Source organism: Gouania willdenowi, chromosome 10 (assembly GCF_900634775.1).
Source record: "Gouania willdenowi chromosome 10, fGouWil2.1, whole genome shotgun sequence".
Taxonomy (NCBI): Eukaryota; Metazoa; Chordata; class Actinopteri; order Blenniiformes; family Gobiesocidae; genus Gouania; species Gouania willdenowi.
This window is the reverse complement of record NC_041053.1, coordinates 17084729-17327511: the sequence shown is the minus strand read 5'-3', so window position 1 is coordinate 17327511 and position 242783 is coordinate 17084729. Positions and strand designations below refer to the sequence as shown.

Below are 242783 nucleotides of genomic sequence, written 5' to 3'. Positions count from 1 at the left end.
TATGGCATTTTGTTTTAAAAAGGAAAATAATAAAATAAACTGTGCCCCAAAAAAAGTAAATCAAACACAGGTTGTTGGTGACTAATAACACTCAAGCAGAATACATCTGCACATGGTTTAAATAGAACTCAGAATGGTTTCAAACAGAGATTTCTCAGTTATACGGAAGCAGATCAGGGCCAATTTTGATGGAGAAAATAATTTTGGGCAAATCAAGAATCAAATCGAAATGTTGACATTAAAGTTGAAATTTAGAGAATAAAGGTGAAATATAACATTAAGATTAAAGTCCAAATTTAAAATTGAACTCAAAGGGCCAGTTTTGATGGAGACTGCTGTTGTATATGGTGAATTGACCCTAGTCAGCTTTTAGCAAACCTTCGACTATTATCACAATATCACGTCTTTTCTACTTTAATCTCAACATTTGGACTTTATTCTTGATTTGCCCAAAATTATTTTCTCTATCAAAATTGTCTCTAATCCGCTTCCTACAGTTAGGCTACCATTGTAATGTTTTAAAACATATTTGTTTTCTATTTTTCTAACATCTCACATTGGTTTCAAAAATACATAATGATATGATTCACTTTGATAAGGTCAAACATACTTATGATTTTTTTTTTAAATACGTTTTTACAGAAAGCAAAAAAACATACATAAAAGGTTTAAACAACTTATGCTGCTGGACACAGAATTATAATTACGGGGAAAGTGAGACAGAGAGGAAGAAAAAGTTAAAACCAAAAATTCAAATCCATGGAAAAAACTTTCATTTTTAACACTTATCTGTACACCACAGCAGTATATACATTAAAAATGAAATGCTCTGTCGAACATTATATTATATTACACCTGTGGAGAGGTTTGATACAACTTTAACCACACTCTGCACACATGTGAATCTACTGAGTGAATAACCATATGCATTTTGGGTGTATTGTCCACAACACAGGCACAACTCTAGTCCAAGGGATAAATATTCAACACTGCCAAAAAATATTTACTGAACTCAATACATCAAAGCTGTAATTTTAACTCAATAATAAATTATACATCAATATCAGCCCACCAGGAAAGGTCATTTTTATCATTTGGACATGTGACATTCTGGTGTGGGACCAACACTGACCCTTGTATTTTCAGCTCTTGTTCTAATTAAGATAATTTCCATTATTATTTTTATGATTTTCATTTGAAAAATGAATCAAGTTTTATCTGTGGACAGACTGTGTGAGCATTTACATTTCTTTGTAAAGTATCTTAGGATAAGAATGGCGACTAGCAATGAAAAGGGTGACACCAGTCAGGTTTTTTTTGGAAACTCCTCCAAGGCTCATCAGTCATTCCGTGGGGGCTTTTTCTCTGCTCCCCTCGTTGTTCAAACAGTGACGTACACTTTACTGGAAACCATTTCCAGAGGTGGAGGAGGGAGGAGATCTGCAGTGTTGTACTCACAATCCTCCTCTGACGAAAATGTACTTGTAAATTTCACAAGATCATCAAGCTGCCAAATAATGTTTGTAGAATTGCCTGGGGCAGAATTTGTCTGAACAATATGGAAAACATCAAGCCGAGGTGGAAGCCGAGTCCCACCAGTGCTGAGTAATTGAGCTGTTTGTTTTTAACCGTCTTCATGTCTGTATTTAAAGTACCGAGCAAAGACAAGACTTTTTAAAGCCGCGGTGGGACTAAAAACTGCAAAGCTATTCTGAAAATCAAAATTATTCCCTAAATCAAGTTTTCCCGACAGTTTCTTTGGTCATTGCACTGGTTTTAATATCTTTATAGATTTCTAACTTCTATGCAAACAAAATGGCTTGGAGTGATGAAGCCAATATATATTAGAGCACTGGGGCATGTAGGCAAGTTATTCAAGCTTTAGAAGGCAACACAAGACTACTTTCATAAAAGCCGTCTATATATATAAAAAAAAAAAAAAAAAAAAAACTTTTAATGAATTTTATCATTATGAAATGATACTGTAGATTGTTAAATGTTCCTTTTCACAGGATGGTGTGACCATAAACAACTAAGAAAATACAGAAAATTATTCCAAAAAAACCAGACCAAATTATAAAAAAATACACAAAACAGCAACCAAAATTAGTACAAAAACATAAAACGAGGGAAACTTATACAAAAGGAGCCCAAAAACATGCAAAACAACAGAATTACAGACTGTATTCATGTTCAGATTGGTCATTGTTCCAAATACTTACACAGATGTTGATAATGTGGCCCTCAGATCAGACAATTATATTATTGTGGCCCTGATGGCTCATCTCTGGTTAAGACTGGCATACGTAAGTCAGGTCAGTATTAAGTCACTGAACATCATGTTGCATCATTTATAAGGAAGCTAATAAATTCAGTTAGACAACACTTTGAACAAGCTGTTTGTGTCTTTATGGGGCCCTATGCATTTGTATAGTGTGAATATAGCCAGGAACGGCTGTGGGTTTAGAAACTGAAGTGGTTTTTGTACAGTGTACATCAATAGTGTTGGGAGTAACTAGTTATTTTTGTAATATATTACAGTAATATATTCTTTTTTGAAGTGACTCAGTAGTGTAACTCATTACAAAAGTGAAAAGTAGTAATATATATAATGCATATTTAGTTTAAGTGCATATTTGTTTGTTTTCTCACGGTTTGCAGTTATTTGAGGAAAAAAGATGATCATTATAGTTAAATATAATTTATAGGGAACAAAAAAGAGCTTTTTGCTCCTGAAACAGCAGAAGTGTTTGAAACAAAACTTAGACTGATGTTATTCGAACACTATCAGTGTGATATAGTTAGTGTTCTGGACCAAAAGTAACTCAAAGTAGTGCAACTCAGTTACATTTTAAAAACAGTAATATTGTAATACAATTATATTACATTTTTATCCCAGTAATTTGTAATGTATATATATTACAAGTTTAGAATAACTTACCCAACACTGTACATCAGTGTTCATTTTGTTGACCAACGTTTTTCGTGAAGGTCTTTAATGACGACATAGTGTTGACTGATATTAAAGCAGTAATTTAGAAAGGCCATGCTCTGCTTCCTTGTTCCTCTCTCTTCCCTGAAGCTCTGAGAGTTTATTTTAGTACATAAATAAGACAGATTTACAGACATACAGTTGCTCTATTTTAATTCATGAATGGAAACACTTCATTAAAATGCATGGAGCCATTCAAAGAGGTTAGTTCAGTCAGGATCACTTTAGTCAAATAGTTTTATTAGTATGCAGTTTAGATTTGGCAGTAAGGCTCTGTTCTAGAACCTCTCTGCCCTTCCAGCTGCTGCGTGGAAAACCCGAAGCGAAGGGAGCGCCCCCTCACTCTTCCATGAGCTACATGGAGAGGCATAAGCAGAGAGAGCGGTCAGCAGGATCCCCTGGAACAAAAGCACAGACATTTAGATGGCAACAGAAGACACTGTTTAATAAGAGGAGCTGGGGTGGGGGTGGGTTGTGAGGTGTTTGTGGACGAAGCGTGCAAAAGTAGGCATGTTGCAGTGGTTTAAATACAGCGCCATCAGTAACTCTAACCAATGGGAAGCATTGGACATGATCAGCTGGATGATTAACTAAATTAGAGGATGGATGGTGTCAGTTGTTAACAGCGATTATACAACAGTTCATTCTTACCAAGTAATTTGATTGGGCGACAGACATTCCTAGAGTGCTTATGTAGGGCAACAATGCACTGGGACTTCTTACGGATGATATCACTCCACTGTACAGGTGATCTAAAAACCGTTAATTACTGTTACATTTTGGGCTACACACCATAGTACACTGTCACTACATTCACACTGCAGGTCTTAATGCACAATTCAGATTTTTTTCAAAAACTCAGATTTTTTTTGTGTGATCATTCATATTACATATTGAATAATATTACATATTAAATGCGTCTTCAATCAGTTTGGAGTATGAACGGAATGCAACCCTGAAGTGACGTGCATGTGCAGAAGAGGTCCTAAAGGCGGGCTGTACTCAGCTCCAGCTCAAATTTCTGAATGTGCGCAGCTCACGATTCATATTTTCACACTCTACGGACCGACACTCTGACGGGACCTGACTGCTCACACTGTACGTCCATACACGACACGTCAGGGTCTTGTTTTCAGAAATGCAATGTACAAATCAGAAGAAGAAGAACTCTGAAGTATCGCCATTAAAATAGAAGAAGAAGAACCTGGAAGTGGGGAGCCTTAAAAAGAAAAGACGGCGATGTGATGAACCAGGTGGTCTGGACAGACGTGGGCAGTACGGTTTGTCAATTTTCCAACGGTCCTATGGTGTTTACGCATGCGCAGTGTGAGAGTTTGTGGTAAGCCGGTCCATGGCGCTGCTTCAACAGTGATACCCCCACGAGGAGCGATCAGTTTGATTTTCTTTCAACCATACGAATGCTGATTGGGAGCTGGTCGTGAGGTGTAGAGTATGAATTGTGTTGTCCAGACATTCTTTAACACACAGTCGCATATGAGCAAAAAGATCTGATTTGGCTCGCATTGGCCTGCAGTGTGAATGTAGCGTGCGCTCTCTAAATGATTAAATTACTAAATCGTAATGTCTTGTCATTTATTACCGTTAACTAATAAAATGCGGTTGTAGAACTGTTGTATAAAAGCAATATCACACACTAGGTTGTGCTGTTGTGTGAAATATCAGCACTGGTGTGATTATCTACAACCGAATCACACCAGTGCTGATATTTCATAACAATAGCACTCCCTGTAATATTGGGCTCGCTTGACTTCCGTGCCTGCCAGAACTAACACAATGCTCAATTTAATATCAGCAACATATCCTCCTCTTCATACAATGACACTCTTTTTTTATAGATATTCTATTTGCAGAGGGGACAAGGGTTACACTTTTATTTAGCTTTCCATTTTCACTCCTTATCCAGACTGCTTCCTTTTATTACCATTATTTTTATGACATTCTGGGCTACTTTTAGTATTTTAAGCCTTTCTTTCAAAGCGCGTCTCCCTGCTGCAGCGCAACACTTTGCTCCCCCCGTCCCACCCTCTGGAGTCTGGATCGCTCTCTGGGTCTCATTAAGGAGAAGGGGTTGGAGATCAGACATGAGCTGAGATGAAGAGGACCTGTTTATTGTGATAGCTGCTTGTGCTGGTGTGAGTGTGTGAAGGATTTTTAGACTGTGTGTATGTGTGTGTGTGTGTGTGTGTGTGTGTGTGTGTGTGTGTGTGTGTGTGTGAACTGTTGCATTACGGTGAGCTTTGACTGTCAGTCCATGAACCGGGGAGGATTTGTTCAAAGTGGTGAGCTCGAGTGGAAGTTGTAGATAATCTTATAGTCTGAGCCTGCAGTGCAACAACTGAAGAGGGGAAAATAAGTCTTGTGTACTTAAGTGAAGGGGGCGGGGCTAAAAGGAAAAGGACACACAGGGGGTTTCTCACCCCTCTCTCCCCTTTTTTCCTCCCTGTCGGTCTCCTTGGTCACACACATGCACACATATCTCTTTCACACACACACACACACACACACACTGACGAAGGCCGAGTCCTGCCATGGCCACGTCTGCCATCGAGGAGGGTTCTCCGGCCCCGGGCCCCATAGCACCCCATCAGCCTGAATTGGACAGTAGCTTAGAACCAGCCTCAGCACCCAGTGAGGCCAAAGAAGAGGAAGAAAAGGAGGAAGGTGGAGGAAGCTCCACTCTGAGGCAGGAGAATGCAAAGGGACAGAGAGTGGACCCAGAGTGGGTGGAGGAGAGGTTCAGGATTGATAGAAAGAAGCTTGAGGCCATGTTGTATGGTGAGTCATGTGATTGCATTGCTCTATCCCAGGGTTGAGGTCAATTATAACTGTAATGTTGTAATTGCACATTAATTACAATCATGGCGTAAATATAATTGCAACTGTAATTAAAAACACAAGTTTCTGTTGTAATCATAATTGAATTGTAATTCAGTTCAGATAATTTATTTGTAATTGTAATTGTCATGGAAATTCTTTCAAAACTGTGGAGCCAAGTTACAGTTCTAATGTTTACATATAGTAGGAGTTAATAATCATTAAAACATGTTTCATATTTAGTTTTCCCCCTACATTTAAGAATCACTTGATCTTTTTTTAAATAAATTAAAATTGAGAAGTATACTGAGAGATAAAATGCTCAGACGCCCACATTAAAGACATTAATACTAATGCTTTAATTGATTAGGAAGCCTAATACGGAAATCAAGAGATGAAAAACTAATTAGATGATAGATAATATTTTTAGTGGATTTCACAGCTGATTTAAGACATGGATCAAAACTGACCCGTTTCCATAAGAGATGCTAACAGGAAGCTAACACAAGGGGAAGGTTACTTTTATGGGGTTATTGTAATTGTGATGAATTGTAACTGAACTTTAGTAATTGAGAATGTAATTTTAAATGAAGTTCAGGGGAAAAATAATCATTGTAATCTTAATTGGAACTGAAAAAAATGTTGGTCATCATAATCATAATTGAGTTGTAAATGAAAATGAATAATTGTAGACGTAATGGTCATTGAAAAATGTAAGTGACCCCAACCCTGGTCCATCCCAGCTTAGTGCATTATTGAGTTAATGTCCAACGCTTTTGTGTGATGCTTAAATCACTGCTGGGGCCTCCAGCTGTCTGCACACTGTCACCACCAGTATCTGCAGCCACTAAACTCATTCTGTTGTATCTGTAAAATGTATCACCCGACGCTGTAAACATCCTATCTGCTGTTATTGTCTTCACTGGGAATCAGAGGTAAGGGCTTGTGTTTGTTATCACGTGGCAGCTGATTAGAAATATATGTTTTCCTGCTACAGCAGATAGAAGCTGATGTTTGCACAAGATGGAAACAAGCATGGGCTTAACACGTTTCAGATAATAAAATATATGTGTGTTAACTGGGAATGTTTTTCCGGCTGCTCGTGCAGCTCTATAAATACAATAAATACTGTAGCACAAAGGTAAGAACCTCTGTAAAGTCATTATTTCAGTGTTCAAAGCAAATCATTATTAAGACTTTTTTTTTTGTAATGTTTTTTTTTTTTTTTTTAACAATAGCTAGTAATACATTGGTAGATTAAAAAAATGCAGTAGTGGATTTCAACTGCTGCCGACTTTGTGCTCTTACAATACATAATTATTCATAAGGCACTACAAGCCAAAGGCTTTATATACTAAAACTCTTGAAACCTTTTAGGAATATTCCATTATTTGGGTGCGGTAGTTTGTCTTTTTAGGAGTGGTGGTGAGTCCTAAAGTCAGACCAGTTGAGAACAACAGCTGTAGTAAATGGTGACAGGACAAAATCCCAACCTTTTATTAGAAAAATGAATAAACCCAAATCTCCTTCGTAATGCATAAAAAACAATAACAACAAATGAATGTCAATACAAGTTATATGGTGACTGTTAGGTATTGGATGAATAACAAAAATTATTTTATCCATTGGGATGTTTTTTGTTGGGTTTTTGTCCCTTTGGATTTTGTCAATTGGGATTTTGTCAGTTGGGATTTCATCCAATTGGATCCTATCCATTGAGATTTTGTCCCGTAGGATTTTATTTACTGTATTTTATTATTTTTGGATTTTTTTCCTTATAATTTTTTCTATTGGGTTTTTGTCCATTTGGTTTATATTTATTGTGTTTTATCCATTGGGATGTTTTCCGTTGGGTTTTTGTCCCGTAGGATTTTATCAGTTGGGATTTCATCCAATTGGATCCTATCCATTGAGATTTTGTCCCATGGGATTTTATTTATTGTATTTTATTGTTTTGGGATTTTTTTTCCACTGGGATTTTGTCCATTTGGATTTTTTTTATTGTATTTTATCCATTGGGATGTTTTCCATTGGGATTTTATCTCTTTGGATTTTATCAATTGGTATTTTGTCAACTGGGACTTTGTCCAATAGAATCTTTGTCCATTGGGATTTTACCTATTGGGATTGTATCTATTATTGTATTTTATCCATTGGAATTTTGTCCCTTGGGATTTTGTCATAGATTTGTAGTAGACATAATTTTAGTTGTTATCTAATGTTTCCATCCAGTGAGATTTTGTTCATTGGGATTTTATACAATATATTATATATTTTGTCATGTATTCGTAGTTGTTATCTAATGTTTTGTGACGGTGGGGGGTCTTTACGTCATTAGCTGTCATTGATGTGCTCAGTTATCTCCAGGCTTATTAGAGGTTGCCCCCCCCCAAACACCACCTCGTCATTCCACCCCACGCTTTTGTCTTCCCATTCCTCAGCTCCAGCCTGTGTTTCCCGTAGTGATGTGTAGAAGCGAGGGCGTTCCAGTGGCTCCCCATGAACCCTGTAAATGTCACCATGGAGCGATGGCCTTTTAAATGAGTTTATGTTCCCAGCAACCTCTTCTTCAACTCGCTTGGCAAATTTCAGCCGAGTACAGTTTTGAATGTGATCAACATTTCAATGTTGACTTTACACACACATCGGCTTGATGTTGAAGACTTGGGCTGTAAATAACACCGGTTATAGCACTGCTGAACAACGTGACAAAGGATAACACAGTGTAGGAGTGTAAAGCCAGTGTGATTTAATGTATGTTGTGTTTGCTGATTGCATTTCAGCCTCAAAGCCTGGAGATGGCGAGACAGGTGAAGAGTTTTTTGAAAGAGTAAGTACATTTTTCCAACTTGGGAGATAAAAAATAAATGAATCTTCCTGTGGAATCACTCTGATAACCACTGGGAATGTGTCGCTGTTAAATTTAGTTCGCAGATCGGTTTCAGCTCCTTTGCTACAATTTTGATAATTGATTCATGCTCTGCAGCAGGTGATTACGGGATTTATAAAGTGATAATCTCTGTGTTTGAAATGCAAGCAAGGCTTTGTATTCTTTGATTGGAGAAATCCTCAGTGTACCTGAGTGTGAGAGCTGGGGCTGTGTTAGGATTTGTGCTGCTTTGTGCATACAATCACAGCTTCCTCTTCCCTCTACAGTCTCTCCTATTGTTTGTGCTTCCACAGGTGATGAAAGAAACTCACACTCAGGTGAAATGGCCTTCCAAGCTGAAGATAGGAGCTAAGTCAAAGAAAGGTGACACATTCTTACTTTAAAGTGCGATTTCGTCTGCTGTGTGCTTACATTTATGGCTCGTATTACATTATTGCATTTTTTCATCAAGATCCCCATGTGAAGGTAGAAGGGAAGAAAGGCGATGTTCAAAAAGCCAAAAATAAGATTTTGGAGGTTCTGGAATCCAGGGTGAGAGCACTGAATCATTTTTCTTCTTCTTCTTCTTCTTCTTCTTCTTCTTCTTCTTCTTCTTCTTCTTCTTCTTCTTCTTCTTCTTCTTCTTCTTCTTCTTCTTCTTCTTCTTCTTCTTCTTCTTCTTCTTCTTCTTCTTCTTCTTCTTCTTCTTCTTCTCACATAAACATTGTCAACCAATAATTTGCCAACAATTTGTGTCGTTTGTGCGTCTCTGAATCTACAACGACGGCACCAAACTCTGTATACACACACAGGTAAATAAGGTGACTCTAAAAATGGACGTGGCTTACACGGAGCATTCCCATGTGATTGGAAAAGGTGGTGGGAACATAAAAAAAGTGATGGAGGTCACGTCCTGTCACATCCATTTCCCAGACTCCAACCGCCACAACACCACCGGAGAGAAAAGCAACCAGGTAGCTATGAATAGGACACGGCTGCCATAAGTGCTGCTGTGCAGTAGATGTTGCTGTAATCCAAAGGGTGGGCAAAGCTTTAACAAGGGGGGTCTAGGCATGAAATAGAACTACATTCAGACTGCAGGCAAATGTCAGATACTTTTGCCCACATTACACCTGTATCCAATCTGTTAAAGACAGTTTGAACAGCACAAATCTGTTATATATACAGTATATATATATAAATATATATATATATATATATATATATATTTTTTTTTTTTAAGTTCAATGCAATGAAGGTCAATGACACTCACTCATTCAGTTACATTCACACACATACACTAGCCACTTAAAATATACTTTAAAAATCTGAAGGTCTTCTTGCACTAATTACTCTTCTGTTTTCATTTTTTTTTATTCTACTCTATTTTTATAAAAAAACAAAAAAAAAACATTTGTATTTTATTCTAATATTGTAAATACTGTATTCTATTTTAATATTTTACTCAGTTTTATTTTTATATATACATTTTCTTTAATCCTAAATAATGCACCGTGAAGTTGAGCTGGCACTAAGCAATAAGACAGAAGACAGCCCCGCCCTCCTCCCACCCACTCCTTAGCTGAGCTCATGCTGCTTTATGAACACGAGACAGAGCATGGGGGTGGGGCGTTCATCGGGACATACATAAACTGTGGAAAATACATACATAGCACTGCGCAAAGGACGCTGAAATGCTCACTTTTGTGGGCGTGTCGTTTACATGTCAATCACAGCAGAGAGCTTCCTGGAGGCGCGGCTTCTCTAGTTCAGTGCCGCGTCAAATTCGGGAACGCGTCATCAAATTGTAACGAGGTGTTTGTGCTCACCCTGCAGTAAGAAAGGAGCAAATCACCCTCTAACTAACGATTGAGGGAATCAATGAATAAAACACTCTGGGCATGTGTATGAAGCCCTAATAACACTTTTATGATGTTTAAAGCACAGAAAAGTTGATTTAGCGTAACATGGTCCCTTTAAAGTGAAAATAACTAGACTACGACTAATTAAAAAACAACAACCATGGTAACAAAAATGACATTTAAATATATTAATATTTTCATAGACTAATAAAAAACTAAACTAAACTGAACAACAATAAATGACCAACATCTCAGATTAATTACATTTTTATGTTTTGATTGTGTTGGTTTTCATACTGCATCATTATTTACCAGGTGTCTATATCAGGGCCCATAGACGGGGTGGAGGAGGCCAGGAGAAGGATACGGGTGAGTAGTTTGAGCAGAGGTTCCCAACCTTTTTCGGGTCGTGATCCTATTTTGATATCACAAATGTCCGGCGACATTAATTTTTTCTTTTCTAGAATTAGTTTTTGGTCATGTTTATTAAAGTGTGTTACAAATACAGCGTAGCCAGTATCAGTGAACGAGATTTATATTTGAGAAAGTTTAGGATACAGTTATTTTTATTTTAGTAATCAATTAAAAATGTATAATTTTTTTTTACTAATTACTTGACATTTCAGGGGACCCCATTTTAAATCCAGGCGACCCCACATGGGGTCTCAACCCCAAGGTTGAAAAACACTGCGTTAGATTGTGTAAGAGGAAAAAAAACCCTATAAGTCCCTTTACCGCACTTTATTTGCCCAGACGTCTCTAATATGGCAGGTAGTTTGTCCTGATTTATCCGTCCTCTTTGTATCTCTACGACTTTCACACTTGCAGGACCTCCAGCCATTGTCTCTGACCTTTGACCTCCCAGTCAGCCTGGTGCCGCAGGCTCTGCCGGATGTTGGCTCTCCTATAATCCAGCAGGTAGTGCAAACTCTGGGGGTCAGTGTGAGTTTCCGAGCTGCTTCCCCTCAGCCTCAAGCCACTCCAGCTTTTTACGGAAGCTGCTGCACCGTGTGGGGGCTTCAGGGACATGCAGCTGCAGTCAAGGTCACAATAAAAAGGATTTGATTAGGAGAAGTTGTTTCAATAGAAGGACTTCACTGTGGTATGTGGTTTTATTATTGGTTTTCCAGAAGGCCACCTGTGTTCTGATGGATCTACTGCTGGGATCTGATGCTGGAGGAGGGTTAGTGAGCAGCCAGCTGGATGTCACCTCCCAGCAGCACCTCTTCCTGCTGGGACAGAACGGTGCACACTTCCTGAGCGTCATGCACCAAACTCACACTCAGATCATCCTCCCAGACCTCAGTGCTCCTCAGAGCCCTTCCTCGCTGCTCATCCAGGGCAGCCCTGAAGGCGTGTGTCTGGCTCGACAGCAGCTGATGGTACAAAGAAGTGTTAATTTAGGTCAAAGATGGCAGAACAATGGCTGAAAACGTCACGATAAAACTTGCTACGATTTGTGCATGTGTGTTTTTTGCACATCCAGGACTGCCTGCCAGTGTGTTTGATGTTTGATATGCGTGAGGATGGTGAGGCAGATCCCTGTAAGCTGGCTCAGATGATGCAAAACCTCGGGGTCTTCATCAGCATTAAACCCAAAGTTAAACAGACCAGCAAGGTAGGTTTTATCCCACCTGCTGATTGCATCAGTCATGATCTGACAATGAAAAAGAAATGCTAACATTGTAGTTTTTGAATGGACAGACGGGTATTTTCTTTCTTTTTCTTATTTAAAGAATACTATAAATGCAAATATAGTTTCCAAATAATTCACAATTTTAATGCAAGAGAGGAAACTAAAATGATCTACTTCAGTTCGTGTACCCTTCGTTCTTTGGTTATTCCATTTTAAAACCAAAACAAAAACACAGATAAATTAAAAATCAGAAAAGCAGTATTTTTCTGTAAAAAAAAAAAAAAGAATAAATAAAAATAATGTTCTGTATGTGAGATATTTGCATATTTACGGGGAAATTAGAAACAGAACTGAAGTCCTTTGCACCTTGTTTGATGGAGTTACGGTCCAAATAGTATCCAAATAAACTGGTGACTGACTATCAATCAACTGTGATGCTGGTGTGAGGAACAATAGATGTTAGCACTTTTACGATTTGACACTTTTGCAAAAAGAATTAGCTTTTTTGAGAGCACTAACGGCAGCCGTCAACACACACAGAAGTTGATCACAAGAAACGAGGAGCACCAGTAGATTCATTACACCACCTCTGGTTCCTTTAATCACATATCATGTGCATGTTTTTTGAAACATAATTTTTTTGGGGGATTTATTTATGTATTATTAACGTTTCTGTTGATCAATTCATCAGAAATATGACTTATGCGTTGCTACTTTCTGTCTCAGGCTGTAAAAGAAGTTGGTTTTAAGTCAGTAAAACAAAAAAACCACACTGTTTATTTGTTATTTTAATTTGGCTTTAATACGAAATCGAAGATTTAACGGTACATGGATTTACAAGAAGTGTTTTCTTGATTGTTTATTTTTAGTTGTGATTTGAAGCGTTTCTTCCTCTGCTGTTTAATACACTGCAGTGATGAATACTGTGTCTGCTACTGTATGTCAGTCAGTAGTAGTGAAAGGTCTGGAGAGAAACATCTCCTGCCTTTATGAGGCGCGACGTCTGTTGCTGAGGCTGGATTCCTGTGAAACTGCTCAGTTATCAGAGGTGACCTCTGACCCCGTCCTACACGGAGGAGGACTGACCAGCTACTGGCTCAACATGTTGCTGCAGCAGCTTCGTATCTCTGAGCAAGGTGAGGACATCCATGAACATTTCAGTTTGGACACACACCTTAAGCAGGAAGGAAATCACAAAGTCACAGCTGGAGTCTTAAAATCCACAATGTGTTATATATGTAGGTGAAATAAAGTAAAGCTGCTAATCTTCCTCTGACTGTCACCCAAAGCTCTCTTTTATTATATTATCATAATATTTACATTGACTGAGAACAAGAAAACTTGAATACATTCAGAGTTTCATTAGAATGAGTAAAAACTTCCCCTCAGATGAACGTTGTCTGTCTAATGCACATGTGTCAAACTCAAGGCCCGTGGGCCACATTCGGCCCGCCAGAGCCGAATGTGCTGCACGCAAGAAGATTTTGTTCAAAGTTAAAGTTACGACACAAATGTGGCTTCTTGTAAATCATCATATGAATTGTAGATATCTCATTCCCTCCAAACTAAAAAAAAACCCCACCGAACTCCACCAAAGTACAATGTGGCTGGCATTATTTGCAGTAATATTAAAATAGCAGTTTTTCTGTAAAACCCAGAAAATTCTCACAAATTATCCCATAGAATTGTCACGAATTACATTACAAATCTCAAAAAAATTTGTTGGAAATTCATGGAATTAAGGCCAATTGCCCGACATTCAGGTTATTGTAACTGACTGAAAAACATGTTTTACACCACAGCTTTTTTTCTTTCACAAAAACATGGATTATTCTGGTCTGGCCCACTTGAGATCAAACTGGTTTGTATGTGGCCCTCAAACTACGATGACTTTGACACTCCTGGGCTAGTGCAAAAGTTTTACAGTATTATAACTAGCTATAGACGGTAAAGTTGATCTACTCTGCAGGGCAACAATTGAATATTATAATTAATAGAAGGATATTCCCAAACTCTACAGATTGGGGAAAAGTAAAGAAAATGGGCAGTGAAATTACAGAATGTGAGTAAAATAATAAATTAATGTGAATAAAATGGCTAAATAAATGTACGCAATTGTGAAAAGATGAGTTTAAGAAAGGTTGACTAGGTCAGTGTCCCCAAGTTTATTATTATTATTATTATTATTATTATTATTATTATTATTATTATTATTATTATTTAGTAGCACTCATGGTTTCTGTGTTAATGATAAATAATTAATTGTGTTGATTCAAATCTGTCTAAAATCTAAATCTTTTCTAATGTCTTGTGTTGATGATCAGGCCCTTCACCTGTTCTGACCTCAGAGCTGCTGACACTGGGCCCTAAACCTCGACCCTCACCCCCACCAGGCCTCACCTCTGGCCCTGAGGAAGGAAGAGCAGGACTGAAAGGAGCAGACAGTCGCCCTCTGGACAAGGTGATCAACTCTGAATATTCATCATATACCTGAATTATTGAAAAGGCCTGAGAAACAGAAGTGACCTGCGATCATTACCTCAGATCATTGAAAACGAGGACCAGTCGGACTCTGAGCTGGGGCTGATGTCTCCCTCTGAGGTCTGTGACTCAGTGAAGCTCAGCCTCAGCAGAATGGGACTGAACGGTAGGAGGGCCAGTCTGCAGGGCCCGGACAGCTCAAAGGGTCTCAGGCAAGCTCGACGTCATTCAACAGGGCAGGTGCTAACGTACAGGTGAGACTCTTTACACTGGGAACACATTTTTAGACTTCTAATGCATTGTTTCTCAAGCAGGGTACATGTACCCCTAGGAATACGGGTACTCAGGGGCAGTGGTTTTAAAAGTGTAGTGTAGGACAACCGTCAACTCTTAAGCTGTTATTAAGTCAGTGTTACTCAACATGTGGCTCTATATGTCCTATTTTTAATTGTTATTCCCCCAGAAATCCTTAAAAGGGAAAACTTTTTAACCCCTTTTAACCTTTTTCTTTGGCCATTTTTCAACTACCTACTATTTTTTCCCCTTTTCCAAAAACGTTTTACACTTTCTTATTTTTTCAGATTCTAGCTTCCTTTTACCAATTTAAATAGAGATTTTAGCTGTTTTTGGAAGTTCTTTTTGCCACTTTTATCCAATTTTTGTCGATTCTTCAACCAATTTTTTTGTTGTTGCCACTTTTCATCCAAATAAGCTACATTTAGCCCATTAAATAACACTTGTTTGATGTTTCCTTTTTGTACCTACATTTTGCCTCTTTTTGTTCTACATTTTTGCCCTTTTTCACTATTGTTTGTCACATTTTGCTCATTTAAGCTAAGTTTAATACCACCAGTTTTCTCTTGTTAGTTTTTTTATTTATTTTTTTGCCACTCTTGACTGCTTTTGGCTCATTTTACTCCCTTTTCTTGCCACTTCTGGTCCATTTTTGCCACGTGTTTCTCTCTCCAAACTTATTACAGATTGCAAAGACCACAGGTACTAGTTTTATTAAAGGGGCGGGGCCATAGGTGACATAAGAAACCACCAAAACATCACAAACCATTGTTCTCAGCCAATAGCAACATTTCATTGTAATAGCTGGGTTTCAACCAATAGAGGGCAGTCACCCCTACATTTTTACAACGAAATATGCCAAATTGAAATACTTTGACTAAAATGTTTAGACTGAGTTGGACAACAATGATTCAACAACACTACTTCATACCCAATTTCATTGGTTTTCAGCAGAAAATAAGTGGCTTTGGGTTAAATACTCTTCTAACACTTTGCAGGTGGCACTTGGAAACATTTATGAATTACCTCCAACATGATAAGAATTTAACAACAAAAACAGAGAAAACTCTAGTTATTTCTTGTTTTAATACTCAGATTGGTCTTTGTTTTAAGTGCTGACATGAATGGTGATCATGTGGCCCTCGGATAAGACAATCACATTTTCCCGAAACAGTTGCCCAGCGCTGATATAGATATTTTTTGGAGGAGGGGTTTGTACACATGTGTTTTATATGACCTAAAAAAGTCACTGAAAGGTGTTTTTATGCACTAATTTCTATAAACTCTCACAAACAAGCACCCAGTGGACTAAATCCACACACACGCACACACACACACACCTGCATGTGCCAGATCTGTCGAGGAACAACAAATGCCATGAGACGAGGGAAAGCTTGTTGACCTCGTCTATATTTGCTTTTTGCTTCGTCTCCTATATTTTTTCTCCTTTTGTTGTTGTGTGGCACAAAGAGAAATCCAGGCTTCACACTTTTAATGGAGCAGCACATTCAGCCTGCATCAGCAGCTTCGTTGAATCCCCGTGCATATGGTGCTAATAGTTTAAAGCAGTTTTTCTAAAATGGGGGTGCATTTACCCCTAGTGGTACGTGATGGCACTACAGGGAGTGCTTGAGAGGGGGAGAAAATGAAAAATTAACAAATAAAGTGTCAGTCTTGGTCCCACCCCAGTCATGAGATGCCCGAACATGATAAAAGTATAGAAATAAATGTATTCAGCGGCCACTAAATCAGATTTGTTCAAACTTGGGGTCGAGACCCCGTGTGGAGTCACCTGAAATTTCTGAAAAATTAAATACATTTTTGATTTTTTTTAATTATTGTTAAAACAACACAATCTTAAGGCGTGTTTCCACTGGTAGTATTCGGCTCGTCTCTACTTTCCTTTTTCCCTTTTCCACTGGGAAAAAGTTCCTCCTCCATGGTTCCTGGTGCTGCTTTTTTTAATACCTCCTTTGTTGAGGTTCCACAAAAAGCAGCCCTGGTCTGAAGGTGTGGCACAAAGTAGACACTGATTGGTTCAGAGATTCATCACATTCATCTGGTATGCTGCAGCTACGGCCAAGGACAAGGCCAGACTGCAGCGTATCATCCACTCTGCAGAGAAGGTCATCGGCTGCATTCTGCCCTCCCTCCAGGACCTGTACGCCTCCAGGATTTTGAGGCGTGCAGGAAAGATTGTGGCTGACCCCTCCCACCCCGGTCATAAACTGTTTCAATCTCTCCCTTCTGGAAGAAGGTTTTGATCCATCAGGACCAGAACCTCCAGACACAAAAACAGCTTCTTTCCCTCTGCCACCATCCACATGAACACACCCCAAGTCACCCACTGAACCCCCCCCACCCGATCACCACCTCCATGATGACATTATCTGCTGCACTGTATATATATATATATATATATATATATATATATATATATATATATATATATATATATATATATATATATATTTATATTTATCCTATTTATCCTTTATTCTCTATCTATCCTTTATTTATCCCTCATCCTTTATATTTATCATTATTATTATTATTGTTGATGGGTTGTTCTTTGTTTTCTTTTCTTTATTTCTTTTTTTTTTTTGTTTGTTTGTTTTGTGCACCAACTACCAAGACAAATTCCTTGTACTGTCCTTAAAACTACATGGCCATTAAAAACAATTCTGATTCTGATTTCTGATTCTGATTCTGATTGTATAGTCATCAACTCACGCACAGAGGAAGCATTTGGCCATTATTCATTTATGTTGGTGATCTAGTGAGGATGGCACTCTGTGGAGTTTGGCAGTTTCAAAAGCAAGGAATGTGGAGCTATGTAGAGCCGACACCGCCAATGGAAGCAACAACTATTTTTATACTTTCAGTTTGTGAAATATAAATCTAGTTCAGCTAAAATGCAGTAAAAATAAATAAATATCTGAACTCAAACATGATCAAAAAGTAATTCTAGAAAAAAAAATGTCTTTGGGGTCGCCAGAAATTCTTGAAATCAAAATTGGGTCACGACCAGGGGTGGAAAGTAACAAATTACATTTACTCTCGTTACTGTAATTGAGTGGCTTTTTTGTGTACTTCTACTTTTTTTGTATCTGTAATTTTACTTTTACTTAAGTAAAAAAAAAGCAACTAAGTAATGTTTACTCTGAGTACATTGTAAGTGAGCTACACCAGTAACTTTACTTTTACTTTAAGTAAAATTTAATCAAAGTAACAATACTTTTACTTCGGTAGATTTTTTCTGTACTCTTTCCACCCCTGATCACGACCCAGAAAAGGGTGGGAACCACTGCAGTAAATGCTGTTTATTTACACTTATTTACAAAATGCGATTTTTAAAGTTTAGTTAAAAATGATAATCATAATAATGATGATGATTAGAACATGAACTGATAATACATGGGTGATTCATGATTCCACATCAGGTGCGAAATGACCAAAAATGCCTATAAAACTATAGAGATATATTCATTCAGGAGGCACTAAATACTGTTTCATTCCACTTATTTACACTGGGATTCTTTAAAATGTGTGTTATCACTTGTTCATTCCATCACTATGCTCTAGAGTTGTTTTTGAATAGTTTTTCTGAGGGGTACGTGACCGCTGGTCTAAAGAAATATATCAATTTACCTTTGAATACTCACAATTTCACTGAACCTTTTTTCACCCTCTGCGTGTGTGTTGTTGTGCTTCTGCTGAATGTGTCAGACCCTTGAGCACAGAAATGGAGGCTGTGAGGAGTGAGCGGAGAAACAGTCTGAGGAGAGATGTGGCGATCTCTTCCCATCGAGCTCTAGCTGACGCGTCGATGGCCGAGGTGAGAAAAAGAGGGATTGTATGGTCTTTGAATGAATAAAAGGCTTCATGCATGAATGAGCCTCTGGTTATTAAAATGCAGGAAGTGCTGTTAAAGGAGTAATAAAGCAACTCCACCAAACTTCATTGAAAATCTGCCCCAAACGGAGGACTTTTGGGTACATCTAATGGATTGAATTGCACGTCCCTGACACTGGTGGTATAGATTTCAGGAAATGACATTTGGGTTTATTCCCTTTCCCTCTTGTTTGCCTTCTCTTACGCTCCAGTGTTTCTGCAAGCAGGATTTACAAGTTTACCATCGCAGCAGTGGAAAGTGTTTTCACGCCAGTGTTTGCTGCTGTAGATTAGGTTCGTGGCGTCTCTCCTCTGTAACCCAAAGGGGGAAAAAATAATTCAATTTCATGCATTATTTACTTTTTCAATTTCCTGTTTGTTGTTTGTAGGATTATGACTACGAGAGGAAGAAACTGCTGGCAAACAGAGGTTGGTGCTCATCAATGTTGAATGTCTGTGTATTTTAAAAAGGGATTGTGCCAAAAACAATTAGAGCTGGGCTATGGGTTTTTACTTTTGTCCTGTGATGTATTCCACAGGATGCAGGTTAACATATTTTGGTCTGCAGGGGCTTCACTTCTGTGGTTGTTGGATCTAAGGGGAACACAGATTGCCAAAACTATACGCTAACCTGGTGAAATACTGCAAACATTTTCACCATGTTGTCATCAAACAATATTTATGATATTTTGAGTCAGCTCCATGACGCGGTCCTTAACGCCTGTTGGAGTATGATATAGTGGCTTTGCATTGTTATCTGGAGTAGAGGCAGGGACTTGATAGAAGAGACCCAATAGAGAGCTGCACACTGCCAGAGCAACTGATAAAGGGGAACGGTTTATGGGCTGCACCGTGCCAAACATATAATGGAGTAGCACTGGCACTTCTACGTAATACACCAGTAGCAAATACACACAAACACACACGGAGACAGCACAATCTCATCCATCATGCAGAATAGGAGATACTGAAGAGAGTGGCTGCCAAATGCTACCAAATTCCCTCCGTGTTGCTTTATGGGGTGATGAATTAGCAGTTTGAATGGGCCATCTGCTTCCCCAGTCATTATGACGCCCATATGCCAGTATATGAATAAGGCTTTGACTCACAGTGCTACACACATGAACACTCGTAGCAGTAATAATGCTGTTGATATTGTGCCCTTTCCAGAGTGCCATTACACTTTTTAATCACACGCTCACACATTGAAAAGGTCCAGGGTCGCTTGTTCGTCACTTGTGCTTAGACAGCCCGTCTAGATTTGAGCAGTTTGTGTTAATACGTACGTGCTCAACATGCTTGCAAGGATAAGCACAGTTTGTGTTCATTATTTAACATATGGAGACAGTTTGTTCTATTCAGAGGGCTGGAATAATCAGCAAAGCCTTTTCATCACACGTGATGAGCCTTTATAAGCCACTGTATTAGGAAAGCTGCAGTATTAAATATCAATATTAAGGAAATTTTTTCTAGAAATGAAATGTGTATATTAATACCAACCAATATCAGGTTGATAAATGGTAATGGAATCTTTTCAAATATGCATTGACTCTAATCCTGTATTATTTAGTCAATTATATCTGTGACAGGTTTAGTCGACTAAAATCTTAATGTAATTTAGTTGACAAAAGCGTTTTCCACTGAGTCACATTTACCTGTTACACATTCACAGCCTGTTCAATGATCAGATGGAGACACTGACATTAAGCCTGATCAGAACGTCATATTTTGCGATTATTATTATTATCATCTGTTATTGCTATTATTATATGATTATTATTATTATTAGTAGTAGTATAGCATTTTCCTTCCCACTTCATAACACAGAGTCAAGCATTCAGCAAACTGTGTGTGTCTATATTAATGTTTATATTAATTATGGTATCTTCACTGTTGAATCATCTCTGTCCTACATGTTGCTGTCGGTCTAAAAAGTTTAAAAATGTCTTCTTTCCTGCGTTACTGGTGGTAAGAGCGCAGCTTTTTCTGATCAGCTGAGGGGAATCCCAGCGCAGATCTCATTTCAATATGATTTGCATATATAAATGCGGGCGTGGACACAAACGCGCTCACATCCATGTTGATTCAAATGTTCAAACGAGAGGTGCGTGGATCTCGTCCTACGCACAGACTTTTACGAGCGTACGCCTGTTTCTGGATTGAGACGCACGCTTTTTTCACATCATATTTTTTCACGCAAGTCTTGCTACATGAGGCCCTTGATGACTACATTTTGACATTGTATTTTAGTCAAAAAAACTACGTCTAAAAGGAAATCAATGTTTTCTGTCAAAATCAACAAATTTTCTTTCACAAATGTTTTGGCCTTGTTCCATGAGCAGGACTGTAGGAAAAGCATTGGATTATCAGATTATAATCTGTTCATGATTACTGCAAAACAGGTTTGCACATTTTAGATGACTTCACTTAAAGGTGCAGTCCGCAATGTTGGAAAGCTAGCATGATTTGAGCTATAGCTACCTGGGTAGAGGGGGGCGTGGGCAGGACGAGACATGAAGGCATCTGATTGGTTCTTTCTATTTGGACCAAATGGCAGGGATTGGTTAGAGTTTTTACAGAAGCTATAGAGGTTTGATTCTTTGAGTTAATTTTTCAGAATAGCTACATAATCTGTATGAATGGAACATTTCACCCAAAATAACAGTGTGTGTCAGGATTGTGGACCAGGGTTGGGGTCAAATACATTTTAAAATTACAATTACATCTTCAATTATTCATGTTCAATTGCAACTCAATTGTATTCTATTACAATTAGAATTACAATTATTATTTACCCCTGAAATAATTAGAATTACTTTCTCAATTACTAAAGTTCAGTTACAATTATTCACAATTACTGAGCCTTTAATAAAATAACCCAATAAAACTTACCCTTTCTCTTGTGTTAGCTTTCTGTTAGCATATCTTATGATAACAGGTTAGTTTGTCCCATGTCTTACAATATTATCTATCATCTCATTTCTTTTTCATCTCTTGGTTTCCTTGTTGGGCTTCCTTATCCATGAAAATATTGCCGTTCATATTTCTGATGTGGGCGTGTCTATACCCCTCCATCTAATTTTTTTTTTAATGGTTTCAGATAAAGTTTACTTGTTAGTTTTTTGAGGATCATTTTACCTATTTTAATAATTGTTAACTATGTATAGAACTGTAACGTGGTTCCCCAGTTTTGCAGTGAATTACAACTAAATGATGGTTATTATAAAATATCCATACCAATTACAATTACAAAGTTAATTGTCTGAACTCAATTACAACTCAATTAAGATTACAACAGCAACAGTTTCAATTACGATTTCAATTATAATTACGTCATAATTGTAATTAAAATAACCAATTACGCAATTACAATTGTAATTGACCCCGACCCTGCGGACTACACCTTTAAAGCTAAATCATGCAACAAGGGACTTTTTGAATATGGAATTTTTTTTCCCCTGTGCACTTTCCTCTGCGTTAGAATTAGTGGTAGGCAATAGAATGAGGCAGGTGTCAAATTACTATCATGTATTAATCCTCCAGACCCTGTAGCTCCTGTCGGAGGGCAGAAGGTTGAAGAGGCTTGGCCAGAAGTCCGCAGAAGTGCTGTCTCGATGTTACATTTCTTAAGAAGTCTTAAGTGATGCAGTCTCTGCTGGGCCTTCCTGACCACTGCTGACGTGTTGGTTGACCATGTTGGGTCATAAGCAACATGTACCCCGAGGAACTTGAAGGATGTGATTTGCTCCACGCAGATGCCGTCTATTCGTAGTGGAGCGAGCTCTCCTCTCTTCCTCCTCCAGTCCATCACCATCTCCTTGGTCTTGCTGGCATTCAGCGAGAGGTTATTTGCTGAGCACTACGCCCCAGGGTCTGGACCTCCTCCCTGGACGCTGACTCGTCGCCGCTTGAGATGAGGCCCACCACTGTGGTGTCGTCAGCAAAATTTGACGATGATGTTGGATTGGCGGGAGGGGAGGCAGTCGTGCGTGTGCAAGGCGTATAGAGGAAGGGGCTCAGCACGCAGCCCTGGGGAGAGCCTGAGGATGTGTGAGATCCCGCTCTCACCGTTTGTGGTCGGTCCATCAGGAAGCTGTTGATCCACTCACAGATGAGACGTGGGAAGTCTAGGTCGGTCCTCTTTCTGACCAGAATGTTTGGCAGGATGGTGGTAAATGCCAAGCTGAAGTCTACTCAGAGCATCCTGACATATTGTAGATCCCCTGTGTCTCCAACTGGTTTGCAGCTGTGTGGAGCACGTGGTGATGGTGTCGGTCGTTGACCTATTTGCTTTGTAGGCAAATTGGTGCTGGTCGAAATCAAGGTTTGGGGGGAGGCAGGACTTGAGTTAAGGGAGGACAGCCTGACTACAGATGTTAGTGCCTCATGTCTGTAGTCATTGAGGCTGTTTATGGTGGTTTTTGGAGGGACAAATGGCTACTTTCAGGCAGGATGAGAACATCCTGCCCAAGGACAAATTCCTAGCTGTGAAAGTAATGTAGCTGCAAAGAACCTTTCAAAAAACACTCTTTATTAAATTGACAGATATTAACCCCAGCAGTTTTTTTCTAAAATAACACGACCTTCGGCCTTCATCATGTGCTATTCAGTCTTCATCAGGATATGATCTCTTCCTTCATTTCAGCCATGCAGAGGAAGCCTGTGGTCACAGAGGTCCGCACGCCCACTGACACTTGGAGTGGCCTCGGTTTCTCCAAGTCGATGCCGGCCGAGGCCGTCAAGGAGCTCCGTAACATCAGCCGACGCACCTACAAACCGTACCTGAACAGCAGCAACCAGCAACAGGTAAACGATATATACAGTATTAACTATTAAAGGACAGGTGCAGCTGCTGAGAATCTCTAACAATGCCTTTTAGTGCATTTTCTATTAAACAGGGTTGGAGACAATTATGATTGTAATTGCGTAATTGATAAACAATTACAATTGTGACATAATTGCAATTGTAATTTTAAAAAGGTGCTGCTGTCGTAAAGAGTTTAGATAATGGACTGTCATTGTAACTGCCATGAAAATTTTATAAAAAAAATTGTCAATCATAATTTAACTCAAAGCTGGAGAACCATGTTACAGTTCTATGTACGGCTCAACACAAATGTAATCTACAATAATTGAAATATGTTTCAGATCAAGTTTTCCAAAATTTTACCATTTAAATCATTCTTATTCAATCCAATTTTTCCTGCAGCATAAAGATTTACATGTAGAAATACCTTCCTGTTTTATCTGTTAAATATGGATCCATCATTAATAATAATCACAGAGGACAAAACATTTATGACAATGCATTTGGAAAAACACAAGTTAATATCTTAGAATGCATTAAAACACAAATGTTGGTGTGATTTTTCATTTTTAGACAAAACACACAATGACACTTACAAAAGTGAAAAAGCACACTTGGGTTAAAACTATTTTAAACTGTTTTCCTAAAAGATAAATGTGTTTCTATGGCATGGTCATAACAATGTTTCTTACTGAGAAGAAAGTCGATTCTGTTAAAACAATAAGATTATTTTATATTTGTATTGAAACCACAACTGTTTACATTAATCGTGTACTTCAGGGTTTAAAAGGTGTGTCTTTAACATTATTTAATCTCTCTACACTGTGACTACACTGGCACAGTAGATTACACTCCACTGCACAATAGTAACATCACATTATACTTTCAGCACAAAATAAATGGCTTCGCTCTAATCCTTCTTTTTTATTATCACCCCCAACTCCCCCTCCCTTGTTTCACGCCCATCACTGGAGTTGAACACTGCCCTCTTGCTTTATATCTTCCCCTCTGATAATGGTTTAACCAACCCTGGGATGGTAACACCTAAGCAATATAATAAATGTATAATTCATTTTGGTTTTTTTGCTGTGGCTAAATGATTGCACTACATGTAGTTTAACATTTGACAACATATGCAGACAAAAATTGTACAATAGAGCAGCATCATCTCTGGAGCTGCTACTAGAGTAGGGGTCACCAACACGATGCCCGCGAGCCCCAGGTAGCCCGCATGGACCATGTCAGGGGCCCTCAGGAGCTCTATTCAGCAATGAGCTCTGTCTAAAATATGATTTACTTTCCATGATTCAAACTCACAGAGAGAAATACATATGACAGATGTCGTTAGTACTTAGCAGAGTTTAATACTGCTGATGAAGTTTTATTAAATGAATCATTAAATGTTTATTTTTACTGAAACGTTGCAAAAAATGCATTTTAGTGCAGTAGATATGGGTATGGTCAATGGTATGTTATATATAATATATAAATTTTTCAAAATACAAGGTGGATTTTCTATGAAATACTGTCAAATGAAAAAAATAGGAGAAATACACTGTTTCATGGTGAAACCTCAACATTTCCTACCTTTTTAAGTTACTGCGAGCCTTCCTTATTCCTTACTATAAAATGTAGTATTTAAGAAGTGCTTTTCAAACTGGTAGCCCTTTAGACTATACAGTATTAGCTCACAGTTTCAGAAAGGTTGGTGATCCTTGTACTCGTACTGTACAAGTATTACATTTTGGTCAAGATGTCCGTCAATGGATTAAACACACAAGAGACACATTCACGTTTAATTTTACAGCGCATTTCATACACAAGGAAATTCATTGTGCTTTACATGATCCAAAAGTGCAACATAAAACATTCAACAGCCTAAAAGTCAAAAAGAACATTAAAATCAATAAAGAAAAGACTCACTTTCTGTCTTCATTCAGTCCTGGGGAGGAAATGTGGTCAATGGGAGCAACTCTGAGAACTGGAGGGACAGACGGGGATCTGCAGCTCCATCACTGCCTTTGTTCTCCTCTTCCTCCTCTTCTTCATCCTCATCCTCCCCATCTTCACCTCCTCCTACATTCTCCCCATCCACCTCCTCCTTTCCAGCCTTTGGAGCTACTGTGAACAGAAGCAGGACTGATAAACTCAGTAAGTCTGCTTTGTGTCTGAAAAGCAGCTGTTTGTGGCAGCTTTTCTTTTGACCTTTTCCTCTGACCTTGGACGAGCAGCAGAGAGCTACATGAGCGCCGGCGGCTATTTTGAAGGTCTGTGCTCATCGAGGAGGGCGTCGACCTGTAGCCAGCGGAGCCCCTCCCCCAACATGGCAGATGACCTACCTGAGCTGCTCAATCAACTGGGCCTCATCAAATACATTGATGTGTTTGAACAACAAGAGGTGAACATGACTTGAGAGTAGGAATGAATATGTGGAAGCTATGTTGTTGAGTTATCTGTGTTTACGTACACACATTAGACTAAAAAGTGACTAAAACATCATTTCTGTGTTAATTTGAGGCCATGATAAATGTCGCCACTGCTTCTTCTCATCCAGATTGATTATCAGACGTTCCTCACCCTGTCTGATGAAGATCTGAAGGAAGTGGGTGTGTCCACATTTGGCGCCAGGCGTAAAATGTTAATCGCTATCACAGGTGAGGATTTGTTCCTGCATCATGGATTAATTCTGTCGGGGAAAGCTGGTCTGAAAGCAACATGGGACAACATTTACTGAGAAACAAACATTCATGTCACTAATGACATCAACATGCACTGCACGCGACCAGTGTGTACTCAAATACAAGTAAAAAGTAGCTGAATTAAATAGTACTCAAAGTCAAATTTACTAGTTTATTCTTTCTTTATTTATTATTATTATTATCATTTATTGTTTATTTTTGGTAATAATTTTGTTCCCTTGCATACCTTACTACATCAAGTATGAACTTAAAAAAGAAGAGAACAAATCTTGCACACTATTGGTGTAGAAATGTAATTAATTACTTTACTTATTTTAAAACGTCCTTAGGTACAAGTAAAATGACTGATTTAGAAGTAACGTAAATACTTGTAATCCGTTACTTTCACCTCTGCATGCTACAATCTCTCGGCCAGAACCGGGAAAAAATCTCCTGTTAACATCACAATCCTGTAAAGTTACACTGGGAAGTCCATTTTTGTGGCTTTCGGGTAAATTCACTCGCGTTTTAGATTAAAAGGTTGTGTTTATTGTTTCATGTAGAAAATTATTGGTGATTTGACAAATCATTTGGTCTTGAAACACATCCTGAAGTTTGAAAAAGGTGAAACTTTCAGTTTGGAAACAATCCTGTTATCATTGTCATCATGACTGTCGGGACAAAAGTCACAATCGCTTTATGAGAGAATGCATATGGCTCATTAGTCCGGCCATTTTTGTGGGCGATGCTAAAACCTGGAAACATTTCTGAGACACATCAGAGACAGAGTAAACTCTGCCCCATACTGCTATCACCAAGTTTATCATTGTACTGGTTGTTAGAGTTACTATCTTTACCAGGGAGCAAAGGGAGAGTTTTTTTGGGTTTCATTTACAGACGACCAGTTCCTATTGCTCGGAAACACATGGAAACCAGTTGTATTTTTATTATTTATTTTCAAATCATTATTATTTGAAAAAGAGGTTCTCAACTGGTCTCACGCTATAGGACCAACATTTTTCCAAGATCATTTAATTGTGACCCACTTTTTTTTAAAAATTAATCACCAAATTTCATTTTTCTCAAAATAGCTGTTGAGAACACACATGTATTTTCTCTTTAAAAAAAAAAAAAAAATTATATATTTTCCTGTGCAACATGCATTTCACACGTTGAGTGTCAAAATAAGTTTCTTTCAAAAGAAAAGACAAGTCCAACAAGAGACACACATTAGGTTTTTTTTTTTTTTTAATCAGCTGTCCACGACCCACCCAGTACAGGTCCATGACCCACTTTTGGGTCCCGACTCACCAGTTGAGAATCACTGATTTAAAAGGTTACGTCATTCAGATGTAGCCGACGTTTATGTTTATAACATATGCATAATATTAGCATAATATTCATAAACCTGTACATATGCAGTAGGAACTACTTTCCTGTTAATAAAACCCTATTAAACTCAAGAAAACAATAAATATTTGCTCCCTAGTAAAGATACAGAAGCTCTAACATCTGGTACAATGATAAACTTGGTGATATTACAGCCTGTCCATGGAGTACGGGGCAACACTTGTCTCTGATATGTCTATGATTCCAGATGTTTCTGGGTTTTAGTATCTCACATTTGATTGATATAGCACCCAGTAATGGCCGACCACACATATATAAGTAGTTTATCACAAAGAAAAATGATATAAGTATGAAGTTATCTTTTTAAAAAAAAGTGCTTGTTTTTAAACTGTTACTTTGGTGGCAGTGAAAGTCTTTTATTTTCTTATCCAGACCTGAACAAGAACAACAGGAGGCTCTCAGACACACCTGCTGTCAAACCTGGCTACCTGGAGGGCGGGGCCAGTGGCCGCCTTCCACGGATCTTAGATGTGGACGATGCAACTCAAAGTAACCGTTGGTGAGAGGAGAAGATAGACTCGACCCAAAGCGTACAGTGACTATGAAGCATCTGCATCCAACATTCCCTCACCTTTCAATCCTGTGCCATGACTCAGCAGCTACGACTCAAAGCTTATGCATTGTTTCAGAATAAGAAGGTTTATTTTTCTTCCAATTCTTACGTTTTACACAAACTATGCAGGAACTGGTGAGTTCAATGTAAACCTGAAAAGTGCCTTTTTTTTTTTTTAAATGAAAACTGCTTTGATATTTTTAGTCAGTGTGATCATGCAATTGTGAATATGTAGTTACAAAAATGTTATATTGCAATAGAAGTCAACAAATGAAAATAAAGTTTAAATAAAACAGTTTTCCTTTTTTGATACCGGAATGGAAATAGTATCCAGTTTTAATGAAATAAACCAGGGGTTCTCAAACGTGTTAGGCTCATGTACCCCCTTTCTCTTATTTCTGAATCCAAGTACCCCCTTTGTCCGACTATAACAATGTGCTTTTATAATAATAGAATAAACGAGTGATAACACACATTTAAAAAAATAAAATTTTGTAAATAAGTGGAAAGAAGCAGTATTTAGTGCAGGGGTTCTCAACATTTTTTGGATCGTGACCCCATTTTGGTATCAAGAATTTCTGGCGACACCAAAGACATTTTTTTTTTTAGAATTAGTTTTTGATCATGTTTGAGCTCAGTTATTATTTTCCTTTTACTGTACTTTAGTTTAACTAGATTCACAAAGTGTAAGTAAAGAAATGCAGTTGTTTAGGATTGTGTTTTAATTACATTTTTTAATTCATTTAAAAAACATTTTTCCCGAGCCCAAGGTTGAAAAACACTGATTTAGTGGCTCCTGAATAGATTCATTTTTATAGTTTTCCAATCATATCACGCCTGGTACCAAAACTGACACTGTATTTGTTCATTTTCCACTTTCTCTCTCTCTCTCTCTCTCTCTCTCTCTCAAGTATCCCCTGTAGTGCCATTGCGTACCCCTAGGAGTGCACGTACCCCCATTTGAGAAACACTGACATAAAGCCCTCAGGTCTCCCTCAAACATGCTATGAGCATAAAAAGAAGCTTTTGTCCACAGTCTGAGTTAAAGCTACACCACCAGGGGGCACTAGTGTCACACATGGTGTTTCCCACCAAGTCCCCTCACACTGTGGCTCCTGAAGGTCCTGGTGGAGTAAAAGTGGAAAAAACCCAAAAAGGTTAAAACAATAATTAAAAGGTCAGAGTAGGTCTGTGTGTGGGTAATATGATGTCGTTCAAAATGTCTGGTTTGTTGACCTTTGATGTTTTACATGAAAGCTGGAATAGAGAAAAACGTACTGTGGCTTCTATTGTTGCCTCTAATTTATTAGCACATTAGTGCCGAGTCAGAACTTCACTGGCAGGCACAAGCAAATTTGGGACGGTGGAGGTAAAAATACTGAGGTAAATGGTCCAAGGTGCCTCTGCTGCTGCACCACCCAGTATGAACCAGTGTGTAACTCATGCTGGGGGGTGCACTGGTGCAGCAGCAGCAGCAGCCAAGCATGAAAGAGGGTGAGAGGAAGTGTTGGGCTGTGACAGATTAGGCAGAGATGATCCCTGTTTATTACCATGTCTTTAACAATTTACAGAGAGTGATCCTCCATTCTGGTCCTCAGGCTCTGGAGCACTGCTGGATTTCTATTCTGTCAGGTTGTTAATTGCTAAACTTTAGGGTGGGTGGGTGGGGTGGGGGGGTTCAGGACTAAATCAGTCATTGATCACCCTGCCAGCCATAGTCACAGAGAACTGCTCTGGGGAGAAAAAAAACCAAATCTAAACAAAAACTGCAAAGCCTGAAACCCAGAGGACTTTGGAGAGTCATTTGGTCTGCAGATGTAAATGGAAATCTTGGTTTATGGCCCACTTACATAGCAAATATGCAAAACTGGGAGTTTGCCCTGGATTATTCATGCTCCTAACTGTTTTATGTTAGTCGGCGTGTTGTACCCTGCACTGGTACTGGTGTGATGGAAGACTCGGTTTGGAGTGAGAAACTGTTTTTTAGCTGCTTTCTTATACATATTTTAAGCACATTTCTGCAAAACACGACTTTGGAAACTTATCAGTAAATCAAATGTAATTGTACATATCCCCCACACTTTTAATATGCTAAGACAGTGTTTTTCAAGCTTGGGGTCATGAAATGTCTAGTAATTGATTAAAAAAAAAAACTGATTCAAATCATATTTGATATGTATTATGTTATTATACATTATAATAATTATTAATGTTTCATAATTATTCTTTACCACACACAAATTCAAACAAAAGTATTCTATAATTTGATTTTCTGAAATATAACATTAGTCCAGATAAAATGCAGTGTAAAATATCTGAGCTTGTGCATTGTTCTTTGTGCACTAATCCTACATGGCTACTCGGTATTTTAATACAGTTTAACAAACATGATCAAAAACGGATTCTAGAGGAAAAAAATGTCTTTGGGGTCAACAGAAATTTGTGATATAAAAAAAAGGTTGGGAACCGATGCGGAAAGGAATTTAGAATTTCAATAAAAATTTCACTATAGCTCCTGCAAACTATCCTAGTCTGAAACACTAGTCACATTGAGGGTGTTAAAATTGCTTTGCAATACCCGTGTGGTAGATGTTGAAGGCTTGGAAGCTAATATAAAAACAACATTCAGAGGCCAGAGGTTGTTGTGGACTGTTGGGTTTAATGATGACAAAAGAAGAGGAGCACAGCAAAACAAAGTAAAAGGCCCACCGATCTACATTAAACAGTAAATAGTGAAGGTTCAAAGTAACACACAGTGTTTTAGCCACTGCTCAAATATTGCATGTAACAAGAAGGACTAAAAAGTAAAGAAAGGAAAGGGATGATATAGTTACTGTACTCAGTCACACACGTGTGTGTGTGTGTGTGTGTGTGTGTGTGTGTGTGTGTGTGTGTGTGTGTGTGTGTGTGTGTGTGTGTGTGTGCAGTCAGGTAGAGGTGGAAGAGCTCAAAGGAAATCAGACAGAGTTACCCTCTCTGTCTGATTTCCTTTGAGCTCTGCCACGGCTCATTTTGACAAAATTCAATCCAACTGAAAACAGTCACAGGAAACAAAAACAAGACCCAGTAAACCAAACCATTAAGTCACAAACGGCTGAAAACTGAAGCTTTCAAACTTTCAGGTTACAACAAAGCCTCTTTTTTTGCACCCCAGTCTAACTGCAGACCTGGGACCTCATTTACAGTAGATTCCTACGAGTGTGCATAAACCTAAAATATGAAAATGTGCTGCACCACAAAATATTCCTATTTATAAAACTGCATACACACAACTGCAAGCAATACCCCCGCCTTCATAAATCACAATCCACTCAAAAGTAATTAACTTCATATCCCACCCTCACACTCACATTCTACCATAAATGGTCAATGCAAAAGACCTCAATTGGTTTTTGCATCTAATCTAGCGACTGAACAATGGGATTTTATGCAAGTCATGGCAGAAAAGACAAGGAAAAGCAATTTCAGAACTGAGTAGAGGTGGTTGGAAGTGGCAGAGGCCAAAAACAGTGTATTATATATTTGGTGGTCACATGTAGTGTACTCGTCTGCCCTATGAGGGTTGGATGAAGGTGTTCCTAATTACACTACTGTACGTTTGGATAAATTAATCAAGTGTTGCCACCGTGCATTGAATTTTTATGGTACATGCCTACATGCATTTATTTTCACCCAAAGCCTTAATATGAACATATTTACATAGGAGGACCTATTGACTCACTAAAGGAACACATGACAGGCTTCAGTATTCATGATTACGTGGATCTATAACGCTGATATTAAATATATGAGATGAATCTGGCTTCAATTCACCACCATTGTTTCCCTAAGTCTCCGAAATGTTGGTGCAGCGGGTCAGAGTGACAAATAGAGTGTCATGATCTGGTATCGATATCAGATATCGGTCCGATATTAGCCTGAAAACAAATATTGGATTTCAGATTCAAATTTCTGGATTTTCCGTTTTCTTTTTGAAAACACAATTGTAGAATACTGTAGATACTGCCTTATGTCGGCCGATACGCAAGGCTGCAAAAATTGTATCGGAACATCCCTAGTTACTATACTGGTGCATACTAAGTGTGAAGTGAAAGAATGCCATGTGAAGCGCTTTGAGTGACCACAATAAAGCGCTATATACAGTAAATCGATGCATTATTACTATTATTATTATACTGTACATTCTCACATCACATTTACTTTAATACATCACAAACTTTGTTGGAAAATGTGTGCATGTTTCAGGCTTGTGCAGTGGTTGAAAACGAGGCACCTCTAAATAAGAAGCCACCGCCATTAATCAATACTCAAAATGATACAGTATAATGAAACACTTAAAAAAAAAACCTATGACACTGTAAAAGTTGGGACACAAACGGTGATCATTTTGCTGATAAAGTGACAATAACTAGACTATGACTAATGACAGAACAATACATGTGAATGAAAACTATATGAAAATATATTTAGGTCAACTAATAAAAACAAAACTACTGATGAACATGCATGTGTTCTTTATATTTACAAACATTGATGCCATCCCATATCAGGTTGATGAATGGTTATTTAATGTTTATATTTTACTCAACTATATCTGTAACAGATTTAGTCGACTAAAATCTTAATGTTATTTAGTTGACAAAAGCAGACAATAACTGAAATAGTCCAGATGACTACATTTGGACTAAAACTAAATTTGTGGTCAAATTTACTACTGGACGCAACTGCAAAGATCCTCATAATAACTGCAATGTTTACTTTATTTGACTTCATTTCACGTTAGCAAAACTATCAGAAGTAAAAAAAAAAACTCCACCTGATTGGCTGTATGAAATTATACAGTAGGTGAGTCATGTCGCAGGTGGTTGATCACATCGTCCCATTCTCATTAAAACATTAAATGTTGTCAACAAACATTTTTTGTAAACAACTTTTACCCCCAAATTAAACCTACATGCCATTTTTTTTTTACATTTTTTTATTGTTAGCAAATTAAAATTAGACAACAATTATCAAAGAGGTGTGCGGATTGATCCAAAAAATATTGATAGTATCGATACCAACGGTGGGATCGGTATTGAATGATACCAGTGTAAAAAGATTGATCCTTTAGTTTCTTTTTCAGAGAGAGGAGGAGATGACAACTAGGATTTATGAAGATATAACTGGACACTGTCCTAAACTGACGATTAATCTGACATCACAATGCAATATGTTGATAGGTAGCGGGGGAGTGGTCATTAACAAATAATGTAGGCTGTCCAGCATGCATGGGTAGCCTGGAATCCATCCTAATCTCCTTGTATTATTAATTATTTAATACAGGCAATTAGTCTGGGAGCACTCACCAGGCGTTTGATTTCTGGGGGAATGAGATGGGAGGGACAAACACGTACAGAGTAAACAATCAAATGATGAGCGGACCTGACGACAACAGTAGACAAGCGTACTGTAGTTGTTTTTCCCTAAACAGAGCAGGCAGAGGAAAATGGAAAAGACTTTCGGTTTTAAAGCCTCTTCTTGTTATGGTTTCAACGATATATCCATATCTTTTAGAGTTAGAAAGTTAGAGTTGAGTTTATTTGTCATTGCACATGTTACAGAGCAACAAAATTACATTTCAGTTTCATCCCGTCCAAGAAAACATGAAAAGACAATCATAACATGGGAGCACAGGAGCGGGAGAACTGCGGTTCGCCACAAGGGCGGCGCCCCTTATTTAGATGAGAAATGGGATAAAAACAATGGGGAGAAAGAAGAGATAATAAAAAAAAAGGCAAAAACCAAACTAGGTCGTTGTAGAGAGGGGCAGAGTTTGGGATCATGAAAAAAACTCTTCAGCAACATTGCGACAAAAACCAACAGACACAACATTCAATTCAATACAACAGCACGTTAGCACAGGGGATGGGTCTTTAGGATGGGTAGTTCGCAGGTCAGCCACAGTGTGGCGCTGCCCGTATGGCGCGCCCCCTACTGCCCAACCGCTACAGCATAACATGGATGGCTGTTCATCATAGGAATAGGATCCACACAAGGTTCCTGCTGCTTAACAGAAGGTTTTCCTTGCCGCCATGATGAATTCATGTTGGGTGTGGGATACATATGTATGTGTATATACGTATATATGCATATGTGTGTATCCATAAAATGAAGAGTCCGTCCTTAAGACTGCTCTACTGTAAAGTGTCTTGAGATACCATTGGTTATGATTTGGCGCTATACAAATAAAAGATTGATTGATTGAGGGAGGGAGGAGGGGTGGAGCCAGAGGAGACGGGGAAAAAGAAGGATATGTAGTGATGTAGGGGGAGTGAAAGTGTTTGTTGAGATAAGCCTGTTTACTCAGACTCTGCTTCTGACTTTCACATAGAGCAGCTCCTAAAGTCTTCTCCATGTTTGGTTTGCTTGGTGCAGAAGATATGATGTTCTTTCTGTACGGCTCTGATTGGCTCAGTGTTTTTCAAACTGAGGAAGTCAGCAAAAACGGCAGCATTACCATACCGGTGTGGCCAGGCTAACACATGGGTGCTGCTCGGCAATCTCCTTGTGTGCTCGGACCCTGAAGCACCCATGGAATCAACGCCCATGTTTGGTGCAATTCTCGTTTTTTTGGCAAAATTTGGTAAAAAACCAATACTAGCCTTTCCCTATATTAACGTGTTCTGAGAGTAAACTGGACCTCTGCTGCTTCTCTTGGCTCTGTATTGAAGCTTTAGAAATCACGGGGAGGGACACTTTTTCAGCCAATCAGAGATGTTTTTACAAACCAGGTGGTCTATGAGCTGTTTCAGGGGTTACAATTGGCTGCTCGACAAAACTTGTATCTTCAACCCCATCCTGTAGGTTGAAGGTACAATGGCGGACGTACCAGCAGGGCATAAGAAACAATGGCTTACACGGTAAAGCAAACCAAAATAATGAAAACCAATGTGGAGAAGCGAGAGTCTAAATGCGAGCATACACTGTGCGTTTTTTTTCAATTGTTGTACTACGCTGCAGCTAAAATTGTGCTACTAAACTGCAGAGTCCGAATGTTTGCAGCTCGTGATTCATGTTCTCACAGTATACAGACTGACACCTGACTGCTTACACTATGTTCATACAAGACACGTCGGAGTCTTGTTTTCGGAAATGCAATGTAAAAATTAGAAGAAGAAGAAAAACTCAGAAGCGTCGCCATTAAAACAGAAGAAGAAGGACCAGAAACTGGCTGAACAGACGTGGGCAGTAGAGTCCGTCAATTTTACAGCGGTCCTACGGTGCTTGCCTATACGCAGAGTGAGAGCTTGAGGTAAGCCAGTCCTTGGCACTGCTTCAACAGTGATACCCTCACAAGGCGCGAACATGATTTACAGATTAACTTTTGATTTTCTTACGACCATGCGATTGCTGATCGGGAGCTGGTTGTTAGGTGTTGATCGTTTCTCCTGACCCCATGTATACTACACGATGCACGACACAATTTAGCCGAGACTCGGCCAGATCCCAAAAGTGAAAAATGTACTCAAAATGGGCCAAAAATCGCACAGTGTATGTGTGTATGTATTAAAAGGGAGAGTAATAACAGACCCACGCGTTCACAACAATGCCAATGAACAACAGGGCAACAGGAAGTAAGTAATGTTTGAAACAGGGAGGTGTGTGTGTGTGTGTGTGGGAGGTTGTTTCCATACCAGTCTCAGAGATTCTACAAACTGCAGCTTTAACAGTTTTCATACTTTAATCAAGTATGAGCTGAATCACAATGATCCACTAAAAAGGTTTACACACATTTTAAACGTTACTTCAAATAATGGAATAATCGTTGGTAAATCTCCTCAAGTTGAAAATATTACAACCAGTAATAATTTAAAGCCTGTGCTGGTTTCCTTGGAGATCCGCATTGGATGGGAGGATCCAGTGACAGGGAGCCATCTGTGGGAAATAATGAAGTGATAGCCAAAGGAGAAATAAAACTGAACAATGCACTGCCTTCAGGATAAAACAACAGCGTGCATTTCCCATTACTGAGATGGAGATGGGACGAACTCCTGCAACGTGAGTGGGAGAAGGAAATAAAATAGAGGCAATAAGCAGACTGTGGTGTAATGTTTGTGTGTAAACGGCTTGTTTTTAATCAAGTCACTAAATGAGAACTTGGGATTGTAACACATTTGCTGATGCAATGATATTGGAAGTGAATTCCACGTCGGCGGTTGGGCTGGTCCGCTCACTTTGCACCGGTTGGTTTTATTTTCCTGTTCAGAGCCGAGGAATGTTCATTCTTCTAATTTAGTTAAAAATCGCTTCTGCCAAACTTTTTCTTGGGTGTGTAAAATAACTTCAAATGCTTGTGGGAACGAGGGAAACACAATGAAACAGAGAGTAGAAGTGGGAAAGATAATAAATTGGACGTTTCTTTACAACTTTTGCCAAGGAGTATAAAGAGAGTAGATGATACAGTAGCTGGGGACTCAAATGTGGGTGATTACGCACCAGGCATCAATTGATGAACATACGCAGAGCCATTGTCTATGGTATCTGACAAAGTGTGCTCTAAACTGCTGAATGGGCTTTGTTCAGGCCAGAGGATTTTGTTGTCTTTATAGTCTCTGATTGTTGGTTCAATGTGTGTACAAAGTGCTGAGCTGGCTGTTTTTTCCAATGGGGTTGGCTGTCCCATTACCCACTGGTATTAGAAAAACACTCATCAAACTGTTATGTTGTGCTGGGCCACTGGTGGCTTTGTGTTTCTGCTCTAAACCAGGAAAGTGATGGAGTATCATCTGCTACAGCAGTTTATGTTGCCTTCGAACGGGAAATAGGCCTTTCTCAAGCCTGGAAAAGGTCAGACGTGATGGACAGCTTTGACTGTATAGCCACTGCAGCAGAGAAATCGAAGCCTCAGAAATGAAAAGTCAAAGAGGTGATAAACTCTTTCAAACACACGCGTGGCTTCAATGCATGCTTAAAAAGTAACTAAACATCTGCTTTCTCCTGACCTGCAAGAAGGAGGGAAATTCAAAAAATGCCTTGATTATAAGCGTTACTCTTGAAGCAGTAAGAAACGCCGAGTCAGCGCTGCACAGCGAGTTCACAGCTGAAGTGTGTCACTACAACCACAGACGCACACAATCACAACGTGAAGCTCACACACAGCCTTACAGACACCACTCAGGGGCAAACGGCCCTGCGCTCCTACCGTCAGTCTCTCACCACATCACACACACACATAAACCACACACGCAGCAATAAGAAGTAGATGCACGTCCGCGCACACGCAGAGACAGACGGGGATACACACATGATGTGTCTGTACATACACACACAGCTTGGTGAACCCTCTGATTTGACCAGAATCTGCTCTTTATAGAAGCACAGAGTCACAAACATCACTGCTGAAGAGAGGAGCGTTGAAACTGTGAATGAATGCTCACTGAGGCTGTGACGGACGATGGTCACAATAATCGGTCTCAGCCAATAGCAAAATTAAATTGCAATAGCTGGCGTTTAACCCTCAGAGGGCAGTGACTGTCATTTTGCAACTGAATACGCAAAATCAAAATACTTACTAAAATGTGAAGAGTGGCATTAATATTAATAAAGAGCACTAATTAATGACCGAATACATATGTATTCAGCAGAAAAAAGTGGGTTTGGGGTTTAGTTACTCTTTAGGGGAGAGGGGCGAGTGCGGTGTATTGATAATCAGAAACACACGTGGACACCTTGCTGTACATTTCAAAAGACACTCATAGTGCCACTTTACTTACATTTTCAGTTACAAAGAAAAGTTCACGCAGTAGACATGGTGGAGATTTCAATCACTGAACAGATCCGATGTGAAGGAGGCAGGATCCGGCCTCGTCTCTGTCCTCCCAGCTCAGGAGCAGCTCCTTCCACTTGTGTCTGTGCACAGTCCAACAGTCTCACTAGACCTACGTGTTCATCATTACCAACCAGTTGCATTACAGTCATTTTGAACTGTAGGGTAACCCTAACCCTCAAACCCTTGAAGTTTGCCGGTCTACACTCTGCTATCACTCTGCAAAGCAGATGTCTACCTCCTGAGATTGGGAGAACAACTGAAAAGACATTAGATGGCATCAACATAGCAACAAAGTATTGTAGCAGCCAAATCACGTTCTGTTGGAGATGCATAGAGCTGGATCTGGCCAAGTATATCTCTCTTTTACAGAAACACGATGAGAAACATGCAACAACAACGACAATACATCTTTAATCTCATTGCTTTTCGAGCCTTCTTGGAACATTCAAGATCAACAGCGAATAATTTACAATCCTTCATGATAGAACAGAGATGGGGGGGGGGTGTCTGTGGCAGCTATTAATGGGAGGAGCCCTACAGTGTAATTAATACAGGACATGGGAATGAGCTGCTGATGAATGATGAAGGAGGCGATTCTCAGTTTGGCCTTCCTGGAGCAAACATATTTACATCCAACACATTATCTAATGCAGTGTTTCCCAACCAGGGGTATATGCAAGACTAGATGAGATGTGACATAACTCCTTGAAACGCATCAAATAGAAAAACTAAAACACCTAAAACAACAAAAAAAAAAACCCAAAACAAAATCAGAAAAACATGAATAAATGGCTTAAATCCTGAGTTACTGTTGCAGCAAGCACAGGAGAAGATATAGACAAGGCTGCTGACGGATACAAAGATCCTATAACAAAACCAGAGAGAACTCATGATGTGATAAAAAAAAAAAAAAAAAGGCTCAGGTGATCCGTGAGACAGAAATGGTTGCAAACCACTGGATTAATGCAGCTGGAGTCAGACTGACAGGAGGCTCTGATAAAGACATGTAGGAGAATGGTAGATATAGTGGAAATAATAGAGTCAGAGCAGTCAGAGAGTGGACGGCTGGAGCAGGAATCTTACTGGGATTTGACAGCTGAAATCAAACTTCAGTTTTTTTGGAAAAAAGCTGAAACTCTTGAACTTGCGTAGGCTGGTTGAGGTTCACTGAAGAGAGACATTTTATGATAGAAAGGGATTTACAGGATTGGTTTCCGGAGCCAAATGATGAACTGCTGCCATAGAAGATTGGAGGAAGAGACACTAGACTGGCCTCAGATCTGTGTGGAGTTTTCTGCAGATGGTAAAAGAAAAACTTGGAGAGCTACCAAAAGTAACCGATTTCATCATCCTTGTCTTCGTCTTCATCCTCATCATCCTCAATGGTTCCTCTGGGGTGGATCCGGCCCCGTCTCTTCTTCTGCCGGCTCCGCCCACTCTGTAATGGCTCCTCCTCCTGGTCACCAAGCAGGATGACGGCGCCACCGCTGCCAAAATCCCCTGATGTCTCCTGATCTTCATCTGTGAATGAGCATCACAGGTAAACAATTTAGATGAACATAAATCTGTGAACAATAACAGCTTAATACATAAATAAAAAAATTTTTCAAATGTATTTCTTTAATGATGGTACAAAGTAAACACTTTTTTGTAAGTTCTAATTTCTGAGGTTCATCATTTCCCATCAATGAATTGAATGAAGCTTAAGTACAGCTGCTTTTAAAATCAGACGAGCTGGTTTGATACACATTTGATACAAACCAGCTCCCAGTCTTAGTATGGGAGGCTGCTACTCTCCACCTTTAAGGCTAAACTCAAAACCTACTTATTTGCTAAAGCATATACCGTATAATAGCGTTATCGAACCACTAGGAAAAAAGCCCTAAACCTAAAAATAGGAACTAAAAACTAAGATTATATATAAAACAGCAACATTATATTCAAACACAATCCACCATCTACACATAGCTCTAATGGGCTGCAATGGGATGATGTCCAGTCAGACACAGTTGTGCAGAGTTGTAGACAACCCCCCACTTCTGTATCTCGTTGCATAACCCATCATACTGCTCACATTGCTTCACAACATTTACACTGATGTCCACCCCATTTATCATTACATGCAACCAGTACAAGACAAAACCTTGTCTGTAGCGGTAGCATTTCAGAGCATGGAGGATGCTGCATGTGTGCATCACATTTAATGTTAACCCAACCACTAGAAACGAGTGTATCATAAGTGTATCATGTTTTTCCTGCAGTCTGTGCCTTCTCCTCGCCCTCCTCTTTTTTCTGTTTCAGGTGTCTTGACGCTGAAGCTGGCGGTTTCTGATCGATGGTTCGTGGCTCAACTAGTCTGGAACACTTGGATGGACTATCCTTATATCCTATTCTGTGTGCCCTTCTGTTCACTAACCCCAACCAGTTGAAGCAGATGGCTGTTACCTCTGATCCTGGTTCCGCTGGAGATTTCTTCCTATAAAAAAGAGGGAGTTTTCTCTTCCCACTGTCGCTAAATGTTTGACCATGTGAATTTTGTTGGGTTCTTTCTTTCTTATATTTTGTTAAGTGCTTTGAGACAACTTTGTTGTAATTCGGCATGACATGAGATAAGAGTTTTAATTCAATTAGAGTTAAAACAAATGTCATTAACAGTGAAAAAAAAAAAGCTCAAATACCACTGAACCCATTGTGGAGGTTAATGATGATGCCTCAAAGACTGGGGTTTGAATCCCCCTTGGCCGTAAAGTTCTCTCTGATATTGTGTTGAGGTGAGTGTGGTGAGTAACCAATGATCTCTAAATTGTGATTTATTTAGTAATTAAATTAATTTCTATCTATAACTGACCAGTATACATGTCAAAGACTGATACAGATCAGTCGCCTGGCGGCAATGGATCCTGAAAATAAAGCACTTTCTTTGAAATTGATCAATAAATGTAGTCATATTCCATCTACCGAATCATTTGTATGAATAAAATAGATGACAGGAATTGTTCATTGTAATATAATCACCTTTTTCATTTATCATGAAGAGAACTTTTAGAATAGATTTGTTTTTAACTTTGAAATGTGTCAGTTTGAATCGGCTTTAAAATGGAATTTTGTTGAATATGTATCATTAGAAAATATCTTTGTCAGCTTTAGGTTGCCAATAATACTTTTTTTAACATCATAAGCCAAAATGTAAGGAAACATTAATCAATAGATTATATTAGTTAATTAGATTTCTAAAGATCAATAACCTTTCCTAGTCATTTTAAGATCCTTTTCACATTTTTATTAAATCTAGGAAAACACTAATAAATTGATTACATTCTTAATGGCTGCAGACACATGAGTTGAGGTGAGCGTGCCAACACATATGAACTGAATCAAACTTCATATTTATCTACTTAGGCAGTTTTTGAAGGTAAAACAAACTTCTTCTTGTAGCTTTCGAGGCAAAATGAACAGTAATGTACATGTTACATACTTACTGTTAACTGTATGGTTAAGAATTTCTATCAGTGATTTTAGTTTAGTTTTCTAAACAAAATCCTAACTTGCCATTTGGCAATTAGACTGAATGGTTTACATTCCATAGACATGACAAATGACCTTTGAAAGTTAACGTAGAATGTAATAGCAGACAGCAGCAGAGAGTAGTTTGTGTAAGGTTAATAATGACAAATGACGATGCTTAGTAGGCTTCATCAGTGTGAGCTTTCAGCGCTGCAGTAAAGCTGAAGGAGGCCGAGCCATTACCTCTTCGTGTATCACAATCAATGGTTATTCTCTGAAAAGCAGATGCGCAAAAAGTACCATTAAAATGCAACATGTAACGTTAAAAGAACTTAGGGCAGGATCAAGAAATTGAGCATTACGTTAGTTCAGGCAGGCGGGGAAGTCAAGCTAACCAGCCCTATCAGCTGTCAGTAGCTGCCCACTAATTAAGTTATTCACCCAGTTGATCATGCTCAATGCTTCCCATTGGTTGGAGTTAGTCATGGCGCTCTATTTAAACCACTGCATCATGCCTACTTCAGCACGCTTCGTCTGGAAATGCCTCGCAACCCATCCCCACCCCCGCTCCTCCTCTTCTGTCTAATTAAACACGGTCTCCAATTGTATCTAAACATCTGTGCTTCTCTTCCAGGGGGTCCTGCTGACCACTCTCTCTGCTTATGCCTCTCTGTGTAGCTCATGGAAGAGCGAGGGGGAGCTCCCTTTGCTTCGGGCTTTCCACGCAGCTGCTGAAGGGCAGAGAGGTTCTAGAACAGAGCCTTACTGCCAAATCTAAATTGCATACTAATAAAAACTATTTGACTAAAGTGATCCTGACTGATATAAGACTTAATAGTGGCACGATGGCTGTTAGGGTAACTGCAGCCATCAGCATTAAAAGACTTAAAACGAATGTTTATTTTTTCACAAATCCTGCCCTAAGTTCCTTTAAGATGGACATACTAATGAGAAATATTCCATGGATTCACTATTTAGGATGTGTTCTTGCTTTAAGCATCAACACGAAAATGGTGACATGGACACTATAATATTCTTGTTGTGCTGCTTCTTTTCATTTTCAGTTTAAAATGTTCCAATATCTATCCATCGCTCTATTGTGTTCCTCCTGTGACGTAAGTTACAGAATACGTGACTTTGCACCATGTTCCATATTCAATAAATGTTAAATGTGAAGTTTTAATCCTTGGAGCCAGCATAGTTAAGTTTTACTCAAAAGGCAAAAAGCTGCATATTGATTGTTAAATGCTGAGCAGTGTGTGAACTGAAACTGCTGCTGCCATGGTTCTTGTTTGTTGTTCTTGCTTAGCAAGGCATGATGGGTGGATTCCAGCAACTCCAGCCAGAGGCCACACAGCCAGTCAGAAGGGTTTGTTAGGACAGAGAGAAAGGATTTGGTCTCTGTGTGTACAATATGCGAATGACTCTTTCTCCCTCCGTGTGTTAGAGTGTGTCCGGCAGACACCTCATCAGCATCAGTAGCTGCCATTACTGGCTTTGGATTTGGCCTCGGTATCCAAGTGAGCTGCAGTCTGTGGCTGCGTTGGTGTTTGATTGCTAATCAAAGTGCCTCTCTGGGTTCTTTGTGGCTTATTATCTTTCTTTTCTTCTCGCAGGAACATCTCTCAGCAATGGATTCAAAGCAAAGTGCTACCATTGACCTATTGACCCTTCCCTTTGAAATTGCACTACTTCTTTGTTAAGCGTTACTTTCACACATTGTTGCACTTTTATTATTTATATTCTTGATGAGTACCGTAGAAGCATTGCTCAAGGCCTCCTTCATTATTTGGTTCTTGGTCTAAATTGAGCAGCAACTACCCACTTTGCTCAGCTTAAGCTTCAAAATCATTTTTATAGCAACTCTTTCACGTTTCTCAGTAAAGTGGCAATCCTTCCTCCACTTAACTAGCGAAGCTGATGGTGTTTTTTGTTGTTGTTTTTTAGCTGCAGACCATGAATCAGATTCAAAGAGCTGTTAAAATAATCCAGACCACTTTAGGAGGCTTGTCTAATATTTTAGATGATACCTAATGTGAAGATAACGCCAAAGATAAAACAGAGACGAGCAGGATTTAGAGTAAAGAAACAGAATGACGTAACAATCACAGAGCTCTCTGTGTTTCGATGGGACAGTATAAATAAAGAAAGGCTTTTCAGTCTGTTTGGTTTGTAGAGGATTAAAGACAATCATTCTGCACTCCATCTGGATCAAAGGCATCTGAAAACACTTACAGTCAATTTGATGAAAAGTTATAGAGCCAGAAAGCACAACAAAATCATCTCTTCAATACCTGGTGTAGACACACTCAATATTTTGTTTATATTTGTGCACTTACTTTATATTCTTCAGTGGTGGCAAATTTGAAGAGTAACTAAACCCCAACATTATGGCTGAGTTATGACACACCCAGTCTATACTATACAATTTCCAAAGAACATTCTATGCTATGTTAACTACCTACTCATATACTGTATACCTCTATCCGTAATTCTCTCAATCCAACCCACTACAGATTGGTCAGCAGGTGCTAGTTTTTATAGGAGGGGCAAAACCACCAAAATGTCACAAACTACCATTTTCAGCCAATGGAAAAATGTGATTGTAAAAACTGGGTTTCAACCCATAGAGGCAAAGAGTACAAATAACAATAAATTGAAAGACTTTGACTAAAATGTCAGGAGTTGGAAAATAATCAATCAACAATATTACTTCATATGCAAATACATTTGTTTTCAGCAGAAAAAAAAGTGGTTTTAGGGTTTGGTTACTCTTAAAGCTTGGAGACAAGTCTAGCAGTACAGAAAACTATCTATTGTAGATCTATAGTGCTACGTGATGTCACCTACTGACACGATAGACTACCTTAAATCACATGGTCTTGTTCTCAGCCAATAGCAAAAATCAATTGTAATAGCCGGGTTTCAACCTATAGAGGGCAGTCACTGACATTTTACATCAAAATATGCCAAATTGAAATACACTAGTCCCTCGCTATACCGTGGTTCACCTTTCGCGGTCTCTGTGTTTCGCTGATTTTTTTTACAGTGCAATTTTGGATGCATGAACGCACATTTTGTTCTGCATCCTGATTGGCTAATGCTGCGTTCACCCACCAGCAACACATCCAACTCGGTGAGTTTCACTGCCTGCTGAAGCGAGGAGCTGTGCTCCTTTTTCTTCTCTCATAAACATAAACCACCAGTGAAAAAAGCCGGTGTGATTAGCGGCTAATGCTATCCTAGCTCAGTGCTACAGAGAGAACTTTTACCTGCTACTACCACCTCCTCGCTGATTGTCCTCCACACCTAATCTTTCCTAGTCCGGTCCCGGTTTTAAAGACCGTGTCATACAGTTCCAGGTGGTCACACACAGCTTCTACTCCATGGTTGAATGGGTGAACAGACCGGTGTCTGTGTTGACGTGACGTCATCGTCAACAAAGACTCTGAATGCGTTCGGCATCAATGTCTGATCGCTAGCAGTGTGACTCTGAAATGCTGTATGTTTGGAAACAGATTTATGTTTTAAAATCAACGAAGGTTTGAACTTTGAGAGTGTTTAAATAAAAGAGATAAATTATAATTCCTGTCTGAGAAAAGTGTTTAAGTGTGTGGTGAGGGGTTTTACAGCCTTAAAACATGTATAACAATTATAAAAAATAAAGCTTACTACTTTGCGGATTTTGCCTATTGCGGGCTATTTTTAGAACGTAACCCCTTCGATAAATGAGGGACTATTGTACTTTGACTAAAATGTTGAGAGTTAGAGCAAGATCAGTTAACAGCACTACTTCCAGTGACGTGCAGTCAGGGTAGGCAAGGTAGGCAGTGCCTACCCAAGAGTGAATTGATATTTTGAGTATTTGTTTTAATTATAATATAATTATAAATTTTTTTTATAAAACTTTTCAATGACCAAATGATGGTACCGTAGAGACGCTGCACAGTCTTACTCTGCTGTAAGACAGGAGGAGGCCACACCCCCTCCCAAAAGCACATTGTTGTTCTGCCTCTATTCCGTGTTTTTTTATGTGTTTGCTCATGCGCAGTCAGTTCCCCAAGATGAAAACCATTTAAGTAAAAAACAGCTCTCTACGCTGCCTTTGGACGTAACCGTGCTTTGCTAAATGCTATACGTAAGTTCAGAGTGCATTAGTGAATTGATACAGCGTGGCTGCTGCTATGTTCTCTAGCTAGTGGGCGGGATAACACTACAGTCAGGATGACAGCGCTGGAGATGATAAAGGAACTTTCTTTTGAGGAAAAACAACAGCTTTTAAAAGATGGGAGACCAACACCTGAGCTACCAGACCTTCAGCAAAGGTAAGGTCAGAAAATGTTTCATACTTTTCACAGTGAATGGAACAAAAGGAAGGATTGGCTTTGTGGATGCTCCTCACTGAGGCTGTTCTGAGTTGTTGTTGTTGGCATTTTCTCCGTGTTTCTGTGTTTCCAACACAAACAACGGATGTGCTGCCGTGTCATGAGATATATCTTGTTGGGAGAGTATGGAGGCTGTATTAAATAATTGTTTGTTTCTTTAACGGTGTTTTACGATGTTGATTTTGTTAGATGGCTAAATGCTTGTTCATGTGGATCTTGTTGGGTTTTTTCTTTCTTATTATGAATTTTATATTTTGATAAGCGCATTGAGATGACTTTGTTGTAATTGCGCTATACAAATAAAGTTGAATTGAATTGAATTGAATTAACAGTTGCCAGCAGAAACATATGAAACGCCCTGCCTACCCAACCCTAGTGCTCACGGCACGTCACTAACGACTTCATACCGCGATGCTTATCTGTGGACCAAAACTTGTAGAATAGCAAATAGCAAAAACACTAATTTAGACAGTGTGAGACTCCACACTAGATAATCTGGAAGGTACAAAATAGTGTGTCCAAGCAGAGTGGTTTAATACATTGTAAAGCTGTAAACCTATTCAAAGATGTTTTTGAATTAAAAATGTTACACTGTGTGACATGGATTTCAGGAGACTTCAGGTCGAGCAATAATATTGTCAGAAGAAGAACAACATGATGTATGCCACTGGGAAGAAAATGGCAAACTTAAAGTAATTAACAAATAGACAATGGGGGGTGCAGGTACAAGCAACAGCTCTTGTTTAGCATTGAGTGCTTAAGTGCTACTTTGCTTCCAGACATTACAAGCAACATTAAAGCCGTGCTGTTGGCTTGTATATCAGTTTGTGTATTGTTGAGCTGAGTGGTTTGATAACACCTTCACACTTCTGCTCCACACATACTGTACATGCAATTTATAGATCTGCACTGGTCGAGTAGTAGTAGTAACAATGGTGCTCGTGCATTTCATTGTGACTCTTTGGTCTGAGACGTCTGATACGTGACAGTGTAAAGTAGATATCAAAGAGTTGTGACCATACCACAGTTAGGGTTGCCTTGTTTTCTAGAACCAGCAATCTCGTTGCCATACTTGTCCACACACCAACACTGTCCAGTACTGCTGTGACACTGGGTTGGTTTGAAGTAGCCCTCCTCTGTACAACGTGGAATATAAGAGCCTTAAAACAAAAACAAAAAACAAAAAAACAATGAATCTTCATACAGTGATTTGTTTTATTAAAAAAACGTAGGAATACTCCTTATTTTGAACCCCACTGTAAGTTGTCTTTGAATTCTATAATCTTATTTCTGACATAAATGTATGTTTTTATTAAAATTACAGTAAAAAAAACTCTTGGATAAACCAAGCCTGTCGTTTAGCCTGGTCAGAGCAGGCCAGCAGCACAAAACAAATCTCCATGCAACTGATGTGTGTGTTCTCTTTGGTAAAACAGCTGTTCTAGTCACATGAATAAACTTATCTGATATCAGGGTTAGCCTGGATAAATCCCTTATCTACCCCTTGGTCACTGTAGGGAATCTTCATCTTTGGCCCCCTCCATCTGTCTACAACCGTAACTTGTAAAGGTATTTGACTGATAAATGAAAAATGGGCAGAGAAAGTCATTTTTTACAAGTGTAACCTCAGCATAGATTTAATTTGTGTGTGCTGAAGTTAGGTTGATTCATCTATGACATTTACCTTTAAAACAATACCAAGAATATCAATATGTAGCAGCTCATCACGCACAGAAAATGTTTCTTCAACATTCAGTAGACCTGGTACTAAACTTTGCACAGGGTGAGACGATAGAAAAACACTTTGATTATTTAAAAACATGTGAGAGTGACCATCAGGCATTCCAACTGACCTATGAGGCCCTTTTTTTGACTTTGACTCTGGATCTTGCCCTTCTCAGATTGACATGGCAGTCCTAAACAAAGAGAGATACTTGTTAGTTTGATTCAAAAACAGTCATTTCCATATGTGTCGATTGCGCACTGTCAAACAGCTGTAGTAGTACATTTATTGTACAACATACTGCTTACTACTGTCAGTAATTGGTTAGTGCATTTGTAGCTCTGTCTACACTGGTTGGCTCTGACACTCACGTAGAGTCAAATATTACAGTAATCATTGCTTTAGACCTACTTTGTGAAAATTAAAACTGTAGCATGTCAAGTGCAGTGTACTTATCCTGAACACTAAAGGGTTAAAATAATCAGACTTTTTTTTTTACCACGGCTGGCCTGCCATGGACTTAAAAACATATGTATATATACTATTATTTATTTGCATTGCATTCATTATTATAATATTTTTATATATTTAAGCACATATACATTTTCTTTGTGTCATCTTGCTCATTTTTTCTGCGTGTGTATAATTATTACTAAATTTTTTTTTCTAATACGCCGGTCTTTGCCATTCTAATTACCCCTCAGGGATTAAGAAAGTATTTTCTGATTCTGATTTTAAGACCTCCACCAAAGAGGTAACACTTTCACTGGTGTTTATTACTTTCGAATATCGTTTGTGTACACAATAGTGTCCTCTATTTTTGACAAATCGACGTCAATTTTTTCCTGTTAATTGGTTTTTCGGCACAGATGAGACCATTTCGTTTTGGTGACGATAGGTTCAAGATCAAGGTCACAAAAAATATCAAAAATCGCAAAATTCCCTATCTTTAGCTTTAGGGAAAATTTCTAAACCTCATATCTCCGTCCAACATCTCAATCGATTCGTTGAAGATTTTGCAGGATGATCGAAGGCTCTGACAAAAAAAAAAAAAAAAAACATCTGACCAATCAGGATCTGGATTTGACTCAGATTGCTGACTCAGCGATTTTTGGAAATTAACATTGGAAAGCCCATTTATGACTTTCAAAAATTCCTTTATATTCCGTAACAGACCGTAACAGACCAGGGTAAAGTCTGCTCCACTATGATTGGTTCCTGAAGTCATGCTTTCTATTCAATGTTCTATATTGACTCATTTTAATCACCTTCAGGCTTCTGGAAACAGTAGCACCACTCGTTGTTAGACAGTTTGCCATCCTTAAAAGAGTCACAGGAGTTGAAGAGAGGCTTCATGCACAGCTCGTACTTGTCCAGATAAATGGCACTCAGCTCTGATTGGTCCAGCAGGAGGTCGAAGTTTATGTCTAACTTGTTGAACATCCAACCCAGTGAGTCCTTACAAATTGGCAGGATGCTCGTGTCAAAATCTGGTGAAGAAAATCAATGCAGAGACAAAAAAAGAGGGAGGGAAAAGCCTTCCATTTTACTCCACAACACATCACATGTCGAAGCTTTCATGTGGCACACGGACATTTAATGGTGTGAGCGTCTGCTGCAGAGCTGGGATGTGGACAAGCCTTTTGACATCACACAAAACACTGTGGCCACTGTCGCCATCAATGCTCGTCTCTCGCAACAGCTTGTCACTGACAACTGCTCAGGAAGTGTGTGTGTGTGTGTGTGTGTGTGTTGGGGGAGGGGTGGGGCTATGTACTCACGTCCAGCAACAGAGTCAGAGCTGTCAGAGGATTTGAGGTCTCTGTTGGCATCAAGGTGGAGAACACCAAACCAGTCCTTCAGTCTGGCTGCCAGGCTGTGCAGCTCCGTGTCAGTGCACCCTACACACACACACACACACACACACACACACACACACACACACACACACACACACACACACACACACACACACACACACACACACACACACACACACACACACACACACACACACACACACACACACACACACACACACAGAAAGCACAAAATAATGAGGAAAAGGAGGGAGCTGTCGACAATCTCCTGTCATCTGATGAAAAAAAAACATTTCCTTGCTTCCTGTCAGACTTCCCGTTCATTTCTGCTGTGTACCTTTAGCCTTCATATTTCTCTCCTCTCATCCAATCTCTCTTTCTCAAGCAAACACACAGGGTGGTAATAACACACATGCTCCAATGCAAACAAATGTCATACGAATTTACACAGAAATGCACTGCACATACAGTCACTCAGCATTTCATAGCTAATTTCTGCTAAGGTGAACTGTATCATGCAGTGTTTCTCAAATGGGGGTACGTGATGACACTACAGGGGGTACTCGAGAAAGAGAGACAGGAAAATGAGCAAATAAAGTGTCAGTCTTGGTCCCACCCCACACGCGTGAGATGATCTACTCAGAAGCCACTAAATCAGTGTTTTTCAACCTTGGGGTCGAGACCCCATGTGGGGTCACCTGGAGATGGAGTCACTTGAAATTCTTGAAAAATTTAAATAGATTTTTGAATTGTTGTTGTTTTTGTTTTTTTTAATTATATTATTATTATTATTATTATTATTATTATTATTATTATTATTATTATTATTAATAAATCAACACACAACTTAAACAACTATTTCTATACTTTCACTTGTGAAAGAATAATAAAAATCTAGTTCAACTAAAATGCAAAACAAAAAAGAAAGTAAAATCTGAGCTTAAAAAGGATCAAAAACTAATTCTTGAAAAAAAAATTCTTGATATCAAAATGGGGTCACGATCCCAAAATGTTGGGAAACCCTGCACTAAATACTGTTTCTTTCCACTTATTCACAAAATTAGATTCTTTATAATGTGTGTTATCACTCATTCATTCCATCATTATGATCTATAGTTGTTTTTAAATAGTTTTCTTAGCAAAATGTTGTAGTCAGACAAATGGGTACTCAAGCCAAAAAAGGTTTGAGAACCAGTGGTCTACACACAGTCATACACTCCTCACCGATCAACCTGCTGTGTATTCTATAAAAACATTCCACTTTCTTGTGTTTTTGCTCTGGTGCACTTTTAAACCTCCAGCATGCTGAAGCTTCTTGCCATTGCAGACGCCCAGTGAGACTAAACAGCTACAAAACATATCCAAGGATCTTCTTCAATATGGAGTTTAAACAAGGAGAATGAAATCCCTTGAGATTGACGCCGTCCGCCTGCAATTCAAACACACCTATGCCTCTGCGTGTCTCCTCCTGTGTTTCTCTCTGTCAATCTAACTCCTCCTTTTCTTCTCCTCCCCCATGAATGTGTTTGGCATATTTTTCCTCTGTGTTACATTTGACTGAGAGAAAAATGTGCCTGGAAAACAAAACCCTGCCGTCTAGCTTGGAGGTGGAGGGCTGGGCTGCAGAGATGTTCTTTGTGTTGTGATGCAAGGAAACCATGGTCATTATTGTTCCCTATGTAAAGATTCAGGTTCTCATTGTTATGCCTTTCAATTCACTCCACCATAATGTCGCGCCTGTGTGAGTCAACTACAATAATCTGAAAAGTCACATAAAAGTGATTATTATCAACACAGCATCCTGTGTAATGGACGGGGCAGAGGTGAGCAAGTCAGACATGATTTTTACACATTAATAAACATTTTTTAAAAAAAATAAATTAACAGTAAACAGGTAATATGTTTTAGTTAAGGGTTTTATAGTGAAAGGCTATAGGAGGAAGTCGTACACGTGACCTGCCCGTTTACACAAACAAATTAGGTAAATAAATACTATTTGTTCCCTTATGAGGAATAAATAGCTTAACATAAGAATTCCTTTTTTTCAAGGTCGTGGGGGTCTGCTGGTGCCAGCTCTTGTTGGGCATTACTGAGGGGTACACCCTGGACAAGGAACCAGTCCATCGCAGGGCTATGTAAAATATGCAGTACAAAAAAATAAGGCATGTATCTTTGCTCTTGGCACACAAAAATGTATCTAATAGGGATGTAACGCGCGATTCACTCAACTCCCGATACGAATCTCTCTCAATTTATTTTACAAAAGGAGACTGTAGACAAATGATGACTGAAAATAAAAATACTGTACTATTTTGTTTTTTATCTTTCATTGTCAAAAGAATCCCTTTATAAACTATGCAAAACAATGCAATTTATTTAAAAACAATTCCTGAAAAATAAATAATGAAATAATACAAATGAAGAAGCCCATTCATTTAAATTCTGGCTCTATAGTAAACTATGCAAAACTGCATAATAGTTCCTTTCCTTTTTAAAAGTGGAACTGAAAATGTATTTTGTGCCTTAACAATTGGACTTTAAAACAAATCCCATATCAAATAAATAATATAAATAAATAAACTATGGCTTTCATTCTCTCACACTTGTTTCTCCCTTTCCTCTCTGTGCCTCTCTTACCTTGGATTTCACATCTTTCTTTCTCACCTCTTTCATTTTGTCCTGGGGAAGCCAAAATGCTTCCACACTTCTGATTTAAAACACGGTGGTGTGTCCTGAATTTGAAATTCTCAATAGATAGCGCCCTTTGCTGTAAATAAATAAATAAAAGTACTGTGACTTCAATTTCAGAGTATCGATGTGAACCGTGACACATTCGTGAATTGATTTTTAACTGCCTGACAATTACGGCAATCTTTACATCCCTAGTATCTAAAAATATTAAAATATGATGAATTATATCGGATAAAAGAGACTTTAGCGATTTGAAACAACTGCTGTAAGTGTGTAAAAGCTGTAATTTCCTTTGAACAATTTGCTTCCAGTCATTTAATTAGAAAGCTTCATATTCTGAGGCTTTCAAAAAAACATCTAGTTGTGCTGCTTTTATCATTTTCAGTTTAAAGTGAAGTAAAATGTCACATTATTCTTGCATTCCACTGCTCCTCCTTTTGAATTGTGATAAAAAACAAGTTTTTTTTTTTTGTTAAAGTGAGCACCAAGCAACAACCCTCGGTGTGCCCTGAGCACCACCCCTGAGAACGAAGGTACCCTAGATAAAAAAGAAAAATAGACAAGAAATTCCTGCAGTCACAAAGACAAAGTTAGATTTTCAATTTAAAAGCAGGAAGTGATAAGGCCTGTCTATTGTGCCACAGCAAAGCGTTCCACAAATAAAAGCCATCAGGACAAAGACACACGGTGCCCAGTGAGGTTGTAGTTTACGGCACCATCACCAGACACTGGTCTGCTGTCCACAGGGAGGGTAACACACGGATAGAAGAGTGATAGAGTTGGTGGAAAAAAACACTCTTTTTTACAACGGATATAATAGACAAGACAATTGCAGTAGGACTCGATATTTTGGTAACTGAGTATTTTATCGATTATTCCCATAATTCATCCAGTAATCAAATAAAAAAAAAACACTTTTGCTTAATTAAAGCTCAATTTTAAATATTCAACAGAAAATATGATCGATCACCTAATAATACCAACCAATTTGTTCCCTTTTTAAGTCAAATGTACACATTTATTATATGATGTACTATGCAAAGTAAACAAAGAAAAAAAACAAGCATATTTGTTGTGAAAAGATTCCACTACATGTGGTAACAACCTAAGATGACAGCTGCAGGGTGCAAAAACAATTCTAAACATGAACAAAAAAATAAACACAATTGATCTAAATTAATAAAACAAAAAATTTGTATAGTTTAATATTAAAATAAACAACCCAGATAGCACACATACATCTCGCCTATGTCGGCATGATGAATGAAGTTGCATCGGCGTGACGTATAATGGAGAGCGTTTGATCAATGGGCAGACGTCGCGGAGACATCGGCGTTTGTCCGATGAATTAAAGATGCTCAGCGTGGCCTCTCTTCAGCTTAAATTAACCTTTATTTAGCTCGGATCATTCAATTAGTATAAATATCTCCATCTATAGTTGAGTATTTACTTAAATCTGACAGGAATATGGCAATATCACAACAACAACAACAACAACAACAACAACAAAACAACAATACACTACCACTAAATAGCTCTTTATGTGTGGACAAAATAAAGAGAGACACAGTTCATGATCATAAATGTATTTTCAGCAGCATAGCCTAAAGAGCTCCAGCATAAAAACAGCTTCAAGGAAGTGACATTTTACACTTCTACAATTTTATAAGTGGTATCACCGATTTGGGGGGAGGGGAAATGACAAAATGACGCATTAGGAGTTGAATGTTGACGCACGATCTGAGGTCGACATCGGCGACCTCAGATCATGCATCTGGGAATGCTTTGAGGCAGAGAAAATCCATTCATCATTTTTCTGTTATCAAGGTATTCAATGAGGAAACGTTTCAGCCCTAGTCTGCAGCATGATGTACCACACAAGAAGACAACCAGGTGTATTTTTCCTGGTCTCCCTGGGTTTAGCCTTAAAGAACCAGCTCTGTTTTTAAGTCGTGCTGTGCACTGCAGAGCTATGCAAACACCTGAACGCTGCTTTTTACTTGAACCTGAACAACTCTCGTACCAATGTATAAATAAACACACTCAGTATTTCACTGTTTTGTTATAGTGATGTGCACAGAAGCTTCTAGAACAGCAGCTGAGGAGGGGGACCAATGCATCTGTTTAAAGTGCAACAACAAACCTTCACCTGTAGAGAGAACTTCTCATGCAGAAAAAAAATCTGCCATTTGCAGCGTTAAAAAAAAACGTGTTCCTTTTCACTTTCCTGTACAATTGGAGTCTGTCTTCAGAAATCTTTTGTCAGCTAATTTTCCTTTATTGTTTGTTCACTTCCACTTTCTCTTTCCTCTTGTTAAAATAGCTGGAACACACTTTCGATCTCAGACTTCAATGACCTCTTTGATTTGTGCTCTTTGTATTTTCTCTTATTCACACTGAAATTACTTAAAGTAGTTCGTTCCTTCCCCATATCCTTACTTGTCCATCTCCTTCAGACTTCATTGATTCAAGTCACTCTTTTTCAACTTTCCAAAAAACTTTAACTGTCTTTGTTCCCACCTTGTTTCACCTTTTATTCCTTTTTGTTCTGCTTCAACTTAGTGCATAGCCTCCACCTGACTTCCATTTTCACCTCCTTTAAACTCACTTGGATTCTGCACTTTGACTTTGTGTGAGTCTCAAAGAGACCTCTTCCTTTTTTCTCCGCATGGCCAAAATTGTTTGCAGCAGGACGCTGTCTGTCTAACCAATTCCTAGTATAGTTATATGTCACTGAGTTTTAGAGGTGAGCCTAAAAATATGTATTAATTAAATACTCAGAGAAAAAAGCCTTGTTACCCATACAGTACAACACCAATTAATTAATATCATTAATAAATGAGAGATTATACACTCAAAAAAGCTTGTCTGCACTGTGGTAAATAGTTCAGTTGGATTATAGATTAATTTAATCTATGGTTTCAACAACCCTTTGGTTAAATATTTTTAAATAATCCCTAATTTTACTAGCAGCACTTAAAAAAACCCAAACCAGGATCTTATCTGAGCCACCATTTGACATTTCATCACCTAAAAGGAGCTGCAGTCAGTGTTTCCATTAAAAGCAGATTTGATAAAATAAATAAAATACATCATACTGAATGTTCTGTAAAGCTGTATATTGTTTTATGCAATGTGAAAATATTGACTCAAATTTTGTGCATAACATATTTTCAGTGTCAACATTTTTTTGGCTGACACGAAGCGATCAATGACAAGCTGTTCTTCAAAATGATGTAGTTTCAATAGCTACTGTTCTGTCAGTAGAAGCGCTCACGCTGTCTTTCTTTAACCTCCTACTGGGAGAGAACACACACACACACACACACACACACACACACACACACACACACACACACACTGGTGTGACTTAATGGTGTTTTCTATCTGAGTATTCGGATTAGATTGGTTTAATGACCCACAGAGAGACAGCGGAGAGTTTCTGAATAATTACTCAAATTAAATGTGTTGATTTGGTAAAATATGTTGTTGTGGTCCTTTGCAAATAGGAGGACCAAAGTAAACAACAAAGTTGTAGCTTTGTGAGTTTGTTCACACATGAAGGCTTCCGTTTTCCCTACACTAGTTTACGGCTCCATCGGGAAATCATGTGCAATTGACTAGGTATATATTGACTATGCAAAACATGGAGTTTATGTTATCAGATTAGGGAAACCCGCTCTGATTTTTGGTCAATTAGTTTTATAACATTTGAAGCAACAGTGGAGGAAAGGACTTGTGGTAGGATGTGAGGAGGATATGCAGGAAGTATAGCCATGTGTTACAAAAAGGCTGTAAAAAAGGAAAATACAAACAGGGTATCCATTGCTATCCAAGGGTACAAATAGAATGTTTTTCCCGTGTCTCCTGAGATCCAGGTTGGATCAGGTCGTAGCTTGAGTATTAAAAAAAATTAGACTATGCCCTGGTCTCTCGCATCTATTCCCTCGGCTCTCAAACTCAAGCCTTTTTTTTATCCAATGTTCCAGGCTGGTTTAGGCCTTTGGCTAACTGTGCCCTTTAGACCATATATCACTTCAAACGCCAGGAGACATCTGGCCTTGATTTTCACAATTTGTCTTTTTTATTCTCTTTAGATAGCTAATAACCATATACAATAATAGAAGGGACACTAAATCTCTACCTTTAAGGTTAGGCTCAAAACATTCCTCTTTGGTAAAGCTTTTAGTTAGGAACCAGCTCATAGCTCATAGTTAAGATGCATTAGGCATAGACTGCCGGTGGGGGGGTCTGGCATGCTCGGTTGGAGAGAGGTTGGAGAGGGCGTTAAGAGAGAGGTCATTTAGGTTAGAGAGGGACCGGAGAGGGTCCCATTCCTCTCTCAAACACTCCCTCTATGTCTGCTTCTTCCCTTGTGTGTTTGCTCCTGTACTCCTTCTGGCTTTTGTCTTGCAGGTCCGTGGGATCCTTAGTGTGGAGTTACAGAGTCTCAACAACTCTGTCTCCACCCTTTCCTCTGCACACACCCAACACAGCATAACGTGGATGGCTGTTCATCATAGGAATGGGATCCACACAAGGTTCCCGCTGCTTAACAGAAGGTTTTCCTTGCCGCCATGATGAATTCATGTTGGGTGTGGGATACATATGTATGTGTATATACGTATATATGCATATGTGTGTATCCATAAAATGAAGAGTCCGTCCTTAAGACTGCTCTACTGTAAAGTGTCTTGAGATAGCATTGGTTATGATTTGGCGCTATACAAATAAAAGATTGATTGATTGATTGATTGAGGTGTGAGACAATGGGAGTATAGTCTGATCAAATCAAGATTAAAGGTCGGGGGAAAGACGACAGGGGTAGGCAGCAGAGAGAGATGACACGTCTTAACAAGAAGGAGAAAACGAGGCGCTGTGACAGTCACGCAGAAGATGTGAGAGATATAAGGTCAGATTCATTAAAAAGATACAAGGGTGTGTTGATATCTTCTTTTTTTTTTTTTGGTCGAAGCTGCCAGCTTTTTTAGAATGATCGCAGTGGCATTGAGTTAAGGTTAGAAGGAAACCACTGTTCAGATGTTTGAGGTGTCACTAAAGCAAAAGTATTAGCGTCAAAGTCACTGTTTTGCTTGATATGTTACTTTTTACAAAAAGCTTGTTTTCTCTGTTTGGTCAGAAACAGCTGTTTTTGGTGAAACCAGCCTATGTTATAATCAGTGTTTGAAATACCGGTGTTTGTTTTTCATCTAACCATTAACTTTTTACGCCGTTACGACACCGTTAACCTTACTGAACGTTAAATGCGGTGCGCTACATGTACTGATTGAATAAACTGTGATCTGAAAGCATCCCCGGCTTCTTACTCAGCTGTAGTGAGGAGGTGGGTTAAAAACATGGTGAGCGATTATGATTGGCTAAGGCAGCGTCATGTTTCATGGTAGCCAATCAGAGCCAGTGTTTTTACACATGTGCCAACACGCACGCACACACACAAACACACACACACACACACACACACGCGCACACGCACACACACACACACGCACACACTACAGGTTTGATGAAGCAGCAGAGATGGTGAGCGTGGAGCAGTCCGATGAAAAGTTGGCATTTGTAAGGTGACGATACAAACACTTCTTTAAATTAATTGTGGTCAAAGACAACTACGTGCATGTGAAGTGCACATTATATCCAGGAGAGAAGACTTTGTCAACATCAGTTGTAAGCAACTCTAATTTAACGAAGCACCTCACAACACACGCATCTAAAAAAATCGAAAGTAGTGAGTAACTATAACTAATTACTTTTTTAAAGTAACGTTCCAAACACTGGTTATAATGCTGATAACTAAAGAACAAAAAAAGGTGGAAATAATTGTTTTTTTGGTGGTTTCTGTTTACATAGCACACAATATCCTGTGGGTCTTGAAAGATCAGTGAAAATCATCTAAAACGCCAGGTAATATGGGTTGGCTGCTCTGAAAATGGCTGGCAGCCAATGAGTTAAATACATTTGTTATTTACTATACAATATTATTTCTGAATTAGAAATTACCTGTTATTTTTTTCACTTGTGTTGGCCTATGTTTGTATGAAAGGGAATTTTACTTTTCATATTGTGCAACAAAGTATTGTGCTATTAAAACGTCATGAGATGTATCTTTGATGGTACAAGTGGTATCGTTATATATCCCGAAGTGCCCTTTCCCTCCTTGCTAGATCAGACTCATGCGTGCTTGCCTTTTAAATGCACAAAGATCTTAATTGCTGGTGCAAAATGTTTACCACATCTTAAATCTGGGCTGTGCTGACTGTTCTAGTTTGATAAAAACCAAAAACAACAACTTGTTGAAATACCCAGAGTAAGTTTATAAGTATTCCCTGAGTTAAAGTCAAATGAAAACATGCTTATTTTTCCAACTGCAATTTTTTTTGTCTTTTCTCCTTTTCCAAAATATCGTATGGCATCGTATCCTGAACTCTGTCTATTGTCCAACCCCTACTTTTCATCCATAGAAAAGAATACAACAAAGCAATACGAATGCCATCTGATTACTGAAACACAAAACTTCTTTGCAAAGATTCAAAATAGGGAGTGAAAAATGTACACAAGTATAAACATTCAATTGTGCCAAGCAAACAAGCAAATAAGAAGTTTAAGTTTGGCCAAACATAGATTTACTCTAAGGGTTAAATTAACATTCCTGCAATGTTTCCAGTTATTCTGTTTGTTAATGCATTCCCATAAAGGAGGACAATCCCACTGCCAACCTGGCAGAAATAAATGGCCTAAATACTGGTGTTGTGTTCCATATTGAGAGCCTGTCCACAAATATGTAAAACCAACCAGTGCAATTCCTTATATTAGAATCTGTGTTTGTTTTGGTAAAACTGAACAGCTTTGCACATGTCTACTGAAATAAATGATAATGTAAGACATTATCAAGAATAAGCAGCGCTCAGATGTTGATGGAGACATTCATTCTCATTCTAAGAGAATCAAAGCTGAATTCTGGGACTTGAATGTGCAGCATCAAAACAAAAAAACCCCGTGGGATGGAAAGATGATTTTAGCATCTTATGAAAAAAGGTGGATCATTGGCAAACCATCGGCATGTCTAAATACAAGCATGAGTCAACCATATACGCTCGATATGAGCAAATGAACAGCTTTAGACATTCACAAACATGCTTCAGATGGAAGGATGTTTGAGAAACCCTAACCTAACCCTACTAGATCCCTCCTCCTAACCCAAAAAATGCCAACATAGCTCCAAATGTGTCTTAATTTAGTGAAAGGTTTCATAATTCAGTGAATGACACTTAATGACAGCTTTCATGACACCTTATTCATGCTAATGACAGATAATTACACCGTAATATCAGCCTTAAGTATAAAACTTAAAGTGTGACTATTTTTTTTTTACTAACACAAACAATCATAATGGACTTTTGATAACTTTAAGTTAAATTTATTTATCAGGATAAATACAACATGCAACATGTTAAAGCAGCCAAATAAATGTATTTTCTCTAAGGGGGGGCATTATTAAACATTAAAACATTATTACTTACTAGTACAGTGCCCGTCGGAGGTATGTATTCATATTGACAGGAGTTCCACAGTGTGAATGGGAAATGAATGGGATATATATCTACATATTTTCTTTTGTAAACAGAACATCACCAAAATTTAATCAGCTGTTCCTTGACTCATTATCAACATTTCCTGAAAATTTCATCAAAATCCATTCATGAAAACTGATGATGAAATCACTGTTGATGACATCATCAGTTTGAACATTCTTGGAACACCGATGTCATCACTGTGGATGACATCATCAGTTAGAACATTCTGAGTTCAAACATTCTGATTGGAACTCTGATGACATCACTGTTGAGGACATTATCAGTGTTCTAAAACAATGTTTAACAGGAGTTCCACAGTGTGGATTGGTTTTGGAATGACCAAATTACTCCAAAATTACGGATGCACACACACGGGGTATTTGGAAGCCATTGACAAAGTGTCAGGTCGATCAGACACTGCGTTGGGGAGATATTTGCTCCACGGACACACACACACGGACACACACACACGGACACACACACACACACACACACACACAGACCTTTCTTGCATTATAGATAGATTTACACCAATAAGGAGTTTTACTTTAATTACTAACAAGGTATGTGAATAATAGTGTCATACTCAAGACCACACTATCAGACACAAGACTTGCAAACTAAACCAAACATGCAAACCAAACAACTAAACACAACTTAAGCCTTGCTAATAATAAATCCTTGTATGTATTTAAAAGCCACTGATAAGTCCAGAATTATTTTAAATATATGAAAATAAAATGGCTTAATGTAAGTGTTGAGGTGTTTATATTGTGTGAGGTATTTCTGACTAAAACAAGGATGGGCTGATGTCTTGAGTTTTTGCAAATTTCTAAAACATAAGGCACTGGAAATGATTTACAAGGAGGCAGAACAACCGGTGAGCAAACAGTAAAGGCTTGGAGTCTAATTACAACATCATAAATAAATAAATTATATATATTTTAAAAAAACACACAAATTATTCAGGAATAGTGCTTCGCCTTATTAGCACATTAATAAAGTTGAAGAATAGCAGATCAGTGCTGGTCTCGACTGATCTTCACATAAAATCCAAAGCCACCCTGAGACCAAGACCTTCAAGATGTGGTTTTGAGTACTTCAGAACTAATAAATAACACAGATCATTTCTATATGATAGCACCCATCAGTGGTTGGGATTTACAGGGTTTAGTAGCAAATAGACCATTTGTCCTCACAGTTAATTTGTTGGAGGATGCTGGTAAAGGTGGTGGATGTGGATCAGGAAGTTTAGTAACGAGAGGCAGAAAATAGGCAGAGATGTAAATCCAGTGCTTCATAATTAAAGCAAACAGATGTGACTGGATAAATAAAACAAACAAACCGTTCTACACGAGTTGGAGGAAAAACAAACCCTCTCTGACACTTGATGCTGGCTGATGACTAGGGGGTAGGAAAGCATGCCTTAATGGGTGTGGGTTGTTATGGCCAATGGTCATAATGTTATGGATGTTTTGCTCTATTTTTACTGCTATCAATCATGATAGAGAAGCTAAAAGAACAAAAAAAATTAAAAGTCATTTGTTTCTGTTGTTTTTCCTAGGACATAGGATATACAGTAGGTAGATTAACACCGTTGTACCAAACAAAAGGATGATGTACCTACACAGCCTTCCATGGCAATTGCTTTTTCTTTAAGTGAAAAATCAGTGCAAAAGAAATGCAGATACAAACCAGCGCTGAGGGATGGAAACACAACCGTCCTATTTACTGTCAAAAATGATGCTTACGCTACAGACTCAAGTTTTGAAAGAGCCGAGATATTTACCAGTCAACGTTAAAACCCAGTGTGAACCTGTGGCTATATTGGTAAACACAGAAGAGTGATTTCACAAATCAAACTGCTGTAATTCTTTGATCTGTTTCCATAGGAACACAATTTGACACACAGAATGCTGTGCCTTACCCCATCTGTTTACCATTTGGTCTAGCTAATCTATTGGGAGTTTCTCTCAGCCAGGAAGATGACGCATGCACACACGCACAAACACGCACACACACACTGCACAAACTCTACTTTCTGATCTGCATGCACTGTATTAAACAGTATAAAAGTAGGGAGAGAATGAAATATGTAAATAAACAAAAAAAAGTAATAAAAATCAACATACATCTTTCATGATAACATTGCCAAAACCATTTATTCCCATTCTCCCCTCCTTGATCCAAGCTCATTGCAAATCAATATAATTACTTGATAGTCCGATGAAGTCGAAAGGAAACTAGACACCAGGGGGTGTTGAAAACATTTAACTCTTTATTTGTCTGCTGGATGATTGTGATCTTTATACATTAGTTTCACATAGGAGAGCAATAAAAGCAGTAGCATAGATACATTGATAAAAAAAAAGTGGCCTCCTGCCAACATTTGGCAAAGAGGAAGTCGGTAACAATCATAATCCATTCATTTTTGCGCTCCATTTCGTCTCAAAAACCCCTCCATCCATCTGCTGAAATACTATTTCCATGGCAAACACACACATGCACGCATACATGAAACGCACACTCCATCACTGATCCCTGCAGCTGTCAGAAAATGGGTGGGTGCATTGGGATGGGAGAGGAAGAAAATAACACAAAAAGAAGGAGAGCTGACAGGAAAGGGAATGGAACAGCAGTGAATCACTGCAGAGTCCCAAGGAGTACCAGTGAATGTGTGTTTGCTGTGAACCACACTGGAGTGCTTCCTGAATATAGTTAAAAACCAAAAAATACTTATTTAGTGCTATCCAAACACTTTCCTGAAATCTAAATCCAAATATCCATATTTTTTGACCGAGAAATAGGTAAAAATCAAGAAAAATGAGGGCTCAACATGCAATGAGTAAAAATTAGGAGCAATTCAACCTCCATACAAAGCTAAAGATGACCTGTGGACTCACCAGCCTTGTTGGTATTGTGTGGCGGTTTGCTGAACTCCTGACCAGGCAAGCAGGGACAAAGTCCATCACATTTAATGGAGATCGTTTTCCCAGACAGGCAGCTCTGGAACTCCAATTTACACTGTAATAAACAAAACAACAGGAAGAGAAAAACATGCTGGCTTAGTGTTAATTACAAGGACTTAGTTGGTCGAGACCACAAGGAAGAAACCCCACTAGCCACAACAAAGTCATTGGACTTTGCACCTAACTGACTGTGATGACAATACCACCTTTCACCCAACATAATGGGATATGTCAACACAGTATTTCTGCAAGCCACAAATAATGAGTGGAGTAGAGAGGAGTGGGAAATCACCAAGCAGCAGGGCCTGATGAAGAGGAGGCTTTTGTTTTGGTTTAAGTGCTCACATAACAGTAAAAAAACAGACAGGGTTGTTGAATTACTATTCAATTACACTTTAGATTGAAAGGAACTTCAAAATAACCAACTTCAGCTTGGATGGACAGGAGAGTCTGTGCTGAGAACAGGCCAGTGACGTGCAGTCAGGGTAGGCAGGGTAGGCAGTGCCTACCCAAGGGTGAATTGATAGTTTGATTATTTGTTTTAATTATAACATAATTATAAATTATTTATTTTTCCATTTCCGACAGCCTACAATACCTATAAGTTATAAGTTCAGCATTTTGTGCTTTTCATAGCCCAAATGACTAAACAATACATATACATAACTGAATGGATATGAAAATTAAGTGTATATTTGTCAATAAAAAATGTGATCAAAACAAATCTAAAGCCACAATCTTTCTTAACATATATAGTAACATAATATCTACAGTATTCTACAATTGAATAAAATAAATAAATGAATGAATTGGGGGAAAATAATTATTATTTTTTTTAAATCGGAGAATCCAAAAATTTGAATCCGATAACGTACGCCCCATTTCTCGTTTCTCAAATAATCAATTTTAAATAATCAAATCCTTGAATTTTGGTCTTAATCATAATTAGAGATATGGTTTTGGTCATCCATTAGGTGGGTGTGTCCTCGAAGCAGCCACGCTAACACATTCTTAGACACAGACATGTACAACATAAGAAACACAATGCAACAAATAACGCTAAATGGACTTCATCACAATGTAATTTAAGGGCTGAATTTGCAGTTCAGGTAAGAAAAGGCTAAAAGGGATTGTTTGTAAGTGTTAGCGGAAAGAAATCCAATTACAGGATCTATCCAAGAGGAATAATGAAACCTGAAATGAGTTATGTAAATTGTTTTTTCAGTAGGTTTTCACACTTTCAAACCATGACTGCGCATAAACATCATATCGCGCCGTGCACAGGCTTAGCCATATCCTGCCAGCACTTTCATTTCCCTTGCTCTCATTCAAATCAATATTTTCCTCCCTGTCCCTCCTTTGATTGGACTGCTAATGTTGCCTAATGAAATTTGTTGACAAAAGGAACAGTGCCGTGTTCTGTTCCCCAACATATTGAATTAGCTTAAAGTGGGAGCAAGAGAGAAAGTAGAAGAAATGAATGACTCCTCCAAATCACTGTCAGCACATTGAGAGGCCCCATGAATCTTTATGTTTGTCCCTCTCCAGGGGGTTAATGTGCTTTTGATGAAACAGTATTTTAACAACTGACTTGGTCAAGGAAAAATAAGAGGAGTGGGAAGGTGACAGCAGAGTGGAGAAGGAGAGGAAGAGGTGAGAAGGAGGAATAGAAAGGGTGATTTAGGAGGAATGAAGTAATGGATTTTACTTGGCTGGCTGAAACCTCTCTGGAGATAAGAGCACTGTCCTCTTAATGGGATATTGAGTGTGTGTGTGTGTGTGTGCGTCAGAACGTGCCTGTGTGTGGTTATGATTAGGAAAGTGTGTAACGTAATAATAAAACATGAATAAGCCTGAAACCAGCAGCTCACTGGTTGGACCACAGGGAGCCAACACCTCACCAGCAGTTGAACCCGTCCAGCTAAACCATTGGTCATGTGGTTTCTCCTAAAACACCTCTGCTAATGGGACCACTCATGTGTAGGTAAGCTGTTGAAAGGCATACACTTATACTTCAGCTATAAGAACCTTTCCCAGACAACAGGTTCACAGACCTTCACATTTTCAAATGCAGATATTAATGGAAGTCTGAAAGCAATGGCATTTGTCACAGTCCCAGGTGTAAAGGTTCATATCTCTAAGGAGGTGGAAAGAAAGCTGGAACAGGCGATGTCTCACTAGTACTAATACTGTACTGGAGCGTTCTAATCCAGCAGTTCAAAACTTTTTTGGCTCAAGTACCCTCTTTCTCTTACGTTGGAATGCAAGTACCCCCCTTATTTCAGACTACTACATTTGTATTTTTAGTTCATGTTATAATCAAGATCATTTCTATAATCATTTTGTGTTTTTTTTGTCTTTTGGTGTTGTTTGTCCGTTCTTTTTATTATTCAGTATATTTTTCTCTTATTTTGTGTGTTTTTGTTGTCATTTTTGTGTGTATTGTTGGTATTAATTACATTATTCTCTCTCAGTGTGTGTTTTTCTCTCATTTAGTGTATCTTTGTTGTTGTTGTGTGTGTTGCTGGTAATGGTAAGTCTTTTTCTCTTATTTTGTGTGTTTTTGTTGTCGTTTTGTAAGTTGCTGGTAATATTCACCGTGATTATCATTTTTAAATTTGAAAAAATAAACATTATAAAACCACATATTTTTTAATGCTTTCCTCTGTTGATTTTCCAATTTCTCTCTCTCAAGTACCCCCTGTAGTACCACCGCATACCCTATTTGAGAAACACTGTTCCAGACAGTGGTAAAGGTTTCTTTTCCATTAATACTATTGGGGCTAACAGTACTTTCTCTACTTAGTATTTAGGCTTTTTCATTTGATCATAGTACTTGCTACTAAGGACTTTAATTGTATTTACTCAGGGGTTCTAAGCAAGCTGAAATGAGCTAAACATATGAAGTGAAACCACTGATTGGAAGGATGTCGTTCACATCCAAATGTCACATTACCGTAATGGTAGAGAAAAACAAGTAGTAACACTAAATATGTCTATAAAAAAACAAGATATGCACTTCACAGGCCATGACTAAAATAAAAATACTGTATAAAAGTAGCTGAAACAAGTTAACTGACGGGAATATTTTGACAAAATCCTCTGCATTGTAAAGAGCCCATTGAGGTGCATGTTTTCTCGGAGAGAAGTGGTCATGTGACCAGCTTTGTCAAGTGACTCACGTCATGTGACCAGGTACGTCACGTGTATTTTTCGAAAAAGTGTTTCCATAGCGCTTTTGCGATACATATCAATATCGAAAAGTCAGAAATTACTCTGTGATATTTGCGTGTTTTTTCGAAATTCAGGTGTTTCCATTACCAGCTTTTATTGCACTATAAAGAATTTGCGCATTTCCAAGGGGAATGGAAACACATCTACTGTTCGGTTTGTATAGAAGTACAGTTGTTCTTGTATAAAACCAAGCTAACATGATGTAACACTGCCCTGCAGCAATTAAACTACTCCCTATAGCAGCTTTTTCTAAGAGTATATTAATGACTAGCTGTGTTTCCATTACACGTTTTAAAATAAAACACACAATAAACACATAATAAAATAAAAGCTCTATTTCTAAATGATGACAAAGTATAATTGTGCTTTGAACGTGTTTCCACTGAAGGCTGTTTTGAGGAGGAGCCTCGTGACTCCCGTGAAATCTCATTCCGCTTCGCTGCAGGAAGACGGACGCTCAGAACCTCCTTATTACATTCCGTGTTCCTTTGTTGTTTCACATCTGACGTAGATGTAATCATTTTAAAGTATAATGCTAAGAACTGACTTAGTCTGCTCTTCTGTCTACACGTACCATGTCATGTTTTCTTGGAGAAGTGGTCATGTGACCATGTGCGTCAAGTTCTGTGACGTGTATTTAAGGTAAAAGTGATTCATAGCTCCTTTGCGATACATTTCAAATATTGAAAAGTCTGAAATTCCTCCTCATGAAAGTGTAAAAAGTTTTTAGTGATATTTGAGTGTTTTTTTTAAATTCATTACCAAGGGTAATGGTCACACAGCTTCTGATGGAGAAGGAACTGCAAATAGATCAGGTTTTCCTGCATCTTACATCTACATCTTAAGGATTAACTCTGACTGCAAACACAATAATATGATAAAAATAATATTTGCTTTGGATTTCTCAACAATGATGGCATCATTAATTCTCTCCAATGTCTTATGCAGGAATAGGGGCTCAAAAATGCTTCACTATAACTGTACCACATACCAGGCCATTGGCAAGATTTTAAATGAAATCCATTCTTTCAAGGTTTCCTAAAAACCATTTGTTCTGAAATCAAAAGAAGGATTTCCAAACAAAAACAGAAAAACATCATTTGGTTTTACCTTTAGTCCTCTGACTAAAAGTTAATTATTCTTTTTTTAGTTTACTAAAAATATTTTACTCTTATTTCGGTCCTCAAAATTCTTCTTTTGTTTTCTTTCACGCAACTAAATTCAAAGTCATTTAGTTCAAATCAATGCAGAGAATAATTATTTGATTAAAAATACTTTAATTATCTACCATGTTTTCTATATTACCTCCCAAATGGATATTACATTAGACTGGCTTGTTTAATATCATGTTCAAGGTCTTCACAATATCTTCCTCCTATCTAAAAATTAGCCCCTGTTTTGGAGGAATCCACAGTATTTGATCGTGTTTTTTTTTTAATAAATATGACAATTTCTAGAAAAACAAATCTATACGAATTAACGTTTCATAAATTTATAAATGTCAAAATGAATATTCACATTTTTAGACTATTTTTTCTTTAATCAAATCTTGTCACACCAGTTTTCTTAAATTACACCTTTACATCAAGTACAACACTTTTGTGCAACATGTTACAATATATAAGATTTGTTGAAAACCACTGGTGTTTTTTTCTTCTTCAAAGAATGAAGAAGAGTGTAAAGAGGTGAAAAAAAAAAAACATGCAATGAAGTGATGAGCTAACCATCATCCTGTATGCTCCACGTGTGTATGATCTGGGTAGATTAAATGGTGTTTAAGCTCTGCTGCATAATTTTTAAACACCATTTTTTTTTTCCCAGGAGGACATCCTAAACTACTAATAGTTCAGATTTACTTCAAAAAATTGGAAGAGATGTTGTTGGAAAATGGATTATTGGTAGCGGAAGGTCTCACCTTGGAGGAGTAGGTGTGGCCATCAGAGCCACACACAGGACTGGAGTGGTGGGATGAGCAGAGCCGACATTTGCCTCGAGGACCAGATTCCAGCCTGTGCTTGTGTCCTACGCTGCCTTTCCTGGGTTTCACGCTGGAAGAAGAGAATAATAGATGTAATAAAACCTGCTATCAAAAAACACACTGATTCACAAAACAAAAAAACACTTAAATTTCAAAACTTACATATGAAAGTTAGCAGTATGACTTAAATAACCTGACAAACACCTTGTCGCTGGCTGTCAGGGTCAGAGGATGAAGAGCCTGATGGCTCTGAAGATGCTTTTTGAAAAAAAAAAAAAAACTGTGCAATTATGTTTGATCCCAATTTTGCAGCAATTTCCAATCTAAGTGCACTCACTGAACACCTTGCTGCCTCCTTATCCATCAAGCAGAGAGCTAAACAGTGCCAAACACACACTTCACGGCAAAAACGAGGAGCCGACAACAAATGATGCAAATGGAACATTAGGCACTGATGTGAAAAGGGGGTAATTTGATCGTAATTTGTCTTATCTCGGCAAATTGAAGAGAATCTCGTAACATGTGTACGTGCGGCAGATGTCAGTAAGGAAAAGGCTCAACAGAAAAACACTGCAAACTTATCCCACAGGAAAGCAAATGATAAATAATCATTTCCACTAAATTCATATGAAGCATAAGGTTGTCTCGATGCATGATTTCTAGCTGAGTCTTTTAATCTAAACAGTGCAGAGGCGGCGGTGGCTTTATGTGAATGTCAAGGCTATAATAAGCAAATGCTCATATGATTTGCACTTTGGGCTGGATGTAGTTTTATGTGTTTTTCTTGATAATATTTGGAAATGAAGCAGTTATTTAAATATTGCGTTATTTTAACATTAAAAATGTAATGCAAATGCAAATTTCTTTGCATTCACCTTATGCAAAACATGAAGGCTTTTCTGTGCATATTTTATGTTAATATTTAAATAGAGACTTATTTTTATTTTCTGTAAAAAACAAAACAAAACAATGTACCGTAGCTTTGTTAAAACATTCCAGAGAGCAGCAGCACTATCAAAGATCTAAGAACCAGGAAAAGATCCAGTTCAGATCAAAAATTGCTTTTGAAAAGGAGTGCGAGCTCAGAGACTGACAGCCATGTTTTTGTGTTCTGTACCTGTTTATCACACACAAAGTCACATGTGCATCTAGATGCTATGCCAACTGATAAAAGGCGTGAGGCAAAGTAAAGTATACTGTAATCACAAATAAAAGAATAAAATGTTTAACAAAGATGGGAGACAGAATAAACGTTAATTAAGTGTATAATTAAGTAAGAGACTGTTAAAAATAGGGATCAGATACACACACATTACAGTAGTAAAAAATAAAGTAGTAATAATAATAATAACATAAAAATTATATACACATGATACAGATATTTAAAACAATCAAGCTGTGAGGTTACAGTGATGCATTATACACAGACATCAGTCTATCACAGGTCTGACTTCAGCTCCACAACCTCTGCAGTAAGAGGCAGTGATGTCACTATCTGGGTCTGTGGATCAGAATCAGAATCAGAATCAGAATCAGAATCATCTTTATTGGCCAAGTGTATGTTGTACACACGAGGAATTTGACTCGGTCAACTGTGCTCTCTCCAATAGTGAAACATTCAATAATAAACAATCAACTAGAAGAGATGATAAGTATAAACATAAGTATAAATATAAACAGTAGTTAGACTAGAATGTGCAAATAACAAGATGATAATAATAATAATAATAATAATAATAATAATAATAATAATAATAATAATAATAGTATAAAAAAAAATAAACAAATACAAAATAAAAGTTAAAAAAAATAAGATAAAAAGAACGAAAAAAGATAATAGAAAAGAAAGATAATAATAAAATATAATAATAATAAAAGGAAAATAGTGCAGTAGAGCATTGATAAGTAGTGCAGGAGAACATTTAAATTAAAGGTATGTACATGAACATTCTCAGTGTCAGATTGATCCAGGGTTGTTATGTTTGGTTCCAGGGTTTTTCCACAGAAACAGGACTGACACTCTTTGACTGTTTCGTGTTGATCAGAGTGACAGCCTGGGGGAAGAAACTGTTTTTATGGCGGGTTGTTTTGGCGTACAGTGATCTGTAGCGTCTGCCAGAGGGGAGGAGTTTAAACAGATTGTGTGCAGGGTGAGAGGGGTCTGCAGTGATGCTACCTGCCCGTTTCTTGACCCTGGACAGGTATAAGTCTTGGATGGAGGGCAGATCAACACCAATGATCTTTTCTGCAGTCCTGACTATCCTTTGTAGTCTGTGTCTGTCTAGTTTGGTTGAAGATCCAAACCAGACAGTGATGGAGGTGCACAGAACAGACTGAATGATGGAGGTGTAGAACATTATCAGCAGCTCCTGGGGCAGGTTGAACTTCCTCAGCTGACGCAGGAAGTACATCCTCTGCTGTGCCTTTTTCCTGGTTGAGTCTATGTGGGAGGACCACTTCAGGTCCTGTGAGATTGTGGATCCCAAGAACCTGAAGGAGTCCACGGTAGCCAATTCCCTATTTAAAATGGTAAGGGGGGGGAGTGGGGGGGGATTTCTCCTGAAGTCCACTGTCATCTCCACAGTCTTGAGTGGGTTCAGTTCCAGGTGGTTCTGACTGCACCAAAGAGCCAGCTGTTCCACCTCCCGTCTGAAGGCAGACTCGTCCCCGTCCCGGATGAGACCGATGACGGTGGTGTCATCCGCAAACTTCATGAGTTTCACAGAGGGGTCCCCTGAGGTGCAGTCATTGGTGTAGAGGGAGAATAGCAGTGGGGAGAGAACACACCCCTGGGGGGCGCCAGTGCTGAGTGACCGGGTGCCAGATGTGATGCTTCCCAGCCTTACTTGCTGCTTCCTGTCAGTCAGGAAGTTGGTGATCCACTGACAGGTGGAGGCCGGCACTGTGAGCTGGGTGAGTTTCTGGTGAAGGATGTCCGGGATGATGGTGTTGAACGCAGAGCTGAAATCCACAAACAGGATCCTAGCGTAGGTCCCCGGGGAGTCGAGGTGGTGCAGGATGTAGTTCAGACCAATGTTGACTGCATCCTCGACAGACCTGTTTGCCCGATAGGCAAACTGCAGGGGGTCCAGCAGGGGTCCTGTGATCTTTTTCAGGTGGCTCAGAACCAGCCTCTCAAAGGACTTCATGACTACAGACGTCAGAGCAATGGGTCGATAGTCATTAAGTCCTGTGATGGCAGGTTTCTTGGGGACTGGGATGATGCTGGAACTTTTGAAGCAGGAAGGTACTTCACACAGCTCCAGTGATGTGTTGAAGATCCGTGTGAAGATGGGGGCCAGCTGCTCAGCACAGGCTTTCAGGCAGGAGGGAGATACTCCGTCTGGTCCTGGAGCCTTTTTGATCTTTTGTTTTTTGAAAAGCTGGCACACATCTCTTTCATTGATCTTCAGGGCAGGTGGGGGGACAGAGGGAGAGGTAGGGGGGGAAGTAGGGGGAGCAGGAAGGGCAGAGTCCAGGTGATGGGCTGATGCTAATGAGCTGGGGGGTGGGTGTGAAAACCTGCAGTAGAAGCTGTTCAGGTCTCTAGCTAGTCTTTTGTTACCAGTAGGGTGGGGGGAGGGTTTCCTATAGTTGGTAACTTCATGCAGGCTTTTCCACACTGCAGAGGGATCTTTGTTTGAGAAGCTTTGTTTTAGCTTCTCAGTGTAGCACCTCTTGGCTACTTTGATCTCCCTGGATAGTGTGTACTTGGCTTGCCTGAACAGGTCCCTATCCCCACTCCTGTAGGCTTCCTCCTTAGCCTGACGTAGCATCCTAAGTTGAGGTGTGAACCAGGGTTTGTTGTTGTTGTATGTGCAGAAAGTCTTGGTCTGCACACACATGTCCTCACAGAAGCTGATGTAAGATGTCACAGTGTCAGTCAGTTCATCCAGGTTGTCTGATGCAGCTTCAAAAACACTCCAATCAGTGCAGTCAAAGCAGTCCTGTAACTCCTGCTTTGACTCCTCTGTCCATTTCTTTACAGTCCTTACTACAGGTTTAGCAGATTTAAACTTCTGCCTGTAGGTGGGGATGAGGTGAATCAGACAGTGATCAGAGAGCCCCAAAGCTGCACGGGGAACAGAGTGATATGAATCCTTTATTACAGTGTAGCAGTGGTCCAGTGTGTTAGCACCCCTGGTGGGACACTTTATATGCTGTCTGTATTTAGGGAGTTCGTGGGTTAGATTTGCTCTGTTAAAATCCCCGAGAATGATTAGCAAAGAGTCGGGATGTTGTTTCTCCACGTCTGCTATCTGGTCGGCCAGGTGCTGTAACGCCTCTGTTACGCAAGCCTGAGGTGGGATGTAAACACCGACCATAACAAACGAGGAGAACTCCCGTGGAGAATAAAACGGTTTACAGTTTATAAAAAAACTCTCCAGATTAGGGCTACACGTCTGTTTCAACACTGTGACATCTGTACACCAACCTTGGTTAATGTAAAAGCATATTCCACCGCCCCTCGTCTTCCCACACAGCTCTTTTACGCGGTCCGCTCTGAGGAGCTGAAAGTCCGGTAGATGTAAAGAGCTGTCCGGGATGAGTTCACTGAGCCAGGTTTCAGTAAAACACAGGGCGGCGGATCTGCAAAAGTCTGAGTTTCTGGTGTTTAGGAGCAGCAGTTCGTCCATTTTATTTGCCAGTGAGCGGACATTCGCCAGGTGAATGGATGGGAGCGCAGTGCGTAATCCCCGCTGCCTCAGTTTGACGAGCGCGCCTGCTCGTTTACCCCGTCTGCGGCGTCTCCTGCAAATTCCATAGAGAGCTGCTGCTCCTCCGGTGAGAATCTCTGCATAACTTTCTGGTTCAATGAGAACCGGTGAAAAAAGATCAGCAGAGGACTGTCCAACTTGTAATAGCTCTTCTCTGGTGAAAGAGACCAGAGAAGGGGAGCAATAAACTACAAAAATAAAGAAAAACACAACAACTACGAGAGAGCGCAGTACCGAGGCGACCATCCGCGGCGCCATCTTCTTGATGTTTGTGTGTTTGACTTTTATGAATATGTTGTGTTTATTCTGTGGCATACAAGGTATGGATTTAGTCTTATATATAAAGGTTGGGGGTTCAGGTCCTGGTCAGGTTGTTTTTAGGTTAGGGTTTTGTTCTGCGTCAGTTCATGTTTTGTCCTTTATTCTTAGTTCTTATGTTGTTAACCTTTTTTCTTCTAGCTTCTTTGTCTGGTCTTGTGTTATAGTCCCTTCTTGTGTTTGGCACCCGATCTTGTGTGTGTGCAAAGTGATTGTGTAGATTTTTTTGGTAAAGCTCATCTCCTGTTTACCTCAACTGTACTATTTAAGTAGTGCTTGGTCATAGTGTGGCTGCTGGTGGATTACTGTTGTTCAACTCTTCATGTTTCTAAGGATTTTATCTCTGTGCTGTTGGATTTCCCAGTAAGGATGTTTACTTTCATGGACTATGTTTGGATTTTGGGTTGTATTAAATATGGAATGGTATTTTCAATGTTACCAGCGTCTGCTGCCTGGGTTCTCTCTCCACTTCCAAGCTCACCTCCCTGACAGATGGTAACAAGTGTGTCACTGAGCCACCCACCTGACAGCGCGACACATAACTTTTATGCATTAAAAATGAAATGACGCACGCACACACAAACGCATCCTATCATTCCCTTCCAGAAGCACCAGTATGAGAAACATCTTTAAAAATACAATAAAAGCAACACAGCACCATATAAATATTTGAGATTGCGTAAAATTTTTAAAACAACACTGACAGTTATGACAAGTTGTTTTTTCATAATGTTTGTGGTTTAACCCTGTGTACTGGACAGAACCCCCAGTGGCTCCTGATAGAAAGTGTCATTATGTAAATTGATAATAAATAATAAAGGAGTGTTTTCTTCCCACTGTCGCGAAATGCTCGTTCATGTGGATCTTGTTGTGTTCTTTCTTTCTTACTATACATTTTATTTTGTTAAGCACTTTGAGATGACTGCTGTATTTTGTGCTGTATAAATAAAGTTGAATTGAAAACAAAGAAATATCAGTAAATGCAGAAAAGCACACAGTCCAGAAATAGTATGAGATTGGTTCCTGTTTCCATGTTGCTGTGTTTTCACTTCCTGCGTTTTTCCTCACACTTCCTGAGCTCACTAGTCCCTACCTGTGTTCAAACTGTTGCTGAAAACTCAAATATACTTAAACTTTTGAAATAGAAGTTATTTGTTAAAGCTTTATAACTGCATTGTTTTAAGCATTGAAAATATTTTGCTATGCGGTTTAACATCAGCCTCATATGTGGGTAATTGTACTGCTGACAAACGTTTTAATTGATATACTGCTTTATTTCAAACAAAAGCAATAATACAATAAACAAAAGATTTGATACACTTGGCTTCCCTCCAGAAACAAACAAACAAAAACAAAACAATTACATATATTACTGCATACATACTTTTTGTGTTTGAAAGGGAGTGGGTGGAAGTATAAACTTATTAGTCCCACCCCTTTTCAAACATTACAGTTACATCAATTTTCAGCATCCTGTTTTCCAGCCATTGCTGCTGTTAATAAATTCATTTTGTCATATGTTTATATGATTTTGATGGGTAATAATATATATTCTTGACCTCAAATACAACTTGAAGAGTTTGAAAAACAACTACATTTGCAAATTTGAGTAACTTTGACCTCGAAAACGAGATGTTCCATCTCAAGGGGCATATCCTCCAATAAATAAATAAATAAATTATAAAACATTGGGTTTGTATGATCTAAATAGCTATATGTATATAGTATTTTGCTCTCTTTTGAAGTGTAACTATTGAAAACAAGCAATTTCAACATTATTGCGCCCTACTTTGCATTAAACACATACAGAATACAAGTATGTAAGGCATGGACAATATACAAGCAACTAATGAAAGATATCAGTCCTTGCAGAATTTTGTGAGATATCTCCAACTGAATTAGTTGATGATGACTCATGTTTTCTGTCATTTTTACTTTCTTCTGTTGGGGGAATTGGACGCTCTAAAGATTTAGCTTAAAACATCTGTGTGATGTGAAGTATATTCTAATAAGCAAACTCTCTCTTCCTTCCATCCTGCACTTCCTGCTGTGAGTTTCCATGCTGCTTTAATCCAAAAAGTTTCTGATTTGAATGTACTACAGCCCCAGCGCAGCAGGACGGAGGTACGCACAAATTAACACTGCAAGAATCTATAATGGTTTCTGAATTACAACTTGCTGCTAATGTAGATGCTTAAGCGAACAGTTAAACATTATCACTTGATGGCGGAGGCCGGCTCTGTGGGGAACTACATCAACTAAAATAGACGGGGAAAGATTGTGCTTAGGCTTTTGTAAAGACAACCATTTAGGAAGAAAAAAAGCTATTCAGCTTAACAGTTTTTCACTGATAATGGATGTAAAATAAAAACATTTAGGACACTTTCAAACTGTGAATAGCATTTACAAGTGTTCACAGAAAACACAATGTACGAGAGTTCAGGTTCATCCTCATTATGCTTTAGTACTAACAACTGCAATGTACCAATAATTCATCTCTATTTTCTGCAGCAAGATCTGAAATTATCCAACTTGATCTAATGTATTAATGTTGACTTGATTTTGAATAAAATGGGGGGGAATAAAACATCATTTTAAACATGCTTCGGTGTTATTATTGTTTATACTTTGATGAGTATGTTTTAAAACAATAAATCAATAACTGTGTCTGCAACTTTACGTATTTATACAGTATATGTGTGTCTGATAGGTCTCTCTCTCTCGCTTCCAGAGTGGGTGAGTGTGAGTGAGGTGGTGGAAGTGAGAGTGGCGTGGAGTTTGGTTTCTGGTTTCACCTGGTTTCCTCCGTTTTCCCTGCATGATCGGGTAAGATTGTTGACTGTTGACAGATCGAGAGCGGGTTCTACCGTTGTTTTCCGGACGCTTCCGACTATCAGGCATCCAGGATGAATAAAGCTGTAGTGGTGTTTTTAAAAATGGAGCCTCAGGTGCACCAGCTGATTGAGAGGAGTGTGTTTATCATTTGTTTGTTCAGGTGTCTCCGCTCTCTGTTCCCTCAACGTGGATTACCGTATCTGTTGTCCCGTCCATCATACCGAATGAGCTGTTAGAGAACAAGCTCCGTCGGTTTGGGAAGTTTGCTCGTGGTTTTAAATCAGTTAGTTTAGGATGTAAAGATCCTAAACTGAAGCATGTTCAGTCTCTGAGGAGACAGGTGCTCATGTTTTTAGACTCTCCCTCACAAACTCTGGAGGTGTCCTTCAGAGTGAAACATGGGGATGGCTCATACATAGTGTACGCCAGCTCAGGTCAGATGATGCCGCCGATGCTGCTGCTGGCTCTGCCTTCGGAGGATCCGCGGCCAGCGGTGCGTCTGCTGCAGGGTCCATGCCTGGTGCATCTTATGCGGCTGGTGCACCTGCTGCTGTGTTCGTGGCTGAAGCGCCTGATGTTGGTTTTTTAGAGGTATGTAATGCACCTCCAGTTGTTGTTTCTTATAATGTGAGGTCAGTTAGTGAAGATGTAGACCCAGAGAGGGACACACAGGCTGAGCCTGAGACGCAGCAAGGCTCTGAAGCTGCAATAAATCTGATTAGCTCTCAGTCTGCAGCTGTAAAAAGAAAAGCAAAGACTGGGGTGGATGATGAGGAAGAAGCTTCCTCTAGTGGTACAGGTAAGAGAGAATGTATTAAAGATACTGTTATGAGCAGTCAGGCCTCATGTGAGGGAGAGGACATGGAGGAGGATTATGAATCAGATATTGTCTCTATTGGTGAAGCCTCCAACCCAAGCACTGATCTGTACTCCCTGCATGAAATCAATCAGTTCATGGACTCATCATTTACCAAAAAGTCTGTAAAAGTGAGCAATTATTTCAGTGATACGGAGGAGTTCATCACATCCATCAACACTCTGAAAAAACAGGTGGGTTTTGACCTTTTAGATGAAAAGAAACGTTTTCATCTCAAAAAGCAACTGACTGCACTGAGAAAGAGCAGCAGTAAAATTTTAAGAAATCTAAAAAGGTATAATGATCATGCATCACAGGGTGTCTCCTCCTTCACGCTGTCCTTTATCTGTTCTTTGTTGTCTGTTTCTGTTCTCAGCCCTCCTCATGCAGAGCCTTAAAGTAGGGTCTTTAAACAGAAATGGTGGGCGGGGCGGACAGAAGAGAGCGCTCATATCTGTGGTCTGTCATCAGAAGATGCTGGATGTGTTGTTTCTGCAGAAGACACACACTGGTCAGTCTGATGACACAGACTGGGCTTTATGATGGGAGGGCTTGTATCACCTACAGTAAGTCATGGTACAAATCTCAGTGCAGGTGTAGCTGTGCTCTTTAGGCCTCTGTTAAAGCTGCTATCCCGCCCTAAACAGCCTCACTTCCTCCCACTCCCGCTCCCAATCTACCAGAAGCCACGCCTCTATTTTTCTGCACGCGCATCACGGAACATAACGAGGTTGCATCGGGTCGCATTGATATAGGTCTATGGGTCAGGTAACAGCCAAAATCATATTTATCTGTTTGCTGTTGTGACGCGTGGCCTTGTTTTCGTGCACAGTTCCGCATTCATTTTATTGACAGTCTCAAAAACAGGAGGTCGAAGCCTATTGGCTGTTCGCACTTGGCAATCTTTTCCATTTGTATAGGAGTCTATAGGACGAAGGAGGGACTTATATACATTAATGTATATGAATGACCACTGGCAGTAGACCATAGTAAAAGAAAAGTTAGGTATTTTTCTGCATTTCAATAGAATCATACCTAAACAGATCAGCTTTAATGTTAATGTATTGTCCTGCAGGGAGGTGGTTCTGGGCAGGCTGCTGCTGGTCTGGGCTCAGATAGACGACTCTGTGTTCTGTTTTGTTAATGTGTATGCTCCTAATGTTGGGGCTGAAAGAATCGCTTTTTACGCTCTGTTAAAGAGTGAGCTGATGGTCTACCATCAGGACCTGATTGTCATCGGAAGGGGGTATAACGGCACTAGACTTCACTGTAGACAGGATAGGAGAGGAACCACACCCACAGTCATCCCGCTCACTCTGCTCTGTCATCTCTCACTTCAATCTGTTGGACACATTTAGGGTAAAAAATTCACAAAACAGACAGTACATTTGGATCAGGATCAATAACAACACAGTCCATGCAGCCAGACTGGACCTGTTCCATGTCTCCAAAACCCTCAGCCCCAACGCATTTCGGGAAGGCTCAGATCCGAGTGTTCTGCCAGCAGTACTCCTCTCACTCTTCTGCATGTTTGAAAGGTGCAGTAAAAGCCCCCGAGAAAAAAATCAAAGACATTGAGGAGGGGTTACATCAGAGTTCAGATCCCACTGATGGTCCTCGGCTGCAGGAGAAAAAATGAAGCTGAGTACCTTCCTGCAGGAGAGGGTGAAAGGAGCCCTGGTCAGGTCACGCTTCCTCCAGTTGAAGGACATGAATGCTCCAAGCTCCTTATTTCCTAATGTGGAGAGGTCTGTGGCTCAGAGGAAGCTGATGTCCTGCCTCAAGCTTCCAGGGGGTAGAGTGAGGACGGACCCAGCTGAGATGAGGGGTCACGCCATGGGTTTCTATGCTGACCTCTTTGGGTCAGAAACCTGTGACATGGAGTGTCGGCGGGAGCTTCTGGAGGGCCTTCCTCAGCTCAGCTCTGAGGAATGAGCTACTCTGGACTGTGAGCTGACTCTGGATAAGTTAACGGCTGCCGTGGGTCAGATGGCATTGGGCAGAGCACCCGGAATTGATGGGCTATCTGCTGACTTTTTAAAAAAGTTCTGGAACATTGTTGGAGCTGATTCTTTTTAAAGTGTCTGCTCACAGGATCTCTGCCTGTGTCCTGTCAGAGGGCAGTGCTCTCCCTGCTCCTTTTGCCTTGGTCCTGCGTCATTGAGCGTCCCCCAACAATCTCGATTTATGCGTACGATGTCAATGTGTTGTCTCCAGCCAGGGGGATGTTCGGTGTCTCTGGAATAAACAACTTTTCGAGAAGGGAACATTTGCACGGGTGAACTGGGCCAAGAGTGAGGCATTGTTGCTTGGACAGTGGAGGGAAGAGGCTGTGCTCGGTCTGCCCGATGGCCTTGAGTGGGGAAGGGAGGGGTTAAAAGTGTTGGGGTTTTGTAGGGCACTGAGGGCTTTCAAAAACAGAACTGAGAGGGAGCATAGGAGAAAGTGTGCGCTCAGTTGCCTAAGCGTAAACATCTGCTAGCCCAGTTGTCGTATAGGGGAAGAGTTCATGTTGCTAATAGCTTGGTCGCCTCCACTCTACCAAGGAGTCTGGTGGAAGAAATCCAGAGGACCATCGTGGACTACCTCTGTTCTGGTTGCCACTAGATCAGGGCAGCCAAGCCTGTTGTATGACTGTAGCCCCAGCTGGCTGGACACGGCTCCCCTGCTGCTTAGGAAGGCTGGACAATGGGACTATGACTGACAGCTCTTTCTGCGGAGGTCTGAGGACATGAACCTCAGTGGACAAGCCTCTTTTTACAGCTCTGTACTGCAGGCCAGGAGGGCCCTGCAGATATCTCAGATCACAGCGGAGTCTCCGGGAATGTGGCTGTTTAAGGACCCAAACCCTGCAGTCTGCCAGTCTAAGGGTCAGCCTGAGAAACGCAGGATGTGGACACACTGAGACAGAGGACTAAGATCACCTCAGTGAGACTGATCCACAGAGTACTGGAGGAAGTCTGTGTCACACCATCAGAGCACCTTGGTGAGGAACTAGACTCTGTGTGACCAGTGGGCTGAGTACAGCTAATTCTCTTTTTTTGTCTGTCTCTTCTGCTGTGGGAGACTGGCAAGAGGGGGAGGTCAGCTGCCGTCCCTCACAACCTTTCACCTGGAGAGCTTTGAAGATGTGGAGAAGAAGGCCATCTATCAGGTGTGATTGAAGGTCCTAAATGTCCAGTCTCTGTCAAGGTGGACTGAGTTGTTTGGCCCAGATGCTTCCCCAAAGGGCTGCTGGGGGTCCCTGTACAAGCCGCCTGTTGAAAAATGGATAGCTGACCTCCAGTGGAGGGTCGTACAGGGAGCTATAGCAACAAATGGATATAATGCGCACATTGATCCTGGGTTGGGGGAGCAGTGTGGGTGAGACCCTCACACATTTGTTTGTCCAGTGTTCACGTCTCGCTCCTCTTTTTTTTTGTTATTAATTAAATGGTTCTGGGCTCTTGGGGAGGTCTTTTCCTTTGTTTTGTTCATTTTTGGCCCAAAGTACTTAGCCAACAAAAAGGCCACCCACATGCTGATTAAACTTTCTGTCAGATTCTGCTAAGTTAGCGATTTGGCTGAGCAGCAAGAACCAAGTAAAGGACTCTGGGTGTGTGGATCCTTTAATGGTTCTGAAGGGACTTGTGAAGGCCAAACTGAGGGTAGACTTTGTCTTTTATGATATGATAAATAATGTACAGACCATCACTCCTGTGTGGGCTGTTGGGGGGGCTCTGTGCTCTGTTGGGAAGGGGAGACAACTGGTGGTACAATTTAGATTTTTACTTGTTTGCGGCTTTTTGAGACAGTGATTTAACTTCTCTTTGAGAAGTAAATAAAGTTTTTTTGAAAAAATAAAATCTCTCTCTCTCTCTCAAAGACTCCAGTCTTGAAATGATGATGATCTAGGACGGTAAAGAATGGTGAAAATGAATAAATAGATGTAAACACTACTTAACTTGTAAGTAAATACAGAAATCATTTGTCATATTAAGGAGCAAATTGGACTTGTAATCTTTTGAAATAAATGTATTGAAACTGTTAATTTTAGGAACTAATGACTTGAGGAAATCAATTATACTGAAAAAAGATGAAAAACAATGACAGCACATTTTGGTTAAGAAATGCTTCTTGAGCTGAAAAATTGAAAAGCCTTTGAATTGGTAACGGTTGAAGACACAAACAAATTAGGTAGGTACAGAGCGATCCTTATGAGTATAATTAATTGGTGGTGAGGATACATATGGCTAATGCTGAATATCTCTGGGTTTCTAATAAAAGTAAACATAGAGAAACACATTGTGATCAGTTTTGGCTTTGCTGTTCGAGATCAACCAGACTCTAAACATTGTTTTTGAAGCACACACCGATTTAATGCAGGGTGGCCACAAACATTGATGGTAAGGATGTCCTGATCCGATCAAATCGGGCCTGATCACGTGGTTTCAGACTCAATCGGAATCGGACGTTACTTCCCGATCAGAACTCGGATATATACAGTACATTTAATCTCATTACTTTTTATGAGATCTATAGTGATGTGGCTGTGGTACAGAGTGAGACCTCTCCACAACATATTAAAAAGCAAAATGTGGCATCACTTTGCTGCAGTGACATTATTGGGTGAATGCCGACAACAGGAGGAGAACACGGAAGCGACTCAAGTTTTGTTTTACGCCGTGCAACCCTGAATGCCCAGGAATTTCGCGGATCTCACACCGCAGATCGCATCCAACAGTCAATGGAAAAGCTGTTGGAAAACTGGGGAATTAACAAGGAACAGGTCCATGTAATTTTGCGTGACAATGCTGCAAATATGAGGAAAGCCATGAGGGATATGGGAGTGCGAAGTGTGGGCTGTGTTGTGCATTCATGTCAACTCCTCGTGCATAGGGGGCCTTCTTTCCCAGCGCAGCGTGTCTAACACCCTGGCTAATGAAAGGAAGATTATAGGCCACTTTAAGCACTCTCTGCTGGCCTATTCTCGACTTCAAGACATCCAGATGGATCTAAATATGGATATCAAGCACCTACAGCAGGACATGCAGGTGAGATTCCTCTCATAACATTATTTTATGTACTTGTATATTATTATTGAGTCTTGCGCACTTTATTTAGCTCTTCTACATTGCCACTCTTCTAGATCCCAGATACAAAGATAGGCAAGTATAGTACAATTGCACCTTTTGTCCATCATGTTTATATAAAGTCTATAATTTTTTTTAATTGATTCCTTTTTAAATTAGATTTGGTTGTATGGTTGGATTTTTTTATTGTTTATTAATTGAGTACATGTGTAGGCAGTTACCTAACTGAAGAGCTGTGCTATGTGGTGTCTTTTATCTTACTGATTTGAATTGTGTGTTACTTTAATCTGTTTTTAGCTTCTTCACCAAGTCATCAAACATGTTGCTTGCAAAGGAACACCTCATCCAGGAGGTGGCAAAGACAGAGGGGTGGAGAGCCCCCAGTGCAGAGGAAACAGGGGCTGCAGCAGAGCCAGTGAGCAAGGCACCACGGCATGAAGCATGCAGCAGCCTGGACGGCACCTTTGAGGGTATCTTATAAGAGAGGCAGTCACAGGCCCAGTCCGTGAGAACCACATCAGCAGAAGCTCAGGTGCAGACGTACCTCTCAGAGCAAACGACCCCTAAGAAAAGCGATCCACCTAAGAACTGGAAATTACATGCTAATCAGTTTCCCTCCATGGCTGCTGTTGCAACCCAGTATCCCTCTGCCCCTTGCAGCTCTGTGGACAGTGACAGACTTTTTAATGCTGTAGCAATATCCTTGATGAGAACAGAAACAGACTCAAACCTAACAAGTTAAATATGTTGGTTTTCTTTTCTGCAACGGATCATAATTGATCCGTGATCCGCACAGGTTTTCTCTCCACGGTTCAGCACCCACGTGATCTGCGGATTGGTTGACGGAAAAAAAAAAAACTTTCTATAATGATCCACGCATCATTAGTAATGCCTCGATGAAGCCTGTTCCGTTTGCGACACCTGTGTGTGTGTATGTACGCGTACCCGCGCATGTGCGGTTCACACTCCTGGTCATGTATCTGTGTGTGATTGCGTGAGAGTTGAAGAGAGACACGCACACACAGGGAAGGAGGGAGAGAGAGAGAAAGAAACAGCTCTGTGCGTGTGTGCGTAATAAGTCCGTGTGAATGTCGTCATGTTTATGCCTCCGTCCATCCACGTCTTTGAAGGCTTTTACTAAATAAATATCGATTCTTGTCCAGTTGGCCATCCTTGACTATTGCAACAATTTGAAATTATAAACTCAGATGTGCTTTCTTTTCTTTTTTCATTCTTTTTTGATGATGTGGACAGAGGATGGTTTTTAATTCATTCTCCATGTTGAAAAAAATGTGTCATGTCTTAATTTTTTTTTCTCATACACTTACCTATTTAAAGGATGAAGGTGGCATGCCTTATATTGCACTTTAATTTGTTTTTATATGATTCCATTTTTTTTATTTAAGCATTGGATTGATACCTCAAGTTAAATGTTGTTTGTATTTAATGAGCAGAAAAATGTTGCACTAAGTGTTCTACAAAATAAATGGAGAGCAAAGTTATTTGTATGGTATTTTTCTTTTGCTGATCCGAAAAATGATCCGATCCGTGACTCAAAACCGTGATATGATCCGAACCATGAGTTTTTTGATCCGTTGCACCACTAGTTTTCATCAAGAAAAAGCATTTCACATTCTGTGAAACAAAAGGAGGAGACTAAGCATTAAGAGTGCAGTTCCTAAAAGCAGCACATTACTGGCCTTACTTAACAGCACTGTGGCACTTTTATTTTCTTATTTGTTTACATGCCTGTCAGGAATTTTGATGAGGCACTATACATTTTTTTTATTAGACATTTTTATTTAATATTATTTACCCTTGCACAAGGATTTATTTTATTTATTGCTTGATTGTTCAAGCTACATCACAAAAGTGCTCTGTTTAGGGTTACATGTTAAAATAAGATGAATAAAATAAAAAAATAAGGGACATCCTGGATCTGTGTCTTGGCTCTTCTTTATCTTTTTAATGTATTATAAAAGTATTGGATCAGCCACTACTCAAAATCAAAGGACTCGGAGGCAAAACAACCTGATCGGGACGTCCTTAATTGATGGCACTATTCACAAAATACTGCAAAAATTAGTAAATGCTTACTTATTTCAGTGTCTTAAACCCTTTAGTTTGAGCTACAATAAATCATCCAATGGATTAGACCACATGGACAAGCCTTCGCACATTCAGGACATACAATTAAGTTCTTTTAGCAACGTCCATCCATCCATCTATCCAACATCCATCCATCCATTCATAAGCAATGTCCCTGGGATTAATAAAGGAATTCTGATCCAATCATTTTCCAACCCGCTTGCTCCTTTTCAGGGTCATGCCTATCCCAGCTATCAATGGGCGCTACATGGGGACACTATTGGCAGGGCCAGTCCATCGTAGGACAACATACACACAGACAGACAGACAACAACTCATGCTCCCATTCACTTCTACGGGCAATTTAGAGACTCTGATACAAATATTAGAATTCTTAAAAACTTAATTTTTTACAGCATTTTACATTTTGCTCTCATTCTAACAACTGATTCAAAAATGGCATTTTGAGCATATTATTATTAACACCTCCATGCTTTCTAGATGCGTTCTGTGTATTTTTGGATTTTGACTTAGGGATCCTCCAGGGATCCTCCATTTTACAAATGTGGCCTAAAATCTTTGAAATATACTTATTAGACTAGATTATATCTATGCCTAACAAAACACATTATTTTTGCACATCTTACTTTTTTATTAACTTTTAGAAAACGGGAATACTTTACTAACCTGTATTCTGCCATCTTGACATCACGTCTAGAAATCACATGACTGATGATGCCACACACACCCATTTGCCTGAAAACATCCCATTGTCTTCAATTGGAGTGAAGCATTCATCCTGCTTTTTAGATCATTTAGCAGTTTAGTGACTACATCATGGACTGTTGAAGGACTCCCACCAAAAAGGACTTCTATCCTCAGGGTTTGTGCATCTTTAATCGTCCATGATTACATAACTTCAGCTACAAGAGCGTGTCAGCCGCACACTGAGCTCTTCTTCTCTGCTTCATTGTCTACTACCAAACCGCAGAGTTGGAACTGTCACCCCCTGCGCTCATAGATTATTTTTGGAACACAACTGTTTTCATCCTCTTTCCATAAACAAAAGAGGGTTACATCAACATCTTTAACTTTTCCTGATTATCTACAGCAAACAAAAGCAGCACAAATTGACATTTTGATCAAAAAAGCTGCTAAATGACTTAAAAAGCAGGCTGATTGCTTCACTGCAACAGGAAACAATGGGATAAAGGCAAATGGGTGCTTGCGGTAATAAATCACACAATTTCATGTTTGCCATATACAAATTTTAAAATGGAAAAGTAGTCCCATTTTTAAAAGTTAATAAAATGAATATGGTGCAACATAACGCGTGTTGTGAGGCATAGATCTTCTACTAAAGACATTTCAAAGATTTTAGGCCACATCTGTAAAAACAGTGGATGATTCTTTAATAACTGAATTTTTGACAGCCGTTTGAAATCTGCCTTTAAACACGACCAGCGGATGTCACAGGTGACTGGATTAGTTAATTAGTGAAGCTACATGTGGCATTTCCACATGCCAATTAGCTCAGTGACATAGAAGAGGCTGTTTCATCATGAAAAAGTTGTGGATTAATTATGTTTCACTTATTAATTTGTTGACTAATCATTGCAGCTGCAGAATTTCTATAATGAGCAAGAAAAAGTTTTAAAAATCATGTTCAAGCCTCAATTGATGTAAAATTTGTGTTATTTTTTTTTTCATCATCTTCCTACTCTCTTCTTGTTGCTCAGAATTGTCTAGAAATGCCTGGCCCTGACCATTGCTTTAGGTACAATTTAGTTATATTTCTAACGATTACCTATCACCCAGGGTGGCCATCTGGCATACCAGGCATCGACCCGATGAGCCGTCGACCCAAAATGGGCCAGTAGGTCCAAAAGTTGCAAAAAACATGGCATGAAAAGTGTGAAAAGTGACTAAAATGGGCCAAAAGCCATCAAGAGTGGGCAAAAAATTGGCGACTAAAGAGGTACCAGGGAGTATGTAATGCAAAGGGAAGCTTAAATGGTGAAAATGTGCCAAACAATAGTGAAACATGGCCAAAATGTGGAACAAAAAGTAACAAAATGTAAGGAAAAAAGGAAAAAGTGGTATTGGGAAAAAGTTAGCTTATTGGGATAAAAAGTGGTCAACAAAAAGAAAGGACAAAAATAGAATAAAAGTGTCAAAAAGAACTTGCAAAAAAGGACAAAAAACAGTAAGAAAAAATACTTATTGGCAAATGGTAGCTAAAGTCTGAAAAAAGTTTTGAAAAGGGGCTGAAATGGGACAAAGGATGTTGCAAAATGGCCAAAGGAAAAAGGTAAAAAAGGGTTAAAGTTTCCCCCTTTTACGATTTTCTGGGGGAATAATAATTAAAATTAAGACATAAAGAGCCACATGTTGAGCATCCCTGACCTAATAACAGCTTCTACATGTTGTCGCTGACAATGTAGTGGGCTGGTCTGGACACAAAATGCAAGGGATGAATTTTGGTCCGAGTCCACCTCTGCCTATCATGTATTATTCTTACAATATAAAAACAAATTTTGATCTATCCATAATTGTGTTTTAATATTTGTAATAAGAAAATGAAGTAATGCAATCAAAGACCAGTGGTTGAATATCTGGTGCCTCATACCTGTGAGTTGGTTGCTTGTGCGCGCTGCAGATGGCAGTCTGGTAGTCATGACTCACACAAACTTTGTGTGAAGGACAGCGCACCTTCAGACAGGGGTCCTTGGTGGTGTCTGGGCCTGAAGCGACAACAGGAACAGAAATTAGCTTTTGACAATTTGAAGAGGGAAAAAAAAACCCAAAAGAATGAGTGTTTAATATGATTATGCTGCTTGTAGCACTAATGTTGTTCTAACTGAGAGAGGAGGAAATATAATGAGCTGTTGAAAAGAAGAACAGAGGCTGAATGAGAAAAACTGTGAAGTAAACAGAGTTTTTCTGCATTGTGAGCTGCCTAATGAGCACTTTTCTATCCAAGTGTCGACCCTATCTTCTTCCAAATCAATCTCCAGTGAGACATTATCGCTCTGCCTGGCTGGTGTCCAAGATGACAAAAGATCAAAGCAGCTCATTGACTGACCACTGTGTCATTTTACACCAGGCTAACAGCACAAACCCACTTCCTCGACTTACTCAGAAAGGAAAAAGTGGAGGTGGAGGAGGTGAAAATGACAGTGGCAGTAAAAATCCAAAGACGAAAGCTTTTATCACAAATAGAGTGTGAGATGGCGCCATGTCAGTCTCTGTAGACTATGGTTATAGAGAGGCTGTCAATAACATGATCTGGAAACAGGTAGAGGTGTATAAAGTACTGATATATCATACTCAAGTAGAAGTACAAGTAAGTCATACAGAAAATACTCAAGTACAAGTAAAAAGCAGTTAAATTAAATAGTACTCAAAGTAAAAGTTACTTGTTACATTCACCTCCCACGTTTATTGTTGGTAATATATCTTGCCACATTCCCTTGCATACAGTAAACATCTCATGTATAAACTTAAAAAAGAAGAGACCAATACTTGCACAATTGGAACTTAATTTACTTTCAACAATGGCATTGTCAGGTTCTCTTTAGTTTTAGTTGTTTGTAGCCTTTGTGGTCCTCTTTTTGTCCTGTAAGTCTTTGTTGGTTCTCCTTAGTTTCCATTATAGTTCTAATTTCATATGTTATCTCTTGTCTCTGGCTGCGTCCAAATAGTCCCTCCTATCTCCTTTCCTATGCACTGTTCTTTTACTCCTGAAAGTGTTTAAGTGGTGGCCAATGACAAAAGAGCGTTCAAATTTTCTGAGGAAAGGAAGCACGGCCGTAGGATTATTACATCACCTAGTTGAAGTACGTCTGATTGTCAAAACAAACGTGATCACCTTTCCCTAAGTCAACCACGGGGTTATGGAAAAGTGGATAGGAAATGAGATAGGAGGGACTATTCGGACGCGGTCTTTGTGTTTCCAGGTTTTCCTGCTCGTGTCTCCACCTCCCAGTGATGTCAGTGTGTTTGGATTGTGAGGGATTAGCGGTCTCATGTTTTGCACCCAGGTGTGGTAAATGGACTAGATTTATATAGCGCTTTATCACCACACTGAAGCAGTCTCAAAGCGCTTTACATATCAGCTCATTCACCCAATCATTCTCACATTCATACACCAATGGGACAGGACTGCCATGCAAGGCGCTCGTCAACCACTGGGAGCAACTTAGGGTTCAGTGTCTTGCCCAAGGACACTTCGACACATAGTCAGGTACTGGGATCGAACCCCCAACCTCTCGATCAGAAGACGACCCTCTACCACCTGAGCCACGGTCGCACCGTGGTCCGTTCCCAATCAAGCTTCCATCACTGAGTGTTTGGTGATTGCTGGTTCGTTGTCTATGTTACCCTTGTTTTGTACCTGCTCCCTGGTTTCCTTGTGCCTCCAACAGGCAGGCATAACATTGAAAACCAGAGTCCATTTTAATGACAGAAAAAGAGGACCACAGGGGCCACAGACAACAAAAGTAAACATAACCTGACAGGCATCTGTATAAAACAAAAGGTTTGTCAAAATGTACAATTATTTTTTAATAATAAAATAACACCAAAGAATTAAATTCAAAATAGAAAAAAAAAAACATTCTCAGGCTCTAACACAGGGGTGGGGGACTCCAGTCCACCAGGGCTGGAATCCTGAGACCTATAGATGTGTTCCTGCTCCAACACACCTGAAACAAATGAATAGCTCGTTATCATGCTTACGCATAGCTTGATGTCAACACATTGGTTTTTCCTGGTGTGTTGGAGCAGGGAGACATCTAAAAGTTACAGGAATTCGGCCCTCGAGCAGTGGAGTCCCCCAGCCCTGCTCTAACGCATGCTAGATTTATGAACTCTAAAACTTGCCAAATGTGCTAGGTAGAAATAATAGGTAGAAACCACAAACTGAACCATAGAAAGTGGCTGGGCATTGATCAGAAACGGCACGACTAAGAACATATGAATTATGTTCAAAAGTTAATCAAGATACCATGAAATGGAAATGAGAAATGTATTTACAAAAAATAATAATTTGCTCAGTAATGGTTGGGTGTAGAAGTGTAACAAATTGATTTACTTCTTTTAAAAAGTACTTAAGTACAAGTAAAATTACCGATTTAGAAATATACTCAAAAAAGTATGAGTACCCATAAAAGCAACTCAATTACAGTAACGTGAGTACTTGTAATCCATTACTTTTCCCTCTGAAAACAGGGAGTACAAAGATGGAGAGAATACTATGAGATAAAACATGAAATGAAAGCTATCAGTATGATGAGCAAACCCAGAAAAGATTTGGAACGTTAAGGTGATCACGTGCAGTCAAATGATCAAAGCAGCGTGCTACACATAATAATTCATAAAACACCAATGGCCTTATTTCCATCAGTTGATTTAATGGGTTGTGTTTGAGTCGCAGCTGGTGTGTGTTATGAACATAATCTCTTCTCTGACTTATCACACAATGCGCTGCTGGTTACCCTCATGATCTGCATTAAATCACCACCAGACTGGTGCTACTTCTTCACTCTCTTCTGATAACAAACTAATCTCACCAATCATCAGTGAGAATGAATAGAGCAACAGCAGATTGTGGACAAGTGTGTGTAGATATATACGGGGAGCAGCCAGAGGCTACTGCTCCCTTTATCTTTGAGGAGAAGGAGCAAACCAAACACTTACAATTGGAGCACTAGAGATAGTTTCAGGTATAACAAATCATCGCACACTGGACACATTCATCATATATATGAGCCACACATTATTTCTCACAACCTGTGAAACACAACTTGCAAAAACAAATTCCAAAGCCGTGTACTCCAGACTGCAGAGAGATGACATGTCAACATCGGTCCTGATAGCTGTCTGTCACTGCCTGTTGATTTGGACTTATCCTAACCTCCATCTATCAGAGCTGGAGCACTCTTTTTTATTTCACTTGGCTGAAAAATGGTGTTTGCTTCTAAGAGGAAAAGAAAGAGGAATGAAAGGACTAGAAAGTGATGATAAAACCACACACAAACACACAAACACACACATATCTGTGTATATTCAATATATTAGTCGAATATGGAATAAGAACATTGATATACACTGTACATGAACACAGATTGTTATAATACCCAAAATTTGATTAACAAGACAAAGAAGCAAAACACTACCAAAGTAAAATAAGGAAATTGAGCATCGCTAGTTTAAGCTAGCCCAGCCCATTCATCAGCCAGTAGCTGTTAAAATGGACTGCATCCATCCCCAGTTAATCATCCAGCTGACCAGGTTCCATGCTTCCCATTGGGTAGAGTTAGCCTCAGTGCTATATTTAAACCACTGCAATACGCCTACTTCCACACACTTCATCCACAACGCACCCCCACCCTGGCTCCTCCTCTTCTGTCTAATTAAACAGTGTCTCGGGCTGCGTCCGAATAGTCGCTCCTATCTCCTTTCCTATCCACTGTTCTTTAACCCTCAGAAGTGTTAAAGTGGTGGCCAAGGTGAAAGAGCGTTCAAATTTTCTGAGGAAAGGAGGCGCGGTCTTCGAATTATTACGTCACCTAGTGGATTGTCAAAACAAACGTGATCACCTTTTCCTAACTCCTCTCCTAACATCTTTCCTTAACCCCGTGACGCCATCCACGGGGTTATGGAAAAGTGGATAGGAAAGGAGATAGGAGGAACTATTCAGACACAGCCTTGTATTAGCATCCAAAGTCCGGCTGACCGCTCTCTCTGCTTATGTAGCTCATGGAAGAGCGAGGGGGCGCTCCCTTTGCTTCTGGCTTTCCACGCAGCTACGTGGAGAGGTTCCAGTGCAGAGCCTTACTGCCAAATCTAAACTGCATGCTATATAAAACAATTTGACTAAAGTCATCCTGACTGAACTAAATTACTAACACTGTGAACATCCGGAATACAATGTAAAAAATATTCAATAATAATCTCAAATACTCAACCTGAGTAAATCAAAAAAAGGCAAAATGTAACTGTAAACAATGAACTAGTTACTTCTCACAGTTTTGTAAATATTACTACAGATTCAACAGTGGCAGTTTATAATGCTGAAAACAGAAAACAGAACTACAAAGCAGCAAATAAGTTCAAATATCAGTTACATATTACAGCCAGAACGATTCATCAGCCAGGCTATTGTTTGATGCCCATTAATCCCAGATATCTAAAATTAGCTCCACTGATTAGATTAATTTGTCAGGTTCTAGTGTCAGAGCTAATAACATTACAACCAAATCATATCGTGTAATTTGCAGAGACAGTCATTCTTTATTAGGGACATTAAAACTGATATTACATTTTCCAAGTATTCACGTTGCTGTAAGTGAGTTTTGTGCTTTTATGGATACTTGTACTTGTTCTACACCAAACTGTTACTGAGTTAATAATAATTATCAGCAAACATTGAGAAACTACAAAAAATGAAATGACCAGACAACAATGAAATGCATGACATCATATCAGAATAAACGTATTGTACAGAGCTAAAACAGCATTGAATGAAGGTTATTTTCTCAGTTTTACAGTTCATGTTTCTTCAGTGGGTTAACAAATGCATTTTACCTATTCATGACTTTTTGACATCATTCACTACTTTAGTCACTTTCAACAAACCACCCTGAGCACAAAGAATGATGAATGGAGGCAACCATAAGCACTGGACTTGAGTCAAGAATGAAGGAAGATGATTTTTCTTTCAAATTATAGACAGAGAGAAGGATGGGTTTACAGGACGAGGAGGACAAGGAGACATCAGGGAAGATGAGCCTTTAGATAGCTGGCTAAAAGAGTTGAATCCATCTATTTAAGGCTTGAGTGAGCAGCACTGGTGGTTAAATCAGCCAATCAATTGTAATGCAGATGCACTGCAGCAACAACTCTCTTTTTTCCCCTCAATGTGATTCTCTCTTTGGCTTTTATTCATTTCCAATAATAATAACAACAACAAAAAAACAACCAAAAGAAAAACAGAATAACTTCATTCCAGATGAGTGCGAGGAGGAATCAAGCTGCACAAACAATGTGACTTAACAGGGCTGGTTGAATATCAATTCATTCAAACACCAAACGTAACTGCTTTTCACATTCGAACAACAGATTGAGTCTGAGAAAACTATAGAGCCAGAGAAAAGAAAAAAAACACCTCTTCTTGTAGATTTGGCCCTAGAGTCAATTCTGTGAAACGTGCTGGTGTGCTTTAAAACAGGTGAAGGACAAAAACACTATAATCACATAACTACAGTAGGTGTATTGGAATAGCACACATTTAATAACATCCTCACCAAAACCAATTTGTCGCACTTTTGTTCTTTGAGGGACTGAATATGCTAATTAAACATATGTCCGTAGAACTAGGGATCAATTTAATGAGATTTATTTGGCCAATGTTGAAATGGTTCTCGTGTTATTATGCATTAACCAAGAGTTGAATCTCATTAAAGTGTTTTCATCATAACCTTTGTGACTTAGTGGGAAAATCAACAGCAGAAGCCTGTTTGTTTGAGCTAATGGTTAGAGAAAAAAAAAACCTTTAGCTTGAAACAAATATAGCTACATTCAAATTAGAAATACTCTATATAACTATTAAGAGGCATGGGTAAATAAATGAAATGTCCAATAACATTATCTGATATCACTTAATCTAGTCCATCATCCATTTTCAGACCCACTTAGGCATTGCAGGGCAATTTAGTAACTTTTCTGTTTACCATTATTTATCAGTTTGGCATAAAACAAAAATCAGCATTATTATGGTAAACATATTTTTGTTCAAGGACAGCAAGATGATAAACAAGCTTGACAATAACTTTAAATCAACAGCAGTCCATCATTGATTTCCTGACATGGAGGGAAACTGTTTGCCACCTCATTTGACTGATTAAACTACACCTCCATCCATAACCCATGATGACAGTGGTCACTGTGACCCTATGCTGTGGTGGTGATCAGTGTGTCATACACTTTAGAGCTTGACTGATTCATTTGTGCAGCTCATTAATCAGGTTGATTTTAGATATTACCGATTAATGTACATCGGCCAGTAGACCGACTGATCGATAATTCACGCACTAGTGTAAACGGCGGGTTTACTTTTTTGCAGCCTGAAAATGATGTGGTTCTGTGCTGTGCTTTCTGCATTATAAGCTGCCACTGTTGAATCAGCAGTAATGATTACAAAATTACACTGGGAGAAGTTTATTGTTTAGTTAGATTTTGCCTTTTTTAAAATATATCCATGTTTTCATGTTTTGAGTTTTTTCTTTACATTGTATTCCAGAAATCTATTTTCACAAATTTGCCTTTTTTTTTTTTTTTTAAATAAGTGGCTTTACGGCCCCTATTTTGACATTATAATTTAGTTTTTTTTTTTGCTTCTTTGTCTTGAATCATATTTTGGGTGTCGTAAGAATCTATGTTCATGTACAGTAATATCCTGTGTATATCGATTTTCCAGCTACAGCTGGTTCAGAACGATGCAGCTCGGGTCTTAACCAGAACAAAGAGGTCAGAACACATTAATCCAGTTTTAAAATCTTTACACTGGTCAGTCAGCCTCTGAATAGACTTTAAAGTTCTGCTGCTGGTGTATAAATATGTGAATGGGTTTGGTCCAGAATACATCAGTGAGATGTTAGTCAGGTATGAACCCAGCAGGTCTCTGAGATCTATGGAGACAAGAGTTAAAGGCACTTTTTTCTCTACTGCATATGATTGAGAGGGAGATTTTTGGTCATGCTGTTGTTGATGTAATGTTTGTTGATGATTTTAAATGATGTTCTTATTGATTTTAAGGTGTTGAATGTTTTCTGTTGCACTTTTTGATCATGTAAAGCACATTGAGTTGCCTTGTGTATGAAATGCGCTATACAAAAAAATTTGCCTTGCCTTGCCTTGTTTCATATATCTGCCGATATAACAGCTAACAGCATAATATATAGGTTATCGGCAGGTACGTCAAATATCTGCTTTTTAAAGCCCCCAGATTGGTATCGGCATGGTTCCTAAAGATCACATATTGGTCAGACTCTATACTCCAAGGACCCAGAAAACCTGTTAAAAGGTCTAACCATTGCTTTGTTATGCCACTACCGCTGATATCTGTCTAGCACAGCGTCAAGTAATACAATATATTTTAGGTCATCACTCCCATGGGCACTGGGCCAGATTCATCATATAATGGGAATTTGTCCACAAACTAGCAGAGACTCATTTCTCACACATGTAAAAATACTGTTCAGTAGTTTCTGTGCAGCAATGTGTGAAGCATTTGGAGGTTAAGGGCCTCGCTCCGGAGCCCACAGCAGCTCAGGTGGCGCCTTTCATCCATCCTTGGAGTCATTAAAGCTTGGTTGCAAATCCAACTGCAGCTGTTGTCAGATCTGCTTTTACATGTTTGGTAAGATCAATATTCACTGTGGTTGGTAGCTCATGCTCAGAGAACACAAAATAAAAAAGGCAACGTCAAGGTGAGAACAAACAAGTTGAATCTGACTGAAGATCAAAGTAAACGTCTTCAAACTCATAAAAAGACTAAATCCACATAGCATTATTGTGTATAACCTATATTAGGAACTATGCACACACACACACCACAACTGCATTAGATGCATACAGTGAATTCAACAACTGTCTCATACTGTCATGCTCAAAGTATGAAATAATGAACTTTGAAGTTGGTGTTACTGGAAACTATAGAGATATTGTGCTTTTATGAACGTGTGTGGGGCAGCTCATACACTATGGGTAGCATCACTGCCTCACAGCAAAAAAACTACAGATTCAAACCCTGAAAATTGTTTCTATGAAGATCTAAATGTTCTTCTGAATGTTTGAGTTTTGTTTAGTTTACTCTCACAATCATGTCTAATAAGTTTATTGAACTTTTTACAGTAAAACAGCTGTCCTACAACATGATAAGTGTGTAGTGAAGATGCATGAATAGACTGATGCAGAAATGGGAGCATTATGTGAGAAAGGTTTAGGATTAGTATGGCATCAGTAGTCTATTTACAGTGCATTAAAAGGCCACAACAGGATGAAGATTAATCCTTTCTGACTGGCTTGAACTTTTATGTATGATAGACCTTATACAGCTCAAAAATACAGGTGACACACCACCTACTTATGCTTTCACTTTTCATTTGTACAGCTGCATTTGGAAATATAAAACCATAATAATCGAATCTGACGATACAGATGAGGACCCTTTATTTTTTATGTATCTGATTTACATTTAGCCCCAGAATGTTTTATGGTTTTTCATTGTCTTCTAGCTTTCTTACATTTGGAATTGCTGTTATAGAGTGTAATCTAAATTATTGTAAACTTTTCCCCATTTTAAAAATACCTTTAGTTCTAAATCGAGGGCACCAATGTTTGGTAAAGGAGAACCCCTATCCAGCATCTTTGAGGTGCTACCCTGATCCACCACACCAGAGGGGTATTTCATCAAACCCAGCTCAGGGTTAAGTCCAGGTTTAACATGAGAGTCCGGCTCCGTTAAGCCTTGGTTACCATAGTAACACAGTCCGTGGGTCAAACCTGCTCCTGACCAGGTTTAAGCAGCAGACTTGGCTTAAGCTGCAGACACACTTTCATGAAGCCACGCCATCACTTTGAATAAAGTCATTTCATGGTGCTTTAAAACACTCAACAAACAGCTCCACAAGGAAAAAAAGAGTAAAAAAGACATCTTTTATATTTTTAAAATACCGCTATAATGCGGTATTTTAAAAGGAAATGAATTAATATAATGGTAAATGCTTAATTAAGATTTTAAATCAATACAAATGATGATAGAATAATAGTCTTATTACGTGTTTCATGTGTACCGTATTTTTAATGAGTTTAATTTTAATCAGTCTTCGTATGTTTAAACCATCAGTCGTACTATGTCTATAGGGATACGTGCGTGTGCATCTCCTCTGTTTACCTCACGGTATATGTCCATATTCATTGAGAATCCAGATATTGATAATGAGAAAGCTCTAAATATACAGGAGAGGCTGTTTAGGGACAGTCACAGGGCAGAGCACTAAGGCTCCCCGATGACAAACTCCATGAACAGTATCGCTTTCCGGGAGGTGATCAGTGCGCGCATCTTCCGTGTGCGCTGCTCACCTGCACCAGGCACACAGCTCAGCTGCTCCCTCTGTTCATTTGAATTCTGTTTAGTGCCAAATTCCAACAAACTATTCATCAAACACTCACAAGTCAAAAAAATTACACATTATTTAATTGTGAGTTACAGCATAGCGTCATCTTTTATTAAACCCACATAATCAGTGTGTGATCACATGCTTCAGTAGTTTTCTATGATAAATTGACTAAATAACACCAACTTCAACCCTTTACTACTTTCAAAATGTTCAAACCAAAAAAACTTCTTCAACTTTATTTTCTCTACTCAGTAACAGATGATGTCACGTCCTGTTGGTGTCGGCACTGGTTTCTATCCATCCATCCATCCATCCATCTTCTCCCGCTTAGCCGTTTCCGGGTCGCGGGGGCAGCATCCTCAGTAGGGAGGCCCAGACTTCCCTCTCCCCGGCCACTTCCTCCAGCTCTTCCGGGGGGACCCCGAGACGTTCCCAGGCCAGCCGAGAGACATAGTCTCTCCAGCGTGTCCTGGGTCTTCCCCGGGGCCTCCTTCCGGAGGGACGTGCCCTGAACGCCTCACTAGGGAGGCGTTCAGGGGGCATCCTAATTAGGTGCCCGAGCCACCTCATCTGGCTCTTCTCGATGCGGAGGAGCAGCGACTCTACTTTGAGCCCCTCCCGAATGACTGAGCTTCTCACCCTATTTCTAAGGGAGAGCCCAGCCACCCTACGGAGGAAACTCATTTCGGCCGCTTGTACCCGTGATCCTGTTCTTTCGGTCATGACCCAAAGTTCATGACCATAGGCGAGGGTTGGAACGTAGACCGACCTGTAAATCGAGAGCTTTGCTTTTTGGCTCAGCTCCCTTTTCACAATGACGGACTGGTGCAGACTCTGCATCACTGCAGACGCCGCACCAATCCGCCTGTCGATCTCTCGCTCCATCCTTCCCTCACTCGTGAACAAGACCCCGAGGTACTTGAACTCCTCCACCTGGGGCAGAACCTCATCTCCAACCCGGAGAAGGCACTCCACCTTTTTCCGGTCGAGAACCATGGACTCGGATTTGGAGGTGCTGATTCTCATACTGGCCGCTTCACACTCGGCTGCGAACCGATCCAGTGAGAGTTAAAGGTCACGGTATGTTGGAGCCAACAGGACCACATCATCTGCAAAAAGCAGTGATGCAATACTGAGGCCCCCAAACCGGACCCCCTCAACGCCCTGACTGCGCCTAGAAATTCTGTCCATAAAAGTTATGAACAGAATCGGTGACAAAGGGCAGCCCTGGCGGAGTCCAACCCTCACCGGAAACGATTTCGACTTACTGCCGGCAATGGGACCAGACTCTGACTCCGGTCATACAGGGAATGAACAGCTCCTATCAGGAGGTTCGATACCCCATGCTCCCGGAGGACCCCCCACAGGAATCCCCGAGGGACACGGTCAAATGCCTTTTCCAGGTCCACAAAACACATGTGGACTGGTTGGGCAAATTCCCATGACCCCTCAAGGACCCTGCTGAGGGTGTAGAGCTGGTCCACAGTTCCACGGCCAGGACGAAAACCACATTGCTCCTCCTGAATCCGAGGTTCAACTATCCGGCGGACCCTCCTCCAGTACCCCTGAATAGACCTTACCGGGGAGGCTGAGGAGTGTGATCCCTCTATAATTGGAACACACCCTCCGGTCCCCCTTCTTAAAAAGGGGGACCACCACCCCGGTCTGCCAATCCAGAGGCACTGCCCCCGATGTCCACGCGATGTTGCAGAGTCGTGTCAGCCATGACAGCCCCACAACATCCAGGGCCTTGAGGAACTCCGGGCGGATCTCATCCACCCCCGGAGCCCTGCCACCGAGGAGCTTTTTAACCACCTCGGCAACTTCAGCCCCAGAGATAGGAGATCCCACTCTCGGGTCCCTGGGCCCTGCTTCCTGATTGGAAGGCGTGTCGGTGGGATTGAGGAGGTCTTCGAAGTATTCCCCCCACCGATCCACAACGTCTCGAGTCGAGGTCAGCAGCGCACCATCCGCACCATACATAGTGTTGACGGTGCACTGCTTCCCCCTCCTGAGATGCCGGATAGTGGTCCAGAATCTCTTCGAAGCCGTTCCGAAGTCGTTCTCCATGGCCTCACCAAACTCCGCTTTTGCCTCGGCGACCGCCGTGGCTGCACTCCGCTTGGCCCGTCGGTATCTGTCTTCTGCCTCCGGAGTCCCACAGGCCAAAAAGGCCCGGTAGGACTCCTTCTTCAGCTTGACGGCATCCCTCACCCCCGGTGTCCACCAACGGGTTCGGGTATTGCCGCCACGACAGGCACCGACTACCTTGCGGCCACAGCACCGATCAGCCGCCTCAGCAACAGAGGCACGGAACATGGCCCACTCGGACTCAATGTCCCCCGCCTCCTCCGAGACACTGGTTTCTATTGGCTGTTTAATCAGAGTTAAGCTGCAGCGCATGCACCCTCATGCCTCTAATCATTAAATCTGTGATCGATCTTGTGGGTCTTATGAAGACGAGCACTTAAACTAAACACTGTCAGCTGTCTTGGCTCAGCTGGGGAGATTCAAGCTGAGAAGAGTTTGATGGAATGGACAAGGACAGCTTAGCTAAACCAGGTTTAAATCATAGGCCTGGCTTTAGTAAGAACACTTTGATGAAATACCTCCCTTGTTGATTGTAAAGTCTGTAGAGCTGCATGATGACACCTTCATTGGATTCAGGTGTTATGGAGCAGGTAGACATAGAAAACATGCTGGAGAGTGGCTCTCCAGGACAACATTTGTGCCACCCTGATACCAACCTTTGAGTCAGGCGTCACTGTGACACATGTTGACCAATAAACTACAAACAAAAACCAACAGGAATCCAACAGAAATAGAACATAGACGATTGGGGAATGGGATAGGATTTTATGAAAAGGTCAGTGATGATCCAGGTGGAAAAAAATTGGGGTTTTTGTGTAAACTTTGCCCCCCTGATTTTAAAGGTCCCATGTCATGCTATTTTTCAGCCATCTCCATCTGTTCTAAGAACTCTAAAAACATAGTATTTGAGGTTTAATTTCCCAAACTCGCCTGTTTTCCAGAGTTCTAGCCTCTGAAAAGTGACTTTCTACCCAACTGTACACAAACAGGCTGATTTGCGGCCTATTTATGCATATTCATGAGTGGGCGTGTCTATAGACGAGAAACTCCTCCCACCCACTCGGTAGCCGAGCTCATGCTGGTTTAGAAACACGAGACAGAGCGTGGGGGCGGGGTGTTCACCGGTACATACATAAACTGTAGAAAATACATACATAGCACTGCGCGAAGGACGCTGAAATGCTCACCTTTGTGGGCGTGTCTGTTTACGTGTTTACAATCACAGCAGAGAGCTTCCTGGAGGCGCGGCTTCTCCAGCTCAGCGCCGCATAAAATTCGTCATCAAAGTGGAAACCAATGAAAAAAAAACACCTTAGACATGTGTATGAAGCCCAAATAGCACTTTTATGATGTTTAAAGCACAGAAAAGTTGATTTAGCTTAACATAGGCCCTTTAAGAAGCAACTGCGCACAATCTGAAAAGGCATCTATTCAGTCCACAGTAGCAGCTGCATTTTTGCCCCCTATAGTATAATCTCAGAAACAGAAGGAAAGACTTGCTCTTTTTTAATGAGAAAATATTAAAACAAAAACAGGACAGTAGTCCTAAAGGTGCAATAACTTTCCAAACTGGGAAACAATTCACATTAAATTCCATTTCAGTTCATATCCAGGTACTTTAGTTCAGTGTGGGGAAATGTCAGGGTAATAGCTCACAGCCACATATTAACAAAAGGAGAAAAAAGAAAGAACAGTGAAATAGTTCATTTTTGGAAAAAATTTGGAATAATCCACTATGAACTAGTTCATTTTAAAATTGGGAAATTAACTTTGAACTAATTTGTGCAGAAAATGAACTTTCCAAACACTGCCAATAAATGACAACTATCATTTCTATCCCAGTCCATTTAATGATTCCAGTGGATTACATACATATTTCTGAAGGACTGCATTGTGAACAGTTCCTTTACAGAAACACACAAACTCTGCGTGTTAATAATTGATTTACCTTGAATTAAAGCTTACCACCGTTGCTTTTTTCTTATCAGTGTTTAAAGCCTTCCTCTGTTGAGCCTAAATATGCTTTTAGAGATAGGATAAAGGAGGGGGGAAAAAGGATGCTATGGAGCAGTAAAGAAGATAAAGAGCGGCTCCTGTGTCCTCTAATACTGGAAAAATGCCAGGATGTAGCAGAGTGATTGTATAATAAAGATAGTCAGCCCAATAGCAGAGGCCAGATTGCCAACAAGAACGTTCAGAGAGATGACAGTGACCTTAAAGTAATTGCTGCTGAGCTGGACATGGGTCAATGAGGTGTTTTAGTGACCTTTGTGTAGCGGGTGTGTGTGTGTGTGTGCTACTGTACGCACACTGTGTGATTTACTCTCCAGTGTTTGCTCTCCCCGGCTACTTTTCCCTGATAAGCACGTAAATGAGTGTGAAATTAAATAAACAAAAGCTCCAACAACCTTTCCCACAGGACAAATTCAGAACAGTTATTCGAAAATGAACATCACTTTCAGCTTTTGATAAACTAATTAAAAAGCTGTTGCTCGGCTCTTACCTGGGGGGCGACGGAGCCAAATAGAAACAAAAGTAAAGAAACGAGAAGAGGAGAAACAGAGAAGGCGAGCAGAAAGACAGATACTGTAGATCAGATGGGGATTAACATTTCTGAATCTCTCTGTGCTTTGTAAACAGTCCTCAGGGCCCGAGTTTTGGGGTGGGGGACATCATGGAGGAATGATGAACACAGACAGCGCCTCTGGGAGGACGCAGTGATGAAACTAAATCACCATCCAGAAAATTGATTATTGAAAACGCCGACTCACATTATTGTGGACGTGAAACTAAATGAAGCAGAAGATAAACATAATATTTGATTATAATGTCATTCAGCAATTCAGTCCTTTAGGGTCTGAATAATCTGGAGCTAAACAATCTATTGAATATTGGGCACAAGCTTCATATTCATCAAAGCTCCAATATTTGCACACATTTTAAAAATTAACAATCCCTAGAGGGGGCTTTGTAAAGATTTTTCCTACTTCCTCACAACTCGACAAAAGCAAATAAACCAACTTGCGTCAAAGAAAGGTGAAAGAAAGCAATTAGGAAGCTCTGCAGGACATTATTCCAGGTGGGGGAGAGCTAAATATCAGGGAGATTACAAAATAATCCACAAGCACAAGTATTTAGAGCTGTGAATCAAAAACTAATACTGATGGAACCGCTTTCTATCCATGCCATATTTACAAAAGCAGGAGTCAGAAACATATTCCTCATAACGCTAAATCAGGAGACTACATTCATCTTCAGTGCATTTTTTTTTTTCTCTCTCTGTCTGTTGCATATTTCTCGCAGGATGAAACGTCACAATTTAAAAAGCAAACATTGATTCCAAAAAGGCATTTTCCAAATTGTCCAATTTTCTCAGTGAAAATTGTAGAAGTTCAATGGAAAGGTATGTAGAATTAATAGGTTGTTTATGCCACACAGGTTTGTGTGTGTGGGCGTGTGCGTCATTCTGTGAGTTGGAATAAATGTGTTCAATATCAGGGTTTCTTGTTTCATGTACTTTCCTTGCTCATTTTAACTGCATTTATTATTTTCCTTTTATTATTCCCTAAAATGGTGGTGAAACAAAACAACTTTCATCTCTGGAGTAAAACAATGATCTATTCAACCTGAACAAATCCACATTCAGGTTCTTTTTCCAAGCTATTTCTTCTGAAAAGAGAAACATAGTCGCTAAACCAAACCCAACGAAATGACAGAAACACTGCAGCAGAACAATAATAATCCAAACCAATCAGCCAACTTTGAAAAGATATATTTGATTATTTTTTAAATCCATTTTAAATGCAAAGCCACATGTACATTACACTTAAAGAGAATAAAGCCAGCTTTGTTTTAACCACTGATCTACATGATCAACCAAAGTAAGCCACACTTTGAGTTGTAAGTTACAGTGCCTTTTTTCCTGGAAACAAAAACTGTTTTGATAATAAGTATAATTTATTAATAGATGAGGGCCCACAGTGAAATAGTGGTTAGCATGTCCTCCTCACAGCAAGAAGGTCCTGGGTTCGAGCCCTGGGGTGGATACTTGGCTCCTTTCTGTGTGAAGTGTGCATGTTCTCCCCGTGCTTTGTGGGTTTTCCCGTGTACTCTGGCCTCCTCCCACAATCCATAAACTTGACTGTTAGGTTGATTGGAGTCTCTAAATTGCCCGTAGGAGCAAATGTGAGTGGTTGTTTGTCTGTGTGTTGCTATGCGATGTACTGGTGCCCTGTCCAGGGTGTACCCTTGCCTACCACCCAATGAGAGCTGGAGATAGGCAAAAGCAGACCCCAGCTACCCTGAAAAAGGGAGCAAGTGGGTCAGAAAATGGATGGATGGATGGTTGGATAGATATTAATAGATGGCCTTGTTTTGTTGGCTTTGCCACTTCTTTCAGTCTGGATTTTTGTGTCTTTTTTATCTGGTAAATGCTGTATGTTCACATATGTAAGGCTCTAAGTTTCAGCCCTGGTTCTTTATTTGCTTTAGTTTCACTCTTCCCCTCCCCCCCAGCCAGAAACAAAAAAACAAAAGTATAAATGTATAAAACTTGTATTAAAACAGCAATGATAATGTAATAATAATAAACGATGAAGCCAACAAAGATGATTATTTTTTTGAGGGGGTCTTGTCCTACTGTTTGAGAACCTCCACTTTAGTTGTTCCTTTAGCATAGCTTTGTTCATAGTTTGTTCAGTTCATTCCCCATTTCTGTGTCTGCCTGTAGGTTAATGCTCCTGCAGTATGGGCTCGGCTGTTAATTGAAAGACACACAGAAACATATGCAGAACACAATAATGCCAGAAACAGTGAATACCTAAGCCTAACGTGTCATTTTGGTCATGAACTTAGTTCAATTGTTTGACAGCAACCCCATTCAGGCTACAACAAGATTGTCTCCACAGCACTGTTTATTTAATATATAAACCTGATTACTATTAAAAATGAAAAGAAATCTGTTTCCGCAGGTATTCAATTTTTATTTCAATGTTTTCTTATTTCATTATAGTATTTTCCATTTGCCAAGTCTGTTTTTTTAAGTCGCGCTTTGGATTATTGCCGTGACAAAACTAATCTTCCATGCCCCATAGAAAACTCTTTCACTTTAATGTCTTTGCAGTGCATGCACTTGAAATGAACAACCAGCTCTACTAAGATGCATGAGTGTGCCTTACAATTAACCGTAGATAGAAGCTCAAAGAAATTCATTGTTCAGCTATATTTGGATATAAACCATATTCTATTTAAATTACCACCATGCAGTTCCCAAGAGCACATGCACTGGTTACGCATATATATATATATATATATATTTTTTTTTTTTTTTTCATTTGCTGATCAAAGGACTTGTTTAACACAACTGTTTACTTCCAAAATATTTGCAAATGGGTTCTGATACAAAACAACAACAATCACAACAAAGCATTATTTAAACTTGAAGTTAAGTCATTCTGACATCTCCATAGCTGAAGGAAATAGATTTTCTAATCCAAAATTAACAGTGGATATAAAAAGTCTACACACCCCTGTTCAAATGCCAGGTTTTTGTGATGTACAAAAAAAAAAAGACACCAAGATAAATAATTTCACAACAACTTTTTCCACCATTAATATGACCTATAACCTCTACAATGCTTTTGAAAAAACAAACTGAAACCTTTAAAGGGGAACACTAAAAAAAAAAAAAAAAAAAAAAAACTTAAGATAACCTGGTTGCATGAACATGCACACCCTTAAACTAATACTTTGTTGCAGCACCTTTGGCTTTTATTACAGCACTCAGTCTTTTTGGGTAAGAGTCATCTTCAGCTTTCTAACAGAAGCCTGAAGGTTTTGTGCCAACACTGCCTGGTATTTGGAACTGTTCATAATTCCCTCCACCCTGACTAAGGCCCCAGTTCCAGATGAAGAAAAACAGCTCCAAAGCATAATGCTGCCACCACCATGCTTCACAGTAGGTATGGTCTGTTCTTTTGGTGATGAGCAGTGTTGTTTTTGCGCCAAATATACCTTTTGGAATTATGGCCAAAAAGTTCAACCTGGGTTCATCGGACATAACACATTTTCCCACATGCGTTTGGAGACTTCAAATGTGTTTTTGCAAAATGAAACCGGGCTTGGATGTTTTTTCTTTGTAAGATAAGGCTTCCGTCTTGCCACCCTCCACCATAGCCCAGACATATGAAGAAGACGGGAGATTGTTGTCACATGTACCACACAGCCAGTACTTGCCAGAAATTCCTGCAGCTCTTTCAATGTTGCTGTCAGCCTCTTGGCAGCCTCCCTGACCAGTTTTCTTCTCATCTTTTCATCAATTTTGGACAGAAATCCTGTTCTTGGTGAAGTCACTGTTGTGCCATATTTTCTCCACTTGATGATGACAGTCTTCACTGTGTTCCATATTATATTTAATTCCTTGGACATTATATTGTACCCTTCACCTGACTGATATCTTTAAACAATGAGATCCCTCTGATGCTTTGGAATCTCTCTGTGGACCATGGCTTGTGCTGGAAGATGTGGCTCCAAAAATGTCAGGAGGAGCCTACAAGAACAGCTGAACTTTATTTGGGCTTAATCAGAGGCACTTTAAATGGTGACAGGTGTGTACTGACTCCAATTTAACATGAGTTTTGAATGTAATCGGTTAAATCTGAACACAGTCCTATTCCCAGTTATAAAAGTGTGTGCACACTTTTGCAACCTCATTCTCTCAGTTTTTATTTTTATTTTTACTTCACCTCCCTAAAAGGTTTCAGTTTGTTTTTCAATTGCATTGTACAGGTTATAGGTCACATTAAAGGTGTCATCACAAAAACCTGGTGTGTAGACTTTTTATATCTACTGTAACAAACTTTAAGGGCTTTAAATGCTCAAAATGATTTGGTATTCCAATCAAATGTAATATTTAATTTAATTATGTATATCTCTTTTATGGTTCCATAACAGGTTTACCTTCATTGTCTATTCAAGTCCAGGTCAGGAATTTATGATGAAATCGTTTTACTAATAATAACTTACTGTAATGAGTTCATGATGATATTATGGTGGCCGTGCCCATTATATAAATTGGGATTTTGCATTAGATTAACAAAGACAGCGCATCTCTCACTGCTTCCTGTCTTCAGTGTGTAAAATTCATTCCAATCAGTGTCAATTCAGCTGTGTTGGTGTTAACATAAGCGGGAAAGAAAGAAAAAAAAAAACACTGTTCACAGTTGAGCTTGATGTTTGACCAACAGAACATAATTCGATCATTATTGAGAGCAACTGAACACCTGTGACATGGTAGGAAAATGTACCTCAGGCGAAAGATCATGAGCATGACACTCCCTCCCTGAAGTGACAGTGCCTTCAGGCTCTGGCTTTAAGTTTAGGGGAATAATAGTAAGGGTTACTTTAACATTTTTCTTTAGTTGAAAAGAATAGTGACAATGCTCTGCTTTTCTTTGAATTAGAGGAAAATACAGTAGAAGGATTTGGTATTTCTCTCAGGATAAAGAGAGAACATGATATTAACTCCTTGGCCGAGGGAGTAACATTGCAGTGGTAACTTACACAAATAGATCAAATTGTTAGCAGATCATCAAACCTTAAGAAGCATCGCAAAAGTCATGTGTTTGATGATCTCTTTATTCCACACTTGCAGCTCTATGCACAACTTAAACCAACGCTAGTAGGGAACTAATTACACTAAACCCTGCTATATAATACCTGCTGTTTTAGTGGAATGGCAGCAATGAAGCATAACAGTTTACGCTCAGTGTAGTGTAATGAAACCAATGTCTGGTTTACGAATCATTTATATCACATTACATCAGAGTTTTATCTCTGTAAGGGCCATTACAGCCTAGCGATATATACAGCAAGGTTGAATCACACAAGTCAAAGAGTAATAACACACTTTAGGCAGAAAGAAGGATGTTACTCACCATCCTGTGCTGTTGTTCTGGTTGAGTCCAAATGAGCTTTAGTTCCTGGATCTCCATATCTGCCAGGTTCAGCCACTCGCTCTGAATGATGAGAGCAGAAAATCACGAGTTATTACTATTTTCATGTTTGTTTATAAAGTAAAGTAAAGCATGTCAAGACAACCCAGAACAACCAAGGGATTGAGCAATGGTTGTCATCAGAGGTGTGAAGAGGATATATCCTTCTCAAGTAGAAGTAACTGTTACTTGATTGAAATTGTACTCAAGTACAAGTCATACATAAAATACTCAAGTGCAAGTTAAAAAAAAAATAATAATAATCTTGCCACGGTCCCCTTGCATACTGTTAACATCTCATGTATAAACTTAAAAAGGAAGAGACCAAATCTTGCACAATTTGAACTTAATTTATTTTCCACAAGGACATCTGTATAAAATAAAAGGTTCGTCAAAATGGACAACATCAATGAATTGAATTCAAAATGATAAAAGATTCTCAGGAAAGTTTAGCAACATTTATGAACTCTAAAACTGACAAAATAACCAGCATTCAATGCTGTTTTGGCACAGTGCTTCACGTATAATCTGGTTGGTTGGCTATGATGTGAGGCATTTGATTATTGTCTGGTCATGTCATTTTTTGTAGTTTTACAATTTCACAATATCATTTTACAACAAAAAATAAAATTTTACTCAAACGCTTTCGTGTAGAATTCTAACAAATGACTTTACTTCTTTTAATACCTACTTAAGTACAAGTAAAATTACTGATTTAGAAAGGTACTCAAAATAGTAAAAGTACCCATACAAGCAACTAAATTACAGTAACGTGAGTACTTGTAATCCGTTACTTATACCTCTGCTCATTATACGGTCTATGACATTGAACTACAGATAAATTGAACATATATATTTGGGAAAAAGAAACACCCTTTCAGATAAGGTAGTGCTGTGGAATGCGAAATTACATTAGATTCCAACTCCAAAGGAAAACAAACACAACCATAAAGCTCACACAGGAAATGCCTCAGGGTTTTATGGATAAATCACCATGAAAGTCCATATGAAGGCCTCACAAGAAAGGATAGTTCTTTACCTCCCTCAATGCATTGCTAAATCTGTCAAGCTGGCAAAGAAGAAGAAGAGGAAGAAGCAGAGTGCTTGAACACTGAGCTACAGAGAGTTTGTCATGTCTCCCTGTAGGCGCCAACTAAAACACCTGCTGATTATTCATTTCCTCAGCTCATCCATTGCCTGTATTTACATGACATATTTCACTTTTGGATGAAGACAGAATTTATAATCATCAGAGCTTTAAAAAAAGTGTGTGAAGTATAAAAGTTGGTCCGGTACGACTTTTTCTTTTGCCAGATGTTTCCTGGTTAATCAAGGACAATCTTGTCTCTCTACAGGCAATCTCTTTCAAGTGCCCTTTGAGAGCTTTTTGTCTGTAAACTCTTGCCGCTTTGAGACTCTCCAATGCAGCAGTCAATTTTGCCTGCTGACATTTAGCCTGAGGAGTGTCAGGTAAACTGACATATTGGGTCTCTTTTTCCTAACGGCCAGCAGGGGGAGACACCGAACCCAAGGCAGGATATAAATACATGGTCATGTCTTTTAAATCAAACCTATAAATTAATAGGTGCCGATCTATTGTGAATAAATATTGTGAATCATTAGCTGGTTTCCATTACAATTTTTTGCAAAATAAAAGCAATGTTTCTAAATGGTGACAAAGTATAATTGCGCTTTGAATGTGTTTCCATTGAAGGTTGTTTTGGGGAGGAGCCTCGTAACTCCCGTGAAATCTCATCCCGCGAGACTTCTCTGCAGGAAGGCGGACGCTCCAAACCTCCTTATAACACTCTGTATTCCTTTGCTGTTTCACGTCTAATGTGGCAGAAATCATTTTTAAGTAAAATGCAAAGAAATGTCCCGGTCTCCCCTTCTTCAAGTACCACATCATGTTATCTCGGAGAGAAGTGGTCATGTGACCAGGTACCTCAAGTCATGTGACCATGTTCATCACGTTTTGTGACATGTATTTGCGGGAAAAGTGTTTCCTCCTCTTGAAAGTGTAAACATTTTTCTCTCGAAATTCAGGTATTTCCATTACCAGTTTTTATTGTGCCATTTTAGCTCTTGTGCATTTCCATGGGTAATGGAAACACAGCTACTGTTAAGGTTTTTTGATCAAATTGTAAAGTTTGGAAATCCTGGTAAACGCATTAAAAGCTTTAACAACCAAATGGTGCACCGACTCCTAGCAGTCCATGGACCAGTGGTTGGAGACCAGTGGTGCAAAGGGTTGAATCAGGGGATCTAACAGGAGCCTGCTATGATTGTAGAGACAGTCTGCTACAGTTTATGGAAGCTCTATTGACTTCAGAGCAAAGAATTGAAGCACAAACACATTCTTTTCTAAGCATTGTTGTGTGAATCTCTCCTGTACAACAAATTGTTCAGCATCATTCACATGATGTGATCAATTGTTCTACAAATCGTTTGAGCTTTGGATGAGCAGGGCACGAGGGTTTTTCAAGGTTCATTCAAGGTTGAGTCTTTGAAATTCTAGCATTTATTATTGAAATTATTGTGTTCTGAATTACAGAAAATAAATTTGAGACTTCAATGTTTTATTATAAATCTGTTCGTTATCTATGCATGCATCCATCCATTTTCAGACCCACTTATTCCTGTTTTGTCAAGGTCGTGGGAGTCTGCCGGTGCCAATCTCTGGCTCTCATTGGGCGCTGGGCAGGGGTCCATCGCAGGTCATCTATACAATGTTTATTCAAATGGAATTTCATTTGCACCAGATTTCTTTAAATTACATTAAAAAAAGCTAAATTATAACTTTATATATAGCAAAACTACTAATCAGACCATCCAGGAATTTGTGATGTTGTGATCGCAACTATTAATGCAAATTCAGCCAATCCCTGCAAATTCTGCACGACCCTGCAATTCTGTCCAATCACCCCAACATTTTTGCAATTTTAACCAATCTGACTAAAGATTCCGGTCGATTTGGCGGCAAATCGTGGCTGAAGTCCGTCCGCCTTGTATAAGCCACATTAACATCCAAAGCCGGCAGCCACCATCAGCCGCCGGGAGTCCCCCGATGTGAGCGGAATCACCATTTAGTCTGGTTACAGACTGTCGCAACAGCCAAACTGACTCTTCCAAGCAAAATAGCGTAAAACGTGTCTCACGAACGCAACAGTTTAATGATCTCCTGCTGCTCTAGAAGGACTTTTAAAGACAATAATCTGATTAAACCTCTACTATTATATATGATCTTTGATAGAGCTTCATTATAAGTATCATCTAAAATGGTAGCAGTGGCCAATATTATTGGTGCTTCCGCTGCCTGGTGGTATCTCCAGGCACAAATTCAAATTGCTGAACACATTAGACTCTTCTGCAGCAAAGGTGTTTGTAGCAAAAGTCACGAGTGCATTGAGTAGATTCTCACAGGAAAAGAACCATTTATTTATTTTAGGATTTTTTGTTTTTGTTTCAAAAACTTAAACAAACTGGTTCTCTCCAATATTTTCTGCATTGGAAATCTTTAAAGTGTGATGGAAATAATCCATATCTTGTTAAGTTATTGTGACTCTGAGCTCTTTTCTGTATTGTTATGAAACAATTCAAAGGCCATCAGGTTTTTTGGCAAATTGACCAGTTTGGGCAAAGTTCTAGAAAATAATAAAGCCTCAAAATGTCACAACTTTTGCCACATTTAAAAAAAAAAAAAAAAAAAAACTGCCGCAAAATCAGGCATTTTAGGCCACAACAATCAGAGAAATTGGCCCAGTTATCCTGGAGGGACTGACTAATGAATAATGCATACATTTGATATTAAAGGTGCAGTCTGCAACTCTTATAAAAGTGACTTTTTGTCATATTCACTATGTAAGGACAACTTTACATCAAACTAGTAGTTTGTGTGAAAAAAACAGGCTCATTGAGTCCTCCCTGCTGCTCCTGCAGCCTTTGGCAGATAGGCAGAATGCACCGCGCCCGAGCAAAAAGAACCAATCAGAGCCAGGATTGTGTTTGATGGAGTCTGACAGCTGGTGCTCACAGGCCCCGCCCCTTTCCCGGGCTGGAGCACCGTCTTTTTTTTATAGTGTATGGTCTGGAGGAGTAGAAGATGGAATTGGTGACTTTTCTGCTTGAAAGGTAATTACTGCTGCTTGATTTACATGATGTTTGATTTGTAATTGTTACACTAGAACTCTGTGGTGCATGTGTTGTTTGTGTGTGCGCAGCAGCCTCCGTTTGGGCTGCTGTAAGTGACACTGTGTTGTTGCTACTGCTGAGGTGTGTGCACATTGAGAGAGAGAACCGCTGCAGTAATATGCTTTTAACAGAGCATGTTATATTACTGTGATGTTGCTATCGGACTAACGTTAGCTTGTTAGCTCCTCTGAGGAAGGGACTTTGGAAGGGAGGGGGAGAGAGGGATCTGAGAGTCACGGACAGCACCTTTAAGTATAAACATTTATGATTTTTTTTAAAACTGACTGACAAATCTAAAAATGCATTAAAACAAAAATGTCTTTAAGTGAGTCATTATGGTATTATTATTTTTTGCCAGACAACGGACCAACCAACCAACCAACCAACCAACCAACCAACCAACGGATCAACCAAGCAGCAGACTATCTGACCAATCAACCAACCAACAACCCTCTGCGATGGAGATGCCTTTGAAACTCCTATCTTAAATATATGTCAAAAATATGTATTTCTAATTTCACACTTCACAACAAAATATTAGAATGAAGGACTTTTTTTCCTGACAATTCAGATTTCATTTTGGATCTTGATAAAAAAACTTCCGCATTTTCTCCTCTTTAATAGAGTTTCTTGACTAACTTTCTGACTACCAGACTGATCGGATTGCCTCCATCTGTTCAATAAATATTCAACTCAATGTGACTGTGTGTAGTTGTTTACTCTGTTTCCCAGCAGGGAAGAAATCATAGACCCCTTTCAATGTGGACAAACATGAGACACGTGACTGACATAAGCGAGCACACTTGGTGCAGAAACCATGTTGTTTACACATGTGACGCTTGAAAATTTTAAAAATGGCAATCAATGAACCGCTGTTCAGGCTCGAAAATAGTTCAAAGTATGTAGAAAGCTTGTCACCTGAGGACACAGCCACTTATTTAAGGAAACTCACTTTAAGCACAGGTGAACGATTGAGGGACCCATGCAGCATTCCTGAAAATGAGTGGTCATCTGATGTGCACTCCTGGCCCGATGTTCAATGGTCAGACATTTATACATATCTGATAGAAAAACCCAGTGTATATACAAATAAAAAACCTAAAAGCATTAAGTCTCTAGATGCTTATAACTACTTGAATTGAACACGCAGGTAGGATGGCTGCTGTACTCCTGTTAATGAAGGTTTCCGTGTATTTCCGCGTATCCTGATCAGTTTCAACGGATGAGTTTCCATCGCTACATTAAGCCCCCCCCCCCCCGTGCACAATCGCCTCAGCAGCGATTACGTTGACACAATCGCTTATAAACAAACGTAACGTGGTTCTTTGGCAACTTTATGCTGTTTATTTCTACCATAAACCAGCTGATTTTCACTTTGAGATTTTTTTCAGTGCTCTCTCTCTGTCCGTGTGTGTGTGTGTGTCCGATAACAAAAGTCTTGTCTGTTCTTTAGAAAAGGGTGCCTGTCAGCTGGTACAATGTGAAATTTAAGGCCTGGATTGTTGGTACTCTTATGTGTGCAATCAACAACGCATCACAATGGTGTTGTGTTGTTTTTATACGAAAACAAAAGTGTTTCAATTGCGTGCCGATGCTAGTACAATGCAGTTCTCCAGTTGTTTTGCACCGAGCACCAAATTTAGTATGGATACATGACAAGAAATTAGTCTATAGATTATCACCTCTGTGTGTGTGCATCATGCGTTTGCTTAGTTAATTGTATGGTTGAAACCACTCTAGAGTGTGTGCGTGTATGTGTGTGTGTGTGTGTGTGTGTGTGCGTGCGTGCGATGTTTCTGCTGCTGATCCGATTTGTGTGCTTACACTCAGCACAGCGAGAGCTCTCCCCTCTGACGAAGCGAGATAAGGGCAGAGCTGAGAGTCAGGAATATTGAGACCATTTTTATGATGTTGCCCACAAACCATTAAAGTCAGAGTGGTAAATAATGTTAGACGAATCATGGGAAATGAAATGCCGATTTTTGCTCTGTCTCACACAAGTTTTCATACAAAGATCTCGGTTGTTTGTTGTCTAATCTGTCTCCTTTCTCATGGTTTCTTTCTAATGCTTTTAGCTCCTCTGTGGCACAGATCAAAGCCAGTTATAAGAAAAAGCAAATACGCAAAGACAGAGTTTCGGAAGAATAAAGATGAACGGATGAAAAATGAAAGAAGACTGACAGCACATATTAAGAAAGGCTAGTTGAATTGAAAAACAAAAAAAAAAAAAAACAGCTGATGAAATACAAAAGAAAGATGAATACAAGTGGGGAAAAAACCCGTCATGTCTAATCAGGCTGATTGGTGATTTGGAAGCTCCAGTTTTTTTAAAGCCTTTGTTTGTCACTGATCCAGGCGAACCAGAGTGCAACACAAATGACTACTGGCAGAAAAGCTCCCTCGCAACTAGTTATTATGTATTCTAATGAAGACAAAAAGAATCGGTAAAAACCTGAACATTGTGAATTCTACATTGTTTTTTCTCTCTCTAAATGACATCATGTGCATTCATCTCTTGGATGTCGTGTAACTTTCCTGTACCGCTACTGACCAGCTGGTGTTTTTAATTCTACCCTTCCCTCCCATCTCTGGAAAAGGCACGGCCATCATCAGCTCACACATGTGCAGTGTATGCAATAGGTGTTGAAATTCATTGTTTCTACGATACATCTTAATGTAGAGATGTAGCATAATCGATATTGCGTCCTTATTTTGTGTTGGTGGTCGGACAATAAATTGAGTCCAGTACATGATGGAGGGAGCCAAAAAGGAAGAAAATGATTGAAATCACATTTGTGTCTTAAAAGCAGATATCTGGACACGATTAGGACTTTATTAACTGAACGGGAGAACCTTGCGCTTCACTTCCTGTTACCGACGCTGCAGCCTCTGTTTTAGCTGATTCATGTTAATGTAACCAGTTTGAAAATATATATTTGTTTTATATTTGAAATATCACCAAATCCTAATTAATATTGTTTGTATATGGTTAAGAGGTGTTTTATTGCTGTTATTTATGTATAAATGTTGTTTTCAAGCTAAAGTGTTAATTCTTGTAGTGTCACTTTAAGAGGCTTCAGGCCTTGTACCGTCGTCCTCACACTGAGCTGAGAGGAGGTTTTGAACAATTATTTTGGATTTAGAATGATATACACTGTTTTATTCATGTACAAATGTTAGTCTTTAGGTCATGAACATGCAGTTAAAGTGTCAGTTGAATTTAAACTTTGTAAATTGAGTTTTTGTAAGTTTTCAGGAGCACATTTCCACGTGTTAGCTTACGGGTTCTTGTTAATCTGCTAACAGGAGCTTGAGGCCTGTGTGCTGTGTGTGGAAGGAACTGCATGTTACAGAGCCTTTTGTGTTTTTCGGTTCATTTGTACAGGTATGTGTGTATTAAGTAGAGGTGGGAACCTCTGGGTACCTCACGATACGATACGCGATACAAAGCTCACGATAATGATTATCTCACGATATGACGATACTGTGATTATCAATTATATTGGTCAGAAATCAATCTACGATAATCTATGACAACAAGAAAAAGAAAAGATTAAGTGAAAAAACAACATTTTTATTATATATCTCATAGTGTCCTTTAAATAGACACTATTTTAGTGCAACATTTCTGTAAATAAGTGTCAACATACCAATGTTAATGAATAAGTATCTCCAATAGTGCTTTATGTAAACAATAAATAGGGTTTTTCTTACCAGTGACACCATTACAGTGCAATATTCCAGTAAACAATATATTGGTTCCTTCAACAAACAGAGACACAATTTCTGTGAATATCTACCTGCACATTTTAGTGAAAAAGCAGAAAAGGTTTTGAAAATAATCAAATAAATAAATTAAAAAAAATCGATACTTAGCGCAAGCATATCAATAATCGATTGTGTGAAAAAATATCGTGATATATCGCCGTATTGAGATATCGTCACACTGCTAGTATTAAGTTCATTTTAATGTCTGGTATGGTGTTCACACTGGTAGCATTAAGCATGTAAAATAGATTATATTATGAAATACAATGACTGTTTTTTTTCACATTCTTATTTAAAGGTATTTCTTTTTGTGATACTAAAGTTTGTATTTGTTATATCTAATGTATAGTCAGTCTGCGCAACGCTGAGCTGAGAGGAGGAGCTTGAGGCCTGTGTGCTGTGTATGGAAGAGACTGCATGTTACAGAGCCTTATGTGTTTTTTTGTTTATTTGTGCAAACTACTTCATCACTCTGCCAGATTAAAAGAGCAACAAGCGGCTAATCGTGGTCCCAACACAACGCAGAATTATAAGGATGTGCATCCAACTTAATGACTGAGCACACCCGTTACATTAATCACGGACTTCTGTCACATGAGCAAAGATTGACAGAGTTTACCACACATCCTGTGAACAAGAGCCTCTCATGAGTTTCAGAGATGATCTAGCAGAGCGACTGTTTCATATGATCACACTCAGTGTGATGTTTGTTAGATTCATGAAGCATCCTGTTGGAGAACAGAGGATGAAGCAGCAGCTACTGCACAGTGATAGGAAGGGCTTTATCATAAAGCTGCTCAATGAAAACTGTATTCAGTACATTAGAGGTTACACTGGATCACACCAATGATATGTGCAGTTAATTGAATTTATTGTTAAGGCATTAAAGCTGCAGTATGTAAATCCATAATCACCTTTGAGCATATTGTAATCAAAAGTGTTCTGAGTGGACAGTGGACCTTTTGGCTCTGTATTTAGACTTTAGAAAGACAGGAATGTGACACAAGACTTCAGCCAATCAAGAGTGCTCCATGAGCTGTTTTGGGCATTACTATTGGCTGATCGACTAAAGTCAGTGCGTGCTCAATAGGGATGTGAATCTTTAGGTGTCTCACGATTCAATTCCGATTCGATTCAAAATCGATTCTCGTTTTAGCTGATTCTCGATTCAAACACTTCTTGATTTAAAAATGAATACCATGCATAGTGTGTTAGGGCAAATTATGACATCGAAACAATATAGTTTGTGTAAGATACAATGATGTAATCACACAAAGGCAAAATTAAGACAAAAGGTTACATTTATTCATGCAAAACAAATAAAAACACTAACACACACACAACTTGTGCTGTCTATGTAATACATTGTAAGTCGGGGTCGCTGTTGTTGCCTGTTGAGACCGTGTCATAGACTGTAAAGGTCTCGGTGAGTTTGTGTGTTTTGACCTAACACTGTTGCTGTAGTAGTCGGAAGTCGCCATCTTGAAAGCCCATGGCCTTCTAGTCTCTACTAAGTTCTTGTATTTCCGGCTTGAAAAAAACATATGCTTCTGAGTATGTTTAAGTGTATGGTTTAATAACACTCCTAAGACTGTGTTTGTGAAAGTTAAGCATGTGTTATATAAATCACCGCCGATACGGTAAATGTTAGCATGAGCATATACATGGGTTTTCCCGTAGATGTTAGCATGAAGCTAGCAGACATTTTGTTTATTTCTATTTTCTATTTATGAGAACACTAATATGTATTTGTATGTTCTGTTTACAGTGTTTCCTGAGTAAGGACTCTAAGTGGATCTTCTGAATCAGAGTTTTTCTTGAAAAAAAAAAAAAAATAAATAAAAATCGATTTTTGAAGTTTATGAATCGATTCAGAATTGTGGATGATTTTTCCCCACCTCTATTGCTCAAGTACCATAGTAAAAGTACCAATGGCAGACGTTCTAGCAGAAGTCTATATCGCAGCGTAAAGGAAAGCAGTTACACGGCAAAGCAAATGGAAAAAGACTGGCGTGGAGAAGCAACAGTCTAAAGGCACAAACATACTTGGGAGGAACAGACTCACAGAGGTCCCTCTGACTTGGTATGTGGGGCGGACTGCACGCAGTCTGCTTTGAGTATGCCCCACATACCAAGTCCTATAGAGAGTGATAACAGATGGGATAAATTGCGTGTAAACCAAAGAGAATCATATCCAAGGTGCAGAGAACATGTACAATTCATTTGCAGTCTGGATGTAGAGTTTCTGTCTGCTCTAATTAAATAGGCTTGTTGCAGCAGACGAGGAGCTGTGAGCCACTAACTGACCTCACAGCAGTGAGTGATACATGCTTTCATGTCTCTAAAACACCAGAAAACTCTCCAATAACACAAGATGATGTCCCTACATTTGTCAATTGTCTCTTTTTAGAAATAAGTCACTAAGAGCTCCACAGTTGTGTGCGTTCACATTGATACCGTTAAGGAACAATAAGTTTCGTTCAAGTAGGAAAGAGGGGAGCGTGGTTTTTCTCATGATTCTACATACTGCAGCTTTAAATGTTTGGTAACAGTTAAAGGTGCAGTCTGCAACTCTTATAAAAGTGACTTTTTGTCATATTTACTAAAGCTGTCATTATGTAAGAACAGCCTTTCCTGGGGCTGTAGTGCCATATTTTTTTACAGTGTATGGTCTGGAGGAGATGAAGATGGAATTAGGGACTTTTCTGCTTGAAAGGCAATTACTGCTGCTTGATTTACATAATGTTTGATTTGTAATTTTTACACTATAACTCTGTAATGCCTGTGTTGTTCGTGTGCGTGCAGCAGCCTTCGTTTTGGCTGCTGTAAGTGACACTGTGTTGTTGCTGCTGCTGCTGATGTGTGTGCACATTGAGAGAGAGAGAAGCACTGCAGTAATATGCTTTTAACAGAGCATGTTATATTACTGTGATATTGCTGTCGGACTAACGTTAGCTTGTTAGCTCCTCTGAGGGAGGGACTTTGGAAAGTTTGGAGGAAGGGCAAGAGAACAGCGGGGAGGGAGGGGGAGAGAGGGATCTGAGAGTCGCAAACTGCACCTTTAAATATATTATTTTATGAAAAACGACACTACAATGTACAGTATATAAACTACTGAGAGGTTTGATGTAATGTTAGCATTTACTCTTGTAAATACTTCTTGTTATCTGCTGTGTTCAGACTCAATCCATTCCTTCGAGGCGGCATCCGTACGGGCGGCATGCGCAACTTTGTGTTCCTGTTAATTAGTTATTATGAAAAACAATTTATGAATCGTTATCAAATCGCAATTACTAATTACCAATATATTGGAACACTTCTATTCCGTATGTCTCTGAACAGTGAGCACCAACACCAGCCCTCCCTCCCTCACTCACTCACTCACTCACTCACTAGTTAAAATTCAACAAGATGCCAAACACAAACGGCACACTTGTGTTGACTTTCTGTGCCTGCCCGGCTCAATACCATAGTCGTAGTCAAAGAGCTAACTCCATCAGTTAAACGAGTGATGAAAGCACTGAGATAACAATGGGTGCATAGGAAATTAGTATTTCTCTTTAGTAATATCACAAAGTCACTGTGTTTCAGCATCGAGCAGCTGTGTCAGCGCTGTCTTTGCTTACACACACGGCTCTCTTTGTCTCTCTTACACATGTGGTGACATGGTCCCACACTACGGAATTTGCTGACACACGTTGTCCCTAATAAGAGAAAAAGCCAAAATAAGCACATGTTGATATTGAGCAGCTTCTTAATAAAAGTGCATTCAACCCAGAATAATATTTCTGGTTAGACTTCATTGAGTAATATTGTGTATTGCCATTTTAAGAAAAAAATATTGAGATGTTGAATTTTGGTCCATATTGCTCGTTCGTACCTTGACAAGGACAATATATTATTGTATTAATGCCACAATGGGGACATTTCTGGGTCATACTATTCCTTTGTGACAGGTTATTGTCATGTTAAAATTGTAATCTTACAGTTTAAAGAAGTCATTGCCTTGCAATGTTAAACGTACAGAAATCTGATCAGAGAGATGTAAAAAGGGGTTTGTTGGCTAACGGCTTCATTGGCAGTAAGTTAATGGCTGTCTTCCAGTTCACAACTATTGGACAACTCTCTCTTTTTTGGCTCTATGGCAGTTTTGGTGACTTTTAATGGACTTTGAAACCATGAAAATGTGATGCGAGTGCATCAGATGTCTGTGTAATTCACCCACATGGCAGGCTGGCCTGTCTGGGACCAAAGCCAGTGTCACCCACACAACCTTCACCTTCACTGTGTGATTTCAACATTAGTACAAGGCACACAGAGGGCTAACCGGTGCATCATCCGTCGCTGCTACATTGAGAGCTCAACAATATGTAGCTATGGCAAGAATCTAATACGCCATTTGATACGGACTGTCTAATATATGACCGTGACTGGTGAAGATAAATGGGATTGTGACAATATAAGTGCTGCTTAGGGTTTCTATAACCTCCACATGGACTTATTACTTAAATCCTTCTTAGGTTTGTAAAGTGTCTGCTATTTATAATGCAATGAAGACCAAGAACCTGCCGAACCTCCACGCAAAAACGTGACAGGTGCAAATGTGAGTTTCACTCCGGCACTTGAAAACCATTTACTTTACGCCCCTCAACAACGTGCTGTGTCGACTACAAGAGAGTTGGCGATTAAGATACTAAGGCAGGCGACACTGGAATTAAGTGTGTGTTCACCCGGGCCCAATAAACAAAACAAGCTCCTCCACACACACAGAGAGATACACTAACAGCTCACGCCAACTCGCTTTCAGAGCCAGTAGACGTGGGAAGAAGACCCGACCCAACCACTCCGTAGGTTTTCACCTATGCGCACAAATTTTTTTTTTAATGTTAATGTTGTGTATTGTGTTTTGATCTGTTTTTGTATATATCACCTCGTGGTGGTTTTTCCTTTGTCTTTTTTTAAAAAAAATTAACAATTAAAAACACCACAAAACAGTCACATATTTACAAGTGTACAATTAAAACAATTATCAAATGTCGTATGGTCGGTTTACATTCTGTTGTAAAGAATGCAAGTGAATGAAGTCACATAGTCTACAAGCATGCGTTGAAAGGGTCTTAAAGGATCAGGTCCGTGAAAGGATCGGGCACTGACATGAGCACTTACAAAAAGATTTAACATGACAATGACGTCATTGCAGACGTTACAGCTGATCTCACTCAATGCATAAAATGCGAAGTATCAGCCAATCCGATATGGCGGATCAGATTGGCGGAAAAGCATGTTTACATTTCCAACGTTAACGTCAGCAAAAGTGTTAGATAATGTGAACATACACATAGTTCTATATTTATAGTCAATATTATTGGTTCATCACAATGCAGTAACTATTATAGAAATGATTTGCTTTTTATAAATACAACAACTATCAAAACCAACATGTATTAAAATCATCAAATAATTATCAACAACTAATTATGTTGAAAACCAAAGGGGAAAACATGCTTTTGTCTTTTGTTCACTCACAATATTCGCAAACATTGCTTTCTGATCATCATTCCCAATGATTAACCCATCAGGTAACAACAAATTAAACCATTCAGAGAATCAATGATTGGACCCTGTGTTGCAGTTTGATGTGAGATGGTGAGCAGCTTGGCCAGACCGTACAAAATCTCTGTTATGTTTAGTAAATTAAAAATTTCAAAGCCGTGGGCGCTTTGAAAGGCTGTCATTTAAAGGATATCACTATTTTTTTTGTCACCAATAGAGTTCATTTCAAACCTCGATATTCCAGCACTGGCGTTTCTAAGCAAAACAAGCACAACAAATAACTTAAAATAGCATCATGTTGATTTCCTATTATTTGATTTATTTCACTTGACATTTTGCTTGACTGTTGTGTCTCAGAGCTACATATTTGTTTCATGCTGTTGTCTTAGAACGAGCTGTTGCCAGTTTTATATTTGAAACCTAGTTTTACCTTCTTAAAATGTGTATGTCTTTATGCTAATGTGGTAGATTTTTCTACATTACTTCTTCTTCCAAGTACTTTAGTCGGTCTCAGGTGACCTGATGGGTGGAAGATGGAAATACAATAGTCATAAAAAGACAGAAAGGAAAAAAAAACAAGGTAATGGCAAAACTTCTTTTGATGTTTGCATGCTGGGGAGTATAACGCCCTGAGCTTTTATTTTTCTTTAACTGCTCCACTGAGGTTTCTCGGGGGCTGTTTGATATCCTGGTGTTAGAATATTGTGCTGCTATGGGGTACTATACATCTGAAGTTGGAAAATAATTAAAGTTTGCTTTCAATCTGCTTTTTAAGCAAGATATGTTGCATGAGTTACTTATAATCAAAAGCAATAAAATATTTACACTTGGACAAAAGAAAAAAAAAAGCCCTAACTGTAGCCCTTCACGTGCTACAGTTTGGTAACGGTTGGTCATTGGTTGGACAAAGCAGCCAGATAGCCTCTGTATTATCTACCTAAGTGTTTCAAAGTATACAACCATCAGTTTATTGTTTTCTGATACAATACATACGTACATACATACAGATTCTCCCCGGCTAAAGCCGTCTCACTCACTGCGAATAAGAGTAAAATAATTCCCCTGCTGTGTGCTACTACTTTGAAGTTAATCACTGCCCTGTGGGAAAAAGCACAGCTGAACACCATTTTTTCCTGACTACCATAGGTACCTATCCACTGTCAATGAACAAACGCTCATGGTAGTTTGGCCTGACTCATAACTGAGGCTTGAAGGTGAGTAGTGAGCATGAGTGGCCATGCTGAGCAGTGGGTGAGTCCACCCACTGCTCAGCATGTGCACTCATGGCAAGTGCCAGTTTGACGTCAGCACAAGTGACAATTGGCCTTTAAAGTTTGAGAAAGAAAATTGGGTCATCAGTCACACTTAAAAATGGATTTCTAATATGATATAATAAATGATTTGATTAGTGCTTGGAGGCTAAAACATATTTCATAGGGGTTAATAATTGTATGTTTGCCTGTGTTGATGTAGACAGATTCATGATCACTGCACAGAATGTGAGAAAACGAACAGTTTTCACTGACAGGGTAACACAAGGTATCTCTGTGGTTGTAGCAGTTTCAGCCTCCCTATTGTCTCCGCCTGCAAACCTTTCTGATTGCTCTGCATACACAGCCTTTCCCTAAATGCTCTGCATCCCCAATGTTGTAAAAAAAAAACTATTGTTTGCCAATAAACTTAAAGCAGCACAACATGTGAGCGCACATCTGTGGTGTGAGATGTTACTAACGTCTGTAGAGAAGAGTGTCAAGATAAATGTAAGTGTTCCTTGAGAAGCTCTGTTCAGGTTTCTGCTTCATTGTCGTATCATGTCATAATTTCACATCCGTCCCATTTTCCTCTTCTCCAGGTTTCTCAGCGCTTGCTTTATTTTGTTACTTTGTCATTTTGCATCTTTAGGAAGAAGCTGGATAAGTATATCTGGAATATCTCTCCGTTAGCGGGCTTCACTTAACAAAACATTCTCCATCACAGAGAAACTGTACTACAAAGCAGGTAATCAACATGTTATCTTAAGCCAGGTGATTTCAGCCTCACTACATGTGCGCTCCCATAAAAGGGGTGGAGATTGCAGCGTCAGACTAATCACAAAGACGGAGACATCACAATTGAGGAATAATTCTTGTAAAATATGAAGAATTTAAACCCATAATTTGGACCAAAATCAACACGATTGCTGGAAGGAAGGAATGAATGCTGGCAGAGAATTGATGACTGTTCATGTGTATATTTGTGAGATTATACATTATCAATCGATCGTAGAATAAATGGACACACTGATCAGTTTCACTTTATTAAGATACAGACCTTGTCTGTGGCTTTGATGCTGTCCATTCAACGATGGATTCCGTTTTCATTGGTCGTTTACGTGATTCCGTCTGCGATTCCGTTAACGTGGATTTAATAGGGCCCTATATACTCCTGCCTTTGGCCTCCTCTCCCTGCATCTGGGTCCTTCTACTGCTACTAACCCGTGACACAATTCAGGCCTCAGACACCACTGACTGTACGTCTACAACATTTGCTCTTTCTCCGAGGACAAAAGGAAAAGGCTTTAAAAAGACAGAGTGGAATGGGAAAAGGAATATCTTTGGTATTAAATGTGTCCGCTGATCCCCACAAAGCTCAGTGTGCTTTCTGCATGAAGTAAACAGGATTATGTTAATATTAAAGATTTTTTTTAATATAAATTCATGGAAATATGTGTTCATCCACCAAATGTGTTGCAAGTGCACTTTAAATTACCATATCATTGTCAATATTTTCCAAATTGGAAGAAATTGAACAATTTTTGAAAGCTACAATTACTACTTTACAGCAAATATGATCATTCATCATTACAGTAATTCGACACACGTATGCGAGGGAAACCTTTGAAGCAGCGTTTGTCAGCACAGAGGAAAACACAAGAAAAGAGTGAATGGTCGGATTTGATAAAACTTTTTTTTTTAAGTAGAATACAACTTTTTTTTTTAAACCATTTTCAAACCTTCCAGAGGTTAGCTGTTTACTTACTATACTGCATATTTCTACTACAACAGGACTTCTCAACTTGCGGGTTGGGGCCCCATTTTTAGCGGATTACCATAAAAAGCAAGAAAAACCTAAACCTTTTTCTCTCATTGTGACTTCTCTCTTCCTACCTCTGAATGCACATGTTCATTTTTTTTAAACTAATAATAAAGGTTGGGTTGCATATATTTCTTATATCAATTTTCTGAATTGCCCTTTTTGATTATTCATTTGATATTACTTTACTTTAATTTATTGATGGTATTTTGTCATAATTCCAGTAAAATGATTGCTGACTGATATAACGTTGTGACGTTTCCTACTTTCTGTCTCTCTGAGATATTCTATTTTATCTCAGCTAAAAACAGCTCCATATTTTTAATTTATTGGTATTTTTTTTTTTTTTTTCTCAGTTTGTCTCGTGTGTACGACTCATAAGGTGTTGTTAGCTGACAATCACTGTAAAATAAGACAGAGTAACTAAAACCCTGACTTTTTGAATGACTAGGCTGGAAATTTAAAAAAAATGCCTTTTAGACACACCCAGTCTATACTATAACATACCTAAAGAACAATCTATGCTATGCTAACTACCAACTATACCTCCCTGTTCACAATTCTCCCAATCCAACCTACTCACCACAGGTCGTAGAGTCAGACGGTGTTTTTTATAGGAGGGGCGGGGCCAACAGTGGTGGTTTTGGATGTAAGAAGCCACCAAAATGTCACAAACCACTATTCTAAGACAATAGCAAAATCTGATTATAATTTCTATGTGGTAAGGACGAAAAAATGTGTTTTCAGTGTAGAGAAAGGAAATCAAATACACACACAAACACCTCCTCACACTTACATCTTCACACAAACAGACCACATTTGGACTTGTGAATTCTAGCTGAATTCATTCATTAGATGTAACCAAGGTGAACATTAATCGTAGAATGATTTATCAAGAGAGTGGATTTTCCCCAACAACCTTTCAGCTGCTGATTAGTCTCCAAGGGCGACCAAGGGATTCATTAATCAGAGTGAATTCAGCATCTGGTGATTAATGCCACAAATTCTGTGGCTCTATTAAGTTTAAAATCAAGCTTTGTGTTGACAGCTTGATGCAATCATCCTTTCATCCATTTACCTGAAAGGCAAAAACTGAATGCATTAAAGCATTATTCATAAATACAGTATATTCCAAACTGGATGAAAATATGACAAAAATGTAAATCAGATTTTACATGGAAAACATATTATAGCACTGGGTTGATTCTTTGCTTCAATATCATGGGTTCACTATACATGTGTTCCTCCAGTTTTACAAGTGTATCATAATCATAATGTAATCATAATACTTACAAATGTGTGTCCAGTGTTGTGTGAATATCTTTCCATCCCAATGCTGTGAGTGACTGGCACTTATCAAGGGCGTAAACTCTATTCACTCTAACATAATGTAACACAATAGTGTTGAGAACGGTGTTTCTCAAATGGGGGTACGTGTACTCCTAGAGGTACGCGTCGAGGTACTTGAGAGAATGAGAAAGAAAAATTAACAAATGAAAGCAATAAAATACTGTATGGGGTTTTAATTTATAATGTTTATTTTTAGTTAAAAATGATAATCCTACTAAATATTACCAGCAACTCACCATCAAAATGACACCAAAAACACACACACACAAAAAAATATTGAATAATAAAAAAAACAGACAACAACAAAATACACAAAACGACACCAAAAACACACACACACTGAGAGAGAATATTTTAAATAATGCAAACAACACACAAAATAACAGTAAAATATACTGAATAATAAAAAGAACAGACAAACAACAACAAAACACACAAAATGAGACCAAAAGCACATATTAAAAATGATCTTGATTAGAACATGACCTGAAAATACAAGGGTCAGTCTTGGTCCTAGACCAAGATCACTATTAGGGGTGTTCCGATCCGATATCAATATTGGTCCGATATTAACCTGAAAACGAATTTCCAGATTTTCCCTATTTTTCCACGATTTTTTTATTTATTTATTTTTTTAATTCAATTGTAGAATACTGTAGATATTATGTTGAAGGGTAAAATGTTTGTAACCAATCTGTTAATAATAAATGGTTCAGTTTTCCTCATATCTACTGTTGCTGACTATTGTTCTCTGTTTGAGTGACATCACTTGATCAAGCCTTTTCCAACATTCCACACTACTTTTTTTTTTTTTTTAAAACAAAAAAAACATGTATGATTCATGCTGATATCGGATCAATATCGGTATCGGCTGATGTGCAAGGCTGCAATATCGGTATCATATCGGAAATGAAAAAGTTGTATCGGGATATCTAATCATTATGCTCTAAAGTTATTTTTCACAGAATTTTGAGCAAAATGTTCTGGTCGGACAAAGGGGGTTCATGGTTCAAAAGTTAGAGAAAAAGGGAACTTGAGCCAAAAAAGTTTAAGAACCACTGGTTTAGAAAATGAATCGCAATGGAAGATTTAAACAACTGTACGTTTGCCTTTTGACAACATTTGTTAAGTGTCAAAAAGGTACTTTTAAGGTCTATTTATTATTGATGGAGCCAGTGAAACTGCAGGATGGCATACTTGTTTTGTTAAGGGAGAGCACTCAGGTTTGCTGCATCATGAATCACTTTAAATCACATGACTCATACTAATGCTAAAACACACTGGAGTCACAGGCTGAGCTTAAAGTTTGGGCACTAATACCATGTCAACAGGATTAACTGATGGAGGGATTCAGGCGCACGGTACCAATAAAATATCCCTAAAGAGGGTCAAGGTGGTCGGATTGATTCTCATTACTTATGCGCTGCCTAATTGTGTTTCCGTTCATTTCTCCCAGCAGAGCCTTCCGTGTGGATGTAGTGATGGAGGGGATTTTTATAAAGTGCTCCCAGCAGTAAAGCTGTGAAAAATTAAGTGAATGCACGATTACCAACAAATCATGTTAGAGCTCCAAAATATTGCTGTCATAACATTTAAGTGGTATAAACATATTTAATGATTAAAAAGTTTAGGATTATAATAGTCAAATATATAGATAGCTATATAGGTATACTTTATTTATTGCTCCTTTCTTTATTCACATTTATGAAAAACAGCTGTTTTATTAGATACTTCCCCGCACCATGAAGGAGTTTCTCATGAATAGTGGACAGAGGAACAGCAAGTTAGATCCAATAAATTACACCTACATAGTGTAAATACATAACATTATTTCTTCTTTTACTCCAAAAAGAAAGAAAAAAAAGTCAGAATTGCCGCTTGAACTTATTTTTTCTGTTTGTTGACACTCCTGTGCATTGCATTGTGGGATGTAGAGTTGTGGAGACCAGTGCATAGAAGTATTTTTACTTCATTTTGATATCACAGGGAATAGTGGGAACAAATTACAATAGCAATGGTGTCACTGACACTGTTGCAATCATTGTCTGGCAAAAAAAGAGTAGAAATCATGGTATGAATAAATTAAAAAAACACTTTGATGCATCTTTTAACATGCAGGACTCCACATCCCACAATGCAATGCGAGAAAATCTGTACAAACAGTGGAGATGAAAACAAAAATTCAAATGGGAAATTCAACCATTTTCTATTTCTCTGTTTCAATCACCTTTGCACGGTGATGTAGGAATGTGATAGTGAAGAAGCTGGATTTACTCTGCATCCTGTACTACGACTGGTTAACTTCTTACCAGGTTAAATCACCATGGGAACTGAAGCTGAAAGGCTAACCTGGTTGGGATTAGGTTAAGTTGTGGATTGTGTTTTGTGAATGGCGGTTGTCAACGCTTCAATCTCCGCCCCTTTGATGTGAGCACATAAACGCTGGCTTAAGTTAACATGTTGATAACCAGCTTCGTAGTACAGCTGCTGTGGGATTGTGAATGCTTGTTTGAGTGAAGCCTACCAAATGATAGATATCCCAGATTTATTTATCCAGCTTCATAGTATAAGCCAGATGAGTGGAGTTCTTTCATGAATGTGTGTGCATAAATTTGACAAATTGGGAGATTTTAGCTTTTTGTCTCGAATATGCATTCATGATGTTAGTTTGTAAAGAAAGAATGAGTGGCAATGACATTTACTCTAAATAGATTTGCATGAACATTAACAAAGAATCAAAAGGATCTTTAAAAACATAGATTTGTTGTTCTGAATTAATAAAATAACTAATAATTATAATTCCAAAGACCCTACAGAGTCTCACAGATGAGAGCTGCACAGCTGTATAGACACATTGTAGATGTACTTAACATATGAATCAGACCTGGATTTTGGGAAGAAGAATCTTATAATCTCCTTAAATCTGTCTCCATGGTTAAAGGCATATATTAAAGCTTATCTTATGTTTTACTCAACTCCAAAAAAAAAAAAGAAAAGTAACTGAGTATCCATGAGGAGCTGGCCTACATAAAGCTGCTTATCAAGTGTTTCCCTGAAGAGCTAGAGCACCTATGCAAAACAAAACTGGCGTGGAATCAGAACAAACGAGAGAAATTTCATATCAACCATACACACACACACACACACACACACACACACGGACACGCACACACACAATGAGAGCGAGTTTCTGTTCGTATTGATTCAGTCACTGAGGGTTTGAGCTGCTCTATGAACTGCACTCTTGCATTTAACTGGTGATGTGATCAATTCTTCATTTTACATTTAGTAAAATTTGATAGGGTTTTTTCTTTTTCATTGTAAATTAATGTCAGCCCTTACACAACAGATTTCCCTCTGACAAATGGACTGACACGGGTGCACACAGAACACACACATTTATGATTGGATTTTGGCAGCAGCTCAATGAACAGCACAATAGGCTCATTTGGAAAATGCTGTGGAATGGCTGTAAAACTGAGTAAACAAAGGGTGAAGAATGTTTGATTTCAGCATGAAGCAGGGAAGTAAAGTCTCTGAAGCCTTAGTGGCGTTAAATCCTAAAGAGGTAGAAACAACATTTAAAGTTTCATACGGAGCAGAAATGTGAATGTGTTAAATTTAGGTCCTTTTTCTGTTTAAGGCAGTGAGTGCTGTAGTGTGCTGATGATATGACCAAACACACTCTACAGTTAGAGATAATATAAAGGCTGTTTGCAATGAAAGTTCATTTGTGGCACATTAGTGGGTGACATAAATAGCACAAAACAACCTGGAAATGCCTTTGTTCTCTTTTAATCACGGGCAAATATGATTTTTGTTTGTAAAAATCATTTTCACAAGTGAAACACTGAATGATAAGATAACCTTAATATCGAGTTGATTATTTAATTAGGGTATCATTTGACAACCAAACTGCACGGGTGTTAGTACTTTTAGAAAAAGTCACATCTACAATTCAACAGTATGCTAAATTAAAACAATGCAGCCACTAACACAACACGCTAACTACCGTACTGACACAAAAGGTGAAATATCTCCCCAAATATTCCCAGAGAAACCATACAACTCACCTTGGTCGAGGGACTTCGCAGGAGCCCAGCTTTTGAAATAGTCATCCTGTGAGGAAAATACAGAAAGTGGATAATATTAAACAGTACACTAAGCAGAAAATACTAATATATCAATTAATCCAGACATTAAACAGTTTATTTAATAGCTTACCCTCATTTATACATATTTATCTAGTTCATAAAGGCTAGAATGATTGATTGCAAGGCAAGTATTTTTCTATTACTGCAATAAAATTCCATGATTTCTAATGTTATACTCTCCTGAATACTCCTATTGATTTTTTTTCTAATTAAAGGAAAAATACGAAAGTTTAAGTGTTTTACAAGTTAAAATAGCATTATTAAAGTGTATTAAATTAACTAAAAGTAATTAAAATAGTACAATTAACAAAAGATTAATATGATTTAAAAAAATAAAAAAAAACAACACATCTAAAACTTTAAATTCTTTACTAATATCCTTGAGCATTATTAACATTCAATAAGAGTCTCAAACAGATTTTAAACTTTCAGCCTCTTCCTGAAATATTGATCTTTTAAACTTAACTCTGTGTAATCTCAGCGCAACCACTCAACAAAAGGTTCAAATATCTGACCCTGGAAGGTTCCCAGGTCTCAGACCTCACAGAAAGAAAATAAACAAGCAAGCTGACACACACACACGCACGCACTCACACACACAAACACACACACACACACACACACACACACACACACACACACACACACACACACACACACACACACACACACACACACACACACACACACACACACACACACACACACACACACACACACACACACACACACACACACACACACACACACACAGGAGTCAAGCTATAATATTCAGAGCGTGCTGTGTGGGACTCAGCGGGGGGTATGCGAGGTGTGTCAGTAACACTTTGTGAATCAACCAGAGTAAACTCGAAAGCAACATCTCCATTTTCAGTATTTTTCAGCAAAAGCCAAAGCAAAGGAAGAGGCATATATATATATATATATGTATATATATATATATATATATATATATATATATATATATAGAAAGAGAGAGCGAGAGCGAGAGCGAGAGAAATAAAAAGATGCTTGGCAGTGAGGACACAGCCCAAAGAGAAGAAACGACTGACCCATAACTAACCCATACATCTAACACCATTCTATGAATAACAACTACCAATAATACCTAATGTGTGTCCACTGCTTTCATTTACAATATCATGTTCTTATCAAATAAATATCATTCTAGCTGCCCAAAACGTAATGTAAAAATGTCAGATGAAATACTTTTTCACCAAAGACTTTTCATTCTGGGTAGTTTGTTACCTGAAACTACATCAGCCCCATGGCCTGATGATTTCTGTGTTTTTACCACATTTTGGAAAACCCCTGCTCCACCCAATCAACCAGGACCTAAAGAAGCAGCTAAAAAAAAAGCGCCTGAGCATTGTTGTTTGCCCCTGTGGCCAGTTTGGTGAGTTGCTAGTAGAAGAGTTATAAAACACTACTTTATTTACCACCCAGCAGTTGGTTTTAACCATAAAAGAGGCTGAACAGTTCATCCAATCAGACATCGACTCTGTGAACCCAGCTTAAAGCCCCCGTTCTTTTTAAAAGTACTGCTGATGAAGAAAATCTTCAAGTGTCAGCTGTTCCTCTAATAAAGCAGAATTAACCAAGCAATGGATTATTTACCTACACATAGAGAATGTGTGCTACACTAAGGTTGTTGTGGGACAGGTTTGTTTTACCATACAGATGTTGTGTTGTTGCTATAGTAATAATATGTAAGAAAATACAGCAGTGGGTCTGTGGGTTGAAACAGATAGTTATGGGAACATTTGACCATTCTGAGAAAAGTCCTGACAGTGGAAATTCTCCTGTAACAAGCCCATTGTTAGTTTGCCTTTGTTTTCAGTCTCTGGTCTAGTGGGTTTACAATTGTGTAAAGCTTGTTATTTGGACATGGGTTAGGACAGGGGTCTGCAACCTTTACTCTGCAAGGAGCCATTTTACCTCATCACACCTGGATTAAAGTCCTCCTGGAGCCAAAGACAATACAGATTTGATTTAATTTAATTTGATTTATATTGATCATGTCAATGGAAAATTAAAAACAGTTTAAAATAAAATTAAAAAAATAAATTGACATCAAGAAATAAAACAGTATCTTGCATCTTCAAATTCTTACACATCTCAGTTTACATGAACATTCTTTTTTTTTATTTGAAAAGCTACAAAAAGTAATCATGATCACGATCATCAATTAGCATGTGGTCAACACATGCTAATTGCTCATTTCTTGCCACACATAAAACATGCATATTTAACCTGTACATTGGTGGTTAAATTAATCTGTTCCCACACAATTAAAATCTATATTTTCTTCTAGAATAGTGTTTCTGTTGGTTTAGTTATTTTACCAGGGATTTAAAACTTAAGGTTAGCCACAGGTGTAGGAAAGTTGATGGTCTGTAGATGTTGCAGGAGATGAAGTATTTGTCATTAATCATTAATAGCCTCTATTTATTTCAATAGTTTTCTTTTAAAGCTGTAGGGAGCCATTACATAAGAGTCAAAGAGCCACATGAGGCCCCAGAGCCACAGGTTGCAGACTCCTGGGTTAGGAGATGGCATGGGGGGCATTTCCTCACTATTCAAAGAAGCAATACTGGATTCAACTACATACTTTGACTCATCAAATATTAGTATGTAGCTTAGCTGTAGCCTTCGTTGTCGAAGCCAGCTGATAAACAAACTTCGGTAACACTTTACTTGAAGGTTTATACACTACATAAGGCTGGTGTTACAATGTCATTATTATGACATTACACCTGTCATAAGTAAGCATAAATAAGGTGTCATGAAGGCTGTCATTCATTACCCTAACCCCTAACCCCACTAGAACCCTCCACCTAACCCATAAAATGCCAACATAGCTCCAAAAGTGTCATAATTTAGCAGCCTTCATGACACTGTATTCATGCTAATGACAGATAATGACAGCGTTATGTCAGCCTTACGTTTAAAACTTCAAGTCAGTGCTACTTGAAACTTCTCTACCATGTCTTCACTGCACTGCAAATAAACTTGATGAAATTTTGAAAAACTAGACCATACTTTGTCACATACAGTATGTACATGTACTACAAGAAATGTGTTCTTTGCTTTTAACACCTGGGGAGCAGTTAGGGTTAACGGTGGATTCAAACAAGTGCGTTCCCTTAACTATTAGGCTACCACTACCCCAAGTTGACCCTGAAAGGAATGATTCAGTCAAACTTAATAGTGCTTGAGTTCAATCAACTTTGACAGATATGAGCTTAAAGAGCTTAAGGTTTAAATTTCAGTATATATTCAGGCTTGCTGGCAAAATATTTGCTAACTGGAACCAGCGCTGTTTGACTAAAACCACAAGAAATATTTGTGTTGAACAAGTCTTTGATGAGAATAAATCAAAGAGTTCCTTCAGATTTTGCCAGAAACACTACAGCAGTCCTTTAATAACCTGCACGTTGCCATGCTGACCTGACCATCGCCACATCTGACCTGAATTCAAACACATCTGACTATCTGCTGCCTGACAAACAACCACCACACAAACACAACAACGCCGAAGGCAGAGCAACCTCTGCATTGTGTTTTGCATTAATGTAACCATGTTACAAGGACATTGGCTTTACTTACCTCTGCTTCCTTTTTAATGATTGCAGAGGAATGGAGGAGAAAAGGGAGAGAAGGAAAATAAAGGTCAGTGGTAATGAATTTTTTTGTTCTGTTGATCACCTAGTAATACAACCCTTCGCTTCACAATAAGAGTTCTGTGCCCAACGAGATATTTTGTATAAAATAGTCACACACAATACTCACTTTGTGTGTCTTTTTTTGGCAATCATTTGTGTAGTTTTTTGTATTCTTTTCTGTTATTTTTTTCATTCACTTCTTTTTTTTTGGTGTTTTTGAGTCATTTTGATGTATTTCTGTAGTACATTTCATATATATCTATTTTTGTTTTAGTTTCATATGTTTTGCGTTCTGCTCCACAGAACGCCACAGGAAATCACTCCTGCCTGTGGCGATCAAACTGTATAATTCATCACCGTAAACTCACAGCTTGATTGTTGTAAATATCTGTATCATATTTGTACATTTTGTACTATTTTTGTAAATATCTATCATATTTGTATTATTATTATTATTATTATTATTATTATTATCAATAATCTTACTAGATTTTTTTTACTACTGTAATGTGTGTGTATCTGATCCTTATTTTTAACAGTCTTTTACTTAATTATACACTTATTTAATGTTTATTCTTTCTTTTGTCTTTGTTAAACGTTTTATTCTTTTATTTGTGATTTTTCTTCAGTGGCTGTAACAAGAGCAATTTCCTGTGGTGATTAATAAAGGAAATCTGATTCCTTTCCTTCATTTATTTTATTTTTCATATAATGAGAGCTTTTGTTGTATTTTTGTGTATTGTTGCTTTTGTTTTGTGTTTTCTTTTTGTCAGATTGTGTTTTTGAGTCATTTTTGTACATTTCTGTTGTCATTTTAAGATATTTTCCTCTTATTTCTGTGCATTTTTGTTGTTTTTTTTTTTTTTTACATTTTAGTTGTTTCTGAGCCTTTTTTGTAGTTGTCTTGGGAGTTTTTGGAGTATCTTTGTGCATATATGTTGTTCTTTAGTGTATTTGCCTATGTCTGCATTGATGGGAGTTTGTTTCCATCCTGAAAGAGGAAAACATTTAAGTCTGCTTCTGTGACGCAAGGTTGCAGTCTTTGCAATGGCTTCAAAGGCATTTTAACACATCTCCACTGGAGGCTTAATATAAACTCCACACATGTGTACTGGTTACATGTTTTATGATTAAAGTTTAGAACAATACTCCACCTGAATGTAAATGTTATTTTCTAGAACCAATCTTTGAAGCTCTGTCTGAATCTGAGTCATTTACAGAGTTTGAGTCAAACTACAGACACAAACATGTTATCAGCACAAAACAAAGTGTGTCATCTGTTCTCATGAGATAACAGCCTTTACTTGTGCCCATCAGGACACTGCGGCTGTGGTCAGAGACCAGCAGCTCTGAGCAGACTGCCACTTATGGATCATAGTGCTGCTAATAGTCCTCTTAATATTCAGCTTAAGTCAAAGGGATGACCTTTCTTTGCCCAAGATCCCCATTAATATTTTAGTGTGCTCATCTCAAACGCATTAACTCAATGTTTCACTCATTGCACCCCTGCTTCAATGTCATTCAAACTTTGTACAGTTATTACAAGGATATAAAACAGTGTCATTATTGTAATATCATCTTCGATAGAGATGGAGCTGACACTTTCAGATGCAGGTGTTAAAGGAAACTACTACTCTGTATAGAGCTTGTTGCCAATTCAACTTTTTAATTAGAGATATTTTGGCATTTAATTAAATAAATCTATTTATAATATAAAACAGCAGTTGTCCATAAAAGTTGGGTTCTTTGATGATGAAAGTCTACCATTTATGTAGCAGTGCCTCAGTTTTAATTATAGCTAATTGAGTGTGTGTATATGTTTAAACAGCTTCCCTATTGCAGTCAGGGGGTCTATTAGACTTTGCTGTTTGGCAGCAATCGAGCTAAATTCAGCTGTAGTGTTCAGTCAGCATCCCAGGGGGAGAAAGTGGGCCAACATGTCAATAAGGGATCACACTATGGGATCCAGAGGAAACAAGACAGCGCAACCTGCAAATAGATATAGAATCTATTGAATGCTGTTGTGTGACAGTGGCTCATCTTGTTGAGTCATAAAGCGTGTAATTGATCTCTGGGTTTGGATTAAATTCATTTGCTTGGTATATTGACTTTGAACACTTTTTTCCATCCCAGTATGAAAGTATCTGTTCAATCACACACAACGTTTGAGAAAGCTGTAAAGCTCCATATTCACAGTCCACTGGGAGCAACTTGAGGTTCAGAGTATTACCTGAGGACACTTTGATGTATCCACAGATGGAAACTAGAGGGAAAATGGTCTTGGACAACATACCGAAGAACAATTAACACAGAGGTGGATGAGCATCGTTACACAGTGGCAGCATGGCCAGTAGTGTGTGTGTGTGTGTGTGACTCACAGTGTAAAGAGCTTTGTGACTGTTAGTAGATCGAAGGTGCAATAAAGAGAAAGTCTATCTACCATTTACCATTTGGGTTCAGCTCCATTTCCAGCTTCCAAATTAAAGCAGTGAAACGTGCATTTGCTACAGAACAAACTTTTTTTTTTTTTTTACTACCATGCAGACTACAATTAGAGCCATTTTATCAGTGTTATCACCCAGCAGCTATCTGCAGGAGTGCTACCCAACAAAGGGTTTGTTTTATTAACACAGATTTTAGCGCTCAAAGGTTGTTTAATTGGACACTTGAAAGCAGCTGGACCATATATAACACTTGCCTCATACTTTTATGCTTGTGGCCATTTCCTCATTGGCAGCTTGCTTTAAACAATTAAAAAAACATTATGGCAACATCCTGCATTGCTGTAAAAAAAACAACCAATTTAATCTGATTGTTGATATCCTGACCTGGATTTATGTGTAACTGTTGGTTTTTGCTGGTGTGTCACTGCAAAATTTGGAAATTATAAATGTTTAACGAAAGTAAAGCAGAACACTACTTCACCCCAAGAGATCAGTGTGTTCAAGTTTTTGTGAGAATGGTTAAAAAAGGTTAATTTGAGCTTAGTTGATGTGTTATGCTGTGATATAACGTACAAAGTTGCCTCCCTGTCAATAGAGAGCAGTAAGTAGCAGTACATTTTTGGGGTGTCATGGCTTATAATAGTTTTTTATGCAGTACACTGCATGTATTTTACATAGACATAGAATGAAACTGACTAACTTGGGCTAAAAAATAATAATAAATCAAACACTTTGATGATGTTTTGTATTGTGATGATTGTTAACGGAACAATATGAGTTAACGTCAGTCATTGGTGCATTGTGATACTGTGTCAGTAATTATATTTCTTGGTTGATGCCATTTCTCTGGGCGGCCAAATTATAGTTTATGACTTGTATATTTTAGCTCTATTTAAGTTTATAAAACATACACTGTGTGAAGCCTCACCTTCCAGAATGAGGAAAGAGTTTTAACCCTGAGAGGCTATCAGCTAGTAATAGGCAATAAATTTAACCAGGAAGTACCGGTAAAGAGCTAAATCAACTTTTCTGTGCTTTAAACACCATAAAGTGTTATTAGGGCTTCATACACATCCTAAAGTGTTTTTTTCATTTATCCCACAATCGTTAGCTAGAGGGTGATTTGCTCCTTTCTTACTGCAGGGTGAGCCCAAATATCTCGCTCCAATTTGATGACGGGTTTCCACTTTGATGACGAATTTGATGCAGCACTGAGCTGGAGAAGCCACGCCTTCAGGAAACTCTCTGCCGTGATTGACATGTAAACACGAAGGTGAGCATTTCAGTGTCCTCCGCGAAGTGCTTTGTATGTATTTTCTACAGTTCATGCATGTACCAGTGAACGCCCCGCCCCCACGCTCTGTCTCGTGTTTATAAAGCAGCATGAGCTCAGCCACGGAGTGGGTGGGAGGAGGGCGGGCCGTCCTCTGGCCCTACATCACCGTGCGGGGAGGAGGAAGTCAGTGTCCCGTCTATAGACACGCCCACTCACGAATATGCACAAGTAGGCCACAAATCAGCCTGTTTGCTCAGAAAGTGACTTTTCAGAGGCTAAAAGTTTGGGAAAATAAACCTCAAATACTATGTTTTTAGAGTTCTTAGAACAAATGGAGACCTTTAAAAACAATGTTGCAATAGTAGTTGTAGGTAGTGATAGCAGTTCAAAGATATTGTCTTTGGCAGACAAGTGCAACTAGCGGTCTAATTGGTCTAATTTTGTGTGGCTCCAAAAACAATTCCCTCAAAAATTGTAATTCAAGAAATTGGATGTAAAATAAAGCCCAACATAATACACAAATATCTCAAAAAACACTCAAAACAACAGCAATATCCCAAAAAGTCATCAAAAGTACATAATGACTCATGAAACTAATAAAATGACAACAAAAATACAGAAAACAACAACCTTAATATGGGAATGACTTGATAAATTAACAAAGCACCAAAATACAATTTTGACAAAATTACAACAGGACACACAAAACACACATATCGAATGGAAAATTACACAAAATAACTAATATTCCCCAAATGACCAAGAAAATGACTACAAAGCTCACAAAATTACTAAAAACTCACAAAAGCACACATAATGACAACAAACAGATAAAATAGTTTGTTCTTTCCTGTATTAATGCTCAGATTGGTCATTTTTCTAAACGTTGACATGCATGTTGATAATGTTGTTCTCAGATCAGACATTAACATTTTTGAGGCCGCTGCTGTGATAAAAGTTGTTCATCTTTGGTCTATGTATATAATACACATCATAATGAGATGAATTCCCCATTCAGCCAGATTAGAGTCAAGTTCACTGAGTCCGCACATTCTGCTGTGTCTTGTCTGACATTTTGTTCTGGTAAACCTGTTGTCAGTCACTCTGAACTAAGGCAGTTTACAAAGATTAGGATCATCTGGAGCTGCTTTCTCCTACTGTTCAGACTAAATTGGGCATCACACGTAGATCCTTTAACCATACAGAAGGAGAATGATGGGCAGCACTCAGCCAAGAACGTTTTGTAGCTCAGAGTGTCTGAGGGCATGTAACTGTTGATGGTTTAATAAATTCTTCTCTGTGAGCGTCTGACCAGCGTTGGCTCATTTCCAAGACTTAGAATGAGTTCCATAATAATCAGATTTTAATAGATTTTTTAAAAAAAACATCCATTACAAATTCCAATAGTGGTCTTTGCGCCTCATGAAATTATTGATATTTGTTCCGTATAAGAATGAGTTTGCACTTTACTATTGACGACTCTGAATAACACATGGAAATTGTTGTTGAAAGCACTTATGCAGTCTGATGCCAATACACTGTTTTTAGGTAGACCTTGCTTCTATTTTGTCTTTAGTTCCAAAGTTCCACTTCTCTTGGTATAACTTTAAAACAAGCATGTTTACACATTAAGGATTACTTTTCCATAGTGGGGAAATCTTAGAATGGATTTCTCTTTATTACAAACCCCAAAATCATTTTATCTCTTGGGTCTCTATCAGTACTTGGTGGGCTTACAAGTAATTATTTTTCTATCTACAGTTTAAAATGAGGAGCTGAAGATCCCTGAGGAAGTGTGTGACGGTAAAAGTATAAAGTAAATTCAAGAACACAAGAACAAACAAGAAACAACAAATCCCTGGTATGATTAGCTTGCATCCAAAAATAGCAAACAATAAACACATGTAATGCTATACTCACTAGCAAGTCATTTTCAGTCTGATCAAACACACACTAAGAATATTAAAATAGTGAAAACCACTGGTGTACAAAAAAAAGATGCCCTCAGCAGGATATAAGAATACAAACTTGGCCTCTCAGTGGAAACACAACACCATTAAAATTTTACTGTATACTTTATACCATTTATTCATGGCTCTGGAAACTTCCCCAAATTCAATCCGTTCGTTATCCTTTCCCTGTATTATCCAAATTATCCTCTCTGCTTTATCACTTCCACTAAACCAAATCTCTGCACTCATCCTGAGGCTACACCCTACCCACAGAAGGAGAACAGTCTGGAATCTGTTTGGCACCCTGTGAAGAAGATATATATTAGCCCTGTGAGCAGACAGCACAGCAGAGCAGAGCAGAGTGGATTTCAGAAACACTCTGCACCACATTTGTGATGGAGCTCTGCAGAATGCAGAGGTAAGGAATGTTGAGTGTGACTAGGAGGACACTTTGGTCTTCCTTGGCAGGTGTGATACTAATATGGACAACACCAAACAATGTGATGTCATTAAACAACAATGTTAAAAGTAGAAAGAGGGGCCGATGGCGCACTGTGGCAACCTTGCTTCCGTCAGTCTGCCCCAGGGCAGCTGTGGCTACAATGGTAGTTTTCCCCCACTAAGTGTGGGGTGAAAGAATAATCCCTTAATTCTGTAAAGCGATTATTATTACTATTATGACACCTTACACTAAATAAATATACACATTTGGAGCTATGTTGGCATTTCTGGGGTTAGGTAGGGTTAAATGGTAAATGGACTTGATTTATATAGCCCTTTTATGACATATATATATATATATATATATATATATATATATATATATATATATATATATATATATATATATATATATATATATATATATATATTTATATATAACACTGAAGTAGTCCCAAAACACTTTAAAATTTCAACTCGTTCACCCATAGGACTGAGCTGCCATGCAAGGTGCTGGCCAACCACAGGGAGCAACTTAGGGTTCAGTGTCTCTTTGATGCATAGACAGGTATACACTGGGATTGAACCCCCAACCTCTCAATCAGAAGCTACCACCATCAAAACAATGACAGCGTAATGTCAGCCTTATGTATACAATTTAAAGTTATGTGTTACTGATTATTTTATTATGTGGTAGAAGATAAAGGAATTATTCAATCTCGTCAAGCCTTCCTGGTTACATATTACAGAAAATCAAAATAGGAGGAAAACATTATTTCTTCTTCCAAGTAACTTTGGGGGAATATACAGTATATGTAGTTCTGTAGTTCAAACTTTGCTAGTGTAAAAAAAACAAATCATTCGGCATCTCCATTACCACCATGTGAAGAGTCATGCTGCATACAATATCTAAGAGGAGACCATTGTTTAGATTAGTCGAGAGCCCAAAGACTTTTCAGAAATGTAAAATTTGTTTAAAACCAAAGTGGATTACAAACAAAAAGAAAAATAGATTTTTCATAGATGTGAAATAGAAATCTTAATTTTGCTGTCTTTGTAAAGGTACAATCTATTTTTTGACAGGTATGAGATGAATATGATGTTTGTGAGATTTTTGACGTTCATGTTCACACTGGCTCTTTGCTTTGTTCTGATTCAGACACTTTTTTACACAACTGCAAATATGCACGCTCTCCTGCGCGTATTCTCCGATCCAGGTTCCTGACACGCCTACCACTCGTAAGTAGACCAAAAACGTGTAGTCTGTGAAAGAAAGCGTTCTGAAGCCAAGGAGGCGGACTGGGCCATGATGTCATTTTTTTTTAAGGCTGTCTAGAAATCAAGGAACATGGAAATTTTCCAACGCCTGTAAATGTCATTGAAATCCATAAAAATGATCAAGCGCACTTTTAATTTGTTGATAAACAATGTAACAGGTTGATTTGATCAAATTATTGATCAGATTACTGCAGTGTGAGGATCGGCTGCATTCTTCTGTCCGAACCACAGTTAGAATATCTCCTTCTTTCCCCTCATACTAACAATAGATTAAAACCGGATTTTATAAACTTCTTCCATTCCTGCATTCAGAAATGATCAGCGCATCATCATCATCATCTGTCATTAACACGAAACCTGCTCTAAAGTGTGGCCGAGTGTGAAGCGCTGGTGTTTTAAGGAAATATTCCCGCAGAGCATCCTGCTTTAATACAAAGGAGACAGATGTTTGCAGTGAAATAGAACCACTGGCTTCCTACATAATACACAGCTTTAAATATAAATTGTTTAATGACTTATGGAGCTGATGTGAGCGAGTCTGAACTGAAGCTGAACCTCATTTAAATGTGTGGGAACAGTTTCTGGTCCATCCTCTCATGCGCATTTCACCAACCTCCACATATGACAGCTCGTTTCACTTATTTACGCTGTAGTAGATCAAACTGTGGCATTATGTTAGACATGGTATGAAAATAGTTGGACATCACTGCAGCACCTACCATCTCTGCAGAAAAAGGAGTGGACGGCACAGATAAAATATAATGAAATGTAACACATTTTGTCCTGTCTAGAACTGTTAAATGTGAACATATTGAATACCGTGAAAGCGTGACAGTGTAACAATCTGACATTTTGGATAGATTTTTTCTGTCCAAACTACTATTGCAATATAATGGTTCACCTTATCGGGGCGCTGTACTTATTCCATATTCAAAAGCGCGAAAGAAGAAAAGAACTTAAGCAGACAGCAGAATACGCGTAAGGCCAGATTTTAATGGGAACGCCCACATTTCAGGGCAGCTCCACCCAGACTGCGTAACTGGGATGAAGGCATGAATGCAGTGATTGACTTAAGTACAGGGGGAATAGAGCACGCAGCCAAAAATAGCGCCGCTGCACGGCTTTTCTGACTTAAGCGCATGGGAGAATAGTGCCCTAAATTAATACAGTTGTTGCATAATTTCTTTAGGTCGTATGTGTAGCGGTATAAAATTGTAAACAGATGCCATGTGCGGAGCAGCTGTTCTCTCATTGGTCAGATATCCTGGAAAGAAAAATGGTGGGTAAAACAGTAACCATGGAGCACAACAGCGTGTGTGGCTAGTTTGTTTTTGCGCTTTCCTCTAGTTGTAGTGTAATAATGTACCATGAATCCAGACTGCCTATGAAAATAATGGCGTGCTCCGTCTAATGACAAGAAGATGTGCTGTGATTGCTGTTTTCTCACATCCTAACAAACCTGTACCTAAACAGACAGGTGTGAATACACCCATTCGAATCCTAAAATGTACAATGCTGTTTCAGCAGTGCAGCGAAAAAGTGTAAAGTTAATGGATCCATTTTTATAAGGCTGAGAATGTTTGTATAAAGCACCAATATTGGAGTTATAAATAGTAAACAAAAGTATTTTTTAAAGAATAAGAATTTCTGTGGGTAATTGCTTCAACATTTTCATTGTAAAAAATCAATGTATTCATCAGAAAGTGCAAATGCATGGAGAAAAGCTCAGTCATATTTTCACTAGGAGTTGAACAGACCAGTCGATTAGTCCACTTTAGTGTTGTCTCACAACTCTGTCTATGTGGCGTCGACAAGTCGCAGTACCTGACTTTTGCCCAAGACAGCAAACAAGGGTCCTAGTACCCCTGCACGGCAAGGCAGCACAACATCACGCATTTCTCGCTCCTTCCTGATTTGTGCTCAAACTGCAGCTGGTAGGCAGATACTATGGCTAATATACATGCTAACGTTTGTTGTAGTGGTAACATGTCTGTGTATTAAGCAGATATGGAAAACATCAGCAGTGCAGGACGGAGGCTCCGTTAGCGGGGTAAGACCGGTGTTGTGCAGCACTCGGCTGCCACCCAACTAGTCGATGTTGACTTGACTAGTATGCACATAAAGTAAAATTATGAAGTCGTTCAACCCTTAATTTTCACACGCCTATTCAAGTTTGCAAATCTTACACACAAAATAAAATTAAAATACAGTTTACCTGGCTGCAAGAGTTGAGCAATACTCTTATTTACATGCTTTGAGTGGACAGGCAGCCTTCTTTTGTTCATACAGAGGTATTCCCTGAATATTTCATGATGTGCAAGCAAGAGGCAAAAACACAAACACAGATAAAAACACACCCAAGATTGAGAAAAACCAAAGCAAACTCTTATTGATAATGTATCAACAGGATTTTTTTTGTTGGCATATTTTGTCATACAGTTATCCAGGTCCATGTCAGAGAGGCAGCAATCCACACAAGGAAGCCTGGGCAGCCTTCCACTAACCAGCTCTCAGGGAAATTCAAAGCTGTTCTTAGACGAGTGGAAATATTATGTCCTGGGCTGGAAAGAATGTATATAAAATATTATTTCCAGCATGTCATGAGTCACCGCCAAAGCTTACCTGAAGATGGAAACTTGCACTAAACATGTTTAAAGTCCGTGTAAAGTCCTGATGTTTCGGTCCATCAGGACCAGAACCTCGAGACACAAAAACAGCTTCTTTCCCTCTGCCACCATCCACATGAACACACCCCAAGTCACCCACTGAACCCCCCCCCCCACCCGATCACCACCTCCATGATGACATTATCTGCTGCACTGTATAGTGTTGTGTTCAAGACCGCACTATCCGAGACCAAGACTTGCCCGAGACCAGAATGCACCGAGAACAAGACAAGACCAAGACTTTCGGGAGCCGAGACTGAGTCAAGACCAAGACCGAGACAAGCCGAGACCGAGACCAAGACCAAAACCATAAACATAATTTTTTTTCAATTTAAAAAAATCTATAAATAAATAAAATTATGGCAAGGTTCAACAGTTAAATAACATCTCTCTTTAATTTTAGTTTATTTTAAATACATTTGACGGACAAAAAAGGTGCCTGCAAAAAATTAACTAAAATATTAAAACTACTACTGCTACTGATAAATTCACAATTATTCTACATATTTGAAAACAAGATTTTTATGTCAGCTGAATGTACAACAAGTGTTTAAAAGTATTTCTGCCAAGAAATAATGATTCTTGATTCTGATTCTTTCAGTTGTTCAGGTTTAACAGGTCACAGATTTCATAAGATATTTTTTTTAGTTTGAAAAAGCCTTTACACAGGTTATTTTATTAATTCACTTAGTTGATATAGTTTAATTTGGTTACTGTAATATAACTAGGATATTTAATTAACAAAGGTTTCCAGCTGTAACTGTAAAAGTCTGAAATAAAACTACAAACAAGTTGTCATCAGTGTAAAAAACATAGAGCTACAGGTAGATGTGAAACTAAATAAAACAAACTCAAACACTGGAAAAGTCATGTGACAAATTAATCAATAGTTATTGTTGAGAATTATTATTATTATTCTGGATACAGTGGAAACAGAAACTATAAAAATAATTATATTGTGAACCTGTTTATATTGTGGGGAACATATTATATACATAAATGTAATTGGAGTCTAAAGACACAAAAAAAACACCACTTTAAAAAGAAAATAGACTAATATAAAACCTCTTTAGTTATTTGACTCATTCTGGCTTGTGCAACTCTGCGGCGATGACGCGCTGGTGACGACATAATCCAAGATGGCGGCGGCCCGGACTACAGCCGACATTATGTAATAAAGCCTTAAAAGACATGGATATAATGAAAAGAGTGGATGGACAGATGCATAAACATGCGGACTTTCACACGGACACACAGGGACTTATTAAACACACACGGACTTATTAAACACACACGGACCTCAGTAAACATGGTAAACGGAACAGGCTTCACCGCTCGGCTGGCACTAGGACCCAGAGGCGGAGTAAGTGCGTCCCCTATCCAGCCTTCACAGGCTGTAATATCATCAGTTTATCATTTTACCAGTTGTTAGAGCTACTGTCTTTACCAGGGAGATAATATTTATTACTGGTGATTGTTTTCTGGAGTTTTACTGGGATTTTTACCGGTGATTAGTTCATATCTCCCTTGCGCTCCGCGGTCCAAACTGACACGTAGCCACACACGTATGAGTGTCACACACGTCACTCAGTCACATTAAGGAAGGTTGTGGTCATTATACGGGGTGGATTAAATAATGAATAATGGATTGTTTTATCCCGTTCTTCTCCGTGTTATTATCACATTATAAAAAAGGTTAAAAATAGCAGGAATTAGTGCTGGTCTCGAACGGTCTTGACGGAAAATCCCGAGTCCGGGCAGCCCGAGTCCGAGACAAGACCGAGTCAAAATGCTTCAGAGACCGAGACAAGACCAAGACCGGTCTTGACCACCACAACACTAGCACTGTATATATATATATATATTTATCCTATTTATCCTTTATTCTCTATCTATCCTTTATGTATCCCTCATCCTTTAAATGTATCATTATTATTATTATTATTGTTGCTGGGTTGTTCTTTGTTTTTTTTTTTTTGTTGTTTGTTTTGTGCACCAACTACCAAGACAAATTCCTTGTACTGTCCTTAAAACTGTACATGGCCATTGAAAACATTTCTGATTCTGATTCTGATTCTAAAGCAAATTCAGCCATTTTCTTCTAAACACATTAAATAGGTCATAAATGTATTCCTTAAAACATGTAATAGCCCTTTCAACCATTTAGAATTGATGGCGCCGGGTATCAGCGGAGGCGCCGTGGCCACAGCGGGTCGCACTCATAGCCCGGAATCGCTGCAGGACATCGCGGACAGTCGCGGAAAAGTGGCCGGTCCAGTGGGTGGAGGAGCACTTTGAGCGGATCGTGTACTGGTAGTTCCCGTGGAGCGAGCGAAAGATCTGCATGTACTATCGTTCAACAACGGCGGAGAGGAGGCGAGCGGCTGCGGGGAGAACAGCGATGAGCCGCGGCTGCCGTTCCACTGGGGCATCGCTTTGCTGGAAGGTGGCTGCGGGGACAACGTCTTGCAAGTCGGTGAGTGTAACCAGGTCTAACCAGGCCAAACCCTGACCTCTAAGAATCAAACAGCCATTAAATGATGATTACACGTTTTGAACGAGTGTAAATGTGACAACACAGGGCTGGAGGCTGATTAAGTCAGTTTCTGGCTCTGATGGCTCAAACAGGTAGGGCTGGGCTTCTATTACAGTACACAGAGGCGGCACTCTTCCCACGCGTGGGCGTGAATCCAGCGCTTCTAACTGATTTGCCCTCAGCTTTTCAGAGCAGCGAGCAGTGCTTGTTTTTCCATGATTTTGAGACCTAATTTTATATACTTTTTTCATCTTTCAAATTTAGCTCAGTGGTCAATAACACAATTATTATTTCTGCTTTACACGGACTTTAAAAGTGTCCCTACTGTATCATCACCAGATTGCCAAACACCTCAGCCAATCGCCTCACCTCAGCTGAATCCCTGAGTTCCTCACTGTTTGAAATTGAATTACCAAGCACTTAGCCTGAACTGAAATGAACGAGCCACCTGTTTCCAGCTGTGGATCACGATCTTAGCCTTTAAGATGCTGATATTCCGTATTGCTACTTAGCATTCAGCCAGAATTTTAAAACAACAGTTTTTCTCTCTTTCTTTCATAACCAACCTGAGTTCATCAATCAGACAAGTATGTTTTTGAGAATCTGGGAGAATGAAAAAAAAAAAAAAAAAGAATCTGGGGGAATAAACCATTGTTTTCAAGTCAACAGTGAAAGCAACATCATTAATTGTATTGCATTGCCCAGGATGGAGTCACCCATCCATTTCAGTGTCTATATTTCCAAAGCTCTATACACTAAAGTGTGCTGACAAAAACATTATGAAAAACTATGAACAGCAGTGTGACTATGAAATGAGATCACATTTGAAAGAGTTGTCTTTTCAGCTAATGAATGAAACAAAATCTGATCAACAAAATAATTGAAACTCATTTAAAAGGTCAGTACAATGTACAATGTCAACCAGGCAACATTTTAGCAGTGATGTCTGTAGAGGTTCTCAGTCATCCAGGTCATGTTAAATTTAGTAGTTTAGTTAAAGAAACTGGGTGCACAATGATGCAGTTGTTAACAAGTTTGATTCACAGCAAGAAGGTCCTGTGTTCAAGCCCTGGGGTGGACACTTCTCGGTCCTTTCTGTGTGAAGTATCCATGTTCTCCCTGTGAGTTTTCTCCAGGTGCTCCGGCTTCCTCCCACAATCCAAAAGCACAACTGTTAGGTTGACTGGAGTATCTTAATTGCCAGTGAGTTTGAGTGGTTGTCTGTGTGTGTTACCCTGAGATGGACTGGCTCCTTGTCAAGAGCCAGTCCAACAAACACCCATGACACAGAAACAAGGAGCAAGTGGATCTGAAAATAGATGGTTAAAGGAAGAAGTGGGTGATATGTTGTTAAAAGGAAATCCATTGAATCAGATTTTAGATTGGGGGGGGGAATTCGTTCCAAAATGTTTTTTTAAAGTAAAAAAAAAAAAAAAAAATACTGAGCACGCTAGAGCCCCTGCCTAACAGCAAGAAGGTATTAGTTCATTTCTTTAGTATCAAGCCAGAAAATGTTCCTGGCAGTCTTTCGGTGTGGAGCTTGCATTTTCTCCCTGTGCTTTTGTGGGTACTCCAGCTTCCTCCCAAAATGGAAAAACATCTATGAAAAATTGATTGCAGTGTTTAATTTGCCTATAGGAGTGAATTGGTGTGTGACTGGTTATTTGGCCATATGCATCCCTGCCACAAACAAGCCTCACTATGCTCTACGTGAGCTTGAGTTAGGCACCAGAAGACTGACCATTAATGGATGTGTCAGATTTGCCAACTTTTTAGTAAATTTGGGAAAACCTGTTGTCGCTCTTGAACCCAAAAGAAGTGAAAATTGCAAACCAAACTTTCCAAACCCCTCTGTGCTGTAGGTTAGGAGGCATTAAATGTTTCCTTCTCTTTAGTTTGAAGAAACTGAGAGGTGAGACATCTTCAGGTCTAACCTAAAGTCCAGCTTGAAGCTGCTGGAGACAAAAATATTTAGATTATGCTTTAGATACATACTGTAACTCGGAGATCATTTGCTCAAAAGAATTAAAAGGTTGAAATTGCTGCTTGAAAGTGTGTTTGTTTTAAGACACTTACTTAATCATTTATATGTTTATTGGCATTGTCGGAAGAGTTTTACTCATTGCATTGTGGAAGTTGGAGTCCCGAAGACAGATTTTTATTTATTTCTTATCGTGATTTTTTGTGTTTGTCCCAAAAACATTGCAAAAGAAAAAACTACCTAACACATTTCTGGTGTTTTTATTGACTGGAAGTTGCTGAAAAACAATAGCGGATGTTTATTTTGGAGCATACATGGAAAGATCCGAATCCGGCTAAAATTATGTGAATTGATGTTGCAATAACTGCAAGGATGGCCCAAATGCCTAACTAAATAACTAGTTTATGGATTTAATTTACTAAATAAGCTAGGATTGTAGCAGTGTATTGAAGGCCAGATTAACATTGCCTGGTTCTGGAGTGTCTGATGGTAATTGTTTGCCCACCCTAGAGCTAACTGATGAAGAGGAAGATAACTGCTGCTGCTTGCAATCTACTGCATCTTCATAATTTGTTACTGGTGTTAGGCAAATGTACTGTTGTCCTCACCTTGCCTCTTAAAATAATATTCTCAACTGCATGCTTGTGAATATTTCAGATTCGGTTTCTTTTTCCCTACTGAGAGCTGTTTGCTTCTGTGTTTCAGCAACATGAAAAGGATGCTTTCAGAATTAAAATGATAAACTGTAAAATAGTCTACCTGGTTTTGTTTTGCTCAAGAAATGGTGACTATATATTCTGAATCTAAATGCCCAAGCCAGAATCGTTTATGTGAAAAGGGAGTACAAGGTTTAATTTTCTATCTTGTATGGGAAAGAGACAGCAAATGTGCTTTTATTCGCTATACAGTCATTAGATTTTCAATTAAATGCATTACAGGGTGCTAATTCTGATCAAGGATGCCTGTTGGCTGTGACCGAGTCCATATATTTGTACTGATTAGTTGCAATATGGCTCCTGGGTGTAGATAATGACAGAGCTAGAAAAGCAACAATCAAGTTTGCATTAGTTATGGTTATATACTGTATACATGCAATAACAAGCGTTTGTACTATGTATGCAAATGCATTGTTCAGAGTGAAAATGTAATTTGAGAATGGCAGAAATTAAGCAGGAAGAACACATTGCTCCACGGTCCTGTCTATTTTACACAAACATACATAGTTTTGTGCAAAAATATTCAACCCCCACTGTAGTAAGTGTTTTAGCAAGTCTGACATTTATTTTTCATCTTGTTCATAATGCAACTTAAATTACAATTTTTTTGTAATATTCCAAGACTTGTCCTTTCTGTGATTACCTCATTGACAAAATTATTCAACCCCTTAGTCACATACATATTTAGTACTTAGTACAACACCCTTTGGCAATAATAACATCCTTAAGATGTGAAACATAGCCTGACACAAGTTTCTTGCAGCAATCTACAGGTATCTTAGCCCATTCTTCATGGGCAAAGGTCTCCAGTTCATTGACATTCTTGGGCTTGTGTGCTGCAACTGCCTTCTTCAAGTCCCACGAGAGGGTTTCTATGGAATTTAAGTTGGGCGATTGTGATGGCCACTCCAGAATCTTCCTGCCCTTAGTCTGCAACAAAGCTATGGTAGAATTAGAGGTATGCTTTGGATCGTTGTCCTGTTGGAAAGTCCAACGTCTCCCAAGCTTAAAGCTTTGTCACTGACTGCATGACATTTAAACCCAAGATTTCGTGGTAGATAATTGGATTCATGGTACCTTGCACACACTGGAGATTCCTGGTACCTGAAGAAGCGAAACAGTCCCAGAGCATGACTGACCCCACACCATGCTTCACAGGATGCAAGGTGTTATTTTTTTATAGGCCTAATTTCTCTTCCTTAAGAGATATTGTTGATCTATAGGCCTAAATAGTTCCAATTTAGTCTCGTCGTTCGAGAGAACAGTATCCCAAGACCTTTGTGGCTTGTCCATGTGGTTTTTGGCATACTGGAGTCGACTCTTCTTGTGCTTTGGAGTCAGCAGGGGGGTCCGTCTGGGAGTTCTGGCACGGAGGCCTTCATTTCACAGTGTGCCTTTTTGTCTGGGCCTAAATCTGAGTACCTCCCTTGTCGCAGTTCCTCAACTGTCACCCGGGGATTTTTATCCACCTTTCACTTCAAGTACCGGACATTAGTTGCCGACAGCATCCTCTTTCTGCCGCGCCCAGGTAGCGTTTCACTGTGGCTTTCGCTTTAAACTTGTGAATTATGCTTCCAATTGTGTCTCTTGAAATGTTTAATGTCTTTGCTATCTTTTTACATTCTTGCTTATGAAGAGAAATGGCCTCCTCTCTCTTGACTTTTTTGACCACTCCCTGGACTTCACCATGTTGCAAAGACACCATTAACTGTCTAGGAGGAGCCGAGTATCGCAGTGCTTTAAAATCTGCTTAATTGTTGCTCATTATGGTTTTGTTCACATCGACAGGTGTTCTGATTGAAACCGCCATTCTAAAGAGTGGTCAAGACCTTGTTTGATCTGATTCAAAAAATAAATTTCAAACTTGCTAAAACACTTTACTGCAGTGGGGATTGAATCATTTTGAACACAACTGTACTTAAAGGGATTCCAATGGCTGGTAAAGCAGAATTTGTCCCATTTTGTACTTTTGTACTGATTATCGATGTAAACAAAACAAACTCAATGGGGCTTCACCACACGTCATCAACCCATGATGCTTTGCAGCAATTCATGATGGCAGATAACATCCCATCTTTAAAGAACAATAAAAGGATTATGTGGAGCCTCCGATTTTCTGTTTCAAATTAAGTCTTTAGCTATTTCCACTTTACGTCTGCATCCTCTTCCACTTTTTCAATTCATGGTCTATCCCTATTTAGATGTCTTTACTGGCTCTCTAAATTCCCGAAATCATACCAAACATACAAGTTAACTACCGTTAATAATGTTATATTTTATATGGTCAGATGAAAAATGAAAATGGGAGATTTGGGAGAATGCAAGATAATGTTCCGAGACTTTAAACATTTCCGTTAGATCCTCAGACACCTGTTTTATGGGGAAAACACCATGGAAATGAGTGATATGGTCACAAAATATTATTTTGAAAACCTTAAATTATAGCCAACAGGTGAATCACTCATGTTTTGCACAAAGTCCAGCGCAGTGTGCTTTGAAGTGAGTTACTTGGTCAATTGGTAAAATGATCACCAGTACAGGTATACAGTACACCATCAGCTAAACCTGTTTTTGTACCAGTGCCTTTTCAGATTTGAATGCAGTCATAATAATCTGAACTGTTTGTTCAACACAACACATTAAAAACAGACTTCAGATGAAGCTCTTTTTTTTAATGTCACAGAATAACATGATCACTCATATAGCGTGGGATCTTGGACAGGATTGTGGGCAGAATTGCATATATTCATCTGTTTGTCACACTTTTTAAACATTCAGTCTTCCGTTTATCAGTGAAAAACAGCGTATAAATATGTGATATTGTCCGATAACATGCATGTGAGGCATTTCCGTGTCATGTTGTAGTTCAATTTTAAATAAGGAAAGAAAAAAATAGGTCAAATGTTCCTTTTTTTTCGTTTCAGAACATTGTGGTTTTTTTGTCCACAGAAAATCCGAGGCCCTGATTATGGTGTGGTTCTTAAAGCACAGATCTTCTATTAATTATTTTGGCAAAAGTTGTAAAAATAGTGGATGTTTAATTTAAGTCAGCTTACTTACCCCACAAAACTGCCTCGTCTCTCTAAACCATCACCATGTATGAACATTCCCTCTTAGCTCCCGTCACTATCCCACAGCAACTGTAATGTAGTGGCAATGGGCCAAGTCTTAAGGCAATCTTACACTGCTGCTCTTATCTGTCTGCTCCACAGAGGAACTGAGACGAGCTGAGGATTGTGGAGAGATAAATATCCTAGTTTATTTTATAGTTTATTTCTTGTGTTTTACTTCAGTAATGGTTATTTTACATTAAACCTGAAACCCGCTATATTCTGTTTTTCTTGCTTGTGCCAAGTTAGGTATGAATGATCCAAATCTGCACTATTTGGAGCCAGACCTGCTACGTAGGTCACCTAGACCCCACATTTGGGTCTAGGTAACCTACGTAGTGCATATCAGGGGAGTCTGAGTTGGGTCCTACCTGTGTGTGATGTCATCACTTAGGTAAACTGAACACCAAAGCAGCAGAGCTCAGCATTGCAAACAAACAAAAGACACCCAAATAGCTGGTTTATTTACTCCTTTTCTGGTATTTGCAGCAGCTTTGTCGCCTCGATGTCTGTGAGATTCAGCTCTAATAGTCTCACAGCACAAAGGAAGTAAGTAGTCTGTTTACTGATACAATGTGTATAGGTAACACAGGGATGTTTGATGAGGTATGTTAGTTCGATTATAGACAGCATGTTTTCAACACTTCAGGATCAGACCTGCAACCAACCCTGGTAGGTAGTAGGAGTGGATGATAGGGGCTTTTTTTGTTTGCAAAATTACAAAACATTCACCAGTAAAACAAACCAATTTACTAATTTAAAATTATAGCTCTAAATGGGGAAAAAACATAATTTAAGTCAGAGTACTTTATAGTTTTAAAATTTAGCTCAGCAATTTAGAAAACTTGTTCTTAGTACAATTAACATCAAACAAAAATATTTCTTTGAGTCACACTTTCTTTTAGTCACAATGAAAATAAAAAATTTAAATTCAACAACACTAAAGTTGAGCTGCACACAGGTACACTCGGGCAGATTCACTATAGGTTTAGGGGTTTTACAACATGTAGAAACGTCACTCCACACTTTAATAAGGGGTACAAACCCCAGAGAATCAGGACTGTGCGTCTTCTGCGCATCACAATGCTCCCATAATCTATTTAGCGCATTTCCTTCTGATGAATAAAATAGGTAGATCTCACAAGGGGAGCAAAAAAAAAAAATGGCCGGGAGGGAAATGCAAATAAATGAATGCAGTGGACGTTAGGGCTGCATGATTTTGACAAAAAACCTAACTACATTTTTTCTGACAGATATTTTTAAAAATAATTTATACATTTAAATGCATTAGCGTTTTATTTTTTCTAAATTCCTTTTTATTTTTGTTTTCCAAATTCTGTTTTCCACATTCATTTTTTTAAATTATTATTATTGTTTTTTTTTTTTTTTTATAAATATTAACCAAATATTTGTTTTTAACACGTCAGGCAAAAAAATAAATACTAATAAAAAAAACCCCATAATTAAACAAAAATGTTTGTCAAAACTAAAGTGAAATACAATTAAAAGGTAGATAAAAGTAGTACTGTGAGGAAACAAAATAAATACTAATAAAAAAAAAAACTATAATTAAACAAAAATGTTTGTCAAAAATAAAAATGTAATTTAAAATATTAAGTAAGATACGATTAAAAGATGTATTAGAGCAGCATTAATGTCCCCGAAACATTTCCCCATAAAAGAATCGTTATTTTCCTCACGGTGACGGCGTTTCAACCCGATTCTATCCATTTCCATATTGTAGATTCTGTTTTTATTGGTCGATCCTGTGATTTCGTTAGCGTGGATTTTACAGGGCCCTAGTGTAGTCGTTGTTCGTAACTGAGACTCGCTGCAGCACATACAAGCGTGTGTCCTATAACCATCTCTGATTGGCCAGCAGCTCGGGAAGGCGGTACTCAGCGATTCTGATTGGTGAACATATATATCACTCAAATTATGGTGACGAAAGAAAAAAAACTCCAGCATCTGAGGTTAGGTTATCGCAGTAGTAATAACTTCATAATCGATGCGATTAAGGTTAATCATAAGTGGACGCAATGCAATTCATCAAACCAGGAAATGTTTGTGGTGACTGGTTTAGGCGCCAAAAATAGTATGACCCACAGGCAGGTGCAAACTCACACACAGAGATCATGGCTTCACTGAATGATGACACAAAAACACAGCGGAGATGGAAAAAAATGCTCCAATAAACTTTTTAGTATAGGAAAATAATTTAAATGAAACAATAGTCAATATTAACAGCCACTGAATAAGAAAATGCAGAGGAAAGTATGTGTGATGAGAGAAAAAGCTGAGGCGGTGTGTGTGGAGTCTGGAGTGGCTGTGCCAGGAGCTCCATGGATGTCTCTCCGGACACACTGCTCCAATGACTTCCTGTGTCTTCCTCTCCATGTTTTGACTGTAAAACTCTTGTGTCGCGTTGATGGTGGGAGCATCAGACCAGAATCAGCTGAGCAGCTGCGTAGTTCACGCAGCACAATGTTCACATATGGGAGTGTGCATGACAAGCGCTCTCAGGAGCTCAGACCTGCTGGATGATGCTCAGTAGATCATCATCAAATGGTGCTGATCGACTGATAGACAGACTGTGTTGCTGCATTAACTCAGATCAATGGCATCAACAGATCAATAGGACGTTTTTTTGTCCTGTTTTTCATGGACTGATAAGAGGACCTGGTGAAGCAGCCTCATTAAACTGAAGGAAAAACTAACATTTGGTTTTAAAGAAAAAAAAAAAAGAAAAGAAAAACATTTTTCTTTGTTTATTTTGTTTTCTACAATATTAAATGTTTGCGCAGCATAGGGATGGGCGATATTGACAAAAAAAATGTATCCTGATCATTTCTAGTGTTTATCACGATAACTATAAAAATCACGATAAATGAAAACTGTAAAATAAAATAATTCACAACTTAGTGTATACAGGTGCCTTACAAACACAAACACAACTAAATCTGAATACATCAACACTAGACACATTTAGAAAGGCGACAATAGCTGCTGACTCAAACAGCTCATGAGCTGATATTTTATGAAATATATTTGTGCATGTGGATTACTGTAAGTGTTATTGTAATTAATTCATTTCCTCACTTGAAATAAAATTATTAAAAAAAGAAAAAAAGCACATTATAAGCACAAATAACTTCAATAGTGTTTTTACTGCTGATGAAATATAAATAAAAAATATTGCGTTTCACAAATTGGGATGAATGAATAGTGACAATAGTTATTATGTTAATATTTATTTCACACAACGTGTTTAGCTTGTATCCTTCCATACAAGTGTTAAATCTGACCATGAACAAATCAGTGGCTCTCTGTGGCTTTATGACAGTAAGACGTGTTCTTTTTACTTGGTCTATTATTCCTTATATGGAGTGGTTAGCGTTAGCACTTAGCTCAGTCTGTGTGTCGGTGGGTTAGCTTAGCATAGTTAGCTTTAGTTAGGTTTCCGGTTCATAATCATGCTACAGGTTCATCTCTGTCCCTGTGTTTGTGCGTTTTGGAACTTTGGGTGGACATGACAGAGGAACTTGAATCGGTTCACTTTGTTGGATGGCTATCTGGTTTTAACCAGGTAGCGGTCCGTGTTGTATCGCAGCATAGTAGCTTCTGGTAGCCATGACGAACACACACACAGACGGCGGTGTGTGCGGGGGGCGGTGGCGGTGCACACTGTGCAGAGTTTCCGTAAACAACATTCTGCTCCAGAGAATAATAAGCTGTTGACAACAAACGGGGCAGTTTTGGTCCATGGAACGCGTTTTTTGGGCATTCTTGGCTAAATTGAGGAACAAATGGCCCGTGGCCATCACTAATTTCCGACATGGGAATTTAGGTGCATTTAGGGATGCACCTGGTTTACCACCATTTATTTCAGATCTTAGTGAATCTGCCCCTCATTGTATTCAGTGTTTTTCCTTCATTCTTACTGTGATTTCTATCATTTGCCCCAAAACACTGCGAAGCTGATTTCATTTCAGATGTTTTCATGGACTTAGTTGCAGCAAAACAATAGTGGATGTTTATGGGGGCTTACACAGAATGATCCAAATCCGGCAAAAATTGAATGTCTTGCGGAGTGAGGTGATATCATGTGGAAAAGCGAGAACAAACTAGAACTAAAATGGCTTCAAGTCAATCGCTGTCCTTGTCTGACAAAGACACAATAACACAATAAATCACAGTAAAAAAGAAGTTCTATAAAATGACACTAACCTTAATAGGTGGTCATTATCATGATATATATTAGCTGTGGAAAATATCTGTGCAAACTGCAAAAAAAAAAAAAGTGACAGCAGTTTTTCTTAGCCACTCGTCTGTCTGAGCAGAGCATCAAAGGGCAATGGCATATATCTGACAAACAGCCACTAACAGGAGTTCTGTACACATGGAGTCGAAACTTGGCATTGTCAGACTTTTCCAATCTGGAATCAATTTTAAGAAAATACCATTGGGATCTTTCAAAATGTACTGTATATGCATATATATATATATATATATATATATATTATTATTATTATTATTATTTTTTGGTTAATATCTTCATTTGACTTTATTTTGTGACAAAAGTGTCACAAAGACAAAACTAACTTTAGAATGTCACAATGTAGAAAAATACTTTACTGATAAACAATAATTTGTCCCAAACATGGCAACTAATCCCTTATGTAGAGTTCAAAAGTGAAAAGGAGCAAAAGAGGTGATGTTTTTAAATTTAGAACTAGTTATGCCAAATGAAATCATCCAGAATTAAAGTGTTCTGCTTCGTGTTTACATAAAAATAGTATTTCCAGAGCTGAAGTTTACATGGAAAACCGCTTTATTCGGCTTTAGTTTATTCCGCTTTCAGTCTGGGGGTTGGGAAGGGTCTGATTGGACGGGGGCAAACATGACGTATCACGCCGATCGCGTATATCGGGAAAAGCAACAGCTCGACAATAACACACTTTGGTACACGGAAAAGCCCACAAAAGCCCAGTAAAACTCTGGAAAACAATAACCAGGAGTAAATATTTGCTCCCTGGTAAACATAGTAGCTCAAACAACCGTTACAATGATAAACTTTGTGATATTACGGCCTGTGCAGCAGTATGGGGATACATTTACTTCGTCTATGGGTCTTAGTATCACCAGTCCGGTCAAGTCTGTTCTGTTTGCTGATCTCCATGTGTGTGATAAGTCCATGTGTTTGTGTTAATGTCCGCATGTTTATGCCTCCTTCCATCCCCTTTTTTCATTAGATCCATGTCTTTTAAGGCTCTTATTAAATAGTGTCGGCTCTATTCCGGGCCGCCATGTTGGATTATGTCGTAACCCAGCACGTCAGCGCTGCAAGTCGCACATGCGCAGAAGAACCGGAATTAACTTAAAGCGGAATTAAGTGTTGTTAACTATTTACAAGAAAGAAATTATTTAATTTGGAATTAAAAATGGAATAAACCAGCCACCTAATTTGGAATTAAGTTTAATTCTGAATTAAATTAGCATTAGGAATTAAGTGTTTACAAGGTCAGGTTCAACTTTTATTCCTCTTTAAAGAGGAATTAAGATAGTGGATTTGGGAGCTGCAATCGACAGCAGGAGCTAATTTCACACAGTCTTGTGAGAGTTAGAAAGCTTACTCAGGAATAGAGTCAGTGAAAAAAAACAATGGGGAAAAAAAAAACAGGAAAAGATGCTGACGTGGGAAAACAGGGAGAGGGAAAGATGCAGAAAGACTAATGTGGGAGAAAACACAAAGGAAGATAAGAGTGGAGCGATGAAGCACAGCTGCAGAATGAAGGTGTTAGAGCAGAGAACTGCAGGTTGAGCTAAAGTCATAGCAGACATTTATCTCCATAAATACAGACGTCACAAACAAACAATGTTTAAACAATGCTCTCTATCCCTGTTATGCTTTTAGATGATTACTGTTTTTGTTCTGCAAACACTTTTCAAGGCTTTACATTCTTTACATTATAATATACTGAAAGTGACATGTTTGTGTTAATAAAATGGGGTTCATCTGCTAAAAGGTCAAGTTACACTTTATATCTGATCCTGACAAAAAAAATTTGCTGATGTGGATTTTGTATCATCGATGCGTCATTTAATCTTGTAAATTAATGATAAAATGCAGCCCGCTGCTGCAGTACCTCACATTGACAGAAGAAGAATGACGGAGAGAGGAAAACACTGAAAAGCTTGACGCGACCTAAAGTTCCGAAAACAAACTAGTGAAACACTTTAAGTGCAAACTTTGAAGTTGAGCTCTCATTAAAGTATGACGGTAATACACTGAGAGACACCCGAAACACAAGCAGAGGAACCCCGGTTTGTACTCGGACTGAGAGAAGAGTGACATCACTGCCGCTGATATTTCCCCAATCTTTAATTTCTAATCACATGCAAATGTGTGTTGCTAGCCCACAGTCTGATTCAAATACGTTTTATTACGTCTGTGTTTACGTCAATTATGGCCAAATGAGTATGTGTATAAAGGTTGGATGTACAAAGAGGTGTATATACTCTGTACTCTGTAGTGTTATAAAGGGTTTATTTGCAGGTGCAAAGTAAAATAGCGTGTGCAATTTCCCTAGTTTAATTCTTTGGGACATGCGCATGATAAATGTTTGGTGTTTTTTTAACTCATTTTCATATTTTTGTCATTTGGCGTATTTTTCTGTAATGTATGTTTATTGGAGTCATTATATGTATTTTTGTATCTTTCAGTTGTGTTTTTGTGCATTTTTTGTATAATTATTGTTGCAATTGTAGTGTGATTTTGGAGTCATTTTGTATATTTTTGTATCTTTTTTGGTGTAGTTTGTTTTGTTGTCGCTTTGTGTACTTTTTGTATAAGAATTGTTTGGTTTTTTTGTTTTATTTTCCTTATGTGTGGTGAGGGAATCTTTTGAGGGCTCGCTCTTTTCCTTTCTCTCTCTCTCTCCGCCCACGGCGACGGTGGCTGGATGCACACACTGGGACTATGTGCAAGCTGCTAAAAAGTTTAAAAACAGCCAAAATGATGCATGCAGACACAAACGCACAGTGTTTGCTGGCTCGGGTGCGCGCTCGGCTGTAGTGCACACGTGACTACGACGTGACTACGACGTGAAGTGATTGGTTGTAGTGCGCCACGTGACTAAAGGCTCCGGCAAAGGACAATTTTTTTGAATGAAATTATTCATTAAATGGACTATTTCAATCCAAACAAATCCTACGTTGCACAGCTTTGAACCAAGCTGTAGCTATATAACAAGTATGAGCTCTGTCTGTCCCTGAACACCAGAGAACACACACGCACACACACACACACACACAAAGATTCCTTGCTTTTATAGAGATTAACTAGACATTCTTTCAAACAAGTTATTATTTATCATTTTATTTTATGGACTTGATTTAAGTAAAATAAACCTCATCACCTCCACAACCTGCAGGTTAGCTTAGGCTTTTTAAAGTTACGTATTTGCTCTCTTTGTTTACTGTTACTACTTTGTTCGAGACAACTTACATTGTATGTTTGTGATATTTAATTTATTTGTGATTTTATTGTGATTTCAATAACATATTATGTGCTAAATATAACAACTACACTACAAATACATGTTTTATGTCATTGTTTTCATTCCTCTCTGTAAAACATGCTGTCATAGTTCAACAGGGACACGTTCGGAGGTCAAAGGATTTAAGCAGCCCAAAATATGTGCTTCAAAACAGAAACATAATCGTGACTAGTCGACTATTAAAAAAAAAAAAAAAAAATCAATAAATTAGTCGATTAAAAATATAATGGTTAGTTGCAGCTCTAATTTACAAACTGTTCTGGTTCTAAAAACAGTTCAAATTCACACTTTTCTAACCCACAATTGAACATAGTAGCATTTAATTCCCTGTTGTTGCAGTTGTTCCTACACAATTGGCCTATTGCAGAATTGATATAAAATGGTATAAAATGAATCACTGATGTATGCACACACACACTCGTGGAAAAAGAGATCTGAGAACCATAAGCTCCCATTATCTCAGCCCACTGACTCGACAAACAAAACACAACAGGGTCCTAACGAGCCCACATGGGAACACACCCTCTCAGCCAGGTGAGCGCAGCCTCCATTGGCTGGAAGGCATACACTCTGCAGGGCCATGCAATGATTTAGAACTATTATTACATGCTGTCGATCATTCAATAATTGTATCGGGAGGGAGCTTTCTATCACTCTTCCTTCAAACTCAGTCATAACTGAGATGGAAAATAATCAAGCCTTTCTTTTCTATTCCAATACATTCTGTTAGTAGAGAAATAAAACGTGATTTAATGAGCCCTTCTGGGAAAAGTGGTCTCCCACTGCATTTATTGCTTGATTGAAGCTGTATTTTACCCCTTACAGGTGAAACGGCAACCAATCTATTTAATAACACAGCCTGTGGATCATATACAGTATAGGGAGTAGAAACATGAAGTTTGGTAACTGGGCTGACTTACAGATTCAGCTTATCTATACTGATTAAAATGTAAAGAACAAAGATTTAAAGCTGCTTGAGACAATTTTATTGAGACAAAGTGATTTTTTATATTTCTTTCAAAGCTCTTTAGTATGCAGCAGTGAGCACTAGTATTGTCACTTGTTTGCAACTGTTCTTTTGCAGTATTTTTTTCTTTATTGTTAAATACTGATTTAGTGGGAAATTGCCAAAGCTGAAAAATAAAACAATATTTGTAAATTAATGTGTAATGCACTGTTTTATTCCCTACAATTGTTTTTATAAAATTGGAGTAGAAAAAGTACCATTTAGGAACCAGTATCTTTTTAACCCTAGATATCACCTCACTCTGACTGCGACATTCAATTTCGGTCAGATTCGGATCCTTCCGTGTCGATCTGAAAATAAACATCTGCTATATAGTTTTGCCACAAAATTCAGTCCAGGAAAATGCTAGAAATGTGTTGTGAAGTTTCTTTTGAAGCATTTTTGACTCTTTTTGACATTCATCTACAGCAGTGGTTCCCAAACTTTTTACAGTTCCGTACCCCTTCAGAAATTTAACCTGAAGCCATGTACCCCCTACTGTTGCACTTGCAGTGTTTTTCAACCTTGGGGTCGTGACCCCATGTGGGATTGCCTGGATTTCAAAAGAGGTCCCCTAAAATGTCTAGTAATTTATAAGAATTAAAACAATACTGATTCAAAATGTAGTTTTAAAATGTTATAATTATTTATTTTTTTTTAAATTATAACACCACACACAAAAAAATCTTAAATAACTGTATTCTATACTTTCACTTTCCTAAATATAAATCCAGTTCAAATAAAGGCATCTTGTCACTTTGTGCACTAATACTGGAAACAACAAACATTATCAAAAGCTAATTCTTGAAAGAAAAAAAATATCTGGAAATGTGTGATATTAAAATGGGGTCACAACCTAAAAAAGGTTGAGAACCACTGATGTAATGTCACATACAATGTAGCCCTACAGTAATATTTGTCTCTGAATTTTATCCTGTTGAGGTATAATAATGTATAATTAAAAAAATAATAATAATAATTTGTAAGGAATGTAAATCGGTAAAGCAATGTCTCGTCATATTTGTACTGTTTTGCTGAGATTGTTACTCTGTCACCATGGGTGGTCTTAATTTGTGGTAATTGAGGATCCTGGCTGCTGGTTGATCTATATTCTAGTTTACAATTTTAATTGTTTCTTCATGTACCCCCTATGACAATTTGCGTACCTCTGGGGGTACACGTACCTCACTTTGGGAGCCTAGGGTCAAACAGGACTCAACATCCCACAATTCACAATACTTTTCTGACAATATCAATAAGAGTTTTAAAGTGGAGATGTAAACAAATTTTCGAATGACAATTTTAACCTTTTACATCTGTTTTTTGGGCAAATTAACTTTATTGATCTATAAGGCCTACACTATGGATTTATATGAAGAAATAAATATTATTATTTTCCAGTGTTGCCTTACAGTGGACAACAACAGTAAATTAAGACTTTACAAGGACTAAAGTATTTAAGTTTTCTTTAAAAGTAATATTATAAAGTTCAAAAGAAAATGACAGGCTCTGGAATAATTGAGTTTACTAAACTTGCTTCTGTTCACTGTTCCAGATTTCAGTTGAAGTGAAATGTGTTGTTGCATCCTATCTTGTGCATAATATTTCCTACTCACATTTCCCAGATGTTTCCATCACACTATCCCTGACAAACATGTTACATTTCAACACTGGGACTGCAGCTGTTTGTCATCATGAATATTCTTTGTATTGCCATGAGTAATATTTGAGCTGAGCTAAGCTGGACACTCATAAACACTTCTCTTCAGAGCAGCTGCTTCACAGTTCACACTAACTAGAGATGGCAACATCACATTATCTCCTTCGGTGTTATCTGGTCCACTTTCACAGCCCTTGGAAGTATCTCTGTGGGGTTTGCTAGGACTTTCAAAAGTTTTTGATTCACAAAATATTTGAAACATGGTCAAATCGTGATGGAATGAGTCACAAATTAAGTTTGGTTAAAATTAAAATGAATAAATACATGTGAAGTTTTCTTCTAATCATGATGTGGTGTTGCATTCCAGAATATGTGCATTGTCATTATACCAAATACAGTAAAGTAAACTTTTTGGAAAAATTATTGCTGTGGTTTACTGCAATGCATTTTTGTCGGGGCTTTCCGTACAGGATGTGATAAACCTAAACATGTTGAGCAAATTTTTACCTAAGCCTGCTAATTTTATCAATCATGCCTCACCAGAGATTCAAACACACACAATCTCTTTAAATCTTTGTTATCTTTGTCTCTAGGTGGACCAGAGTTGGGTTATAGGGGTGCTGGGGAGACTTTTGAGAAAATGCAGGACAGCTTCAAATTTGCACTTTAGCCCTAATCGTATTCACCTACTTTGGTCCTACATTTGTTTTTCTTTTGTTTTTTTGGAGCGCGGTGGCACCCTCCACCCCCCCAGGCGCAGCCGGTCCAGGGGGCGACCCCTGCCGCACGCCGGCCCAGAGCGGCCCACCCCGCCGCAACAGGGACCGGCCGAGCAGGAGAGAAACCCGCACCTACTCCAGGGCCAGCATGGCGCCACGATACAACACCCTCCACAGGGAGGCGGCCCCGGCACCCCCGACGAGAAAGGATGCCATCTACTACCCAAACAAGGCCACCCCGCCAGCCACGGACTGATAAGTAGGCAAACCCAAGCACCCCCAGCCAGGCACCGCCACCCCACACCAATGCCGCCAGCAGAGCCCGGAGGACAGTGGTCCTCGGCCACCAGCCCCACCCCGCACAAGGCACCACAGCGCCACACCGAACCGCGGCCAGTCCTCGGACAGATGGCAGGATAGCGCACCCGAGACGCCCAACCCAAAGACCTGCCCCGGCACCGCGCCTACAGGGCCTGGCGCACTCAGCCAGCAGACCAACCACTCACGACGCGGGTCCGCCAGGCCAAGAGCCACAGGCTGCGCCCTCACACACCCACCCAGCACGAGCCCAGGGGAGGCTCCAGCATGGACGAGGCCCCATAGCATCCCATCCACCCCCTATCCCCCGACGCCGCAAGTTGCTGCACACCGGCCGAAGCGGTTCCCCAAGTGAGCCCCGGAGGGGGCCCGAACCCGGCCCACCGCGCGAGGAACATCACTGGCGAAGGTTTCATTTCAATGTTTTCTTTCACCTTATATGATCACTTGAATTAATTACAAGAGAATGAATACCATAAAATTTACTGAAAGTCATCTCAATTAGGTTTACTTTGAATAAAAAAAGAAGATAAAATACTGAGACTAGAAGCAATCCACTCGGTAACCTCAATAGTTCCTCCTTGACAAACTACTCATTGAGTCTTTTTAGTCACAAATCTATAAACCGTTTACAAAATCTCCTTGGATTCCACAGTGAAGAGCCGTGCAATGAATGCCCTGAGCCTAATCTTGTTATTCAGGCAATCAGGGGTATTGTAGGAGTCAGAAGTCATTTGGTGAAGTCATCCGTGATTGGAAAGCTGCCATGAGTAAAGAACAAGATCGAGATCTTAAATGTGCAGGGCAGACTTGTCAGGTTGTCTCCCTGCTAATTCTTCATCTGATGAGCTCAACAAAGGATGCGTGATGTGATAGTCTACTTCCTGTAATTAATATTTTGAAGGAGAAACTATTACTCAGTGCAAAGAAAGAAAAATATGACACATTTACACAGCTACCGGTAATTATCACTGTCACTTCTCTCAATTCAGATCCAGTTCTTTGTTTTTTATGAAAAGTCAGCTGATAAAAAAACATTGTGTGTCGTTATCATGTCCTCCCCCTTCCAACGTTCCAACGTTTGTATCATCTCTTTTAATTGCTTATAAATGGAATCTTTGCGTCCACATCCATGGACAGTGTTTACTACCTTGTGTCACTTTTCCCACCAGTTGTTAAGATGTAAAATATAAGTTCTGATTGTTGGTGCTCCTATTTGTGCAATCAGCAATGCAACACAATGGCACTGTGTTGTTTTTAAACCAAAACAAAAGTGTTTCAATTGCATTAGTACAATGCAGTTCTCCGGTTGTTTTGCACCAAGCCTGTGCATGCATGCACCTAATTTAGTATGCATAAGTCACACTAAATGGGTCTATATAACCCTTGTATAAATCTGCATGATGGGGGATGTTAGACAGTGCCCATACTCTGGGCACAAGTAATGAGGGCACGCCTTCTCCAGCTCCCGAGTCGTGGTGGAGGCCCAGCTCCTTTAAGTCCTACCTTCTATCCGGGCCCTCCTGGGACCCGGGCTGGGGGTGTGCCACCCTCCCAGCTCCTCCTGAACATTGCTGGACAAACAAACAAGGCTTGATTCCTCAACCATTAGGCCAGTGGTTCTCAAATTATTTTTGTTATGCCTCAATAAAGATAAAACATATTCAGCCCCTTTTCCAGGATGCTCTTTGAAATATAGTCTATATAGACTACTTATATAGATATTAAATATGAGAAGAAAAACTTTGCTTCACTCATGAACCTTTCGTCATTGTACGTAAATAAACAACCCAAAAATATGATTTGAATTTCACAAAAAACTCCTCGAAAGACAAGTGGCAATGTTTTAATCTGGGACAACTTATAAAAACTAGATTTAAGAACTGTAACAACTTTTCTATTTAGGTAAGAGTTCCTTTGACAATACGACACATGCAGCAACGTCCATGCTATTAATGTATTATTGTTAGTGTATTATTGTTCCTTGAGTTTAGAAGCTCCTGTGATGAAGCTATCTCATCTGCTCGTCTCCACGCCAGCCACTCACCAGCGTATAAAACAGAGGTTTGAGTAGTTAAGTCTCCAAACCTGAGCTCATCAAACTTGACAGAGCTGTTACCTGAACTACATTCCCTACTGATTATCTCTGCTCACTAACAAACATGCCACAAGATCTATAAATATACTCTGAAGAAAAGTCAAATCCAAGGAGAGAAAACCAATATCACTGCCACATCCATATTGATTAACTAATTGCCTTCTATTGCACTCTTACCAAGGGCAAGGGGGACATGGTCATTTTGATTTAGAGTTTGATTAAGCTTGTTGATCAAATCATTAGTAAAAAAAAATACCACCTCTTCTTGATAAAGGTCCAAATTACTGAACTTAAGTGGGAAGGAAGAGATCTGCTGGGCAAGTGAATTGTTTTACCAGAGCCAAAGGATACATCTCTTAAGCTTTTTTCAGAAGGTCATTCATGATAAGCAGAATAAACCCAATGACTTTATTTGTTTAAATAGTTTCATATACACAACCTAAAACAATATTCATACATACACAACGCAGAGGGGTTTAGTTACCTATTTGTCTATGAGCATTTAGCTTCTATACCCACTAATTCAAACAGATTGTAGGGTAAATGGTAAATTATTGGACTTAATTTATATAGTGATTTAATTGCCATCACAGTAGTCTCGAAGTGCTTCACAATATCAGCCACATTCACCCATTTACACAGCAATGGTGACAAAGCAAGGTGCTTAACTACCATTGGGAGCAATTTAGAGTTCAGTGTCTTGCTTAAAGGGATACTTAAGCCAAATGACAAAGACAGCACAATTAAAGTTAATAAAAATGAAATTCCAAATTAAACTTAAATCCGAATTAGGTGGCTGATTTATTCCGATTTTAATTCTGAATTAAATAATTCCTGTATCTTGTAATTGCTTAATTCCGCTTTAAATTAATTCCGGTCGTTCTGCGCATGTTGCGATGACATGCTAGTGACGACATAATGCAAGATGGCCGTCTGGACACGAGCCGAGACAGTTTATTTAGTAAGAGCCTTAGAAGACATGGATATAATGAAAAGAGTGGGTGGATGGAAGCATAAACATGAGGACATTCACACGGACAAACAGATTTATTACACATGGGCAAATGAAACAAGCTTCATCGGGGGACTTGAAGCCCGGCACCAGGCTACAGAGCTTCATTAATGACGCGTCGTCCGAGTCCGAGATTTTTCCTTTCACTCAAAATCCTGTATAGTGGCTGCCTCCCTTCTCCAGTACTCTATCTCCTTCTACTCCTCAGCTTACAAAAGCAAAACAGCATGTTATTGTCAAGCTGATGCTTCAAAACTTCAATCAAAATAAAAGTGAAAACAATTCTAACTATGTGGTCTTCTATGTTGTAGCAAGTTTGTTGTGTGTTTTTCCCGATAGACGTGATACGTCACATTTGGCCCCTGTCCAACCAGAACCCTTCCCAACCCCCACACTTAAAGCAGAATTGAATAAAGCCGAATAAACATTTTCCATGTAAACCTCAGTTCGGAATTACTATTTCCATGTACGCAAAGCAGAACACTTTAATTGTGAATAATTTAATTCAGAATAATTAATTTCAACAACCCTAAACATCATGTAACCATGGCCTGTGATCTGATAGTGCCTATCCAACCTCACATTGGGTGAAAGCTTCTGTATACCATAGGCAGGACTCCCACGCCAACACTCCTCTGGACTGCTTATTCCAGACAGGAGTGGCTTAGTGAATGAAACATTGCACCAGCCACACCATCAATGTCAATATTCTTAGTGATACTTAATCATTTTCACAACAGCTCTGATCGTCATATCTGGCATGTTATTCATATGATGACAGGGATGCTAATTTGAACAATGCACCTAAAAAGACAGAGGAGGGAATTAATCTTTTCAGCTCTGGAAAATATGATTGTGATGTACAGTATGTGATTGTAAGGTAGAGAGCATGTGATCTGGAAGTTATTATAACATAAAGGCTTGTAACAGCTTGAATAAAAAACGTGTTCGAAGAAGAAACAGAGCAAAGATCTCAATGATTTTTACAAACTGAGATGTGTGGGATTTAAAATAATCTAAGTTTAAAGTTGATTTACAATATTTTCTTTACAGATGCTGTTTTGAAAGTCTTATAGCCATGTGTAAAGGGACATGATCAAACTCTGCATTTAGTTTCAACAGGCTCTGTGGGATAATAAAAGTCATGCTATTTGTTTTAACATAGGTGGGCAACAAACATTAGTGAATATTTTTTAAAGAACGCTGATCACCTGGCTGAATTTTCAAAATCAGATCATCTTTCCAAACCTCGCCTGCTCCTTTCCTCATGCATCTAATCCTCACCAAAATCCAACCTTCTCCACTGACAAAACAAAAAAATATGGAGCACACAATTACAATGCGACAACTCAGAAAGCATTTTCACACTCATATCCCTCTTCGATCTTGACTACTGAAGTGTATTTTAAGTCAAATGTGCAGCATCACTGAAATCACAAAAATGTAGAACCGCACAAATAGCATTAATGATATCCTTGTGCATATAAAGGTCAACACTATCAGGAGGATATCTTTCAAGAAAGAAAAATATACAAGCGAGTAAAACAATCACAGAAATACCAATGCAGGAACTACTGAACCATCCTTACAACAGGAGTTTTTTTTTTTTTTTTTTTTTTGTTTTTTTTTTTAAATAAAGAAGAGTTAATATTTTCCCTGGATTTTATCAATTTATTGTGCAGATATGTTAGTGTTTCCTACTGATCTGGCTTTGGTATCAACCATTAGCCTCTGCTAATATGGTTTGTACCTGCTGTGATTTAGAATCTGACAATAGGGTTCATCATGCTGTTTAAAAAATGTATATATATTGGAGAAAAAATATTCAAATATTTACCTTTCTACATATTAGCTTCTCAGTAGATAAATACTACAAAACTATACCAAACTGCACTGTATCTAACGCTGCTCTTTGATCAGGCAGGTGCCTGAGACCAACTGAAGACGTTGCATACTTTTTTTTTTAAGTCTAAAATTATTATTTCTGTATTTCTTAATGTGTGTCTGATAGGCCCAAAAACTCTACATGTTTGGTTTGCACTCAAGTGTTCACATGACTTCAAGGTCACAAAGGAGTTGAGCCTCCATGTGATATCACATGATCATGTTTGTGACACCTCTGGATACCAAGGGGGGCCAGAAAGAAGATAACTGTGTGTGGTTTTTACTGTTAAACAGACAGATATACAGACAAACAGACAGACAGAAGCAGACATGGATAGAGAAGAGAGAGACTAAGCCATGGAGGAACACAGACGTATTCCTCTACCACCCGCATGTAGGCTTAGACTACTAAACTTTGCTTATGAATAAACCTCATAAAAACAGTATTACTCTTGTCATCTGTCTGTTCAATTAAAAGAATCGTGAAGAAGGTAGAGAAAACCTTACATGTCCAGAATCCAAAAGTGCTGCAATGGGTAGGCATTCTTCAAACTTGAATCATCAATCTGTTTTCTTATCCCGCTTGCTCCCTTTTTCAGGGTCACGGGGGTCTGCTGGTGCCTATCTTCAGCTCTTATTGGGTGCTAGGGGTACACCCTGAACAGGGCACCAGTCCAATGAATTAAATGAAGCAATTAAAAGTACTTTGTTTCATAGAAAGACTTTATTTGTTGTGTGTACAGCATATAATGTATCATTAGCCTATGGGAAAGTATGCCAGCAAGCACAAAGAAAGACAATGTCAGATGACTCACTTATAATGGTTATAAATAAAATGAAAAGTAAAGAGAACTCAGCTATGTTGACATAACATAGCTGTTGACACAATGTTAAGAATAAACCCAATTTATTGTATGTTCTATCCTGGAAATGTGACACTATTTTACTGCAATTAATTCACTCATTATTTAATTAATTGATTAATTTTCTGTGTATTTCAGGACATGTTCCTAAAAAGAAATAATGGACCACTGTTATGACTTTATTATTCCGCATGTTCTCTCCACCTCGGATTAGGCCTGGTCCGATAATCGATAACACAATTAACCGGACAGTAAATAAAACGAACTCTGTAAGTTTGCCGGCCTCGGTATATTGCCATATTCATGCATATTTGGCGGCGCGCCTGTCGGCTGCAGAGACTAGTGTTAGCAACGGATATTAAACAGCGAATAACTCAGTCAGTTCTAATAATTTATCAGTGAACCCGCAGCGTAATTACTCTAAAATAGTATACCACCGCCAGGCAATCTTAGATTTAGGTAAATCAAACAGTTATAGTCCGGTAGATGCGGCAACTCTGAACCTACTACGTAGCTTCGGATTGCTACGCCGGCTACACCCAGCGGCCTGTGAGGCAGCGGAGCCTCTTACCCGCAGTGTCCGCCATTTATTACTTTGGTTGTGTGTGGTTTTGCATTTAAGGTGTTTTTTTTTCTTAACAGAGACAAGGTCCATTTTATTGTTTTTGGTTGTGATATTTATTAAAGTGCAATTTTTTGCTAACAGACTGAAAGTTCATTTTATTTTATGTTTGTTTTATTTGTTTAAAATGTTTAAAAGTTCTTGACATTCCAATTACAATGGCAAAAAAATACTAATGAGAAATACAAGTTAATTGCATTTGAAAGGTTGTACTTGCATTATTAAGATGTTATAATTACATTAGTGGTTAATTTGTTCTAAAAAAAAAAATTGACAATAATATCGTTTATCGGCAATTTGTGGGACAATATATCGTCAAGCAAAATCTGTTATTGGCCCTACCCAGGCCTACCTTGGATATGCTTGTTCAAAGTTTACACGCAATTTGTTCCATCTATTATCACTCTCCCTCTGACATCAGTACGTGGCGCAGACTTTGCGCAGTCGCAGATATCTGCTTTAAGTCCGTGAGGACCTCAGTGGAGTCTCATCCATGTACGTTTGCTTGATTATGTTTGGTCCTTTAGACTTTCGCTTCTCAGAATCAGAATCATGTATTAATGGCCACACAAAAGAGTTGGTGTAATTCCATGTTGGTCTTTGTTTGCTTTGTCCGGTGTGCCAAAACCAGCAATATTGACTTTTACTGCCAAAACGCCTGCTATTGCGCCTTCACTACCAATAGAACTTGAACAGCTGAACGCGCATCGATTTTTGTCGAGCAGCCGATAGTGATGCCCAAAACAACTCGTTGAACACTGTGTTTGGAAAAAGATCTCTGATTGGCTGAAAAAGAGCATATAATTCAGAGCCAAGAGGTGGTGCAGAGTTCCAATGTCTTCTCAGAACACTTTCAATTACAACATGCTGAAAACTTATCATAGATTTTTGACAAAATTTGGGCAAAAAAAAAAATCGTACATACTGCAGCTTTAAAATTATAACAACAATTACTATGATTATAAATATAATTAAATTCTAGCACAAGAGTTTATGTGCCCAATGGAAGGAACTGAGAGATCAGATGGGTGGGTCGTAGCCTGAAGGTACATTTGATTTTGATTCACCATTAAGTCTCTTCTTTCACTCTGTTTTTTTTTTTGTCCTTTTGCTGTTACATTTCTCTGTTTCAAACATTCATGTCTGTTTCCCTTGTCCAGTGGTAATGCTGGTGAAGCATTGGGTTTGTGGGCTGGTATGTGTGTGCGTGTGTGTGTGTGTGTGTGTGTGTGCACGCGTGTGTGAAGATCATGTCCCGTTGTGGGTTGTGAGAGTCCGGTGTTTATGCGTCTGGAGTGTGCTGGTAATGTGTGTGTGATGAGCGTCTGCTCCAGAGTGTATTATTGATCGCCTTCACATGCATCCGTCTGCCTGCTCGCCATGTTTTTGACTGCTTAGAAGGTCATACTCCAGGTTTACAGTTTTTTTTTTATTTTTCACTTGGGTATAAAACTTTTGGTAACACTATACTTGAAGTTTTATACATAAGGCTGACATAACGCTGTCATTAGCATGAAAAAAGCGTCATGAAGGCTGTCATTAAAGCTGATATCTGGAGTTTCTGAGACATATGTTCATGTATGATTCTTTTGAAATGCTGGGTAGCAGCTTTAAGTGTTGTTTGCTAAATTATGACACCTTTGGAGCTATGTTGCCATTTTTTGGGGTAGTTGGAGGGATCTCGTGGGAAGTTGGGTTAGGGTTAAGGTTATGGTAACAATCAACACTTAATGACAGCCTTCATGACACCTTATTCATACAAATGACAGGTGTCATGTCATAATAATGACAGTGTAATGTCAGCCTTTATGTATGAAACTTCAAGTAAAGTATTAAACTTTTTCTTCAATAAGATTTTGATTCACATATTAATGTCAGAGGACCTGTTGGTTCCCCCCATGTCCATAACTGGTATTCTTACCTAATAAAGATCCTGTTTGCCAAGAGACAAAAGTGTTTAAAATATACAGTGATTGATGAAAACAATGCAAAAGGGATTACAATACATACTGTTTTATTCACTCATTGGGCTCCATATCTACGGTAGATGCCAGCCGTGTCAAATCTTCGTGTCTTGTCATCTATTATTCGTTAGCTGTTAAAGCTTAGCTATTGTAATGTAAGCAATTTCAGATTGTTAAGAAACATTGAGCAAAACAAAAAGAACTGATGTAAAAGATCAACTCAAACAAATAAAGAAGAAACACAAATTAAAGAAAGAACTAAATGCAGAGCACTTCAATGGTTTCTTGAACTTACAATCCTTATTGTTCTCTACACTAAAGCAAGCACCGCAGCAGCACTCAGTGACTGTTGTTCTCCTCTCATTTGAGCTCAAATTAATGCGTTTCACAGCAGCAGTTTTTCTTGTCAAAGAGCAGCAGTAACAGACGAACAATAGACGAATCAACACAGGGCTCACAGTGGGTCTCATAGGAGGGCAGAGATCGAGGCAATGTTCAAAATATTGCCACTGTGCAGTTCAAGAGCTTTTCCTTTAGGTGGTCAATGGGGAATTCACAATACAATGCTATCATTTCATGCCTTCTTTATTCACAGCGGGAATACCTTGCAATGTTTTGCATCGTTCATTATTTTTTTTCCCACATTTTGTGATGGATGCCATACCTGATTTATTTGAAAATCAAGGACAGCAAAGGACAGCAGTGCACACGCACGCACACAGACACACACACACTGGGTGAGCTCCAGTGCAATAGCACGATTAAATCATTTTTTCCATCACAGCCTAGTGCTCCCCAGAGACACACAGGGCAACGCTGGGTGATTGCAGAAAGTGGAAACATTAAGATGGCAGAGAATGCCCAAATACACAATAATGTAATAAATATGCTGTATGTTACATTTTGTAACAGAGTGGAAAAGCTGTCCCATAAATGTGCAGCAACAGATTTTGTCACTTAAAATATTCCACTTGTACTTTTTTTTTATCTCACAAAGGGAATAATATTAAATCAAATCTAGCTGCTATGTTATTGGTACAAAATACACAAAATGATCATAGTAAGAATAAAAATTGGATGTGGTGGAGGGTCACCAGTTATAATCCAACCTGGGCCATCACTGTGGGATGTTGAGCAAGACCCTAAATCCTAACCACTCATGTAGTACGGCGCTTTGGATAAAAGCCTCTGATAAATGAAATTGTATCTGTAAATTGAACTTCAAATCAAATATTTTAAATGATGAATAGTGAAGGGACTCAATAAAAAAAAAAAACTAATCAAATTAAGAGACTTTGTAATTAATTCATCTTGATTAATTGACATTAGAAGCAACATTTTTCAATTTAAATTGATATTGGTATATGACTAAATCAATGAAAACAGTAAATGTGCTTAAACAACAAAATTATATTTATTATTTTCATCACGTTAGCATCATGAGTGCTAACATAATGAGCAATCTGAATAAAAAATATCATGATTGCATTGTTCACAAAGCACAAACTTAAAGGCTATATTCATGCTTTTCTGGATTTTTGTAAACTTTCTCAAACAAATTTGTTTTTGTGTATTAAAACAAAAAACAAAATAGTTTGAATATATGTGGCATGAAATAAAAAGACCAACTGATGAAGCTGATTTTCTACATAGCAGTTGATAAGTTGGGTCAGACGACGCTATCTGTAGCACCGCTTCTAGCCCCGCCCACATCCTCTACCACTGAGAGTGGTCGACTGTTGACCAGAATCCATTTAGCCAGTGACTTTGTTCATTTGTCAGTCATGAACATTTTGGCACTGAACCCTGTCATCTTGTTGAGTGCCTGTCCACTTCGCTGAGCTGCCTGCTCCACATTGAGCTGGTAGCTGAGGCTGGAAGAGCTCAGGTGATCGACAAACTCTCTCTTGCACAATTTTCACAAACTGAACATTTCTTTTCCATCCGGGTTTTTTTTCATTTCTTTTTTTTTTAAACTAAAATTATCATCCACGAAGCACAGCAGCTTCTACTCAGGTTCTTCTGTTTCTTCTGTTGTGGTCTGTGCATCAGTATTATGGGAATACTGGGAATTTGTGCAATGAGAATGTCCATCCCCAAAACGGTTAACTGCAGGGTTTTTATCTATTGCGTTATTTTTTTCTGTAATTAATTAATCTCAATTAACGTGATAAAGTCCCAGCACTAATAATAAAAAATCAAACTGTTGATGCATGTGTTCTCTGCCATGACAATATGTAATAGTGGTTTTTGTATTAGCCTAATGATAATTTATATTAAAGTACACGAAAGCTTCCTTTAAGCTGCTTCTTTGTTCAATTAGCGTAACCAATGTAGTGTATCCATATGCAGAAGGAAGACTGACTTGCCAGGACATGGACTCGACTGTCAGGTGGAAGACATAAATAAATCTAATATAAAACATGCCGGAAGTGTGTGACCACAGACCTCTGGAAACAGGTTTACAACATAAAGATGTCCAAGCTGTAGAAATACTTAAAAGTTGAAATTGTACCCATGATGTATGCATTAAGGGGTCTATTCTCCCGTCTGGACTTAAGCGCTTTTTTTCGCGCCTGCAGTTACATGCTTCTCTCCTACGCGTATTCTCCGGTCCAGGTTCTTGACACGCCCACCGCGCGTAAGTAAAGCAAAACTGCGTAGTCTGAAGGAAAGGAGGCGGTGATGTTATTTTTTTGGGCTGTCTAGAAATCACGGAACATGGAGCTTTTCCAATGCTTGTAAGTCTCAATAAAATCAGTGAAAATGATAAAGTTCACTTTTAATTTGAAACGCCTTCTTTGATAAACGATGAAACAGGTTGATTTGATCAGATAATTCATAACATTTTTGCAGTGTGACTGAGGATTGTCTGAATTCTTCTGTCCGAGTCAGAGTTAAAATCTCTTTCCTTAATCGTCATCATCATCGCTGTAAAGCGTGAGCGAGTTAGATGCGCTGGAGATATGAGGAAATAACCCGTCCTGCTTTAATACAGAGGGATGTTTGCAGTGAAACAGAACTATTGGATTCCAAAATTGCAGTTTTAATTATAAATTGTTTAAAGTGACCTGAGCCTCATTTAACATGTGGGAACAGTTTGTGTGCATCCTCATCCGCATATGACAGCTTGATTCACTCTGTAGTGAATCAAACTGTGACTTTGCGTTGGACATAGTATGAAAATAGCTGAATCATTGTGACCAACGTGGACTGAAGTCTGCGTCTGTCAGAGTTTTAATTAATCACACAGCAGCAGCTGAGTGACCACAGCTGCTGCTGTGTGACGCACGAGTCCGTGTGGTTTCAAGTGTAACTATGTCCATATTTCTAGTGCAATATAATGTTTCACCTTATCGGGGCGCTGCACTTATTCTAGACAAATAAGATGAGAGAATGAGAGGAAAAGTGTTTCATTTCCCTCAAACACGCTATTTTACACTTGTCCAATAAAAAACACAATCAGACACTATTACTTTAAAGAGTGGTACATACACGGACACACTCCGCAATCATTTGTGCAGCAGGACGTGCAAGCACTCACATACACACACAAGGACAGAGAAAGAGTTAAAGTGTGAACCAGTAGCTCTGATCTAAGGTCACGTCTGATGATTTGTTGGTGTTTCTGCTCTTAGTGCTGCTGGTGAAGAAAACCAACATCGTCATGTCACGGGAAACACCATAAACAAATTAGAGCAAAAATTATGACAAACAATCACATCACTGTCTTTTCTAACAAAGAAACAGGATATTATGGTAAGAATAAAATAAAACCATGCCTTAAAGAAAACAATTGTCAACAAACCAGTTTATGACAGAGCAATGGTAATTTTATAGATAAAATGTTTTTATGGTTTTAAATGAGAAATGTGTCTTCAATGGCTAACACACAATTTGTGTTTAAATTGATTTTTTTTTCAATAATAAAGATTGCAATATGAAAATATAAGGAATCACAAATGTGTGTGCGTGTGCAAATATAACTTACAAAAACAGAACATATAAATTAACTCAGTTATTGCACAGAAAATGATCACTAACAGCAATATTATGATAAATTAATGAATAGATATAATTAAATATTATTCTGATCCTTTCCCTCCTGACCCGATTAAAAAAAGTTTGCTGCATTTAAATGGAAACAGTGGAGTAAGAGTGATTGATTGTATTATTTTTTTATACAGATCTCTGTGTTAAAAAAAAACAAAAAACTATGCTGCTGGGCTTTTAACATTTTGTAAATGTGAATGTACCCGTGTGTTTATGTGTATGCATGTGTGCGTGCGTGTGTGTGCTGAGGTGCGTAATAAAAACGGCGCAATAAGTCAGCAATCTGCCTCCAAACACAAAGTCAATATAGACTCTGCTATACAACTGAACCAATCAAAAAAGCTGTTCATTGTGTGTGTGTGTGTGTGTGTGTGTGTGTGTGTGTGTGTGTGTTTGTGTTCTTAAACTTGGATTACAACTGTGGGTTTGTATTGAGTTTGATGCCTAACAACATGATTGCTGTGCCTTTCTATTACTCTGGTAATCAGAGGAATGAACTGCACTGAATAATTCAATAGAAGTGGGCCCACTCCTCTGTAACTCCTCTTGGTATGCGCCTATGGATGCTCACATGCCTGAATATACTCTTAGTCCCTCTCTTTTCTGTGCACAACCTTTCACAATGTGTAATTTGTCCCTCACCTCTGTATAAAATGGTAGGGATGCACCAAAATAAAAATTAGAGGCCGAAACCGAAAATGAGAAAACCAAGGCCGAAAACTGAAACACCGAAATTAATTATTATGCAAATGGCTCTGAATGTGTACTAACCTCACTAAAATTAAAGCATTGCCATTGTATAAATTCGTATTAATGCTTCAAAGAATAAATCTAGTCAAAATATGAAAATATTTATTTAGCACTGGTATTCCAACAATGCACAATATAAAATAAATAAAAAAAATCAATAAAATGTTTAACTTGACCCCACTTACACAATAAATAATACTGTACAGGCCTAAAACTGACTGAGCTGCTGGAAGAGTGACACATTTAATATGTTCTCTCATTAAAACACAAAGTGCATTGAAAATTTTGATGAAAATCAGCTTCTCTGCTTTATTTATTATCCAAGCACGTTCTTGGAGATGCAAACGCTCGGTGTGCTTTGTTTGCGATGTGGATCATTTACTGTGCGCACTAGTTTATTCCCATCCAAGTAATAATCTTTATAACATAGACCAAGTACATTTGTGATGAAATTCAGAGGATCACTGTAAAACGTGAGCAGACTGAAACCAGAATCATGCCGCTGAGGCGCAGCCATGCTTCAGGCTGCTGTGTTGTCCATGTTAATGGAAAGCTACACATACAGTAACTGCAGTGTCGGTGTGACACAGAAACATAAAACACACTTACCGGCCCTGTCTCAAACTGCTCTCCGTGAGTGCGCGGACAAGTTGGCCTGTTTGTGTGCTGACCGCGGTGTTTGCTCGAGTCTTTACAACATCCTGTCTCAATCGGCTTGAAGTGTTTCGGCTGAAAACCAAAAATGCCCTCTATGGCCATTTTTGTCTGAAAATTTTGGTTGGCCAGAATTTATAATATTATCCAGCTGCAGCGCCAGAGCAGAAGCCCCTGACGGGACACAAGCCTCTGGCTGGACGGATGTTCCCCTGACGTGACAGCGGAAGCTTTTTTTACTGCGACAAATCTCAAATTTATCCAGAAAGTGGAGGCGGTAGCATTTATGGTTAGGGTTAGTAAAAAAGGAAGGTAAGTATTGCAAAGTTGCCAGAACAGCCAATATGGTTACTGGTATTCTACGTCACTTCCGTCCAGCCAGGGTCACATCCGCCCAGCCAGAGGCTTGTGTCCCATCAGGGGCTTCCGCTCGATGAACAAATATCAGATCCCAATGATTCCACTATAAAGTATTCCTAAGTCGCCAACTTCCAGCTTTTGCCTGCACTGTATATGACAGGGGTGTCAAACTCGATTTCTGAAGGGCTGTTATTCAGCATGTAACACGTCCTCCATCAGTTCTGCAGAGGGTCAGACGACCTTCATCTCCTTGCAAACAGGTGTGTTGGAGCAGACATTTTAAACAGATAGTACAGTTGTTTGAGACCTCTCACCAACAAGATACCACTGTTGAGATATTAGTGCGTGTTGCTTAACTTTGAAGTTTCCTTAAGTCGGTTTGTAAATCATTCATTCAAAATCAGTCTTTATTAAAGCTGCTGATGAAAAACCAAAATGTTTCAAACTGGATCTGTATTTCAACCAAAAGATGTTCATCAACCACTAGCACAAACACACTGCCAAAGTGACAAATCATAGGCCTGTACTACAAAGCTGAGTTTCCTTATCCAGGATATCTCTCAGTTAGTTGGGTTGACTTAACCAGACATTCGCAATCTTGATGAGCTGTACTACAAAGTTACTAGTTACCAACACGTTAACCCAGGGTTTCCAATCTAGATCAGTGCACCCTCAAACAAAAGTGGTGGAATTTGAAGTGTCTGACCAAACGCAAACATGGAGAAACTCTGCAGAGCGACATACTTCATCATGGAGGAACAGTGAGGCAAAACTCAAGATCATTTATCCAGAACATGACCTGCCTCAGACCAGATTATCCGTTCAGTGTACGCTACCATGGTGATCTACCCTGCAAAGACGTTAACAAGCATCATAGTACAGAAAACCTTTTTAACCCTGTATTTACCTCAATAAGCCTTTGGTGTTTTTACAGATTGAAGGTTGTGCCAAAACAATGTTGATTGTGGCATCCACGGAAAAACCAGAACAAAAATGGCATCAAGTGAATCACTGTCTCCTCGTTTGACAATAAAACGGATGAAATCATGGAAAGAATTAAGTAAAAACACTTAAATAAACTTTTCGGCTTCTGCGCTTTTACTGCGAGATTTCTAATTCCACAATGCAATGCACGAAACTTTTATGAAGTTCAAGTCACATCATCATTTGTCAACAAACCGATTGTTTGTAAAGTAGTCAAAAAATATCGAGGGGCAATTTCAACATTCGACATTTATGTGAGTAAATAATCCCTGTGGATCTATAATATTGATTTATGTTTATCTGTGATGTTAAACATTTATTTATTTTTTTCCGTCCCCAGCAGCTTTAAAGAGTAACTAAACCCCCAAACAACTTCTTTTTTTTCTGTTGAAAACAAATGTATTGGGTATGAAGTAATGTTGTTGATTGATTCTTGTCCAATTATTGACATTTATGTCAAAAAAAAAATTTTGGCCTATTTTTTGTATGAGCGTGACTGCCCTCTATCAACTTATTGATGTATGAGACCATGCGTTATAAAAATGTTAGTTATCATCCCTAGCAGCTTTAAGGCTTTTAATAAAAAAAGTGGTAATTAGTCATTTCTGGTAAAAGTCAGTGGTGTATTCAGAATCAACCCAAACAGACCCTCACACTAAAGAGGATGTTCCAGTGTAATAGAAAGAACACCAAACAAAAGGGGCAAATTTTAACAGTGCAAGCCTGGATTACAGTAGAGCAGACCAACTTTGATATTTGCACCCTTAGTTGCTAATTAACATGTTCAAAGATAAGTTTTCTTAGTGTGTCTTTAACCTATTTACATTACTAATAGCGTGGTCGTTCCCATGCTGAAACAACCCTATGTCCTCATGAGGATCAATGAGGTAACATATTGCGGTACATCATTGGATAATGAAAGTGACATCTGCAGCCTTAGTTTGGCTTTGTTGTCCAATTTACTGCCATCGATTGGTATGAGCACATGCACTCAGACACACCCCAACAGCTCGCCTCCAGGCACAGACAGATATGTTTGATGGTTCTGTCCTGGTCCATCTCCAGGAAATCAGTTATTGTACTTCAAAAAAAACTCAAAAACCCATGGAGGGGGTCCTTAGCAGAGTCATATAAAAACAAAGATGGGCCTAAGGGAAGTATACGGATGATGGAAACAGGAATATGAGAGCAGGAATGTAAAACCAGAAATGAAAGAGATAAACGGGATTATAAGAACTCATGAATAATATGAAGAGGAAGGGCTAAAAGGTATGGAGAGGAGGCGAAGAAGCAAATTGTCTTTTTTTTTTTTTGTAAATGCACTCTGTTGATGTGAAATTGATGTGAAAAGAAGACCAGAGACAAGACAGTTCACTTTATTGTCTGTTTGTCTGTCACAGTCTTTCAATCTATTTCATAACAGACATACATAGCAATTGATTGGCATTCTTTTCAAGGTCTGTGATCAGTGTTGTGATTGTGTCTGTTCTGCAGAAGTCATTTCAGACAGTAATGACTATGTTTGGTCTTAACAAATGATGGAATAAACCTAGCTGTCACTGCCCAAAGGAATCCCGTGGCAACCACTTCACCACCTTTATTCTGTCTGTATTTATTTCTACTCTTACGTGCATGTTGTTGGTTGTATAGTGATGTTTAATCCTGAGCACAGCCATCAGCCTTTCATTTGTCTGCCATCATCTTCATAAGCTGTACGTTTTCCTTCACCCTGACCTCCTCACTCACTCTCCACTCCCTTCATTAATGTCTGAGCTGCTGACACTTTGTTTGTGGACAGAGATTAGCAATGTGTTTGTCTCTGAGCGCCTGGATTCATTTCTCACACTAATGACCTGGATACTTGTTAATGGATGATAGCAGTAATGGAGCTGTCACTTTCAAAAGTTATACTCTTCAATTTACAACGCTACACTATTCCTGCAATAGTTGTGCACCCGAACAGCTTTGTGGCTGTTAAATGTGAGTCATAATAGCTTTTCATAACTGTTTTTTTTTTTCTTTACAATACTTCAATAAAGTTAATTTATTATTAAATATACTTATATAATAAGTATATATAAAAACTATTACGTTATTATGTATACTTAATAAAGTATATATAATAACATTTACATTTTGACAACTTGCTAAAAAAAGATCAAGTGCACCATGATGGGCTATTGCATACATCTCCAGGTCATCTGGTGGCAGTAGCACGCTGAGGCTGCATTATGCTAATTTAGAAGATATTTGGTTGACGGTCACATGTGCAAACATATGCAATTCAATTCGACACTCTCACAATGCTCTCATTCCAAACTGACACAAGCATTCAACTTGAATCTGCTTAAAGCAACTATCCCAATAACAGATAACATCATAGTGTATGCCTTATAGATCAATGAACATTATCTGACAAAGAGAAAGGAAAAAAGTCAAAATTGTCACTCAAAAGTTAGTTTTAATCTCTTAAACACTCCATTTGTTGACATTTTCACACATTGCATTGTGGGATGGGGTGTCCCGCATACAAATATATAGAAGTCTGTTTACTTCATTCTTGTAAAGATATCAAGAAAAACATTGCAAGACAAAGAGGAGTGATTCGCTTGATACCATAGTCAACCCAGTTTCACTCCAAAGCGTGTAATGACCAAGTTTGTCCACTGCACGATGTGTTGCCAATACACACAAATGCCTCGGGAAGCGTACAATGAATATGCATCACCTGACCAGTCTTTTCTATGGTGCATACTTCAGGTCAAGCGACCCATTATAGAGACATAGAAAACATGGCAGACATTCCTTATATTTTCACTGGAAATTGTTATACATTAGGAGCAGTGGCGATTTTGGAATGAAAATTCTGATGGGGCCACACAATATTCATGCCAGAAAATGTGATGCAATCAAACATATTATCACTCTTTATACAATAGTTAGTTGCGACTGGACACCCAGTATGATTTCTCATCAATGGTATGTTAATTTGAGTATTTGCTTTTGCAGCACAGAAGTGACATCTAGCCTTTTTCTAATTAATGGTCAGGTCGGGTCTGAAATATTGATTTACAAATGATTGCTCCAGCACAATTCACCTTCTCCATTGGTTTGTGGGGGAAGGTAGAGGTTAACTGAACTCCTGCAGACATATTTCAGGACACAAGTTGAAAATAAAAAAGAGGGATCCTTCCTTATTATTTTGGAAATGGTGGAAAGGAAGGAAGTACGTTATGTGTTAAATGTCAGTTTTTGAAAAACAATTGTTTATTGCTACACTAGAATATATTAGAAAGACATTTGATGTGTTCAAATAACATTTAAAAATCAGTGTTACCATTGATAAACAATATTTTTGTTTAAAAAATTGATTGAATACATTTTAAACCCTTCTCTTTCAAAAGACAGTATTCATGTGATTTTGCCCTTTCTACGAACACTATACTATGAAATACAGGTAAAATCATTCAAATCACAAAAGCTCAGCTTTACAACAAAAAGGTATGTTTGAACTTCATGGGATAGTTTCATGCAAGCCCAATTATTATATAGACACTAACATAATATGTAGTATTTCAGCACTCTAACGCTACAAGTCCAGCTTGAAATGTCCCAAAATGTGTTTTTAAAAAAAAACAAAAAAAAAAACATTTTTTTAAGCAATAACTGAAGGTTCTCTATGAAACCTTGAAAATAAATACTACATTGAAAAATAAATAAAACATTACAGTTGTTCAGAATTGCCATTCAAATTGTAGGCTACAATTTCTAATCAAGGTCAAGAAAATAAAATTGCAGAGTCTGGGTGCTGATCTAGATTGAAGACAAGTATGTAGGGGCAATTCTTTCATTTAACCTTTGCTGGTAAAATACAGATGTTTTCACTTTTTCCTGTTTGATATGTGATTACAGAATCTCTCCTGGTCAGTTCTGGTCAAACTGCCCTAAGCAGGCCAGAAACTATCGTCCTGATAACGTCTACCAAGGCCTTTTCTCAGAGGCTCCGTCATTGTAATGGCTAGCACTATTAGCAGCATACAAAACCCTGAGAGCACATAACAACTACAGATTCACTGGGACACACACTGAAATCTTTGAATCCCAGACTGGTCTGCCTAAAAAACCCTTTGACCAAATAAACCCTGTGTCCGCATCTGACCAGCAACCCTACAACTTGACTCTGTCTCATTCCATTCAAAACCGCCACAACACTGTAGGACCAGTGGGCTCCTGCAGGAAAGTGGTACCCTCCCTCTTCCACCCAGTTATCGTGCCAGTTCTGAGATTCAGACTAGTGACCCTCCAGTAGGGTTGTGGTTATTAATGTAATTGCGTAGTTGATAAAAAATTAAACCGAGGGGTATACGGACACAAAAACGGCTCAGATGTCCACAGCAAAGACATTAAAACCTTTATTTTCATTGATTAGGAAGCCTAACAAGACAACCCAGAGATAGGGAAGAAATTAGAAAGATATTTGTTTTTAATGTATTTTACAGCTGATTTAAGACCAGTTATTATAAGAGATGCTAACAGAAAGCTAGCACAAGAGGAAGGTTAACTTTTATAAGGTTATTTATTGCAGGCTCTGTAATTGTGATTATTTATATATTATATAATAGAACTTTAGTAATTGAAAATGTAATTGTAACTGACTTCGCAAAGATAAAAAAAACAGTTGTAGTTTAATTGTAATTGGTAGAAGTGCAGGTCACTGTAATTAGAATTGAATTGTAATTGAACATGGGTAATTGAAAACGTAAATGTAACTGGAAAATGTAATTGACCCCAACCCTGCCCCCCAGCTACATGGACACCACCCTGAGGATCTCCTGTTTGTGGGCGAACTCTCACTTCTCCTTTCTGCGTTAATGAAGGACACTTTTACTTTTATCTCTGACAACCTATTAGAGCTCATTCAATGGAATTAAAAGCCCTTTACATAGACTTTATAAATAGGTCTATTTAATGTATGTAACTTATTTTGGTGTCAGTGTATGTCGGTGATGAATTGTGAAGCTTTTGTGTCATGAATAGAGCTGCAGATGCTCCCATCATTCAGTGATACTCCATGAAAGCTGTAATTTTCCGCACCATTGGTAACCGAAGCTTTTGATAGCGACGTTCTATTACTTAGATAGCATCCATCAAGGATTTAAAAAAAAAAAAAGAGTTTTACAGAGACTAAATAGGAGGCTGTACTTGAGATGGGAACTTTTTAAGTGTTAGGCTGAATTGTGCTTTAATGTGCAGGCGTGGAGCTGTGAGATGAGGTGAAAATAGTACATGGATGTTCAAAAAGCTTTTTGAGAGATTTAGGTCAATCATTTCTAATAATAGTTAGTCAATGATTACAACACATACACGGGTTCTACAATACTTAGAATTAAGGGTGTCCCGAACCAATATTGTTATCGGTCCGATATTAGCTAGAAAATGAATATCAGATTTTATCGGACTGCATCTAAAATCACCAATATAAGCTCTCCGATAAAATGTTCCGTTCCAGCACTTCTATCCATAGGTGACTGTGGTTCACACTCCAACAAAGTTTTTATTCAAATGTAAAATACTACAGATATTATGTTGAAGGATAAAATATATGTAACCAATTGGTTAATAATAAATGGGTCAGTTTTTCTCATACCTACTGTTGCTGACTATTGTTCTCTGTTTGAGTGACATCACTAGATCCAGCTTTTTCACACATTCAACACTACAAAATAAGTAATAAAAGTATGTATGATTGGTGCAGATATTGTATCGGATCAATATCGGTATCGGCCAATACACAAGGCTGCAATATCGGTATACTATCAGAAGTGAAAATGTTGTATCGGAACATCCCTAGTTAGAATAAAACAAAAATACAAATCTTATATTAAATATTAGTTTTTGGGCTCTTTAATACCCATAATGGTGAGTGGGTCCACTGTATCTACAGAGCAGCACAGTAGCTAATGGTGAATTCATTGCTAAATGAGGCTTTGCTTAAACCTAATGGTAGAGCATGCAACATAGATGGATGCTGGCGAAGGTTCATCTATTTTCACAAGTTTTTATTCTTATGAAAAAGAGATCTGCACACTTAGGTCAATGCAAGTAAAAATAATTAATTTCAAAGCTTTCGGTCAGAGGACCTTCATAAGGGTAACAAATGTTACCTGGTTGACCAATGACCAATGAAAATCTTGGTTGACCACGATGGCATCGACTAAACGACCAAAGCTGGCAGCCCTAGTGGGGTCTGTCTTTGGTTCAAATTTTGTCAGAAATTCCTTAAGTACTTCTGACATTATCCTGTTAACAGAAAAACAAATTAAAAAAAAAAGTTGCTGGTGAAAATATTACATCCTTGGCAGTGGTGTAACAAGTTAGTTATGATAGTTTTGCCTAACTAGTAGCACTGAATGTAACAACAGTTATGGGCTAGTCTTAGTAACCTGTTTAAGCTGTGCTCTGCTTTGAGTCGTTTACACACTGACATGCCTAGTTTATTGCCAATGACAATAGGAACGTCAACCCTAAAGTTGCAGCTTATGAGCTCCTTATATTGACTGAATCAAACTGAAACTATGAAGATGTGGGTCAACCCTGTTTTTGGGTACCTGTAACCTGTATGCTTTTCCATCTAGGTTTTGTGCACAAGTCTACTATTTGACAACATGATTAGCATTGATATGGCAAATACAGAACTCGTTCTCCTGGTTAATTCTGGTCAGGCTGTCCTAAGCAGTTCCGATACCATAGCACACACCAAGGTCTCTGTCTGAGGAGAACAGAGAGCACAGCAGCAGATTCACAGCGATACTAACCCTGAAAGCTTTACTACGTCTCATTCATCCAAACCGCCACAACAGGCAACACCTTTTTATGTTGTTTGTACCCAACAATCTTCCATAGATACTAATACAAAGACATCTCACCACACATTCACTTGCTCCTATTGTCAATTCAACCCGACATTTTCTGCTGGACTGTAGGAGGAAACTGCAGTACAAGGCCACACATACGTGGAGTAAACGAGCACACAGCACAGAAAGACAAGCACCAGCACTCCTCTTAAACTACCCACACCTTTCTGTCAAGTAGTTTTTAACACATCTTGCCACACACAATAAAATACACTCAATAAAATACCTGATTATAGCTAAAAGAGCTAACAGCTAGTTTAACAAAGCTAAGGATTTGAGCTGATGCTTCCATACTATGAAACTAATCATCTTGAGTTTAATGACGTGTCTCTCCATCTAAAGGCTGCAGCAGATTTCATACAAACTTTTTTGTTTATTATTTTCATTTTCATCTTTTATGACTTTTAACTCCAGCACTGCAAATCACCTATTCTGGCAATATAAGCTTACTGTTGAGTTATATGTGCAAAATAATTGTGGAAAGCATTGCCAGATGTTTTGTGGAATAATTTGTTAGAAATTCCAAGTTTTTAGAAGCCCCTGCAAATATTGTGGAGTTTATTTACATTTATGAATTTGGAGGGACATAAGATATCTACAACTGACTGAACTGGATGTTTACACAATGTTTGACAATTTTTACTATGTCTACACATGTTGTCAAAGAGGTGTAATCAGTTTGTGACATCTATGCATCTATGTTTTTGCAAAAAAACAAAATAAGATGAAGTAGTAGCTCTTTAATTCTTTTGCTTAATTCCCTAAGTTTACCCTTAGGGAAGGGTAAACTAGACCTTATTAATTAAAAAAACATAAAAAGAGAAATAGCAGAGTTGCATCCGAGTGAAGATGCAAATACAAGGGAAAGGGTGTTTGGGAGGGTAACAAAAAGAGAATTAAGAGCAAAGCCACACCAGCAGCATACCCCTGCCAGCTAAACAGACCACCCCCACCAAAAGTCACCCTCTTTATATAGTATACTTATATATACTGGACAATCTAATCTCTTAACCAGGAATTATCCGGTGTGTACCTATACTGACTGCTGCTTATATTTCACAATCAAAAAAACACAATGAAAGACAAAGTGTTACACTATAATCAATTTGTAGCAGGAGTCTGCAGCAGCATCACAGCTACAAATTGCCAGCTGCCACACTCCAGCCTGAAGGTCTACAGGGTTAAAAGCATGGCTGTGCCTGCTAACCTACATACAAACTAGTGGGCTTGCTCAGATCAACAGTCCATATTGCCAGCAGCACATACTGTATCTGTGTGTCTGTGCTGGTTGTGAAAGCTTGGTCCCAAAATCCCCACAGTAACAATTAAGACAAACACACACACAGAAGCACACACATGCAAACCCCAGAGATCAAGCATAAACAGTGCACAGTGACAGGCACCATCATTAAATGCCATGTACTATGAAGCCCCACCTGGGCTGCTATCAGACATCATTTTAGCTACTCTTTCTTTATTCTCCCACATCAGTGAAGTCAATATCATAATAAAAAATACACAATTTACACTTACCTGTTACACCATCAGTTAAAGCGTGAAAGAAAGACAAGAAAATTATATGTTAAGCCTAAAACTGAGGACAGCCATTATTCGATGCACATGCATGGGCACACACTCTCCTACTCGTTCACTCCCTCCCTCAAAGTATTTCAAATACGTAATACATAGTGAAGTTCCTTTTCAAATGCAGTAAATGAGTAAAGTAATCTCAGCAGTAAAGAGTAACTAGTAATTAATTACTTTTTTGAGTAACTACCCCAACATTGTGTGTTTCTCTCTCTCTCTCTCTCTCTCTCTCTCTCATTTAACAACGTGCCACTAGGTTGTGTAGTTTATATTTGTCTGTTTTCTGCAAAATGTCAAAGCTCCAACTGGGAAATGTGAGAGTCAGCTGAAAATTTCAGGTACCAGTTGATTACTTACAAATGTCAAATGTCATCAACTTAAGATCAATAAAGTACATTTAATGTCAGCCTGATTGCAGTTGTTGTGAACTTAGCTAATGCTCCTTTGAAAGTGTTAAATCACTTCTGTTCAAACTTAAAATGCTTTATTTTAAATAAATGTGTATGTGGGCTGCATTAAACATATTTTATGTTAATCAGTTATGAATAGGGGTATAACGAAATAGTTAATGCACAATACGATATGAAATACGATATAGGGCTCAAGATATGAAATACTCACAACATAATATGAAAAATTACAAATTCCCAATGAAGAGTAGATGGAGTAGAATTAGGATGCAGTATTTCTTTTAGTATATGGACCTAAATAAATCATTCGTTACCCGTACTAGTGCAGATTCTGTGCTGTGATTTGCTCCAGTATGTTCCATCTTCCACATTCAATGATTACACTTTGAGACTTGTGGTTTGAGAAATGAATTTACAAGAGGAAATAAAACTTGGGGACGACGGCCATGCATTGAAATTATGTTTGAAAAATATTGTGTTGTCTCTGCTCTGACACTTTTTTGATATTTTCATACACAGCCTTTTAGATGTTCCTAAAATGCCTGTAGTCTCTCCTTTTTCCATTTTCTCTCAGACACAGCTTAGTGTGCTCAAAGTAACTACAGGCTTCCAGAACAGAAGCATCAGCTGTCATGACGGCAGCTGTGACGATCCACCACCAGCATCTGTTCAGAAAAAAAAAGTAAACTGTCCTTTCATGCCGATCAGTGTTCACTGCCTGAGTTTAAGCCAGTAGAGTGAATATAGAATAATAGTTATTGATAGTAAATATTGAGTTGGACAGAAGGTTAGACATAATGTTTTACAAATATAACATATTTAGAAAAATACATTTTAAAAAGGCAATCGTTATTGTAAATTACATGTATGCAGAGTGCGACATGCAATACTCATCGGGGCGGTTTCGCTAAAAGTTTAGGGGTATTAAAACGTGTGCAAGCATCACTCCACACGCTAATAAAGGGTACAAACCCCAGGGAATCAGGAGTGCGTGGCTCCTGCCCCTCAAAATGCGCCCTCAATCCATTGAGCGCGTTTCCCTCTAATGAATAAGTAAAGTAGGCGGATCTCACAAGGGGAGCATAAAAATGGGAGGAGGAAATGCAAATAAATTAATGCAGTGGGTGTTTGCAGTGATTGTTTTAGCACAAGAAACTATTTCGACTGACAAGCAGGTGCAAACACACACGTAGAGATGAGCTGCAGTAAATGTTTACACAAAACACACAGCGGAGATGGAAGTTAAACTCCAGTTAACCTTTCTAGTGCAAGAATCATTTTTAAAATAAAACAATAGTCAATATTAACAGCTACTGAATGAGAAAATGCAGAGTAAAGTGTGTGTGTGTGTGTGTGTGTGTGTGTGTGTGTGTGTGTGTGTGTGTGTGTGTGTGTGTGTGTGTGTGTGTGTGTGAGAAAGAGAGAGAGAAAAAGCTGGATGTCCACCCGAGGCGGCGCGTGTGAAGTTTAATGTTTTGACCGTAAAACTCTCGTGTCGCGTTGATGACAGCAGAGTCCGGCCAGAATCAGCTGAGCAGCATGCGTAATTTACACAGCAATGGAACAATATTCACAAATGAGTGTGCGGGACTACTCTACTTTAAAACATTTTTCTTTGTTAATTTAGTTTTTTACATTATTAAATGTTTGTGCAGCAGACAGAAGTCCACCAGCCTCCTTCTTTGTACTCATCGCTCAACGTTGAACGAGCAAAATTTTCATTTAAATAGGGCGGTCTCAACCACGTCGCCTTCTAGTGGTGCAATGTTAGCGAATTCCCCACAGCAGGTAAGCAAACAGCGCCACCAAAGGATTTAGGGTCACACCTGGTTTACCACCCTTTATTTCAGATCTTAGTGAATCCACCTCATAGTGGGAGCCACACCAAGTAAGTCCTTGTCCCTTCATTAACCTCAAAACGCTGAGATGTAGCACTTTCATTTGATGATGAAAGCAGGGAGAGGAGCAACTCCACAAGCCTCTGCAGTGACCACCAATATTTGATTGATCAACTAACCTTCAACAGGGATAACAGATTACTGTAGGATAGAGCTGAACTGAATTATGGTGAGTGCTAAGTGACTGTTGTTCATTTTGGACATAGTTGTGTTTAACTCAGTTTCTTTTATCAAGTTTTTTTGTTGCAAAAAGCATCCTGAAGACTGTATGAATTTAGTGATCAGTAATACATATTTTTAAATGAACATTAACAGAGGTAAGGCATCAGGGTGTTGTGTTGCATTTGTGATAGTGCAGTCAAATAAATTAGCAGTGGCCAACAGTGACGCTTCCGTCATATCCAGTCCACGTTTTTTGCAGCATCTATGAGCTTGATGAAAGGCTGTCGGCACAACGTAATAATTTTTACTCAAGTTATTTTAGGGTTGCGCTTTCTTTTTGGATTAAAAAAAAAAAAAAAAAAAAAAATTCAAAGTTTCCATGATAAGCTAGCAGAGGCTAATGGAAAAAAAAGTGTGAATGTGTGAAAATCTGTCAAACAGACTCTCTGCAGTGCAAATGAAAAGCTGGCTAAATCAAACACATAATTGGAGCGGTGAAGAAGGCACCATTCATAGAATCTGCCAGTGCTGGACCAGATTATTCTATCAGCAGCAGATAAAGGAAGCCTGCAGTATTGATCAGCAGCATCCCAGCACACCTTATTATCCAACTCAAAATCCACAGGAAAGGCAGTGGGAATGCGCCTGTGCTTCACACACACACACACACACACACACACACGCACACTAAAATAGGCCACATTCACTACATTCACTGATGTTCCATGTGGGTTACTGACTATATGGCTCATTAAAATGTGATTGAAGCTCCAGCTCAGTGGTTGATTCAGCTGACTTTAATTAAATGTATCAAACTATTCTTGTGTCACCCTCGCACATGCATATGCATGAAGGTATCCATGTTCATACCCACACGTGTCTCTCTCTCCCCCACATCAACTGAAGGGTGACATTCACAAAATCAATCTCCCTTTATTTGTCCTGAACATACGACTATAGCTGTTTGGCTTCATTATCCGTCCCATGTCTTTCCATCTCCACTACAGGGACCGTCAATGTTAACACACACAATGTGGCTGCAACACTGCCCTGGATGGAGCGAGGGCTGATGGAAAGAAGGAAATGAGAAAGGTGAGTATATCACTCTAGCTGATAGTAAGTGGGAGGATTACTAGTCATCACAACGCACAGTCTGCAGCACTTTGACCATTAGTCAAGACACTGAACTGGATCACAGCCATTTTTCTCCAACAAAAAGAAATGGCCTGCATTGATCTCAGAGAAAGGAGCAGCCCCCCCTGCACACGCTACCATTTACATGTGCCAATTCAATCCACTGCATTTGTACAGAGGCTGTTTCATTGCATTGGATTTCAGTTATACATCCTTGAGTTGGATGCGGATTGTTGATCTGCAAACTGAACACTTTTATTTACATCCAGACATGCATAAAAGAAAATGCCATCAATTTTCAAACTGATATCTGACTGTCAACTATTTTAATATAGTGTTGATACAGTGTAATTACTCAGTGCAATTTATCAACTTGATTTCAAAATAAATTAATGAACAAACAGCACTATAACTACAAGTTCAAACTCTTTCAACCTTGTCCTATAAACTCAGTGGTTCCCCAACATTTTCTATCGCTCCCCCAAACAGCAACAAAATTAATAAAGAAAAAAAGAAACCTGTATTGAAAAAGGTAAAGATTGTGATGAAGATTCTTTAAAACTGATCAAATAACATAAAATGTGCAATCACATACTTTCAAAAGGTAATAATCAAGTTCTTTGAGTGCAAAGAACTTCTACATGCTTTAATGTTCAGCCAGATCATTTAAACCCTGGTTGTGACACCATGCACCCCCCCCTCCAATTAAACTATTCACTTTCAATTGTATATATGGAAAATGTCAAATGTAGAGTTGAATACCAAGGCTCAGCAATGAGTCAAGCAGCTGATAATGTGAAACCATTGAAGCACTGATAGGTGAAGCAAACACTGGGTCTCTCCTTTTCATTCCACAGTGGTTTGTTAGTGCTGACAAGGGCTAGATTTTTATTTTTTTTAACTTAATGCAGGCTCAGAGCATCTCCATAACTGCAGCTTATTGTAGTCACAACAAGTATGCAGCTCCCAGTCATCAATAGTACTACAAGGAAAGTAAGTACGTGAACAATGACTGGCCCATTCCAACAGATGATTTACTGTAATTTCTGCAGTGTTAGAATGAATGGTTAAAAATAACGCTGTTACTAACGTCTCAATGTGACACAGCTTGGAAAAAAAACAAAGGACTATTGTATTAAAGGGACTATTCAAATGGTCAGAAGTGGTGAGGAGGACAAAAAAAAAAGACTTAGCAGCTCTGGTGAGCGTTTGAAACAGCTGACTGTTAATGATTTTCTCTGCTGCTGTTATGCACACACTTCATAAAGACTCATTGGACTCATAATCAGAACAAATGCTTAAGTAGCTGTGTTTCACTATAATGTGTAGTTTATTGGCCAAAAACAATAACAAGAGTGTGTGGATAGCCAAAGACAATCGTTATGTTGATCTTCGGTGGTATTCAACACCCTCAAAACAAGGAAGCCGCTTGTCAGAGTCGGCACTAAAACAAGCCGTTTTCAAAGACAACATTTACCGTTGGTTATTTGAAGCACGGAGTGCTTTCTTCATAACTTCAACTTGCATTTTTTGCAAAAAAAAAAAAAAAAAATGAAAAACACTATTTTGTCAGAAAATGAAGGTTTTTGTGCTTTTTCTCTTTTTCTATCATGCCCACTTGTTCCTGGTTTTCACATGGCGAGTCACAAATTGTCTAAGGGCTTCTTTTATCTCCTCGTATTTGACCTTTACGGTGCCTCTGCGATTGAGCCAGTCCAATCAAAATTTGTTTTTAACACCCTTCTCGATTTCGAGCAGTGAAGACTCCTGGTCTTTTGTTAGAAACCTCGTGCCTGCAACAGAATCACACCAGTGCTGATATTTCAGCACAACAGCACTCCCTATCATGTGATACTGTTTAAATATCGTACAGGCAATAAATCTATAGATCTATATAATAACAAGATAAGTTTCCAAATGCCACTGTCGATCATTTGCTGTAAAGACTTCAGAATTGTAACTCAAGCACATTAAAAGCCACTAACAACTACGAACAACAAACAAATCAGATACACCGAGGTGTCAGTGTCTCACTGTCTCCTTTCTCTCTCTGCATTGCTCTCTGGAGCATCACATGACCACTGGAGCAGAAAGCTCCTGAATTATTGAAGCAGGCAACACATCGCTCAACTCTCCACACATGCTCACACACACAAACAGTAACTGTATCTCCGCTCTCAGGGGGAAAATAAGATTATGAACAATTCCATCTGACGAAATTTTAGAAACCATGAACATCAGAGGGACAGGTGTAGAGAGGCAGAGGAGAATCGCTGACACCGGTTTTTAAAAAGACTGAGATGTAAAAATGAGAAGCAGGTAGAGCCACAACATGATCTATTTATAACAAAACTGTTTATTACTCAAAGTGAATATGCTCTGAATTAAACAGTACAATGGATGGGACATACATGATAATAGTAAAAAGAAAAAAAAAAACCTGAACCCTCGAAAATAAGTAAACCTATATCATATATAACTTCCCCCAGTTCCACAAGCTTCAGTTTTAGGATAAATACTCTACACAATACACAGCATAAAGTAAACTTTCACTGTTACGTAGATGATGCAGCCTGTTTGTCTATGAAGTCAGATGAAACTCCCAGCCCGTCTTGTAGACAAAAAAGTCTGGATGAACTGTAATGTTCTCTTTCAATCACAAAAGTGATTTATTTGACCAAAAAAAACCTCAGTGTCAAATAATATCTTTGGATGGCATTTTTCTGGCACCAGCACCACAGTGAAAAACCTAGGTGTTACCTTAAACTTTCATATTAGGCAAATCTCAAGAACTCCCTTTTCCCCTATCATAATATTGCTAAAATCAGGAACATCTTGGCTCAGATTAACGCTGAAAAACGAATGCATCTGTTACATCTAGACTAGATTATTGTAACTCTTTACTGTCAGGATGTTCTAGTAAAATAAGTCTCCAGTTAATCCAGAAGGTTGCAGCCAGAGTACTAAGAAGTACAAGCAGGAAAGAACATATTTTTCCAGTATTGGCATCCCTTTATTGGCTTCCTGTAAAATCTAGAGTATAATTTCAAATCCTCTTGTTAGCATACAAAGCTCCTAATGATAAAGCTCCAGTATATCTTAAAGACCTGTTAGTGCCCGATTGTCCAGGTAGAAGACTTCCTAGTATCAGTATGTTGTTTACTGCTTGTTCCAGCTCACATCCTTGTATTGTCTGTAGTAACAAATAAAAAATATGATAGTAACTTATGAGAAAAGCATTACAAAAACCTAAATAAAGAGGAAAGTCAAAGATATCAGGCTAGAGCCGATGTAAACGCTGCACTGGAATCAACAACTTGGCATCACATTCAGCTCCCCATGGATTGTATGTTATGTATAAAATTGTTTTACAAAAAAAGTACTTCAAATGTGTTTATTTTAAATGTGCACATATTTGTATATGTTATAATACATAAATAAAAAGGGTTTGTATTTTATATTTGTTTTTACCCCTTTGGTCTCCACCTCTCATCAGTGATTAGCTTGCTCCTGTGTGTGGCCCATTCCCAATCAGCTTCCCTCACTATTTGCTGAGTGTTTGGACACAGAATGATTACTGCTTCATTGTCGTGTCGTTGCCTGCTCCTAACCATGACATTTTCCCTTCTCTCTAGCTTTCCCTGTGCCTGCCTTGATTGTACTTTGGTTTTGGGGTGTTCAGTTAATAAATAATGGATTTTGCAAGATACGCCAGCATTCTTCCTCTGTCTCTCTGTGCATTTGAGTCCTCCACCACCACCATACCAAGCTCTTATAAGTCTCCCTCACTGTTTAAGTCCAATCCTCCTCACTCTCCACTTTAGAATAATCTGTCCATATTTGTCAGACCAAAAGTAGATTAAATAGGTATTTAATCCAATTACATTTAAATGTCAAGGCTGTATCTTGTTTTTCCCTCTACGGTGTGTGCTTTCTGCTGTCTAATTTTCAGGAAGCTGACGTGTGTCCTCTTCCTTCCTGTCCACTAACCATAATCAGTTCAGCAGATGGTCGCCATCTCTGAGTGTTGTTCTGCTGGAGGTATTGTCCTTTTCAGAGGAAGTTAATACCATCGCATGTGGATGTATTGGGTTTTTTTATTGAAACAAAGTGTATATTTTGTGATAAGTGCCATGAGATGAGTTGTTGTATTTGACGCTATTTAAATAAACATGTAGACAAACTGACAGTCCCAGTGTTTGAAAAGCTGGACAAGTCTGAGCGCATCAACTCCTGAAGCTTGTTTTTGAATGTTTGATTCACAGTGACGTCCAGTGGCTATGTCAGTTTATCCCACCAGAGACCTGGCGTCTAAATATTGACAAGTGTGTGCCTGCTATTATTGTTCCACAATGAGGACAGACGTCAAAAAAATACGGCTAACGTTGGGAAGCACATTCCTATAGATAAGTAGGTGCGTTCTCAATATTTTAGGTGTAGTGCATTACTTTACTTTGTGAACCAAAAAAGTAATATCGTTACAGTAATGCATTACTTTATAACGCGTTACTGTTCTACTATTCATAACTGTTATACGGGGTAAGGTGTTATAACGTAATTTTTAGCATGTTACCCCCCAACACTGGTCTTAGTACACAATCCCGGAAGTACAGGCCACAGTGAACCAGATGAAAATTGAGGTGACAGCTACAAAAACAAGATAAATGCTTTCATTTTAATCCACAAAAAACAAGTGGCATTTATATTGAAATAATATATTGCAATAAAAAAATTAAGTTACAAGATTAGATTTTTCTTTCATATACAGTATATACTGCATTCACAGTATATAAAATGACAAAAAATGTGACTAAAATTAAAACTGATTTCCACAGATTGCAGACGAAACTGAACTAACTAAAACAAAACTAAATGCAGTCTTTGGTGAATGACTAAGACTTAAACAAAATAAAAAATTGAATACGATAGACATAAAAAACTGTCCACATATCGAATAATTGTTAAAATTAGCGTGGTTCTACTCTTATGATTTAAGTGGTTCAAATTAATGTATAAAAGGCGACAGCTTTAGAGTTTTGCAAACTATATAACATGTCACCAGTTACAATAGTCACCATTCACAGTATCACATCTGAGAACAACAAATATTCAGTTTACAGCACTTTGTTTTCCACCAACAACTGAAAAACGGCCCTATTTTTTTCCATTCTTGCTACAAAGTTGAGTTGTTATGGACCTGACGCCTCTGTGAGTAAGTAGGCTACTGTAAAATCCCAAAGGACTTTTTCCCCTGTTCTGTCAACTCGTGAAAAGAGTTCTTAGTTCATGTAAAGTATGTCGGAAAATTTTGCATGCCTCCCAGGTTAAACCAGGACTACCATGATTAACAGTATTTCTTTGTGACAGAATGTCTGGCATTTAACACACGCTTAGTGAAGAATATTTGAATATCTGTGGCACACAAACTTGTTATGTTAGGAGCGTCAAACTTTCTGCACTTTATCTGCACTAAGTGAAAGTTGTATGGGTTTTAGAAAAAAAAAAAATTAAGATACATCAAGCTCAAGCACCATGAGGTGCATTATTCATAGTTGTCAAAAACTGTTAAATCATCGGCATAAGATACCCAGAAGGATTTGTAACCTAGAAGAAAAATGCGTCACTCACTCTTACATGCTCAAATCTTTTCCTGCCAAACACAACAACCCTCATTATGGCAAACCTTTGCAGGCTAAAAAGGGGTTTTATTTATTAATATCTGTTAACATATATTTAGGATTTCAAGAGTGCAAATTTAGAGGGAGAGGGAAAAGCACTGAACCAGACATGAACTCAATCCCTCACACTTCTAACACATCGTTGTTCCAGCTGTGACTTTCTTGGTAAAAAGGTAACAGGCAGTTGAAAACAGCACCGGTGGTTCATTCCATATGCACATGGATTGAAGTTCCAAAACAGATGATAAAAATGGGAATAACTGAGAATAAACACATCTACATAAGACTGACAGCTTTTTGCGTGGGAGAAGGAACTTATTTCACACAATCACAGACGATCTCTTTGTGGCTTATATGTGTGGGTTGTACTTTAACACTCTGACATGACAATTAAAACAAGTTTTGGTTCATATATATATATATATATATATATATATATATATATATATATATATGCAGCGCCCAAGAACTGACTGATCATATAACATATCAAACATGGATCATACACAATAATTCAGAGGTACAAGGTCTCTACTATTACATATATGATTCTGTCAATAGAAAACACCATAAAATGTTTACATTTTTATTTATGACAATTATGTTATGTTAGACATCCTGGGTAATCAAATGTAAAAAGACTTATCTGTAAAGAATAAAAGCATAGCAATTACTGTGGAAAAACTGGCTTCATACATACAGAAATGGACATTTGAATTTTTGTTTCAACTGATAGAATTGACAAGAACTTAATAATATGTATTATTCACCCAAATATGTGAATAAGCTGGCTTGTCTTCCACACAGATGGATGGCCTGTGAGTAGATTTCACAGGCAGGGGAGGAGCTAGAGGGGTGACCAGGGAAGCCCCTGATTGGACACTTTAAAGAGTAACTAAACCCCAGGGGTCTCGTTTAAGAAACATTGAATAGAATCTAAACTAAATGCGAATGTACGTCAAAAATAAGAAAATGCGCTACGTCAAAAAAAAAAAAAAATTGATTTATAAAACCATGCAAAGCTCACCTGCACACACTTTACCCTTTATAAATCACAGTCCAGCTAGAAGTTGACACAGGTGAATTCACTTCATGTTCCGCCCTTGACACGCCCACATTCTACCATAAATGGTCAATACAAAGGAGGTCATGAATAGTTTTTGCATTAAAACAAGCTGCTGACCAGTTCTACGATTCAACGATCGTTCGAGGCAGAAGTGACAAGGAAAAGGAATTTCAGAACGAGGAAGAGATGTGTGTGAGTGATGAAGGCCAGAAAAAAGTGGATTTATACGGTGGTCACAGTAATGACTCCTGGACCAGATAAGACACGTCCAATCAGACAGTGGCACCACAGCGCTGCACAATGTGTGAGCATCTGAGATGTGTCACTACAATCACAGACACTAAAGCGCTCATAAACCAACACATAAACCAGGAAGACACACACACAGCAACCAAAAGTGCACGCACATCCCCGCACAAGCAGAGACACGGGGATATGCACATAATTTGTCTGTACATACACATAGCATGAATAATCCTCTGACTGGACCAGAATCAGCTTTATAGAAGCAGAGTCTGAAATGTTACTGCAGCTGAACATAGTCCACACGGAGCTGTCAATCAATGCTCACTATCCTCCCGCTTTTCATAGGAGAGGCGGGGCCAACAGTGACAGTGACGCATGATAGTCGAAATGACGTCCCATAATCTGTCTCAGCCAATAGTAAAATGTTACTGTAATAGCTGGCGTTGAACCCTTAGCGGGCGGTCACGCTAACATTTTACAACAAATTATGCTAAATAAAAACACTTTTACTAAAATGTTAAAAGTTGTAGCAGGATCAATCAACAGCACTTCTTAATATGTCCTAAATACATACAGTGGGGCAAAAAAGTATTTATGAAGCCACCAATTGTGCAAGTTATTGGTCCCCCCATGTGGTTCTGGGAGTTTTGCTCACCGTTGTGATCATTTTGACCTCACAGGGTGAGATCTTGCGTGGAGCCCCAGACCCAGGGAGGTTATCAATGGTCTTGTATGTCTTCCATTTTCTAATAATTGCTCCCACAGATGATTTCTTCACACCAACCTGTTTACCTATTGCAGATTCAGTCTTCCCATTCTGGTGCAGGTCTACAATTTTGTTTCTGGTGTCCTTTGACAGCTCTTTGTTCTTGGCCATTGTGGAGTTTGGAGTCTGACTGTTTGAGGTTGTGGACAGGTCTGTGAGAGCCAGAAATCTTGTTTGTAGGTGACCAAATACTTACTTTTTATTAGGGATTTACCAATGAATTCATTAAAAATCCTAAAATTTGATTTTCTGATTTTTCTCATTTTGTCTCTCATAGTTGAGGTATACCTATGATGAAAATGACATGGCATTACTGCTTGTTGCACCACTGAAGTGAAACAGTGTTTGTGCGCAAGGAGGAATCCAGACATTGACAATGTCCAGCTCAGTGTCTACATCTAATGTTTTCATCACATTTCCTTCCACTGACATTTACTGTCCCAGGGGACTTATGCTTGGTTATGTGTAAAATTCAGCAAGAGTGGGCAAATACACTTTGGATGTCTTAACATGCTGCTCATTGTTGGGCCTGGCATGTACTGTATTTGGCATGGCAAACCAGTTGGTTTTTATGGTATCTCTAAGTTAAAAAGGATGTTGTCAACCACAGAGAAAAAATTAAGCTGCTTGCAACAATAACTCACATTTTTCAAACTGTACTTGTATGTCATCCATAGTTTTTCATAAGTCCTTCAATGAGGATTTGATCACAAGCATTGAAGGTAGAAACTGCCGCTCACAAGTTTGTTTTTGGATCCAATTGACATCTGACTTGAACTCTGGAAAAGTTTGGCACATAGCTTTGTTGGATTGGTAACCACGTAGAAGAAAAAAAAAAGATGGTGCTAAAGCGGAAAAGTTTCTTGAAGAATTGGTTTTTCATACTTCATTCTTACAATGTTTTCCTGTGTTCTGTTCTTTGCTAGACAAGGCAGACAGTGATTCTTGAAACCACTTTTATTCTGGTTTCTTTAGGGTATTCTCTGTGACATTACGTCACACCGCAAGACATAAAATGTCATCCACATTCGGCTGCTTCCATCAAAAGTCACAAAATAAACATCGACAGATCATTTTTGTTCAGTGTGTTTCGGGGCACACTGGCATCAGTAGTGGTTGAGAACAACTTATGAATAAAATATTGATAGAATTTAAACAATTTTAGTTATCATTGCAAGTACCTTTAAGCAGTGAATCTGTGTTTTACAGTATCGCTTTAGAAAGGAAAAAAACTCAACTTAAATAGAAATAATTCTATAAAAAACATTGTGACTAACAGTAAATTGTGTCTAACTAAAACAACATTTAAACAAGAGCACTCAGTGAGGCCAAACCTCCGCCAAGCATCAAATATCCTTTTTCTCAGATATTGGCAGTTGTATTTATCACTAATCCTGATCATGGTACTTTAGTCATTCACACTTTAAAGAATTGTAACAAATTTCTATCTTCATATATAACGATTCAGTGGGTCCAAATGTGTGGACACCCCCATTAACAAAAAAAAAAAAAAAAAAAAAAACACAATCAATTTTGAATTTCCCCAATGATCATACATTTTTTATTGATATATTTTTTTATTAGTATTTATAATTTAATATTAATAGTATTTTTTATTAGTATTCAGGATCCGAATCCCTTCAAAAATGTAATGGAATCTTCAATTGCATAAGGTCTAACTTTGGTAAAAAATTAATTAGAGTCTGTGAAGTACATAATTCTCCAAAGAGGCTAACAAATAAATACATAAATCTGGTGACCACTTTGACGGAGGTAATATGAGCAAAAATACAGATAAAGTCTAAATGTTATTCAAAGGCACAAAATAATTTGTAAAACAAAAAGGTTATCAATTTACTGAGATTCATTGCAGCAGAGATCCCCAGGCTGTCCTTGCTACTGATGAAATCTAAAGGTCATAATTGATTTGCCCCTATATATCAATAACCTGGAGTATACACTAGCTCAAAAGGTTTGAAAAATCCAACATGAGCAGCAAAGGATCTGCTCAACAGGGGCACAGCATAGCTCAAGACAGGAGAAAATGAGATTCAGTAGATATTCCAGTTCACCCACTCTGATAAAAATGACATTTTGCAGCATGTTTGTAACAAGTATCTGTTACTAAAGTACCTCCATTTGAATATTCCTTAAAGCAGGAGATCAGCACACACAGTATCGGGTATTTCAGGCACTTTCTTCTGGTCAGGCAATGCTTTTCTTTTCCCGGTGAATATTTTTACACAAAAGCTGCAAATCTGAAGGCTTCACTTCAAAAGATTTGGCAGCTTAGCAGTAAAGCTTCATATCAGTGCTAAATAGGCTGACAGAGAGGCAAGGCAGTTTCCTACAGGAAAATACCTGTGTTTGGAAAGAGTGACATCACAATACTGTCTAAAAAACACACACAGATTCCACATTTGTCCCAGCTCTCTATCTTTTGTCCCGCCATCTGTTCGGAATGGTGAAAAGACGGGCTTCACATGGAGGCTCCTTCTCTTCATCTCAACTTCAATCATCTCTTTTTAAAATCGTTCTCATTATTTTCTATGGCCAAAATTTTGTGCATTTATTTGAAATCACTTTGGCACACTAAGAAATACACAAACACACTCCTGGCTACCTGCTTGGGCTCATAATATGCCTGGCGACTGAGATGTAAATCCGATGGTGTAACCCCAAACATTACTGTTATAGGGCAGGGTTTAAAGGATAGTTTTGAGCTTTGGTCACATATAGAATCAAAAAGATTTTTGATTTTGTACCAGTGGAGGCTATATGCAAAACCTGCATTGAATCACAGCGACTCTTAAGCAAATATAGGAAGAATGTATGTTTTCAGATACTTCATCCCAGACTTTTTCTGAAAACTGTCCCAATTATTCTTTATTGTAGTGGCTCCTCTTTTAACCCAGATATTGAAAGCGCTTTCCATGATTGATGGTTTAAAAAGATGTTTTTGGTTATCGGGGCATGAACTGAGATATTATTTAATGAAAACAAAAAAACTTGTAAATTGTGTCCATATTTTAAAGGTCAGTTCATTTGTAGAGCATGAGTGTTTCTTAAATGGGGCTAGGCAATGGCACTAGAGGGGGTACAAAGTTAAATTAACAAAGAAAGCATTAAAAATATGGGATTTCATAATGTTTATTTTAGTTAAACTGATAATTATAAAAATGATGATAGAAATTATCTTGATTAGAACAAGAACTGAAAATACAAGTTAGTCTTCGTCCCACGCCAGGTGGGAGATGACAGGAAATGATAAAAACCATAACAATACATGTATTTCTGTTTCTTTACACTTATTTACAATGGGAGTCTTTAAATTGTGTGTTATTACTAAATTATTCCATCATTATGCTTCAAAGTTTTTTTTTCATGGTATTCTGATCAAAAATGCTGTAGTCGGACAAAGGTGGTACTTAGATTCAGAAATAAGAGAAATGGGGGTACTTGAGCCAAAACAGTTTGAGAACCACTGTTGTAGAGTATTCAGATATAGGTTCAAGTAAAGGGAATTTTTTAAGGCAAAGCTAAGTTTGTACTTAGGACAGGTTTTCTAAATTTAAGGCATTTAGGGTTTCTATTCAAATCTGGGGATCCTCTCAAGTAAAGCATATTCCATATGTTGGCAGCCTATTAATAATACTGAAAGTTTAGGGGGGAGAAGAAATCTACTGTATTGGCAATGGTGCTGTAACACATTTCTACAGAGTCTAGGTGTTTTCTTATTCCAAATAAACTTTGATATTGGTTATGTTTATTGACCAGCAGACCACAGTATTCCAGATCTTGCTTTAAATGCCAAAATAATAGGAGGAAAAAAGATTTAAAGATTTTTTTAAAATCCTTTGTGATCAATATTTTTAAGTATTTAAATTTGAGTGGAAAAAGGTTACAATTAAGAAATTTTGCAGCTGCATTAACTGGCATGATTTCATTTCTTTTTGTAAATTAACTTGAACCCTGATATATTTGCCCCGTGATGGCCAAGCCAGTCCAAGGGTCAGGCAAAAACAAAAGTACATTGTCAGCATAATTTGATATCTTTTGTTACAAACATTTTGTCATAGTCCCTTTATGCCAACTTTCTCAGATACTGCAACAGCTAGCGGTTTGACTGCTGTAGCAACACCAGACATCCCTGCCTCGTGCCACCCTAAAGTTGAAAAAAAAAGCAGAAAGATGATCGTTTGTACGGACAGCTACTGTTGAAGTATAACATTGTTATCCAGGAGATACATTTAGAGCCCAATCCCACTCCACCCTACAAAACTGTTTTTCAGCGTAGGTATAATACTATCTCTGGGGTGTCAAGTGGGGTCACAGGTTAACTCTTCATGAACTACACACACTTCATTCTTGCCAGTAACCAAGTGGTCCTTTACTGAGCCAAATGTGTGTGCCTTCCTGTATGTTTACACGCTAGTTAACACTTATCCTGCTCTAGATCAAGACCAATTAATCGGACAATGTATTCTGGAAATACTGTTTGCACAACTTTTCTATTTTATCAGTAGCATTACACTTTTGCTTCTTTGTCTTGAATCATAGTTTGGGTATTGTATATATCCTGTGTATATCAATGTTCTTATTTCATATATTGGCCAATATATCGGTTATTGGCCAATATATCGGTTATCGGCGGATACAATGGATGTTGACTTTTTAAAATCCCCAATATTGGTATTGGCATCGGCCCTAAAAATCTCATATCAGTCGGGCTCTACTCTGCAATGTGATCAATCAATACTGTGTGTAAATGCTGCGCGTGTGCGTGTTTAAACAGTACTTCATGGCAGATATTTGAATCTCATTTCAACTGAATACCCTTAAGTGAGACATGAAGCACTGAATGAGTAACCAGACGACAAGAAAAGGTTTATTTTGAAGGGCATTCTTTCATCAGGAATTGTTATTGTATAAAGTGAGAATGGGATAAGCTGGGGGGAGGGAAGAGATAATAAATTGTATGAAGTAAAGTTACAGAGAAAACATAAGAGCAGAAAGAGAGTTAAAAGGCAAAGCCTTTGAGAGATAATAAGGAGCCCCAGGTTTTCATCCATGACTCATTTAACTGATAGAAGATGTCGTCTGGCCAATATTCACACAGTTTACGTGTGTGTGTGTATTTGTGTGCGTGTATTTGTGTGCACACAAAGGTGAAGGTGACTCCAGGGTTTTTTCTGTCTCAGCTTCTTTCTCTAAACCACACCCTGACCCTCCCCCTTCCAATCAGCACACACACACAGAGAAAAGCAGCTGAGTAATTTGAATGTATGGGGGTGCTGCTGCCAGGTAGGTGTGTGTTTACGGTCAAGCAGAAAATAGGCAATAACCCAGTCCATGCAACACAAGCTTCTGGGCTCGAGTAGAAAATATAACTGTCACTTTGGATGCTTAAATTGCAAAGAAACATTGAAAATCTTTGTATTTGCACACACAATGCTCTCTTTTTTTTTTTTTTTTTTTTTTAAAGACAAACACGCCTGTGGTCTTGAACTAACTGGTAGTCCTAGAGAGACTCATCTCAGAAAAAAGAGGTGGCGCTGATAAAAGATGACAGACTATTTTCTGACAGATAGAAATAAGCAGAGACAGGCTAGGCTGATGCTCAACACTGATTATGGATGTCTAAGCAAACAAAAAGACCTGTTTGAAACTTGCCAAAATTTTCAACAGCCTCTATCTTTCACAAACATGATAAAGTTCATATTTTAAAGTATGACAGCAGGTGCAATACAGAAGTATACTCAGGGGAGACAGAAAGCTGAAGATTAGCAACAAGGGCAGATAAAGTTTCTGTTTGAAGCTTATAAAGAATCACAAACACCTTTTCCCCTTTTTCTCAAACAGCACAACGTCAGCCAAGGACATGGAAGATCATGTGGATCACGTTGTGATTTTGTTGAAATTTGAGCTCAAAGCTCATATTGGCAATTTCTCAAACTATTGTGCAGACAAACCAGAGTTTGTGCTGTAACCTGACACGCACCTCTTCCATCGCAGTGACAGCCCACAAAACTGTGATTGATATCTTTGCATTTCCTCCAGCTGCCATTCGGCTGCATTGTGGCAGCTTCCCCTCAGTCTCCTTCTGTTCCTCATGCCTCAAACCGTTTTCAGTATAATTTCAGAAAAACTCCAATATTGGGCTCAAAGCTCAAACCCACACCTGAATGCAACTCTAATCTAATGCTAACCTAATAGACAATAGATGTGAAAATTAATCATTCTTCAATAACACAAGTTACTGATCTGATTACAATTTTATGAAAAAAAAAAAAAAAACGTGTGTATATGTATATATATATATATATATATATATATAAGGGCCTTTTTGTAAATCTAAAGATGTGCCAAGACTCAAGCAGTCCTTACAGCTAAAAGTCAACAGAGCTTTTGTTTGTTATTTTCACCAAGGAGATAATATTTTCACTTTTAGCAAGATTACGTCAAAAGTAATCTTGCTAAAAGTGAAAATATTATCTGTTAAGTATATATACTTAACAGATTCTGATTTAAAAAATGTTATCAAAAATAGACCTTACGGCTTACGTTAGGGAAGATTACCTAACATTTTGGAGGGGATCAGGATCAACTGCTTCTGGATCAGTTTAAAAAAATGTAAAATCTCTATCGCTCATCTTGGGCAATATTTCAAAAATTCAGATCTCGATTCGTAATTGACAGAGCCTCATGAAATTTGACTCAGTTATGCTAGGTGCTAAATGAATTATCCCACAGAGTTTCATCCGAATTAGATCCGGATTGTACATTTCATCACACTTACGCATCATTAACCGATATAAAAATTTTGATAACACTTTACTTGAGGTTGTATACATAAGGCTGACATCACTCTGTCATTATTATGACATGACACCTGTCAGTAGCATGAATAAAGTGTCATGAAGGCTGTCATCAAATGTCGTTCATTACCCTAACACCACTTGACCCCTCCACCTAACCCAAAAAATGCCAACATAGCTCCAAAGGTGTCATAATTTAGAAAAAGGTTTCATAATTTAGCAAACTATACTTAATGACATCCAACATGACACGTTATTTATGCTAATGACAGATAACGACAGTGTAATGTTAGCCTTATGTATAGAACTTAAAGTAAAGCGTTAGCAAAATGCCTTCCAAGCCTTAAAAGTGTGAAAATCATGGTTCCATGATCAGGACCACTCGTCCAGATAACTGCAAATATCTGGCAAAGAGGATATTTGGTGCTTGGTTTTGTCTTGTTTTCCATTTAATTTATGTGTTCAGAGGGTAACGAACAATACTTTGCATATTGCATTGTACCAGTGTTAGCTTGAGGCTCATCTGTCAAGTTCTTTAAAAAACCATTCAAAGATTAATTTTAACTTAATTTTCTCATCTCATTTTGAATGATCATAAATGTTTTGTAGTTTTTGCTGCTTTTTCTACCAATGCTCCAGCTCTTGTTGTTCTGGAGAAGATCCTTTCATGTCATTCGTAGAACAAGACTGCTGCAGGCTTTGAAAAGAGGTGACTGTTGGAAGAAAGCACAATTAAACTCTGCTGAATACAAACAAGTAAATAATTCCCCCCAGCTACAGAATATTTACATAAAAACATCATTTCTAAAAATCCTGGCCCTAACCAATGTAACCCGGCAGGAAAAACAACACCTGCTTTTTACAAAAGGAAAACAAAACAAAAGATTAGGATGCAATTCAACGTTGCACTCTGTGGACTTTGTGACCTAAAGAGTAGGGATGGGCGATATAAACTAAAAAAATTATCACAATCATTTCTGGTATTGATAACGATAAACATCACAATAAATAAAATACTATAAATAATGAAAACAATTCCCAACTTAAAGTGTAAACAGGTTCCTTACAAACACAAATACATCTGAATACATCAACACATTAAAAATCAGTGCATGCCGATCACTCTATTAGTGTTATTGTACTAAATAAATTTATTTCCTCACTTAAAATGAAATTATTTTCTAAAAAAAAAAAAAAGCACAAATAACTCCATCAGTGTTTTTACTGTTGTTGAATCTTGTTTCATTCATCTTATGAGTTACATAAAGTTATGAATGATGAATAACTCTCTGATTTCCTATAATTAAACCAGATCAAGCTGATGATTTAATCATTCAGTATATTTAGGTGTAATAATCTCAATAGTTACATTAGTCTAATGAGACCAGCTTTGTCTGTGAACATGTGAAATATGATTAAAAATTATTGTGTTTCACAAGTTTGGACAGATGCATAGTGACATTAATATTATGCTAATATTTATTTCACACAACGTATGACATGTTTCACTTTTATCCTTTCATACAAGTGTTAAATCTGACCATAAACAAACCAATGGCTCTGTGTGGCTTTATGAAAGTAAGACTTGTTCTTTTTATTTGGCCTATTCTTTATATGGAGTGGTTAGCGTTAGCTCTGAGCCCAGTCTGTGGGTTAGCTTAGCATAGTTAGCGTTGGTTGAGTTTCCAGTTCATAATCGTTGCTACATGTTCATCTAGGTCCCCGTGTTTGTGGAACTTTGAGTGGTTCTGCCGGAGGAACTTGGATTGGTTCATTTTGTTGGATGATTATCTGGTCTTAACCAAGTAGCGGTCCATGATGTACCATGATGTATCCCCTTCAACCTCCTTCGCCAGGGGTTGAAGGGGACGTGCGAACCGGCATGTGCGGGGTCGCCTGTCCGCCCCGACCCCCACGCTGACCCTTGGCGAAGGGGGTCAATGACTGCAGCAAGGAAGGCCGAGTGGCGGGGAGAGGAGAGTGGTGGTGGCGCTGCTCCTCCAGCCCATTACTCCAGCCCATAGAATGCAGCCGCGGCGCAAGCCCAGCTCCGCTTCGCACCCCAACCCTTAGAGCCAAAGTTACAGGTCAACTACTGTCTACATACACAATCAAAAGACAAAGCGAGGCTGGCCCGACTGACTGTTTGTTGATTTTTGCGACAGTGCTGCGGCGCTTGTAGCCACTAGGGGCGCTTGACGTGAAAGTTACCGGTCTAGCACCCCTAGTGGCCAAAAGATACACCGTGCGCCTTTAAAGAGTATATAGGTTTGTTGTGATCTCAATGACACTCACACACAGAAGAAGGCTGAGCTGTTTGACAAAACACAGTATTGAGATCCATTTACACTACTATGATAAGGTAGACAAACTGAGCCAGCATACCTCCTCTTACTTTCAGTTTGAACAGAATGTGTCATTTGTTCCACACAATAATAATGAAAGATACAGATTTGAAAGAAAAAATGTAACAACATTGATTGATTTCGTAAAATATCCGCTTTCAGTCTATTATGAACAGAAGTGGACTTTAATGCAAGACAAGACACCTAAAACTTTCTGGGTATTGCACCACCTTGTTTGCCAAGAAACGGACACTCGTATTATGCAAGTGGCTCATAAACAGGGGTGGTGAGTGAAACATGGAAGTCAGAGGAGAGCAGTCGAGTCAAGCAAAAAAAGACGAAGAGGAGGAGGTACAGAGGGACAATGGCTGAAGAGGCACAGGCTCATTGGCTGCTCCACAGACTGAAGAGAAAATGAAAGGAAAGGAGGAGAATTAATGGAAAATTGAGTCAATGACTCACTGAGAGAAAAGCAATAAGAGGTGAAGTGATTGAGTGGCAAAAAAACAAGTCATACACACCAAATCTCCTTCTAATCATTGAGATAATGAAGTTTAATGGATACTCCTGTGACATACAGTTTAGACCACATCTTAACAACAGATTACTAAACCTAAATGCCAAGTGCAATGCTAATATTCAAAATTTTGACCATCTTTCTCCGTACAAACAAGACACATTCTTCCATGAGTTGCTCTAATTACCTGAATTGCTACATCTTTGAGACGTACACAACTGTTTCATGTATTGGCCATTAGTAAACTTGCACACCATTCCATACTATGTATATATGATATATCTAAATCACAAGTGTCAAACTCAAGGAACGGGGGCCAAATCCGGCCCTTCAGAGAATCCGATTCTTCCCAAAGGAGAAAGTGTAAAGGACAGAACAACATGAATCAATGTGTAAATTACCAAATAATAAAGTTGTAATTTGTTGTTAAAAGAACTCTAAAATTTTCCAAAATCCTGCGATTTTTCTCAAATTATTCCCCAAAATCTTTCCAAATTAAAGCTAGGATAGGCGATTTCCTCCAGATACACTTTTTAAGTTTTTGGTCAAAATTGTCTTTATGTCCTGACAGAAATTAAAATCTTATGTGCTCTGAAAAAGGAATGAAGAAAATCTGTCAACTGTAGCAGCTGCAAATCTGTAATAACTTCGACCAATGGAAAAAAACCTTCCTGCTCGTTCTCGACCCCTCGCATGCACAAGCTCACACTGAATGCGTGTCACCGTTGACAAAGTTAAAACAGAGTTTTTGAAAAAGTTTTTGTAAAGTTTATTGTTTACTTACTGCTGAATGAGACAACGAAGTTTCTACACAATACGATGAGCTGAGCTCCTCTTCTGCAGCAGCTGTGCGCGTGCATGTGAGTGAGACGGGGTAAATGACAGGGAGGCTACATTCAAAATCATGCTGGCTTTTGAAAATCACCTACCCTACCTTTAAATAACAATTGGCCAAAAAAAACCTTAAAATCAAAGGACATTTAAGTATCTGTCACTTATTGCCAAGATATTGAGGATGCCTTCCATACTTTATGTCTAATTTATAACTCGCCTAAAAACCTGTGGCCCACTTGTGATCGAACTGGTCCGTATTTGAAGTCACTATGATGGATACTTATCAGTGCATGCATAGACATACCACAGCAACTGTAGTATTGATTTAATGGTTTAGTTCTAAAACTTTTTGTGGTCACAGTTGCTCTTAATGGGCACAGAGATTGGTTTATCGCTTACATATGGATCCATATGCAAAAAACAGCAGCACAGCAGGTATTACAAGGTAACATCCAGCGCGTAAACATTAAATAAGAGAGAATCCCTCTTTGGCCATTTCAGCAGATTTTAACAAAATGAATAAGCTTTCTTCTTTTTCCCTGTAAGAAATTGAAGTAACACCTTAAACGCAAAACCGTTTTTCACTTAATACCTTTGTTTTCTACAATCGGCAGTGTTTAGCACATTTAGCATAACTTGGTGTCAGAAGCGGGATCTCAGGATTGATCACCCAGGAAATAAAAAGTGGAGATGGTGATTGGCCCTCAGAGGATCAAAAATGGTCTTCCCTCTTACCGTCCAATCAAAAGACAAGAGGACTCTCCTGTTGACCTGGACTGTTACTTTGAGATCAAAAAAAGTTTGGAAATAATGAGAAAATACAAATACAAAGTTCAAAGCAAATTTAAACCTCAGAACAAAGAATTTGTCTCAGGTGTTTTTTCCAGCATTACACAGTCATGTGCATGTATGCTGTTGCTAGGCTATGAGTGACACACCCCAGAATAGTAATTCTTTCATTTGTGATCAACTAAGTCATTCATTCATTCACAGCTCACAGAGAGAAAGGAAACCAGAGTTGTAATTTGGACTAGAACGAGAAAAAAGGTAATTTCATAAAAAATAAAAAAGAGAAGGAAAACAGCGTTGAATGATCTGGAATACAGCTGGAGGAAAACTGTGATAAATCTTTGTGATGGGCAGATTGTGTGCACACACACACACATTATTTTATAGCTCTAGAAAAATGAGTGGGTATCACACACATGCACACTTCAGAGTGTAGATCTTAGGCTAAAAGACTAAACTATCCGTAACATCCCAACTGCAGCCATGCCTGGGGAAGGGTAGCTCCAAAGGTTTCCTGTCAATTTACTGAATTAACAGAAGATGTTAGCAGGTAGCAAATGCATAATGTAGATCTATTGTATCTCTGCACTGGCTCCATGTGACATGCACGTAGATGACAAGTATTGAAATACAAAGTCGTTTTTTCTGGTATCTGTACATTACTTGAGTATTTTTTATTTTTTATTAGCAAATTTTAACTTTTACTCCTTAATTTTTTAAGCAAATATCTGAGCTTTCTACTAGTTACATTTTAAAAATGATCTTGTTACTTTTAAGACCTTCAAAGACGACTTCAGAACGTAAAAAGATGCAATTTTTTTTGTAGTTTCAGCGTTTTTCTGTTAGGCAGGTCCCTTAGTTTTACGGTTAACATTTTCAAGTTTTTAAAAAATGTTAAGCTCAAAGCTGCTCTGGGTTTAATTGAGCATTTGCTCTTTTTTTTTCTTCTTAAAACAATTTTATTTACAAATTGTATCTATAATGAGTGCTAAATTATCCAGTTGTTCATAAAGGGTAACAGATTACATTTATTTCCATGTACTAGTTTTCTAGAAGTTCTTAAACATTTTAACTCAAAGCTACTTTGTGTTTTATTGAGCATTTGTTTGACTTTTTATTTAAGTACATTTAGTAGCATGTTCTTTTTGTACTTTTACTCAAGTAAAAGTGCAACTTCAATGCTTTTAGTTTTACCGGAGTCATTTTTTATCCAAGTATCTATACTTTTACTTAAGTAATGAAGACTAGTACTTTTGCCATCTCTGGACATGCACAGAGGTTCATAGCCAGAGCCTAATTTGGGCCGTATCCTGCCGGAGAAAGATCCAGCACCTCTCAGATTTTGATGGGCACCTATTTAATTGGATCCAGAAACTAATTTTTTTTATTTTTTTTTCCCCAGCACCTCATTTCCTTTTAGGTGTTTTGATTAAATTTTGAAGTATTATATTTGAACAGCTGTGTCTTTTATTGCATTGAAATCACTAGAAAATGTAATTGTACACATAAAATTTAATGTAAAAACTGAGCGTGAGTGAGGAACAGAGGGGCATGTCAGGCCACGCCCATGCTACGTCTAAAGTGTGATTTTTCGCAAAAAATGTGTCTTGTCAGCTTGGAAGACGGCATAAAATGGCTATTAAAAAAGCCAGTTGTATTTAAAGAGTTTTTTAAGCCAATAAGTGAAGCTAAGCCTGAGGTAAAGGTTGTTTCGGTGTAAATAGCAGAGGAGAGCAGCACAGCAGCAGTTAGCGTAGTGAGTAGCAGCACCTGTAGCAAAGATACTCAGGCAGGAAAACCTGCCTCACACATACAGGACACGGGAGGGGAACTATCCAGAACTATCTCAGTTCAAAGCCAAGATGAGCTGCTACTCTTGGCTTATGAAAGACAAGGCAGGCCTCGGCTGTGAAATATGTAAAAAAAGTTATCAGGATACAAAGTTCTCCATGGCTGTTTTGAATAAATACAAGGTAAGCACACGTTATATTGTTATTTTCTGCTGTGCTGCTGATTCAGTAGAGGAGTTATGGCCTTATGTTATGGGCATAAAAGTTTGTAAATATTTTGTATTTGTGGGTTTTTGTCTTCTGAAAGTGTAGTGGCCTTTTTGATGAGTGGCTAAATTAGCTGTTGATTTTGTGCTGTCCGTGGTGCTGAAACATGTCACTCAGAAAGAGAGAGAGAGATGAAAATGTTTTATTCCGTGTTTTGTCTCTCTCTTACTGCCGGAACAACACACGGCCGGTGTTCCGGGACCTGATTTACAAATTGGAATCTTTTTTTTTTTTTGTTTTCCAATTGTGACCTTCGTTGAAAGATTCAGCACTTTGAAAAAATCCTTACCGTTTACCAATATGATGGCAACAAAAAGAAAAGAGTATTTACTCTAAGGTCCAACAAGTGTTTTTTTTTTTTTTTTTTGTTTTTTGGGGGGTTAGCTCTTCTTTCTTTTTTACATTACAATTGAAAATGGTAATATCAATAATGGCTTGAGACTCAAACCACATACCGGTGGAGGTCAGCTACAATGTAGCCACAGCTGCCCTGACAGAAGCGTGGCTGCCATTTCGTGCCTACGGCCCCTCTGACCACCACCAACATTCATGCGCAATTCATACTTATTCATGCGAGGCAAAGTGGGTAAGGTGCCTTGCCCAAGGACACAATGTCTTGGACAGAGCAGGATTTGAACCCCCAACCCTTCAGTTACTGGACAACCCACTCTACCACTGAGATTGTTAGGTCTAAATACGTTAAGACCGTTGCTAAAATGTGAATGTTGGGTCTAAATACGTTAAGACCGTTGCAATCACAACTCAGGGAGAAAAACACTATCTGACTTAAAAGGCGACCAGAGGCAGAGAGGTGCGAGCTGCAGCTCGGAGAAAAACCCAACAAAAAGAGACACAAAAGTCCGATATAAGTTGGATTGCTCTGATGGTGATGCCTCAGAACCAGGTATTTATTATAGAAAACATAGACCACACCCAGAGGGCTGTGCAACAGCGCTCTGGGTGCAGGCTTAATACCATATATGGTAACACGAAAACTTTGGGGGAGAAAAAGGCTCATATGTCCCTGCAGTGGGTCACATATCCCCACACTGGCCCAAACTAGTTTAAACCAGCTATGGTGGACAATGGATATGTTTTGCAAACACACACACACACACACACACACACACACACGCACACACACAGTTAATCATGGATAATTTCATATTCTAACTATCGTTTAATCATTTAACTATAACTAATAAAGTAATAAAAACCACACAGACTATAACATATCTTACAGAGATCAATGGTGTATGATCTCGCAGAAGAGCATGCTGTGCATTTTCATCCATTTAGCAATAGGCTGCCTATTGAGACAAAAGTGGACAAAGTGATTTTCTTTTATCGTTGTTAGTATCTTGTCATGATGAGCTGCACCTTCCTCTCCTGACTGAACGTGGGATGTTCTGCATTTCCATATTCTGTAGCTGAACCCTCAAACACTCAAAGGAGAAACACAAACCTGTCCTAATTACTCACAGGACACGTGGCATACATCAATGTCATTGGGATGTTCAACCTTGGTTTATGTTTGTAAATTATTAAACGCAGCTTGTAAGATATCCTAACCCATTTTTAAATCCTGCAGCAGATTGCTGTGTGACACACAGAGGCAGGCCCAAAGCAAACAAACGGCAACAGCCATCCTGTTACTGTCTCTCTGCTATACAATTCAACAAAGCATGAAAAGTGCACGTAGACGATGCAGTAGGCAGTTCGTGGTGCAAGTACGAAGCACCATCAGCATAATTTCAACAAAGACAGGTAGGTCACAAACCAAAAGTGTGCTCAACTTGGGCCTCAAATATTCTGTGTTTACAAAATGACCTTCCAGAAATGGAAATAGCCATATGATACAGAATGTACTATAGATGTAAAAACACTCGACGCTGTGTTGTGTTGTGTAGGGATATGTCAACAGGGCTGCAACAACTTCCAAATACTTTTCAATAAAAGTACACAATACATTTTCATTCATACCTTCATTAAAGCTTTCAAAGCTGTCACACCAAAATGCATCCCATACAGACAACATGAAGAATTAAAATGTTAATGATTGAGTAATTACATCTGTGTTTGTAGAGCACAACCACACATTAGAAGCTTACTTTACAAAATGTTAAATGGACTAGATTTATATAGCGCCTTATCACCACACTGAAGCAGTCCCAAAGCGCTTTACATATCAACTCATTCACCCAATCACGCTCACATTCACACACCAATGGGACAGGACTGCCATGCAAGGCGCTAGTCGACCATTGGGAGCAACTTAGGGTTCAGTGTCTTGCTCAAGGACACTTCGACACAGTCAGGTACTGCGATCGAACCCCCAACCTCTTGATCAGAAGACGACCCTCCACAACCTGAAATGTAGATTTCTTTGGTGCCACGTCTTTAAAGTTTCTTAAATATCTGTGTGAAATTATGCATTTTCACGACACTAATGCTCTTATACCTGCAATCAAGTTCCAGATAATGTTTTTGGTACCTGATGGCTCCAGCGAGGGCCAAACAGACACCAAAAAATAACATTGGATGCTGATTGATGTGACACACAAAGACCTGCGGATAAAATGGTGTGAAAAAAGAGACAGGCGTATGCTTGTAAAAATTCAGACGTTTAAAACTGTGCGTAGGACGGGATCCACGCACCTCTCTTTTGAACATCTAAATCAGTGTGGATGTGAGTGCACATATGTCCCCTCCCTGTTCACGCCCACATTTAAATATGTAAATCACATTGAAATGAGATCGGTGCTAGGATTCTCCTCAGCGTCATCAGAAAAATCTGTGCTCTTACCACCAGTAACACAAGAAAGAAGAGATTTTAAAACATTTTAGACTGACAGCAACATGGATCACGAAGATGATTCAACAGTGAAGACACTAGAATTAATGTAAACATTAATATAGACACAGTTCGCTGAATGCTTGACTGTGTGTTTGTGTAAAGAAGTGAATAGCAGATTAAGGAAGATACGTAAATTGCTATACTACTACTACTAATAAATGGTAAATGGACTTGATTTTATATAGTGCTTTATCACCACACTGAAGCAGTCTCAAAGCGCTTTACATATCAGCTCATTCACCCATTCACTCTCACATTCACACACCAGTGGGACAGGACTGCCATGCAAGGCGCTAATCGACCACTGGGAGCAACTTAGGGTTCAGTGTCTTGCCCAAGGACACTTCGACACATAGTCAGGAACTGGGATCGAACCCCCAACCTCTCGATCAGAAGACGACCCACTACCACCTGAGCCACGGTCGCCCGTAATAATAATAATAATCGCAAAATATGATGTTCTGATTGCGCACATCAGGCTTAATGTGTGTTTCTGTCTCCTGATCATCAAACAGACAAATATGACTATGTAGAAACATACGTATGCCACCTCAGGACTTGACGTGAAAGACCGCACATTTCCACGCCCACTCCAGGTTCTGAACACCAGGATTTTGCTGTGGACTTTGACATATGCCCAAAATTGTGCATACGTCAAAGCTTTTGTACATGAGGCCCCAAATCTCCTGGACTTGCCTTGGTGAGAGTTTGGTCAGCTGTCTTGAGTCTACTCTGAATCATCCGTTTTCCTATTGCTGTGCAGTATAGCCACAGACCAGAAAGCAAGCACCCTGGTCCCTCTGTCCCATTAATTGTTTTCTATACGTGTCATGTTCAGATGACTTTGCCGCACTTCAGTCCCAAAGGAAGATGTAACTAAGGCTAACAGTGCTATGCTCTAAAAATAGCACCTGACAGCACAACCGGGTTAAGCATTGCAGTCAGGCCGATACCACATGAAATGAAATGAGCTATAAGAGAAACCTGAGTCAGAATAAGGAAAAGCTAAGGATTACCTCACTACATCTACTGATCAAGTTCTTTTCATCAAAGAAAAGAAAATATAAATAACAAAATACAAGTAAAAACAAACATATAAAGAGAAAAGAACCAAAAATATTTTAAGTCATGTCCCATATCATATATCAAAATAAAAACCTAAATATACTGATGACTTTGCAAAAATATATGCAAAGTCAACACTAAATTCACAAGTACTTCAAGCCATCTGAATTCAAATCAAACTACGTAGCATCACAAACTACCCCCTTATATTAGCAGGACAGCATCCTTTCAGAGTAATTGTTTTTATAACTTTACTTTGAAACAATGTCTCATCAACAGACTTTAAAATGTACATGAACTTTGATTTATTAATTATCTTTTCAATAAAATCACGTTCGCAAATACTCATCAGAAAACTGAATCCAATAGGTTACTTTCAGGTGACGTCACATTGCTGCATCGTGAGAGAGCAAAATTCAGATGGAGGGCAGGAAGTGAAGTAGCTTGAGAACCTGCTAGCGAGCTAACTTGGTTTTTGTGGCTGTGTTTATATAGCATTAGGTTGTCATTAAATGTTCGTTTACTAAGTAATAATTATTAAGTGACCGGTAATCTAATATGTGCTTGTGACGGCTGACCCCGCCCACACACTGGAGACCTGTCACTCATTCAGCTCCAGGGTGTAACTTCCAGGCTCCACCCCTATGGCCTGAAACATGGCAGGCCAAGGCCCAAGAAGGGAGATCTGGGATGTCAATTTAAGTTGATATTATTTACAGTTTATACATAATTTGCTAATATTAATATTTGTCGATGTAATTTACTTGTAAATCTTATTTGCTTATCATTTAGATTTAGCTAATTTACTTAACAATGTGTGTATCTAATTATGTCTGTAATGTGTCAGTCTAGTCACCCCTTCATGTTTGGTCTGATCAGCCAGCTTAAATATTCCCCCTGTGTGTCATTTGGGAGGTCTGTTGGGTTGTGTCATGTTCAGTGGGAGTTCAGTTTGTTCCTTCTAACATTTTTTTACTTTGGCCTTATTTATTTGTTCATTATTGACTATTTTTTGGCTAAATAAAAGCCTTAAAGTGAGGAGGTCACAGCACGAGAGGGAGGGCTTCCTGTGTGCGCGTGACATGCTCCCGCGCGGGAAAAAAAATAAATAACCTCAATAACTTTAATGAGAAATAGCATGGATATGGAAGCCCGTTTCCGCCACTAAAAAAAAAATAATAATCACCAAGGAAAGTCATACTTATGAGAAACAAAGTCATAATTATGAGTTAGAAAGTCATAATTATGAGATAGAAAGTCATAACATAAAGATACTTTACTAACTCATAATTATGACTTCTTATCTCATAATTATGACCTTACTAACTCATAATTATGACTTTCTTTCTCATAATTATGACTTTCTAACTCATAATTATGACTTTCTAGCTCATAATTATGACTTTCCTTGGTGATTTTTAATTTTTTTTTGAGTGGCGGAAACGGGCTTCCATATATATTAGTATTCATTATTTCATAAATATTTGCCATGATTAAGGTTTACCATCAGGTAAATGCGATACTTGGGGTGGGACCATATACAAAGTTCACATATACAATAATGGGCTCACGATAACAAAAAAAAAAAAAAAGTGACTGGCATTCTTACATATACAGTATTCTGGGTATGACCTTTTCAACTCAAGTGAATATAAGAAATAAAATAAACAATAACAAAATATGCCATTTATTTTTTTCTATTTAAAGTGCAAAAAGTGCAGCTTTGCAAACAGAAAGTAAAAACAGAGACTGACAATTAATTTTAGTATAAAATTAAAATCATACATGTTATCATGATATTCTTCCCAAAAAAATGCATAACAAACTAGAAAAGCCAGCACACTGAACACAGCCCAATTTTATAATATCAAAATGCAATTTTTCAACAGTATGTTGAAACAAGCGTAGTCCTACTGTACGTTACGCATTGCAGTTTTAGTCAACAGGAGACTGAGGCTAAATAATTGTGTTTAAATAGGCAGTGGCTATCCGTACGGTTGCCGTATCAATATACCGACATTCTAATCGTACGCAGCGCCCCTATTTAGCCAGGTTAGGTCACGTGATAGGTCAGTCATTGGCCAGTTTAGGTCGCGTGACTAAGACTAAACCTTACACTAAACCTAACTCGAACCCCAACTCTAAATCCTAACCTTAACCCATAACCTTAATCCTAACCCAAAGACGCTACATTCAGTAACCGTACCAATAGCACCGGGGGTTGTCCGTACAGTAACCGTACCAATAGACACTTTCGTTAAAATACCACATGCTGACAAATCCTTATAGCACCGTCTTTGCATCTTTGTTTTTGCACAGGATTACAAAGGAGTCAACTCAGAGAGATTCATTATTTCAAAATACAATTCATCACAGCACAAAGACTTTATCTTGGCCTTGACAGGTTTGTCTCTGTTTTGAGAGTTTGGACTTTTGGAAAGGGCAAAGACAAGAGTTTCCATTCTGACACATGTTGTGTACTTACAATATGAGACTATACAGACCCTGACAGTTTGTTTCATCTTCTTCCATCAGGCTTTGGATGTGAAGCTGATTTGTGGCTCACTCTGTCACACATTGCACTCAATAAGATACCTTAAACTTGAATTGCTTTTGGTGTGTTTCCTACTTTGACCCTCGGCCCCTGACAGTGCTCCTTTCTTTAACCCCTGCTGCACACTGTGTACAGTAAAAGCTGAACACTCAAATGCTATTTCACTACATGACAAAGTAATATTCAGTAGGGATGTAACAATTAATCGTAAGGCAGTTAAAAATCGATTCATGGGTATCACGGTTGATATCGATACTCTGCAAATTGAATCACAGTACTTTTTTTAAACTGCAGAGGGCGCAATCTATTTATCCTTCTCTTGTTCAGAAGCGTAGGCGGCAGGCGGAAGTGCCTACTACTACTGCCTGATTCCTTACCTCTTTAGCACCGAAAGAATATCTGTAATATTACGTGAATCTGTAAAACTCACGTTTTTCTATTAGCTCTGTCTGCTAGCGTAGCATCTCTTCTTCACTGCAAGAATATCTGCATGCCAACCGACCACTGGGTTACCTGCGCCCTCTGCTGGTCCAAACAAATATCTGATGTAAATACAGTACAATGACTGGTTGTTGCCAATTGTTAAGGCACAAAATACATTTTCAGTTGCACTTTTAAAAAAAGGAACTATTATGCAGTTTTGCATTGTTTACTATAGAACCAGAATTTAAATTAATAGGCTTCTTCTTCATTTGTATTATTACTTTATTTATTTCATTCAGGATTTATTTTTAGGTAAACTGTGTTGTTTTGAATAGTTTATCAAGGGATTCTTTTGACAATGAAAAATAAAAGGAAAATAGTACAGTAGAAGGAATAATTTTCAGTCATCATTTGTCTACAGTCCCATTTTGTAAAATAAATAATGAGAGAATCATATCGTGAACCCAGTATCGTGAACCCAGTACCGTGAATCGAATCATATCAGGAGTTGAGTGAATCGTTGCATCCCTACTATTCAGTAGTAGTAGTAGTATATACAGTATGTGACAAACAAACCTCTTGTATCCTTGACTGTCAGGCTTTGCATGTTTGTTTACATTATAGCCATTACTGCTAGCTGCTAGCATGTTAACACTTAAAATAATACAAGAACAAACACTCACCTTGGCGAAGACCAAACGATAATCATTGTGGAGCCGAGGTTGTGGATCCACCCACTCACAAAAAAGTTACATGCCTCCATATATAGGCTTTCATCTGCTGTTTGGTGTAGTATGATGTCTGAAGGACCAGACAGTTTGTGATATCAACAGCCTCAATAGTCGGCAACTCTTTAGATTATGTCCAGAACTCAACTTCATTTGATACGGGTCACGCCCAACATATTTGTTCATTAAAGTGTTTGCATCTTTGTTTTGAAACTGGATTTAAATCAGTACAATACGGACGCTCTGCAACCTATTTTCCATTTTTACATACTGCCTTCCATCTGAAGTCGCACCCCCTTCACGTGTCATCGTAATCACGAGACTGAAACCCAGCTATTAAAGGGATATAAATGCTGTGCCACAAACATAAATGCATATCATTGATGTTTGAAGCAGTTTGTTATTGGTTTGAGAGCTGGACATGATGATAAATTGCCAACAATCGAGACACGCACATACACAATGTCTGTCAAATCTCCGGTTTTCGCTGGGAAACTACTGTATTTTACCCCTCTTTCCCACCATCCTCCCATATTAGTATTCTCCCATAAATACCATGTATTATAATGTAATGTTAATTAAAAGACAAATAAATAAAAACATTCCTCTGCCTCTCTAAACTGAACACTGTCACTCGCCTCGCGAGAACTGGTACCTGAAGTGGCCTGGGTGGCAGTTCTCGCAAAATAGATTAGATTAGTGCCAGCAGCAGGAATAAACCCGTAAACAACTAAGAAGAGAGAGGATGGATGTAAGAAGACGTTCCGGTGAAAACAAACAAAGAACTCGTGTAAATACCGTGAAAAATGGGACAGAGAGTTTACCTTCCTAAAGAGCAGCAGGATGGGGCACAGTGATGTGTTCTGCAAAATTAGTAACTGAGATTTTAGCGTCTCCCACGGGGGAAGGAACGATGTAAGTCACCATGAAAAATCCATCAAGCACAAGCCCCACAAATACACACTCCTTCCAAAAAAAGTGTTAAAGGATGTAAAGTCTGCAACAAATCTGTATAATAAATCATTAGTGAATACCAGAGAACCACATGAGTGAGCATGAGAAATTATGAGAAAATATGTTTTTTATTAAGGCTGTATTATAATGTAGGAATGTTCACAGCATTTCAACGTCAACAAAGGTAGGCGTACCACATTCTAATCAGAGGTGAAAGTAACGGATTACAAGTACTCACATTACTGTAATTGAGTTGCTTCTATGGGTGCTTGTACTTTTTTTTTTAGTATATTTCTAACTCAGTAAATGTACTTGTACTTAAAAAAAAATGTTTTTCAGAGAAGTAAAGTAATTTGTTACATTTCTACACTCAACCATTACTGAGTAAATTATGTGTTTGTTTTAAAATGACCAATGGACATTGTAAAACTACACAAAATGAAATGACCAGATAACAATCCAATACATCACATCATAGCCGACCAATCAGATTAAATGTAATGCACGGCGCCAAAACAGCATTAAATGGAGGTTATTTTCTATGTTTTAGAGTTCATCTATGTAGTTATTTGAAAAATATTTGTACATTTTGACAAACCTTTTATTTTATAATAAAATAAATAAGTTCAAATTGTTTAGTCTCTTCCTTTTTAAGTTTTCACATGAGATGTTTACTGTTGGCGCTCTATGCATACACAGCGCCCCTCATTGGCCAGTTTAGGTCACGTGACTTAAACTTCCGTCAATTGTATTTTAGCTCACATTTATTATTTATTATTAGCAGCCCAGCTAACCCTTTTATTTTTGCCCCATCCCTAACCCTAACCAAGGAAATACCCTAAAATGTTTATTTTTGTCAGATAAGTATTTTAAAGGTGGAATTTGCCGTGTTAAATATGTTAAGATACATATATATATATATATATATATATATAAATAAATAGTCGTAAGGACTATGGCGTTTAACTATACGTTTAACAGATATCTCTAGTCTAGACCCTTTCTTTACTGTATGCAAGGGAACCGTGGCAAGATTTGTTACTAAAAAATAAATGTGGGGGGGTGGGTGAGTATTTTGAGTATTTTGTGTATGACTTACTTGTACTTGAGTATTTAATGTATAACTTACTTGTACTTGAGTGCAATTTCAAACAAGTAACAGTACTTCTACTTGAGTAGAAAGCATCAGCACTCTTCACCTGTCTTAAAATAAAAGGAATACTGGAGCTTGGTTGGGGTGGTGGGAAAATTTCCCATATTTTCAAATCCAAAACTTGACAGGTACCACACACACACACACACACACACAGAGATGCAGTATCCTTCTACTCACATCTCTGAATCTGTTCCATGGTCTGTCCTTGTTGTACTGAGCCACAGAGCCCAGCCATTTCTCGTTATTGGCAGAGACTGCAGTGTCTTTGCTCAGCAGTAGAACCACGGTGGGCAGCAGGAAGAAGAGCATCCTCTGAGTGCTGGAGCAGAGAGAGCACAGAGGTTAAAAGGCGAGTCAGAAACACTGATCCAGGAGAGCAGAGGATGCTGCAAAGATCAGGTTAAAGTGAGCACACGTGTGTGAAAGCACGACAGAGTCAGAGGAAACCCTGCACAGGGAACTCATCATTTTCACCGAAACGCTCATCCTTCTCCTAATCGGATTAAAAACATTGGAAAGTTGTCACAGCGGCGAATGGAGCGACTCTTTCCCCTCCTTCACCGATTGGAAACACAATAAACGGCTCCAAGCACGGAGCTTTGTTTGGGCTCCTGTCTCCAGAAGCACGGATGCAAAAAGTCCGAAAATTGGCTCTAATTATGGAATTGGACACAAAATAAAGTCAGAACCGACTAAAAACACCTACCTGGAGCACGTCATCAGTGTGCGGTTACGACTCTTATTTCCCAGGGTGAATTATAAGTCCGCGGCCCCGGGAGCTCCGGTTGTATCCGACAGCACCGAGGGTTGTCAGCGAATGAGAGCGGAGAGAGAGAGAGAGAGCACACCATCAGCCTCCTCCTCCTCCTCTCTGTCACCAACAGACACCTCCTCCTTCTCCTCCTCCTCTCTCTCTCTCTCTCCCTCTCCCCCTCTCTCTCTCTCTCTCTCTCTCTCTCTCTCTCTCTCTCTCCTCTCTCTCTTCTCTCTCCCCCCCCCCCCCCCCCCCCCCCCCCCCCCCCCCCCCCCCCCCCCCCCCCCCCCCCCTCTCTCTCTCTCTCTCTCTCTCTCTCTCATGGTGTCCAGGTGTGTAATCACACATTTCACAAAGCAGTCACACTTCTTTGTCGCGCACTCTCAACCATAACGCACCGCACCTGACCATAATGATGTTAATTAAACCAGATTAAGCATAAAATCAGCCCCTTGTAGAGTCACTGCTCTCCATGTTATGGTTCTCATTGTGTGGGACATGCAGGTGGCTGAATTAGATGTTGGTTATTGCTAAAAGTAACTAAACCCCAAACCCACTTTTTTTTTTCTTCTGCTGAATACATGTGTATTTGTTGATTGATACTAGTCCAATTTTAATAATTAATTAATAATTTTGATTTTGCGTATTCAGTTGTAAAATGTCAGAGTCATACCCTAGGGTTGAACGCCGCTTGAACCAATGGAATTATGCTATTGGCCGAGACAGATTATGTGGACCATCTGCATCACTAACTGTTACTGTTAGCCCCGCCTATAAAAAAAGGACTAGTTTTCCTCCTTACATAGTCCTCAATGAGCATTGATTGACAGCTCCAAATCAGGTTCATCAAGCTATGTGTTTATGTACAAACACACCGCATGCGTATCCCTGTCTGTCTCTGCGTGTGCTGTGGAATGCCTGACTGGGTGTGGCTTAAATTTAGAGCAAGTTTTGCCAATGCAAATTTGACACACAAAAAAATCTATTTCAAATTAAATTATTTCTACAACGGGACGCATGGTAGTGGTTAGTGCAGTGTTTTTCAACCATGGGATTGTGACCCCATGTGGGGTCTCCTGGAAATAAAATGGGGTTTAGGTCACGCGATAGGTCAGTCATTGGCCAGTTTAGGTCACATGGCTGAGACTAAACCTTACCCTAAACCTAACCCTAAAAATTGTTACAATATTAGGTTATAACCTATCCTTACCCTAAACCTAACCCTAAGACGCTATGTACTTGTACTTTGGTAAACGTACCAATAGCAGCGGGGGGGGGGGGGGGTTGTCCGTACGGCAACCGTACAAATAAACACTTTCTTTAATTTAACACATGTATTTTCTATTAATGCTGAATGCAGGCGCAGCTGTGACCAATTCCTGTGATTGCTGGCGCTCTTAAAAAAGCAGTTTGATTTGTCTGAATGACCAAAACAACAAATAAAATAGACTGGACAGAAGAGCCTGCAGCTGGCACATTTTGTGGAGGAGGGAAATTGGGTTCCAGGATCACGGCACAATGGAAGAGGCAGATCTGGGAGCGCATTGCCCAACAAATTAATGTGCCGTGATTGCAACACAAGAAAAGTTCTTCTCAAACAGGTGAAAGTTGTTAGCTACCATCTAAGCTATGGCTGCTTTGATATTGATAATTGTATGAATGTATTAGAATTGTACATGTTCATTTAACTGGTTAGGCAGTAGATCTGGAACATTCTCCCATTATCAATCCGCTCTCTAACCTCTGTGTCTCTGTTTAAAAATGCTCTTATCCTCCATCTCCAGAATATCTGTCAGTGTTTTTGATTATAGGCTATGTAACCAAAACCTTTTTTATTCATTTAATCTAATGAATGTTTTTTCTATCATTAGATAGCTACTATTAATGATATCACTATTATTACTTATTTATTTTTGTATAAAATATTTACTGTTTTGAGCAACTGTTAAATGTATACTGTGTGTGTGTGGGTGTGTATGTGTGTGTGTCTATTTATATTTTGTTGTATTTATTATGTTTGAAATATTGAATTTTTGTATTGTCTGCTCTGCTGTATCTGTCATTTTATGTAAGTTGAGGACCATCTCAAGGGGCATATCCTCCAATAAATAAATTTGAAATTTGAAATCGCCAGCTAAACAGCTGTCCCAGGTGGCAGACACTATATTATTATTATTATTATTATTAATAGCTCATTCATTCACCACCCAGAACTGTATCAAAGGGAAGTCAAATGGTTTTTCAACAGACACAATATCAAGAAAAAAAAAAGTTTTACAGTAGGAGGCCACAACCTATATAGCATAGCTTCTATTAATGATTTATTATATTGCCATGTGAAATGCATGAAAAGAAATGAAACAAAGCAATAATAATAAATATGGCTCATGAATATTTCCTCTTTCCTGCAGCTCTGAGCCATCAGAGGAACTGGGGCCTTCCACATCAAGGGCCCACGTTCAGCCTGAGACAGCTATTGTTCCTGATTTCTCACCAACACCATCCCTGCTGAAGAAGAAGAAGTAGGAGGCTGAGATGGATATCCTCAAACAGCACGAAAAAGTTTGAAAAGCAAATTGGCTGATAAATGGAAACGATGCATCTTGTATCGTTACTTTAACACATATGTTGGTTCAATACAGCCACCATTACATTAATTGGAAATTACCTAATGTGCAACTGTGTAAATGGAGCACTGTAAGGATTGCTTGTAAAAGCAAAATTGAAGATGAACATTTCCATCATCAGCGTCATCACTGCTGTCCTGGTCATCCTCGGGAGGTTCTTGAATTTGTCTGGCCTTTACAGAAGTTGTGGAGTACTGTACAGGAAAATATTATTTTGCAGACCTTTCCCAGAGACAGCATCACTTTTACGTGCGAAATGTGGAACCTCCACTTCAGCTGTCCACTACCCAGCTCAACCACTGCCTGTGTTTTCTTATGGACCCTATGCACATACATAAAAAAAAAAAAACCAGCACAGTTGCACTGAAAACTGTAAATTGTAAATAATCGTAGATGACTGTAAATGGTTTTAGTGAGACATTTAACTGATCTTTAATGTCACTTTAATTCCAAATTATTTACATTACCTGTTGTTATTTAGTTGTAGTCCTGGGTCTGGATGGAGGTATGTGTTAAAAGTCAAGGTCTGCATGGATAAGCACTGTCCCCTAACATGGCATCCAGCTGGCAGTGGCGCCTCCAGAAATTTTTCATAGGGGTGGCCAGATGGGACCACTTAAAATCATGAGGTGACACACTAAAACTAAAAACCATAATTTCAGGATTTTATTATACCGTTAACTGTTGTCGTAAACAAGCCAGTAGAAAACTATCAGAAAGACTTACGCCTATTGATATACTTTGGTTTATTGTGTTATACTGTATTTTATGTTACTATTGATCAAATATGCATAGACTATTAACAGTACAGTAAACATTTTGAGTTCCACAACAATTATGTTTTATTGTATCATGAATATATTAAGCATATGGTGTACATTTGTTGTAAACAAAACAGTTAACAGAGAAAAGCAGGTACTGACAGATACAAATAAAAGCAAGTACAGAAACAATCATGTCTTTGCTTTATATAACAGGAATTTCCCAACAGGGATCAATAGTCTGATTCTGCACAGTCAACCCAAATAAGTTAACAGAACTCAAAAGTCAAAGTTTTCTAGAACTTAAAAGATGACTGGCTACTTGTACTTTTCGATAACGGTTAAAGTCTGTGTAAAGCAGAAATAAATTTGTGTTATGAGTTTTTCACACCACAGAAACATGTGTCATTGAACACTGAGCCAAATTTGAAAGATGAAAAGAATTGCCAAGTATATAAAATTAGGTCTCAAAATCATGGAAAAACAAGCACTTCTCTCTGCTCTGAGATGCTGGGGGCGTGTCAGTTAGAGGCGCTGGAACCACGCCCATGCGCAGCAAGGGCGCCGCCTCCGTGTACTGTTTCAATGGGAGAGAGCAGTGTGACAGATGCTTGGATCTGGCCAAACGAGGTATCATTGAAAAGCGTAAAAGTCAAAACTGCGCCCGCTAGATACGAAAATCCAAATCGCGGTGTATAAAAGTGCTCATTTCATGGAAAATGTGGCACCAGGGAATGCATTTTATTCCCTTGAGTCAGAATATGTGGTTTGTTTTTGGCTAGGGGCCGCATTGAAAACAAAATTTCAATCTCAAAATTGATGCTATAGGATCACTGTCTGTTGACATAAACAGCCTTATATTGTAATGGTACAGTTATGTGGATGTGAGTGCCATCTATAACAGTGTTTCCCAACCTTTTTTGTCTCATGTACCCCCAAGGCCTCTCTTCAGATTAGGAGAACCCCTTTGTTACTCCAATTTAGTAACCTTTCTTGTTTTATTTACATGTTATTAACACGTTGGCCTCTGAAATCTCCTACAGCTTGAAATTGTCAACCTGTACGTTTAATGCACACTACATATCAATTTTGTGCATTACAATTATTGTATATCAGAGAATATATTTACCTCTATTTTTAGTAATGTGCATAACATAATAGTAGGATAATAAGGCCAAAATATTGTTTATTCCATTAATGCCATTTATTGTCAACAGATGGAAAAGCTGTTGGATGAGCATGTACAGTGTCTGAAATAGGCTTAAAAATGACTCAGCATGTTGGAAAGAGATTCATCAATGTTTCTAAGTACCCCCTGTAATGTGTTCAAGTATCCCTAGGGGTACACGTACCCTGTTTGGGAACCACTGATCTATAACATCAACAGCGCCAGGGAAACTCGCAATGTCCAATGATGCCTGTTTGTTGGTCAATGAGTGAGCGAACAAGCAAACAAATTGCACAACAATCTGAGGCTTTGAAAGCGCCTTATGGTCTGATGAGCACTCTGCTGACAGAGGGTATGTCGTATAAGACACAAGTCATCACTGCTACACTGTTGCATTGTCATGAGCTTTATCTCAGCCATTATTGTGTGAAATGTTAGCTCATCCCTGATGAGGTCAACCACAAAGAAATACACCTGCACGATCAAGCTGGTAGCGTATTATTAAATCACTGTAAACATATGGAAAACATGGTAAATGGTAAAATGGACTAGATTTTATATAGCGCTTTATCACCACACTGAAGCAGTCTCAAAGCATTTACATATCAGCTCATTCACCCAATCACTCTCACATTCACACACCAGTGGGACAGGACTGCCATGCAAGGCGCTAGTCGACCACTAGGAGCAATTTAGAGTTCAGTGTCTTTCCCAAGGACACTTCGACACATGGTCAGGTACTGGGATCGAACCTCCAACCTACCGATCAGAAGACAACCCACTACCACCTGAGCCACGGTCGCCCTATCTCCTTCTTCTCTGTCTTTCTATCATCTTGTCTGTTAAAGACACTCTTAGGTTGCTTAAAAGTCCTCCTCACTCCTCCTAAGTCATACAACGCTTTATGAATTACTTTTATCTTACCAATGGAAAATTCTAAGAAAAATCTTAGAATTTGAGGAATTGTTAAAATTTTCTTAGAATGATGTCACTAAAAACTACGTTTAGCCTTAGGATGTTGTGTAAATACAGGCCCAGATTGTTTTTATATCCTATTGAGTTGAAAAGGTCATACACAGAGTAAGTATATAAGTATGCCCAGAGTCCCCGTTTCTGGCAATAGGCGGTCTTGGGAACTGCATAGGGCCTTTTGAAGCTGTCCTCTGCCTCATCTGAGGAGAAGTAAACTGACCTTATTATCCTCAGTACGCTTGAAAATAAATGTAAACAATAAGTATAAAATTGATTGCAATCATAAGTGTGTTTTTGAGGCGCAAATAAGTCAAACATTTTGGACTACAAAGTTGGAAAGTATGTGGCATCAGCCGACAGGTACATTGTGCAAGTGATTGACTGGTACCCATCTTTCAGCATTTCAAAGATCATTTAATGAATACAGAAGAATCTTTCTATGTTGTTATGCAAACTGGGGGCTTCGATCACTGATGTTGCTGAAGCTGCTGATGAAACGGCAAATGCAACTGAGTGGCCATCAAGGAAAATATCAATTGTCTTCAGTATGATGGAACTAATAATTACTGGTAAAACAAAGTCATATCATTCAATTAACGTATTTATTATATATAATAAATGTTATTAAATAACAATGCTGATTACTAAATCACACCTTTGTGCCATTACATTGCATTCACTGCACTGCAGCATCTAATATGTTTCGACTATTAATGACAAACTAAATGTTTAGTACTATTGGGCTGACTGAATTAGAAAGTCCAATAAGCAGCTCATAAGCTGAATGATCATAAGACATTTGAGCATATCATTTAGTAACTTTCACAAGACATTTATATGCAGTGCATGTAAATAGATACTGTATGTAGATTGGAGTTGTGTCCAAAAACTTGGAGGAAATCTGTTTATAGTTGGAGAGGGTTTTGAGAGCAAGTGTAAAAAAGTGTTCTCCTTTAATACTTAATTAGATTCATACTCTTCAGTTTAGTGTTTTCACACTCATCTAGACCTTACAATGTCAGATAATATAATTTGCTCTGAGAAATCACTGTGTGAATTATTTTCTATCGCACAAAATCTTTGATATCATGTAGCCACTGTGTGTCGATTGAAAGAATAATGCAATGTAAAGAGCTATGGAAAGCGCCATATAAGGCGCTACATTTTGAGCTCGAGTGGATTCGACTATCTGGGTTAAGTGTAATCAAAGCAGACGCAATGTTGGTTTACTTATAACCAGTTGGGAAATAATTTTTTTTGACAAGAAATGATCGATAATTATTGTTTTTCTCTTCCAGTAAATTAATGTTGTGAAGAAATATTTAGAGAAATGTCATTCCTCACTGGTGGGCGCTAAGCAATTTGGCCCCCTAGAAAAATTTAGGCAGTGCATTTTGTATCACTAAATAAATAAAATCCACTGCATGTTTAGATATCCTTACACCTGAATATCATTTTTTTTTACCTAAATAGTTACCTAAAAAGAATACATGTTAAATATGAAGATAATTAAAAAATAAATAAACACTAAACAGCGCTCGATGAGGCGTCTACGTATATGATGTCTATGGCCCCACCCCCCAGAGAGCAGGCACAGCCCAATCAGTGGTGGGTGATGAGATGTATGTAATCGATGTTTCAAATTCACTTTCGCAGAAGAAAGCTAATTTTAATGTCTTACACCTAATAAACACCAAAAGAACAAGACTAGGACAGAATGAATGACAAATTAAAATTGAAATAGTTTGTACGTGACAGAGACAAGTAAGAAAGATGAGCAGGAGATGTTTGAAAGAGCAGCAGGTTTGATGGACGGTTTCTTAATGAGCTTTTTGTCTAAAACAAAAGCAGGCAAACTATAGTTTCACTTGAGCAACTCCTGAGAAAAGCTCAGTCCATGTGCCTGAGATTGTACCATCATAAACTACATTAGCCACTGTGATGATTGGTGCCTGGGCCTGGCCTGTCATGCAAACTGCAAACTGCTGCAAAGCCATTGCGCTTCCATCAAGCAACAACTGACATCTCTGCTCAGTGTTCCTGAAGGCAGTTATAAATCCAATCACACATCTGATGCTCTATAATGGAATTAACGCAGGGATCAATGGGCATGAAGTGCTCCAGCAAAAAGGATAAAGAATTTCAATGTCTCAGCATCTTAGTAGATGTTTTATTTGTCCTTCAGCTCTCATAATAAGCGCTTCATCGGGCCTGTTTGTAGCTGCAAAACAAATATGTTGTTGAAATGCTCGATCTATTTACAGAAACATTTATTGCATAAGCAATAATACGACTATATTCACTATAGACATTTGGCTCTTCTAGAGACAACCCATCACTCTGCTATGATGAAAACGACTTCATTTTCAGGGGATATATTTTTAAAAAGAAAATGACAGCAGAAAAAAATTATAATGACAATAGTAGTAAAGCAAATCTTGTTTTCTTTTGATATTAAAAGCAAGTTTGTTCTAAATGTTCAATTAAACACTAAAAAAAAAACCCAAAAAAAAAAAAAAAAAAACACTAGAAGGACTTAATTAAACATGTGGACATTACCTGAAGGTGAACTTATCTTGGTTTCCCTTTCCCTTTTAACATTTTTATACAGCAGTAAAATCATAACAGGGCAGCACCCAATTACAGATAAAGCCACAAAACCATTTAAATGAAATAAAGCTGCTGGTGGAGAGTCAAACTGTGGCATTTCAATTTGAAGATAAACAAGCTCATATAAAGTATTGTCAAGGTGCTCTCAACTAAGAATCCATTAATTGGATGTCAGGGGTTTGATTTCTTTACCTAATGTTTGCAGGTGTATCTTCACAAGTTATATATTGACATAATATCATCAAAGTCAAACTTTGTTCTTGTATTCGTGAGGTAAACTTCCTTTGACATTTGCACATTTAAAAAAAAAAATGTGTGTGTGTGTATCTGTTTGTGAGGCAGTTGGTGTGTTAGTCCTGGATATCCCTGTTGTGGCTAAGATGGGTTTCATTTCCTTTTTATGTAAGCAGATAAAAAAAAAATGTGAAAGAAGCAGTGACTGAAGCTGGATGAAGAAATAGATGAATGAAAATGGATTATATGCCAAGGCTTTGTTGAATCACAAAGCTTCCAAGACCAATGCACGTGAAATGTGCAGGAATCGGAGCTGTCCAAGGTGAAGAAAGGTACAACGGTGCACGCTAGTGAGACCTACTGTTGTGAATCATTATTAAATGTTTGTATAGAAAATGATGCGATAATAATTAACATGATTTTTGTTAGGGCTAACTATACTTATTTGATCATGTGAAAGCATGCAAAATGATTTTGCACTGGACATTTGTTTATATTATATACTCCTAGGAATTTGAGTACATTTTAAAATTGATGTGTTATTATTATTATTATTATTATTATTATTATTATTATTATTATTATTATTATTGTAAATGTGTGCTTCCTGTAAATGCTTTTATTTTGGTAAGATACCAGAAAAAATTCAGTGTTGCTCAGTGGCTAACTTTGCAATGTCAGCATCTCTGGAAAAAGCAAAAAACTATAAACTATGTTGCCCTTTTTCCACGTTTTCTTAAAGAGTAACTAAACTCCAAAGCGAAAATTTTCTGCTGAAAACGTACAAAGTAGTGTGCTTGTTCCAAGTCCAACTCTTGACAATTTAGTCAAGGATTTCAGATTTAGAATTGTTTTGTTACAGAAATGTCAGAGCGAATGCCCCCTGAGGGTTGAAAGCCAGCTATTACAATCAATTTTTGCTGTTGGCTGAGAATGATGGTTTGTAAAGTTTTGGTGATTTCTTACAGCACTTTTGGCTCCGCCTCTCCTATAAACAATTGCACCTGTCGACTTTGCAATCTATGGTGAGTAGATTGGATTTCAGATAATTGGGAATAGAGAGGAATAGTGAGTATTGAGTGGATGGTTAGCTTGGTATAGATTGTTCTTTGGAGATTTTCTACTATAAAGTGGGCATATCTTAACTACTCCAGGGGCCCCACCCATAATCAAGGCATTTATTGAATTTCCAGCCTAGAGGCAGGCCAGCAAAACTGTGGGGTTTAGTTACTCTTTAATTTATTGTAACTGCAGATTTTTTTTCAGTAAATCCTCTGTTAAAAAGTAAAAGTTTGATGGCCATTAAAGCTTTCAACATGCAACATAAGGCCTCAGTCCAAAAAGTTACTTAAGTGTGAATGTCACAAAGTGCAGCAGCGTTTTTGTAGCAGGACAATCATCACATCCAGAGGTTCCACTTCCACTGAGAGAACACAAAGGCAGACTTCTATTTCTGCCTTAAATCTATGTTGAAGGACAGAGAGGAGAGTAAAGGGTGGGGGGGGGGGATCAATAGAGGAACAAAAGTGCTATGTTCAAAGCCCTCTGAGTTTTTACTTTTTACTTGACATTACATAAATGTTGAGGACACCTATAGAGTTATAGAACTAGACAATAACACATCCTGTTGATAAAGAAGTGCCAACATAACAAAGGATCTACTGCAATGCAGCACAGAGCAGCTTGGTAAAGTTCTGGGCCTTACTCAAAGGTGGGTGTGAAGAGGCATCTCACAAGTTCCTAAAGCTTCCTCGTGGGAGGGATGTTGGATAGCATCCTCTGCACTGAAGAAGAACAGCTCCATCCTCACCTGCATCACTTCTTCAACATATGTCCAAGAGCTATTGTATGTTGTTTGAATCATAAATGACATTTGACATTCCTTGAGTTTGCATTCTTGTACCGCCCACTGTGATGATGGGCTTCATGAAGGCAGCCACCCACATATCAAGTGGGTGAGGCCAAGCCAAGAGCTGTCAAGTGGAATAGTGTTTGATTGTTTTGACTTGTGCATTATTGGAATCACAAGATTTATCCTCAAGGTGGGACAGTATATCACGATTGTAGCCTCTAGTTCCAGCGATATTCATTGCCTTCATTCATTGCCTTCTTTTTGAATAGTATGTTAAGTTGAGGTTTCCTTAAGTTTATCCAGACAAGGTTTTTCAGGAAATGTTTATCTCCCGACATTTTTTGACTATTCAAATTTGAATCTCACTGGAACTATTACACGGAAGTCAAGTGAAACTTCAAAGGAACCATCAAAGGCGATCAGCCGAACTCCTCTGACAAAGACTGGCAGTTGGCAGTCGAAACATGTCAGGAGATAAACATTTCTTGAAAAACCTTGTCTGAATAAACAAAACCTTAACTGAAAAATATTAAAATGCCAAAACAGGGATATAACTGGAATTTCTTTTGTCTTTTTTCTCCCTCTCCATAACATTGTGTCGTATCAGTATCATCATTCCATTATTGTCTACTGTGTTTTGAACGATAGGTCACAGGCATAACTTGCCAACTTGAAATACATAATTTTGGAGGATGATAAAAAAAACAACTGTATGGCCACAACCCTAGCCATTAGGACCTTCCAGATTGATAAAAACTGAGGTTTTTTCTGCCCACAGCAGCAGAGTAAACTCTGCAGCTGACCACAGTGGTGGGCTCACAGTTGCTTCAGAGTGGGAGGAAATAGATTACTCTTATCAAGGTTTTCCTCAAAGGAAAGTTGCAGCAGTGAAAGCTAATTACACCCTGGCTCCACAGAGATAACTATTAAACCCATTGATCCAGAACGATCTATTATCTCTAAACTTTGGCTGACAGCTATATGTGCAGTGTACTGTATTTGCAGTTACCTTTGTATGATAATTACCTGCTATTTGGTGTTTGATGACATTCTCAACATTGCAGCTATAAAGAGTCAATCAACTATTATTTAAAAAAGGTCAAATGAATAGCAGATATTAGTTAGTTTGTTTGTTATTGTTGATAACCATTGTAACACCAATACTGGTCCATCTAATTATTAACACAGCGAACCCTTCTTCAAAGGTTTGAATCAGTATGAGCAAATCCATCAAACCTCAAAATCATTGACAGTGACAAGGTCTGGCTGCCAATTAAGAAGGTTTTTCACGCTCTCTATCAATCAACCTCTGTCGGGCTTTCTTACATTTTCCTACATTTTGCTCAAAACGATCCCGACAGAATGCTCAGCCTCATGCTGAGACAGTCAATCTCACCAAACACAAATTTAGCATTTTGGGTCAAAGATTCATTAACATGCCAGTGGGAAGACTATGGTATTTCCAGCCTGGTTCATCATGCTTTAATGCAAGACAGTGAAAAGTAAAAATGAAATGAGAGTATAGACATGGCTTTAAGTAGATTACGACATATTTAAATCAATGATGGTGGCAATAAATCCATTATTTGATATATATATATATATATATATATATATATTAAATGATGCCATAAAATTATATATCATTAAAATTACAGTCAAAAATTAATCTGTTTAGTCCTTGTGGTACTTTACATGTCACATCTCCTGTATAAAGGCTATGCAAGTAATTACAAGTATTACAATAAAACAATGCATATATATATATATATATATATATATATACATATACTTTCCTATCCAATATTTTTTAATAATAATAATAATAATAATAATAATAATAATAATAATAATAATAATAATAATAAACATTTTATTTTTAATGCACTTTACATTTGACGCCAAATCTCAAAGTGCTACATTGGACGACAGAAAAAACAATACAGCACAACATACATTACAAGACAGGACTAAAAACAAGCAAGTTTGTGTAAAAAGGTTGGTTTTAAGTCCTTTCTTTAATGCTTCCACAGTCTGCGGGACCCTAAGGTGGTCTGGGAGGGGGTTCCACAGGTGGGGAGCAGCAGCCTCAAAGGCCCTGTTGCTCATTGTTTTGAACCGTGTCCGTGCTGTTGGCCTGACCGGGTCCTGGTTGAGTTGTGTAGTGTGAGCAGATCAGTGTGGTAGACACTGATGGGTGTACAGGAGGTACTAAGGTGGGGGTCAAATTTAACCCCCAGGTTTGTGACAGAGGGAAAGAGGGGAATGGTATTTTCAAAAATTGAAACAGAGGTGATTGTAGAGGAGGAGAGTTTATGAGATGAGATGAGTTCCAATTTGAATGGCTTCTGTTTTTGAGCCATTTAGCTGCAGGAATCAATCAATCAATCAATCAATCTTTATTTGTATAGCGCCAAATCATAACCAATGGTATCTCAAGGCACTTTACAGTAGAGCAGTCTTAAGGACGGACTCTTCATTTTATGGATACACACATATGCATATATACGTATATACACATACATATGTATCCCACACCCAACATGAATTCATCATGGCGGCAAGGAAAACCTTCTGTTAAGCAGCAGGAACCTTGTGTGGATCCCATTCCTATGATGAACAGCCATCCACGTTATGCTGTGTTGGGTGTGTGCAGAGGAGAGGGTGGAGACAGAGCCGCTGAGACTCTGTAACTCCACACTGAGGATCCCACGGACCTGCAAGACAAAAGCCAGAAGGAGTACAGGAGCAAACACACAAGGGAAGAAGCAGACATAGAGGGAGTGTTTGAGAGAGGAATGGGACCCTCTCCGGTCCCTCTCTAGCCTAAATGACCTCTCTCTTAACGCCCTCTCCAACCTCTCTCCAACCGAGCATGCCAGACCCCCCCCCGGCAGTCTATGCCTATTGCATCTTAATTATGAGCTATGAGCTGGTTCCTAACTAAAAGCTTTACCAAAGAGGAATGTTTTGAGCCTAACCTTAAAGGTAGAGAGGGTGTCTGCCCCCCGAACCGTGGTTGGTAGATGGTTCCAGAGAAGTGGGGCCTGATAACTGAAAGCTCTTCCTCCTATACTACTTTTAGAGACAAATGGAACAACGAGTAGTCCAGCATTTTGAGAGCGTAGTGTTCTGGGGGGATTGTATGGCACTACAAGCTCCTTGAGATAGACTGGTGCCTGTCCATTTAGGGCTTTATAAGTGAGAAGAAGAATCTTGAATTCTATTCTATATTTTATGGGAAGCCAATGCAGAGAGGCTAATACAGGAGTAATGTGATCTCTTCTCCTAGTTTTAGTCAGTACACGTGCGGCAGCATTTTGAACCAGCTGAAGTGTCTTAAGCGACTTGCTCGGGCAGCCTGCTAAAAGAGAATTACAATAATCCAGTCTAGAGGTAACAAAAGCATGGACTAGTTTTTCGGCGTCGCCCTGAGACAGGATAGATCTGATTTTAGCAATGTTACGGAGATGAAAGAAGGCAGTTCTTGAAGTTTGTTTTATGTGAGAGTTGAAGGATAAATCCTGATCAAATAGAACCCCAAGGTTTCTAACAGTTGTGCTTCGTGCCAGAGTAATGCCATCTAGGGCAGTTAGGCTAGCATAGGTTTCTCTAAGGTGTCGTGGGCCCAGTACAATGACCTCAGTCTTGTCTGAGTTGAGAAGAAGAAAATTTTGGTCCATCCAGGCCCTAATGTCCTTTAGGAAGTTTTGACTCATCCACGCCTTTATCTCCTCCAGGCAGGAGCCAAGGGGGGCAGCCATGGCAGAGGGGGAGCAGGAGGGGGTGACTTAGAGATAGAGTTGTGTGTCGTCAGCATAGTAGTGGAAATTAATTCCATGCTTGCTGACGACACGACGCAGGGGAAGCATGTTTGTGGTTGGACTGAGTACGGAGCCCTGGGGGACCCCACAGGTGACAGTGTGTGGTCTGATTTTTTTGTGTTCCCCAGAGCTGCATACTTGGTTCTGTCAGTGAGGTAGGAATGAAACTATTTAACGGCGGTGCCAGAGAGACCTGTGTAGTACTGGAGTCGGTGCAGGAGGATGTGGTGGTCTACAGTGTCAAACGCAGCAGAGAGGTTGAGAAGAATGAGGAGGGATGTGGAACCGGAATCAGAAGCCATCAGCAGGTCGCTGGTGTCTCTGATGAGAGCTGTTTCTGTGCTGTGAGAAGGACGATAACCAGATTTCCCTAACCCCGTGGATGACGTCAAAGAGTTAAAGAAAGGAGTTAGGAGACTTCCTTAAAAAGTTAGAGAAAGGGCATCACGTTGTTTTGACAATCAGACACACTTCCACTAGGTAACGTAATAATCCAATGGCAGTGAAAGTTAGTGACGTCTGCCGTGGTGAAAAAACTAAAAATTTCCAAAAGTGCATTTACAACACTTTCCATTGATATAATCTCAAATATCACAAAAGTAAAACTAAAAGAACATCACATTGAGTTGCTCACACTCAGCTTCCACTCAGAAACCAACAATAATCCAAAACAAGTAAAATTTCATGAAATTGTTATATTTCTGCAAGATATAGGCCTACATAATGTTGTATGCATACAAATGTACAACCACACAAACCATTCTTAGGTGAATGCAATATGATGAATGAAACAATGTGGCTAAAAATGACTCTGATCCCTTTTTCTTGAACGACTGTGAATTTCAGTGAATGCTCGAATGAGCAGGTCCTTTTAAATGTTGTTGCCACAAGGAATTGTGGGGCAGCATTATCTGGCCTCCTTTGGGAAAGGGTGCATCAGTGTTTCCTAGGCTAAAGGAGGTTATAAAGGAAGTGAACATCCTTTCCTTAGCTTTCAGATAATTGGAATGATCCTTATCATGGCCGCCACTTAAATACTTCCGGGGGTTAAGGAAAACTGAATAGGAGGAGGGACTTTTCGGACGCAGCGTTAAATATTACCAAGTAAGTAATTATCATTCCTTAAGAGCCTGTCATTCACTACATTAAATCCTGCATATTTTCCTCCCTTTTGATAGTGTGCCTCAGTCACTTAAATTGGCTCTGATGTGCCTCTTAATTTCTAAATTAGGAGATGTTCTCTTTAAAGACCTGGAAGACAACTCTACCTTTTTATTGCAAGTTGATGGGTAAAATATATCATATTCTGACATTAATTTTGTCAATAAAACTTGAATTACAGCAGTTTGGTTGCTGTAATAAAGTGGTAAAATGGTAATGGAGGACTTCTTATTTTGTGCCAGGGAGACATTCTTCAGGTTATTGTTTTAATGGTCTATCCACGTATAGGACATAAATAACTGATAACTGGCTACGTGTCTGTTAAGGTTTTTCTAGATCTATTGAACACTGTAAAATTGACTTTAAATGTAATCCACTTACTCTTTCTCAGTGCATCACTCCCTGCTCTGCATCTCGCTGAAGACGTTGCATCATGGTTCAGGGTAACTCAGAGAGAAGCCTCATGTCTTTTACATCTGGGTGTGATCCAAATTGTTTTGGACAGGCACGTCATGGATGCTCGAGCCAATGATAATGACGAGTAATAACAAGCATTGTGCTCACTCTGTTCTAAGCTAGATCGGGCCATAAGAAGATGTTGATCATACATCACAAACAGTATCAATGTTTTGCACAAGGTTGTTGAAATAACATGGGTTTCAAATGGAGAAGATTTTTGATTAGACAAAAAAAAAAACGCATTTAATACAATTTTGGTTATTTTCTCTGGATAAACCCCAGAAGACGTAAAAGCACAACTCAAAGCAGAGTTGGCTGCAGTTGGTCAAGTACTATTCTTATCTTGGTTTCATCCAGATAGGCTCTGAGATAAACTCTGCCCGAGGCTGTGACTTAGATCCTTTATATTCTCTTATCACACTCCAAAAAAATTACTTTCAACACACGTACAAACACAGAGTGTAAAATCTAATCCCCCCTTCTGTTACCACAGCAGTCACCTGTGAAGACACCTTTCTCTTGACTTCATCGCTGTCTGTGGGAAAAACAAACAAACCCAAGTGAAGGAACATCAGAAAAAACGAGGGGGGTAGGGGGCACACAGGTGTAAGAACGGCATCATAAAAACAACACGTGAAGCTTAGATATAACAAACAGCAATGATAAAACAACAAAGTTGCAGTTTTGATATTAAGACTCAAAATTAAAGATCAACACGCAAGTGATTGTTGTGGCTAATAATTAATAAAAGTTGCCACCAATTTTCTCTAAAACTGAGATGCAAATTTTGGGTTTATATGGAATTATTGCTAGAAACTGCAGGGTTTTTACAATGAAGTGAGGCAAATAGTTGAAGATTAAAGAAATGGTCAATATTGATGTAGCTTCAGCTACAGGCATTTTATTGTCTAGTTTAAACTCCTCTGCCCCTAAAACTTTTTTACAAATTTTAAACAAAAATGTTTTTAATTTGGATACAACTTTTTGTATAGTTTTTTGTTAGAAACCTGATAAAAACATACATACATATCTGTGTTATCAATTGGCAATATAAAAAAAATATATAAGGAACCAAAATACTTTAATGCTTGAGCATTGTTCAATTATTCCAGGTTGACAATCACTTATAATATTTTCTTTTCAATTGCATTTAAATTCAATAGACAGAAAGAGGACCTATGAGCGTTTGTCCATAAGCTGACCTGTGTCATTAATGTTGAGTGTTAGCCATTCTGGGAGGTATAACTTTTCTTTATATTAGCTCATACTAACTTAATATCAGAATAGGTTGACATTAATGAAGCACATAACTACGAAAATAATAATAATTAAAGCTGCCTGCAGCGATGAACGGTGTGTTGCATGTCGGGGCGTGGCAGAAATTTTAAAGTGTTGAGACGTAGCTGACCCTTTTCAAAGATTATATCACAAACTTTCCTGTTCTGTGCAAATATAAAGCTTATGATTTCCTGTTACCAATAGGTGGCTATCCACTGTACTGTACTCTGTAGCCATGTGAGTGCCAGAGCCTATCACTGTAGAGCCCACCTCTACGCCCCACCCACTTTGGAACATATGTAATGATGTCATCAGTCTTACCTCCGCAGTGATGATGTCATCCCTATCTTCCAATGTTCTAATCCAATCACTGGAGAGCCCACCCCCACGCCCCACCTATTATGGAACATTGGAACGTTGGAATATTAAATTATATTGTTTGTATTAGATAATCACAAGGCTTGAGGCTACAAATTAGTTAAATTTCATGTTTCTAGAGCAAAAGGAGTGCCCAGGAGAACGAGAGAAAAACCATGGATTTTTGAACATTTTAAGGAGTGGCCTGATGATTCTCCAATACAAACCAGCCTGTAGATTTGTGTGATTAGGTTTGGACTGCACTTATACCGTTTATAAATTATTTCTGGCGTGCACATGGCTACGGAGTGCAGTGATTAGCCAGGTAGAACCAATGTTCCATTGTTCTAACTGATGACATCATCACAGTATGTTTTACAAATTCCGTTAGAGTCCTACCTCAACAGTGATGATTTCATCAGTTCTACCTCAACAGTGATGATGTCAGAATTCTACAGAATTTCGTAAGCTGTACGTGAAACTAATTGTATTAGCCCCCCTATTGAGTCTTTTTGCCTTTCACATGTGCAATTCCCTCAAAATATCAAATTTTTCACCAGTCCTAATATGCGTTCAAATTTTCATTAGTTTTTTAACGTGTTTAGGCCCTCAAAAATGTGATCACTTTTTAGTGAGAAGAATTCTAATAAAAAAGAGGTGCAATACAATTGGGTCCTCCGCACCGTTGTTGCTCTGGCCCTAAATTAACCAGTAAATCCATAGTCATTTTCCAAAGCATTCTCTTTGTTTACTCCTCTGGTACTCAGGTAAAGGACTACCTCTATTACAAAAAACAACTTTCACAAAATATTAATTGGGTCATGTGGATGCAATGAACTAAATGGACTTGTTATATTACCACTAAGGTAGTCCCAAAGCGCTTCACAATATCAGCTCATTCACCCATTCACACCCCAATGGGAGAGAAGCCCAAGGACACTTCGACTCATAGACATACAGTATATAGCACTGGGATCGAACAGCCAACTTCTCAATCACACTACTTTGACAATGGATAGCAAAAAAATCAACAAAAGAGTTATGATACAGTTTGTAATTTTGGGTACATTTCCCACTCAACTATGCAGCAAACCTTTGAGGTTTGTTAAGTTCAGGTTCATTTTTGTTATCAAGATTTCTAGAGACAGACCAATTTGTAGCATTTATCCTTTACTTGTGGATATTGGTAAGATAAGATAACATTTATTGTGCCAACAAAGGGGAAATTTGAAATACCACAAATTAAACATTAAAGAAATGCTCAACAGTTTTAACGTTTTTAGTTTTATATTTAATTGTAGAAGAAAAGAGAATCAATGATGGTCGATTCATAGACCAAGGTGAATTGACTTTTAATTGCTGCTTTAAAAAGGTAATCAAACTGCCTAATGTGAATGCTGCTGGATGGAGATGAACCGAAATGACTAGGCCATGTGACCACCTCACACTGATTTTCTAATTATACCAGTATGATCTACAATATAGAGAGAAGTGTTGATGAAAGTCAGATGTAATACATTATGGCCATAAAGGGACTGTCTATAAAATGTGCTGATGAACAGTATGAAGCATGACAGATATAAAAAAGTTTCTGACTGATTTCTCCAGCATCATTCCTAGTCATTTCAGGTGAATGAAGTTCATTCCATTTACTTTGAGTTCTTCTAACCTTTTTTTCATGAACAAATGAAAAAAAAAAAAGAATTCATTGCATGATATGTTTTAATTATTGGAAGTGAGGTAGTATTCTTACTTTTCTATGAACCCAAAACAACAAAGCGACATCACATTAGTGCTGAAGCTTACCCAGAAACCTACATTGATAACCAAAAACAATAATGATCATATTATGCAGATCATGAAAACATATCAACTAAGCACAAAAAGTAAATCAATTTTGTGTATGTGGGTTGCACCCATGAAAAATGTAGCTTTAAGTAAGATAATTAAAGATACTATTATAATCCACACTTATATACAAGTATACAGCAGACAAAGAAGATTAAGAATTAAAAAAAAAAACGTGTTTTCCGTTTTGAAGAAACTAAACACGTAATTATAGTTTCTACAAGACAAAGATGAGGAGGACATAATTAAGCCGCAGCCAAGTTGTGGAAAATCATTGTTACCACCTCACTCTGCTCCGCCAACAATCAGCCTTGAGTTAATGAACAAGAGAATGAGACAGAGAGCAATGTGTTTAGGTAGAAGATACTTAAAACATGCTCTATGTTGCTGTCGGTGACAACAATTGTTGAGATGCATGGCTGCGTGTCTGCAGTATCTAAATCCTCATCTAAGCCCCTGGTAAACATCAGTAGAAGTGTCACACATGCGTGCAATAACACTGACAGACAAAGCGTTTGCATAATTATTCTAGTTCATTCGTCTAATGTGACAAACACTGTGGGCATGTTGGATATGCAGGTGAACAGGAAACCTGTTATGTAGCCATCATGTCATTGTTGAAGGCAGGAGCAGAGTTGAATGCAGAAAAACAATAAGTCGGATGGACAGTAAAGTGTGTGGTGTTATTCTTCGGCCGTTATCCTAACATGAAGGGTTTTTCATATGGAAAATCTATTGGAACAAAGTACAAAAGGCCATTGAAAGGCATTGCTCTTGCCCTCGTCAGCAGGACATGTTATCAACAATGCTGTATTTTTTATTTCTTTTTTTCCTTAGTATTTGCACACTTTCTGAACATGAAAATAAGAATTATTTTCTGTTCCGTCAATGAGAAAACATCTAGACGTGTAATTCTTTACTGTCAAGATGTTCCAGTAACTCATTAAAAAGTCCCCAGTTAATCTGAAATGCTGCAGAGTACTAACAGGTATAAACAGGAGAGAGCATGTTTCTCCAATATTGGCTCCCCTTCATTGGTGAATAGAATTTAAAATGCTCCTGTTAGCATACAAAGCCCTTAATGATCAAGCTCCAGTAGCTTATAGACTGGGCGTGTTTTAACAGCTACAGGAGGCCCGCCCTTAATCAAGGCATTTTTAAAATTTTCAGTTTAAACGCACGGCCATCAAAATCTTGGGGTGTAGTTACTCTTTAACTATTGATGTCACAGTAACTTTAATACTGTAGTGTAAAGTAATTGGATAATCTGTGGGCTTACGAGCATCCCCTTTTTCTTAAGGGAAGTGCAGACTTCCTTTCAATAACAAACAAGATGAACACTAAATCACTGTCAGAGCTACTGGAAATGCAAGGATAGAGAAGAGGGAAAAAGAAGACACGAGGTGAGCAATGAAATTTGAGGCAGACATTACATGTTTACCAGAATATTACCCTGTGTGTTTGAATTTGGCTTCATTTTAAGTGTTTAGAAAACAAAAGGTTTGATAAAAGGTATAAAGGATTCCAAAGCTGCATCCAATCAAGAAAGTCGATGATGCTGATTCACATACCGTATTGTTATTAATGGTGATATATCATTTCTTCCAAGCTTTGAAAGTGTTAATGATCCTTGTACCATGACCAGGATCAGTGATCCATATAACTACCATTACCTGGCAAAGAGGATATTTGGCACTTGGAGGATATTCGCGCTCTCCGAGTGCTCTTGATTTTACGAGGTCTTTTCAAAAATCTTTGTTTGCTTTGCTGAAATTAAACATATCAATCCTGTTGAAAGCAATTACTGAGGCGAGGCAGATTGCATTTATTCCCACTGCCATTGTAGAAACTTTTATTGAGCGATGGGTGATGTATCTCTCACACGACCTGTAGAAACTGTTGGTGGCACCATATTGTCTGTCTGTCTATGTGCGTTGGTTCTATGACACACTGATTTCCTGACCAGCAAACTCTGCCTGTCAGCTAGGTTAATTATGCTAATGGATGAATGTGGTTATTTACATGTGTCATAACTGACTTGTCTTGACTCTTTGACCTATGGTAGAGCCATTTTCTTCCCTCTCTGATGGTCACAACACAGTTTAGTCTGTGCAGCCTCTATATCTGAACTGAACCAATTTCATACTTAATGTGTTTTTTGTTTTTGTTTTTGCTTCAAATGAGTGTATAAAGTTTCCATAAGAGTTGTGGTTGTCTAAAAGAGACAACATGCATTCTGTATGCCTCCCTAAAAAGACTATTACACGCAAACAATTGAAGCAGTGATCACATAATAATCAGGGATTATCAATGGCGTGGAAAGATAATAACTTTATGTCTAATGACACTCTCATCCTCCTGACTTCTAATTATAATAAATATGAATTAGATCAGGGCAAGACAAACCTGACAGTGTGTTATGATTGCATATCGCTCACCACTTGCTTATCTCAGCAGCAGCCTCAATTACAGAGTTTGGCACATGTGATAATGAGTTATAGGCTTTTTAGATTTTTATCTACAAAAGAAAATATGTGAACACAAGGGAATCAGCGATAAAAGGACAGCTATTTTCTACTCCATGCCCCCCCGAAAAAGGAAATGGCATTGCTTTAAAATTTCCAAATCACAGCGAACTTTATCCGCCTTAAAAGGCACGGCAATTCAATAGACTGCTATTCCGCTCCTTTATGATCGACGAAGAAGAAATTCTTTGGAAAAAAAAAAAAAATCCAATTACAAAATCCCTCGAAGAGAAATAATGAAAATTCAAATGGCTTATGTAAATTTGCAAAGTTAAGTGGTTGGGACAAGTGTGGCAAGCGTCAGATTGTGCACAGTCTCCTTCCCACACGTACGTAGACGTTTTCCATCTCCAGCACTTTTCGTATTTTAGTCTGATTCTCTCGATTTCTGCTGTCAGCTCTTTGTATGCCATGTGAATGTTGCTTACATAAAAGTTGTTCAGGAAAAAAAGAGTCCTTTCGACTTGGTCTTCACTTATTGACTCATCTGCATGCAAAGAGAGGAGAGAAAGAAGAAACACTGAGATGGATGACTCCCTCATTTAATTGGTAACCCAATGAGAA

At 38.6% G+C, this 242783-nt stretch overlaps 2 protein-coding genes across 3 annotated transcripts; one reads left to right on the top strand and one right to left on the bottom strand.

The window, feature by feature from the left end:
- The first annotated feature begins 5523 nt into the window (after positions 1-5523).
- Positions 5524-28267, top strand: bicc2 (bicaudal C homolog 2). The gene is made up of 19 exons (XM_028459981.1): positions 5524-5788; positions 8611-8657; positions 9011-9080; positions 9169-9248; positions 9509-9670; positions 10874-10927; positions 11387-11602; positions 11689-11940; positions 12045-12176; positions 13141-13330; positions 14519-14655; positions 14739-14929; positions 18699-18807; positions 19253-19292; positions 23509-23669; positions 25611-25821; positions 25902-26068; positions 26225-26324; positions 28131-28267. Exons 1-19 carry the CDS (start codon positions 5542-5544, stop codon positions 28259-28261), a joined length of 2697 nt encoding a protein of 898 aa, XP_028315782.1. The 5' UTR covers positions 5524-5541; the 3' UTR covers positions 28262-28267.
- Positions 28268-37979: 9712 nt separating this feature from the next.
- spock1 (SPARC (osteonectin), cwcv and kazal like domains proteoglycan 1) lies at positions 37980-220638 on the bottom strand. Of its 2 annotated transcripts, XM_028460389.1 has the most exons (13): positions 220496-220638; positions 219967-220108; positions 131870-131878; positions 128180-128225; positions 106116-106196; positions 86535-86649; positions 67956-68088; positions 62741-62861; positions 49516-49635; positions 49003-49224; positions 47865-47927; positions 47034-47171; positions 37980-39643 (listed from the first exon to the last, which is right to left on the bottom strand). In XM_028460389.1, exons 1-13 carry the CDS (start codon positions 220507-220509, stop codon positions 39447-39449), a joined length of 1401 nt encoding a protein of 466 aa, XP_028316190.1. In that variant the 5' UTR covers positions 220510-220638; the 3' UTR covers positions 37980-39446. The 2 variants fall into 2 exon arrangements, with proteins under 2 accessions (XP_028316190.1, XP_028316191.1); XM_028460390.1 differs by lacking the exon at positions 131870-131878.
- Between the last annotated feature and the right edge of the window lie 22145 nt (positions 220639-242783).

Bases quoted from the DNA above. Each gene is read 5' to 3' on its own strand.
- bicc2 (XM_028459981.1), top strand. From the start codon at position 5,542: ATGGCCACGTCTGCCATCGAGGAGGGTTCTCCGGCCCCGGGCCCCATA. The intron at 9,081-9,168 runs GTGACACATTCT...TTTTTCATCAAG, and splicing joins AGGAGCTAAGTCAAAGAAAG to ATCCCCATGTGAAGGTAGAA. The intron at 25,822-25,901 runs GTAAGTCTGCTT...TTGGACGAGCAG, and splicing joins AAGCAGGACTGATAAACTCA to CAGAGAGCTACATGAGCGCC.
- spock1 (XM_028460389.1), bottom strand. The intron at 62,862-67,955 runs GTGAGACCTTCC...TGTTTATTACAG, and splicing joins GCCACACCTACTCCTCCAAG to TGTAAATTGGAGTTCCAGAG. The intron at 49,225-49,515 runs GTGAGTACATAG...TTTCTTCACCAG, and splicing joins CTCTGACTCTGTTGCTGGAC to ATTTTGACACGAGCATCCTG.